General features: G+C 38.4%; 2 protein-coding genes across 10 annotated transcripts in view; one reads left to right on the forward strand and one right to left on the reverse strand.

The window, feature by feature from the left end:
* Positions 1 to 16,527: 16,527 nt before the first annotated feature.
* Positions 16,528 to 136,600, forward strand: ATXN10 (ataxin 10). 5 transcript variants are annotated; one of them, XM_084496913.1, is made up of 15 exons: positions 16,540 to 16,697; positions 20,565 to 20,756; positions 24,879 to 24,961; positions 47,047 to 47,143; positions 48,096 to 48,260; positions 58,217 to 58,297; positions 63,639 to 63,804; positions 68,957 to 69,065; positions 71,656 to 71,825; positions 104,444 to 104,507; positions 122,552 to 122,610; positions 124,689 to 124,897; positions 125,546 to 126,315; positions 127,375 to 127,472; positions 135,420 to 136,600. In XM_084496913.1, exons 1-13 carry the CDS (start codon positions 16,561 to 16,563, stop codon positions 125,610 to 125,612), a joined length of 1,599 nt encoding a protein of 532 aa, XP_084353039.1. In that variant the 5' UTR covers positions 16,540 to 16,560; the 3' UTR covers positions 125,613 to 126,315; positions 127,375 to 127,472; positions 135,420 to 136,600. The 5 variants fall into 5 exon arrangements, with proteins under 5 accessions (XP_084353041.1, XP_084353039.1, XP_084353040.1 ...); XM_084496914.1 differs by having other exon boundaries at positions 125,546 to 125,721; XM_084496916.1 differs by lacking the exons at positions 122,552 to 122,610; positions 124,689 to 124,897; positions 125,546 to 126,315; positions 127,375 to 127,472 and adding an exon at positions 134,582 to 134,693.
* A 74,390-nt stretch (positions 136,601 to 210,990) lies between these two features.
* Positions 210,991 to 288,358, reverse strand: part of WNT7B (Wnt family member 7B) — a 97,610-nt gene continuing 20,242 nt past the window's right edge. For all 5 annotated transcript variants that reach the window (XM_084496967.1, XM_084496966.1, XM_084496969.1 and 2 more), the window contains exons 2-4: positions 253,059 to 253,285; positions 226,122 to 226,393; positions 210,991 to 214,252 (exon numbers count right to left, since the gene is read on the reverse strand). In XM_084496967.1, coding sequence (XP_084353093.1) covers positions 213,773 to 214,252; positions 226,122 to 226,393; positions 253,059 to 253,285 — 979 coding nt within the window. In that variant the 3' untranslated portion in view covers positions 210,991 to 213,772. The remainder of the gene's footprint in view (positions 214,253 to 226,121; positions 226,394 to 253,058; positions 253,286 to 288,358) is intronic.

Here is a 288,358-nt window from a genome sequence, read left to right on the forward strand (position 1 = left end):
CATGTTCTGTAGTAAGGTAAATCTGAAATGGTGGGATATAGAGGCTTGTCACATGGAACAGCTAATGAATTGCAGAATCTTTGACTTTATGGAAATCAGTTCAAATATCTACCCCCCCTATCCCCTGGTAACAGCCAAACTCCCTGAGACAGAGATTCTCCTGTTCTTACGCATCTTTTACAGGCAGTTGTGGCTTTCTCACCACTTCTGCAACATCCAGTACAAATAACACCTCTTTGTAGGTAGTTTGCCTGAGATGGACTGGTCCTGCGCCAACAGCAGATAACTGATCAGATTTCAACGATTTCAACATGTACCATCTTCTGGTTCTGCCTTTGCTGAGTGTCACCAGTGGAAGTGCTTAAAACTGTGCTCCAGCTGAGACCCAAGCTATTTCTCACCGTATTGCCTCAGTATGGGAAAAGCTGTGATACTGCACTTAGAGTATTTGTGCTGTACTCGTTTGAGGGGCAAACCTGGATATTTATTTTTTTCCCAATAAATTCACAGACTGATATGGGGAAGAGATTAAATTTGTGTTAGTATTCATGAACTAAATATCATCAAAAGTGTAAAGGCTTTCCAAGGACCATGCAATACAGAGCAAACTAGCTAAGCTCCAGTGTCTGTGCATTACTAGGGATGTTCAGAGCTTCATGAAATGGTTAGATAGAAGGAAGGGAATAACACCCACACACACTAGTCACAATTTGCTCTTCCTTGTATGAGCTTTTAGATCCCTGAGAAACTTCCATTTCCAAAGCAATTTACTTTCCATTTGTGCTCAGCTGAAGGTTGTTCATCTTCTAAAGGTAATGCCTACAAAATATCTTCTTTTGTGGTGTGAACAGGAACAATATTCTTACTTGAAATCATTAAACAAATTATAATGAACAATTCAAAATTTTAAGAGGATAACATCATCCAAAATTTGGAAAGCTTTGATCAGCTCTAAGACAGACTTATAAATTTTCACAAAGTGGACAAAGTCTGATGTTTTTTTTTTTTTTTTTTTTTTTTTTTGTGTGTGTGTGTGATTGAAATAGAAAAACAAAGAAACAAACAAAAACAAAAACAAACAAACAAACAAAAAGAACGCTCATTATCTGTATACTTAATGTTAGTGAGAACTGAGACAGTCCTCCTAAGCATCTAATCTAAGTGAATTATTAAGAACTCAGGTAGACACAATGAGAAACTGTAGTTAATATGTTTCCCTGATACATTTCTCAGTCATTTATACATCTTCTTTCTGTTTAATCATTAAAACAATCAATCCTTTCTCCTTATATCTTATATCATTATGTAGTGATCTGAGATTGCTTTTCCCCTTGGAGAAATCCTGTGGTGATTAAGATGACATTTTTATATATTAAAGAAAGAAAGAAAAAAAAGTAAGAAAACAGTTTGTCTTTATACAAGCAGACTAGCTTCACTTCTTTTAGATTTTTTTCCCATTTATTCATGCTTAAAAAAACTATCTACCTAACTTACTGTCCTCTTAGCAAGACTCTTAAATGTAAAAAGCAAGTAGAATAGTATTTTGAAGAGATATTTTTGGACAGAGTGCCTGCAGAGGTTGAAATACAGCTTTAAAAAGAAGTCATTTTTGAGAATCTTGGCTTGAGAAAGGAAGTTGGAAGTTGCTGTCAGCTCAGCACTTTGTTTGCCAGAGGTCAATGAGTGATGAGAAGAGATTATGCAGCAAGTAAATAATATTGAGCTTTGAACCCCTTCTGAAGCTTCAAGTTTGCACTTATTTCTTTCTTTTCTTCTACATTGTTATGAATAAATCTGCTTAATTAAAAAAAATAATCAACATCTGGAACAAACTTTGATTTGTCATGTAAACCACAGTGCTAAACAAGTCTTCTTGCTGTTTCTGGCTTTAGCAGAGTGCTGTGGGTGAGTGTGCACCTGAGTTGTACCTGCTCAATGAATGCTGTAGGATTTGCCCATCCACCCCTTCTCAGGAACATTTTCCATGTTCAAGTTTTCATCTCCTTGCCCTGTGTGCAGCCCACGCTGTCCCAGGCTGGGGACAGGGGGACAAAAGGGAGGGATTTTTCCAGTTTGGGAGCTGCCTGTGGCTAGCTTAGGATCTAGGTTGGGCTAGGTCAGCTGTAAGTCAGCAGTATGTGTGACCATCTGCCCAGTATGAACTAAAAAGTTTACCTTCCTTTTCAGCTCTGCTCTGCCTCCCCCAGATCACATGCCCTGTCTCATCCTGTGGAAAGGTTGGTAGTGCAAGTTAGGCATGTTCTGCCCTCTCTGTCCCTCATTCCTGCACAACTCTGCCTCCTCCCTTGTGTTAGGGTGAGTGTTGAGCCACTGTGTAGTGGACCAACTTCAAGAACTTTTCTGTACAAAAATTATTTGGCAAAAATGGAAAAGCCAGACCAGGTCACCAATCAGATGGATGAGTAGCTACATAAACACTCGTACCAGCACAACATAGGGGATGCTGAGGTGTGGGACACAAGCAACTAAAAATGGGCTGGAGAAAGGAGGGCAGAGAGTCCTGGAGTCAGCTTCCAGTTTTCCTGCAGGATCAGCCCTTGAATTGGCTCCTTCTGCAGCTGGGTGACTGCTAGACCTGAAATAACAGAGTGAGGCTGGAAACTGGCACCTGGGGAAAGGCAGGACTCAGAGCTTCCTGAACTCTTCCCGGAGGTGTAAACTCCAACATCAGTCTGCAGCCATAGCTTTCGGCTGGCTCAACTCACTAAACTGGATCGTGGGCAAACACTACCTGCACAAGAGAGGCCAGACAGTTTCACAGCAGACAACTTGAGTCATCCCTGTCTTCTTATGGAGTCTGCTCTTTCCTATACCCTTGTTTTCCTGCCAGGAAATGCCATGGAGCAGAAATGGGGCTGCAAGGCTCATTGATAACCTCTTCTTGATGTTTACCTTTGCACCAAGGGCCAAAGGGCTGAAAAGGCCCCGGATGGCAAGAGAGGCTGAAACATGCCCTAGTTAATGATGTTCCTGTAACATCCCCGCAGAGCTACATCGCCCTTGTTGAAAGGAATTTATGAGAGGCCAGGCTGTTGAGACTCAAAGTATCCTCTAAAATAAGGAGAAGAATTATTAGAAAGACTCTTCATGGCATATCAGTAAAGCAGCACAACTCGTTTAAGACTGTGAACATTGTTAAACTGTGAGTTTGTGGTTGTGTTTAAATCTAAGATGTCATTAGTGGGATGGGAGAGGGGAGGAAGAAAAGACAGAAATGGCCTGTTCAGGATAAAGCAAGTCATTATTTCTTCCTTTGCAAACAATGGGGAAAAAAGGAAAAGTGCTCTCATGAGAACCTGTATGAATTTCCTTAAGAGGGTGTACTTTAGATGGAGAATAGGCTAGATTCTGTGAGATATTGGGGTTACTAAGACAACAATGAAGCTTTTTGAATACAAAAGCAAACAGATGTATAAGCCCAAAGTAAATCATTAATGTGCGTCAGTATTTTTGAGGTGGATTGAAGTTACTTATATATTGTAGTCCCACTTTATTTAATATTTCAAAAGTGTTCTTTGATTTAAAAGCAAACACTTAATGGGCCTCTTTTCAGACAATTATGTTCCTTTTCTATACAGCACTCTGAGACTGGTTATTGATGCCATCTAATAGAACAAACACACACATTTGATGGAGTCAAATTAAATAGAAGGGCCTTGATACATCAAGAAACTTAAACACAGGCATTATAGTGAGGCTGCAAATCATCCCAATTTTGGTGACCACTCAGTTTCTTGCAAACTTGCATTGGCTTCAGCACCCTGCCTAATTAAGGATTACTTGGTCAATCTGCACTATATTTTTAATTGCAGGAAATGTTTTTTGGTAACAGTGTATTTTAACTCAGCCTTTCTATAACAACAAAAGTAAACAAGGATAGTTTGGGGCTAGACATATCTTTTTTTTTTTTTTTTTTTTTTTTTTTTTTTTTTTTTTCCCCCAAGAAACTCTTATCTTCTTATTCATACATTATTTCCTTTTTAAATAAGATTAACTCAGTCCAGGAGACCTGTTTGTTCTACAATATGAATAACTCCTAAAGTTAAAAATTCAATTCAAGATCTTCCTTACAGATAGATCTTGGACTTGAGAGATCAGTACTGAACCTCTAGTTGATAATGGTTGCTAATACTTGTGAATGATCATTTTTTCCTCATTTTTTCCCCAGGTCCAACCATTGTTCCAGCAACTCTTTCCACTTCCATCACTATTCTAGTGATGTACTCAAAGTTTGGGCTACATTTTTAGTGGTGCTAAAACACAGTCATTTAAAAATTCTACCATAATGGAACAAATAGAGTTGGAGGTATTTGGCTTATCTAAGTTTAGGAACACGGACACAAGATTATTTCTCAGAAGGAAAAAACAAACAAACAAACAAAAAAAACAACAAACACTGTGTATAGCATTATGGAATGGAATTAAACTATGATGTGCAGCTAGAAAATCTTTGTAATTACTTTCATTAGTCCAGTAAAGAAGCAAAATTATTCTCTGATATATGAAGTGTTAAATCTGTAGTAATTTATTCAATGCTGGATTTTTTCCAGTTCATAATGTATGTGAATGATTACACAAATAAGTTCTTAAGAATTTAAGTAGTGCTTCTTCCCACGATTATTTTTGGAACTTCACATTCACTGTACTTTATTCATGTTCCTTCTCTCTTCAAACATAAGTGACACTGAGTTTTAAGCAATTTCTGTTGGATGTCTGTAGAAGGACTTGGGTACATAAGAACTCATCTCTTTTTTGGGGGACTTTTGTTTTGGAAAATCTTGCCTTTTTTAGGCCATGCCAACTACAGCAAACTTCCAGACACAGAGGACAGACAGCTACTCAGAGCAAGCAGTTTCTCTGCGAAACAAGGCACTGCACTGGGAGACTTCTCTCCTGGGACATCCTGCTGACCGTGCTGTGAAGTGACATGGCCAGATATGGGAGAGAGAAGGGAGAAGGGCCGCATGGCTAAGGCATGGCACAACAAGCAGGGGAAACTCCCCTGATCTCCCCTTGGAAGCTCTAGCCTGATGATTATGCCACACCACATCACTGCTGACAGTTCCTCGAACAGATTCCTTCCATGGGTAATTAGCCTTCACGAAGCATGAATGGACTAGTCTTCTATCAGGAGGCTGAATTTTAGCTGACAAATTAGACAGATTCCCTGAGGCCAGAGTTATGCAGCTTTACCAGTCTCACTAAAAATGTGATTTATAATAGATTCCTAGTTGCAGGCACTCCTTTCTTCAGGAATGAAGATACACACCATACTCAGAGTCTTTGCCTAACATGATGGTCTTACAAGCCTTTGTCCTCTGCTGAGAAAAGCTGATTCTGTTGCCTGCTTTTGGTTTATCAGTTGATTCCTCTTTTGCCCAATTGAGCATGACAGTACTGGGAAACTACATTCTGTATTCAGAAGTCACATGTGTGCAGATGTAAGCAACATTTTAGGAGGTAACTGTATGTTAGTTTAGTACGTTATACCAGACGTGGCTGGATGGAAATTCTTTCTAGCTGAAAAAAAAATCCCAGAAGATTTTGGGTAAGATACATCTCCAGCTTTTAATTATGTTGGCATAAAACAGAAGTGACAGAGCAGAGTGCAGCCTATAGAGCTTAGGCCTCTTACACTGCATTAATTACACAAGAAATACCTCATCCTGCTTTTGTTCCTGAAGATACCCTGTGTGTTCCCCTGCACTGGAGTGATGACCAATGTGAACATTCACCTTGGAGGCAAATATGGCCATGTCATCAGTGTGGGGCAAGCATGAGTGAAAGGAAAAAATTAAGTCTATCAGATTCAAATGCCATACTTTCTTTTGCTCCCCTTTCTTCCTGCCTTTAAACAGGGCCACACCAAAAGGGAGACAAACAAGATGTTTTCTCAAGACTAATGGGAATACCTGGAGTGTTGTGCAATTGCAGAGTCCCAGGTAACAAAAATGATGGGCAAGAAGAAAGGGGAGGCTTTAGATTAATATAATCCCAGATGTAGTTCTTGCCAATTGAGGCTCCACCTTCGACTCACTGTTTTTTCTTATTTACCCCTCCAGTGAAACCAGTATTTGTATAGAGTGAATATCAGCACTTGCTCAGATCAAAAAGCAGACTCGCCCATCCCTGACAGTGTCTTGAACATGTCTGTGTTTGCACAGTATTAATAATTAATATTCGCTTTAATTATTAATTTATATTACTTAGTAACTGCATGCAGTGTTATTGAGGTACCAGGCACATACGGAGGCTAGTAAACGATGTGGGAAGAGGCTAATAAAAAACATGTGTAAAAAACATCTGGATCTAGCAAGTACATAATGTATCTAAAAGATAGACACAGAGACAGGTGACTGGTTTTACTGGTATGAGTTTTGGGTTTTTGGAGGACTCTGCACAGGTTGACAGCTGGACAATCCTTTCTGTCACAATTTTCTTGTAGCTCCGTGTAGCTCCATAACATCATTATACCCAGGCATTAAGGAGCGGGACTTTTGTTTGTTTTGTTTGTTTTGTTTGTTTTGTTTGTTTTGTTTGTTTTGTTTGTTTTTTGTTTTAAATTTAGAAAATCAGTATTCTGTAATGTAAATAAAAATAATGACTTCTGCAGAGGCTGAATTTTATAATCAGCATATGCAGGAGGAAAGTATCTAATTTAATTTATATATGTGTCTGCTTAAGAAAGTTGAGATGGTGGTATTAAAATAATAATAATACATAGATCACTTAACTTTTGTCTACTGACATGATCCTGTGGGGAAAAAACAAAACAAACAAACAAACAAACAAAAACAAACATATAAAGCAGGAATGGATCAAAGCTCCCTTTCAGCCTTATAATTAGATGAACTTTGTGGATAGTCTTTGGATTTCAGTTCAAAAGAAACACAAAGTTCTTCGAGTTCACAGGGATGATGGCAAAGTTTCAGCAGATTTCTTCTGTGTCAAGCTTTTGAAATTAAAGGCATTAAAACATCCTCCAATCCACAGATCTTCTGAAAATGTTACTTCTATAGCAATATTTGTTCTCTTTTTTTAAAGTTTAGGTTGTATGCTTCTCTCAAAGGAGAAAATAAAAAACTGTCATATCACAATGTGAAGAAAATAATGAGAACTGAGATTTTAAACTATATCCTCACGTGCTTCAGATAATTATATAAAAAATAATATTCAGTAATTTGTACTAGTCTTCCACCCTTAGTCCCAAAGGAAAAGATTCTGGAGAACTGACATTTGAACTCTGTATTCCTCAGTTCTGCAACTGTCCATCATCCATCTTATAGCTCTCCTCAGATATAGTTTCTCTTTAGAGAGACGGAGGATGTGTGTGGCAACTTCTAAATTACCAATAGCATCTTCTAAAATATTATATCTTAGAGGTGATATAACACTGGCTTCCATAAATGCTTCAAAACCAAACTTTGCAGTGTTTTGTTTGTTTGTTTGTTTACTCCTAGGATATAAATCCCAGACCTGTTGCACTGTCTTATATGCTGGTACAGTCCTGTCAGTATGGAAAACATTCTAAACTCTTGCTCTAATGGGATTTACTTAGATCCTATCCTTCTGTCTATGTAGGCTAAATGAAATGCTGTGAATTTGTGAATTTAACCATTTCCTGTGATTTTAGTTCACAATAAAGATTTATGGATTCACTTATGAAATTATTTTTCACCAGTGAAATTAATAGGTTAGGTAAATTGAGCATCCACAGTGAATATTCAGTGTAGTCATTCAATTGGCAGGAGAGATGATTTTAAGTTCATTTTTGCAGCCCATATCTTACCTCCACTAGATGTCAGTCTGTGGATGGACCTTGAGAAGTTTGAGCTCTATTCAATAGTAAGAAGTGTGCTTAGAATCACAGCTACAACTCCTCACTTCCAGTCACTAGCAGTAGCCCCAAATAGGAGAAATATTCTGAATCACTGTGTTGTTTTTTCTTGTTCTTTGCTCTTTTAGTCCCTGACTTCTCCCTCCAGCAAATTTCTCAGCACTGATAACGTCCACCGATGCTGATAAATGGGAGCAGCGCTGTGTAATGCAGGATTCCCTGTGGGCATTTCCCCTCACTCATCCATTCGTAAAGGGCCAAACCTAGGGCCATCTATTCTTGAGGACTACCTCATTTGCAAGTTCCTCAAACATATTTAAGTACATGCATTTTTACTTGCTGACAGTGGCCAGGTGTTGAGGAGCTTTTTGTTTATTTCAGTTCCTTAGGAGGTATATTTGATATTGTTTTCTGTGAAGAAAATCAGTTTTCAGAAGCTATTCTGACCACTCCAATTCTGACCACTCCACTTCATCTGTCTTTACAGGACAGATGAAGGCAGCTGGCTGGACTGCAGGTTTAGCAGATGAATTCAATTCCTCAAGCAGCAAAACCAGAGTAATATTTCCAGGACCATTCAGAGGATTTTGGATGTGCACAGATGCTGACTGATGGCTTCTGCAGCCTGCAAGAGGTAAGTGTACCATGTGCCGCTCTGCAAACACAATGCAAGCCCAGCATGTCAGGTTTAATGTGCCTGCGAAGAGTGACAGCACACTGCCCGCACAGGCTGTGAATCTGGGTGAACTCTCTGCCCTGTGACACTCTGGGAATGCACAGAAGCCTGATGAGCTCAGGATTAGACATGAGAGCACAGGAATGATTTATGTGCATGTACTTAATAGCTACTTTTTGGATGCTTAGTTGTCCAGGCTGCTGAAGTCCAGAAAAACTGTTGCTGCTATCAAAACACATGAAAAGCTAAGATTTTCACATGAGAGATGAGATACGATTGCATTTATATGGGAAATCCATATTATATAGCACAAATTTCAAACTTAACATTGCTCTTGGGAACATTTTCACATGGGAGTCTGGGACTTAAAATAACACTGGATGATTGAAAAGGTCACAAGAAGAGAACAGTAACTGTATAGTCTCACCTGTGCAGTCCTCAAGAATCCTCCTTTCCCACAAAATCTTAAAAAAATAAAGTTTGCAACTACTTACTTCAGATATCATATCTTTGTGCAGCAGAATTGATTTCTGGGCATGGCCTTCTACAAACACACTGCTTACTGCCACCTTCCCCACATCCATATATTCCTCTTTATTCTCATGATCAGTGCCAATGACAACCTCCTCTGTGGAGGGAGACATCCTTCCATGCTTTGTGTATTGTGTGAAATTTCCTTGTCCTTTCCTGCAGTCATTAAACTGTAGTAACAGATTATATATATTTTTTTATTTTTTTCTTGAAGCCCTGTAGTAAGGAGATTCTCCATCCATGAGAATAAATTTCTAAACAGAAGGATGCACCACCCTGGCCATGGTTTTTGTTTTGCTTGTTCCTTGGCAGCATGGGAATCACTTCTTGCCACCACTAAATCAAAACACACTGGAGGGAAGAGGTCACGCAGCAGGCGAAGGAGCCAGGAGAAAGCAGAAAGAAAGGAAGCAAGAGGAACTCCTTAGGTCTCTGAGGGAAACCCAGCCAGCTAGCATTGAGGCTCAAACAGCCCAAGATATTTTCAGCTGATCATGGGAGAGGCCACAGCTGTGAAATGTGTATTATGTAACCCGTCAGGATGGGAAGCCATATGGGCAGAGCTGCGCAGGGTGGATCAGGGTGGGAAGGAGGGAAGAGGGAAAGGGGAAAGGGAGCAGGTGGCAGAGCAGCACTGGCTTTTCCTCTGTTCTTCCTGTTTGTCCTGCCAAGGGCAAAGCTAAAGACAACTGGAGAAAAAAAAATAAAATTATTTCCTGTGTGTTTCCTGATTTAACGTTTAACTATGCCTTACAGGTTCATGTTAGAGTGATGAAGAACTTCAGAGATGATGAGCCAGGGGTAGATGCAGCCCTTATACTCGCAGGGCTGATAATCACATGCTCTGTTGATCTGTAGGACAATCTCTGTGTCCTCTACACCCAGAAAATTGCAGGACTATATAAAATAGAGTACACTTAGCTTCCTTTCACTTAACACTAGCCTTCCTACAGTTTAGTTACATTTCTTGCCATATCAGACCATAAACTAAAGTTAAATTCTATGCAATATAAATCAACTGGTACCTGAATGAGGTGAAATTCCCCAGGTCATTATGGAACTGTATATTGGTTAACAGATACCCTAAGTAGCATCTCTCCATTCCAGTTGGATAGGGTAAGGATTTGTCCTTCCATATGCTTCTACAGGTGCATAACGATGATGATGATGATCCTGGTGAAAACACTCCATGCAGATATGGTGTAAAAACTTTGTGAAGGAAAGATAATAGCTGTGAAATTTCTCATTCACTCTGGAAGTTGGACTGCATCAAACAAATGAAGTGAGAGTATCTGCAGACTCTGAGGCTGACAACTATAACAACAGACAGAATTTCATCCCTATGTACTTCTTGGAAGACACCAGTGCTTTGAACATCTCCTCCAGGACCTTGCAGTCTTTCTTTCCAGACAGAGGGATTGTTTACACATGAAGAATTAAATTAATTTCTGCTATTACATAAAAAAGAGTGACACATACATGTACATCTCAACATCAAATGAAACTGCTCTTTTACAGCCTTTGTACATGTGTGCAAATCTCATCTGAAGCCAAATAACCTTTTGAGTTACTGGCTTGAGATTGCAATAGCTGTTTTGGGGATTAAGACAGTCTGCAGTATCTGCAGTAACCATTTCATATGCATTCTTCATAGCTTTTGAATACCCCCCAAAGAAACATAAAATCTGTGTTCCACCTCTGGTTGTTAAGAGGATGGTGCTATCTCCTATCAGGTGTGCTCCTAGTCATCTTATTGTTCAAAATTCCTAAGCCAATTACTGTAATTTGCCTCATTTAGTTAGGAAACTGACGTCCTGCATGGGGGTATGGGGTGCTTCATGGTACTGCATGGTGGATTCGCAGTGGAATTCACTGCTCAGCAACAAATGCTAATCAAAAGCATTTTCCCAAGTGCATCAATCAATTTCACTGGATCCTATTAAATACTAAACCAAAAATAAAAGCTTTGGTCTACAGCTTCAAAGCTCTGTGGCCCAAGTCATACTTAATCTAATACAGGCCTGAATAAGAGACAGAAAACTAATATTTACGCCGGAAATACAACATGCTGTGGGATTTGTTTCTTTAGTGTAAAGTAACTTTTTCCAGAGCTCACATTTTATTTTCTGATGGAAGTTACCTTCAATAAAAAAAAAAATAAATCCAGGGTAATGTACATCTTGTGATTAAAATAAACAACTATCTCTCAACATTTGAGGATTCAAAGTCTTCAATATGCTTTGTTATGATCCTCCCGCAGAGCTAGCATTTGCTGAACCAGAGGAACTGTCTACCTCCGGAGTCTCAGCTGTGACAGATCTTTCTTAGTGTCCAGCTTCAAACAGCAGCGTGCAAAATTTGGATCTACATCTTAATTTCATACAGAACTCTTAAAAGTAACACTTACATTGTTTTGTTTTCAGGTGGAATAGTCAGCTCTGGGTGGATTGTTTTCCTTCTGGTAGTTCTCTAAATCTGTGCTAAGACAAACTAATGTTATTTAGACTGTAAGCTCTTTTGGGGAAAAACTTGATTTTTAGGAGATCTGCCTGAGTCCACAGAATTGGGCACAGCACAGGCCTATTCTGTAAAATAGCTGCTACATTAAAAATAAAATAAAATAAAATAAAATAAAAAGATGTTAAATGATCACGTTGGACTCCTTTTGGAATAGTTCAGAACTAAACTGCAAAGACCTCTGATCAGTTTTTGACTTAGTTATTGAAAACAAATAACACTGTGTGACTTAGCTGCGGGGGAGGCTACAAATTTTTTAAAAAATTCAAGCGCAAAACACTGTCTGTAGTAAAGATGAGCTCAAGACATAACATCTGTGAGTAATCTGATAAAAATTACTAAATTATAAAATTGATATCCCTGAGAGTCTTCAAAACTCTTTTTTTTGGAGTCCTAGCTCAAAGTATTGCATTATTACAAAGATGGCTTAGGTAATGGTGTTGAAAATGACTGAAAGCATGACTAAAATGAGGAAAAACAAAACCACTGCAGCTATGTAAAGCACAAAAAAAAAAACTTCAAGAGAGATCATATACGTAGGCAAAACTATTTTCACATGGATCTGTGAGCAATAATCAATAATGCTGATTGTGAAAGTTTTGATGAAACAGGCAGAAAATCTAATCTCTCATTAGCGATGTTCCCTATTGTGATGCTTTGGACATCTGTGATCTAGTCTGTGTTCTCAGCTACTTGAACTGAAATATTTTGCAATATAACTCATCAGTTACTATAAACCTATATTCTTAATGGAGTAAAAGCTGGTTAACTGTCACCTTAAAACATCAGATGTCACAGAAAAAACAAAAACAAAAACAAAAAAACAACAAAACAAAACAAAACAAAAACAAAAACAAAAAACAAACAAACACCAAAAACGTGAAGGTTTATAAGGGGTAAACAAAATTTTGTTGCTTACTAGATCTGTGTTTTGTAAAAGACAGGCAAAATGGCAAGTAAAAGACAATGATGATGAATAAAACTGGAGTGCTGGCCAAATTGTGCCCCTCCCCTAGCAATGTAGGAATCAGATAAAAAATTATATATTTACAGGTCATTTTCAGAGTTCATATAGAACTATCTTGTTGGATTTTAGTGTACTTGACTGCTTGCTTCACAGAAGCTGTGTGGAACAATATTGTTACACAAATATATACTGATCTGTCCTTGTATGGTGCTTCCAACCTACCCTGGATGTGCTGGAACTGAAGCGTGGTAGGGGTGCATGCACAGCATGTTCAGTGCCAGGCTGGCTAGCCCTACTGCTTTTACGCTGATGATCACTGGCATGGTTGCAGTGACAGCGTGCAAGGAAGTGAAATGGATACTCCCCATGCAATGTTGTAGGTAAGAAAGACAGGATGCTTGAATGGGTAAAAATGAATAGTGAGAATATGGAGGAAGCAGTTTGGGAGAGGGTAGAAGTGTTTCGATTTCTGGGGTACATACTTTAGAAAGAATGTCTAGAACTTTGCAGGGATATGGAAAAGAGGTGGAAAAAATGATGTGCAGACTGCAGAAAATGCCCTCCAGTGAGAGTTGTTTTAAACTTAAGTTTAAACTTGCACTTAAGGTTTTACTTAAATTGTCTAATTATTAAAAAAAAAGTGGACTGAAAATGGATCTTCACAGAGGAAAATGCTGGTTATAAAAGGATACTTCAGTAACAGAACAGGATGGAATACCAAGAGCTGGAACCTGAAGCCAGAGAAATTAAATTAGAAGCATCACATTTGTATTTTTAACAGTGAAGATGATAAAACAAAGAAGAATTCCAGATAAACTGCTGGATTCACTGTCTCAGTGAATCTCCATGTCTCAACTTTTTGTAAAAGAAATTAATATTTTGCAGGAAGACATACTTCAAACAGATACAAGTTCCTTAGCTGTTTAGCTGGCTTAGCCTGTAATAACCAGGTGAGATGTAATCACCTTCAGGCTACTGCTGGTCTGTCTAGTTGACTTCATAGTTACATCAGGAATTAGACCTCATGAATGCAGAGAGGGAAGAAGAGTTTATATATGTAGCAATGTGAAAAAAGAAAAAAAAAAGAAAGAAAACAAAAAAAGAACTGTGAGAACTGTGTTGCAGAAAAGAAACAAACTTTTTAGCAACTTGAACATGGCTTTTACCAACCTCTTAAATTAATGATGATTAGGGGGAAAAAATGTGCATGTGCAAGTTACACAAAGACTGTGGGCTGTATCCAATCTTCCCCAGAGTTAGCACTTCCAGGCACCACATATTCAGATGTGTTCAGGATGATCCTGATGCTTCACTCAGGCTCAAGTTTCAGTTAAAACAAACAAACTTTTTCACTCATGAACAAACAAGTATTGAAGTCAATAGGAGCTGTTAAAAGAAAGAACTTGCATGATTGTCATTACTCTTGCCTGGCAACTTCCACGTACTTAAATTCTACTTGTTGGTTGAACCAACTTATTTCTACTATAGAGCTGTCAACTACTTTTTTGTGCATTAATAAGAAATACATAGTCATTATCAGGAGAAGGCCTGGCAAAGGCACCTACTAACATACAAACAAGTTTGACAGTGGCTATCATAAAAGGTAAGCCAAGAAATGCATGTTTATTTCTAAAAGCAGAACACTTTCTTTAAACATAAATTGTGCATTGACTAGGTTTGGTATGATAAGAGTAAAATCCCCACCGGGTCTGCTGCTGAGGTGCAAGGTATTGCTCACAAGGCCTCAAATAACTGTGCAGGACAGCAAGGCTTTGCAGAAACTTGAAGATGAGAACAGTTGGAAGTGAATAACAACTGTTTTTTGTTTGTTTGTTTGTTTGTTTGTTTGGTTTTGTTTTGCTTTGTTTTGTGTGTGTGTGTGTGTTGCACTTTCTTTTAGAGGTATTATTTTCAGATTCTTTCATCTACCTTTGGAAATTAAATTTGGTTCCAGTCTAGTGAGGCTTTCCATGGTATTTGGCTACAATTAGTCTTTTTATCCACTGGAAGGTTGAATTTTTATCCTGATGTAAATATGTTAACCTTTTGTATGTGTATTTAAAACATACTGAAGTATCTGCTTGGATCTTTTAGAGGCAAGCATCTCTCAAAGTGAATGGGACAACAGCAAGGAAAGGACTACAGAAGTTTTTATGGCGCACACCAAGCATTTCACCTGCAGGCTCTTGGTGGAGCTGGCCAAGCCGCTTTCCATCACTTATCAACAGTCCTGGCTATCAGGGGAAGTCCCAGTCAACGGGCGGCTAGCAAACATGGCGCCCATCTACAAGAAGGGCCGGAGGGTAAACCCGGGGAACTATAGGCCTGTCAGTTTGACCTCAGTGCCAGGGAAGCTCATAGAGCAGATTATCTTGAGTGTCATCACACGGCACTTGCAGGGCAAGCAGGTGATCAGGCCCAGTCAGCATGGGTTTATGAAAGGCAGGTCCTGCTTGACGAACCTGATCTCCTTCTATGACAAAGTGACACGCTTAGTGGATGAGGGAAAGGCTGCGGATGTGGTCTACTGTGACTTCAGTAAGGCTTTTGACACAGTTTCCCACAGCATTCTCCTCAAGAAACTGGCTGCTCATAGCTTGGACTGGTGCACGCTTCGTTGGGTTAAAAACTGGCTGGATAGCTGGGCCCAAAGAGTTGTGGTGAATGGAGTCAAATCCAGTTAGAGGCCAGTCACTAGTGGCATTCCCCAGGCCTCGGTACTGGGGCCAGTCCTCCTTAATATCTTTATCGATGATCTGAATGAGGGAATTGAGTGCACCCTCAGTAAGTTCACAGATGACACCAAGTTAGGTGCGTGTGTCGATCTGCTTGAGGGTAGGAAGGCTCTGCAGGAGGATCTGGATAGGCTGCACTGATGGGCTGAGGCCAAGGCCAAGTGCTGGGTACTGCACCTGTTGCGCAGAGCTACAGACTGGGAGATGAGTGGTTGGAAAGCTGCCTGGCAGAAGAGGACCTGGGAGTATTGGTTGGTAGTTGGCTGAATGTTCACTATAGTCAGGTGGCCAAGAAGGCCAACAGCATGCTGGCTTGCATAAGAAGCAGTGTGGCCAGCAGGTCTAGGGAAGTGATTGTCCCCCTGTACTCGGCTCTGGTGAGCCCGCACCTTGAGTAGTGTTGTTCTGGGCCCCTTGCTACAAGAAGGATATCAAGGTGCTTGAGCAAGTCCAGAGAAGGGCTACCAAGCTGGTGAGGGGCCTGGAGAACAAGTCTTATGAGGAGTGGCTGAGGGAGCTGGGCTTGTTCAGCCTGGAGAAGAGAAGGCTCAGGGGCGACCTTATCGCTCTCTAGAGGTACCTCAAAGGAGGCTGTAGCGAGGTGGGGGTTGGTCTGTTCTCCCATATGCCTGGTGACAGGACAAGGGAGAATAGGCTAAAGTTGCACCAGGGGAGGTTTAGGTTGGATATTAGGAAGAACTTCTTTACTGAGAGGATTGTTAGGCATTGGAACAGGCTGCCCAGGGAAGTGGTTGAGTCACCATCCCTGGAGGTCTTTAAAAGACGTTTAGATGGAGAGCTTAGTGATATGGTTTAGTAGGGGACTTGTTAGTGTTAGGTCAGAGGTTGGACTCGATGATCTTGAGGTCCCTTCCAACCCAGACAACTCCATGATTCTGTGATTCTGTGAGAATTGCAAGAAGGCCCCGACGGCCACAGCAGACCCTTGAAAAGAGGCTGACTTTTGAAAGACGGATACGCCCACAGTTAGCTCGTCAACCATGTTTCTGAGGTAGTGTTTTGTACGCCATGCGCTCGTAGAGAACGGCTCCGGGCGCACAGGCCAGACACCTCCAGCGGCGGGGCAGCTATTTTGTGGGGTGGACATCCCCCCCACATCCCCTCCGCAGCGCTCCCCGGCACCAAACACTCAGAAAAAGCAAATAGCGGGATAAAGCGCTGGCTCCCCGCTCGGCGAGGCCATACTCGGGTCGCCCCGCGGGGCCGGGCCACCGCCATTTCCGTGGGGCGGGGCTGAGCTGCGCCGGGGCTGGCGATGGCGGCGGCGGGCTCAGGGTCGCGATCGCTGCTCGCGGCGGCGGCGCGGCTGGGCCGATCCATGGCAGCTGCGCCCGCGGCCCGTCTGGAGAGCGTGCGGGCACTGACGGGTCTGCTGCGGGAGGCGCAGCACAGGTAGCGGGGAGGAGAGGCTGGCCGCCGCCACGTGGGCCGGGGGAGGGAGCTCCGGGGATCGGGGGGGAGGGGGGGTGGTCGCGGGACACACGATAGCAGTAGTCCTTCTAGGCCCCTGTGAGAGTGGCGGCTGCTAGGGGCAAGATGCAGCTGCTAGTGGCAAAATGCATCCTGGAGGGATGAGTAGGTGTGATTTGAGAGGGGTAAGGTGCTCCTGTAGCGGTTTCGTCCTGCTTGGCTGCAGCCCAAGCATGACCTGTGGGGTGAGGATGGTCTCTGTAGGCTCCTCACTGTGCAGCAGGGCAGGTTTGATTGGGAGGAAAGATGGATGTGCCTTGTAACTTCCAGTAGACAAAGTGAAAACATACTGTTACTGGAGAAAGCAAGAAGCTGATGTGGAGCATTGCTGTGCCTCTGAGGTCAGGGTTGGATGTTTGCAATGCCATGCCACACATGCTTTAGCAGAGTTCTTTGGAAGTGTAGGGGTTCAGGTGTGAGTGTGCTTCTAAATGTGGTTTCAGCTCTTTCTGGAAGGTAGGAGGCTGCACAGATTGGTGTGGAGCTCATGGTCAGTCTTTGTAACAGTAGTTGAAGGCTGTAACATGTAGAAGGTTTGACCTCTTCTTTCCTAACTTAGTACAAAATTGTATTGTTGTTAATTTCTGGTAAAATTTCTGTTGATTTAATAAATACACATGTAGAAGTTGTGTGTGTGTGTGTGCAGGGGTTATACTTAAAACCACTCTCTTGTGGTCTCTGTATATACAGGGGAAGTCCCTTTTGGTTTTCTTGTCTGTTTCCCTGGAGAGACAGAAGGACCGTGCAAATTTTTGGCTTGTGCACCAATGCTTTCTCTGCCTGTTTCTTGCCTTCTTCCTCAAAACTTCTGTAACCACCTTTGACAGAGGAGTAGATATTCCCCAAATAACTGAGTTCTTTGGGCCCAGGTGGTCAGGTTGAAGAGAGATGCTGTCATTGCTCTTCCAAGAGGCAATTGCATCCCACAGGATGTGACTGAATAGGTATGAGAACAACTTGGGAAATACAGTGGGAAATACTGTTGGTGCTATTGAACTAGAAGGAACAATCCAGTGGCTGCTTGGTACTTGGGATGTACAGTGGTAATTCTTTTGTTACTATGGAATTGATAAATCTTCAGCGCTTGTGGTAACAAGATAGTAATAATAATAAAAAGTGAATGCCAGGGGTTTGTAATTCAGAAGCAAATACAGGAAGGAAAATAATGTCCCAGCTACGAGACTGCTGTGTGGAATTCAGCTGAACTCAAGTCTTCTGTGTGCTTCACTAGGGACTTCAAGCACCTTTAAGCAGATGACTCGATTTCTTTGTTTCTATAGAATCATAAAATATCCAAGTTGGAAGGAACCCTCAAGGATCATCAAGACCAACTCTTGGGTCCCTAAAGGACCACCACAAAAAAACACCACTGTCTCTCCTTTCTGATATGTGATAATCCACATTTATGTTCACAGTGAGGACAGGTGCTTCCTTGTGTACATCTCATTTGTTCTGTTAAGACAGGCAAAAATTTCATCTTTGTGTTTAATTGGAACACCTAAACTCTTGCTCTGTATTAATTGAATGAAATTTTTCTGTTTCAGACTAATATTAAGAGCAAATTTGTCACAGCAGCTTGAAACCCTTGTGATCCAATATCTGATCTAAACTATCATTTTTCTAGGTAACTTTCTAACAAGAGTAGAAACTTTTCCAGAATGACTTTAGGTTGTGCTTTCAACAGAATAAAGTGTTGCTAGAACACGTACTAAAGTACTTGCATCTTTTTTTTCATGTTTTACCCTTTTGTTTGGTTGGTTTTGTTTCTGTTTTATCTATTTAAAATAATCTAATGTTGCATACTAGTATACGTCTTGCCATGGCTACTGATTTCTTTATTTTGAAGCTGTGTCAGGAAATGACCCTTTTCAAGGGATAATCCAACAGGTGGCACAGACAAATATAAAGGAAACTGCAATCAGACTAAGAATTGTTACAATATTACAATAATCTCAGTGTTGTATCTAAGTTCTGTATGACATCTTCACTCTATAGAGAAAACATGGCTTTTGAGCATTTGGGACAGGACCCAGCTGGTTCTCCTTTACCAAACTGTAGCTCTTCTAATGTAATGTGTAGAAGAAAGGCTCTGTGCATTTACCAGAAGTGTGGTACACCAGCCACTTAGTCTTCTTGTGGCTTGCGTATTTGTGATGAAGTGTCAGGAGCCATACCACTTTTTGCAAGTGGAAGGTTCGAGTCTTGTGATGTCTTAATATCTTAAAATCCAAACCAAATTCCAGACCTTCTTTCTGGTTATTCAAGTTCTGTTTACAACTGAGGGCCAGGTCTGCTTTTGGTCTTTCATGTGCCATTTTATTTCCCCTCAATATTACTCTTTTGAAAAATATAGCTTTTTTTTCCCCTATAGATAATTCCCACTGATACTGTGTTGTGGTTTTGTTGTGGTATTGTTGATTCTCTTTTTGTCCTTTTTAAGTAGCTGGAGATAGTGTAAGGGTTTCAGTCTTGATCCACTGTGAGGTGTTGGTGTAAAATAAGTATTTCTTGGAGATCATATGTTTTAGTAATTTAATATTTATGTGGTTTGGTTTATGAAAGTGTAATCACTTTTGATAAAGGATAGATAGACTTTCTAGTTGTGTGTATGTGAGGATATCTGGGGGAGAAGCAGAATGCAAGTAATACTGTGTCATCTTGTTTGATCAAGAAATTTTAAAGTTCTTTAGGAATAGTGTTGTGTTCTGTGTGAACATACTTTGTTTAATGTTACTTTCCTCTTTATCTTACTTTCTTCTGTCCTTAGCTTAGGAGTTATTTCTCAATCTTATGTCTTAGAACCTATCTTCCCTATTTGATCTTGAGCACTATGCAGGTCTGCTTAAGCTTCGAGGAAGCTGCAGCTGGATTTCCTTCCCCTCTCCCCAGTAAATTCATGGTATTGATACAGGTGTGGCTTCTTTTCACCAGCAGGCTATATCAAAAATGCCGTATCAATGGTTTTGATTGGTTGTCCTCATCTCCTTTATGAACATAAAATGAGGGGAAGAGTATGTGGATAGCTGCACTTGGGAAGTGTACAAACTAGGCCTATATGACAGACCTGCAGATGTGTGTGTTAGTCATGGGAATCTGGTAAACTGAACTGTTGGATTCTTCAGCATCTCTCTCATCCATTCACATTATTGTCTTTGTGCTTAAGGTTTTGTACTGTTTTCTTAAGTTTTGATATTTTAAGTAGTGGTGTAGTATTTGTTGTCTGCTGAAGTAGAGATTGGACTTTCCCTCTTGACTTTGATTTATACTCTTCAGAATGGTGGCTAGTGCAGACACCTGCTTTTGTCAAGACTTCTTGCTGTGGAGAAATTTGTGGCAGACTATTATAATGAAGCTTCTGGTACATTTTTTTCTTTTGAAACATCTAGTGCTAGTAGCTGCATTTGCTAGTTAAAACAATTCCTGATTCTTAGAACAATATGCAGTGTCATGTTATCATGCAAGCTGTATACAGAGACTTTTTGTTTGTTTCTAAGGTTCCAAAGTGGTGTTGGAAAGCTGTGAGAAATACTAAGGCAACAGCATTAATTCTAAGCCATAGTATTAATCATATTAGTAGTATTAATACGAAGTCTTTTCCTGAATGGCTAGTGGGATAATTGTGAACACATACTTTGTGCTTTCCACTTGAAGGATCTTGTTATGCTAAGGGTAGTTACATATTGTTGCAGAAATACCTTAGTGTTAAGAACAAGAAATATAACTGACATAATATTGTCCTTTTTGATAGCAGAGCAGTTCTTGTGCTTACTACAAATTTGTTCGTTTCAGAGAAATGGCACAAGAAAGTATATTTCAGGATCTCCTCAAAATCCTGACCAAAGCCTTGAATGAAATTGAACAGGCCTCCAAAGACTCCTGTGAACTGCTGGATTTAGACACCTGTCTGTTGCTTGTAGCAGAGTGCTTCAGATGTCTGAGGAATGCCTGTGTTGAGTGTGCCAAGAATCAAGACGTCATGAGGTATAGTTTTGATCCATTTTAACCTGTACAAAATTATAACCTTCTGATGTTTGTGTGGTTTTATATAGAGATTCATATTTTATTCTGCTGTGTTAGTTGATTTATTAACTGGTATTTCGTGTTTGATTCAATCACTTGAAATGAAGTATGCAAGTAACAAAAATAGCTGACCTATTTGTAGGTCAGAGTCAGGAGCACTGATGAATGATAGAAAGAAGCATTTTTGTTCTTAGTATGGGTTGATTATGCAAATGATATAAACCTTTTATAAGTTTCACTGTAGAACTATACTTTTTTCTCGTTCCTGTCATTATGTTTTGGGGGGTAATGTAATGAATAAGTAAGCAGTCTTAATTATCAGTTATATGATTTTTATTTTTTCTAAGTACATATAGATCTGTCTAGTACCTATGGCAAAGTACTGTATGTAGAACTCTACATTTCAGCCCTCACATGTGTACAGTTAATATCAATGCTAATAAGTCAGGCTGCTTAAATTATTCAGGCTTTTTTTTTTTTTTTTTTTTTTTTTTTTTTGCCTGGGCCTGCTATAACGTTGAAGGGATGCTTGGGATACAGCTAGCTGTCATAACTGAAAACCTGGTAGTCTACCAGCTATTCAAAAGAAACTCTAAAACCAACCAACCAATCAAAACCAAAACCCAAACCTGCTTCAAATTTGCTAGTTCATGAAGAACTGGAATACCGTCATAAAATGTAGTTTCTTGAGACTTCTCAAATTTTATTTAGCTTAATAAAATTTAACTGGGACATGGGACAAAGTTCCAGCTGCGGCAGAATCTTTGTTAATGCTGTAGAAGTTGCAGGGCTGTTTGTAGAAATCATTAGTTTTAGAATAAGTTAAATCTGAGTTCAGGCTCCTATGTGTTTGTTTCTGGCAGTCCTAGCACTTGTGATCATGTTGTGGATCAAGAAACTGATCTGACAGAAAATATATTTGTTATTTTTGGGTGGGTGGTTGTTCAGCCAGCCTGGATTCCGTATTTGTAATGTATTGTAGCTCCTTAATCACTCATCTTAACAAAAGAGAGAGAACTGAATTGCATGTCTGGGATGGTAGTAGAATTGTCCTTTTCAGTAGCATGACAAGTACATTAATGTATTTATTATTATTAGCGTACATTAATGGGTCTAATTTTAACTCTCTCATGGAATTCAGATATTAAACCTGCTTGCAAACAGAAATGTGCTCTGCACTGGTTCTACCCATGCTGCTTACTTACCCTCTCTAAGCAGTTAGCATAGCCTTGCACATTTAGGAAGCTGGATGCTAATAACAGCAGTTCCCTTTAATTGCAGGAGGAGGAAAGCCTGTGTGTATAGAAAGTTCTGATGGTGTTTGTAGCAGTGATTGGCTTTGTAGGTCGCTCTTTGGGTATTGTTTTGGCTTTGTAGCAAGGTAATGGTGTATGCACCACAGTGGCTGCTCTGAGCTAACAACATATTGGCCATATGTTTGTGCTGATTTTAAACAGTTGCAAATGCACAGCTTGTTTAAGGATTAAATATCTTTAATTATTAAAAGTTGTGAATAGAAGAAAAATTATGTGCCTTTGATTTTGAAGTGTGCAACATTCAGATATTCAAAAAAAGAAAAACTACAATTTTTTTTGACCAAAATCAAAACTGATTCTGTATTGGAAAGAATGTGATGATTGTAAACACATAGGTTGTTTAATAACTTTGAAACTACTGGGGAATATGAAGCTTTGTTCCTTCCAGTTTCTCTGTTTTGCATGTGTCCTGGTTTCAGTTAGGACAGAGTTAATTTTCTTCCTAGTAGCTGGTAGAATGCTATGTTTTGGCTTAGGATGGGAAGAGTGCTGATAACACCCCGATGTTTTAATTGTTGCAGAGCAGTGCTTACACCAAGCCAAGGACGTCTCAGCTTCTTGCTCTGTCCTGCCAACGGGCAGGCTGGGGGTGTAGCAAGAGCTGGGAGGGGACAGCTGACTCAAACTAGCCAAAGGGGTATTCCATACCATCTGACATCATGCTAAACAATATATAGGGGTGGCTAGCCGTGGGAGGGGGGCTGGACTGCTCGGGGTTAGGCTGGGCATCGGTCAGTGGGTGGTGAGCAATTGCATTGTGCATCGCTTGTTTGTACACATTATTAGTAGTAGTACTATTATCATCATTGTTGTTATTATTATTATTATTGTTGTTGTTATTATTTTCCTGTCTTAATAAACTGTCTTTATCTCAACTTGCGGGCTTCACTTTCCCGTTTCTCTCCCCCATCCCAGAGAGGGAGGGGGGAGGGTGAGCGAACGGCTGTGTGGTGTTTAGCTGCCGGCCGGGTTAAAGCACGACAGCATGCTATGAAGAAATTTGGGGTCTGAAGGAATGGGAAATGTTTTGATTTTAATGGATTGTATGTATACTGGTGTGCATGTATGCGTTTGATATCTATAAATCCATCCTTGGTTTCTTTTCTGTTGTAGAGAATAATGGGAAAGATAATTTGTTTGTCTAACACCTACAGAGGACAAATAGTTATTCTTCATTCATCTGTGATGATGTGATATTTTTGCAGTAAGTCATGCCTGGGTGTGGAGGTTTGGCAGATACGGTATTATGAAGTTTCAGTCACTCTGTCTTGACTGATCTCTTCTCAAACAACTTTACTACTAAAGTACACAAATGAGTTAAAAGCTGAAACTCCTTCCATTTATAATGTATTTTTTGATTTTTTTTTAAACCCCTGTTGCATGTACATTCTGACACACATTGTCTACCTCTAGGATTGCTGATTTTTGGCTGTGGAATTATTTTGTCATTATTGATTCCAAATGGCCACACTTCTGGCAGGCTGTAAATTAGTTTATATTTACTGACACCCTGTGTTTCTAATTATAGCAGGGATAAATGATTACTTCATCTTCTTTGCTTCTTGCCCAGGGTTTTGTATGTTTCCCTGTTATTTGACCATGTTGTTTGTTTGATAGTAGTCACCAGTCACTTCTTCAGGGTTTTTAAGTACTTGCAGTTTATTACTAAATAGCATATATCATGGCTTTCCTTGGATGCTAGAACTTCAAGCAAACAAAACTGTTCAAATTACAGGAATAACCTGCTAGTTTTTAATATTGGATTTAGAAGAATAGCAAAATCTGAAGGGAAGAGTACTTAAGTCTGAATCTGTTGTGTCCAAAATTGTTATTGTGCGGTCTGATGAAGTCAAAGATATATCAATAGCCTCAACTTTTCCCACTATTCAATAAAGAGTGTCTTCTGAAGGTTCAGTGGGGGAATATTGCATCATGCCATAAAAAAAAGCACGCCAGCGTGAGAGGGTAGGTGATAGGCTTTTTGTGTGGCTTTTCCTAAAATTTGCTCTTGCTTTTTGCTGCAACACTAAATGAACTCAGGTTTCCTTGATCAGTCCAGACATAACTGCTTCCTCATTGTTCATTGGCAGCTGTTGGTCTAGGAGCTGAATGTTGTAGTTATCTGTAAGGATATGTGAAAGCTCAAAATAAGTATATAAGCTTTTGATTGTGTTTGTTTCCTATTCTTTAAAAGTTATTAAAAATTCAATTATGGCATCTCTTCTTTAACTACTTGTATTGGGTATAGAACTGTAATCACATAATATAGTTGCTATGGATTTCAAAGCAATTCATATTTTGTGCCTTCCCTCCATTGGTTATCATTAGAATGTACCTTACTTAGAGATAATACATAAACTAAGGCAACCAGGAATAGTGTATTACATCTGAATTATTTTGAATGGTGATGTTGTGAAAATGTGAAAACTTACTCCTTTCTAGATGTTCTTTCTCTAATGTATTCTTAGAAAGGCATGGAGAAGCTTTACAAACAGAGAAAGGACACAAATCTTCTATCTTAAAGAAAACAGGATGTTTAACACCAAACTGTAGAAGTCTGAAACAAAATGTAAACCAGTTCCTTTCACTTCTGATGGCACTACTATGGCTACTGATACAGTCAGACCCAGTAGGAAAAACTCCTTAACATTTCAGAATTTCTGAAGATTAGTTGAAGACATGATACTAACTAAAGTGAAGAGGATTTTTGCTTTTTTGGGTTATATTTCATATGAAGTGTTCTTTATTTTTTCCAATTTTATAACAGGAACTTGGGTCTCATCACTACATCTGTCCATTTGATCAAACTGCTTGATGGAATAGAAATCAAAGGAGAACCATTACTGACTGGTAAGGCTGTAGATTTTGTTAAATACATCTGCGCTGTATTTTTATGTGGAAAGTCATGTGGTGGTATGATGTCACCTTACTTTTTTTTTTCATAAGCAAACTCAATTGTTTCTTGAACTGCAACATGCTAATTCTGTTTTTCCTTTTTTTTTTCTTCCTTAATTTGGGTGGTAGAATAGAAAGGCAAAGGTATGTGTGCATAGTTGGTGTTTCAAAATTGGGTAAAAAGTGGGCTTTTTGTTATGCTACCTGAAAAAAAAAATCTCAGCCCCAGATATTTTATTTCTTTTTATTCTTTTCTTTTTCTTCCCCAGACTAGTTCCATTGTATTTTCCCTCAACTATTCCCTGTAGATTTTTAAAGATTTGTGGAAACTTCATTACCCAGGATATCTGAACTAGGAAAAGGCCAAGTTCTTATAGAATCTCCATTCAAAATATATTCTGTTGTTTTGCTGTTTCTTTATTTGATCTGTGCACGTAATGAAATAAGGAAATGTTCCTTTTTTTATTTATTTTGATGGCACTTGAAATAGTTGATATGATTCCAGGAAACAAATCTTGGCTATGAGTCAAGTTTGTTTCCAGGAAACAAATCTTGGCTGTGAATTATTATTTTGTTTATTTTCATTTATGTACTGTTTGCTGGGTGGCCAGGGTAATAGCTGCCAAGAACCGATTTGAGTACTATTTACATGTCCTTAGTGGATGAGTTTTTTTTTTTTTTTTTTTAATTAATATAGTGAATAAAAAATGTCCTTCTTGTCTAATGCCAGTTATTACTAGTGATTTCTACAAAACTCATTTCACCAAAAATTAAGACATTTTTCAGTATTTCTTTTCATGTTCTGCGTTTCTCTGTGTGTGTATGTTGAGCTTGATATAGGGCATTGGATCACACTTCACTGTCTTGGATCCCCTTTGCCATCTGTGTTTGTAGAGAGTAGGAAACATTTGGTTTCTCTTGCTGCTTTTATTTCTTTTCACTGCTGTTACATGGAAGAGGTTTTTACTGGGTTCCTGTTGCTGCTTTTCTCTAATTTTGTGAAAGCAAAACTACAGAATGGAAATAGAGTAACCTGCTGTTCAACACCTTTATGAATCTGGGGAAGTTCAGGATATTGCTTTTCCTTTTGCTGCTATATTTGGCTCTAAATGAAGCCTTTCGGGCATGTAATGGCATTATGCTTAAGCCATGTTTACTTCTTTATCTGTTGGTGTAATCCTTCTTCCAGGGGCAGACTGGTAATGCAAGCACAGTCTTTCAGTGGAGGAGGACAAGGACTAAATCCTTTGGATGGCAGAAGGAGGGTTTGCTTGATTAATGTGAAGAGGAGGAGTGACTCTCAAGCTGTGTCACAGAGTCAGTCATGCCTTGGAAAAGGCATGAAGGCCAAGAGTGTCCTGACCAACAATTGTGAACCCCATTGTAGACCAGTAGGAGAAAAGGAAAAGTGATAGGAACTGGATAAGCTGGTATTGCCCTGCACAAAATTGTCTGTGGAAGGGTCATTGGCAGCAGTAAGGTTGAAAGGCTGTCCTGGGGAATTGGACTTCACACCTTCAGCTTATTCACAGCATCAGGAGTTGTAGTGTGGAATCAGTGGTTCCTCACAGCATCTGGAGGAGAGTGGGATGTACCTTTTGTTGGGTACTTACATGGCATGAGGTTTTCCCCTCAGTCTTGTGGCAGCTGATGCCTCCTTGATGAGCTATTGTAAGGACATGTGCTGTTCCTTTTCTGTTGGGATCTGAGCAAACTGCAGTGAATGCTGTTCAGCAGAAAAGAGGGGAAAGAGCACAGTAACTTGAGTAACTGCTTCAGACTCCTTTTCCTATCTAGAGGATATTTTGAAACATCTTTAACACCACTGAAAACAAGGGGGTGGGAAATTAACCAGAAGGTTGTTAACAATAATTCCATAAAAAAAGTGTTTTGTGGCTGTTACACTGCATAGCCATTCAACATAGGATTTAAACGACAAAATGAGTTTGAGTTATAATTAATTTTTTGATATATTGACCCAGAGTAGTTGGTTCACGTGATACTGTATGTAGCATTGATCTTGTTGGGAAATATCTGTAACTAGAAGGGTTTAGGTACTCCACTTATGTTAGTACAACAGCAACAAAAAAATGGAGACAAGTGAATGTTGCTAATTCCATGCTGAATGATCTGGTGAACTTTGTTCCAAGTGAAAATTGTGCTCTAGGCACTACCATAATCACCTTCCATAGGGTGTGCTTCAGAAGTTAACAGTTATATTCAACAGTGGATTATTAACTATACTTTGAAAAAGTTTGGTAAATTCTGAAATCGGACTTGGAAAACATTGTTGAAACAAAAGAAAACCATGAAATTAGTGTTACTGTATTTATTAACTATATTTCTGCTTCATTGTTCTTTTTATATTTCATGTGGGGAAATAAGGTCACAAGACAAAGAGTCACATGTGTATTTTGTTCTAGCAGATAATAAGGTGTTAAGTAGCGTATTTCAAATTGTTCATTTGGATATGTGTCCTGTTTCTTTGTTTAAATTGGTGCTTGAATCTGATGATCAATCTTCATGTCTGTTTATATCCTTAAGGTCTTTTAAAAACCTTCAAGTTGCTTCCATAGCAAAAGTCTACATAAAATAAAAGGATAAAGAAGTAATTCTGTGTTGTAGAGTGAACAACACTAAGTAAAGTTTCAGTTTGTTCTGTGTGAAAACTTCCCAAGCCATGTCATTGTAGGCTAAATACATTTGAACTTCCAATTGTATTGTATTTATGAGGAAGAGAGATTGAAAATTCTTGAGGCAGACTGAAAAAAATCTTTTAACCTGATCTGTGATTTATTTTCACTCTTTTATCCATTGGTAACCATTAAGTCTCTGAGTGGTGTAGTACTTTTTAAGGAAAAATCAATATATTTACAATTTATGATAGATTAAAAAAGAAATAAAGTATATATATGCCTTTGATAGTACTTTAACCAGTGTGTTTGTTCTCAGGGAGGGAAAGAAATGCCTGTTGGGATGATATATTAGTGATCAAAGCAGCAAAAAAAAAAAGGAGATGCACTACAATGAGCTGTGATTAAAAACTTTCTAAGATTTGTTCAATTAAATCTAGTCTTCAATGCACCTTCTCTGCTAGGAAAAAAAACACCTTATTTTTATAAAATAACTCATTTTTAATAGTTTATCTTAGGCCCACCTATGATATACATGGTTAATATGGTTAATATTCATTATCTTTACTGAGGCAACCCTGCTGCAAATTTTCAGCTGTATTTGGTTTATGTGACGATGGCTTGATGGCATGGGGGTGCAGGGGTGGCCTCTGTGAGCAGAGCCCAGCAGCTTCCCCATGTCAGATCAGAGCCAGTTGCACACAGCTCTGAAGGGACCTGCTGCTGGCCAGAGCCCAGCTAGTGAGCAATGTTAGTTGTGCATCTGTGGGAGCAGATTGAATAAAGGGAAAAAAACTGCTGGGCAACAGCAGCTGGGAGAGAAGAGTGAGAAGCAGCCCTGCAGCCCCCCAGGTCAGTGCAGCAGGAGAGCAGGAGGTGCTCCAGGCAGGCAGCAGCAGTTCCCCTGTGGCCTGTGGAGATGCCCCTGGTGGAGCAGGCTGTCCCCCTGCAGCCCATGGGTCCCACATGGAGCAGATCTCCATGCTGCAGCCTGTGTAGGAGCCCCCAGTGGAGCAGGTGGCTGTGGCCTGGAGGAGGCTGTGGCCCATGGAGAGCCCCCACAGGAGGAGGCCCCGGGCCAGAGCTGCAGCCCATGGAGAGGAGCCCACACAGGAGCAGGGGTCTGGGGGGAGCTGCCGCCTACCTGTGGGGGACCTGTGCTGGAGCAGTTTGCTCCTGATGGATGGACCCCATGGTATGGAGCCGTGTGGGAGCAGTTCTTGAAGAGCTGCTACCTGTGGGCAGTCCCCACAGGATCAGTTCAGGAAGGACGGCATCCCGTGAGAAGGACCCCACATGGAGCAGGGGCAGAGAGCCACTGTGAAGGAGTGGTGGATATGCAGTGTTAAGGACTGATCGCAGCCCCCATTCCCCTGTGCCACTCAGGGGATGGAGGTAGAAGAGGGTGGATGAGGAAGGAGAGGAGGAATTAGTTTGCTTTTATTTTCTCACTGCTCTAATCTGTTAGTGATAGGCAATAAATTCCATTAATCTCCTTATGTCGAGTCTGTTTTGCTTGTGACAGTAATTGTTGAGTGATCTCCCTGTCCTTTTCTCAACCCTTGAGCCCTTTTCTGTTGTATTGTCTCTCCATCTTCCTTTGAGGAGGTACAGTGAGAGAGCAGTTGTGGTGGAGTTCAGCTGCCTAGAAGGGTAAAACCACCACATCAGTGCATCACATTCTTTTTCTTCAATAAAAAGCTAGATAAATTCCTGTATGCTTGTAATGTACTTCTCCTGTCCAGATGTGGAAAAAGATGTACATGTTATGCCATTAAGGCAATGGGCCAGAAAAGCTGAAGGTAAATTAGCATATCTTACCTGGAGAAACTCCCTAAGGCTTCAGATAGTCTAAAAATAACTAGTTAATTCCTCAATATGACACACAAAGATAATCCAGTGCCACCTGTGAGCCAACCATCCCTGTAATAAATTTCTCTCTTTTTAATACATATACTAAAAGAGCATTTTTAGACCTTTCACTTACAGATAATTGTTGCTACTCTTCCGTTGTTCTTACTTCCTAATCTTTATTTTTAGTTGCACTCCATAGCCTAATTTGTCTTGAATTTCCTTAAATTACATAGTTGTAATTTGTGTTGATCCATTCATATTTTGTTGCAATCGGAGAAGGAAAACTTCTTTAAGTTGTTGGCTTTCACTGTGCTTGCTACAATTAGATGAGTGTAGGGAGTTGCTTAGTGTCCTTGCCCTGCAACTGTTTAGTGGTTTGTAGCCCTTCTATGCAGGGTCAAGACAGATTTGTGTCAAATAAGTCACACATACTTGTAACTGTGCTCTGTTTTCTTACTGCTCTGGCAGTCTTCCCTCCATCTCTCTTGGAGACAGAACTTCCTTGTCATGCAGAGAGAAATGGAAGTGATGTATTCCATTGTCAATATCTGAAAACTGGTCCTTGGTGTTCTTAAAACTATATGCAATGAGCTTAGGAAGTGGGAGATTGTGTAAGGTGGCACTTAACTTTTTCAATTGTAAAGGTTGGATGTTGCTGGTGGGAAAACTGATGAGATAACAAATATTGCCCTCCTGTTCCCAGTTGAGAAATAATTTGAATAGTGATTGAAAATACAGGAACAATATTTACTTGTGGAAATTCCGTATGCAAGAGGGCCATTTGTTTCCTGATTAACTGATCTGAGACGTGATCTTCCAGGAAATAGGTAACAAATTCTTCAAATTTTTACTAAATAGTCTTGTGAAAAAGAAATACCTCTACAGAGTATAGATTTAGTAGCATTTCCATAGTACCATCTCCACATCCCTTTTGTTTTATTTATTTATTTTTAAAAATAGCTTTATCATAACAAGCTTTTTTCTGCTGTGGGTACAAAGACCAAGAACATTAGCCAGAAGAGCAGGCTGATGAAGCTGCCAGATGAACTTTAACTGAACTTAAGCAGACCCAGATCTCTTAAGAGCTAAGAAATAGTTCAGTATGTTAGGGATTGCAGCAGACATAGGAAATATCCTTGTCAGAATCACAGAATTTTCTAGGTTGGAAGAGACCTCAAGATCATCGAGTCCAACCTCTGACCTAACGCTAGCAGTCCCCACTAAACCATATCCCTAAGCTCTACATCTAAACGTCTTTTAAAGACCTCCAGGGATGGTGACTCCACCACTTCCCTGGGCAGCCTGTTCCAGTGCCTCACAACCCTTTCAGTGAAGAAGTTCTTCCTAACATCTAACCTAAAACTCCCCTGGCTCAACTTAAGCCCATGCCCCCTCGTCCTGTCACCAGGCACGTGGGAGAACAGGCCAACCCCCACCTCACTACAGCCTCCCTTGAGGTACCCATAGAGAGCGATAAGGTCGCCCCTGAGCCTCCTTTTCTCCAGGCTGAACAAGCCCAGCTCCCTCAGCCACTCCTCGTAGGACTTATTCTCCAGGCCCCTCACCAGCTTCGTCGCCCTTCTCTGCACCCTCTCAAGCACCTCAATGTCCTTCTTGTAGCGAGGGGCCCAAAACTGGACACAGTACTCGAGGTGCGGCCTCACCAGAGCTGAGTACAGGGGGACAATCACCTCCCTAGCCCTGCTGGTCACACTGTTCCTGATACAAGCCAGGATGCCGTTGGCCTTCTTGGCCACCTGAGCACACTGCTGGCTCATATTCAGCCGACTATCCACCATCACTCCCAGGTCCTTCTCTGCCTGGCAGCTCTCCAACCATTCCTCTCCCAGTCTGTAGCTCTGCTTGGGGTTATTGCGCCCCAGGTGCAGGACCCGGCACTTGGCCTTGTTGAACTTCATGCAGTTGACCTCAGCCCATCGGTGCAGCCTATCCAGATCCTCCTGCAGAGCTTTCCTACCCTCAAGCAGATCGACACACGCACCTAACTTGGTGTCATCTGCAAACTTACTGAGAGTGCACTCGATGCCCTCGTCCAGATCATCGATGAAGATATTAAAGAGGACCGGCCCCAGCACCGAGCCCTGGGGGACGCCAGTAGTGACTGGCCTCCAACTGGACTTGGCTCCATTCACCGCGACTCTTTGGGCCCGGCTATCCAGCCAGTTTCTAACCCAACGAAGCGTGCGCCAGTCCAAGCCAAGAGCAGCCAGTTTCTTGAGGAGAATGCTGTGGGAGACGGTGTCAAAAGCCTTGCTGAAGTCAAGGTAGACCACATCCACAGCCTTTCCCTCGTCCACCCAGCGCATCACTTTGTCATAGAAGGAGATCAGGTTCGTCAGGCATGACCTGCCTTTCATAAAGCCATGCTGACTGGGCCTGATCGCCTGCTTCCCCTGCAAGTGCTACATGATGACTCTCAGGAGGATCTGCTCCATGAGCTTTCCTGGCACTGAGGTCAAACTGACAGGCCTGTAGTTTCCCGGGTCTGCCCTCCAGCCCTTCTTGTAGATGGGCGTCACGTTTGCTAGCCGCCAGTCGATTGGGACCTCCCCCGATAGCCAGGACTGCTGATAAATGATGGATAGTGGCTTGGCCAGCTCCTCTGCCAGTTAAGAAGCCCAAACAGAAAATCTCCTTCACTTCATAGCATGTGTCTTGGTTTGGTTTGGTTGGGGGATTTTTTTTCCTTTTTTCTATGGCAAATCTTAAAGCTTTCCAACAAAATCTAGTAGACCTGTGGGAAGGTACATTGAGGTTTGTCAGGATGATGTATCTTGAGATTCCAGAGTGAAATCTGGATGTAGTATTCATCTCTGAAATCTGGGGAAAACGGGGATTTTTTTTTTGTTTTGTTTCTCCTGGATAAATTGCAGTGAAGGCACGCCTGTTTTGAAGCAAACTTATGTTCAATAGGCTGATCCTTTCAATGACTTTTTTTTTTTTGACAGAAGGTGCTTTAATCTTATTGTTTGTAAATAGATCTCAAACCTTTCACCACTTCAAAATATTGCAGATGCTGAAGAATGTGCTTTGAATTCCAACCTAATTGCCTAAAAGTATTTAACTGCCAAAATACTTCCCTGTCCTCTTGGATGAAAAGGCACTGCCTGATTGCTGCCCTGTGAGGGACAATTTTGTTGTGTAAGTTCTCTGAATGAGCTGCTTGTACTTGGAGCAGAACTGAGTGTAACAGCACTGTGTCAGCCACTGAGCAATGCTGCACTGTTCGTGTGTGCCTGGGAGAGGTGCTCTGAGCCTTAGACCTGCATTCCTCATTTCCATGATGATGGTGATACTCAGGCTAGCTTTAAACCAAGTAGCATAGGTATTGTTATTGGTAGGCTGAGTTGATGCCATGCCTCAAAGTTTGTACAGGTCTTAACCAACCAGGGTTGTTTGCATAAACATACATTAATAGTATTAACAGCAGTTGTCATGGGTACACCTGGAGAGTTCTGTCAAAATCCGTGTTCAGATGTGTTAGCTGTGGTACGAAGATTTAGATCACTGGCTCATCTTAATATCACATCCAGAAATGCAGGGTAAATTAGAGTGGATGATGGGGTCGGATCCTTGTAGAGGAATTTGACTTCGCTTCCAAGTTTCTGAAAAGAACTCAGATGTAGCTAAGCTGCTATAGCTGCTCTATTCAGAAGAGCACTTAAAACATTCCTTTAAAAACAGTGATGAAATACGACTTTATGTAGACTTTTAATACTGCATTTACTATAGTAACTTGAGCATTTTCTGGTAGGATGTTTAGCAATATGACTATAAAATGTCTAACACCTGTTCACACCCTCTATTCTTGAGGGTAGGTGTGGGTAAAATACAGAATATCTTGTTTGAAATGGTTTTAAAGTACCCTCAAATGCCACGTACTTACAGGGGAACTATAAAGAAATGTTCCTTGCTTTGAGCAGAAGAGGAGAAGGCCTGTGGTGCTGTTCAGGTAAAGACCACCACAATGAATCTTGAAATCTTCTGTGTGTGAGTTCTTTTTAGTTTTGTTTGTTTGTTTGTTTTTTCCCCTATGCCTGCCACCAGCATTCATAATTGTTTGGGTTCAGCTTCAGTCCGTGTTCTTTCAGTGCTCAGAGTGATTTGGACCTGATCAGCCATCAGATGTATTTTCTTTCATTTAATGAAAAAAAAAAAAACAAAAAACTTGCTCTTGACCCATTGCTGCCTTTTAGGTTCGTCATAGTGTAGGAAGAAATTGCACTGGAAAGTACTTTGGTATGGTTTAATCTGTCAGTGCTGAAGAGAAGTACTATACAGAATAAATGGCAATAAGTAACCTTTGAGTTTGGAACACTGTAGAAATTAAAGCATCACTCTTTTGTAGATTAAAACAAACAAACAAAACAAATGCATAAGGTTGTGTGCTAGAAAAATAAGTGGTAATGTAACATAGGCTATATATAGCTTCCAGGTGCATTATTTCTTGCAACAGCCAAACGGGGTGGAAGGATTTCATCTTTAGTGAAATAACAAAACAAAATCCTTTTCCTGAGGTCTGCAGAAAGAACGTCACACTATTGAGCAAGAGAGAGAGTTGACTTCTTTGTAAGAAAAGAATTTCTGTGTAATTTCTTTATAAAGGTGAGGACATGTTGTGTTAAAACGCCACTTAATTATGAGCTGTACAGTCCAAGTAGGATGGAAAATCCTGTTGACATTTAGTTATGAGGGATCCATAGAAAGAAGTGGGGAAGAGGAAATCAAAAATTCCCATGAGCTGCACTGGATATCTTATCCTTTTTAAAAATGTTTTTAAATAGAAGTCATTTTCAAGGGCTTACAGAACAGATTGTTTAATCATTTTTATTTTTTTTCTTGAAGAGAGTTGAGAGTAAAACAAGAAACTTACAGTTGTTATCTTTGCAAAAGTATTCCTGAAAACAAAAATAAATTAGTATCAGTTACTGATTCAACTGATTTCTACTTCCACAAGAAAGTTGAGAAGAAATAAACCTTTTTGGTTCTGTCCTCTCTTAGAGTAAAATTAAACATGAGATATTTCTTTTTTCTGACCCCTTCCTAAATCTGCAGTCAGCCATTTGGAAGTTGGAATCGCACTGAAAAACAGAGACTGGTTAATTTCAAGGGTATAGAAAAGCAGAGGAAGGTGACATTCTCAAACCTGCCGAAGAACACTAAATTGGTTTTCCTTTTTACATTTTTAAATGGGCAGTTCTGTGTCCTTAATTGCTCTTGGAATTCTGTCAATTTTTATTAATTTATTTATTTATTTACTTATTTATTTTCTTCCCCTGCAAGCAAGTTTGCCTCAGCAGCAGTTTTTTTGGTCCCATTAAAAATATTATATCTTGGCAGTAGGAAAATGAGCTGGAAGTAAATACTCAGACTTCTTCAGAAACTATCCGACTAGTTCATATGCAGAAACAATTAGTTTGAAAATCAGGACATTTAGGGCTTACGTAACTGGCCTAAGAGTTTTAACAAACCATGGCTCATTTTTGATACCTTCTCTTTTTTTTTTCCCTATACCTCATAACTTGGAATTAGTGGTCATGCAACAAAGTACTTCAGTAGGAAAGAGAAACAGAACAGTCAAATAGAGAGCCTAAATATTTTTTACCGTATGCCAATATTGACCAAAGAAGCTTGTCTTTTATCTTTTGTGCTTCTGTTTTATTTCCTGTTCAGTATCTTTCATGTTCCTGTTTTAATCTTTTAAAAATTTGTGTTCTCCTTTCACTGCTTTTTGTAGTTCATTAATCACGTTGCACTGAACGGTTTAATTTCCAAATTACTGATTACATTTTATATTATATGAAAAATAAATATATATTTTTAAAATATGCTTGGCAAGCATAATGCAGCAGTAAAATTTTACTGGACAGACTTAATAGCAGAGCAAAGATTCAGTGTTCACCCAGTGCATTTGGGAAACCATTGTTAACTTTTATTGCCTATAAACTGAGACCTCATTTTTTTCCCCTCTTCTCACTGAACATCAACTGTCTCCACACAGACTTGCTTATATGGATTTGATTGTAATGTAACTACAGTTGGAGAAGATGAAACTTCTCAATTGTATCCTGGAGATTCTCAAACACAATAGCTACTAAATTTAAACCAACAAGCCTGTCCTTCTTAAAGCTCTCTTCCGCTCTTCCTATATCAATGCCCTCTATATTTATCTCTGGAGGAGTAGACAAACTATGTGTGTGTGTTGTTGGGTTTGTTTGGTTTGTTTGTTTTGTGTGTTGTTTTTTTTTTTTTTTTTTTTTTTTGTTTTGTGAGCATATCTCGGAAATGAGTATGCTGTAAATTTGTTGTGCAAGTCCAGATAGGTGCTGATTTACATGGAACAAAAGAGTAAATGCTTACAAAACTTGAACCATTTTACTTGTCATGCAGGGTCAAAAATACTGAATTGTTGATAGCTGACATTTATCAATTTAAGCATGTAGTCATATCAGCTTTCCTTTCAAGAGAGAGAAGTGGAAAAGAGAGGTTTCTGAATAGGTTCACAATCCATGGGGTTAATTTCCCAAAAGCACCATGAATGGAACAGGCCTTAGTTGCTCAGAGGAAAAGAGAATTTAAAAATCTTCACCTCCATTTATTTTTTTTTTTGTTTGGGGTTTCCTTTTGCTTACTATTAGCACAATTAAGCTACTTATGTTCTACAATCTAAATAAATCAGGCTCTAATTTAAACAGACTTTTTTTTTAGTCGTATAAATAAGAGGCAGCCCTGATCTTAAGAGTTGCCAGTTTCCATGTGTGATCTTTGCTTTGTCTGTCTAGGCTTTTTGTGTAGGGGAATCGTGCCAGTACTTTGCTGCCACTGTTAAAGTAAAAACTATAATTACATTGTCAAAATAATATTTATAGTATTTTCGGGGAATAATTGTGGGAGTGTGACGAATATATTATACTCATCAAACTTTTATGTAAACATAAGCATGAGTTTCTTATTTGAGTTATTGGTGTTGTTTTTGGCCTTTGTGTTTTTCCAATCTGTAAAAATAATATTGGGACATTCATGGTCTTTGTAGCATTTGCAGAGTGTATGCCCTTAAAATCAGTTGATACATTATCTGGTATACGTAAACTGCTATTTGCACTTGTATTGGGATTTTACTCTCATGTTTCCATAGCTTTAAAAAATCCTGCGTTTTTAGAGTTTTGCTATCCCCTAGTTATAGCTCAGAGCATTTTACTACTATACCAAAAAGGAAAGTTTTAAGCAATTGGTTTGTTCTGTTGGTATTATTTTTTGTTTGTTTGTTTCTTTGTGTTAAACTCACTAATTTTTAAATTTTTTCAAAATCAAATGTGAGCCTGGGTACTTTTGAAAGGTGACTGTGAGCATCTCCCAGAAACATCTATGCTATGAGAAAAGTATGAGGTTTTCTAATGACAGACAGTTGCCCATTTGCTAGTTAATGGTACAGGGAGGACTTAGGCATTTTTGCTGCTGGGTAATTTTAAGTTACCAGGTGGAGAAAAAAAACAAAACACAACACCTTCAGTCCTGTCTGTACGACGGTTTTAACTTTAGAACTACTCTCTGTGCTGTGTGTTTGGTGAATATTTTCACAGTTTTTTAATTAAATGTCTGTCTTCAGAACATCTATGGCAAAGATGACAGCCATGCAAGTTTCACCCTTCTTAGGTATGTCACCCTGATATCACCTTTGGTGGATGGGAAGGATCTCTATGTTCACAGTTTGATCCAAAATCCATTAAAGGCAGTGGAAGGAGACTGACTTGGGTGGCCTTTGGTTCAGGTCTTTGTTCCAGGTCTTTGTTCTTGGGCTTTTTTCCAGGAACTGCAAAATAGGAGCCAGTTTTTACACCTCTTTCAGCTGCCCACAGAAAGGAGAAAGCCAAACCTGGACTACAGCAGGTCAGAATTGTCATGAGAATTCAGCATTTGCTGAATTCTCTTCAACTCTTGTGTATGTAGTATTGCCTCTGCCTAGAGTTCCTCAGCTGCTGGTGCTGTGGGGTTAACTCTTGTTCTGCACAGTGGGACTTGCACGGTTTGAATCTTGTGCAGTGTGAGGCACAAACTCCCTGTGCAGGGCTGCTGTGCTCCTTGAGGGCCTGGATTTTTCATCACTGTGCCTGGCCTGGCTAGCACAGTAAACTGCATCTATGTAAGACAGCAATAACTGTCATTCTGAGTCGATGTCAGTGCTGCGTTGTTTTCAGCATGATACCTCTGGGTTCGTTCACGTGGCTTGGCTGTGATTTCTAGTATTAATATGGAAACTTTACATGCGCCTTAATTTCTTTCTCTTATTTTGTAACACCTGGAGCGGAATGAGGTTTGAGGAGAGGAAGTTTAAATGCATTGAGAAAAGGCAGGTTTAGGACAAGGGACACTATTTAAATACAACATTTTCTTATGCTAATGAGAAAAAAGGAGGGGTGGGGAGAGTGAGTGGAGCTTTTAACCTAAGAACAGAAGCCTGAGGAGGACTTGAATCATCGCTTCTAGACCCCTGACACCACTAGCAATTGTAGTTGTTTGATCTTGTGTCCAAACATAGGAAACTCCAATCTTGCTTTCTTATTAAAAAAAAAAAAAAAAAAAAAAAAAAAGGCACCCTTTTCCTAATTCTGATGTAAATTTCCTACTGAGTTTGAGTCCAGTGGCCCTTTATACCTACCCTTTCCCCCGCCCCCCCCATTTTTTTTTTTTCCCCTCCTACTTTGGGCTTGATTCTCCACATGATTCCTGTTGCTTCTGCAGTGATTGACTAGTTTAAACTGTTTTACCTTGAGAGATTCCGCTATCTGACATGCTTGAATTGGATGTAGTAGAAAACAGACTTTGTAACAGTGACAGAAAAAAGCTAGTGCTTTCCAACAGTGTGGTGTTGATTGCCCTGATGATCAAAACTGATGATTCCCTGATGTTCATGGAATTTCTTTTTAATTGTTGTACTGGTAGGCAGAGACAGTGACTTTTAGGGTTAATGCTGATCATTCAGCTCCTTCGAAGACAGAGACTAATCTGAGTTTATCTATCCTTAAATAGTATTCATCTATCCTTAAACGATAACAAGGAGATCAATGGGATACCTTGTAGGGTTCCTTTTTATAGTTGCTGATACTACTCTTGGGCATTGTGTATAGCTGGTTTTTTTTTGTTTGTTTGTTTGGTTTTTTTTGTTGTTGTTGTTTGTTTTGTTTTGTTTTGTGACTGTGTGTGTGTAGTTTTTTTTGGTGTTTTTCTTTTTTTTTTCTTGCTCCTGCAATTTGGAGGCTTTCTAGCATAGCCTGCCAAGATGTTGCTGATTTATGACACATGCATAGTGGTTTTAAAATGTGGATTGATATCCACTGGAAGCACAAAGGAAATGGAGTTTGCTGATGTCTTATTTAATTAGAATGGATTCTGGTTACTTTGGTTGAGGCTTAAAATGAACAGCAGTGTCTGTATTTCGGTGGACCTTTAAACAGTGTTCTGTAAGCACTTTTCTCCCTCCCTCCCTTCCTTCCTTCCTACTTTTCTCTTTGCTATACCCTACCCTACCAGCAAATATGTCTGAAAGATTCATAATGAGGCAGGGCATGAATACACGTGAATCAAAATTTACAGAAATATCTGTAGATTTAACATGGTGACCATTGGGTTACTGTAAAGGTGTGGAAAAAATAGTTTTTCTATTTATGAAGAAGGTACAAAATTTGTCCCTGTCTCTTTCTTTAGGTAGAAAGGCTGTGGTGTTTCTACTCTGCTCTGACATCCTATGCGGAATCAGCAGCTGCATGGGAAGCTCTACCATGAACAGGGCAATCATAATTCTGATGGTCTGACCTTGCAGCATCTGTTTGGTGCCTGTGTGGATATAGCTTCACTCCTATATCAAAGAGGAACCAGTCTTTATTTCATAATCTGCCGCTAGGCTTTGGACAGGATCCTGGAGTTATTTCCAGTGATCTGTATAGTGTGGGCCACATGCTTCTTTCTTGTCTTGTGGTTGTGATGAAGGAGAAGCAGGAGAAGAAATAAAATATACTTTACATTTAAGATTACATTATGGTATTACGGGATATGACCACAGAGAGATTTTATTGTTGTTGTTTGTTTCTTGTTTTTCCCCAACCAGGAGTTCAAGATCAAGATGGGAAGAACAGGGCAAATAAGTCTTTTAATGCAGACAGTTTCCCAAAGATAGAGTATCTTAAATTTCTTCTGTCTATGCTATATTTAGTTGTTTTCACTTTACTGAGGAAGTGCCCTTTCTAAAGAGCACTCTTGGACATCTGCAGAAGACTGTTGTTCTTTGTGCTGAGAAAGTGAAGATAGATGGGGGATGGAAGGGAACTGGAGGACGATCCAGGCAAAAAGAATGTCAGGCATCTGCATGTCTTTGGATAAACTGTTGCATGTTTGGATCAAAATCCAAGTAGTTAAAATTGTGTAAAAGTTCACCATGACATCCTCCAAACCTTATGATTATCACAGCTGTGTCACAAATTCCGTACTCTCCAGGTACGTGAACATGATTCTGATGGAAAGGGAGGGTGCTGTCTGTAACTGTGACCTTTGAGATACAAGCCATGAAACTCTTTCATTCTACAGCATCCTTTCCTGTAATGGTTTTGTGCTGGGAGAGAAATGCCTCGTGCCTCTCCATCTCTTAATGATAATTCTTTCTACTGCCAGCGTAGAAAGGAAAAAGTGTCAAGATTTGTGCCAGAGGACATCAGGTTCATTCCCCTTTTTCCATGCTCTGGGCATAGTTGATGTAGTGGGGTATGGAAGGGACCATAACAAGAAGATGAGAAGAAGCAAACAACCTTTAAATATGTATAAAAATGTAATGCCCAAAAACATGTACATGAAAACGGTTGTTGTGTATTAAAGTGGATATGGAAGTAACTACGCCAAATGTAAGTTTATTTGTTGATCTCTGCTATTACAAAAGGACCATGATCCATTATTACCCAAATATACAATATAAATGGTCCAAGGTAGAAAAAAGTCTGATATCCTTCCTATAGAAAAAGATCATTTAACTCTTCTAAAGAAAATGTAAGAACTTGAGTAGAAATTTTGGTTTAAACAAAATGATGTCTACAGTGTGCCATCAAAAATAACAATCATGGTAACAATAAATAATTTGAGAAGTTTGCTCATAATCTTGGTTAGTACTTTAGATTTTAATCATTTCCTTTTATTTCTTAGACCTGTGCAAGGTATCATGTAGTAGTGTGTCATATGGTTAGATGCCACGAATAACGCATAGTGGGTGGCCAGTCTTTTTTTGTTATTTTTCTTGTTTTCCTGGCATGGTTTAAGTCCATGTTGAGACTCCCCAGGACCTCAAATTTGCTGATTTTGCTGGAGCAGGCTCTTTTTAGATTTAGACTCGACTTTTAGGTTGAACCCCCCCCCCCCCCCCCAAAAAAAAAATTACATCCTGATGCATGTAGGAAGCTTATAAATACAGTTCTCACGTCTGCAAACACTTACATATGTTTTACTTTACATAGGAGAGTAATCTCAAGCATGTGTTTTTGCTATTTCTGGGGTTATAACAGTCTAAAGGCATAATAAATGCCTTTAGACTTCAATAGATATATTTTTTTAAATAAATTAATGTACTTTATTTTTTCTTTCTAAAAATAAAACAGTGCAATTAAAATAACAGAAGGTAAAGAGGACAGTCCAGTCACTGTATTTAATAAGCTTTTGCTAGTGCTGTATGAATCAGAATCAGTATGAAACTGATTTCATGGTAGACTGTCCAACTGACTTTTCCTGGTAAATGCACAAATACAATCTTTGGAATCTACCATTCTGAGATCTTGTTAGAACGTAGTTCATGTTAGAGACTAATTTAGCTGTCTAACAATTGCTTCCAGCTCCCTTCTAATTCACTTGTAACTTTTCATTTGCAAAGCATGTTGTTTTTTTTTTTTTCCTGTTTGTTTTGAGGCACATTCTCCTTTGTGGCAAAAAAGAAAAAAAAAAAAAAAAAGAAAAGAAGTTGATCGTTTGCCTAGACCCTTATCTTCCAAAACCGGAATGATTGTCCAGTTACTGAACAGAATGTTCTGTTAATATTAGAGTTGGCATTTCTGAAGGGAAAGAAAAAAATTGTCTTGTTTTCTTTTCAAGGTGGAGGAGATAGAGTGGGACCAGAAACTTTTTAAACACAAAAAAGTTTTTACCATCTGTGGTATTCCACAGATGGTAAAAATGGGTTACTAGGCTGCATTGCAGCAAGTGCAGTACAATCGAGGCAGAAATATAATCAGTAGCTAGATGTTCATTTTATTTGCAGAAGTAAAATACTAAGCACTATTTTAATAACTTTAAATGACAGAGCCCGCATATGTATTGTACGTTCATTTTGAGTAGTCTAGACAGACTGTTTTCCAAGGAAAATACTTTTTCATCACTATTTGTGGTATGATTCATGGTGGTGAAGAGGCAAATAACTCTTTTTATGACTGGAAGTTGCTTTAATTTGCAGCCACAAGGAAACAAAGCAATGACCGAATAATAGTGGTGGAAAGTAACGTTTTATAGTAATGGAGGTCTACACCTTATGTTGTGTTGAAGGTTTTATTTCTCCAGTGATAGTGACATCTCAAAACATATTGCAATTGTTTACAAACAATGGAAAGAGGTCTATATTATGTCTTGCAGCCAGATTTGCAAAGCTCACAGGCTTCTTAAAAGGCGTGCAGTCTGTCAGCAGATGGTGACTTTTAAATCTTTGTGCATGCAGCCAGGGTAGAGAGGGCACGCCAACTATCTCTTTTGTGCGCAGCTAATGGCTAGCAAAACATTAAGAGATTTGCAAGTTCACTAGCCTTATGTTTGCAGCCTGGCATTTGGTGTTGTATGTCTTCATACATGCTTGGATTGGATTTATTTTATATGCTCATGTAATGCCAGTTTACAGTTGGACAATTCATTACACAGATGGCTTTTTTGATGAGCAAGGAAAGCAAAAGGCTAAGTAATGTATTTATAGCTATCTGCTGTCTGCCCCAAATAAAAATAATAATTAAAAAAAAAATCTCAGGACTGTTACAAGTTTCTGTAGGTGAGGTCAGGGTTTTTTGAAGTGTTTGTTGTGCATGTTTACAGGTTTCCTGCTCCCGACTGGAAAACAGGTAGTAGGAATTCAAAACATTTCTAACTACTCACCAGGAAAAAACTTGCTTTCTGTAGGGAGGACCTAAAAAACATGTATGAATATAAACTTCTAAATAATATCCACTACAGCAAAATATGTTGCATAATAACTTAATGTTTGTGTGTAGTAGCCTAATCAGGAAGGCCATGGGGGGAAATTCCATTTAATCTTGTTAATAGAAGAGTTTATTGCTGCCAAGCATTTAACTTCAGTACTGGAACTTTGGTAACTTTTTTGGAAATATTATCACCTAATAATGTGGAGCAGAAGGAAACAGTGTATTACTTTTAAAACATGATACTTAAATGTCTGAATAACTTCAAGTATTTAAGGTTTCATCTGATTCTGCAAATGAAAATGACACTTTGAAATTACTTTTGAAGTGTAAGGAGCAATATGCAAGGTCAGGCCTGTGAAATCTTCACATCTATTTTTCAGACTGTCTGGGTAGTACTGCATTATAATCAAGTGAAAAATGTGTACTATAGTTTGATTCAATTTGTACATGATTGTAAGAGATTGAAAGGAAAAAGTGGAGCTATGCTCTTAAAGGCTGTGGTGCATTTAAGCTATCCTTGTGCAGAGCTGTGGTGCATTTAAGCTATCCTTGTGCAGAGCTGTATAACAATTGACTCACCTGTTGCATGGATGGTACTGAGTGATTCTAAAACATCAGTTTACATGTAGACAAACATACCAAAATACATTAGGAAAAATGTTTCCCATTGTACATGTTGCCCTGTTTTATAAAGATTTTTTTTGTAGAACCTAGAAAATCCTCCATAACCAATGCAGGCTGGTTGTGAAAGCAATGTGTAATCTGAGTATTTGCATTTGCTAAGTAACATCCTGCTTTTATAGGAACCATTGAAATCTCAATGGAGGAAAAACTTCTTCAGCTCTGGGGTTAATCTGTTTATCAGAAGTTAAATCTTAGTACATGTAATTTTGCAGTGGTTGACCGTCAGCTTAAAAATAGTTTTGTTGACCACACAGTATAACTTTTTTTTTTTTTTTTAATTAAAGTTTAGCTGTGCATGTAGATACAGAATCCATTGTTAAAGTCAGTGCTAATAGATACCAACGGCTAGGGGGATGGACTTAAGGTGTTAAAGAAATTGTTACTATGGAAAGGACACACTGTTGTATAATTCTTTTGAGTCGTATTTCCTAAATAATAGCTAATGCTGGAAAGAGTGTTTGGCAATCATATTTAGCTTCATTAAGATCTGTAAGCTTTCGGGAAAAAAGTGAAATAGTCTTTTTTTCCTCTTTTTCAGAAAATATTATTAAATGCATAGCAACATTGTTTCAACTGGTACACTGTGTAATAAACTCTGACCTAATTATCAACTTCTTGATTTTTCTTGTTTTTGTTGAAAGGACAACGACCTGTTGGAGAGGAGAAAAGCAGTATATCTATTCTAGAGGTTTCTAAGCACAGTTCGATGATGTGTTGCAGCAGTCAAGTCCACCAGATGCAAAACAAACTAGAGAAGCATGCAAGTTGAATGCTACAAAATGACTTCCATCATTAGGAATGCAATACTTCGCTTATATTGTAGTGTGTTTTTTTTTTGTTGTTGGGTTTTTTTTGTTTTGTTTGTTTGTTTGTTTGTTTGTTTTTAACTCATGCATAACTGTGGCTCATGCTATGAATTAACAATTAGTTGCTTTATTGTTTTTTGTGTCCCCTTCTCTCCCCTGCCCCCCCCCCTTTTTTTTTTAATGTAAATGCCGGTGTATAGATTTTCAGTGCTCAAACCAAAAGTAGTTAGCTGGTATTGGTACTAGGTTAGTACATTTTATGTGAAATCATCTTTGGATATAAATGTGACGTATCTGATATTTGTGTGTTCCACGATCACCAAGTGCACCTCTGAGGGGTGTGTGTGTGGTCATAGTGTGTTTTTTCACTTTTTCGCTTTTTCTCTTATACGTATCTATGCAAATACTAGTGCAGTGTGATTCAGAGAACTGTGGCGAGCTGCTCTGGTTGTGGTGCTATAATGACCTTGAATGCTCTTCACCCCCTGTTGATAGTTGGCTTTCCACCTGTGACTACTCGACATGGTACAGAAGAATTCACACTTAAGTACACTAACCATATGCCATTGAGCTGGCGTCACACTGAGCACTCCCAGAAGAATTAATTTTTATGTAAATATTTTTTGGGGGTGGGCAGGAAAAAGAAGTCTAGGCATTGTAGAAGCAGTACAGCAGTTGTGTTGTTGCTGTGATGGAGCATATGATTTGGTTGGACGGATTCTGAGCTAGGTATTGTTTTCTGTTCTCTTTACTCCTGGAATAGGTCAGTTACATTAGGTGTTTGTAGAATCACACATTTCTCTAAAATTGCTGAGATTCTTCACAGTTAGATTACTTTCATAAGGAAACATTGCAATATTGAGACATCGTTTTCTGCTTAATTGTGAATAGATACAATTGCTGTTGTCTCACAGATTATGCGCTTACTCGTATACTGATTTGTGTCCTCTAATTGAAGGAAAAATGTTAGCCACTATTGGTCAAAAACAGGCGCTTAAATATTAAACTCTTTCATTTTTCATGGTGCATTGGCAGAATCATCTTTACTGGATCCTTCTTACTTGTTCAGGAAATCAGGATCAAAGGAGGACTGTGCTGATCGCTTGCTTTCACAAATACTGACTTCAATGTGTGATTAATGGAGAATTTGTAGTTAATTTATTATGATATTGCAAATATTTTCTTATTACAGTTGTTACAGTAAGAATGGCAATATTTAAAGGATCTTTATTTTTTTCTCTAGTCTGAGGTATTTTTGACAGCTTAGTCTCTAATGAGAAGCATAATCGATATCTGGAAGAGGTCATGCAAATGTAAGGTAAAGATCAGAGTGTAACCAAGTAATGTCATTCCTATTTGAGAGGTCTTTCTCATAGTAGAATAGAGTTTACCAAGAGAAATATACCCTATTCCTAGGGTTTACTGCCTTGTTAGTTTTTTTTCTAGGAGAGAAATATTTCCATAAGATGTTTGCTAGAAGAGTAGCTTGCTGTCCTTCAGAAAAACGGAGTCAGCAGTCTCCCAGGTGCATGGGAGAAATGGAAGAACAATGATGGGCAGAGGGGAAAAAAGAACACACACAAAACTAACAAACAAACAAACAAACCTGAAGATGTGCAGGTAAAGAGAACAGAGATACTAAGAACCAAAAAGAAAAGGAGAAGATAATTCAAAATGCATTATGGAAATGACATACATATTTTGTGTGTAAATAAGGTACATGGGAGAATAAAATTTACTATTCTTTAAGCCCATGTGTCATCACTTTAGACTTGCTTTCTTTTTGTTCCCAGGAGGACATATGCCAGGACCTCTGTAGGAAATCTGTCTGCTAGCTGGCGCAGCACTTTTCAAAGATACCTTATTTTATGGTTTCAGAATGTGTTAATATTACTCACCTCCATCTGTAACAGGCTGCTGTTTATAATATCTGCTGAACTGCATCGCAGTATTTAATTTTAAGTTACTTTGACAAACTTAAAGAAGGATCAGGCTATTGAAAGTTGTCAGTAGTGCCAAAAATGTTTAGTTTTGTGGAGTCTGTGAGTTCATGCTTTTGTTTTACCTTAATTTATATCTTTTGACTTGGGAGGAGGGGGGCGTTCTTGGATGTGAACATGTATAATGAAGTATCTTGTTTCTGGATTTTAAGCCTGTATTTAGAGAAAGCTGAAATAAATTGCAATTTATTTTTGCAATTTGCAAAATGCATTTGCAATAATAGTGGAAATATGTTATATTAAGTAGTGTTAAAATGGAATACAAAGTTGTTTGGTGCACTGGCTTTAATTTCTTTGGGGTAGAAATCTGGAAGTGTTGAGTACATTGTCATATAAGGATTCGTATAGATACCTACAACTTAAAGTGGGCAGCAAGGGAATAGACTGGGTTCTCCTCTAGCTTTACCTACTGAAACAAAATTTTCAAGTAATCTCAGCTTGTGGAGAGTGTCTGGGGAGCTTTCTTAGTAGCAGGCAGAGCAGCATTTGCAGAGTTTGAGTGTTGACAAGCAGCCTATTTGTGTTAATTTAGTAGTAGGAAGAAAGCCACCTCAGATCTGGAAGAGGCAAAATGGCCACTACCATGTGGCAGCTACTGGTTCAGCATGGGTCTGCTTCAGTTTGCACTATTTGTAACTCTAAGCTTTCATTGATTTTGATCTGTCTTGAACATTTGCAGATTCAATTAGTTTTTGTAATCACTAGTGGCCAATCTTTGATATTAATGGAAGTTGAATTGGAAAAAAAAATGTTTTGTTCTAGTTACAATTTCAGAATACTAATATTTTTTTCTGTGTATGTGTGTTTTTTTGTTTGTTTGTTTGTTTTTTCCAGTTTTTCGTTGTAGCCTCCAGTTTCTTGGAAACATTGCAGCAGGAAATGGAGATTCCCAGAATAGCATTTGGAAGTGTGCTTTCCCAGATCTCTTCTTGTAAGCATGGATGTGTTTGTTTTTTTTTTGTTGTTTGTTTTTTTTTATACTGTAGTTTCTGTGTCTCTACTAGCACCATAAAGCTTTGAAAAATAACCTTAGGGAAAATGGGGTGGTTGAGACCATATCCTGTAGATGTTTTTTTTGTTAGTCAACCACAGGGGTCAGGTCCTTTAAAAACCTGCTTGTTCTGAACTGACAGTAAATTGATTTCATTTAACACAAACTGGAAGAAAATTATGTTTAAAATGATGAGCTTCAATCATAAACTTTATTTCATAGTCGTTTTCAATTAGTTATCAGCCGGTCACTTCCAAGAACAAAACTTTTTGTTTATTCTCATTGCTTCTTTGCAGACCTGTCAGTTATTTGTGGATGAAATGGAATTTATTAGAAGTGACTTAATCTTTGTGTCTTCTGATTCCTTTGCTGATACCCAACCTTATGAAAATATCTTTCCAGCGGCTGATGATGTATGTGTCATGAGATATTACATAAACCATTTTATACAGACACGTGACAATTATTATTAGTGTATCTGGCGAAATCTTTCATAATGGGCTAGTAGCAAAGGCATATTCATTGAATATGGTACTCATTCTGATTCTGTTTTTGGAGCCCACTTGTCAGCACTGGCTGTAGGAAGATCTTACGGTTATAGAAACAGATAATTACAATTTTTACAGTTTCACTCAGTTCTTAAAACTTTAGGTAGCTCAAATCTAGCACTAGTTTTGTAAATTGCCTATGAAGTTTGGCCTTCAGAATGGTATTATTTTTTGCAGCTGACTTCTTAAGTTGACTTCTTTATTCTTGACTTCTCTTAAGCAATGGCAAGCTCACGATTCACTAAAAGACATCAGAGAAGAACAACTCAACAAGCTGAATGTCCCTAGTGCATTTTTCTAGCATGAGTTTTAACCTACTGTCTTAACATCACTTTCTCTTGAAGGACCTGCCTAACTTACAGCGATGAGAAAATTGTTGCCTATTGTTGTATGGTCTTGTTTACCTGCCTTAATTCAGAGAAAGTGAGAGAACTACTGGATCCTGAGAACTTGACTGTGGCTCTTCATGTCCTGAAAGTCTACAAAGAGCAGTTGGAGTCTGAATGGTCGTATGTATCTTTAGACTTTTTTTTTCCTTCTTAAATAAGGGTTCTCCTAGCATCAGTCTCCATATTAAAATATCTACATTTGTGACTCTGTAAGTAGTAAATGAAGATCTATTTAGAAGCTATTAATTTGGCGATAACTTTCAGAATACTTTTACTGACTTTCTGTTAAAATAAGATTATGATTTGTTGACGATGTAGACAAATTCTAAAATCAGTGTTTTTGAATTGTCTTGTTAATGAAATAGTGTTCCAGAATGCAAGTTAGTTATACCTATATGATGATTTGTTGAGATTTTTGAAAGAAGGCTAAGTCAGAATATAGTCTTACAGACTCTGGCTATTCAAAAGACATGTATGACTAATGGTTTGTGAGTACTATGGAAAAGGTGTGTTTTTCTTTTTTTTTTTTTTTTTTTTTTTAACAAATCTGTTGTCTAGTGCAACATGTAATCATTTTGTTTGCAAAACAAAAGACATCTTGTTTGCAAATCTGTTACGCTTGATTTTTCTTAATTTAAGAGTATATAATCAGTGGTTTTATTCCAATGTTCTATTGAGCTTTTTATTTTTTTTTTTTCTAATGGTCACTTTTGTAATAATTATTGTCAGTTATGCATTTTAGAAATGCTCTGTTTGTCAGCAAGGATGCACATAATAACTCAGTTTAATTTTTATGGGACATTCCAAGTGAGGTGGGGAAAAGGATAGTGAAAACAAAACTGTATTTTTGTATCTTTCTTTTGAAGGTCATGTTTAAATTCAAAATTTAATTAGGAATAGTTGTTGAGGCTTTACTAGTTATTTGGAAAGCCTTCTAAACAGAGTTAAGATGATTGAATGAAAAGCAAATGTCATTTAATAGCTTGCTTTGGTATTGAAAAAATTACTTCAAAATTAGTTTGTGGCTGGGCTTTTTTTATAATCAGGTCAATTTGCTTATGACATAAATAGTTTTCATAAAGCAAACTTAAAGTTTCAGAGTCAGGTGACCAGACTTCTATTTCAAAAGTGACAAACCGAGTCTTTAATTTTGGCTTGTCAGTATAAACACATGTGAAATTGATTGCTTTTCATATAATTATCTGGATTATCCTTCATTTTCTTTATGTATTGAAGATATGGTAAAATGTATTTTGACTAAGATATGAAAGCCAGGGAGGGTTGGAAGAGGTCATGCTGTCAGATTTGTATTTTGAAGGCAATTGCAAAATAAATGCAGCATCAAAATAAATTGAGCTATCCATTTCTCTGATCTTTCTGGTCTGAAGTGCATTCTATTAACTTACGAAGTCAGTGTCTTAACTCTGCACTGCATGTTTGCTCTGGGTGGGAAATGGTCTTTCTTCAGAGAAAGTCTTTCTTCTTCAGTCTCGAGATTAAAAAGGGGCAAACTTTCATGCAAGACCATGATGAAGGGGAAGAGATAAGTAGGGTATTTCTGTCATAACGCAGTTATGAAATGTTTGCCTTTGAATTCCTTTCAGAGTATTGATTTTTCTCATAAAATAAATATACAGAAAAAAAGGAATATCTACCATGCATTAAGAAAATAATATGTTCATTTTTCTTTCACGGCACTTTAATGTTGGCTGGTATAGTTTCAAACCTAATTATCATTTTTTCCCATGTGAAAGAAAGTCATGACTTTGTAGTATATGTTTCTTAGCATTTTATTTCAGTAATGCAGGCACTTCTCAGAGTCAGCACAAGTAAAATGTAAACAAAACAAAGTATATTTCAACAGTGCAGTATCAAATATTTAATAGGTTGCTTTCTGATATGGAAAAGTATGTGTGAGATACAGTCAGGTAAAAATGCATAAAGAGATTTCTGTCCATTTTCTTATGAAGGTTAAGCTAAGGTCTCTGGCTGGACCATAGAAAAAATATTTTGTCAGCAATTCATTGAAAATTTTGGAGCTATACTTCAGTTCTCACTGCAGTACATACCACTAGGATTGCTTAAACGAATTTACATAGCTGCGGTATTTGCAACAAAGCCAGTCTTTTGTTGTAAAGGTTTGGGTCCCTTGTGCCATGGCTACCAGAGTGCACAGCAACCATTTTGAAGTGGCTATTTTGGCATTTTATGGCTGAGCTGAAATACAAACTGTTCTTCTTCCAGGAGGTTATTCTCACTGCCAGATTCATATATGACTATGTTTAGGATATTCTTACCTGTAAAGTTAAAAATATTACTTAATTCCTGTCTTCTTGTGTCTCAGTTTGAGCATCCGGATTCATATTACATTGCATAAAAAGTGTATGCGTGTTTATTCATCTTGGCTGTGCTTTCTTGCTGTCAAATGCTGCTTTTTAGTATTGATAATCTTTCTTTGAATACCGTGTGAGTTTTGGTTATAGGCAAACCTATTATTCATGATTTTCTTCTGTTTGTTTTATCATGTACTGAAACTTATGAATTAATTTTTCTCTAAAGTTAGTTTCCAATTAATTCCACAAATTCCATTAATTGAATTCCAAACTTGTGATGCTCACGTTATTTTTTGAGTTGCTGCTGTGAATCATTAAGACAAAGAGGGTGTCCAAGACAAACGCTTGTATTTACGACTATTGGCCTAAGTGTAGTTTCTCTCATGGTGTCCTTACTACTTCATTCCAGTAATAAGCGTTGGGTTTTCTACTCTTGATGTATAACAGGGGAAGCACATCTTTAAAATCTTTTTTTTTTTTTTTCAGTGAATTGGCAATTCCTTCTCTGTTTGTGATACCGCATTTATGTTTACAAGTCCAGTTTTCCATGTCCAAGCTGGAAAAGTTCTTAGGTGAGATTTCAGGAGGAACCTCTTTCAAAGTGTGATGCCTCTTTCAAAGTCTGATGCCTTTGACTTCTGTTAAGTAGTTCTCCCTCCAGTCTTGAAACAGTTCTGTAGGGAAAGGCTTTGTCAGAGAAAATCTGAGATTATTCTAAGCAGTTTTTTTGAGCTTCCTTTTCTAGAAGCAGCTGTTGGTAGCAGACCTTCTGTAATTCCTGTGCTGTCTGCAATAACACACTTTTCCAGTTAAAGAGCAAAGGAAGCAACTCTGAAGGCAGGACGTAGTTTTCTGTTTTCCCCTGTCACTTTTGTCTACTTCTTGAATCAAGAGCTATTCAGTAGAAAACAAGGAGTTCCTGTTGGTAAAGAAGAAACTTCTGGAGTGTTGCATCTTGGTGGCTGTACTTCCTTAAGGGGGTGCCTTATGAGAGAGAAGGCCTTAGATTGGCAATTTATGAATCTATTCAGTAGGGGGGAAGCAAGACACCCATTTTCTAAGCATTTCTTGAAACAAAAAAGATGTTTTATGATTGGCATATTGAGATTTTTGATGTGTTTTGAGAAGATGTTTGTAGGTTGACAGCATAACAAATTGCCTCAGAACTTAGATGCAGACTGTGATGCATACCTATGTTTGTCTTTGAGTGATACATACTTTTTATTGTTTTCTGTAGCATGCTTTGAGCTAAGAAACAGCTATATTTAAAACCTAAGTTGGTTCTATAAGGAATGCCCTGGTCAAATTTTGTATTCAGCCTTTGAGTGATCATACCTCTTTATCCATACTAGATGATCTGAAGGCCCATTTCATTAAGCTTGTGGTTACTTGTAAGCTTCAGAAATGCTTCTATCTCTGGAATCTGTGAAGTTGCAGAATGTAATTCCCACATTTCTTAAATATTTCTTGATTTAAGAACTGCTACCTCTTCCTCTTTCTCTTTTGGAAGCTTGATCCTCTGAACAGCTCCAAGTTTTTTTTTTTATCATTGCTGCCTTTGCCATTTTTAAAGTGCCACTCAGCATCTAATATTAAAATAGATTTAATTAACATATATTAGGCAATGTATTTTTAAACTGCTTCTAGTCAACACAGCTCCTTAACTTGTTTCAGGCTAGCAATCCTGTAATCTTGAATACCAGGCACTCTTCTGAGATTGCTCTTGGGAGTTAGACCAGCAGCAATGATCCGAGGAGGCAGATCATGTATTTTTAACTGAGGTTCTTCAAAACGTAATCTGACTGGATGTATACCACTTTGTTTTGTAGCCTTTGGCTAAAATATTAGAGCAAGAAGAAACTAGAAGTTTTCAGGACTGAAAGCTGTTTAAACTTATCTGTCTTGTCCTGAATGTTTGGATCTCTATTTGGGTTTGTAAAGAGTGCCCAAATGTTTCAAGGCAAATAATGTTAAAGAATATACTTCAAAGTATATGTCTTTGCAAAGACACTGGCTCTGCAGAAACAAGTTAGTAAGTATCCTTTCTTTGGTTTGATTTATGGCATACACTAATTAAATGATCCTGTCTGTTCAAGTGTTCTTTGCTGTGCAGTTGTTTTCTAGAAAATGTGTGGACCTTTTTAATGCTCATTTACTATTTAGGCTGTTAGCTTAGGAGCAAATAATTGCTGACTTTGGTGGGAAAACTTCCATGCTGCTGCAGCTTGGGTGTATGAGTGATTGTTCCTATCCTTAATCCTGAGACGTTGTCCTTTAATGCAGGCTCCTTGTTTGAGGGGTTGGTTATGTTCTTTGGCTTCCAGCTTGCTCTGCTCATAGTCACAGTTGTGGGATTCGCATTCCACCTTGCAAGTGGAGAGCTTTTAAACCTCTAAATTTCTTCTTTTCTTTTTTTTTTTTTTTTTTTTTTCCACCTTCTTGTGATTCTTTTTTCTTTCAGTGGTAGTTACCTTTTATCTGTTCAGTAACAACAGATCTGTCCATTAAACAACATCAGTCTTTCTGCATTATGCATCTTTTGGCTTTACTTTCTCCACCCTATATTCCAGTCAAATGAATGAGTGTGGTTTTCAAGCCCCTGTGAGACGATAATTTATTTTGTGTGTCTTTATCTTTCCAATATACCTGCATAATAGTATTTTCATGCATAGTATTCTTCTCTTAAAAGTGTTGACACATTAAGTTGAACGTATCTTGAACATGTAAGCAGCTATACTTACTCCATAAGCTAATACTCTTTTTGCAGTGCTGCTTTCTTTTAACAGCTGTTGCCTACCTGAGGATGTTGTCTGGGAATTGGACAGATCCTTCCCTTAGGAAACAAAGCTGGAACACAACTTAAGTAACTGAAATGTTTCCTACTCAATCTATTCCCTTGTGATTACTACCAAAGTCTGAAAAGCCCTCTATAACTCTCTCTGGTGCAGTTCCAAGGGAAGAAGAAAGCACAAGTGGTATCTGGTGTTATATATGCAGTGTGATGAAAGGCCTGCCAAGTGCTGCTATTTTTTCTGTAAAAAATTTTTTGTTTTAAAAGTGCAGAGAACTGTGCCTTAGACTCTGGAAAATTGTGCCATCTTTAAAAAGGCATTCCTCTGTGTTTCCCCAAACATCCACATCCACTCCCTTTTGGGTTGGTATTAATCAACTGCAGCAAAGTGTGTTGCACAGTTTAGAAGCTACTGTATTTAGAAGAGAAGCCAGCACAGAATGCCACATGAAATCTATTTTAGAATATTGAACATGCAAACATATGTGTTTTGTAAAATAATTAAGAAAAAAGTAGTACAAAATTACATTATAATTTATCCTAACCAAGACCAATGTGTATTCTAAAAGCTGTTTATTTTAGAAATAGTTCGGTGGCTCCATTAGAGATGAGTGTATGGCTTGTGTCATCAGTTTATCCAAGTGTGTGCACAGGGCAGTGTAGCTCCTATGAAAAGAAAAAACAGGTTGTATTTTTGATTTCTGAAGAGCAAGGAACAAAAATCCTTCATTTTATAAAGAAGCATAATATGCCTTTTGGCTTCCAGAAAAAATGATATTAAGAGTGTGGTCAGCTGTTTGGCATTGGAGGTAAGATTTTCTGAACATCTACTTTCTCTTTTTGAAACCACAGCTCGATGATGACTGTAAAGATTATGATGCGGGGCTCCCCCTACCCATTTTTTGCCTTTGGTTATTTTGTTCTGGCTTATGGAAAGCAGCGTGGACAGAAACTAGTGCTCCTGTGGCAAGGAGTCTTGCCCATGGGCATGTATTTAAAGGCAAAGATGGAACTCCTCAGTAGAGTGCTTGTTGCTTAATTGATATGCATGTGGTACAGAGACCAGAATATGTTACCTTTTTCATTTTGAGCTGGCAGCTCTGTCTCTTCTCTCTGACAGTCCAGGGTGTCCACTGCCCCCTTCTACTCTACAGAAAGTAGTTCTTATTTTTAATTCCAGGAAAGTTAGAGTGATGTTGCAGGTTCCAAGTTCAACTGTGGTTTTAAATAGTACCGACAATTGGAAAAGTTTCTTTAATTGTAGAGATCTGAGTAGCTTCTTTCTATTTGCAGTAGCAGGGTATTAGCACAGATTTCCCCAGTCCTTCAAAGCTCAGCCTCACATGTTTATTTGTCTTGTCACCTCTTTCTTCTTGTGTATTTTATGGAGACAGAGGAGTGGGAAGTAATTCTTTTGGTAACAATCTTCCATTTTCTTCTTGGTAACTCTTCAGAAAAAAGAATATTCCAACTTTGCACATAAGTAAAAATAAATCTCTTCAGTGCCTTTCAGATGTAACTATCAAGTTGAACAGGAGCGTATTCTGAATCAGAGAAAAAGTACAGGTCATCTGAACTCAGTTTTCTAGATGTGAGAGTTGACTTAGCGGACCTTTGTGGCCTACAAGGAGGATGTATTCATTATGGGTAATGACTTTTGAAGAAGGAAGAGAATTTCCTGTTGTGCTCTCTTCAACACAGGAGAAGAACATTGTGATTATACTTGGTGTTGAGCTCTAAATATGGAAACATTTTTTCTTACTCTTTTTTTTGAGCAAGAAGTGCTTTAATGCTGGTGTTTGAGTAGAGTGAATTATCTTGTTTCAAGAGATATTTAACAGTATGTGTACTCTATTTGTTATTAAATAGCTTTTTTAAAATGGTTTTGATAGAGTGCTTATGTTCTTGTGCAAGGCCAAAAAATAATTCTGCTTCACAAATGTGTTGTGGTTACAAACAGTTCTGTATGAGGCACATTGTTTTTTGTTGTAGTGTGGCATTTGTTTGTTTTTTAAAAATGTGAAAAGGCTTGTGATACAGCTTTGAAAGGCTGTCTGATTAAATTTTCTTCTTTTATTCTCTTTAAAATTTGGGTGATTTGTCATGCTTGTTTGTTCAAGTAAAAATGCTTTGTTGTTCTTAAGTATTTTGGATGGTGTGGCTTTATTGTGGGATGGTGAAATACACTTTTTTTTTTTTTTTTTAGAGATCAGAAGAGAAGTTTGCTGATCAAACAGAATCGCAATAACTTTCTTCTTTCTGCTAAAACATTTATACTTTTCCCCTCATTTTCTGAGACCAAGGACACTGTTCTCTAAACTTGCTAATGGGATCAAGCCAACTTAATATGGAGCATGACATTTTATGATAAAGCTGATTGCTTACACTCGCCTTTGGAGCAAGTTTAGTGGCTATTTGGAATATACTGAGTGCAAATGTAGGTTATACCATATCATTTTAGCTGCTGCTCAAGTTCCGTTTGGTACAATGCAGCCCTTGTACTATTGCTAAGTCTTTGAACTGAACATCTCTTCTATTTATCTACTATGTAAGCACTTGATTTTTTTAGGATTTTAGCCAAACAATTTTTAAAAAGTCAAGAAAATTGGCATATTTAACACTATTCATTTGTTACTGTGTTACACTTGCATAACAACTTTAATTTTCACCATTTCCTTCACTCAATTACAATGGTCCTCAGTTTATCCTGGTTATCCCAGCGGTCTGCTGTTGGCTCCCAAAGAGAATTTAAGTCTACTACCAAAGCCTTTTAAGTGCATCTGAAATGGCATATTCAGTCAGTGATCCAAAACCAAATACCTTTTTTATTTCAAACTTCTGCATGGTCTTACTTTCCCTCTTCTTCTCCTTTACCCCAAATGAAAAACAGGAGAGCTGAGGACTAAAGATACCAACTTTAATTTCTTGCATCCTTGCTTAACTACCACTAGCATTTCTGGACATGATAGCTAGAGTTAAGTGCTTTAGTCCACTACTAATTTTTCTGTTGATTTCTCTTGGTGATGATCCTGTAAAATTTGTTAGTGCTATATTCTTTATGATGTAGTAATGTAGGAAGTGGATAAGGTAAAAGAGAAAATCAAATACAGGAGGAGGAATTTTTGAGGTTTTACATATTTTCTTGAGATTAAAAGGATACGAAGCACACACGGAAGTATATACATCTTTATAAGCAGAAATTTGTTTCTGAAATACTGCAAGCTTCTCAGGCATTAAAGGTGTAGTCCATAGCATGCGAAAGATGCAGATGAATAAATGCAAGAGTCTAGACCAAATAATGACTAAAATACAGATCTATCACTTCACAGTAGTAATCATTAATGTGCACTTAGTAGCATTATAGATTTTTGTGATAATTATTGATTATTTTTAACTACAAAACAAGTAGTCAAGATTCCCCTTGTAATATCAAGGTAATATCAATCACAAAGTAATATCAAATTATCAAAGTAATTATCAAAGTAATATTAATCACAAAATAAGGTATAAACTTATATTTGCAACTATAAAATTGAAAAATCAGGGCTCATATTGTTCCTTAAATGCAATTTTACTATGCTTCATTGTCAGCTGATAGTTGTACATTATGAAGGTAAATACTACTGTGTAATGCACAGCTAAAGTTATTGTGTTTTTCTGTTTCCTTTTATGGCTCCAGATAGAAGCCTGTGCTTCCTTTCTAATCCTTAAGAAATGCCATCAGTTATCATCCTGAAGGTTTAACTGTAGATATATTTGTGCCGGTGACTGTGGGGAAGTCTACATGTATATGTTCAGATTTGTGATAGGAGACTCTTGGATCAATGCTATGCTGCTCAGAATGCCAATTTTAAGTTGATGATTCCCTATGACTGTATTATTTTTTCTTTAAACGTGTATACAAATATCAGTATACAACATAAAATATCCTCCAAAAAAAAAAAAAAAAAGTCTAGTTTACAATAACTGAACTAGATGCTAGCTAAGTTCACAGTTAGCATTAGAAATATTATAGCTATCTTTGGACTTCTTGTTCTCCTATTTGCCCAGTTATCATTGAATATTTGTCCTAAAAAATCTTCGTTAAAGCTATAAGGTTTCTATGTCATCTTCCTCTTAGCTATGTAGTATGTTACTTATACTCAATAGGCTATTTGCAAAGTGGAATGTTGGGAGCACATGGAGGGAGTATTGAAAATGCTTGGTTTTCATCATGCTTTGGCTATTCTTTAACAGTAGCTTCACGAGCTCAGAGGACGTTCTAAGATTTGTTCATTAATGATTTTGTATGTAATAGATATACACAGTGATTCGAAAATTCATAGTTGGGTATATGTGTGCTTTTGCAGTATACATTACACTCTCAGTACTGCTAGGAATATAATTTGAGGATTTTTTTTTTAATGGTGCATGGCTGAGTTTAAATTAAATGACTGTCATCTACTCTTGGCTGTTGTGAATGATACTTGGGAAAGTGATCCGTGTAAATACTGGCATTAACACAAGGGTAGACTATACCTCCTCCCCTTACAGAGCAAGGGGTTGGATTTGGATATTGGCTTATGTTCCTATTAAAAAAAGGGGCTATTTTTGGTAAGTTAAGAACAGTATTTTTCTGCCTTGTATCTGACAACGCGGTTTCTATTTGCTTTGATGCTTTGCTAGATTTATTTTTATTTTATTTTAAAAGAGAATTTATTTGGACACTTTTCATGCTTGGTGGACTTAAAACAGTGTTGTAACAGCTTAATAGTTGTAACAGTTTTCAAGCTTGAACTTTGGATTTTTGCTGAGGTATGTAAAAATTGGATTAGTGATTTATTATTGGAATTGTGGTGTTCCTTTTCTATAACTGGCAAAATAATTTAATTAGCTTTCCTTCAAGCATTTGAGTAAAAGTATGCTGAATTGTTTGGAAATGGCCTTTTTTTTTTTTTTTTTTTCCTCCTTAGATTCCTGATTGTTACAGACCGTTTGCTGAAATGTCCAGAGCTGGTAAAAGTCCTCTATGCCAAACTGAGCAATCAAGAAAGGTAACCCCAAAAACCAATGTGGCTTTTAGTATTTAGCATTCCATATAGAGTATCCTGTTCACATGACTGAAAAACTTTGTGGTTTCATAGTTGGCACAATATCTCTAAATACATGTTTCTATGTCAGTAATGGTTTTAAATTGGTTGGTTAACATTACAGCTTAGCCACAACTGGCAGTGATTTATGTAGGGTTGCAGAATCCAGGTCGGCGCCATTACTTGGTAAAGAAATACTTTAAAAAAAAAAAAAAAAAAAAAAAAAAAAAGACAAGATTTCATGCCTGTGCCTTGATTTCATAAGAGCACCACACCCTGCAGTGTTTTACAGCTGTATATGAAGTGTCCTCAGCTGTTCATGCCCTTGTTGCAATTACAAGAAATTGAAAGAAAGCTTTTACTAAACTTGGAATTATAACTAATACTGGTTAGCAGAACCTTTAAAAAAAGTACAGATGCCCATGATTACTCAATCTTTTAATATTTCCATTACTGAAAATATTATTAAAATATTATCACATCTTGTAATCATATGTTTATGTATTCAAAATGGCTACTTCATTCCTCATTAGCCCAGGGAAACTGCAAGTTTTTCCCATAGTTTTTGCAGATGAAACACAAAGCAGTAAACAAAACTGTCCCTATCTTGTTTATTTCTGTGGTTTTGGTGTGATTAAAGCCACAGTGTGATCACAAATAATGGTTCAGAAATCAAAAGAAAAAGTGTATGATTGAGACCTCTAGACAAAATATTATTAATGTATAGGTAAAGGATGGGAATGAAAAGGAGGGACATACTGTCTTTCTCCCTTTATTCAGGTTGGCCAAATGAGAACTAATATGAGGTGTGTGCTTACCATGCCTGGAGGTAGGGATTCCTTAACCAAATATTTAATGGAAAATTCTGTTTTAAGTGAATGAGCTAGATTTAATTCTTATGTGGGTGTTAAGAATGGTATTTTGTTTGGTTTTGTAATCCCATTGACGACAGCCAGGACTGGATTAGGTTGTTTATTTGCTTTTACAGCAGTAGACCTAAGTTCTAGAAAGGTCTCAGCTGGGTTCATTGCATGCACTGTGGTGCAGATGGTGATCAGCTACATTGACAGAAGGTATATTTGTGTAGACATATGTATGTTCACATGTGGGATGGCTTTTTGCAGCATTTTCACTGAATTTATTGCCAGTCCCAAGAGTTCTGCAAATCAAACAAACTCCATTACGTTTTTCAAAAAGAAAACTGCAGTTTCAAAAAGAACTCATTTACAAAAAGAACTGCAGTTCAGTTTGTTGTGAATTTGATGCTTCTTAATTTACAGTCAAATATATGGAAGTTTTACAGAAATAGTGCTTTAACATCTCAGCTAAAAGAAAAGCCTATAATGGTATCTTTCTATGTAACTTTGTAGCATATGTAAGAGTATGTAGCATGTTTAAGAATGTATTCTTTTGAGATATATGAGGAGACAAATCCAATTCAGATAAAAACATTCTGACTGTCATTAACTGAAGAAAAAAGTGACTGTATAAACTAAAGCATGGGGAATTCATTGTTTCAAAATGAGGCAAGGAGCCTTCACCGCAAGAGTGCCACGTTAGTGTCCAATAAGGCTGACTGAGACATTAAATGAAGAAAGGACAGATGCGGTATTGAGGTGTCTGGGAAAGGCAGCTTGAACTCATGAATAAGTGGTAATTCTCAGTTAGTGTTTTATATCATGCACATTAAATATGTTTAATTTAAATATGTGTACTGGAAAGAACTGCGCTGAGAGAGTTCGCTAATACATACGTTAGTAGTGACTCTTTAAGTTGGCAGTTGCCTTAGATAACCAAAATATAAGCAGTTGCATAACTGCAGTATTTGCACTATTCGCACTATTCAAAGAATTTCCTGTAATTGAAATCTAGTACACTTGTGATATTGTAGCCATGGTGTGTGCCATGAAGCAGCTCTTCATTTTGTAGAAGTGGATCTGGAATCTGAATTTCCAATTAAACAACAAATTCCTGACTTCTGGGCTATTCTGATTTATTTCCAAACAAATACAAGCAATTTGGTGTTGTATGTCTGAGTTTGCACATGTCCTAGAATAAATACTGTGAAAATGTGATTAGCTCTTTTAACAGTATTCTCACTCTGAAAAATGTATGATGATGTGACAGTGCCTGCTGTTTCTGCAAGTGATTATTGTGGAAACATGGCTATGGTATTAAACCAATAGATTGTAATGATACTTGAATTCTTTGCCAGATTTGAGATTCCCCTGCATGTGTGCAAGTATTTGGCATAAGTATTTAGAAAAAGCCTACACTACTTTAATCCAAGTTAGCCTTGAGTGTGTTCAACATAAGTTAATACCTTGATAGTCTGAATTACATAGGAAAATCTTCAAAATGCACAAGTCTGTGTAGAACCCTCTTAAGAAGGGTACTTGCTTTAATTAATAGCAAAAATACAGAACAAAATTTTCAGGTGTTTTTAGGATGCATGAGTATTGGCATCATTAGTTTTGATTTTGTGTTTTTTCCATGTGAAGTATCCTCAGTGGATGATGTAGCCACTGATCAAATTGCTAGCAATGAAATGGGTACTCAAGTAGTATAACTGGCACCACTTCTTGCTACAGGACTGCTTATGTCCATCTTAGGGTGTTTTTTTGATCTTGGTAACATTTACAAGTCCAAAATAGCTGAAGGTAAATTCTGGGTTTCAGCACATATAAACAGGCGTTCCCCCTCCTGTTTATATGCTCCCTTCAGGTACTGGAAGGTCACAATGAGGTTTCCCCGGAGCCTTCTCTTCTCCAAGATAAACAAGCCCAGTTTCCTCAACTGCATAGGAGAGGTCCTCCAGCTGTCTAATCATCTTATCATCCCATTCCAAGAGCTTCATATCCTTCTTGTGCTGGGGGCCCCAGGCTTGCATGCGGTATTCCAGGTGGGGTCTCACAAGAGCAGAGTAGAGGGGGATAATCCCCTCCCTCTCCCTGCTGGCCACCCCTTTTTTATGCAGCCCAGGACATAGCTGGCCTTCTGGGCTGCAGGTGCGCACTGCTGGGTTATGTCCAGCTTCTTGTCCATCAGGCCCCCCAAGTCCTTTTCTGCAGGGCTGCTCTCGAATTCTTCTTCTCTCAGTCTATATAAATACCTGGGATTGCCCCAGCCCAAGTGGAACACCTTGCACTTGGCCTTGTTGAAACTCATCAGGTTCTTATGGGCCTACTTCTCCAGGCTGTCCAGGTCTCTCTGGATGGCATCCCTTCCCTCTGTTGTATTGACTGCACTGCTCAGCTTGGTGTCATCTGCAAACTTGCTGAGGGTGCACTCGATTCTGTCATCTATGTCATTGTTAAAGATGTTGAAGAGCACTGGTCCCAAGACCGACCCCTAAGGGACACCACTTGTGACCGGCCTCCACCCAGACATAGAACCGTTGACCACAACCCTTTGGCTGCGACCAGCCAACCAATTCTTTATCCACCTAACAGTCCATCCTTCAAATCTATACCTTTCCAAATTAGACAGAAGAATGTGGTGAGGGACCATGTCAAAAGCTTTGTTCAACTCCAGGCAGATGATAAATCCATCGCCCTTCCTTTGTCCACTGATGCTGTCACTCCATTATAGAAGTGATTGGTTAGGCATCAGATTTGTTAGGCAAGATCTGCCTTTGGCAAAGCCGTGCTGGCTGTCTTGGATCAACTCTTTATCTCGTGCATGCCTTAACATGTCTTCCAGGAGGATCTGCTCCGTGATCGTCCCAGGCACAGAGGTGAGGCTCACCAGTCTGTAGGCCCATGGGTCTTCCTTTCTCCCTTTCTTAAAAATAGAAGTAATGTTTCCCTTTTTCCAGTCACCGGGGACTTTACCTGACAGACATGTTTTTTTCAAATATGATGGAGAGCAGCTTGGTTACTACATCATCCCAGGGTGCGGAGAGAGATGGCTGTATACCATCTGTCCCCATGGGGGTTGGACCTGACCTGATGATCTTTCAAGGTCCCTTCCAACGCCTTCAATTCTGTGATTCTGTGTGACTTCTACACATCCAATTTCCTTAGGTGGTCCTGGACTTGTTCCACTGTCACAGTGAGACAGAATCTGCTCCTCTCACCCTCTCCTTGAGGTTCAGGGTCCTGACAGACGTAGGAAACTTGATGACAGGTGAAGACTGAGGCAAAGCATGTACTGAGTACCTCAGCTTTTTCCATGTCTGAGGAAGCCAGTTCTCCCATCTTGTTTATCAGCAGGGGAACGCTCTCCTTGGCCTGCCTCTTCCTGCCTATGTATCCGTAGAACCCCTTCTTGTTATTCTTCACATCCCTTGCCAAGTTCAGCTCCATCTGTGCCTTGGCTTCCCTAATCCCCTCTCTACACAGTTGGAGTACATATTCAGAAAAGCTGGAGTATTTTGAGACAGGGCCTAACTTGTCTTACAGAACGATTGTTATTAGTGAAGTGCTTCAGCCTAGAGGAGTCCCAGTCTCAGAGAAGGAATGTCCAAAGTGTCTGGCATTTAAGACAGTATAAACTGTTTGCACTTGCTGCAAAAATTGTTCAGTGATAATAAAATTGATGGAATTTTACGATACTGTTTTTAGATGATATTAGCAGAGCTTCACTTTGATTTGTGATAATGGACTTCCACATTTAAGTTGTACATTAAGGCTGTGGTTTATTTGCAGACTTTGAGAGGCAGTGGTGTGTTTATTGATGGTTGCAAATATTTTATAATAATTGTTCTAAGTTTTTGCCAGTTTGGTCAGATTAAGGACAAAGTGGATTAAATTTGGATATGGGGGAAAAAAAAAAAAGGCAGGAGATTGATAAGGATCTTCCAAAGTGGTGCCTAAAGAAAAGGAAGATGATACTGGCATGATCATTTCCAAATAGAAATATAATAATCATATCATACAATTTTATTTTCAGATATTGAACTGTTACCAAAATTCATGGTGAGACATGCTATTACTGATAATAACAGTTGTCATATCTGTTGTGGCAGTTAGTTTGTTCGTGTTTGCGTTTAGTTATCACCTGAATGGCTGAACAGTTGTGAGATTGTATACAAGAAAAGATTGAATTGCATTAATAGGGATAACTAACTTGGAAAGAACCTAGTCTGGCTAGACTGTATTTATTAGATTATGATTTAAATTAATGGTATGTAGAAATACTCCTTTGAATAGGAAATGATTGTCAGTGTTCATTTATTTTTTAAAGCCAGCTGTGTGAGTAACATGCTGATTATTTAGATCATTTCAAAGAACTGTTTGCTTATTCCACTGATAATTCTATAAAGCTTAGTGAATTTGATTAACAAGTTGTCTTCTGATTCTAGAGTTACTTTGTTAGAGCTGATAATGTCAAAAGTGAGTGAGAAGAACTCAGTTACCAGTGAAGAAACGAATGTGTTCATGAGAATTGCTGACTTCCTTGCAAGCTGTTTCCGAGATAAATATGAAACTGTACTCAAGTTAACATCTGCAGCAGATGCAGAAGATGAGGTATGACTAATTAAAGCAAACAAACACAGAATTGGAATCTGAAGCGGGTGAATCTTCATTGCCAGTAGTACCTAAAATTACGGTTACTTCTTAACCACATTCACATTTTCTTTATATTAGAAAAGCAATGGTAGGGTTCACAAGAGAATATGTAAGACAGCAACCTAATTTTGCTTTTGAGGATGCTCAAGGATCTGATACTTTGAGATAGAGGCAAATCTACCACAATGTTAAAGGTCTCAAAATTTTACAAATGTTCCAGTTGTCACATGCTTGGATATTTTAGTATCATTATTTATTTACTAGGGATCACTTCTATAGTTCTAGTCTGTCAATTATATTTGTATTATATAAAATAATATATATATATAATATATATATATAAAAATATATACATATATTATATATTCATATATAAATATATGAATAAATATATCTGTGTATATATATAAATAATATGTATGTTTATGCATAAATATTCAATATATTTATATTATAAGTAATATAAATATGTTACATATTCTCATATATATATGTTTATTTACATATATATATATATGTAAATATATATGTAAATATGTATTATGTATTATATGTGAATAAGTATTTATATATTTTATATTATTTTTATATATAATACTCTATATAGTCTGTCATATTTTATTCAAAGATGTATCAGAACTTAAAACATTTATTTCATAGGTGGAAAGCAGCATCTTTTTTTTTTCTTCCTTAAAACTGGGGTAAAAATTAGGTAAATTCTGTTTAGCAGGTACTCAAATGAGTAAATAGTAGGGCTTTTTTGTTTGTTTTTGTTAAATAACTGGTGGTCATTTAATATTTAATTCATCAGTAATTTCCCAAATACTATTTTTGACAATGCATTTGGCTGCTTTTTCAGCAGGTGATTTCCAAGTCATTTCAGGACCCAGAACATCAAGAACATCAAGTTCTGATCATGGAAAGCTGTTTGTGTGATTGGCTCAATACAGGGAAGCTGTCTGAAATGTGTGGTGATCCTTCATGGAAGTGAGGGCTTTAGTTATGGACTCCTGTTTCCCAATGATCTGGAGCTCTTTGGTGGGCCTTGCATGCTTCTAATAAGGTGATGCTCCTGGGGCCAGCTTGGGTCCACAGCATCAAGTTGCAGAGCTTGCAGGGTGCTTAGTGGCAGACAGCTCCTGTCTTCTGAGCACGCAGACACTTGCCCCACCTCCAGTCCAGTTGGAAGAAATCTACTATTGCTTCAGACTTAAGGAACTGGTTAGGATATCTATATCTGCTGAGGATAGCCACAGTGAATTCCCTGTGTAAGCTAAATAAGAAGACTTTTATAGGTCACAAATGGCTTGTGGGCTGCATTTTGGGAGCGTCTGATGCAGAGCTGCATTCTGGATGGCCTTGTTTTATTTCTTTTTGAAGTATCCAAGAGTTGCTAGATACTTGCCACACCATATAGTACAGTAAGGAGGTTTAGGTTATCTAAGGATAGAAAAATCTTTTCAAATAATCTGGTGTCCTGTTATGCCCTGTACTTTCAACAAGCTGCTTGAAGACCTAGCAGTGTATTTGGGAGCACAGAAAACAACTGACATTGTAACTTGCAGTGACCTTATTTATGTTGTGCTAAGTCATTGTATTCTGAGCAGGCGGTGCCAGTAATATTGGTCTCAGTTCTTGATACCTTTCACACAGTTTTAAATCTTTTTAGCTCAACTGAGAACAAGTTGTTTTTTTTAAGACAACTAGCCAGAAAACTCAAAGCCTGAGAAACCAAATACATTTCAGTCAAGCATATGCTTAGTTAAACACCAATCCTTGCCAATTAATTATGCTTTGTTTCAGAAGTATAATTAATGTATTTTCTTAGTAATTCAAAAAATACATTTAAAAAAGAAGTTACAACTAGCTTTTGTCTTGACAGATGAACACTGGCATGCTGACATTGCTACCATGCATGCAGTTGGAAGCATTTTATCATTAAAGGAAGTTAATCTGGAATAGTTTAATTTGCAGAAACTCTTATCAACAGCTGTCATAACTGTAATTTATGATAAAAGTGAAACATATTTATCTTTCTACGCTTTTACATAATCATGTTAGTGCTGTGCTTCCTGATTTTTTCCTAGTTTAAGTAGGTGCAAGATTCTTACATGTATGTTGAGAAGTGTTATGAAGAGATACCAAAAAACACCTTAGGAGGAGATGATAGCTGGGTGTGAAAGAAAAAGAACACAGGAATCTTTCCTTATGTGTCTAAGGAGGACAACTTCCACTTGTCCCACTCTCCCTGAAACTTAACTGACTGCATAGTCTAAGTAAGAGGAAATATACTGAGACAATCTTTTTTTTAATTTTTTATTGTTTTTTTCCTTTTTAATCCTACGTGGTTGCTTTCCAAGAATTCTGTGGTTTCAGTTCTTGGAAAAAAACTTTTGTTTGTGGCTAGTAGAAGGAGGTCTCTGTCCAACTTGAAGGTGCTAGGACAGCAGTATCGACAATATTACTGTATAACTTTCCCTGCTTGACACTGACTTTTTATCCTTCTCTCATATAAACATGACATGTAAGTTGAGTACCACTATTTGGTGGGTAATGTGGGTCGTTTAATGACCACAAAGTAAGTCATAAAGAGTTGAATAAAGGGAGATAAATGTCAAGAATAACTTTTAAGAAGTGTGTGTTATTTGTATATCGTTTATATATATTTATTTATGACACATGCTTGCTGTGGGAAAAGAAAAAAACAAATTTATTAAAACTTTCATACTAAAAGTGATGAAAAATTGCACCGATTTCTCTTTGACTAGGTAAATATTGTAGATTTTGCCTAAGAGTTAACTTAAAAAGAAAAAAATTGTACATGTAGGGTTTGTCATTAAAAATGCTTTAGGCAACATCTGTGATGTTAAACTAAACTCTGCCTGGATTTCACTTTGTCCCTAAAGCCAAGTGCTTTAGTCAGGCAATGTCTGTACTAGTAAGCTGTCTTGTCCTCCAAAACTAGGAGAACACATTTGAAAACTGTCTTATGGGAGTAGCCCTTGACCTGGCCTGACTCCCCAGAAGTCATCTCGGTGTCCAGTCCAGTTTAATTTGTTATATGTAGACTCTGCTTTTTTTTTTCTCCCCTAAGGAGCCTCAGGTCTTGTAGCTTCCATCTTAAACCAATGAAAAGCTAATCATATGCTTCTGCAGTGCTTAAATCAATGTTTAAAATAGCTTTTCCATTATAAGCCTGACTTCAACATCAGTTTGGTTTCACTAACTTTAAACTATACTTGTAAAATAAAACCCTTCCCTTGATTTTGAGTTATTTCATCTCTTTTTAAGAAACCCTTTTCTGGGTCTCTCTCAAAATATGTTTATTTAAAAACTTGTCAATCGTTTCCTTACTCTTCAGATTATATCCAAATGAAGATGTCTGTCAGACTTCAAAATACTTTTTTTTTTCAATAGTATCTTGTTGCTAAGCTTGATAAGAAAGCATCCTACTTTGTTGACTTTCTTTTCTGCAGGAATAGAGGAAAAAGAAACCTGAGGGAAAAATAACCACAGAGATTTGTGGGGTGGGGAGAAAAGGAAAAGCCACACCTTAGTCATAATGTCAGCTGCTACAGAGCTTGTTTTATGTAAATGAGCAGTGGGGCACACATAGGCAGTAAGGGCTGTTGATTTATAGTTGCCTATTGATATTAGTTTGCATTATAGCTCTGAAGCGCAGCTCTGCCCAGAGGGATTGTGGAGTTTCCCTCTTTGGAGATGCTGAAAAGCCATCTGGACGTGGTCCTGGGCAACCTGTGTTAGGTGGCCTTGCTTGAGTTAGGGGGGGGTTGGACCAGATGACCTTTAGAGGTTCCTTCCAACCTAAACCAACTTGTGGTTCTGTGATAACTTTTTGTTGCTCAAAGGCAGGTATTAAGCATATGAGCTGAACGAGTTTTTTGGTTAAGCTGCTGTCTTGTTACAATGCAAAATGAGATGAAAAATGCAAATATCGGCTTACTTTCTCTGAAATACATTTGGGGTATTCAGTGTTTATGCTAGTACAGTGACCAATTTATTCAAAGACTGTTTTGCTGCTGTTAAAAGCAATTTATTGAATAACTTAGGGCAAGATGGATTGTACACGTGTGTGAGGAAGAAAGTAGAAATACGGTTTTAGCATCTGGACTATACAGCCATTTGCTGTCGTCCAAAGACTGTTGGAAGGGGCAAAGAATGAATACAATCTTCATCCTTAATCACTAAACAATGGTGCCAATTATATAAATTATACTATATTGTTTATTTGGATTCAAAGTATTATGCTACTGATATGTAAATGTATTTTTATCCTGGATATGAAGAAAAAAAGACACCCAGGAATAGTTAATGAGACCTATGCCTGAACCTTTTTAGGGCTACTTCTAGTTTACATACCATACTTTCCATAGAATTATCTTGCAGTCATGATGTGGTTTTTGAGTAATATGCGGTGTTCAAAATTTATGCTGTTCACTCCTAAGGTAGTTTCTGTAAGTGCTGGTTTGTCATTCTAAGCACGCATCAACTCAAGCTGTGAGAAAAAATAGTTTTCTGCTTGAATAAATAATACGCAAATAAAATTGTATCTCCTCATACCTAACCAAAATGCTGCATCTATGATCCCAGTCCTATTTACCCAAGAATAATGTAAATTCTCACAGCCAAAGTTCATTTGACCACAGAACTTCACAGAATTCCTGCGGATAACAAATTAGTGTCTTGCAGGCAGTGTTTGTGTCTTTAAAGTGGGATGGTCCTACTGAATAAACTTAAAGAAAACATTTATACAGAAATAATTTTCTCAGCTAGTAATTTTCTGCTTTTGGAAGATACTGTGTTTTTGTTTAAAAAATAAATAAGTAAAAAATCCCATATTGCTCCATTTTGTTTTCCCCGTGATTTTTCAGAGCCTGCTTAGCACTTAATAGAAAAAGGAATTACTGCAATGTAATACATTATTGTAGAAAGACACCCTTATTTTAGACAAATCTATTCTTGACAGTTGAGAAGACCTGCAAAGAAACTGAGGTGCTGAGAATTCCTGTCCTCTAGTAGACTGTCGTATTTTTATGTTCTTATGTGATCCCTCATAAAACATTTTCAGAAATGTAGTTTTCATCTATAGGAAGCCCTGGTTACAGTTCGACTGCTTGATGTTCTTTGTGAAATGACATCAAACAATGGCCAACTAGAGCATCTACAGGCTTTGCCTGGTTTACTTGAAACAGCAATAGGTAAGTGAAAGCTGCAGAGTTAATTAGCTGTTGCCTGGCTTCAAATCGTGTTGCTCAGTAAATGAAAACATGTTTTTCACAACTGGTGGTAATTATGAATCTGACCTTTTAATAAAATAAATAAATAGCAGATTGAATTAATCTACATTTTCAAATATTTGATTTGTTCTTGGAATTTTTTTGCTGCTCTACTTGCTCTGTTGACGGCTATTACCCAACAGAGCCTTTATTCAACTCTCAGCAATACACTATTTATACAGTAAGAGTTGTGCAAAAGGACAACTGCTTCTTATGTTCTTCCACTGACTGAATGCATGTGGAAGAAGTTTCTCAAGAAGAAGAAAAAGGACTTTTCAATGCCTGTTCCGTTCTGTTTCCCAAATTCCTGAAATTAACTACAGTTTGAAAGTTCTTAGCCAAATTTTGTGACTTTGAAAGTTTAGTTTAAAAAAAGCTTTCTTTTGCCAAGAAACAACAAACTTAAGGTTTGTACACAAATAAAAGGAAGCCAGGATGGTCCAGAAAGACCCTATATACTCACATTTTGTGAGGAAAGGGGATGTGCCTATGTATATGTCAGTACATTTATGTATACTGACTTGTGCCTTTCTAAATTGTAGCATTTTCTGAGGTTGATGTATGGTACCATTTTCTGAATAACTAGTAAAAATTTGATGGATATTAAAGAGAAATGCTAAATATTTTGCCTTAAAAATGGCTGAAACAGATATTAATTATGAATATTTTGGGATAGTCTGAGTGTCCTTACTGTATATAAAAAAAAAAAAAAAGGCCAGAAAAACAACAGCAACACATCTCTATTTGATGACAGGTGTATAGCTTTGTCACTTACATTAAGATGACTGAAGTAAGGTATATTTTATGTGTGTGTGTTTTGAGGAAATGCAATATTGTGTATTGTATCATCTGAATGCTTGTATGTGTCTTTCTATGCAAAATAATTTCAAGGAGTTGTGGATCAGTAAGTTTAGCAACCAGTTTAGGCCAGTCTAGCTGTTCTTCCACTTTTTCCTGCACTGTAGATGTGTTCCTCATTGCATTTTATCTGGACTATAATAAAACTTGATGAGTTTTTTTGGATTTGTTGTGTTCATTCTTAAATATTTTCTTCTGCTCCTCCCCCTTAAGGGAAGGTCAGAAGGTTTGGGAATACCACAGAATTCCTTCTTCGTGTGTGGGAAAATAGCAAGATCATAAGGAAAAAAAGCATGCAAAGTGAGCGTGATGAGAAGTATGCAGAATAATGCTGATTTTTCTAAATTTAAAAAAAGCAAGCAAATTTCCATGAAAGAAGATTGAGTTATCAGCTACTTTCCAATGACATTATTTAGGGGCTACTACTCTTTGATTGTTTCCTTCTTTCCAAGGGTCAGGAGATTTTGGTTTTCCTAGTTCAAAAATTAGAACAAATATAAGTGACAACTCTCATATGGGAGGCCACTAGGCCCTATTACAGCTTTATATTTAAAAATACCAAAGACTTAGTTAACTCCAGATCAGCACAGAGATTCATTCACAAATGGCTGACCTAGAAGAAAAAAAACAATCCTATGAGGACTTAGAAAGTTTCTTCTAATTTAAGTCCAGGAAATCTAGTGTACATTCTGCTATGGATGTTGTCACATTTGGAGAAGAAAGAACATAGGGTTTAATTACTAAATTGATCAGTGATATAACCTGTTTTTGCTACATTTTTATTGTTCCAATGAAGTTGCCTGAAGCATCAATTTGTCGTTCAGTTGCCTGAGGGACAGTGGCACATTGGGCCACCTGTCAGTATTGCAGGTTGCTTTAAAGGAAAAGTACTTCTTAATTTTTAAATATTGGTACACCCTTTAGTGAATTCACTTCTCAGATGTATGAATTCTCAGATGTTCATATGATTTCAGTTTTTCTTCATGGTCTGGTCTTTGTAGAATGTTATTTTCACAGATTATGAAATGTACTATATGAGTTTCCCTTCTTCCTGGTTTCTCCTCCGACTATCTCAGGAAAAAAAATAAAATCCTAGTTGCTCTACATACATATAAATCACTATTTCACAGTTGAAACAATTATGACGGTCAGTGTTTTATCATGATGCATCAAGATGCTAGATGCAAATCCTTTCTTATCCTACAGAACTGGAACAGGCTGGAGAAGAAAGAAAAACATAATTCTGTAATTTTTGTTGATGTGAGTGTGTTTGAACTAAAACAGCTTTTTCTAGAAAATGTCTTTTTGAAACTAAGAAGCAGATTGCATTTATGATGCCACAATTATCAACAGCCCACAAGTTGTGACTGTGCAAATAAAGATGGTTGACATAAAGATGTGTAACGTATGTAAGTGTGTGAAAAGGATTACAGAATACCTTCTGACCTTGGGGATGGCCTTGTATGGTATATACTGACAGAAATTAAGAAATAGAAATTAAGGAAACTTGTGAAGTCCTTTTGATATATTCCTAAATATATGAAATTATGTTGACTTCCTTGAAAGAAACAATTAAGAAATGGTAGTAAAGTTCTTTGCAAAGTAATACTAATTTTCATTTGGTAATGAAGTAAGATGTTCTTGTTTTCTGTAGATACCCTGAGATTAACTCATCTTGCTGGGAAACAGGCTGTAAATATTTTCACTGCTACGCATGCAATGACAGGGCAAGAAGAAATTTCACATCCAGCTGTGGGTTTTAAATCTCATCTCATTCGTTTGATTGGAAATTTGTGTTACAAAAGTAAGGAAAACCAAGACAAGGTAAGTTTATGCTTTTTTCTCACAAAACCCTCACATGTGAACAGATGCCTACATTAACCCATGACTTTAATTACTGATTAAAATATATTGTTGTTCTATGAATAGAGGTTAAAACTGGGTTTGTAAAAGAGGTGATTTTTTTGGAGTGTACTTGAAGTACTGTAATGGGTATGTTAACTTTTTAATAGCGGTATAATGTGTGCCTGTCTACACTTTGCATCAGTCCTGTAGACTGCAAGTCAGTGCCTGATTTCTTAATTGTTTTCATATTTGCATGTTGTTTAAAATGTCTGAGACTAAACTTCAGCATCACTTTGAAGGAAAATAGGTGGCAATTATTGCACAAACTTAATTTTAATCTTTAAATTAGTCCCTGTTGATTTTTTTATTTCCCTTTAATTTTTCATGCCCTTTAAAAAATGTAGGTCTGCTTCCTTCAAATCACTTTGATCCCTTTATCTTTGGAATTTCTTTATGGAAAATCAGTTTTGCTTTCCAGTGAGGAAAAAAAGGGGAACAGCAGAATGTTTTTAACTATGAAACTTTCCTCCAAGATTTGGTAGACTAACTTAAGTGCTCAGATGAACCATAAGACAACATTTTTAATTACTGCATTTCCTGCTGAAATTAATAAAATCAAACAGGTTGCAGTGTACAGGGAAATATGTAGACAGTTATTTTATTATTTTATTAATTTGAATCAAAATTTTCACCTGCTCTCAAAGAAGCAGTTTTTAGGTTAAAAAATGAAAAGCATACAAGAGTGTATCAAAGAATGAGTAGAGAAGATACTGGAGTACCTTTACTTCCCTCTTATGGTGCTTAAATGAGGCTTATGTCAGCAAGTACTAAAAATACAATAATTAATACTAGTTACTGTGCAGGAAATTGCATATGCTGAGATTCTGAGTCTAATTCTGTGTTACCAAGGAGTTATCAAGATAGTGAGTACTGAAAAATCAATCTGCTAGAAGCTTGTTTCATAAATATATTCTTTGTGATTTCTTCATTTTACAAAGATGATACTTTCTTTTGTACTGATGCGATCAAATCTGTTTTCAACTGCTGCAGTGTCTACCAAGGTAGATATTTATAATCAGCAATAGGGCATTTTCATAGTGTATGACAGACAGCTCCAGTTTAGTCTTTTTATTTTTTCCTAGAGGATGGAAAGATGGAAAATCTGATAAATGCTAGCCTGTTCCATGTTCCACATATGGTAATAATACAGGCATATGGATGAGAAATGTGGTAATGATGATCCCTTTTCCCATTCGTGTTTCCATATAGAATGAAGAATTTGAATACTTCTGAAAAATTATTAATCCTGTTATATGCTCTTCTTTAGCTCTCTCTCTGACCCCTTATGATGTAATAGGTATTTAAGTAAATTAAATGTGTTTTTGTGGAATACCTTATGATATTGGGGGTGGGAGGTGGAGCTTGGTTTCATTTTGAAAGTGTTGATTCTACTACTTATGTTCATTTTTGCTGGCATTTTCAAAGGCCCCTGGACCAATTAGGCATGCAGACAGTGATTTCAGTGGAAGCTGGATATTAACTTGCCTTAAACTGCTTGCAAATATTATTGCTTTATGCTGTCATGAAAATTACTTAGATTCTTCTGAGTGATATCATGGAATGCTATTTGAGTGCTGTTGAAACTTTAGAAATGCCAACAGTATGATAACACGTGTATACCTTCAGTATATCTCATGCATTTTAAATTTCTTGTAATAAATGCACTTGTAATTTTTAAGGCAGTGTCCATACATAAACACATGCTTGTGAAGATGAGGCAAATAGCCCCCATCTCATTGAAGAAATAAGAAAACTGCAGTTTTGAGACATGAATGAATTTTTCAAAGTGATGCATTTGTCATACCTAGAACTGAATGGAAATAAGTTGGTTACCAAGTTCCTAAGTCTCTCTTCAGACTACCTCTTCAGAATAGTATCTCACAGTGTAGGTCTTATTTTTATATACAGTACTGCAACTAGAGAGCAAAAATAAGATAAAGTGCAAGGTAGGTTGTGTTTTATATAACAAACCAAGTATCTTATCAATGTGGCTGAGACCTCGGGCTGTACCATTGGCTGTTGCTTTTGCGTGACTTACTGTGGCACAAGATGGGAAGTGACTTCCCCTTCAGTCAGTTTTGCTGTTTGCCTGGCATGAGACGATGACATGTGGCTTATGAAAACCTGTTAATATCCTAACTCTCTTTAATGAGCTGAGGCTTTCACGCTTGTTTTCTCTAATATTTCTCTGTAACTTTCAGTCCCCGTAGACCTCTTTTCCTAGTAACAATAATAAAGCATTAATACATGCAGTAATCACGCCTAATAATAAAAGCACTAATATAGTAGGAGCTATATGCATTTTAAACAGTGTAACCTTAGTGCATGACATTGGCCTGCCTGACTTGTTCTGAAAAAATAAGTAGCTCCCGATGACTCTGGGCTCAAGGTGGATTGGACTAAGCTGTCTGAGTGGACAGAGTTGCATTACTGTTTCTGGGGCATCTTTAAGAGCCAAGTGATAACCTGCATGTTGTCCGGGAAGTGGGTCTTGAGCCAGCCTACACCTCATGCAGTCTGTGTCCTGAAGCATGACAGTGAAGTCGTACTGCATGGAGAACTAGTTACAGTTCTGTTGCTTTATAACAGAGAGTGCCAGTAGTGGGAGGATAATTACTCTGCAAATGCTTCTTCTCTGTCTCCATCTGTTGTCTCCACCTGTTGTAAGAACAATAGTTGCAGGGTCTTAGTGTACTGTTCTGGCAGTGGTGAAAAGTCTTGTAATACTTTGGAACAGCAAAATACCTTACCAGTGCTTTATTACTTGTTCATTTTGTTTTAAAAAGTTCTTTGTTTTTATAATGCATTCTTTAGCTTCTACTCTGTTAGAATTAGGAATGCATTCTGTACAACTTTCTTCCTCATAGTTTTGCTTACGCTATTGTGACAAGTTCTGAAGATATAAGGGAGTGGACAGAAATTCAAGCTATAAACAGAGATGCAGTTATTAAAATTGGTCTTGCCAAGCTTACTGCCCACTTCCATGTTTTGTTAGGCTGGATGGATTGATATTTGTAATAAAAGTGTTTGATAACATGTTCAGTTTGGACGTATACAAGTTGGGTACATGCTGGCAGCAGTACATTCTGGCATCTCTAACGTACCTTACAGAAAAAAGGATTGTCATTGCATGGTTTTTACTGAGTGCTGTCATAATTAAGAATAAGCAACCAGTAATACTTGAGGTAACTCTTCATAAGGTAGGATTATTTCCTTTTTTTCTTTTACTGAACAGTCCTGAATTGCAGATGTATTTCCAGGAAGAGGAGAGAAGAACAAATAAAATGATTGTGTGCAAGATACCAATTGTTGAGCTAATTGGATGTTGAACTTGCAAAAATCCTCCACTGGGTGTGCAGTTCTGTGCTTTCTGTTCTTCGCTGTAGGAGGAAAAGCTGTCCAGTTATTGTCATACATGTGGGTGTGGTGGTTTTTACTTGGGTGGGCAGCCGAGCTCCACCACAACCGCTCTCTCACTCTCCCTCCTCAAAGAGGAACGGGGAGAAAATACGATGAAAATGGCTCAAGGGTTGAGATAAGGACAGGAAGATCATGCAGTAATTATTGTAACGGGCAAAACAGACTCAGCATAGGGAGACAGTAAGATTTATTGCCTATTGCTAACAAGCTAGAGAAGTGAAAAACAAAGGAAAGAAACTAAAAGCACCTTCCTCCCCATCCACCCTCTGGGGGTTATGGTCAGTCTATAGTGCTTCTTCTCTGCCGTTCCTTCTTGGTCTCTCTCATCCCCTGTGCTGTGAGGTCCCTCCCACAGGATGCAGTCCTTGCTGAACTGATCAGGTGCAGGCTGCCCACAGGCAGCAGCTCTTCAAGAAATGCTCCAGATATGTGTCCATACCATGGCGTCCATCCCTCAGGAGCAAACTGCTCCAACCTGGATCCCCCACAGGGAACAGCTCCTGCCAGGTCACCTGCTCCTGAGTTGTCTCCCCTCAGGCCTGGAATCTGCTCCTGCGGGGGCTCTCCATGGCTGCAGACTCCTCCAGGCCACATCCACCTGCTCCACTAGGGGCTCCTCCACAGGCTACAGCATGGAACCCTGCTCCACCGTGGTACTCCATGGGCCGCAGGGGGACAGCCTGCTCCACCATGGTCCTCACCACAGGCCACAAGGGACTTCTGCTCTGGCGCCTGGAGCACCTCTCCCACTTCTTATTCACTGACCTTGGTGCCTGCAAGGCTGTTCCTCACTCCTCTCACTCTCCCAGCTGCTGTGTAGAGCAGCGTTTTTTTCCTCTTTCTTAACTATGCTCTCACAGAGTCGCAAAACAACATCATTTATTGGCTCAGCTCTGGTCAGCAGGACTACTGGGGCAGTCCTGTAGCTTGTGATTTGTGCTTCTTTCACAAAGATGCATTTAATCAAATATACAGGAAGGAAGGAGGTGAACTCCCAGGCTGACCAAGGAGTGCGGTTTTGGCTGGTGGTTGATGAATGAAGTTGTCAAAAGGAAAAGTGAAAATTGCACCAAAATCATCTCACCTTGTTTGCTTTGCCTTCTGAACACCTCAGTGTTGCCATGTGGACATAATCTATGCTGTTTACTCGGGGGTATGTCTTAGGCATTGATTTTCAGATGACTAATTTTGTTCCCTATTGTGACACTGCTCTGAACAACCTTATTAACTTTCCCTAAAGTTTTGTTTATATTGTTAGATGTTTATGCAGTGTGACTTGTTTAAAATAACTGATTTCATTTAGTAGTAAGTGTCATCAGTACTTGAATAATCAACAGAATAATGTAGACATTACTCCGCCTTGTTTCCTTCCTTCTCCCTCTTCTCTCCTCCCTCCTTCCTCCTCCTTTTATAAAAAGAGAGGAATTGCCTAGACTTCAATCACATAACCTTGGAGTTAGTAAATAGGAAACTGAAAGAAAGTAGAAGGCTTAACAAAGTGTAATTGCCATCTTGATTCACTCTTCAACTCTAGTTCACTGTTACATCTGAGATCAATCAGGGGAATCTGAATCACTTGGGGTTTCTGTCCAGTGAAAACCATCACTGAGGGATGCAAAGTTGTCTGGAATAGACTAAATGTGAGACAGGCTGTGTTCATTGCAAAGGTAAAGCTGCCAGCTGGCAGAACAGCAGCATAATGAGACCATTCTGTACAGTTACCTTTTGAGAGAGATTGTGAAGGGAAAAATCCTGGTGTTTCTAAATGGAAGGTTAAGCCTAATTTAGTAAGAACAAAGCAGTTAGCTTGAGTTTGGAGCTGTAATCTGGTTGTGCTGGCTTTGATGTCTTTCACTGTTATTACTGATATGATAGCTTATTACTACTTGCTTACTTTGTCTAACAGTAAAGTTAATATCCTGGGCCAATTTGATACCCAATGAGAGATCTCTGTCCCCTGCAGACTGGTGAATCTGCATGGGTATATTTTTGAGATGTCTCTTCTTAATGTGACACAAACAAAACTGATCACTTTAAAAGGAAAGAAAGCAATCCATGTCCTAATGCCAAGAACATTTTGGTTAATTGGGATGCTGATGGACATGCTGATAGGATATTGATTTCAGAATGTGTTTTATTGGTAATGTTATTCTGTTGTTTCTGTAGGAAAAAATATGGAGTTGTCTTTGGTATCTCTGACCAGCACCTTCTTACCTAAATTGTATCATTCTAATGAGGTGAACAATTTATGAGGGAAATTTTTTTGACATGCCTGTTTATTATTTGAGGTGACTGCGATAGTTCTGTTAATATATTTTTTTCTTCTTTTTGTCAGTGCAACGGTGAGAAAGGAAGGTGCTGTGGTTGTTGGTTTTTTTTTTTTTTTTTGTGAGAAAACGAAAAAAAAAAAGCTTCTACAGTTTACATTAATCTTAACCAAAGTAACAAGTAAAAGATTTGGATGCTGTTTAACATAACTTGGCTTTTTTTAATATTCATTTAAGCCAAATTATTTTATATAAGGCTTGTCCCTTAATTTGAAGACTGTTCCGCCTGAAAATATGAACAAGATTTGTCTTGTTTGGAATTCAGTTTTCCTTTCTCTCCTTCACTGGGGCAGAGGGTGCAGTGAATCCAGTCAGAATGCTATTAGAAAAAGACGCCAGTATTCATAGATCAAATTGTCACCATTCAGGATCTTAACTTAGTCTTCTTGCTGTAGTCACTATAAAATAGAAGGTTTAAAACTGAAGACTAATAGCTTGCTTTATTTTTACAAATGGCTTTTTCTCACCTATGTTTGTCTTGAAGATTTTATGTGCTTATCTGTTACAGTTGTTCAGGTTTAACTTAACTGTTTTAAGTAATTCTATTCTTCCCGGCAGGGCATGGGAGTATTTAGAATTACTTACAATGAAGATCGTCCCACGTTTATCTACGTGCAATGTTGAGACAGAGAGAATAGAATTAAACTGTCAATACAAAATTTCTAAAGAAAGAAATCAATGTGTTTGTTTTTTTCTAATGTAAAACATTCCTAAAATTGAAACATTTCTTGGTTTAAAGTTGAGCAAAAACAGAGGAGTCTTTTGGGTTTGAACTCTGTAAAGTGGTGAATTTTTGCATGCTTAACTGTAAAAATACGCAGAGTTTAACTGACTGAGATGTTTGGATGGGACCATTCTGGTATTTTAGCTATCTGTATGTTTTGAGGCTTTACTAAAAGAACGTTCAGGGTGCTGCACGTTTAAGCCCTTTAAGTTTTGTCTAGCTATAGAAAAAAGTAAAAGTCATCATTAAAGCTTAAAATCGATTTTCTCACAAAAGTGCTTTAAAAGCCTAGGTTTTGCTATGGAAATGAGCTATGTGCCTACATGGTATTGAGATACCACCAGTAGAAAGTTTGAGGGTCTTTAAAGTATCTGTTGCAACATATAATGTAACTGTTTCTAGTCCTATTCCTATATGGATTTTATGTTAGTCTTCAGCTCATATCCCAGTCAGAAAGTCTTAGTGAAGTGCCAAATCCACTAAAGATTTTCATCCACGTGCTGGAGACTGTTTTTGTTTGTTTGTTTGTTTGTTTGTTTTTTAAATAATTAAAAAACAAATGAGATCTCTAAGTGGTGGAACAATATGAGTAATAAAGAGTTGGTGTTTATTCCCTGAGATCAGAGATGCATGCCTCATGCAGTATAGTTTATAAGGTGCTAATTCTATTTATGCAAATGTGATTCATTTGTTGTTAGAGACTAATACAATGCTATGTTCTGTTATGTTGCCCCTATGTAGGCAACAAGTTAATGTTCAATCATGAGCTGTCCCTACTCCCCACTCCCCTCCACCAATGTTTGGTGATTGATCCAGTTGACCCAGTTGCTCCTTGTGACTTTTTGACCCATTACACTTGAAGCCTTGATCATATAGGGCATTGAAACTTTCCTCTTGCAAATACCTTAGGTGCACTAGGTGCAGTCACATTTTCATATCAAAGATACCTGTAATAGCTCATAATCTATTTTTGTTGTTTTTTTGTTTTTTGTTTTTTTTTTTCTTAGTTTTTATTTGAAACACTTTCCAGTTAGTATATAAATTGTATACTATGTACACACATCTTCACATATTGATTGTCTGGATATCCTCAATGATGAGGTGAAGGTTGGCATATGCAGGGTACCATATTTCCTTTCTAGTACTGATTATCATTGGCCTGCGTCGTGTGGAGGATTACTCTAATTATCATCTAACAGGTAAAGGGGCATAAAGATCAATCCATATATGTTCTCAAGAATCATAGGCTGAGACTCTGACCAAACATCAAATATATACAAATGAAATATAGATTTTCTTCTGGCTATGTGAATGTGACTGTTGAATAATGGTTTTATGCAACATACATTTGCCAGAAGCAAGAACAGAACTGGGGTGCTATGGAGTAAAAGAAACATTGTGCAAGGAGGATCGTTCTTTTGATGTTCATAGTGTTTTAAATTAAGATGTTGGATTGTTCTAGAAGTATAAATCAAAGCAATTAATTTTAATGGATAGGAGTGCTAGAAAAGAGTAAAATGGCTAGATGTCTTCTGAGATTCAAAATTAAAACAAGATGACTGTGCATATATTTCTAAACAGTCAGTACCAACTTCTAGGCCTGTTGGCCTGTTCTTTTTTTGAACCCTATTTAGTGTTGAAGCTTATTACCATAGTGGTGCAGCACAGGACTCTTTAAAAAGCTCAGTGTGCCATAGTCAAACGCTTGTTTCCATACTTTTTTCAAGCAGTTATAATAAGCACTTATTCCAAGTGCTTGAAGTAACACTGATATTTAATGTGCCTCTTCAAAACAAGTAGCTTGTGGACTCATTTTAATGCAGACCAAAAACTAAAAAGATATTGATCTTTATAAGGAAGAATTCTCAGAAGTTCCTACAACTTATTTATCAGTCTAGTAGGCTGAATGATATTCATAAGGCACGTGGCAGACATGAATTAAATTCAGTGTTTGCTGGGGAACATTTCATTCTGTTACAGGCTTTTTAGACTTGGTTTATAGAACAGCCTGATGTAATACTTACCTGGAATGTGCACTGTGTGGCAGTCATTGTTGCCTGGAATTCTCTCTGTAAAACCAGAATAAATCAACATAGTTGTATAATGTGTGGGTTATAATAAGATGTCCTTGGTTTTTGCAGGCAGTTTGTACAGTGTATTACTATTACCCTCATTATGACACAAATGAGTGTTCTCTTGGGCTTTACAGCCACACTCTCTCTTCAAGAATACCATCAGCATCTTTTTAGCAAATGCCCTGATCTAAAGTTTACTAAAATCAGAAAATGTCTTTTACTTTTCTCAGATGTCTCAATCAACCTGGTCATTTCATTTTCCAGGTTTGTATTTTGCGACAATGAAAATAAGAGGTGATATGTCCTAATTTCTAGAGAATGAGTATGGAAGTCATGACAACTTGTTTTTTACTTCTCCAAGCTTGGATTCAGATGCTTTAATAAGACATCGTGGAATGTTAAAATTATAGTAGCTTGCAAAGTATTTGCAGTATTAAGAAAGAAGTTAGTTGTTTTCAATTTTTATTTTTTATTTTTGGTTCCATATGCCACTCAGAGCTAAGTGAAGAGCAATATATCAGCCAGCAATGTTTCTTCTTTCCTAGGTGAAGAATGGAATTTGGTTGGGGTGCTCAGTGTTGTGAAAACTGTTAATAAAATCACCACCTTCTAATGTGGCTAACATAATACAAAAAGTAGGTTCAAAAGACTTACAGTGCCCTGTATCGCAGGAAAGGGGTTACTGTGCGCTTCCTGCTTTTTGCACATATTATTAATTGCTGGGGGCAAGACCATCATCTGTGGAAGACTATTTACCTTTTCGAGTACTTCTTCTCTAGCTTAGATTTGAACTGTTAATCCAAATTCTTTCCAGTTTTATTGGTGTCAGATATGAGTGACATATATTTTCCATTACTATAACATCGAATTTCATTAGTTTTGTGTTGTTTTCCATTGTTCCAACCCCAGCATGAACTTTGTATTTCCCCTTGTCTTTTCGTGACTGCCATCACACATATAACTTTTTTTTTTTTTTTTTAAAGCTCACCAGACTTCACAATGGGATGATGATATAATGCTTTGAGTGTTGAATATGTTCCCTTTGGATAAATGCAACTTTCTCTTCCTTTGCATTTACAAGAGGATGTGTTTGCTGTTTTAATTATCTGTGAACCACATGAATCAGTCATCTGTTAATCTGTTTCCTAGATAGTTACTATAGTTTGGGGTATTGTTTGGAGATACTGAAGTTTCTCAGCTTCTATTTTTTATGACAATCCTAAAGTTTGCAAACATAGGTGCAAGCAAAAAAATGAGGTTTTTCTGTTTTCTTGGATGCTGAGATTTGATCAGCATGACTTGTAATCTGTTAATTCAGTTCATATTTTGGAAGCACCAATGAAATAGTTTCAGTAGGGAAATAATGGAGCATGACATATGTGATAGATCACATTTTGTGATGAATTTGCTGCAGTAACTATTGGTTTCAGTGGTTCTCTGTGCAACATTCAGTGTAAAGAGCACATGGAGACTTCTGTGCCTTTGTACATCTGTACCAAATGTGTACAAAAGGACTCCTGTGGTAGCCTTTCATCAGATTCTCTAGAGCTGTAATGTGTTGAAGACTTCAGTCTGGCTTTTTCCTTCTCAAAAAAGCAGCTGTGAGCCTTCAGCTCTCTTTGCCTGTTTGTCTTCAACCAATATACCTTCTCTTTCCAGCCCAGAAAATTGTTTGCTGAAACTTGAACACATGAGGCCAAATCAGAGCACCTAGTCTTTAGGAAGAAACCGAGCATTTATTTTTTTTCCCCTCTTTACCCTATTTTTCGGGGGAAGAGAAAGGAAAATGGAGTGTAACATGCAATTTTGAATTTCTGCCATTAGGTGATGCTGTTTGTACTGAATTGTAGTTCTACAGTGTTCTGCTCCTTGCTGTTCAGCATGGCAATCCTTGAATTCATTTTAGTGACGCTGGTGCTCGAAGAGAATGTTAAGCCTATTTTTTCAGCATGTCATGATCATGTTTCAGTGTAGAGGAAATGGGTCTGTTGGAATTGTGCAGCCTTTCGAACATAAACCATCCCAGATAGTTTCATTTTCACTTATTTGTTACCAGGCTTCTAATTATTTTCTCAAATATGGATACGTCACTTATTGAAGAGAGTGACATATCTGGATACTGAAGCTTGACTTTTCTTGTTATTTTGGAACAAAATTTTCTGTATAGTTCCTACATCATTCAGATTTGTAAAAGGAAAAATATTGGTATCAGACCTGGAAAACAGCTCACAAATTCGCCGTAAAAGACGTGGGTCCATTAAATGACTTAGTGACTTGACTTGCTACATTTATTGTGCTTTGCAGGTGGAAGCAATAAGATAAAATTAGAGGGTACAAGATAAAATAGTAGTAAAGGCTGCTTTTCCCTCCCACCAGATGAACAATTACACTAACAGCCTATGTGCTGTATGTGTTGTGTTCTGGTAAAATTGTATTTCTAATCTTTGGAATTCAAAAACAGTATAAAAATTCTTCATTCTAGGTACTTCTAGAGTTTATGCACTCCACATCCTTTTATACGTGTCTATTGCAGTATTTAAGATTTGAATCTGTTGATCATAGTTAACACTTGAGAAATATTAAAGAACAGAAAAGTGTTTTGTTTTTGCTATTTGTTGAAATGAGTCCATAGACTGGTGTGACATTGGTTTTGTGATATATTGTTCCTTTAGCACATGGGCAGCCAAAAACTTAATTCTGTTTTGTTTTTATCATTTCTGCAGCAGGAAGGGGAGACTGTGATTAACTCATAAGATCATACTTATATGAGAAAGAAAAGAAAAACAAACTCTGGTCAAAGTGTATTTCCTGACCCCTGTGGGGCTGGGGGCAGTGGGAATGGAAAGACAGAGCGACCCATGACTACTTGCAGGCAACAGACTTGCTGTTCCTCTCTTGCACCCCTCAACAGGTTAGCAGCACCGCAAATTCTCTGTGGCGATATAATTGATAGAAGCTGGGAGTGCAGAGAGCTGCCCCGGTGGTGCTGAGCTAGTGCTGCTCTGTTAAATATGTAGTTCTAGTATTTGAGATGCAGGTAACCTATGAAGGGTGTTCTTTCAAAGTTAAAAGAAGTGCATACTACAACTGTGAATAGATAGCAACTTGAGAAATGTTTGTCAAATCCGATAAATTAATAAAGAGATTTCTTAGGAAATCATAATAAATATGAATATATAATTTTGAGGAGACAGGGTTACAAGCGAACATTGTGAAAGCAAAAATCCTTCCTTGCCCATTGCTATAGATTAAGTAAAACATTGCTGCAACAAAGTGTTTTTAAGCATCATCCTAGTCAGCATTCAGTATTCTCTGTGTTCATGTTTTGCTTTTTTAAACTAGATATTTGAGAGAGATTTCCACAGTACAGTGTCACAGGTTGTGTTAAGTAGTATCTTCACTAGGTGAACATGTGCTGCTGTTCATTTGCATGCATGTAGGGAGGAGGGAGGGGGAGTGGAAAGGAAGATACACATGTCCATGTAGGCAAAGGTGCTATCTATTCTGGTCTTGTTTTCAGGATTCCATTCAGTTACCTTTCTGTTTGAAATGCAGGGCTATCTGAAGAGCCCTGATATTATTAAAGGGTTCTGATAACATTAAAATAACAGTGGTGATTACTCTGGCATCCTTTTATTAGCTATAGATCATCTAATATCCTTGCTATCAACAGCCAAGAACTGGAAGAAAGCTAGCTTTTCATGCCTTCTTTTTTCTGTGTGGTGGTAGAACTAGTGAGCAGAGGAAAACTTGTCATAGTCTTTAAGGAGATTTTGGTAAAGTATTTTAATTGTCACATTGCTCAATGACTTTATAAATAGCAAGAATCTTCTGTTTGAGTTTTGCAGAACAGCCTTAATACTCCCTTTACACAGTCTTTAGGTATTTTTATTTTGGCAATTTGCACTGACTGCGTGTTTTGAAAAAAAAAATCTTTAATCAAAAAGACCCTGAATGCTTTCGTAAAGAAGTGGCAAAGATAAATATATATATATATATACATACACACTCATTATTTAACATTTGCGTATTTAGAATTTCATGTCTCCAAGTTCACACATCATATGTGCAGTCAGTCAGACCTGTTCATATTGTTATGGCAGAAGTGGTTTACTGGAAGGATTTTGAAAAATCATTGAGGGATACTGACCAAAGATCTATTAGTTGCACTGGAAAACCTATTGATTTTTATTTAAGTTTCTTGAGTGGATCACTGTCTGTGTGTAGGTAGTACAGGAGTGGGAGCAATGCCAAAATACTTTGTCAAGTGATCTGCACTGACATTCAGAGCACCAAGGTATTGAATTAATCCGCTGCTATTTGTGAAATGCAGAATGACCTGAATTTGTAAAAAGCCAAGATAAGGGCTTGATTTAAGCTTCAGTTGATTAGAGAAAGGTTTCTGCAGTCATCTCTCCACATGTTCTCATTGGAAAATGCCACAGCACAGACTGCTTCCATCACACATCCCTTCTCTACTCCAAGAAAACAACCATGACTCGAATGGCATTTTCTTCTTGCAACTAAGTTTATTACTGAATAGGAAAAGGTTAAGTGTTTGTTGATAACGGACTGAATGAGATGAAGCAACCGAACAGACAACAGTATTGCACATCTGTTTACCCACCTCTAGCAGCAATGCATCTGCTTGGAAAAGAGAAGTTGTAATACAAACATGGAGTGCCAAGACTGTCCTTTTCCCCAAGACTGACTTGCTAAATTTCAAATGCATGTTCACAGTCTCAAATTCCGAAAAGCACATTTTTTTTGCCACCGATTGGGGATCGAGAGAAAACAAATGTGCATGTGCATGTTGGCAGTTTTGATACATGAGTAAGGGATGGGTTGAGCCAAAAATCTTTTTTTGCAAATCAAAGCAAGTTTAAAGTTCAATATAGTAACTATTACATAATCATTCTTGTGGGTTATCATAAATGCCTTGTTAGATGAAAAAAATTAGTAATCTGAAGAAGTACAGAAGAGAGCTCTACTTTTGTGTATAAGTTGACTACTCACTCACATGCTTGTAAGTTTGTTTCCAAAATTGCAGATACAGCCTATCAAAATGGTGTTCCCGTTTTACTGTGTATTGTTCCTATTGTTGAAACGAGGCATTTTCTATAATTTTAGGCAATAAGGAAATTGATAATCAATAGAAATTAGCCAATTTCTGATTATCTGTCTGTAATCTGTATAATCTATATGTGTATGTATATACAAGTGTGTGTGTGTATAATACATAAACACATGCATGAATTCTCTGCACCCCAGACTCATCAGTTGCTGCAGCAATCTATTACCATGTGTGTGCTTTGAAAAGTATGGAAGGTGATGCATATTATTTTTGTTTGAAACTAATTGTATTATTATATGTACTTCATTACTGATCTTCCTACAAGTGGCGTTTAGATTGTATTTCTCAGTACATACCGTGAAATAAATTTCTGAATATGAGACTAATTTCTTAAGTAAAAATCATAACTTTTGATCTGTATCTGGGAAAAAGATGCTTTACTAAGTTCAAAAGAAAATGCAGAGTAAGTTCTGTGTACCTTGTTAGTTCTTTTTCCACTGGTGGAAAAACACTGTTTTGGGTCATCTCTCAAAATGACCTACGGGGCAGTCTTAGTGATGTGAAAAGCAAAAACTAATAATCATTGAAAAAAATGTGAAAATAAGAAAAAAATATGTACATAAATTACATGAATTTACAGAGGCTGAAAAATCTTACTTTACAAATCATCTGTACTTTGTAAACTGCAAATGCCAAAAACTACGCAAGTTGCAAGCATTGTATGTATTTTACTGTGCAATTTAGATACAGTGCAAATCATGGAAATGATTGTCCTCTGAGGACAGTTTTCTGAGGAACAAAACAATCAATGCAGATGTTCTGTTTGGAATCTGAATGGATATAACCAATGTTGTTGCAGTATTTTGAGGTTGAAATTCATTCTGCTTGTGTAACTTAAGGAATATATTTTTTCTGCTTTTTAAATGCAACAAAAACTGCTAGATTGTTGACTATCTCTGAAGTAAAAATATCCAGTATTTTTCATTTCAGTCCAGTAATTATTTAGGTGGCATATTCAGACTATTTTACTATTTACTGTTTACGTTATTATAATCTGACTGATATTTCAAAATACTGAAATTGCAGTTAAGATGTGGATTAGGTTTTCTTTAGAAAATCAAAGGTTTTGTATTATTCACAAACTAAATATTTGAGTTGCTTACTTTTTTTTTCTGTGACAAAGTAAGAGATCAGATTTTGGTCTAGAAATTACTGTTCTAAAGCATAATTATGTAGATCATTGAATTCATATTGAAGTTGGTGACATTTCTGTTGAGTTATAGTAAGGGTACTGCAATGTTTACCTCCAATTTTTTTTATTTTTTTTATTTTTTTTTTAAGGACAATTTCTAGCTTTTCTAAAGTTCATTCACCCTTTAGGTCAAGGAAATTTGCATTTTGATTCAGGAATATTCCAAGATTTATTTCAGGCAATTGTTCTACACTGTAGTAACAAAAAATAATAAACAGAAATGTAGTGTTTTGCTTGCAACAAATATGGAAATAATTCAGTGAAAATTAGTAATAGAACTGATAAGTTCCCTTGAACTTAGGTCTAGCTTATGTTCCCTTGAACTTAAGAAGTTAATGTAATGGTATGTTTCCCATGAGGTCTAATTAGTGCCCTCAGTTATGCCAGCTCCCCACAGCTCCAGTCATGAGAAGCCGATGCAGTTTAAAAGGACATTCACTACTGCCAGTTCAACTGGAACTTGCAATGCAACTGGAGAATTTGGTGGCTGGGAGTCCCTTCTTTTATTTCCAGGTTTTGAGTCATAGTTTCATGTGAGCACCTCACTATTTCATGACTTTCTTTAAAGTGCTTTTAGAATTTGTAGCTGCTGAGAAAAGCTTAAAAAATGCTTTCTTCATTTATAAAGTAAATATGTAATTTTTAATGCCCCCATGACAGACCGGTCTGGTGGCAGCTGATTCAGTTCTTCTTCAGTGTTCTGATTCAGTACTTTTTCTGCTCTCACCTTCTGACCCACCATTACTGTCAAGCTACTCCTGCAGGCTTTTCTATAAAAGTATCGACTCGTCCCTTTCAAAATCAACTTCAAAGAAAAGTGTTTATTAATAAAATCCTGTAGATGCTTTCTTTGTTCTTAAAATGAAAATAAAAAACAAGCAACAGCCAAAAAAATAACCCCTTCCCCCCCCAAAAAAAAAAAAAAAAAAAAGAATAGTGATTTGTAGACCTTAAGAATAAAAAAAGAATCATTTCTTACCTGTATTTGCACTATTTTATTTTTTAAAACACATTTCAGCTATTGAAATGGACCCTCTCGCTCCATTCATGAGATTTTTTTTCTTTAATGGACTTCGTTATGAAGAGTTCCTGTGCATATGTATATTTCATTTCAAGAAGCTGTAATAGCTGTGTGTGTTTTATTTATATATACATTTAATGTAGAGTAATGAACCTTGAATAGGTCTTTATAGATTTCAGATAGAAGCTGCGGTCTTGATTTCATAGATACAAACCTGTAATGAAGTTCATGATTTGTTGGAAGAGGGGAAAGGAAATAAGAATATAAATAAAACTAAAGAAAATATTTAAAATCTTGTACACAATTTGCTTTCTGCCTGTGGATACATATACCTTGTTTTATGAAATATTTTTACTTACATTGACTGTTTTGAAGGTTGCATTTATTATAGACTTGCTAAAACAATTTGAACAACACCATTACAAATTCATTTGCAAAAAAATAGAATTCTGTTCATCACAGATGCATGAATTCAGCTAGAAGCTGGGAATTTTACTTTCATGGTACCTGCATTTGTTATTACCAGACTGCAAGAAATTTAGACACAAACACTTGAAAAAAACCTGATATTTGTAATTTAGAGGTAAATTAAGAAACTAGTATGTACTCTACTTATGTACAGCTTCATGTATCATCTTGTTGAAGAGCCTGAGGCATTAGCAAGCTTTCAACATGAAATCTAGTGCTAGAGCATGCATACCTGAGTTATTGTATTATCATACATACTAAATATATGGCTTTTTTAGGTGTATAAATCACAACATCAGGGTTCTTTACTAAATGTGAAGTTGATCTTAATTTCAAGAAGGTGGCTAAATTTATCTTAATAAGAGATTCTGATCCTGTACAAAGGTTATGCTTGCTGAATCATTAAAGGAAAATGCATATTCTCAGAATTTCAGGTAAATGTAGTGAATAATCATTTGACTTTCCATAAGTCAGGATTGTCAGCAAAGAAATACAGTCAATGTCATGTGAGGTCTGAGCTAGTCCCTTGCAGATACAGTAAATAAAATGTGTTAGGGACCATTTCTAACCTTCAGGGCAAGTTGCCAAATGCAGCATGGCTCACATCCATATGAAAGAATTCTGCTTTTAGGGCATGTCCACCTCAATCTTTCCCTATGAAAATCAAATCACAGAACTGCCGTTCCCATACTTCTCATTGGGAAGAGTCCAAGGCCTGTGCTGTATACCCAACCAGTCTTGAATGTTGTCTAGAGGAGTGCTAATTGTCATGAGTCAGCAGCCACTCGGGGACCACCGTAACAGTAGACAAACTGGGTAGGCACAAGCCAGTGCTGAAGCCCGGTACCCTGTATCTTCTTCTAATGCAATTAGAAACTCTGCTGAAATGAGCTGGAATAGGCCAAGTTTGTTGGAGCCTTCAGACTTCACTAGTATTTTGTTTACCTAACAATTGACGATTCTTTCTCTTCCTTCCACTTAATGTTCTACATCTTCTGTAATGATTCTTGTACTTGTTTTGATCATGGCAGGAGGAACTAGACCTCAGGTCTCATTGGCTTGAGCCATATAAAATCAGGACGCTCACTTGAAAAAGTTCTTTGCAGATAAACATTTGACAACTTATTAGTTCATTTCTAGGTCTCTTGAATTACAGAACATGGTTTTGAAGCTGCTATATCCTGCTCCTGTATTAACGACTGTGGCATTCTATAGTTTCTAATCTTTTCAGTAGCTTGTTTTTTGTTAAAATAGGTCTGAAAACACAGATAGCTCTCACCCTGCAGTTTGAGTGTTCCATTTATCTGTTTGTCAAAGGGTGCTTTGGGGAACAGCCATACAGAGTTTGTAGTATGCAGTTTAGATGGGTTATGAAGCAAGTGGAGCATGTCATTTGATAGCTGATTTCCTCAGCTGTCATGGGAGTGTACTGTAAGATGTAAGGATTTTATTCTGTTTTTATGTATTGTTTGTAGAAGTTTGTAAAATTGGTACAATTAACAGAACTGTTGGAAAGGTCCAAGAGCTAAATATTACGCAGAGTACAATTTAATTTACTTTCTGAATCCTTTTGTGGTTTGCCATTGACAATTTAGGACTTCCGAAAAGTATAATGGAAAAGTTATAAAAACTTTGTTATCAGAATTGCGCAGTGTAATGTTTGTCAATGGGAAAAGTTAGCAAAAGATGTTGCATTTATCAAAAATGGTGAACAGCAACTACAGGATCAACATTCAGATTCATTTCTCAGTTAAAAATGTAATACTGTTACTAGCAAAATGCTGGAGGATATGTTTGTATAAGAGCTACAAAGAACAGACTCCAAAGCAAAACCTTTTTATTCTAAAATGCGAGGAACTATTCTAAAATGCGAGTTCTTCTATCCACGAAGAACTGGTTGGTGACCTGCTACGGCACTTGGATGTGCACAAGGCGATGGGGCCGGATGGGATCCACCCAAGGGTACTAAGAGAACTGGCAGAGGAGCTGGCCAAGCCACTATCCATCATTTATCAGCAGTCCTGGCTATTGGGGGAGGTCCCAGTTGACTGGCGGCTAGTAAACGTGACGTCCATCTACAAGAAGGGCCAGAGGGCAGACCCGGGAAACTACAGGCCTGTCAGCTTGACCTCAGTACCAGGGAAGCTCATGGAGCAGATCCTCTTGAGAGTCATCACGCAGCACTTGCAGGGGAAGCAGGTGATCAGGCCCAGTCAGCATGGGTTTATGAAAGGCAGATCCTGCTTGACGAACCTGATCTCCTTCTATGACAAAGTGACGCGCTGGGTGGATGAGGGAAAGGCTGTGGATGTGGTCTACCTTGACTTCAGCAAGGCTTTTGACACCGTCTCCCACAGCATTCTCCTCAAGAAACTGGCTGCTCTTGACTTGGACTGGCGCACGCTTTGTTGGGTTAGAAACTGGCTGGATAGCTGGGTCCAAAGAGTTGTGGTAAATGGAGTCAAATCCAGTTGGAGGCCAGTCACTACTGGCGTTCCCCAGAGCTCGGTGCTGGGGCCGGTCCTCTTTAATATCTTCATCGATGATCTGGATGAGAGCATTGAGTGCACCCTCAGTAAGTTTGCAGATGACACCAAGTTAGGTGCGTGTGTCGATCTGCTGGAGGGTAGGAAGGCTCTGCAGGAGGATCTGGATAGGCTGGACCAATGGACTGAGGTCAACTGCATGAAGTTCAACAAGGCCAAGTGCCGGGTCCTGCACCTGGGGCGCAATAACCCCAAGCAGAGCTCCAGGCTGGGAGATGAGTGGTTGGAGAGCTGCCTGGCAGAGAAGGACCTGGGAGTGATGGTGGATAGTCGGCTGAATATGAGCCAGCAGTGTGCTCAGGTAGCCAAGAAGGCCAACAGCATCCTGGCTTGCATAAGAAACATTCTGGCCAGCAGGGCTAGGGAGGTGATCGTCCCCCTGTACTCAGCTCTGGTGAGGCCGCACCTCGAGTACTGTGTTCAGTTTTGGGCCCCTCGCTACAAGAAGGACATTGAGGTGCTTGAGTGGGTGCAGAGAAGGGTGACGAAGCTGGTGAGGGGCCTGGAGAACAAGTCCTACGAGGAGCGGCTGAGGGAGCTGGGCTTGTTCAGCCTGGAGAAAAGGAGGCTCAGGGGTGACCTTATTGCTCTTTACAGATACCTTAAAGGAGGCTGTAGCGAGGTGGGTGTTGTTCTGTTCTCCCACGTGCCTGGTGACAGGACGAGGGGGAATGGGCTTAAGTTGCACCAGGGGAGTTTTAGGTTGGATGTTAGGAAGAACTTCTTTACTGAAAGGATTGTTAGACATTGGAACAGGCTGCCCAGGGAAGTGGTGGAGTCACCATCCCTGGAGGTCTTTAAAAGACGTTTAGATGTAGAGCTTAGGGATATGGTTTAGTGGGGACTGCTAGCATTAGGTCAGAGGTTGGACTCGATGATCTTGAGGTCTCTTCCAACCTAGAAATTTTGTGATTATCTGTGATCTGTGAACATTAAATGCTTGAATAGTATGCTTATAGAGGGTTTTCCCCGCATATTTAGTTAAGCTGGTAAAGAATTACACTTTAACACAACTATTACTAGTTTAGAAACCTTTGTTAATATTTTTCCCTTAAATTACAAAAAAATCTGCTTTGTCATCTCATACATTGATATTTTCACTTTCTTATTTGCATATAGTACTGCTAGCCACACCGTAGTAGGTTAGCAGTACAAAACACCTTCATGTCCCTGCTTCTCATTAAGTGTCTAGTTTATATAAAACAACTGTCGAGAAATAAATGCTACAAATCAAATTTGCAAAATAATACTTGTTGAAAGTCATTTTTTTCACAGGGTGCCATGCCATGAGAAGAATATACACATCCTGTTACTTATCCTTAACTTGAATAAAGCCTCTCTTAATGTGTTTTAACACTTTTTCTGTTGAAAAGTGTTTTTTTCATGCCACACCTTTCCCTTGCATTAAAACCATGAAATCTTTTTAATACTTAAGTGAAAGTTTCGTTTTATTTTAATGTTCGGTTTCAATGTGTAAAAAATCATTTAGGCTGTCTCAAATACTCTGTTTTTAAGAGAGTATCTTCTTCAGGCAGTGTTCTTAAACACAAGCATTTTTTATTTGTAAATTGTATGACTAGTTTTCCCACCAAAAATGTTGCTGAAGTAGTTTGTGGCATTATTTCAGTCATGAAAGAATAAATTGTCTGCCTTGTAAACACTGCATCAAAGGTCACTGTTCATTTTATAGTCATTTATGTTAACACTTCTTATTTTTGACACTGCTTACAAGCAGTTCGTTTTACTTTGCAGTAGGTGCTTTCTACAAAAGCACAATTGCAGAAAGAGGCACAAAAAGTTAATATGTGACTCAGGCAGTCTGTTATTGCTATGTGTGAAACAAATGTGTTAGGTTTTAATTTCTGTTCTAGGTTGGGGGAAGAAACGTAGCAGAGTTTTCAGAGCTTGTGAAAGAGGATTGAAAAGAGCAGGATGTTGGATCATCCTTAAAAGATGACCTAGTCCTTATTATGACATTAAGCTGAACATTTCAACATTCTCTTACCTTTACTGAATGTTGCAATAAAAGTTGTTGGGGTTTGTGTACTATGCATTGAGTAAATAAATGAAAAAGTACTGAATTTGGATATAAAGTTTCTTGGAAGAATTGGAAGACCTTTAAGTGGAAGTACTAAGACCAGAACTGATACTTTGTATTGGCTTGTAAGATAAAGAAGAAGCCAATTTATTTTTTGAAAAATGAAAGAAAGCATTCTTGCTTTGCTTTGTTTGAAAAGTTGTGCCACCTGTTCTGTTTTGGATGAAGAACACACCATGATGTGAAGGTAACATATGGAAAAAAAATTAGTCATTGGGAAGAAGGTATAAAATAGTCTCAGCCAAATACTGTAGATCTGAAGCTTCCTTCCCCACAACTTCAGACTTAGGCGCCTGCATTGATTTCCTTTCAAGCTGTCCCCAGTGGGCTGTACTTACTGTCTTGCAGAAATTTGAGACCACAGCTTGTAGTCCTGAAACAAAGCAATTACTGTAATTGCAAGATCTGTTTTTTGTTTGTTTGTTTGTTTGTTTGTTTTTAAATTATAGGTAGGGTTGGCATTGTTCAGTTAGAAGTATTCTGTCCTGTAGTATTAAGAAATGAAGTTGTGTCACATTGTGAGTCTTCTGAAGGCTTCCTTGGCTGGTCTGATTTAAAACACAAACAGCAAACACCATTGAACTGTCTTCTGCCTTCAGTAATCAGTTGAGTCCTGCAATCTACCATTTACAGTCTCTGTAGAGTTACAGAAAGGTATTTTACAGTCCTTTCCTGAAACACTTGCTTTATTTTAATCTGCTTTTAACCTAGTGAAAATATAATTATCATCAAACATAGCTTTATACTCGCATGTAATAGAGTGCACGTCATTTACACACACAGTAGAAAATTGATGGTTTGTTCTTTGACTCATCACTAAAATATTGGAAGCCCTGCATGCAAGAGAATGTGGAAACAGAATAGCAAATATCGTTAATAATGTCTTTGTGCTGTTTTCAGTTTTCAAGCCTGCTAGCTTTCTCCTGTTTTCCTTTCTTTCCCCCACTTCTTGGCTGTGAAGTTTGGGATGACATAAATATACTGAACTTACTCTTTACAATTCCTTAAAATATTTTATTACTACTAAAGTCACTTCATAATTGCAGTAGGAAACTCTGGGATGTGTTGTTATGGGAAATGGCCACCACTTGGGTGGTAGAACTTTCCTTCTAGTCTTATGTCTGTCAGTGCGCTTTGCAATTCAGTATGACATGCTGTTGTATTTAGCTGCAGAAATTTGCCATGAAATGCAGCAATCACAAGCACAAATCATTATATGTTTTGAAATAATACTGGATCTATTTCCACGTGTTACTTTCATCATTTGATTATTGTGTTGCTATCTTTGCCACAGATTAGTTTATATGTGTGACACTGCTTTTTATTTATTTATTTATTTATTTATTAAAACCCTTGGTTCAATCTGAAATAAAAAGAGAATGTCAAGTAATCCTGGACACTACTAAAGTCATTGTTGGAGCATAGTGTATCTGGTATTTATTTTTGCTTGCTGAATTCAAACATTTCTGAGGAAGTGTTTTGATCCGTAATGTTGAGAGTTTCAGAATACTATGTTAATGTGAGAAAGTGATGACATGTGGCCTTAGTGAGGGTATGTATTAATCAAAAGAGAATACAGGTATGAATTTGAATTGCTTTGGCTTCTTTTCTATTTCTACTCAAAGTTGTAAGCAGCTGGCAGTTTTCAGGGTTATTTCAGCTGAATTGGGTTTCAAGGAGCAATTGAAATACTGAGAGAGGATAGCACCAAAGCAGGTATGCAGGCTGTCATGGGAGACGTGAAATACCAAAGTTGTCATGAGTAACAGAATGAAGAGGCTAATAGAGGTTCTCACAACTGTTTTGACAGTTTGTGGCTAGAAGAGTGTTATATGTAAAAGATAATGAGGAAATCAACAGAAACATTTGGTGGTAAGCTATTTTTCTTTAAATGATTTTCATAATTAGGATATTTTATTAAATGTCTGGAATTTTTAACCAGAAGAAAATTTATTCCAGCATGATATATATTTTACATATGAGCAAACTAAAATACACACACACACACGCAAAAACAAAACAAAACAAAAAAATAAAAATAAAAACAGAAGTCCCTCATTTTAATTGAGAGATGCCTAAAATGCTTTGCTAATCTTGATAAGGAAGGCAAAAATATCCTAGCCATAGAAACAGTGGCAGCTTGCCCAAATGGCTTGGAATTTCATATTGCAGTGATTGTTATAATGGCTGAAATGAATCATGCAATTTGCCCAACCTTTATCTCAGTATTTTTTCATAATTCTGGAATAGTTTGAAGTCTTTCATTTTCACTCTGATTTGGAACAAAATGCAATCTTGAAATTCCAATGATATTTTATAAGATGTGTCCTCAGCACAGTTCTAGTCACATTGCTGATTTTTACATTTAATTTCCTTTAACTTTCTTCTTTCTTTTGTTTGAGTGAAAGAAAAAAAATTAGGAGAACCTCTTTTATGACAGTGTTTTGAAAATCAACAAAGACAGTCTGATTACTGGCTTTAGTGGGCTGAGAATAAGATGGTGAGTGACTAGAAATATTCATATATATTCTGTCGTTGATCCAAATTTGTACAAATTCAAGTGATATAAATCACAGGCGTTTAATACTGGGTGATACTTGGCATCACTGTTTTTTCGTACTCCAGCTGCTAGGATAAGCAAAGACTGCACTAGAAAATATTTGGTATTTCAAGTGAAATCCAGCTGTGTTAGACCTTACTTTATCCATTTAAGTAGCAGATCTAACCCTTTAAAAAAAAAAAAAAAAAGACTGCTCCTTGTGGCAGTATCTATTTGTTCATGAAAAGCGGTTTTTGTTTCAGGAACTGTAAATAAGGGAATGATGAAAGCTGAATTGTTTAAATACAAATGAACCAACTGTGTTACTGTCTTTTGTGGGAACCTATTCTGAATTCTCAAGTGTTTATATTATCATCTCAATGGCTGGAAAATACTGTGTTTTTCCTTGGAAAGACTAATGGAAAAAATATTCAGCAACTGAGATGGCTTGTTACCCTTTTCTAGTAGCTGGACACTCCTTAGCGTCTGCTTTTTTTGGCTGAGCTGTGATTGACTGCTAGGTACCTTCTTTTTCCTTCCACCTCAGTAAGGCTAAAACCTTCATCTTCTAAACCAGTCCTCTTCAGAGAGTTTTAAGGTATCACAAAGAAATCCTACTTTTAGATTCAAAATTTTATTTTCTTCCCAGAAAGATAAAAGGGTCACCTTTCTTGGGAGAGCTGAAGTAAGCCTAATGTCTATCCAGGAAATAATGTTAGAAGAGAGAATATATGTATATCCAAAGTTAATGTAGCAGTAGCAATAAGCTTTGTTGCCATGACTTCTGAATTTCAGATATTAAAACAGTTGGCCAATTTTGTCATACAGGCTTAACAGAACAGTAAAGGAAAAAGTATTCTGGGGACACTGCCTTCACTTAAATGGACATAAAGACAGCACTCAGTGTCATTCACGGTAGTGCAAGTAGCTCTCAGACTAGTTAGGAAAGTCTGCTGGAGAAAGGAGCTCTGTCCGCAAGTATTTCAGTAGGTCTGGAGGATGTGGAGAAGTCCAATAATAGACTTGATTGCTGGAAGCCACAACTACCTCTGTTCTATGCCAAAGTGCCTGTAGTCTGGAGTAGGCCTAGGAATACACTAGCACTAAGGGACTGAAGTGTTCTTTTTTGCTTTGAAGTAAAATCTGTGTATCTCCTGTCACTTCTGCTGCTTGGATAAACAAAACAAACAAAAACCAAACTCACAAATGAACAAGATGAAATCTTTTTTTCAGCACCATCATAGGTGTGGAGGAACCTAATCAGTTGATTTATTGCTCCTCCTATTAAGCTGCTCTGTTACACAAAACTGAATGCTGTGTTCTGTTCAGATGTTCAACTACTCTTACTTGTCACCTATCTTGTTGAACAGGTGTTAGAGGAAAACTTACTCCTCTTGGTCAGCCTGTCTGGTGGCAGGGCCTCAAAGATGTATTTCTCATTGCATAGTCATTACATAGTTCTGATAAGGTACATTCAGAAGTCTTTAAACATATCTTTAACAGTGACCAAAGATTGTTAGAAAATCCCTAGCATGCATTTCATGGCGACAATTTTCTTTGGCATGACCTAGTCTAGGATGATTTTCTGTCTGGAAAAGTCCTGCAGACTTGCAGAAAGAAGGGATTTAATGGGTCATAACCATTCACCTGTCCAGAACAGGAGTGGTTAGAGTATTCATGGTTAAGATTTGGATATTCATCTGTGGAGATTTGCAATATTGAAGCCTACTCCAGGAGTCTTTAGGTCTCATGTTTCAGTGCATTGCAGTGTTTGACTAACCATTACTGTTAAACAAAAATATTTTCTGAACGTGTAATATGAATGTTCTCTCCTTTAGGCCCATTACTTCTTGTCCTGTAGACAGTATACATTTTTTTTCCTGCTATTTAAAGCTATTTAAAGGATTTTGTGTTCCCTATCAAACTTCTGCATTAGATTAACCATATTGCTTTTGCTCTCACTCTTTCTTGTTGTGTATCATGGTCTTAGACCTCACCTTTATTACTTTGTTTGTTTTCATTCCAGCCAGCTCAGTTATTTCTCAATACATTGGATTGTGCAAAACTCTTACCTTGTAGTCTAGAAAAGATGTGCTTGTTTTAGTTTGGATAGTTGAGAAATCCAGTTTATTCATTCACAGATAATTAATTCAAAGTTATATTAATATACATATATAATATATATAAGAATACATTTAAATGAACACTCTGACATCTTAAATATATATTGTTTTTAAGATTTCTCTATTGTGAGAGGTCAATGAATATGCAGGATTATTCCACTAATGGGCAAGAATCAAAATAAATTTTCTAGAACTATTTCTGGTTGTTAAATAAGCTGATAAATATTCTAGCTACTCTTTCCAGCCTTATAACAAAAAAAAAAAAAAAAAAAAAAGTTCATATTAGGGCTGAATGAACCTTGTCTTGAACAAATGGAAAGTAAATAATGGGCTTATGCTTCTTCTCACGGTCTTAGCCCTTTTATTTTTGCTGGGGTGAGGTGGAAGTCTCTTACAGTCATTCAGGCTGGAAGGGATTTCAGGAGATCTGTAGTTCATCCTCCTGTTCAAAACTGAATTCAGATCAGGTTGCTCAGATCTTTATTCAAACAAGTCCTGAAGACCCTGAGGAGAGAGAATCCACAGTGTCAGTGAGCAACCTGCTCCATATCCTCATAGTAAATTTTTTTTCTTTATATCCATAAACCACTGCAAACCTGAGTTAGGAGAGTGGCTCAGTCTTCTGCCTTGTAGGCATGGAAGGCTGCTATTTATCAGGTCCTCCTGATGTTTTTTCCTCTCCAACCTAAAAAAATAAAAATAACAGTTCCCTCAATTTCTTTTCACATTGCATAGCCTCAGCCCCTTGAGTTGATTGCAGCTTAATGAGCACTAAGGAGAATAATTGCTTCCTTTGATCTACTGGCTGTGTTCCTGTTGATGTAGCTTATGATGCTGTTAGGCTTCATCATTACCAGAGCATGCTGGCCTACTTTTAGTTTACTGTCCCCTGGTCCTTTTCAGCTGAGCTGCATGTACAGCCAGCCAGTCCCCAGCCTGCATCTTTGTCAGAAATTAGTCTATTCCAGGCACAGGTCTGTGCATTTGACATCACTGAATTTTGAGAGGTCTTAATAGTATCAGCAGTATGGAGTTGTTCCAAATTCTGTGAGGGTGCATTCTGTCTCTTCCTCCAGCTCTCTGATAAAGATTTTAAAACGGATAGGAACTCTCTCTGCCTGCATCAACCTTCATGTAAAGTACAAACTGGTAACAATAACCCTTCATCTGATGATTCAGCCTAGATCCCCTAATTCTCTTTGATTTTTTTAAAATTTCACAGAATTATCAATTTGGACAGAATCTATCTGAATAAATTATTTGCTATCTCAAATAACAAGGTTCATACATATCCCCTGAAAAGCTTATCAGGCATACATCGTGCTACGCAGTAGGGAAAAAATGTAGTTTCCTTAGAAGTTCAAAGATTAACTAAATCCATCTGTTGCTTCATGTAAGTTCAATGTTGGTATTTTGATGATTTAGCTCAAAACATATGTTGAAAAGAAGATAATTTTTATAATCTAGGGTACTAAGAGAAAAGGGAAAATACAGTCAATAGGTTTTTCAATGACCGTAATATATCCTTTAGGTTTTCTGTGGTTGTGCCATCCCAGAGGTGTTATTCTTTCCTTTCTCCCTTCCTTTTCCTCCTCCAGTTCTTATATCCATTAGCCAGTTTAAATCAAATTTAACGAAAAACGTATTTATATGGGTACCAGAGATGAGAATGAGTGAATAGGTAAATGAGAAAGCCAAAGCCAGTGGTCATGGGAGAGGAGGTTGAATAGTGGCAGCTCAGTCCCTGATTCACTGCAAACTAAGGCTGACGTTTGGCAGCTGATCAGCAAATTTATCTCTGAGTCATGTGTTCTTGGGTGTTTCTACACACTCAGCTGTGTGGCAGAACTAGGAGCATTGCAGAATGCAATGCCAAATCCATAAAAACATGAAGTTTGTTGGTTCAGAAGCTCATATAAACCTTTTTTCTTCCATAATGTTCCATAATGTGAATCAAGATCTGAAACTAAGCATTGTTGGACACAACTTGTTTCTTGCTGGAAACTGGTGATCTGTAAAGAATGTAGTATCTGGAGTTTCTTCATGTTAATAATTATTGCTTGTTTCTGTTTTTCAACTTGTTTCTAGAGAGGTGTGTTTTACTGCCATTACCCACATCCCCAACACTTTTTTTAAGCTACAACCTTGTCTTGCTATTTGTCAACGTGCTTGTCAGTAATACGGAAAAAGAAGAGTGGCAGTGTTAGCAGGGATTATTGAAACTATTAATAGTCCATTTCTATTTGTGAGAACACATTTCCTTTTGTTAATCTGTAGTTACAGCAAACAGAACTTCTAAGAAATAGAAGTATTTCTGTGATTGAAACAAGCATGTATTCTGATTCTGCCTTCTGCGTTGATTAGAGACAGACTCAATTGCATTCTGGCAGAACAATTTATGTTGAAACTGTTGTTATCTAAAGGCGTAAACGTTCTTACTGTGTGATACTACTATTTTAGTTGACTGGATAATATTTCTAATGCCAGAGGTGTTGGTGATTGTTTGAAGAGGGTATTTTTGATGGAGGTTTTGCTGTTGTCTGTATAGCTACTGGACCTGGAGATTCTGGTTGCATTTTGCTAGATGTATGCAGGTTTCTTGTTCTGCAACAAGCACTGTCGTGCTTAGAGAATTTGCATTCTTACCCCTGAGCTTGGCTCCACTGCAGTTAGAGGGAAAGATTCAAGAAACAATATATGATTAATCTATACATACTTTGGGCTCTGCTGTGAACTATCATGTTAATGATAATTACTTATGTGAACTTAATAAGAAAATACAGGAAGATTATCAGAGGTAGTCCTGCTCAGATGAATCTCCTGGAGTTACGATAGTGTCTTTATATATTAGCGACTGTAGTTACATATTGCAAATATGTAATATATGCAAATTTTGTGGAATAACATAAAAGCTTTAGTTTGGATCTCATTTTTTTGCATTGTTTTTCAAGAGAAAAAGTGTGTCTTTTCCCTCAGGACTTGCATATCCCAAATCATCCAAATAAAACACGATATATTATTCCTTGGCTTTGAGAGCAGTGGGCATATATATCATCTGTGACTTTCATAAGCTCTTGTTTAATATTTATGTAGTAGCTTTGTGTATGTGGGCTGAAATCATTCTGCTTAGTGTCTGTTTTAAGTAATTGAAATAGATTATTAAATTACAGGTAAAGAGAAATGATGTGAGGAAAAAACACAGCAATCACTCTGTCCCCAGGGAAAGCATTTTCTTTGAAGTGTCATACAGTGAATTTTCTCACTGACATGATATAGATCTTCATTGTGTTTCAAGGCAAGGACAGAAAACAAGTTAAAGGTAGTATAAAGCTATGTTATGAAAGATATCTTTCTTAACCGACAGAGAAAGACACCTGCTTTTGAATGCTGAATCTTCCATTTTTATGGTTTTTAGAAAACAACTTCAGAAACTGACACAAAAACACTAAGGCAAAATTTGCAGTATTGACTTGACTGAAGCACTAGAGATCGCTACCATAGAGCTATATGCTTTTAAGTTTAAGCTTGTTTTAAGTAACTTTTTAAATTTACATAAATAAAGATTTCAGCCTACAGATAGACTGCAGCTTCCTTTAATATTTAAATGCATTCAGAATAAACCATATGTATATATACATGTATATTTGTGTATGGTTTATAATCTCAGATATATGTATATGTGTATGTATGAGATTAAGATATATGTGCATCTCATATGTATATATATCATGTGTGTGTATATCTTGTATGTGTATGTAAAACCATAGTTCTACATAATGAAATAACCTATTGTTTTTAAGGTCTAGTGCAATTTCATGCTATTGGCCAGCTATGCTGTTGGTAGTGTAAATGGAGAATAGATTTAATGGTCTTTTGTAACACAAGCTAATGTGAACAATAAGACAGACACCAGAACTGTCCTATTCCTTAGTTTCTGCCTATATTTTCCTTGGAAATCTGGTTGGATTACAACCATTTTCACACTACCTGCTACATGTTTTCTTCTCAGGATATTTTTGCACTTTATCTTAAGTGAGATCAGAGGCTTGCACAATACTGACTCCTTTCCCAAGCACTGCAGAAGGTCTCTGGAAAAGGTACACAGCCTTGCTCCGTACTGCATTTGTCTTCAAGGGAAGAACTCTGAGGCCAATAATTACTTGGAAAAAATCACTAAAGTCTTCATATTGGGCAGTACAGTTTCAATAAATCTGTGTAAGAAGTTGAGGCTTAGGATGAGGTTTTTCTTGATATTTACAAAATCTGCCATTGTGAAAGGTTACAGTAACTGCCCTTTCTTCAGGCTGATGAGAATGAGAAGATTTGAGAGAGATTCAACATGCAAGTGGGTCAGCCTGGCTGGGGATAGTGATTCTTTCCTTTGATCTATGGCACTTTCGTTTGTGGCTCTACTATATGGAGAGCTGAACTGGCTTACATTGCAGCCCAGATTATTACAGTACACTGGCATGAATTTTAGCTTACCATAAAATGCAGTTTTGATGGATCAGCTGGTGGTTCATAAATAGCCAGTATGAACTGGAACTTCTCCAGCAGTGGTTGCTCAGGAATCAGAGCTTTTGGAGTTGACCTCACGAGTCTCTCTGAGAAGTATATAGATTTGTCTTGGGCACATGGCAAGGTTTCTTTTCCTTATTTCACTGTGTAATAAGTCACATAAGGATGACATACTAAAGCTGGGGTACTCGTAACAAAAGTTAGACTTAACTTGGTAAAACTGCATGCTATTCAAGAGACTCTCGGTGGGTGTGTAACACTGTGGTTGTGAGTCAGTTGTTTTTAAATCAAGGTATCGCTAAGGTTGTGGTCTGATGCTCCTGTTTTCACTTTGAGTCTCATTATAATCCCACTGTAACTTTTGAAGCATGTGTAGATTTTAATTAAAATTTTACTTTTTGCAGAATACTTACTTAGTTAATTGAATGTCTTGTTTGAATCACACTGAAACAGATTACATACTTTATTTTAGCTGACAGTGCTTAATCTAGATTAATTTGTACCATTCAACATTATACTGGTGAAAAATAAAAGGTAGCATTACAGGCATATCAGGGTCTTGCTACAGCATAAAAATCAAATAACTAATATTTTCCAAACATGCACAACCACTGTGTTATTAAAAGGTCACCGTTTGTTCACGCTTTGAAGTATGACATCATACATGATGCATGACCTTTGGAAAGCACACAAAAATGTTGTGGAAAGAATTAATATTTTAAAACTTGCTTTATTAACTGCATTTCATATAGGCATAGTTATACGTGTTAGCCCAGATCTACCAGTTAGGTCTTAAGACCAGGCAATGCTCATTGCTTCTTTTTTGAACTTAAACCTTCTCTGTCTCTGCTATTGTTACTTTCTGCGTTAGAATTTGAGATTATCTAAAGAAGAACTCGAGAGTATGTTTAAATTTCTCTCTGAATTTGTTTTTCTGATTGGTAATCTGTTTTGGATATCACATCATAATCTCCTCCTACCCAACTTCATTCTCTTACCATGTCAGAAAGCTGATCCATCCTGCAATATAAATTTTGATCCACTGTTGTATATGATACATAGAAATGCTTTTGACCTTGGGCAAAAAAAGATAAAAGAGAGAAATGCCAAATTTGAATGATACAACCTAAATTTATATTCTCCCTAAAATCCTTTATACAGCAGTTCTTGTTTTTAAATTAAATTGCAAGGAATTAAAAGAAAAAAAAAAAAGATTTGAACAAGTATAGTTTGGATATCACAGAATGGCTGAGATTGGAAGGGGCCTCTGGAGGAACCGCTTGTCCAAGTTCCCTGTTCAAAAGCAGGTTCATCTAGAATAGGTTGCCCACAACTATTGCCCACAGCTTAAAGAATATTAACAATATATGGATATAATTAATACTCATGTGATTAAGTTTTCTTAAAATGAATTATTGTGTCATTTAAAAATAAATGCTTATGTTTTAAGAAGATATTTCAAAGGTTGAAACTCCACAGAAAATTCAGAACAGGTTTTTGTTTAAATAGGTAACAATTCCTAAAGCTATAAATATGCATGACAATGTATGGTATTATATTGTATCTTAAAATAATAGGTAATTTTATTATGGAATGTATTTTTCCTAAAATATCTATGCTATGGATGTATTGTTAACACCAACTTTACCTGACTTCTTGGTAATGAGGTTAGGTATGCATGTATGAATCCATTAGAACGCTGTGTCATTGTCATCCACAAAACATGAATATATTGGTGTTCAAGAATTCACATTTGTGTATATATAAAATAAAAAAGACAGATGTCATCTTTACTTGTTTGCCATTACTGTAATGAAGACCTTATTAAAGGAAAAAACTCAGTGACTTTCATTTGATACAAAGAATTTGTGCTTAGGTATATACGGATAAAACATTGCTTTTGAGAGTTGTGTACGGAAGGTAAAGAGGACAAGCGGCTCTGCACTAGCTAGCAGTTGTGTGTGTATGTGTATATGTATTTTACAACTTTTTTCTTATGTCCTTATTCACTTTGTAGTTTTCCATGATTCTTCCTGAAAGCAGGCATTACTTTTCAAGTAAGTGTAGCTTTTCTGGCTCAACGTGAGGAGCATATGACACAGAACTTTAATGGAAAAATACCTCAATCAAACATGTGGTAGCTGAAGGAGGAATTAATTAATCAATGTCTGCTTCTAATACTATTTTGTGATAATTTCTGTTAATAATACTTAATTTACTCTGCAATTTATTTTTGCATTTAATATTTTCAATGAAACAGATGTCCCTTTTACATTTTTACATTATTTCTTTCACGAAGCGTCGTTAGTATTCCTGAGCAATTTGTTAAATTAATCTTTTGTCTTTATTTAGGTATATGAGTTAGATGGCATTCCCCTGATCCTGGACAACTGCAGCATTGATGACAACAATCCTTGTATCCTTTACGGAAGAATTCAAATCTATTGAATATGACACATTTTTGGAAACTAAGAGAAAAAAGATAGGGGAGCTTAATATACATTTGTTAGCATTGCTTTCAATTGGTACCTAAGTCTAACTGGCCTTAGGATTCTAGCTTGTTTTTAAATGCTTGGTTGAGAAGCAAGTGAATTTGTGAAAATGCATTCGTGAACTGGACACTGAGTTGAAATGTATTTTGTTTCCTAAAATAATTAAAATTACTGTTTTACAGTGTAAATTCACACAGCTAACTGTGATAGAAATCTGAATTAAGGCCGTTCTGTCATTGTGTCAGATCTGGAGTTTACATTTCAACTGAAGTCTGTTCAGTAGACTGTAATAAGCACCCCCATCAATTCTATGCACTTATTAAGTCTGTCTGTGGAGAACTTATTCTAAGCACAGAAACAAGGCTAGCAAGCTGCAGAATGAAAATGTGTATAATTGAGAGTGTCATCTGAGTTATCACTGTTGCATTGTGTGCACTGTTTTTACATTCATCAGTTTTCGTATAGAGGGAGACTTGATAGTGTTTTGATGGTGCACTGAGTAGTAGAGTAGTATTTCTATGGTCATGTTCTGGTACGAGGCACTGCAGGGATGCAGAGGGAAGGGCAGGAGAAGTTATGCTTTTCCAAGCAGAAGAGCAGCCTTGAGAAAACCTAGTCAGGAGTTTTGAACCTGAATGACTTTGCTGGAAAGCACAGCTCATGCAGCAATGTTCAGAATCTCTTTCTACAATTATTCCTTCATTTTAGCTGTTATTAAAATAGAATAAAATTTGAAGTCTTCAAATGATAGAGTTGTAATTTACAACCTTGAGTGAAATGAAAATTAAATACCAAGTTGGAGCCTTTACTGCATTTTGGGCGATGAGAAACTTCTAACCTTTTGATACAGGCTGTTAATTTATGGCTGAACTATAAACCTCTTACCAGAAGATAAAACTTAGTTTTAAAGATTTACTTATCATAGTGACACCTCTTATTATGAGCTTTCATCACTGATTCATAGCATGCAGTTTGCAGGTACATGGAAAAAGTACTAGCACTTGGGCAGAGCGGGGGCTAGCCTGTTGCAAGGTTTACTGTTGTCAGCTTTTGGTGAACAGTTTCTGGCTACTGTTTTATTGTTTTGGTGTAAAGTTATTATTCCAAGCGCTGTTGTGTTGTATGAAGTTAATGCTTTCCTGCTTCTCTTCTGCCTTTTTAACATTCCTTGTCTACTGTGTTCTCACCATGTCTTATGTGGGAAAGCGAAAGAGGAGTTTGACGTTTGTATCCATCTCTGCTTTTATCCACTTGGTAGCACATTCTGATACTACCAGACACCACAAACCAAGGCCTCAGTAGCATGTAGGTGTCCAGCTCCATTGCATAACGTTTCTCTGAAGAGATATGACTGATTCCCTTCTCCCTCTGTGCACCCCATTCTGCTTGGAACAAATCTGTTTTGTGATGTTTGTAGAACAGAGCAATACTGATTCGAAAGCCTACTTAGTTGAAATTGAAACATCTTAAAATTGCCCAAAATCTAATTCTGTGATCCAGAGTGAATATACTTTGTCTCTTTTCTCTTTTTAAGGAGGATTAATTAAAAGGAAACATTTAGGCAACTTGAGCTAAATGTTGAGAGAGTTGCTGAAATTTGTATACCATTACTCAATGATGCTGCAGTTTGCCAATGTAAGATTGTAGAATGTAGTGAGGGAAAGCCTGATGTAGCACTTTAGCACGGGTTTCTTTGGGAAGTCTTGTCCAGAAACTTCTCTTTACATTCTTGTTTCTAGTGCCCATTTTTGTGGTTTCAGGCTGTGTTGTCCACATCTCCTCGTGTAAAGCCAACTGGAAAAGTTTCAACCAGTTTCCTTTACTATGAGAACATCTTACATTTCCTCCTAGAGTCTTTGTAGATGCACATATTCATTTGAAATATGTCTGGTTTGGAGACATCCAAGCTCTACAGTTTAGATATTGTTATATTTTTCACTTAAAAATAGAGTTAATATACAGATTTTGTAGATTTTATCAACTGAGGTTTATCAACCTCTGAATCATACCTACAAAATCTTCTAAAGGAAGGTGTAATTGTGGTAAAAGTGACATGATCCTTTTCTGGGTGGGGAAAAAAATTCATAAAGTATGCAGTTCATGAGGAGAAGGTGGACTGCCATGTTAGATGTTAAAAGGTTTTTATTACCTTTGAGAGGAGAAATCCTTTAATAAATCTTTTTATTTATAGCATATGGAAGCATATTGAAAGAGTAAATAGGTCTGCTCTTATCTCAGAATAAATTCCTGTGTAAACCTGTCATTGCCTTAAAATCACATCCTTTGAGTTCTTGAACAACTTTGTTATATGCATACAAATATCAGGAGGTTCATTCCTTATAAGATTGTTAACTGAAGTTCAGCTGGCATGTTTGTATTACTTCAGCTTTCTGGGTTTGAATTCTTTTGGTGCATCAGTGTTACCTTGTCTAATTAGATTTCTAACAGCCTTGTATCTTCCAAATTTGTGCTAACAAGCAGTAGTTTTTCCTATAGGAATTGTTATGATATAACAGCAATAAAAGACTCTCAATAATAAATAATGGATGTGAAGATGATAATGAACCCCAAACAAACTTTCTCTACATCTTACAAAGATTTAAATTAGCATGTTAAATTTTCAACTACTGTAACTTTGCACAGTTCCAGATAAATTTACTGGAGTAATACTGAGAGATGCTAGTTTTTCAACTTTTACATATCAGGCTTTTAGTATAGGGGGAAAATGTAAATAATTAAAGATGTGGAAGATAAGGTTTGTTATAGACCTTGGGGTCAGAAGCATTAAACATCAAGAAGGCTGAATGCCACCTTAACTTTTTCTGTGCCCTTTAAATGTTCCATTTTGGATTTGTCATATCCTAATCATAGTTGTCCTTCTGTATTCAAAAGAAGAAAAAGGTGTTTCTGGACAAGTAAACTACTTGTTTACCTTTGGATTAAGGATAGGTTCTTTGAAAATTCAGTTCCTTGCTCTACATCTGCAAAGTTGGGAGCATTCTGGTTTTATTTATGTGCCTTGTGTTTGCAAATAAATAAATAAAGCCTGCTGCTAAAGAGCAAAGTGGATTTGAAATGCCTGTCTGGGTAATGTCAGTTAAAATTTATTCCAGATCCAGCTTTTCAGATTATATGGGCTGAAAAAGTGATCTAGAATAAAATGTCTTCTATTCTGTTTCCTGAGACACCATTTTCTTCATCTCTGATAGGCAGTAGTGTCAGACAAGAGCCCTTCTTTTGTCTTTGGCCTCTTCCTCATTTCTTACTGCTCCTTCTAGCTTCCTTTCTGACCTTTCACAGATACCACTTGCTTACCAAAAACAAAAGGAGGGAGGCCATCCCATTCAGATCAAAACGTTAAAGCTTTGTTGACTCTAATCATACAAAAAAAGGTGTTTATTAAAAACTGCAAATAAACTGTCCTGTTTATTATTGAAGAGTTTTCAGTTTATCATAAATACATAGGCACTCAAAGCGATACCTGTTAGTTAATGATAAAATTTGAAGATGAGAGGTGAAATGCAGCTTTGAAGGTGGAATATTCTTGATTTTTCAGGATGCTTACCAATCTTAAATATATGAGATTCTTATAGTGGGTTTCTCAATTTGATTTCTCAAATTGATTTTGTGACTGAATTGAATTGGAATAGACCTTATCTTTATGTAAGTGTCCATATTATGTTATCCCTAATCAGGCATGTTTTTCTGTTAGTCAAAAGTGAAGTCATACTTGAAGAAAAAAAATGGTGTAGTATATGTGCACATGCATTTTTACATGTATGAATACACCCAGCTGCTTATGTTTCAGCAATAAGAATTTTAGTACAAGGGAAAACTGTGGTTGCTGTGGATATCCACACAGAGTCCTTAGTCTGAATAATGGATGGAAGTGTAAGAAATATAAGTTAATTTTCAGATACTCCTTGCCTAAGCTTCAGTATGAAGTTTTTGTTCAGTCTGAAAGTCATCTAAGAGGTAGATTGAAAATACTTCTGACTTGATGGCAACAGCAAGTATAATTGTGGTTCATGAAACTTTTGGCTGAAGCTAGAAGAAATCAAGTTGCTATGGTCTACAACAATGGCAGTTTGTTTTTGTGAGATGCCAGCAAAGACTTTTGGGGGAACTGACAGACATTTTATTCCTAAGTTACAGAATACAACCTAAAATAGGCCACATACAGTGAAAAAGCCTCACAGATGAATAGAAGCCAGTAGAAAGCAAAAATATGAGTGTAAGTTGACTTTTTAGAATAAACTATGATATAGCTGAGCATTTTCATGTAGATGTGGCTATCCCTTGTATGTTGGCAAGAAAAAGCAGGATAATGTTCTGTCAGTACTGGTTGCCTTTCTTTGGAAAACTTGCTGTAGGCACTGTCAGTGCATTCACCAATTTGAGGTGAACTATTTGACTCTATTTTCATAAGCATACATAAAATAATGTTATTTAAATGGAGACAGTTAGTTCAGAGGAACTAGAGTACTGCTGAAAACAGTAATGATCACTCTCCATGCCCTGTCAAGTTCTGTCCACTTCGAAGAAACTGCCTATTTCCTCATCCCATTGACAGTTGCTTTGCTGCACAAATCTGAAGGCTACCTGGGAAATGGAAGTGTATTCTTTGGAAGAGGGATGCAGTTTTGCATTATCACAAGTTGCTGCTACCGTAGCCCTTATCCTTAGACACGGAGCACTGTTAGAATCTTATTTGCTGTAAACCAGTGCTGATTGTCGCTATGACACTAATAAAAAGGTATCAACTCAATTTCTAGTGACTCCTCAGAGGCTGAGGACCTACAGGTTGGCAATTTAAGAATGGGACTTGTCAGCACAGGTGAAGATCCAAAATTTGTTGACCTGGACTTAGAGGTTCATAGTGCAAAAGACAACATAAAATAGCAGCTGAGTAGCAGCCAATTACTATAGGTGGAACTAGAATGAAAGTTAAATTCAGTTGAACTCCTATGTGCTGCGAATTCTTTTTTAAAACCCTGAAAGTTATAGGGGATTTCTGATTGATGGCATATACACAAACTTTAGCTTTTTTGTATCTTACATTCTGATGAACTGATCAGGCTAGAGGCTGGAACAGGTACAAGTATGGTTATTCATTGAGTAAGAATGATCTCTGAGAGGGTCTTATTTGTTTCACCATATTTAACAGACCAAATCCTGCTCCTTCAAGTTACCATGAATTTCTTATAGCTGTTCTTTTTCAATTCTAATGGAGCCAATGGGGTATGTGTGCTTCACTAGGGAATCCCTTGGTGTTGTATGATAACAGATTCTTTAGCAGCAGTAGTGGGCCCATTTTGAAAATGGTTCCCAGGAGAATTCAGCCTTCTTGTTATTCTTTCATGGTGAAGAGGGAAGAAGACAGCTATTCCCAAATAAAGCTTCTGGTTTTAGTTTTGAAAGTCATCTTTCAACCAATACTGATTTCTGACACTTATGCATCAGGGTGTCTTTATACTCATTACAAGTAGCTGGTCTTATTCTTACAGGTGTTGGTAGACTAGAGAGGTTTGGATTCCATGCTAATTGGGATTTTTCTGTAGGATATTGGATGGAGTGTCCAAGGTGGGACTATTATAAGGAGGGAGGATCTGAGTCCGTGGTCCCTGCTGAGGAGGGTACAGGAGGTCTTTGTGTAATTTAATTCTACTTTGGATTACTCTTGACATTGACTTCACGTCTTACGAGTTTGGATAATGTAGCTTCTGTGTCCTAAGCTGCTGTTTATCTTTTCTGTATGTTGAAACCTCTTTGAACAGAACTCACCTAAAGGTGACAGAAGAACCAAGAAAAAAACTGCTTTATCAGTTTTAAGCATTATATTTGGTAGATATAAATTTGTGACGTGGACAGCACTTCTGAAATTGTTGTTTTGTTGCAAGAAGATACTTATCTACTTCAGAATAAGACAAAAAATGTAGGTTTTTCTTGTGAGATGTTTTACATCTCTCTCTCAGTAATTCACATTGTTGCCAAAGAATAAAATCTTTTTTTTTTTTTTTTTTGTCAAATGCAAAGTCCCCCTTAAATTAGACCACAGGAAGCATGCAGTGTACGTTGCAAGAAAAGATTGTCTGGGAAACAAAACTTCTGTCTCTCTTTTTTTGTCTCAAGTCCAGTTGGAGGCCAGTCACTACTGGCGTCCCCCAGGGCTCGGTGCTGGGGCCGGTCCTCTTTAATATCTTCATCGATGATCTGGACGAGGGCATCGAGTGCACCCTCAGTAAGTTTGCAGATGACACCAAGTTAGGTGCGTGTGTCGATCTGCTTGAGGGTAGGAAAGCTCTGCAGGAGGATCTGGATAGGCTGCACCGATGGGCTGAGGTCAACTGCATGAAGTTCAACAAGGCCAAGTACCGGGTCCTGCACCTGGGGCGCAATAACCCCAAGCAGAGCTCCAGGCTGGGAGAGGAATGGTTGGAGAGCTGCCAGGCAGAGAAGGACCTGGGAGTGATGGTTGATAGTTGGCTGAATATGAGCCAGCAGTGTGCTCAGGTGGCCAAGGCCAATGGCCTTCTTGTATCAGAAACAGTGTGACCAGCAGGGCTAGGGAGGTGATCGTCCCCCTGTACTCGGCTCTGGTGAGGCCGCACCTCGAGTACTGTGTTCAGTTTTGGGCCCCTCGCTACAAGAAGGACATCGAGGTGCTTGAGCGGGTGCAGAGAAGGGCGACGAAGCTGGTGAGGGGTCTGGAGAACAAGTCCTACGAGGAGTGGCTGAGGGAGCTGGGCTTGTTCAGCCTGGAGAAAAGGAGGCTCAGGGGTGACCTTATCGCTCTCTATAGGTACCTCAAGGGAGGCTGTAGCGAGGTGGGGGTTGGTCTGTTCTCCCACGTGCCTGGTGACAGGACGAGGGGGAATGGGCTTAAGTTGATCCAGGGGAGTTTTAGGTTAGATGTTAGGAAGAACTTCTTTACTGAGAGGGTTGTGAGGCATTGGAACAGGCTGCCCAGGGAAGTGGTGGAGTCACCATCCCTGGAAGTCTTCAAAAGACGTTTAGATGTAGAGCTTAGGGATATGGTTTAGTAGGGACTGCTAGCGTTAGGTCAGAGGTTGGACTCGATGATCTTGAGGTCTCTTCCAACCTAGAAATTCTGTGATTCTGTGATTCTGTGATTCTTTTTACAGCTTCTTGACTGGGAAAGAACATTGGGAGTTAAGCTTCTGGCATTAAATTTCTAGCTGCATTTCATGTATAGAATGATTTTATCAGGTTCTTTAGAGCACTGTGTACTTTCCTGGTAAATCAAAGTGATGCTGCATTGTAAAGTCTTAATTAGCTTGTAATTGCCAAGCACATTGGGGTTGTTGCCTAACACACACTCTGGTGAAAATATCTAAAATAATTATCAGAATTAATTTATAGATATTTTTCTTTCAAAACTGTTCATGGATTAATTTTGTTTGGACATTTAACAAAGTTTTAATACTTAATCACATATCTCAGGTTTCTGATTCCTCAAGTTGAGGCATGATTGGTAATAAAAATACTTAGATAGATCAAACAGTTTGATTGATTTTTCTGTAGACTTTTTGAAAAATTCCCCTCTGGGCTGTGACAGAACACTAGAAATTTGAGACCCAAAGTTTTTGTTTGTTTGTTTGTTTGTTTAATAAAGCTGGGAGTGGTTCAAAAATATTATTGAGAATGGAATGCCTTCTATGACCACTTTATCATATTTCAGTCTGTCGTCTTGACATTGTTTCTTGCACACCTCCAAAGAATATTCAGATGTAATACGGCCAAAGCTCTGCATAACATCTTTATTCTGGCGTTTTCCTGCTGTTCCATTTTCTGCCACTGTTATTAAACCAATCTGTAATTTCAGCTGGTGGGTGCATTGTCATATGTAGCTCCTTCCTAATCTTTAAATCTTTTTCCGTCTCTTTCCCAGATCTTTGCTTAGACTTTGTTCTTTCTGTTTCCAAAACATAGCCTTTCCTTTCTGTCTCACTGTCTCACTAAGGATATATTTGCAGTCCATACTACCGATCCTGTTTGTGTTCTGAGATTTCTTCAAGGAGATGCAAGCATTTCCTGAAACTGCAGCAGATACAATTGTGGCTAATGGCTATTTGCAAAACATGAGAGCAAAAACTTCGTTTTTTCTTGGTTATGATTTAGTTGCATCTTTCAAAACACCCATTTGTTTCACTGATGTTATTTTTAGATGCACACAATATCATCTATTGTTTATGAGACTGGAACTGGAGTTTCACTTACCTTCATTATTTTGATTATTTGTGATTTAATTATAAATGACATTTGAAATTACTGAAAGCATCAGGGGTGGGAATTATGCCACATACATTATTCAGAGACCTGGAGTCAATAAAATGCTTGAGTACAATGCTAGAGAGATGAGTAGGCATACAGATCCTTGCTGAGTCTATATATGTAGATGAATTTCTAGAGTTTATAAATAGAAAATAAAAATATATAAATAGAAAACAAATTCTGTCCAAATTGTGAGTCAGTTTATCTCATCATCTACCTTAACCTTCTGAATGATAAACTGGAATTAGCTTGATCACTTCTTAGGTATTAACTAAGTTGTGTTTTCCAGTCTAGTGCCAGATTTTTGAGAGTGCTGTTTGACTTCTATAATTTCCATTTTAAAAGGGTTTTAGAAAAGCTGTTTGTGTGTGTGTGTGTGTGCATATAAATACACATGAATATATTTGTGCAGGTGGAGCTTTTTTCTTAACATGTCCAAGGAAAGTTGAAATGACTATAGTCTGCCTGATATTTAGTCAGTTTGTGAACACAATTACCATCCCCCTGTGCTTCAGTGCTTTACATCTCAATGCCTGTGGTAGGTTTTAATAATTCGATATGTGAGTTTCAGCTTATTGGAATTTTATGTTTTTTTTTCTGTGCCTGGGAAAAGAAAGTAAGCTGAGGCAATTTTAGCAGTTAAGTAACAGCAAATTGAAGCTTTCTCTCTTTGGTGTAACAGTTTGCTAACTCTCTGTTATAGATAACTGGCACTTAGGTTTAGTTGTCGTGAATTCTTAAAATGGGATTAGTGTAATAAAAGGGTCTGTAAGAACAGAATATTGTAACTGTAGCACATCATCTTGAAATTGATCAAGAGTGTGATTCTTTGTTTTAAAACAGATGATTTATAGTTACTCATAAATTATGGGTTTCTATTAAACACGTAATTCATAATTTTTTTAAAATTTGGCAGCTTAAGCAGTAAAAATGAATATGTCAAATTCATGGTTTTAAGCTAGTATTATAAGTCTGAGTATAGGAAAAAGTAAAACAAACTAGAGGTTGTGGCTTTATTTTATTTTAAGTTTTGTAAGTTTTGGCATAAAACATTATTATAAAAAATAGCCTGACATAGCTAAACATGTACTATGGTTTTAGTAGCTCTATAGTACTTGACAGAAATTGTTTGATTTCATAGAATGCTAAGCTGTGTTGGTATTCTCTTTTTAAGTCCTGTAGAAAATGAAAGGAGGCACATAGGATATGGATCAAATATCTGGGTATATAAATGGTGTGTGACCTGTTAACCAAAAATTCTCCAGATATGAATGGCTTAGTAACCCAAATTAGTGCAGTAGTAAACAGCCGTTTGCTGGACATTGGGTACTATTTAGCTGAACATCACTGATGTGTGCTGTGTGTAGTTCCAACCTGACAAGCAAGACATGTGTCTGTCTGCCTCGTAATTGAACAGTGCTGAAAAAGTATTTCCAAATGAAGAGCTAGGACTCTTATTTGCTGGAACGTAGCTAGGAGTGAAAGGGTAGCTGGATGTTGTCTGGATTTGTTTTTCACTGTATTGGAATTACTAAGAGAAAAGCCAAAAGGAGTTGACAAGTCATGTTTTGTCTGCAATCAGCCAATTAGCAAATTTGAGTAAAATGTGCTTCAGAGGGAACACTGAAAAATACAAGTGTAAGGAAGAGGTGCAAGAATTTTGCAAAGCTTGGTGTATCTTCCTCAGTTTCTCAAAAGATCCTTACCAAGTGCTTTGATCAGGATCTGCGATTTTTTATTTTTTTTTATTTAGATCTAGAATAGAAATCAGTGTTTGGAAACAATTCTAAACAAATGTAAACTAGAAAAAAAAATCTCAGGCTATAATGAATGAAAATATTTACCCACTGGAATAATTTATTCAGGGACACAGTGAAACCTCCTGGTCAAGATTAGATATGTTTCAGAAAATGGCACAAAAATACATTGTACATAAAACAAAACTGACAGACTTGATTTCAATAGTGACTTATATTTCAGTGGTCTGTATTCAAAGCAGATGCATTGGATGCATAGTTATAATCGTCCATTTTGGTCTTAAAGTATATTTGTTGGCTGTAGATGTTTAGACAGATTAACTTTCAGTTAAAGTTATATATGAGATATAACGTGCCTTTCTGATGTCATACATAAATCTGTTGTCATACATCAATCCCATTTTAAAGGAACCTGTATACCATAAGGTAGGCTTTAGGAAACAGCTAATGGGTAGGACGTTTGGACAGTCATGTAAATAAAAGTAGCTAGGAGGGCTGGTTGCAGGTACCTTATTCGTGCATTTCCAGTGAAGCTTTGCTGCCACGTAGTGGTGGAGATTGAAGCTAGTTAGGAGATGGATGGTCCAACCCTCCTACTGATCTCTTAAAAGCAGGTAGGTGAGTGTTGCAATAGAAGTGAACCTCTGCTCTCAGTTCCCCGGTGCTACAAAACTTATCCTTAGAAAATGTGATAAGGAATAAATGTGTCTTCCAGCGTCTCTTCACCTTGGAGGCATCTATATAACATGAGCTGTACTGTGTTTTCTCTGCAAGAACCAGGTCCAGCAGGGCAGGGAAGGACATTTCTGGATGATAGCACACTGCCTGTTTCCCAGCTTTTAAATCCAGAATGTGGCAACTGCAATCATAGATGATGTTAACTGCTATGGAATGTGCTAAGTAAAATTACAAGAAACCAAAATATTTAAGGCCTTTTTATTGTAAATTCTAGGCAGAGAATTTCAAGTTTGCTAGGCTGAATTCCTGATTTTTTCTGTTGCTGTTAATGTAATGTCAGGAATAAATTCTAAAAATATGAAAGAGTTTCTTCAGAATAAGTAAATATATTGAGATGGCACCCTTAGATCTTTGTTTTCTGTAATTACTTTTTCTAATAATATCTTAAATAGAAGTAAAAGGTCTGTAAAAGTAAGTAAAGGAATAGTTTTAAGGAATTTCTGTCAACTTTTACAGCTTCTAGAACAGCGTAAAACTACTAAAACCACCAATAGAAATAAACTTGTAGCACTTTGTAAGCAATTTGGCTGCTAGTGAGGGACCAAAATCCTGACTGTTTACTATGTGTGGTCAACCATGGCACATTGATCTGAACTGTGATTAACAGTGCCAGTCACTGTCTATAGACTTCTTTTAATGGTGAGAAGAATTGTCTTCAAGTTGCTGTGATACAAAAGTACTTAAAAGGACTTGAAAGTCTTGAAGAGAAGATCATTTATTTCATTTCAGTGTAGTCCAGTCAGGCCTGTAAGTGGAAGTGATCCTTCTACTGTGATGCTTTAGTATTTCATTCTTGTCTGTAGAACATTCAGTGAGAATTAGATTGTGTGTTGAGGACAGGAAAGAAATATAGTTAGCAAGGACTGTATTTTCATTATCTCTGATTTCTAGTCCTATAGACCTGTTCCAGAAAAGCTCTTAGAGAAAGACAGCTCTAGCTGTTTCAGTTCCAAACTGCGTGGGTTGTCTGCCTTATTAAGGTTTTCTATCTCTTCCTATATTTGGTTTAAATGAAGTTAATGTTTAAAATAGTCCAAAATCTGATTTAAATGAGGTAATAGAAGCACACAAAAAATATCCTTTTTTTTTTTTTTTTTTTTTTTTAATGCAGAAAATTGACTTTTATGGAAGAGAGTTACAAAGTAATCATTTAGTTACAGAAAATCTAATGTAGTTCAGGAAACTGTCAAACTGAAACAAACAGACCAAATATATATGTGTGTGTGTGTGTGTGTATGAACTACGTAGTATATCAAACTCTACACCAAGGATATTGTTTAGAAATTCCTCAGAAATAATAAATATGGAGGGGACTTAAGAATAGCAACATATGTGTATCAATCTTCTTGCCACCACCCTTCAGTATCCTATATTAGTTAATGATAATCCTAAACTTGCTTGAAAACTGAACACTTGCCTTTTTCAAGCAATGTACTTTCAACATTACTTAGGCATTCTTGTATATTTACCTAGTCAGATTCAAGCTTCATTAATACGTATGTCCACTATTTTTCATCTGTAGAATCCAAATTTTTTTATAGAGTATTTCATAGAGGTGATAGCTGCAGTAGTCTTACCAATAACATTTTGTCCAAACTGGGGCACCTGATATGAGAATGAAGAGCTGGAATACTCTCCTTGGGAAATGTTTTATAAGTCCTCCTTTCTAGTAATTCATCTCAGTAGGGTATTCGTTAGTAACTTCTGACAGCAGGCAATTGTACTTTCATGTAGCATCAAACTCCTAATTTAGTAGCTATGCTATCGCTAGCATTGATTCTGACAACCTATTGGAGCAGAATCCATAAGAAAAGAAACAACAGAATTGTGAGAAGTTCTTTTTGCAGTCAATGGCAAAACTTCTACAGAATTCAAGGAGTTTAGTTTTTCATAGTTTGTCAGTTCCAAATAGCAACATTTTTCATCCTTTAGGACAGACACCACCTTTCCTTTCCCTCTATATGCCTCCTCCCTGCCAATTGAAGTTATGACCCAGAGCAGTTCAGGTGATTAACTTTAAATTGCTGTTTGAAAATTTCTTACACGAGTATGGAACACAGAGCAAGTTGGTTTGGTTTTATTATTGTTTGTATAAGTAAAAATAACTTAAGAATCCCATAGCATACAGTACAGAATGGTTTTGGAAAAGAGTTGCTATAAATGTAATATAAATGTAATATAGTTGCTATAAATACAAAAGAGTTGCTATAAATTTAAAAGAGTTGCTATAAATATAAAAGAGTTGCTAAAAACAAATGTTTACTTTCATTACCTAAACACAAGTAGTCCAGTAGTGAAGCTCCTATAAAATGAAATGAAAATTTTAACTTCTTCTGTATGCCCTCTCCACTGTGACAGAGTTGTAATTTTCACTTCCTTGTCTATAATATTAATTAGTTTGACATTGCGTTGTATACTGCTGGAAAAATCTGGACAACACTATCCAATGAGATCTGCTGTGCTTGCTGCAGTTCTTTTCCTTTATGCAGTTTCACAACAAACAGGCTCATGCTCTTATTTGTAGTAACTATGGAAACTTTAGAAGCTCTCTTTCTAAAGCTGAGCATACAATAAAGTGCTTAAAGTGTTGGTAGGATTAGAGACTCTAGAATATGTTTAATTTTCTTTCTGCCTCTCTATCTTTGGAGAGGAGCAAGAGGGTAATGTGAATATTAGCTGGCGACTAGCTTTAATCTCTGCTGACACTTAAGTCTGTCTAGGTCTGCACGCAGCCATCCAAAGGTCTTAGCCTCACACAGCATGCGAACAAGGGAAATCATGCATATTCATGACTTAATTTGCAATGGAAAACCTACATGCAGAAAAGAGTTTTTGAATGAGTGAAAACGTTATTGAAAACATTTCGCAGCTTCAGCTACAGTAGTCAATAATGATAAATGCCATAATGATGATAGAGTTCATAAGATAATGGGGATGTCTTAGATATTATGTAAGCATGAATGGATATGATAATAGGAAAACATCATTTGCTGTGGGTTTTAGCAGTGTTTTTGTGTTAAAGAACATTAGGATGATGGAAACAGGATTATTCCCAAGACCAATACAAAAAAAAAAAAAGTACTTTTTTTTTTTTTTTTCCTTTGTGACTCTGCATTATTGAAAACTGTAACTGTTTTAAAATTGCTTTTTAAATTATTATTAGTTATATTAAGGGAAGTGTTCTCTTATGCAAGTGGAGTTCAGTGTTGTGTTTTAGAAACATGGGAGAAATCTGCACCTCATCCCAGGAGCAGAGCTAAGGGGGGTGATAGCATGTTTCTCACAGCTCACTGGGAGACCTTCATGTTACTTTCTGGCACTTTCATCTGCATTCATCATCTGGTATACTTTAGCATTCTGAAATTCATTCTTACCTTTGGGGCTGTTGAATATGACTCTGCTTCTGGATAACTTTTTTTTTTTTTTTTTTGGTATTTTATTGTTGGTTTATATACTCAAATGTAATCTTTAGTAGAAACATTGAACTTATATAACATATATGTATTTTGGCACTTGTCTTTTCATCTAACCCATAGTAGTGATGCATGGACAGGAGACAATACCTTGATATTCTCTCTATCATGTTCATCTTTTTGGGCTTGATGTGATATATGATTTTTTTTTCCTAATTTCTCTACTCTGTCACTATCCCATCTGGATCCAGCTTATGCAATATTTTTTTTTTTCTTTTTTTAATGGTGGAGATGTGCAGCATGCTTCCTGACAGTCTGAAAAACTGTCAGTAAAAAGCCCCGCAGTTTTTACTCCCTTACCACTTTTGATTTCCAATTCTGAGCCCAGAATTGGCTCAGAATGTGAAATGCTGCTTGAATGTGAAAATAAATGTAAACTGTAAATGTAAAATGGCTTCTTGAATGTGAAAATAAATGTGAACTACTATTAAAGGATAATAGGCTCTTTCACTGATTCATGGCAATACAGGATTATTCCCTAGCATGTGTGTTTCCTGTGACATTTGGCCAAGCTACTCTTAATTTAAACCTTTCTCTCTCTGTTGAGGATTCCATATGTGCTTTTTATTTCTGCCCCTTCTCTATTTTCTTTTGGTATCTAAGTAGCACTGTAGTTAGCTTACGTCTCATATTTTTATTTTTATTTTTATTTTTATTTTTATTTTTATTTTTATTTTTATTTTTTTGTCTTCCTTATTCTCTTTGTGTCATTTCCTGCCTTAAAATTAAGGTTGTGAAGGCTGGATAAGGTCTCGTGTTAAGAAAGCTGCTCCTGTCAGATGCTGATGTTCATTCACATTGCTTGTTGCATCAAACAGCCTATCATGACAGACTGCCTTTGCTGAATGAGTGTAAACCTAAGGGGGCAGTTGGAGATGGGAGCAAGGTAGGTACAGCAGTCAGTGCAAGGTACACTTACAAAATTATAAGACTGCTACTTAAAGAATGTGTGCAGTGGCTGGTGCCGTGGTACTGGATTTTCCAAATGTTATGATAGATTGTGTAAGAATGTCCAATTCATGCATTTTATTCTTTCGTCTGAAGTTCCCATCTTCCCCTGTTGAGTTTTCCCCTCCAGTCACCCCCTGGCAAATGCCCATAAGAGCACTATCTCATCTCTGTGCTTAGACACTGTCCAACCCAAAAGACGTCAAGGAGATGAGTAAATTAAGCATATTCTTCTACTGGATGTGAAGCTACATGTAGTGAATAATTGGTGCCCTGCAGGCAAACCACTTTCGTGTGATTCAGAATGGCTTGCCTCCCATATGGGTAACTTGGAAAAGATTATATCATCACATAGCTTTTCAGCTGCAGAATTGGAGCTAACATCTCTGACACTTCATAAAATGAACACTGTAGTTCACTTGGAAGATGCCTGACTGATAATCCTGGGAATTTAAATCCTTTGTCTATGGCCCTGACATGTGCCTCAATCCTGGCCTCAAGGGACCACCTTAGAAGGTGAATAAGTTGTGAATAAGTTGCAGCTTGTGCCCATTTAAACGTGAGTAGGAGCTACCTGCTGGTGATCATAGTGTCTTTTTTGTTGGCGAGTTTGTAGAAGTACCCAGAAACAAAGAACTGAACATAGATAGTATTAGAGGTTAATATTTTTTTGTTAAAATTTATTTATCTTTTCCCACATTTCAACTTTTATGGTGAAAGTAGTCATCTTTCTTGTACCTGATTTACAGCTTATTTTGCTAGTTCTTGAATGTGCAGTGTAGAGTTGTTAGGACTGTAAGTACAATGATGTGGTTTCTTTGTTTGTTTGTTTATTTGTTCATAATTGTACTAGGAAGATCATTGGAACATTTCAATTAACTATAATTCTGTTTTTAGAAAATGTCCTTCCAATTCCTGCAGTTCATCTGTGTTTTTTTATTTATTTTTTAATTTAAGATAAAACCTAGTAAATTTGCCTGAAGTTAATGGATATACCTCATTTAAGCTTAAATTATCTCATATGCAAGTATTTGCAAGATCAGAGTCATAATCTATATGTGTCTTTTTCAAACACTAGATTTCTACTGTTTTTCTGTGTTTGATGGATTGGGAGGAAATGTTAAGAAATCATTGCTTCATCTTTACAAGAAAAGAAAGAAAAACAAACAAACACACACACACACAAAATGATCCTTAACTTTGTGCAACAGTTGTGAACCAGTGGGCAGTATACGCTATCCGAAATCTCACTGAACAAAATGAGAGAAACCAAGAGCTTATTGCATGGATGGAGGAGAAGGGACTGGCTGACAATTCAGTCCTTGAACGTATGGGTTTAGAGGTAGAGAAACAAGATGATAAGTTACTTCTGAGATCTGTCAGAAAAAAGCCTTCGTGAACAAAAAATTAAGAACAGTCAAATCATTAAAAGATTTCTCATTTGAAATATTTTCCCTGCTGAGACAATCAAGGCTTCTTCAATTTTATTTCCAGTCGGTTGGATTCATTCTGTTCACTCTCAGAGAAATCACCAAACAGTTATTCTTCTTCGGTGTTGTAAACAAAAGGACACTTATGCTTTTTCTAAATACATAGTGCATTTTTACAGTATAGTGATTTACAGTATACAGCATAGTAGTTTTTTTTTTCTAAATACATGTGTGCCATACCTTGTATTGGTAGTCAAGAAATGTAAATTAACTTACGGAAAAAATCTTTCTTTTCAGATGATTGAAATTTCATTACTTTCCCATTTCATAGAAAGATATCATGCATGCGGTATTAAGTTGTTACAATTCCTATTGCTGAACGTGAAGGTAACTATCATTAAAAACACAGCAAAAATATCTGCCTTGCAATTTGCCTTCTGTGTTTAAAAGATCTGTGCTGAATCAGGGCAAAACAATGAAAGTTGCTTGTCTTCTATCATGGTGTTTAAATAGCTATATTATATAAAGAACAATGGAACACTGGATGTACGTAAATATTTAGTGAATTAAACAACATGCCTTCAGCAATTTAAATTGTTAGTAAAATGTCGTTTTACCTTGATACCTTTCAGTCTTCATTACAAGTATATTAAAAACAAGGCTGTAGCTGTTGCGGCAACAGATGCTACATTCCTTTGCACTGGGGCATGTCTCTGTTTTGGAGACTTTGGTGTTTGTTTGAATTTTATTTGTTCCTTTGGATGGTAAGTCAGCCCACTTTCCTTTTATTTTGCACTTCTCATGGTTTTTCTGAACTCTGGCAGACTGCTGAAGAGGTAGTTTCTCACTGTGATTAATTCTAGCAGTTTCTTTTCACCCCTCTGCCTTTCCAAAACATTGACAAAACTCATTTCCAGTTAATTAATTCAAGAGAAGCAGAAGAATGGAAGGCCCTGCCTCTTCATTTTGGATACCCTCCTATATTGTTGTTGGACCCTGCCACTGTGGAATGTGGCATGAATGAGATGGATGGGAGAAGGGGGGCTGAGAAAGGGGAGGGGGTCTTGGGTGGGGTGTGGGGGGGTCAAGGTTAACTCTGTGTGTGCCATACCTTGTCCTGGTAGTCAAGAAATGTAATCCTCCGTGTATAAACCAAACAAGAATTGCAGATTAATGTTTCTAGATCTTTGCCATTGCTGTCATTTGGTTTTCTTCGATTCTGTCTAACAGAAAGGTCCCAGAAAAGTTAAATCGTTCACATTGTTGTCATTTAATCCCACTCTCTCACTGGAAAGACAAGTTAGTATCCTTAAACTTTATGTAACAGACACTGGGCCATGTGCATCAGCTCCTCAAATCCCATTTTTGACTTCAAAACTAGAAAAAGTATGTAGTACCTTGAACTATAAGAAATGTATGGTAATGAGTGTAGCCAGACTACTAAGATCATCTCAATTTAATCATAAGGCTTTAGTATATACCACGCTGACCAGATGGGAATGGAATTGATCTAGTGGGATTTTACCTTCTGGTTTTCAAGGCAATGATACAAAACTGCTAATTCTTTAGCCTTTTATTAAGTAAAGAATGTGTATAAAGGGATAATGGCAATAGGAATAAAGACTCTTAAGCTTTGTTTCTTTTAGTGACAACCTAATTAAAAAGAAATGGAGAAGAAAGAAAAGTGTTGTTTTAGAAAACACTTTTATTTTTTTTAATAATGATTTGACAGGAACGTTTCAGAGGATGTTTAAAATGGTTGGGTTTAAATGCCAACTTTATAAAGTCATTTCTTATACAGGTATTTTTTGCTACCTGAATGGAAAAGGATATGGTTTTGGTTCTTCCTGAGCATGTGCTCAATAACATTGTGGTTTCTGTATGATTTTCCTAAGCCTTAATTCTTATAGTTAAGCCAGAATTAATTTAACAGTTAAATTACTACGTTACATAATATTTACAGATGTTTTTTGTTTGTTCCTTTGTTTTTAATCTTCATCTTCACAGCACAATTGAAAATTCATAGTTCTAGCACCTAAATAAGCCCTCCAAAAACTTTACTATAAAAACACACTCTTTTTATTTGGAAGGCTACGTCTTTCAAGTCTAAAAGGAAAGAATGAAGCTTTTATTAAAAAAGGAGCATCAAATATAATAGTACCTAGAATAAAGTGAAGCAGTTTTCAATTGAGGAATTATAAAAGCTCATACACATTTATTTTAGCAATGCTAGTTAGGAAACTCGGATAATTTAACAAAGTGAGAAAAAGTAATTATCCTGAACAGAAAATGAACTTCATATGTGAAGGAAAAAAATGCAAAGAATTTCCTTTTACTTAGGGTAATAAAGAGTTAAAATCCTGTTCACAAAGCAAATCCAGAAAGAACATGGGTTGTGGAAAAAGCAGTGGGAGTCCCTTTTTCCTTTTAAGCAATAGGGAGCTTTTTTTTTTTTTTTTTTTTAACTTGACGGTTGTGCACCCACCAAAGGAATACACACAAACCCATAAATATAAACCAAATAATAACAAACACAGATAACTAAAAGGGTTTTGTGTGTTTCAGTGCATAATGCAGTAATAGTTGTGTTTTCTAAATGGGAAACGTAGGGCTTTCACAGTACAGAACATGCTGATTACTGTATTGTGAGAGGCTGGCTTTTGATTTTCCTAGATGGATTAATTCTCAGAACACAACAGCTTCCCTGTCCTCCCCCAGTGGAGTCCAAGTCTCCAATAGGCTTGTTTTATATGCTAGGGGATTAATACAGCACAGCAATCAGTCATAAAAAGCAAGCTTTATTGAGTTTGTAAAGGGGCAGAACAGTCAGATCAAGTCTTGTGACCATCTTATTGCTTTCGAGTGCTTCCAAACAACAATGATCAGATCTTTTTTTTTAAGGTCCATTTTTTTATTAAAAGCAAATAAGGAGTTAGTTTTTCATCATTAGCTTTTTAAAAAGCTTACTTATCAGTTGTGAGAAATAAGTTTAAATGTTTGCAGAGTTCTGAATTTTTACTCCTTCTAGTAAGTTGTGTTTGTTTTACCTAAAGTACTTGTAAAACTTTTGTAAATGCAATGAACAAAAAATAATCCCTGGCGCTTAGTGCCATTGTCACAATCTTTATTTAACAATTGATTTTATGTTTTGAAGTGGATACAAGTGTTTGGGTAGTAAGACTCCAAAAATTCTCCCCTTTATTTCCAAATAAAAGTAATCTAAATATGAGGCTGTACCTAAAACTACTTTAAACGTTTCTTTGTACCTAGCCTTATCTGCGTCACTGTTTTATGTTGACTTAGAATCTTAGAATTTGCTGTCTTCTTACAGTACAGTAAATAAACTTCTTCATAGTAAATGTTGTTAGCAGAGAGGGGTGAGAAATTGTGAAGTAATGCAAAAGCAGCCATTTTCCCTTCCCTTTTGGCTTCCTCCTTAAAATCACCATGGTTTACTTCTGCAGTGTGCACCATTTTGGTACTGGAGAGCTGCTGGGCCAGGCAAGGGGAGGCCCAGAAGTGCAGTGGTGGGCGAAGCCTCCAAGGCCTCCATGCCTCGCTCATGTGGAGGCCCGGCAGAGCTGTCCAAGGTGCTGGACCCTTGTGCCTTGCTGCTCGGGTGCGGAGACGGACAAGTCACTGGCATCATTAAAGAAAGAAGCAAGTTTCTTAGGTGGACTGCCTCCTTCTCCTGATTTCTTTCTGGGATGCTTTGCAGTATGTTGAAGTCACAGCTGGATAAAAGTGTATGTGCACTGTTCTTAGAGTATACCCCCCAAACAAGTGTTTCTTATTCTGTTACATGTGGAAGATATTTAGGTTGTGATTGCTGTTTATGGGCAGACCTGTAAGCAGTGTCCCTCTTTAGGGTTAAATAATGTTTTCCATGTTGAGATCCATTTCCAGTTGCTTGGCGAAATTGTAACTTTTCAAGTGGAAATCTTCCATGCCTCTTCAGGGTTAATTAGTTTCTTTACAGGAACTTTCTCTTATGGTGATTTCCGATAAGATGCAGTAATTTATGAAAATGAGAAGCTAATGCTTTATATATATATATATATATATATATATATGTATGTATGTATGTTAATAGTATCCTTAAAGTATAAAGGATAAATTTTTAAAATTTATCCTAAATTTTTAAAAGACTTAACTATTCTTCATATAAATGATGACTATGTATTTTCTTTCTGTCATAATCCAGTTCAAATTTGTCCACATTGTAAGCTTTGGAAAACCTTAATTCGTGCATTCCCAATGGAGACTTGGGAGAGCCAAGCCACTGTTTGCTGAATTTGTTTTTGCATTGTCTTTGTTCCAGTCATGGCCATTTTCAACAGCTATTGCTCCTGACTAGCGTGTTGCTGGCAAAAGAAATCAAAAACTGAGAGCTTCTCTGCACTTTTCTGTGGGCTGCCTGCTGATGTCCATCTAACGTGGAGTAAGAAACCACTCAAACTGGAGACTGCAGCAACAAATAAAAGTGGACCTTACAGGGTGAGAAAGGGAGTAGTTCTGGTAATTCAAAACCAAGAGAGGACTACTAGAGGACTGGGAATGCATTAGCATTCTATTCGTAAAAACAAACCAGAGAGTGTGGTTATTTAGCATCATTCTTTCCAGACTCTGACAGTTTCAGATTTTTGTAACTGTGGTGGTTTTACCGTGCTGGGCACCTAAACCCCACAACCGCTCTCTCACTCCCCCTCCTTTAGATGAGGAGGGGGAGAAGTAAAGCAAAGAACAACTCACGGGTTGAGATAAGGATAATTTAATTAAAGGGAAATTATTATAATAATTAAATAAAGACTACCATGAACTAAACAATTTAACTAAGGGGAAGTAAAAGGGAAAAGGGGAAAAAGGGAGGAAAACAAACAAACAAAATAAATGAAAGCTATATGGAAGTGCAGAGGAAAGAAATTACTCTCTACTTCCCACAAATGAGCGATGATTGACCACGTCCTTGAAGCAAGGCCTCAACGCACGCAGCCGGTGTTCGAGAGGAGGACCGACGTCTTCTCAACGAGAGCCCACCCCTCCCCTCTTCTTCCTGTTTCCACCTTTTATTGCTGAGTGTGACACCACATGGTATGGAATATCCCTTTGATTGGTTTAGGTCAGCTGCCCTAGTGATGTTTCTCTCCTCACTTTTTGCCCACCCCCTAGGAGGGTTAGAGAAAGGCCCAATGCTGTGCCACTGCTGCTCAGCAGTAGACACAACACTGGTGTGATAACACTGCTGTTCCAGCTACAAGTACAGAGTACGGCACTGAATGGGACTGAATGGGCTGCTGCCGGGAAAGTTAACATTCCAGCCAGACCCAGTACAGTAACCCAAAAGGCATCCTTTAGGAAGATCCTTCCCTCTCCAGTTTAAGATCAAAGCAATATCTACTTTCACACCAAGTTTATTTTGGACAGGATTAGCTACCTATGTCTTTCTATTGCTTTATTAGAATCAAAGATATTCTGCTGTCTGGCTCAGTGTTTTCTGCAGCCTTACAGTTTACTCTAATAGTCATATGTAATTCAGAAAATAATTACTTATTTTAAATATGTAAACAGAAAACAAAATATTTAAATCAGAATTCATATTTTTTTTCACATCTTTTGTAGGAAAGGTAAAAGAAGCTGAAGGCAAAGACATGGAAATCAAGGGCATTTAAAATTAATCCCACTTTCTTTTTGCTGAATATTTTATCACATCTGAGCTCACAAACACCAAAAACCGATACTGCTATGTATGTCTTAGAGACATCACTGAAGCTTCGTTAGTAAGAAACACTGCATTGAACTTGGTTTTGTTTAAATTTCAGGTGATTTTCATAACATATTTATGCTAAACCTGAAAGTTTCCTATCATTTTTGAGTGAAAACAAATATAAGTTCAGAGAAACAGTCATGTGAAAAGGATCTTCTGCACACCATAGACTGTCCCTATTTCTGATTAGAGGCAATGTTCAGAAGGCTTAGTTGTAAGAAAAAAGCAAAAGAAAAAATGTAATGTGTGCACACTCATAAAGGGGAAGAGAAAGGGGACAGCATCATTAGTGAAAAGAAACTGGGAGGCATACATAGAACTGTCTTTTATTACCCTATGTTCCCCATCAAAGACCTGCAGCAAACCTCATGTTCTGCTTTTTCTAGGCCTATCATGATGGGTTCTGCCAGAAGTGCTCATTTATGAACAAGACTAAGATCTCTGCATGAAAAGCCACCTTCCAGCCTTGCTCAGAATACCTGAGGTAAAGGCTTAGAGTAAGAATGATTGAAGCCCTGCTCAATGCAAGATATGTCTATTCACTCTGCCTGTGGTTTCCCTTAATTTACTCTGAGATTTGTTCTCAAGAAGTTTTGTTAACTCTTGGTAAAAGTGACAAAACCACTTCATAAAGGAATAATGGATGAAAATGCCTAGCTGCCTCTTGGAAACCAGCATACTTACTCACTAATACCTGTGAAGAATCTCATTCTTAATGTCAAGTCTTCTCACCTGGGCCAGCAGGCTTGTATACATCATTTTTATTGTTCACTGAGGACAGAGTGCATGCATAACGCTATTACAAATAACCAAGGGATTTCACTAACACTGTCATTAAAATTACAGCACATTCTTTGTCATTCTAAACATTTGCATATTGTGCAAATCTTTGCAGGGTGGCTGATGCTTCACTCTCTTCTACTTGCTTTGTAAAGTCTTTGTCACAGAAGTTACCACTGCATTTAGACAGACCTTGGAACTTATTCTGTATTGGCAACTGCTGTCTCAGCCAACACTAAATATTTAAAATTTTCTTTTTTTTTTTTTTTTAGCCACATACTCTATAAAGGGGTGCTTCTTCCAATCTGTGGCCTGAGCTCATGTCTATCTAATGATACCAAGATGTGTCTGAAGTGTATTTTGTATTGTCTGTGCTTTCTTCTAAATTGCAGCCATCCATTGTCAGCCTGCACTCCATGGGTTAAAGTGTATTTTGATATTAGAACAAGCTTTCATTATGTTTTCTCTCTTTCTTCCCTTCTCCCACCCCCCACAATTTGGAACTTTAAGCTTTCTAGTTAAACTATTATGGTGGCCATAAACAGGTGCGTGCTTTACAGCGGGTCTCATTCTGTGTTTTCCATTGTCATCCCTGGCCTTCTGAACTCCCCTTTGCTACCTTCTTCCCCCTCAATAATTTTTTATGAATGATAGCTTTTCAACACCCTGGGAACAGCTTGTTGGGAAAAACACTCATCATGGGGTGCAGTCAAATTCTACACATATCTTCAAGGGAGTTTTATGAAAGGAATGGTACTGTGCTGCAGGTATGACGTATGCTTGGATATCCCCCCCCTCCCCTCCCTCCCCATTTATTCACCCCTTCTCCCTGCCTCCGTGATTCACTGTGACAAATTTGCTTTTTAATAATGCCAGTGGGCTCTCTCACCACAGGTGTTTCTGAATTAAAATCCACTTTGTTTAAAAACTGGAGGCTCATTTAACTGAGCCCCTGGTGAGAGTTGTCAGATCCCAGGATAGGTGACAAAAATAGATTGCTGGAACTCTGGAGTTGCATTGAAAATACCATATCCTAGGGGTACCAGAGGGCACTGTCACTCTTAAAACAAGTCTGCAAGTTTGAGAACCTCTAGGCAGAATCCCTGGGAGATGTCATTTTTAGTGTTGGGCTTTTTTTAATCCCTTCCCACATGCCCCAACATCAAGTATATTTCCATTCTTTCTACTGCTGATTTGACTATTTAGAAAATAAGTAAAATAAATATATATTTTTCCCAAAACACTCTCTCTCTTCTTAGTATTGTAATAATATTTGCAAGAAATGAATTGGGGCAGCAAAGGAGGAGAAAAAAAGCCCTTTCATTGGGGGGGGGGGGGGGAAGGGGGGGAGGGTGGAGAGTGTTAGGATAATAGATAGGATATCCTAAATCATTAGGATAATTATTTATTCCTTTTTGACCAAAATAAAGGAAAACTTACTTTTGGGTGATCTGATCTTTTCCCTGCCTTCTTAGATGTGTATTTTTGGCATTTTGAACACATATAATGTCCTCAGATATTGCTTACCAAAGCACTCTGAAATAACTAAAGGGTGGATGGGATGACTCAGGGGACTGGTAATTGAATATGGAGCCTTTTCACATCGAAGTCACTAGTTTGAATCTAACCCAAGTTGCTAGCGACCTAGTGGTTACCCTCAGATGGCTGTTTAGTGGCCTGTCTGAAGAGAGTTGGTGGTCTCCATCCAGCTTTTCGCAAGCATCTGTCCACATCACAGAAACCACCATCACAGTTAGTACTAATAAGCAGCCTTGTTGGCAGTATCAGTAAGTGAGGCAAAGGACCAAATTAGCCATTGAACTGTCTTCAGCTGTTAGAGCTGGTCTCTCCTGAAGCAGAGCCAAGGCACCATGCTATTGGAGTCTCGTAGCAGAAGCTTGGTTTTGACATTGTCTGGGTTGCATGTGCATGTGTGTTTTGTCCCTCTGGGGAGACAAACTTTTCCTGCTCCCACAGTATTAGTCTGTCAGCCTTGTCAGTATTCTGCTTTTGGTTTGCTCTTCCTCTGCAGTTTATCAATTCCTGCGTTCATTAACGTCTCCATACCTGGTGGTTGGATCATTCACTGATGAGATCAGTCCCCTAACATCTGTGCGAAGTCTACCACAATTAGGATTCTTGGCATTTCAGTCTATTTTCTGTCAGCAGTCATACCAGTAGAAGCTGTCAGTTGCAAGTTTCCGTACTATCCCCATGATTTTGCAGTCATCTTTTTCTGAAGCATTTTTACATATTTTTTTTCTCTGCAAGTAGTTCAATTCTGTTCTGAAGCCAAAATAAAATTTAGCCATATTGAAGCTGTGAGGATAAAGTGGGTAATTCCAATGTTTTAAAATATGTACAGCCAAAAAATAATAATAAAAAATTTGCAGTGAATATACTGTCTTTAGGAAGTTTTAGAGTATTACCCTCATGTGTACTCTGATAGGTTCACAAGTGGATCCCAGGGCCCACAGAGGATACCCCTTCTGGTACTAAGTTGGTTGATGTGTATTATGCATCAGACATATTGATGCAGAAGTCTATCTGCAGAAAACCATTTGCAAGATCATGACAATCTCTATATGGAAATAGCTGAAATAAACATAGTTTACAACCTTTTAAGCTGTAAGTAAATGTGGAATTCAATATGCATACTTGTAATTCCATGTAAGGTATCAATAGTAACACAATTCTAACCAAAATACAATGTTTTTTCCCCTAAATAGTGAACTGAGCACTGTAGCAATGTGGTTGTGAATTTTCCCCCAAGTTTTAGTGTTAACAGTTATTTCTGCAAAAATAAACAATCTCTCGAAGTATTGGTAGCCCAAACACAAAAGCTGAAACTGAAGGTAACAGTAGTGACTGTACTAGTGTTTTTCTCTAACTTGAGTGAAATGACTGAAGTGAAGACTGCAAATAGAAACAAGAAATGGAGATTTTAAGCTTTTGATTCCTGGTATTTGTGAAAGAGTCATGAAGAATCTGTATAAGAAGAGATTTATATATGTCTTCAAAAGAGAAGGACAGGGTTCTTTTGGAGTCTGATTTAGGGTAGGGGTATCCTCACACTACACACTTCCAACTAACTAGTTAAGCCTAGTTTCTTTGTTTCTTTTCATGCACTGATGGATGACTGTGTCAGACATCACCGGCACTGAATGTGCCATGTCTTTCTGAAATATGGCTTTGTAGCCTGCATGGGGATGCAAGGAGGCAGGTGGGAGAGCAATGCATTAACTTGGGAGCAGCACAATTGGAGTTGAAGGGCAGCCTAGCTCAGGGCTTTCTCTTCTTGTTTTAATAAAGCCCAGGAAATTCACTCTTGAGCTGAATGGAAGAGGCTACTGGGAGAATCCTGCATTGGCTGGTATCTTGAGCAGTCAAGATAAAGCAAAAAAGGTTGCTGTTTGCAATTTGGAAAAAGTGAATTAAGCCAAGAAGATATTTGGAATGATTTTCCTGAGTTGTGAAATGGATGCATATCAGTAGCTGACAGAAGTAGAGCATTCCACCCTTAAAGCTTATGCAGGAAGGAGAGCTGTACACAGCACTGCACTGAAAATCTCTCTTAGACTAAGTGTTTATAGTGCTGGAGGCCTGAGGAGATGGAATCTTCTAAATAATGATGGAGGAAGTCACGTTGTCCTCTCATGAAGGAAGGAGATGGAGAGAAATGAAGTGGAAACAGTTGGCAAGGTCAATCTCTCATCGCAAGAGCGGCAGGAAGAAGGCCTTCAAACAAACCAAAGCCCTAGGAGTGAGGCAATCACTATTTCTTCCTGCTCACATCTAATTCTTGTTCAAGGCATTTCCAAATAAGGGTTAGGAACCAAGCATTGTGACCGCAAGATGACAGTACAATGCTAATAAAACCGAGATTCATTTTTCCTTCTGCTTAAAATAGTCTATGTCTGGCTATGAATCAAAGCTCTGCTGTAACCTGCCATACAATAAAATTGAACAACACCAACATATACAAACCCTCCTGAAAAAAAGTAAATGATGGAAAAAGCATTAGCTGGCAATTCCCGAGTAAGAGTGACTGTTCAGTTAATGTGATTTTAATCATGTGCTGCTTGTTAACCTCAAGGAAATTAAGGCCACTGTATGCCCGTTGTATGAGCATGTGGCATACACAAATCACATGGCAAAAGTAATTTATGCATAATTGTACCAGTAAAAGTGAAAAAGAGAAAAAGGAGTAACATTTCTTGGCTAAAGTGAGCTAGCCTAAGGTCAGTGGTGCTTTACTAATCTGTACCAGTAGCTAGCCTACCTTGTCACCCATACCCTTAAGGACCTCCTCTTTAGTTTGCCAACACTACAATGGCAAAAGATTGTGGAAGGTTTGTTTAGGTGTCTCACTAACATAAAAGAAAATGAGTGTGATACCTAGGAGAAGAAGACTAGAAGTGACATCTGGGATTAGGGCAGTGCTGTGAGAGTACAACTAGCTTTGAAATTACGGTATTCAACCCACTTTCACCTCATTTGTATGGAATTCCAAATACTTGGAAAACTTCTCAGTGATGTTCTGATTTCAAAAGCTATCCAGTAGCCTAAATGTCCATACCTAACAATTAAAACCATAACTTTGAAGGCTAGTCTTTAAAGTTCTGAGCTTCAAACACTGCCACTAGTGCATTATTCATAGATCTGTTTTTTCCCTTTGATATCTTTCTATGGTGTGATCTATATAGCAGAAAAGAACCCACATCTGTCTGTTTACAACACCATGGAAATTCCTGTGGGCAACCAAAAAAGCCAACCACAAATAACTGCTGGGCTACCAATAAACATGCTATCTGGAGTGCCTCTGCCCACCTGCCATTGGGCAGTTTTCTAAACCATGTTTGAAAATAGGAAAAATCAGATCAGGGGAAGAGGGGAAGGGATAGAGTGAGGGCTGTGAGGAAAAGACATACTGGAAAAAATAACCCAAAATTAGCTACAGTAGTACAGGATTTATTATTTATTATTTATTATTCAGTGGAGTAGGTTACATTTGGGCCCTTATCTGAGCATCACATCATATAACGTGATGTATCTCATTGGATCAGATCATTTGACTTAGAGTGGGGGCTGAGGTTTTAACTATTTTATGCTAAGAAGGGGTAGGTTCCTCTGAGCTATGTCTTGTGGAGACCAGTTTTGAAAATCCAGGAACACCCCAGACAGACACTGGGATAGGCTTTAAATTCCAAGTTAGTCCTAGACAATGAGGGCTCTCTGGGTCATTCTTTGTTATAACATCAGGGTTTCTCTACATTATTAGGGGTTTCATTACAGAAAACAGCTGCAATTTCCATTGGCTTAAAATGCTTCTCAACACATCCAAAGATTAATTAATCAAGAACTTAATGCATTAAAAAAAAAAAAAAAAAAAAAGTGGATGAATGTACTTGAACTTTAAGTGTTTGGAAAGCATTCTCAAAATCAATGGAAGGAGTTAAGTACTTTAAACTGAGCATCTATTAAGCTATATTCTCACCCTATGACTCTTTGTGTCCTTAATAAGTTGAAAATATTCCTATTTATCGGGTTGATCCTGTGTTATGCTACATGATTTGTAATGTTCAGTGAGATCTTAACTCTGCTTTGGCTGTTACTTTGTGTATTTTTTTTGTCTCACTCGTATTTTATCAGTCAGATGTTGTGCATTAACTTGATACATTTTAAAAAAAATATCACGTTGCAAATGGTACAAAGATTTTGTCACCCATAAACAGTTTTTCAGTCAGGTGCTTTTCTAAGGTTTTAGTTGGTAGTGCAACAATTTCTCCCTGATGCAGATCAACTTATGGTCTAGAGTACATTGCACTTGTGTTGACTTCTCCTCTTAAAAATTTGCTACACTTAGAGCTTTTATTTCCTGCATCCAGGTAACTGCTTTTTGTCTCTTTTACTTTGCATTCAATTTTCTAATAAATCTTTTCTTTTTTTTTTAATATTTTTTTTTCTTTAAGTAGCACATCATAGATGTCTCCTCATGGAAAATTACGATATTTTCCAAAAGCTTATGGCTACTTGGCAATACCCTCCACATCCTGGACCTCTATTAAAAGAAATAAATAAACTTTATTTTTAATCTAATGTGTTTTTTTTTGTTTGTTTGTTTGTTTTTTTCTTAGTCTTTTAAACCAGAAACTTGAGAACTTTATTTATTTTAAGTACTATACCTCCAAGTTACTTATGATGACTGAAAGTCTAACTGATTTCTGGATTTTTGGTGTCTTTTTGGCTCTTCCTGACCTCCTCCCTTCTTCTGTTTATCTTTGTTGTGGAAGATGGCTACAATTCCTCCATTTCATGCAAATTAAATTTACTGCTGGGGTCCCTGGCAAGTTACCAATACAGGTCTCAGATGACTTAAATCCTTCCCATGGGTACATCAACACATTATTGAGCAATTACATTCTCTTGTGGCAATCATCTGTGGAGTAAGTAAACTCCCTCTATTATCCACACAATGATATCATGCACCATAAATGCATGCTTGGCCTCCATTGTGTCAACAATCAGTTACATTCTCAAAGGAAGAAATGTGAATATAGTTCTGAAATGACACTGACTAATAACCAGGTCAGTTTTATTACCTGTTCCTACCTTGAGTGCCAACATTACATTTAATGTAAAAGACTAACATAAAAGGAGAAGGCATACAGGTAAGTATAAAGTTATTATTTATTCATTGTAAATATATTCTTCAATGGGAGATGGAAAGGGAGGCCAAGGGAGGGAGTGATTTACATTTAGATCTTTTTTTTTTCCTTTTTTTTTTAATAAATTTCCTTGACTAAATGAAAGCTGGTCATAAAGATAATTTTCTCATCAATAATTTTTGCAAGACTATGACTACATTAATAATCATTTGTGGATCTGCTTGCACAATCAGAATATTTACGTAACAGGATGTCAGGTAATGCTCTCATGGAATTTAGATCTCTGAATACATGGTTCAACATACAGTTAAATTTGTAATGAGTCTTTTCTCTATTTTTCTCTTTTAAAAACATGTACATAAATGTTTTGTAAAGTTTTGAAAATTTCCAGTCAGTGCTTATCTGAAAGGGTGACCTAACTTTCTGGGTACCCTTTAATAGTATACACTAGCTATCATTTATCAGATATCCTGTCCTTGGATGCTTCCTTCAGCCTTCATGCGTCTGTGTGTCATTTAGTGATGTAGTCGAGGCTTATCACTCTTGCTCATATGGTATTTTAGTTTGCTACCCTGTGGAACTACACCTAATGAGGCCTGCATAATGTGAAGACTGGCTTCCAATAAATATTAAACATGGGATGGGGCTACCAAAAATAGATGGAAAGTATTCTAACAAGGGAAAGAATTGGGAAAGTTTTTAAGTTTCATCCTGCCCTCATATAAATGTAATGACCACCAGGTGGGATGGGACATTTGAAAGGGAAAGGCCCAGCGCTTTTCACAGCCTGGATTATCCCAGCATTGGAGGTGGGTAGTACTGGGCGTCCCACAGGCTGTAATTGCCATGCAAAGCCAATCAGACGTTGCTTCCCATGGATCTTACGTTCTGCCTGATGACAGAGCACGGATCCCAGTGTGTTTTTCAAGGTTTTAAAGTATTATTCTGTCTGGATGAATGACTACCCTTTGCTTTCTCATCAGAGAATATTTATGACTGTCAAAGCGAGGCTGAGTTCCTGGAGACGGTATAACACGTGGCTTTATGCTGCCAGACAGAGAGTTCCTTCTGGTGGTCACACCAATGTTTTTTCATACTCCCACGGACACCACAACTTTTTTGGATAAGGAAGAAGATGATGGAACACAGATGAGGGAAAGAAATGGCCTCAGAGAACTTGGATACATGGGGGTATTTTTACCCTTTGGGTTTTTTCTTCCTGAATTTCAATGAGTGGCTTATTGGAAACTTCTTTGGGTTTGAAGTGTTTTGTTCTTTTTCCACAGACACAAAACTGCTTTGGGTTGTTTTGTTTGTCTTTGTTTATAATGCAGCTGAGATAGGGTGACTTGATATTTTTAAAATAAAAAACTGATGCCTTCTGAGGGAATGAGGTAGAACAGAAGAGAACTTCACTAGCTGAAAACATGGGTCATGCCAGGGACAATTTGTTGCTGTGAAGAATGTGTTAGAGATGGGAGGACAATTGTGTAGAAGCTGGTACAGAGGGAAGAATAATGCTTGAGTGCCTAATACACTGACTGTTCTCCAAATGCTGGACCCTAATTGCTCTTCAATGGCAGTCATGTATCTCCTTTCATTAATGATTTTTTTCCTCCTCTCTCTCTTTTAAGAGAAATCGTTGATTAAACTGCTCAAACCCTCAGCATTAGCAATTATCAGGTACTGAATGCCAAATAGATACCTCCTATTTCATACACTATTGTCACAGTATCTCCTATCACTCCCTAAAAATATAACCTGGTTTATTATTGAGATAACAATGTCAGTGGGATTACAAATCCAATTGTGTGAATTATTACATAGATGAACCCTCACAGAAAATACTCTACATTTTGTCCCTTCTCATTTCAATTATTATCAGAGCACGTAAGACTGTAAATTTAGGAGTGTGCTGTTTTGGAGCCTGTTGTTCACTGGAGTTCAATGTGCATGATCTACCAAGGATTAATAATAAATGTCAGAGAAATAAATTATCAATAAATTGTCAAATACAGTATGGAACAAGAGGATAATGTACCGATGACATGGTGTCTTCCAGGGATTTCTGATCAGATTAACAGCATGAGTCTCCGCAGTAGACCTGTTTGTTTCTGCTTTATGGTTGTTAAGATGAACACAAATAAATTCATGAGTAGCACAAGTAAGGTGTTCTGTTTTTCAGAGTGCTCACCCTTAGACTATCTCAATAGTTTGAAGTTAATGTTGTCTTGGCATTTCTATGTCTGTGATATAAATTATGTGATAAAGTCTATGTAATGATAATCCTCTTTCCTTATGTGTTATTATTGCTATTGCACAGCTTCCCCAATTTTCTCTGGTCAAACTGGACAAGGGAACCAGAAATTAGGAGTAGTATTGAAATAAACTCTTGTTCTGAATTACAGATTCCCATTGGTGCTGATGGAATTCAAATACAATGTCAGGTAGGCTTTGTGAGCTCCTGCTGATGGATTAAGATAAAGAAGGTGTCATTGTTTTTGTATTTCTTTTATTACCTACTTTTGATTTTATTGTTCAGAAATAATTAACATGGTGCGTATTTTGAGAAGTTTAGCAAAGGTGCCCTTTACACAGATTCACTTCAAACATCAGTATATACTGAGAGCTGGGAAATAACATTTGACAGAACAGCATTAAGAGAGATTCTTTCTACCACTTCCTTTCTGACTGATGTTAACAAATGCATGTTTTTATGTTGCTTCCCTTGGGAAAGGGAGAACACTGAACTCGGATAATCAATATGAGGTTTGTGCATGGTTACTTAGGAAAGTCCATTCCAAAAATCTGTTTTAATTGCAAGTTGCCTGGTGTCCATTGACAGGATCCAGCTTTTCATTTTTGATCCACCATAAGTTATGGAGTCTGGCTAATAGAAGCAAATCTGGATGAACTGGTTTATAGCACAATAACCACATGTATGTATGTTTGTGAAAATTAAAGAATTTTTAAAAGGGAAATAACTAGCATTTAAAGGACAATTTTGTAATTACCATGGTCTTCTGTATTAATTTATTTCTCTACAAAAAATATTTTTCAGATTTATTTTTTCCCCCAGCATTTCTAGCAGATTGATGGAAGCTGGATTTGTTGGCTTCTGAACCTCTGCAATCCCTTTTCACTTAGCAAGAACATGAGGCACTCTCTGTTTGAATCAAGATGCAGAGAGTTGTTTTGTGGTGATTGGTGGCAGGATAAGATGGTAGGGAATTCCTGAATTTTATTTCTGGTGTGTGCTTTGTAGTTCTAGACAAATCACATCGAGGAAGCTTTCAAAGACGCAAATGTCTGGTATTTATTTCCCATTGACAAGCAGTAGCATTAAGAGGTTAACAGCTGATTGTAATTTTTCTGAATCCTTCCCTTACAATCACTCTGTTTCCATATTTTCAGTTATCCCAAATAAAAGGTGAAAGCTTTGGGGTTTTCTCACCTGGAATTTAATTTCTGCAGAAACACATTTACAGTTTAAATTCTGAGATGAGATCTACTGCATGATTCCTCCAAGAGTGCTGGCAGTTCCTTCCTGCTGTGAAAGCTGGCTAGGTTAAGCTGCTGGGCACCAGGGTGAGTGTGGACCTCCCAGACCAGGTAGGAAACGGGCCTCCAACCACAAGTACCTTGCCCACACTAATGGGAAGAGATGCCTCACGTACCACACATAGATCAACAGCAATATGGCCAAATTTGCACATTTAGCAAATGGATTGCAAGGCAGGTTGTGTTCAAGAGGTAGGGAGGTGATGGGAGGTCTGTGGGGATGTGTTTATAGGACTGGCACGAGGTGGGCTGTCAGTGCTGCATGTCTTGGAGCAGTGGTGGAAAGGGCTCCTAGACATCCATCCAGATTTGGGAGGGGTAACAGTTTGTGAGGCCAAACATGGGGGTTGCAGGAGATAAGAACTGGTGTTTTCTAATGGTGTTGAGAGCTCTTTTAATAGAATATGTTGAAAACAGACAATATATACAGGTACAAAATAATAATATGAGTTGGAAGACATGATGGTCTTTTGGTTCAGACACAGGATAGGAATTAGGAGTTCGTGGATCAGTTTTTGACTTTGCCACAGGCTTCCTGTGTTACTTGCAGCCAGCCACTTAATCTCTGCATCCACCGTCTGTGAAACAGCTAGTCTTGGAACAGTTCATCTCTGAAAGCATGTATCTAATTTAGCTGATATTATAAAAGTTAAATATTAAGGAACTGTTACATTATCATGGGATAAAACTATGCCACATCTATTCTCACTGTGATCTTTGTTCTTTTTCTATTATATTGTGTTTTTTTTTCCTCAGAAATAATGTTTTCACTACATTCAAATAAGTATAACAGAAATTCATGACTTATGTTGTCAGAGCGACACTTACAAACCTTATGTCTGACACAAAAATAAGAGCACTGGAAAGACTTCAGAGATGATTGTTAAAATGAAGCACAGGTTACAATAAACAACAAACAAATAACAATAAAAATAAATAACACCAGTCTCTGTAATTACCAGTCTTCCAAAGCTGTTCTAAATGTTTAGTGAGTTATGTCTAAATGTAGACCCAGTGTCCTCCACCTTCAGACAGGCACACTGCTCTGAATTCTTCATTCAACTTTCCATTAATATTCTGTGGCAAAGAAGGGAAATATCTTAGGTAAGATCAATGTTGAAACATGTTCCTTCAGGAACTAAAATGTGATCATCAAAACTACCACCTGGAATGTAAAAATTGATCTTTGCTAAAAATAATGGAATGGAAGTCTAAGAAGGAAAAACATCACTATATTTAGAGGACAGATGAGTAACTAGCTCCTATCAGCCAAAGCAGACTTATTTGCAAAATTAGTCTCTCTTTTAATGTGCATAGTATGTTTGTGTCAAGGTGCTTCCAGAAGTATGAATAACTAATGAATGTCAGACCAATCCACGCTATTCACATAAAGAAATGGAAATGTCCTGTTTAGGTTGGCAGTGTGTCCGTGTTGGGAAGATGGTGATGGAGACTCTTGAAAAGGTCAGTATTTTATTAATTAAAACTTTAAGTATTCATTAATACTATGGGAAGTGATAATTACCTAATAAAAGACTGGACTAGTCTATCTACCCAGCAGAACTGAAGGGACATCTCTAACACAAACAGACGCCTGAACTGGCAGTGAAGCGGTCAGTGTTGCAGGTGGCATTCAAAATCAGCAGTCTGACCAACCTGGCTCTGTGTGTGTCCTAGTTCTAACTGATAGGAAATTTCCCAGCATAATGGCAAGTTCCAAGTGATGTAACCCTGAAAGGTATGTCTTGCCTCCACCTTCCAGCCATAAACAAGTGATGTGAGTTAGTAATAGTGACACATAGTGTTTTCTAGAATTTTAAAATATTCTAACTGCAAAGTGTCTATGTTGTCACATGCACCATTTTGTAATCCCTGAAGCATTAGTACTGTCAGATTAAGTAGCCTGTCTCAGCTATCTCAGCTTCCTCTCTAGAATTTTGGTGGGGTTAAATACTCTGGGAGAAGGCATCATCTTTTCTCCACCAAGTATTTAATATGGCCCACAGACTATTTCAGGCTGATTACAAAATTACTGTACAGCAATATTTTGGGGAACCTTTGCTTGGAGATCTATAATTTAAGTCTCTTTCTAAAAACTCTAGAAAGTAAGCCTAGAACCATCAAATCAGGAAGGTATTCAGCTGGAAAAATCACTCACCTTTACTGGAAACAAATCATACATATCCTTTGGATTGCCTTTTGTAATGCAGGGGCTGTTACAAACCTCAAAACCAGAGAGCTCCTTTGGCTTCTGAAACTACTGAAGCTTTGCACAGTTGTGTTTTCAGATGGTTTGGCACAGCTTTAGCACACAGTGAAGCTCTGAGGAGTCTTTTTATCCCTTCCTTGTCTGCTGGGACAGCTGTGTTCGGTGATGTCTTGAATCTACCATGAATTACCTGTGTGCCTTGCTGCGTTAGCATCTTCCACAATGTATGTTATGTTACTTTTGCTGAGAGAAGTTATATTTTACATCACTGGATTTAATTCATAGCAGTTCTGTCCAGTGCTTGGATCATTCTATATAAAGTTGAGTTCCCAGTATTAAACGTTTGGGATTTTTTTTTTATCTTTCTGTGAAAATGTTGGAAACCATACATTGTTAACAGGGAGGCCTAATTTGAAGCTATCTAAAATAGGAACCTTGGATGGAGCTCTGCTACACCTCAGGTCTCCACTTGGTGTTGCAGTCAGTCTTTTAGCCACACAGAGACTTGTAACTGTAGACAAGGGGCACAGAGGCCCCCCGTGGCAGGGATCTCATTGCCAGTAGCAGCTTGATTTGTGCAATAACCTTTCGAAGAAGTAGCAGAAGTCACTGCTTGGAAGGGCTGCCTACCTTTCATACAGAAGTAGTGTAATGTACTTCAGAGAAATCTTATAATGGACCACATATGATCTATCAGGTTCTTTCTACCTCTGTTTTTTCAGACATATGTGCTGAGCCTTGAATACTATATGATGTTAAATCCACACTGGTAAGACAAAAGGCTTCATTTTACATTACTCGTTCAAAGATCAAACAAATTCTGTGCCTGATAGTGTCTCTGACAGTGGAAGACAACAGAATATTTTAATTAAAAAGCTAAAGCAAAGCACTACTAACAAATGTTATCTCACCAAAACCACACTCTTCTCCCTTGCAGCTACAGGATTTGCCAACAAAAGAAAAAGCCATAGAATAATGGATTAAAGACGCTTTCCAGCCTGAAAGCTTTAAAAAATAACAAAATATGATTCTCAGTAGGAATTTTGTGAATTTTCATTTAGAAACAGCCAGCAGGCCTCTGTCTTTTTTTTTTTTTTTTTTTTTTTAAGCACTACAGGCTGGCAGTACTTCTCTCCAGATGTACCATTTGGCACATTAAGCAATTCTTTTCTTAGAAGGGGAACCTATGGTTTTGCCATGTAAAGCAAAACACCAGTGGAATCACTACATAAGCAAAATACCAGTAATGGTATAGTGGTCCAGCCACAAGCATTGGTATGTTAATTTTGTTTTATTTTTCCCAGTGTGTCATCTGTAGTACTGTATTTTGTATCGGGACTATGGCTGGGCTATTTAGTATCAGATTCTAAAGTGCATTTTCAAGGAGAGATTTAAGCTAGGAAACTAATGGTTTTGATGCTTTAGGGGAAGAAAAAAAAAAAAAAAAAAAAAAAAAAAAAAAAAAAAAGCTGTATTTAATATGTCTCTAACTATCATTTTAGCCTGATTTTAGGGACCAGGCCAAACTTTCCCCTCAATTATAGGTGTTCAACCTTTCGGCTGCATGCATGTACTTTTGATAATGGTATCCAAATACATTTGAAAGCCAATAGTTTCTTCTAAGGCTGTGACTTATACTTGCCATTACTTCCTACAAGTAACTGTGCCTTCAAATAAGTTTTTGACTAATTTGTAAATAAGAAGATGAAAATAATTATAGCATATTCAGTATGCATTTAAAAGTCAGTGATAGACCTCTCAGTCATCCGTGCTTAGTTCTCTAATGGCTCACCAAGTTGTTTAGTTCTTGCAAATGCAGAAGCAGTAGCTCTTACATTATATGTCTTGTATTTCAGTTTAGTTTCTGAATTTGGTCTCTGTTGTTGATGATGTATGGAAACAAACAAACAAATATTGTGGAAAAAAAAATGTTTTAGGATACTTTTTTTTTTTTCTGGTGGCAGAAAAAGTGGGGAGGGATTATATACTGAGGGTTTTTGTCATCCCTCTGTTTTTGCATGCTAGAAGCAGAATATGAGTTGTTCATTTTTGACTTTTCTAGATGGACATGGGATTTAACAGGCAATTTATTCTGTAGACCTTGTTGAGGGCTCTCCATCCAAGAGGAATGCTTGTAATACATGCTGTTCATGTGTGCTTCAGTCTAAAGGGCAGGAGAAAGGAGAGCATGCTAGGATAGGTACAGAAGGATAGCAATTTGCACTGGTTCTTTAAGCACATCAGCACAATACATATATATATATTTTTTTTTATTATTATTATTTTTTCTAAATCCCCCCATAATAGCCTTAATTGCTGGAAGCTGGCAAGGAATATTTCAGGGAAGATTGTTTTATTCTTGCCACAATTCTTATACACCTACTCTAAGGCTTCTGTCGATGCATACCATCAGAGACTGGATATTGGATCAGACAGTTTTTTGGTCTAACCTAGCATGCTCTTATATAGTAGTTTCCTAAACTGGATCTGTTTTTTCATCCTTATCTCAAGTAATCACAGAGCTTGTCATTTTCCCAGCACCTGTGCCCTGATGTAATACTTCTGATGATGTTAGTCCTGTTTCAGATTTATTTATTTTTTTAATAAGAGAACTGTGGCCATAGTCTCTCATCAGCAAGCCACAAAACACAGCAATAAGCTGAGGTCCAAGAACTGAGTGTATGCCCTGCGCTCCTGCAGCAATCCAGCTTCTCACTGCACTAGGCCAGTTCTGGATGCATGAGTTCTGATTTCCCCAAGTTCTTCTGATGAGGACCTTCATGTTGGTCATTGGGAAGCATTCTTTGAGTGGTTATTTATAGATTTGGGAAGGTAAGAAATGCTTTTTCACCTGTCACAAAATAGATAGCGTTACTATAATTCTGTTTTTGTAAGTGAAGGAGAACAGAGATGCAAGGACATTCCCCACTTCCCTCTGCCACTGTACACTGACTAGGTATCCAGCAGTGTTTCTCCCTATTGACAAACCTATCCTTTCCCTGTCTTTTTGAAGAATCTGCACTTCATACAGCACATTTTGTCTCAGGTTCCCTACACAAGAAGGAGGCAGCGTTTCACAGGTGACCATTGCCATGGATGATAGGACAACTACCTTCCTCCCAGCCTTGGGGCCAAGGAAGAAAAAAGAAGTTTGCTATGTGAATAGAAAATTCTTCCTTGTCTGGGTTTCCTTTTGCAGTGGGAGAAAGGTTGTCACCCTCAGGAGAGACAGCATACTCTCCAGCTTGACTCCTGACTTGGGTTCCCTAGTATTTTTCTGTTTGCTGTAACAAATATCCTGTAATTCAAGCTACTCGTAGGCGGGGTCAGACTGTGCTCAGCAGAGTTTCAGTAGATAGCAGGTTTCTTTCAATTTAATATGACAGGTGTTTAGTTTTTTACTGCCTCCTGCCATTCACCATAAATCTCACCTTTCTTTCTCCCAAGTTAAATATGTCAGTTCTGACTCTTGCCCATCCAACACATTCAGAAAATGACAGCTTATGATTGCCTACACATACAAAGCAATGGAAGATCAACAATAAAAAAAAAAAAAAAAAAAAGAAGTTATTTCTGTCCAAGTTTTTGCTTAAATTAGGAGGTTGTGTGGCCTTTCCAGTTTGATTAAACTATGTAATTAATAATGATCAGGTGTCAGGGTAAACACTTTATTCTACTTTATTATGGTCTTCTTCTATTTCTCTTTTGTTTGTTTGTTTTTGTTTCTTTGTTTGATTGTTTTTTTCCCTGTCCCATGAATGCTGGGAAAGAATGCAATGAAAGCACTTAGTTGTAAGAAATATTTCCTGCTTCTGTTAAATCTATTCCTAAAATCTGGTCATGTTTTAAACCCCCAGCAAGAGGAACAAGCAAAATTTCATTATTTCTCTTTGAGCCTGTAGAGGCTAGACGATTTTTGAAAGGAAGCTAATCCTAAATCCTGGTCAGCAGCAGGAGTGAAAAGGACAGTGCTAATGCTGTGCCCTGTTTTTCTTCATTTGAATTTTTCCTTTTCTCTTTGAAGCAAATGACCCGAGGGGGTAAAAAAAAAAAAAAAAAAAAAAAAAAAAAAAAAAGTTGTGAAGGTTTACAAATACCTCAAATACCTTTATATTTCAAGTGGAGAAAGTTACCTCAGTGTTGCTGTGAGCTCTGCCATGCTGATAGACCATGGTGGAAAAGACGATACAATATCAAAGGTTAACTACTTCTTAAAAAGTTGCTAGCTAAATGTTTCAAATTATTTTTAGGCTTTTCTCACACCCATTTATGTTGATAAAAATGATAATTTCTCATTTGTAGCATGCAAGATTTGTGGAGGGATTGAGGTAGACTGTGAAACTACTATGAGAATATTTCCTTTGATGCAGATATGTTCAATACGGCTAAACTTCCAATTGGCATTGGTAATATTCAGAGCACTGGCACTGCCTTACTCACCAGTAACATGTGAGTGTGAGTGCACCCATGAAAGAAATGTTGATTTAAGCAAGCAATTTCTGTAAGACTTTTCTCTGTGGCACACCATTTACTCCTCGCGTTTACTCTATCTTTGTAAGACTTGGGCAACTGAAGTAACATATTCTCCATTCCAAAGTCCATTCCATTTTTTAATATTTTTCAGTTAGAGGTGGGTTTTTGTGCCTGACAGTCATCCAGATTGCATGTTTGAAGGCATTTCTGAAGAAACTTGTACTTTTAAAGTGTTAATGAAATGTTGCCTGATAAAATAAAGCAAGAGTGAACCAACATTGATGTTAAAAAGTATAGAAATAGTGAAAGCTGAAATGTCAAAACAAACAAGGAGAATTTTTTAAAATCACTGTATGCTCAAGGTATGTTGATGATATTTTGAGTTATTTTCCCAAAGATTATTAAAAATGATGCATTGGCATACACTGAGTATGTCAAGCTTCCCTCCTACTGCTGCTATTCATAATTTAGAGGATTCTTATATAATCATACATAATCATGTACGATGTTATTTTGCTTCAAATTCTTTGATGAGCCTTTGTTCTACAAGAATGTGTATAAAGAAAGTTTTGCCTGTAGCTAGTTGCTACTACTTTCATAATGTGTTTTTTTTTTTTTCTCCTTTTTTTGTCCCTGTGCATCTTTTGTCCTTTATCTGTCTGCCTGGATCTACATCTTCTCTCTTGAAGTTTTTGTTTGGAAGTCCTTTGAAAAAAGAACCAAATTCATATTCTGTGTGCATACAGCACCTATATCTCTGTCCATAATTAATTCTCAGTATCCATACATCTAACATCATATTCCTTAGAAGAAGGAATCCTTTGCTGAAGAATGAAGTTTGGTTAGTCTTTTATAAGTTTAGTCTTTTGGTTTTTTATGTCATTGCAGCTTTGGCACAAAAGTAGTGGTGCTTTCACATGGTTTCACCTCGAAGAAGAGATGGTCAGCTCATTGAGACACTTTTCAGACTTTCCCTTTTAATTCTGCCCAACTCTCTTCCACTCTGCCCTTGTCCAAAATCATTGGAGCTGTAGGCATGATGTGCAAAATAGGGTAGTTGGTGTTTTGTCTGCCTGAGTTCTTTGGGATTAAGATGGGCTGTTTCAGAGACTAGCAGAGAGTTCAAGAGAAGAATGCTCTGGTGTTGATTCCTGACACACTGAAATCCAGTGGGTATGTTTTCATCTGGTTTACATGATTCACTGGCAAGTCTTATGCTAGCATGTTGCTGCTTCCCAGATGAATGTAACCTTTAAAAGCTTTTCATATATTAGCAAAGAAACTGGCTTCCAGTAACATCAAGACAACCTTTACCACTTTTTAAAGATGCCTTGAAGAGCATGTAAAATTGAATTTTACATCACTTTTAATATCCTCTCATACTACTAGGCTCCACTTTAATATCAAAAGTAACTATTGAGTGAGGTTAGATTTGATGTAAAGAATAGCATTATGTCATCAGAAAAGAACGTGCTGCTTAACCAGTAAAATCTTTAAAAAATATTTTTCCACATAGATTTGATACTAATTATACTATATAAATTTAAGAGTGGAAATTTTGTTTTCTCTGTCATTATAACTTGCATGTCTAATATTTTGCACTGCACTTTGGAGTGCAGCTGAAGTGAAACTCTCCCTGGAAATTTATTTTTAATATAATCCCATTTTCTAGTTAAACACTTCAGATGAAATATACTGAGCAAGCAAAAGAGAACTACTTTTTTTTGGAGTACTGTATAGCCAGAAGATTGCTTGAGGACTTCCTCACTGAATGTACCTTATCTTGCTCTGTATCCAGTAACAGATTGAGTTGGAGCATAAGGTACCTCAAGCTATGTTTGATTTTGATTTTTTTTTTTTTAATTTGTTTTGTGGTGGCTTTTTTTTTTCTTCCCTGTCCCCAACTACATGGATTAGAGCTATTAAGATGTTAGTCTAAGTCATGAGAGTTTTGGAGACCGGAAATACTTGATTTCAGTAGTTGAATTTAAACTTATCTGAAGGTAAACATCTCTTATCTAGATGGTGTGTAAATTGTGTATTCATCAGATTGCTGCTCCTTATTGGATATCAGTTTCCCTTGGCGAGTGGTTTGTAGGACTTCCTGAGCCTGAACTAGACAAACTCCTGAATCATTTCATGCTTTCAGTGAGCTGTGTGACCTTTCTCTTTTTCTTTCCTTTAATCATTCCTTTCCTGCTTCTGGAATGATTGAGCTGGGTAGCAGGATTGAAAAACTTTTACTGTCATCATCTGCATACCTGTCTCAAACTTCACAGCCTAAAATTAGCATGTTTGATGTTCAACTACCATCTCCCTCATAGTGCATGCCTTGGGATTGGTGAGCCTGGGGACCAAAACCTACTACTCTAAATTCTTATTCAAGTTTTCCAAAGATGATACTTCACCCAAATCCTTCATTAAATGGCTATGGCCTGTTGCTAAATAATAGGTGTAGAGTTCAGAGCTTAATAAACTCCAATGATCATCCCAATTTTCAAAACTGATATGTGTGATGGATGGTATACTTTTTGTATGGACATTTTTACAAGTAACCTGTATGTTTGTGCTAATAGCAAGTAATTATCAATAGCATTCTATTTAACCCAGTGCTTTCCAGATGATGTTTCTACCTTGAAAAGTCATTCTGCTTCATTATTGCTCTATAACATAAAATTATTAGCAAACACCTGATAACATATACCTATATGCTTATTGTAGTGGAAGAAAATAATAAGGACAATCTCCACTGCTGCATGGCCTTCCTGGATAGGAATACTGATACACTTCCAGTTAGGCAGAGACAATGATTCAGTTTTTGGTGGCATTTGCGCAGTTTCCCATGCCAAAGTTCTGCAGCTGCTTTGTATTTCATCTCCAGAGTAGCATTTCCTTGAAACGAGTTTTCAGGAATCCAGTGTGTAACTTGGAGGGGGCAGGGTATCCTCAATTTCATTAAAATCATATCCAAGACTTTTGTGGAGGAAAGGGCTTGGAGAAAGGAAAGAAACCAGCATGCTATTAATGAAAATATTAGATTCATTGCAGAATGACACATTTCTTGCAAGGAAAACACCAAAAACAGGAAGAAGTGATTCCTAGGTTTTTGATTTCTGTGGCCCCTTGAGCTTATTTGCAGCCGTGAGAAAGGTGCCAATATCTTTGTATTATTTGGTGGGTAAAAGATTACCTTGTAACTCATCTTGTCTGGCTATGGTCTGGCACTGGATCATGACCAGGTTGATGGCAGCCTGACAGTTTTAAAAGAATATGTTGGCATTTTATGAAAAGGGAAGTTATTGCGTTTGAAAGGAAGCAAAAACAAAAACAGAAAACCTACGCTTGTCAGTTTTATGGCAGAGGCAGTAAAAATTCTGGCACGTTACTTCAGCCAATTCCTGCAACAAATTAGTGAACTAAATTGATTGCAAAATAAAAGATGAATTTACATAAGCATTTGTGTTTTAGTTATCCTGCTCCTACAGTGTGTTTGACGCTCAAAGAAATCAACCCCATGCCCTTTACAATTAAAATTAGTTTACAGCCTAAATTTAGATGTGTGGCAGCAAGAAAGGAGCATGGAAAGAAAATAAGAGCATGGGAAGGAATGGGACCTCCTGGGTCACTGGCTCCAGTCGCTCCCAGTGTCAGGAAACCACATTGTGTTACCCTCTTTCAGACTGTGTAACAATCTTCTGACATACCATTAGATAATATAAAATATGATGTTTAAATTTAGAGATTTGTCCCAGGCTGGTGTAGTTTTCCTCTGTCTCCATTAGTTGTTGGATTGGACCCATGCTTATCACATGTTTCTGTGGGTGGCTTTGTTTTGAAACAAGATGTGCCAGGGATCTGGAGACTTGGAGGGCAGAGAGCAGAGCATGAAGGAATGGGAGGATTCAGAATAGCTCTTCCAGCAGCCAGGTGAAATAAGAGATCAGAAAATAAGGTTTGCAAATGTTATAAATGTTATTATTCTTTATGTTTCTAGCCTGTTGATAGAGGAGGGAAAGCAGATCATTTCCCCTTGGTATGTCTACCCTGTAGCACAGCCCAGGATGAGTGGAGGAGGTGTGGGAGCTGGAGACAGAGTGAACCAGTCCCTGAGTTGCTTTCCATTCCCAAGCCAGCTCAGGTGTCCCTGTGTTGTGTGCTATGCCATCCTTGAAACCTCTTTCTCATGCCAGCCTTGTAAACCCTTCAGTATCTTCACCTTTTGTGCTTGTTTGGGAGTTTGGTACGAATAAAACCTACAGAGAAGGGTTCCTTGGTGAGAGCCATGGCCTCAAAAGTAGTTGTGAATTATTTTGCTTTGTCAGTCAGAACTGTAAACTGTAACCTTATGGCTTTAACTTTGGAGAGGACTGAGTGGAGTTCCTAGCATTATAGTGTGTTTTTACTCAGGCAGTGTAGCCAAAGCAAACGATGAAACCAGGCTTCTTCTTGTGGTCAGAAAGAAACAAACAATTTGTTTTGATTGAAGGCTTAGTGCTGTGGAGAGGCCTGGAGTTATGAGCAGCTGCATAGGAAGCACGATGATATGTGCTGGTGGTTGCCAGTACAAGTTACATCCGTCGCAACTGAACCTACAGCGAGATGAATGGCTTGGGAGCAAGGCATGTAGCTAACAGAGAGATTTGTCATTTCTGGCAAGAGGAAGGACTTGAAAAAAGTGATCTGCTTTTCTTAAAGTGAATCATGATATTTGGCTATTGAATGTAATTGCCTGAGTAGGTGCACATAATCTGACTGGCAGTAATTTTCTACAGGAGTTATGTTTCCTGTTTTGGGAAGGATCAGCACAACAGCAAATACATTGGTTTAGTAATTTTTAATTACCTTTTAATAATTTTAATAATTACCTTTTTGGCTGGTAGATTTGTCTAAAAACAAACAAACTAACAAACAAATAAATACTACAAAATCCATTCCTCCCTTTGTGTTTCACTTTCAGTTGTTTTTACTCCCTTCTAATATGCTACAGAACCTATATCTATAGAAGTGAGAACATTTAACTCTGTGAACTCACTTTGCAAAATTTTGCATGACAATATAAGTGCAATGGGATGGGTGAACAGGGCTAAATATAATACTGCAGTAGTATCTCAGCCTCCAACATCAGGAATGCACATGCGCATGCACAGCATGTCTTTTAATGTAGTTCTCCTTTTATTTGCTCCTCGTTTTTGTCTTTGCACTATGAGCTTAAAATCAAAATGCTCTTGTAGTGAATTTCTGTTGCGCTTGACAAGAAGAATACAGATCATACAAGTTTCTTAATGGTGTAGGTGGAACCTGAATCATGTTGAGTGAATACTTTCAATTAATGGCGTGTGTGCAGAAGACAGAGCTGTGATTTTAAGACTATCTATTGCTAATTTCACTGGGAGTTTCCCACAGAACAAGATGTGAGCTTAGAGCTGGTGGATGTGTCCTTGTATATTGGCAGTGTTCTGTGGGAAGGTCACCACTGTTCCTCTCTGAGCACACTTTGAGATTGAATTTTGTTGTTTTTATGCAGTAATTTTCTCTAAATCATGTCACATTTAGAAACCATTTTTGTTGTTGTTCATTTTTGGGATGGATTTCATCTATAGCTTTCCACAAGTGATTTGAATTTGCTACTTTATCTGTGGTTTCATTTTGCATGGTTTACCAAATGTGAATATGTTTTCTATAGACACTAAAAACAAAGTCTGTTGTGTTTGGTATTGAACTCAATATAAGAAGTGTGCTTTGGGTATGCTCAGATGCCTCAAGGGATTTTAGGGCTAAAGACTCCTACTAGTTTGAAATTCCCAAACAGGCTGTTGCATGGAATGAAAATTAATATGCTCTTTTTTGCTGAAAAGATTGAAGTCCTGTGCAAGAATAATGGAAAAACTTCAGGTACTTAAACATTTTACTGGCAAATATTTTGCCTAGTCAGTGTGTTTGTAAAAGATGTGCTTGGATTTTGTGAGCTCTGACTTCACCTTGAGAACATTAGATACTTACATTAAGATTTTTCTGTTAAGTTAGCTGTTTGTCTGTCCCTGTAAGTCTGTGTGATGAAATATGACCGAGACCAGCAAGAGCAGTGTGTCAGGGTGGGAACTGCTTCGCAGTCCACCTTGCTGCTCCAGAATACCATCAAGCTGTTCAAATAAAGATGAGCTGGAACAATGTAACAGCTAGCTAAGATGAGCATGGGAAAGAAAAATATGGTGATGGGGGATGCAGAAGGGACTTGGGGTGTTGGCATTCCTTTCTTTTCAGTGCAAGGACATGTGAAAGGGCTTGTCACTGATAGAAAGACCCTCTCATGTTCTATTGTGGCAAAACCTTCAGGCTACGAATAATACCACAATTTGTGTGTTTCCAGATGTAAATGGCATATACATATTCTCACACTGTGGGAATTTGACTTGGTCTTCTCACCCAAGAGCACTGGTGACTCAGAGATCTGTTTTACTCAGGGAAAGGGTTGGGAATTTGATTATTTTGTATTTTCAAATGCATATTTATAGTAAGTTGCTTTTCATTTCAGAATTCAGTTATACACAGGCTGAAATCCTTTTCTGCATCACTAACTGAAATACATTGGTAAATCTGTAAAATGAGAAATTAGAAGGTTTACGATTTCCATAGATTGGCTGCACTATGGGATTAGGAGACTCACCTTGCACATTTAAATGTCTGAGGTCAAACTTTTAGCAAAGCTAATTCCAGGGAGAAAGTTGAACAGAGAAAGAAAATAATAGTATAATAGTATATCTAAGAAAAATATATAATATACTTTTTTTTTTTTAAATCCATCTGTGTTTAACATGAAAGCCTGTGTTGATTAGGGGCTTTGTGAAAAGTTGATTTTCCAGTTCAGCAAAACTTCTAGAAAAAATACGTGCTTCAGGTCAACTGCAGAAAGTTTCCCTCCCCATCACTCCCTCTCACTCAGTAAAATGAAAAGTAAGTGTTCCCACTTCATTCAGCCTTGAATGACCTACTTGATCTAATGCAGAGCTTCTCCCAGAGCTAGGTCCTGGTCACTGGGCTCTGGAGGATTCTTAATCTCTGTCATTGCAATAGCTCTTCAGGTCATACATAATTAGGCCCCAAAACAAGAAACACAATCCAGGGTCCCACCCCTAGATGGATGTCTAACCACTGGGATGTGAAGGCTGCAGGATAAGTGAGTTTTCATCAGCCCCTCCCGAGGAACAGCTTCACTTTATTATCAGGTATTTGTTGAGTCAGAATATGAGAAAGGATGTTGTTCTATAGGTAATCTAAAGGGAAGGTCAAGAAATAAAAAAATCCTCAATTATATAAAGTAGAACATCACTGAGTGATATTAAGATGCTGTCTTAGAGCATAAAGTGGCATTAGCACCTGGACAAGTAGGAAAGGTCACAAGATCAAATTCACTCCTTTTGGAATATTTTTTTTCCAGATGTCCGTAGGTTTACTGTTTAATTATAATGGTAAGGGGAGACACTTTTTCAGTAATAATTTACATTAATTTTACTACAATGTATATCACTGTTCAGTCTAGTCACACTTAATGCTCATAGAGAGGCTTCAAAAATAGAAAGGAAAAAGGGCAGTTTATCAAGGAGTGGGTCCAACCCTCAGCTTTAGAAAGTGTCAAATTCTCAGAGCTTACAAAGCAGGCAAGACAACATTTTTATGGTCTTGTTTGAAAAGCCTCTGCAAGGCTGCAAAGAGAGCTCTGCTCATCTTCCTGCTGAAGCAATGGTGCTGAGGTGGTTGTGTTGCGTTCAGATCCTTTGCTCTAGATGCTTCAGATGTAATCACATGGGCTTGATACTGTGCCTGAGAAGGTATGAGATCATACCCTGATCTCATACCATCTGTTTAACAGATGGATTTGTATGGTAGGGCTAACAGTTAAAAATCTGGCTCCACTTATATCAGTGGTATCAAGATTTTACCCATGATTGGAAGGGTAAAAAAAGAAAAAAGAAAAGAAAAGAAAAAAAAAAAGTCCAAAGATAGGTTTCCTAAATCACTGCTGAAAAAGCCTTGAAGCTTCAGAGCCTCTCTTCTGTCATTTGGCTCATAGTTATTTGTGCTTGGTCCTTGGGCAGAGTGTTTGATCTTTAGGTCTAACATACACGTTTGTTGGTACAGACTGTTAAAATACTGACATGCATATGACTGTTGAAAGATATGGAGGAAGTGCAGCTAATTTCTTATGAAAGTGTGTATGTTATTGACTTGCACGGTATTGATCACGGTGCTGTTTGTACATACCTGTTCTGTAATGAATCTAGCATAAATACCAATCACACTTATTGATAAGTTTAGATCTTCTGGTTTGCTGCCAGATGGTTAGGTTATTTTCTTGTCAGCAGAACTTCCCTGTTGCCTTTTCTCCTCTTTAAACTCCTGACAACATATAAATCATCCCTGGATTTCTTTAACCCACAGAATAGAATTGTTCTACCCTCACTGAAACGTTAAAAGTAGTTTGTGGGCTGGGACACAACTGGGTGGGGCACTATTTAGTTTCAAGCCTAAAATCCAGCAATGGCCTCTAAAATATAGTCCTCAATAGATTAAATCCAGTTGTTGCACAGGTGCACTGAGGGTATGCAATTTACCCACTTAAAAACTTCTGCCTATGTACGGCATTAAACCAAGATATTTTTGGTTTTGAAATATATACTTTTTTTTTTTTTTTTTTTTTTTTTTTGATTAGGCAAAGCAATTGGTCTTCATTAAAGCCACAGACAGCAGTACGGTTTCAACTAAATTCATCTTTGCAGAAAGACAAACCCAAGTATCTCAGTTCTCTGACTTCTCCCCAGCCTGCCCATTCAGTCATTCTTATCAATGGGATGGAAACTTGCAGAATATTTTTCATCTAATCTGACACTTTAACATCCAGTCTTCACTGAAAATGTTTATGTGGAGTTCCATTTTATGTATGTTTATGTAATTTTGCCAGTGACTGTGAAAGAGCCAAGATACCATGTTAGGAAATGACCTAGGGAATGCATATTTTTCTAAGTGATTTTATATGTAGATCTAGACTTCTTTTGTCTATAAAATATTCTGTTCAGTAAATAATACATACAAAAAAAAAAAAAAAAAGATTTGCACAATAGCCAGGTAGTGGACCTATTAAACTGATAAGGGCTGTGAAGATGATCAGAGGACTGGAGCATCTCTCCTATGAAGACAGGCTGAGAGAGTTGGAGTTGTTCAGCCTGGAGAAGAGAAGGCTCCAAGGAGACTTTGTAGCAGCCTTTCAGTACATAAAAGGGGCCTACAGGAAAGCTGGGGAAGGACTTTTTCTAAGGGAGTGTAGTGATAGGACAAGAGAGGACTGGCTTTAAACTAAAAAAGGGTAGATTCAAATTAGACATTAAGAAGTTCTTTACTATGAGGGTGGTGAAGCACTGGCACAGATTGCCCAGAGCAGCTGTGGATGCTTCATCCCTGGAGGTGTTCAAGGCCAGGTTGGTTGGGGCTTTGATCTAGTGGGCAGGGAGGTTGGAACTGGAGGATCTTTAAGATCCCCTCCAACCCAACCCACTCCATTATTCTATGATTCTAAGTAATGACTATAGTATATAACTCACCCATGCTTACAGTACTAGTGATTAGAGTGCTTTTGTTAACTATAATCTATGATGTGTGTGATTTTCCAACACTGCAAATGTGGTATGTCCTCCTCTACAATTGTTAAGAAATATGTAAGTTAATACACATTGCAATACAGTATTACCAAATTTATCCTTGAGCTGGGGACTGCTCAAGAAGTCCGGGTAGCTGCAGTCCAATTGCTTCTTACAGACGTTATCTGGAGGTGTGGCTGACAAGCAAGGGGAAGGAAAAGCCGATCAACTCCCATATCTTCTGTAAAATCTCTTCCAACATGTGGAGCAGCTATGGAGTGTGCAGCCAATAGTCGCAAGACTAACTGTAAGCTTTGCTGTAGCTTTTCTTGGCATGAAGACAAAGCTTGCTATGTGCTATGTCTGCTCCTCACATTGTAGCTGTGTTCTGGAGGCAGAAAGCTTAGCGCTTCCATAATGACAACAGATGGAGAACGGATGCAGTTTTACATGACTGTCTATTCTTGTAATGCTACTTGCTTCCTTTCTGATTATTGGCTCACCTCTGCAGGAGACAGGAGAAGAAAGCACATGCCTGTGAATAGGCATCCCCTCAAAATTGTATATTATTCATTAGATACTTCTCTTTCTGTATCTCTAAGGTTATTTAGGTTAACATCAGCAACTTGTATCAGTTGTCAGAGGTTGTTTCCTGTATAGTAAGGACTAGAGAATCCTTGTTTCAGTTCTCTTACTGGCCATAATGATTTCAGTTCCAGCTCTGTATTTTGGTCCTGTGTATTTTGTCTCCAGCATGGGCACTAATGGATGCCAATTAACAATATTTTCCCATAGTACCCTCGCAGGCTCTAGCTGTCAGAGGCATAGGTACTTTCTTAGCCACAAGTTCAGTCTGTTCTACTGTTTTTAATAGCTGCTGACAGGTGTATTGTCCATGGATTTATCTGAAGTCTTTTTTTTTTTTTTTTAACTCAACCCATAAACCTCCTGTATCAGTGAAATCTACAATTTATTTATGTGTTCTGTGAGAAATTATTTCCTCTGTTTTTAAAGCTACTATCTCATAATTGCATTGGATATGCATTTATAAGGTATTTGGAAGCAGGCTACAGCTTGTTGAAGATCCTGAATATGCTCAAGAACACTTTACCAATCATTGAAATGCATCTATAGTTAAGTTGAAAATTACAGCAAGGAAGCACATTGACAATACAAAGGTATATGGGTAAAGGGCACGTAGGTCTTCATCAAGCTGTCATTGTCTGAAATGCAATTCGGTGCAGAAATCCTATCTGGTAATTTATGCTCTTGAGAGAAGGAGAAAAAAAAAAAAAAAAAAAAAAAAAAAAAAAAAAAAGCACATTGAAAAGTTTAATGCTCCAAAAGAAGCAAATCAAAGCTTCTGATTAATTTTCATCCAAAAAGAAGCACTTTCAAGAGGGCTGTGAACTGAGAAGCAGGTGCTTGCTGGATGAGCCACTCCTGTCCTTGATTACAGCATGAGGCTTCCTAGATTGTCCTGATGAAAGTTAATGGGGTTGTGATCAGACATGTCAAATGCAGCAAGATAGTCCCTCATGTTTCTGAGATGGACATCAACAACCATGAAACTTAAACTAAGTAGAACATCAAAAATGCCATCATAAAAGAGAAAATAATTTTCTCTGCTTGTAGTGACAAAAGAACACTCAAAATTTTAACATAGGTTCTTTTATTTTATTCCACAAATTATCTCCTATTACAGCAAAGAAGCTTTTAAGAGCCTTTTTGTTTTAAGGGCATTTTAGTTGCCTACAGTCTGCTCTCCTGTATCCCCATTTAAAAATAGAATAATGTATTGTAACTTTAATAATATTTAAATTACATTAATTTTTATCACAGAATCACAGAATTGTCTAGGTTGGAAGAGACCTCAAGATCATCGAGTCCAACCTCTGACCTAACACTAACAAGTCCTCCACTAAATCATATTGCTAAGTTCAACATCTAAACATCTTTTAAAACCTCCAGGGATGGTGACTCCACCACTTCCCTGGGCAGCCCATTCCAATGCCTCACAACCCTCTCAGTAAAGAAGTTCTTCCTAACATCCAACCTAAAACACCCCTGGTGCAACTTTAGCCTATTCCCCCTCGTCCTGTCACCAGGCACATGGGAGAATAGACCAACCCCCCCCCTTGCTACAGCCTCCTTTATGGTACCTGTAGAGAGCGATAAGGTTGCCCCCAAGCCTTCTCTTCTCCAGGCTGAACGAGCCCAGCTCCCTCAGCCGCTCCTCGTAAGACTTGTTCTCCAGACCCCTCACCAGCTTTGTTGCCTTTCTCTGGACTCACTCAAGCACCTCCATGTCCTTCTTGTAGCGAGGGGCCCAAAACTGAACACAGTACTCGAGGTGCAGCCTCACCAGAGCTGAGTACAGGGGGACAATCACTTCCCTAGACCTGCTGACCACACTGCTTCTTACACAAGCCAGGATGCTGTTGGCCTTCTTGGCCACCTGAGCACACTGCTGGCTCATATTCAGCTGACTATCAACCAATACTCCCAGGTCCTCCTCTGCCAGGCAGCTTTCCAACCATTCCTCTCCCAGCCTGTAGCTCTGCTTGGGATTGTTGTGTCCCAGGTGCAGGACCCGGCACTTGGCCTTGTTGAACTTCATGCAGTTGGCCTCAGCCCATCAGTGCAGCCTATCCAGATCCTCCTGCAGAGCCTTCCTACCCTCAAGCAGATCGACCTCCCCTGATAGCCAGGACTGCTGATAAATGATGGTAAGTGGCTTGGCCAGCTCCTCTGCCAGTTGTCTCAGTATCCTCAGGTGGATCCCATCTGGCCCCATCGACTTGCCGTAGCAGGTCGCCAACCATTTCCTCCTAACTTGGTGTCATCTGCAAACTTACTGAGGGTGCACTCGATCCCCTCATCCAGATCATCGATAAAGGTATTAAAGAAGACTGGCCCCAGTACTGAGCGCTGGGGAATGCCACTAGTGACCAGCCTCCAACTGGACTTGACTCCATTCACCACGACTCTTTGGGCCCAGCTATCCAGCCAGTTTTTAACCCAATGAAGCGTACGCCAGTCCAAGCCATGAGCAGCCAGTTTCTTGAGGAGAATGCTGTGGGAGACGGTGTCAAAAGCCTTACTGAAGTCAAGGTAGACCACATCCACAGACTTTCCCTCATCCACCACTTTGTCATAGAAGGAGATCAGGTTCATCAAGCAGGACGTGCCTTTCATAAACCCATGCTGACTGGGCCTGATCACCTGGTTGCCCTGCAAGTGCCGTGTGATGACACTCAAGATAATCTGATCCATGAGTTTCCCTGGCACTGAGTTCAAACTAAAAGGCCTATAGTTCCCCAGGTCTGCCCTCCGGCCCTTCTTGTAGATGGGCGTAACGTTTGCTAGCTGCCAGTCAACTGGGACCTCCCCTGATAGCCAGGACTGCTGATAAATGATGGTAAGTGGCTTGGCCAGCTCCTCTGCCAGTTGTCTCAGTATCCTCAGGTGGATCCCATCTGGCCCCATCGACTTGCCGTAGCAGGTCGCCAACCATTTCCTCATGGATAGTGAGGGCCACATTCTGCTCCCCATTCCCTTCCACCAGTTCAGGGTACTGGGTATCCAGAGAGCAACTGGTTTTGCCGCTAAAGACTGAGACAAATTGCTGAGACTGTGAAGTCTTTTACCTGTCACCAGCTGATACATATTTGGAGATCAGTAAAATTCAGTGTTGTAAACCCTTACTGGTAAGTACATCTGTGGCTTAATCACAAATCATTCATACTCATCTGTTGTGTGCTCTAAACTGATCCAACCCTAAAATAAAAATAATTACCAGTAACCAATGCTGTTGCTCATTCACAAAATTAAACTAACTGATTCTGGAAAAAAAAATTGGCCAGTCACAAAAGCAGAAGTCTCTAGTCAAATCTGTGTAGGGCTTCCCTGCTCTGTTACTCTGGTTCTCCTTGGAAGGTACTAGGGCTTGAGATTTCTTTTGTGAATCAACACTTACAACTCTTGCCTAAATACATTTTCCAAGTATTGTTTTCTTCAGTCCCCATATATCTTTTTATTGTTTTCTCCTCTATGGCAATCAAGCCTATAATTTGTTAAGTCACTCTAAGAAAAATGTTAAATCTTAGTACCTGAGCCTCATGAGCAGTGGCAACATATAGTACTGAATGTGAGAGGTGGGACTCAACTCTGTTTGGTCCTGCTCTGTATCAAATTATTAAATTATAATAGCGTAAGCCACAAGGGCCTCTCACTTTAAATTGTACCATATTTTCCAGTTCATGAGATCTCCCTGTTCCTCTAGAGGTTCATAGTCTAGCTGTGCATCAGTGGTCCCTCTGACTGTCCTCTCACCTACAGAAGTCAGGTGTGCATTTGCTGTGTCGTTTTTCAGTGCAGCTACTTTGAGGGTATTTCTTTGTACCTGATTTCTTGATGGCCTTTTATTTACTAACTCTCTAGAAAAGTTGTTTTCCTGTTGTAACTTGTCCTTCCTGTTGTAGAAGCACTGGAGTGAAGATCCCATGGGGCATTTTTTCTGGTAATGCTCGTAACTTTTGAATGGTTTCCCTTTTCTGTCAGTTTTTGTTTGTTTGTTTGGTTTTGTTTGGTTTCTGTTGTAATACTTCTCTGTGATTTTACCTTTGAGTAAATCCTTTTAATTTTTTGCATCATCAAAACTATTGGCCCCTTTACAAGGGACTGAAGAACTGGATTTTGATCCAGCTTCACAAGTGACATTTTGTTATTAAAATTGTGAAATAAAATGAGTAGAAGAAAACTATTGTAGCAACATGTTTATGTTTTTTTGTTTTTCAGCTTATTGCATTATGCCATAGATTTGATTGTATGGGAAAGCTGTCATTAAGATATAAGGTACCTTGAACTAGAATTCTTCAGAAATATAACTATAGATAAAGCTATGGTAGCACCAGAGAAATAGATGTTTTAAAATTTACATTTGTAAATTAATGATAAAATCATTACTTCTCATGTGGTTTGTTTTTATCTTTTTATTACATTTTGTTTGAAAATTAGGGTGAGGGCCCACTTATAAAAGTGGTGTGGGTCACTCTGATGTCTTCCTTTTGGCTAAGGTTCTGCTGACAGGTATGTGACATTTCACACATGCCAGTCTTGATTAAGGCAGACCACAAAGTCAGGAAAATGGCTTTGTTCATATTTAGGTGGGCCACCAAAATACAAAACTACTACTGCAGCCATGGTAGAAAAAAATGAGAGCAGTTGTTCTTTTTTTATTTGATTTATTTACTTTATTTAATATAAGCTAAGATTTTTTGGAAAGCAACCTGTAGCCTGTGATGAAATGTGCCAGAAACTCCAGCACCACAAATCATAGAATTTGCAACGTTCTGCCTGTAGCTGAAAGGACATCGACTCTCACGGTGTAAAATTGTTCAGTTTTTCCTCAGACCCTTGCTTGGGGAAAAAATATTCTCATATCTACTCTAAAACCATATGTGAACTTTTTAGGAAAGCTGGTGGAAAATTCATTTAATTGATAAAGTTACAGGAAAGCTCTCTCTTTTGCTATTGTCATCTGCAGCTTTAGAACAGCTGAACGAAGGAACTCTTTCTTAGCACTAGTCTTTGTATGAGTGTGTCTCTATTTCATTTTCTGTCTATTTGTTACAGGGCAGCTGAGGATGAATTTTTATGTGGTTGGAGGAGAAAGGGTAGGGTAACAGGAGTGAAAGATGAGGAAGATAAAAGAAAGATTGATTTAGATAAAAATCTAAAAGTTTAACTTTTCTGAAACCATATTGGTGTAGAAATCAGCCTCCTAGTCTCGTGAGAGTAGTCTGCCTTGTCTGATTTATTGCATATCCAGATTGGGACTAGATTTTTGAGACACCATAAAGACAGCTTTTTTTTATTATTTTTTTTTTTTTAAGTAAAACCAGCAATGAAGGCATGTGTGAAAGCAAAAAAAAAAAAAAAAAAAAAAAAAAAAAAAAAAAAATTAGGACAAGAAGGACTGGGTTTGAATAAACTTAGAAAAGAAATTAGTAGTGAATCACTTGGATGGTTATGCCTGGGAAAATGGCACAGTTTTCATCACTGAAAATGAGAGAGGCTTGATAAAGGTTTTGAAGAACTAACAAATTTAGGGCTGGTTCTGTCCTAGGGTGGGAGTGTTCATTACATGATGTCATGTCTTCAGTTGTCTTTCAGGTTTATGGTTCTGTGATTATTTATCTCATGCAACAAAACTCTCGGGTTTATTAATGTTCAAGTAAGTGAAAATGCCTCTGTGAAAAATATACTTTTTTCTATTAAAGATCACTCATAACTTACTTTATTTGAAATAGTTTAGCAAAAATTTCTTCTCTGTTAAAGATACAGCAGCCCCTGCTTGCTGGGGCTTCTTTTTGTGCTCAGTAGCACCTTTGCACAAAGTGGCTGGGAAATGCTAATTGACTAGTATTCATAATGTTCTGCAACTACTTTTTATATTTTAACCCCAAAGTAGTGGTTTATGTTGCATACTGGAATGAATAGGGTGTTCCCACTTCCCTTATTCTTGGTTCTTGAAAGTTGAAATATATGTGGGAGACAGTTGCAGCAGAGGAATAACTGATGATGTGAGAAATAAAAGATATGAGTACTGGAAATGATGGCTCCAGTAGATGAGACCCACTCAGATAATAAAAATGAGTCAGCTCTCACTCATGTGCTAACATGGTAAAAGTCAAAGTTTCTCTGACCAACTGTTTTTAAATTTTCTACATAAACACCATGATGCATCAGAATATGTCTAAAAATAATTCTTTATAGTTTCAGTTCATTTCTAGGCAAAAATGACCTATCACAACGTAAATGATGTAATAGTAGGGACCAATTTGGAATTTTCAGAAGACTTCTCTGATGACCTAATTCTGCTACCAATTAAGCTACCAGTTGGATTGAACTGGGATAGTTTTAGACATGATTTTAAGTGCTTTCAGATATCCTATCTTCAGTCCAGAAGAAAAGTTAGGGATATCAATGTGGTACCCTGTTCAAAAGAAACTAAAAACAAACAAAAATGAAAACCAAGCAAGCACACAAACAAACAAAGCAGTTGAAGTATGACTTCAGCAAATCCTGTCATTTTATGCAAACAGGCATTTCACAGATATGTGCAGTTTCTGTGAAGATACCTTTAGTAGTAAAATTTGAATGATTAACAATCTTCTTTAACAATTTAAAATATTTTTTGCTGGCTGGGTTTTTCAAACCAGTTCATAAATTTAAATATAAAATAGTAAATGTTATATGGATTTTATTTTGCCTTAGTCCTTGAGTGCATAATTCAGAAATAAATTTTCAGCTAAATCTGCTGTGACCAGAAATATTCCTTTAAATTCCAAGCATTCATCCAGCTATAGCGATAATTTTGTGCTAATGAGACGGATGTATTAAAAAGCTCTATTATAAGTAAAATAAATTCAAAATTATTTATTATGAAGCTTTTTAGAAAAGCTAAAAGACAACAGATTTTATTCCCACGATTATCCAGAATAAATATGAACAACATATATGTCAGTTGGGATCAGAACTCTTGTTTATGCATTGTAGGATATTGTCTTAGCAAGGACCCGTACAGTTACCTGGACTCATGGAGACAGAGAATTGGTGGAAGCATTTTATGGTTGGTAGAAGTGTCTCCTGTCCTGTGTAACATATGGTCCTTCTTAAGTCAAGAGACTCATTTTTGCAATTTCTAGTATTTGATTAAGCTGCAAGAAGCTCTTGCCTGACTAAAAGTCTCTAAATAACAGAAAAGGAGCATGGGGCTTGACAGGATCTAATTCAGTGAAACTGATGAGAGAGTGTACACTGACCCAACTGGACGTGTAGGTGTGTGGATCTACATGCATGACCAGCTCCTAACAGTGATTTATAAATAGAAATTTAGAACTGTTGTGAAGTTGCATCTTCAAATGCATGGTGGATCCCTAGTTTTCTATCATTTCCCTTCCCACTCCTTTCCTTCCGTTTCCTTTTCTGTACTCCTCCATTTCTTCCTTGCCCTGCTTTTTTTTTTTTTTTTTTTTTTTTTTTTTTTTTTTCTGTTTGCTGCCATTTAGCATTATATCAGCAGAAAATCAATGCAGTAGCGGCTTCCATAAAGCAGCAAGTAGTTTTAAAATCAAGGAATAGCTTCGAAGATGGGCTTCTTGTGTTCATGAGAATATATCATAACTATAATGAGGGTTTGGAATACATCTACGCACACAATAGGGGTAACCTCATCGTTACCCACCCATGGTGACTCTGATCTTGAGTGATCTCATTCCATATCCTCCGCATAGTTCTGGCATGTTCCCTCTGCATGGAGGGGGAATAGAGAATGACCTTCCTTTGAAATCCTAGATGTATTTACACGACAGCATGCCAAATGCATTAACAAGTGGTGGAGTGAAACCCCGAGTGAGTAAACATGGTCAGCCTAAACACATGCAAATAAATCTAAAATTTCGGAGAATGTCATGCCTGCTTTGATTTACACCACAAAACATAGGAGAAAATGTTGGAGTAATGAGAATCTGCTTTATATATTTAATTACTATTTTATCATGGCATAGCCCATCAAGCTCTCAGGGAAGTCTTTTATCTCCGCCTTGCAAAGTAGACTTGGGTCAATTGACAACCCTGCTTCACTGCAACTAACATGACATTTTCTTGCACATAGTAACAGCTTGTGGCGGCAGAAATTTGGGATGTTGTGCTCCCTGTCTGAACTGCTGTACGCTTATCTCTCTCCTCATCTGCTGCACTCTCAGCCAGAGAAAAGAAGGCTGCTACTAAGCTGGAAGCAGATATTTGGCTGAAGTACTTCCCTGGTTTTGGATGGGTATTCCTACTTTTAGAAGCATGCCTAGACTTTGAGAGGTACCTTATGATGAGTGAACAGCTATATGAGGAACTTTCAAACTTTAAATTGAATCCAAGGAACCTCCGGTAATAAGGGCTTCAGCTTATACCCACAAGTGGTCCTGCGGGAAAACTGGTCATTGGCTTTTATTTCCTGAAAGGAAGGATTGTATGGCAGTGTTGGGGCTTCGGGGTCTGTATAATCAAGGCTCGGCATGATGAATTTGATGTACTGGCATCTGTTCTGTATGCTTTGTAAGACTTCCAATAAAATATGAATAAAAGAGAAATATGCTTCATATGTCTATATAGGACATATGGCAGTTAAAGCTTTAGATATGACATTTTTCAAGAGTTAAGAAGGATATGTTAGAACACACGTAAGTGGCACAGTTCTTTCAAAAATGAAAAGCTGGGAAAAGTCTAGGAAGGCAATAAAGGCGCTTTTTTTTTTTTTTCCCCCCCTGATTTTTTGGGGGCAATGGGTTGCTTCAAGCTTGAATGCACCTTTGAAAAATCTGAAGCTTCAGACAGCATCGTGTTACTGTATACAGTCCTTCAAAGAGGGCAAGGTGTGAAAACAAGCCAATAAATGTGTAAGGGGTGAAGGAAGATTTTTACAGATCAGAGTCAAAGTTGCCAGCTTTTCCCCACCATAAAACCCCAACATCCCTCTCCAGGAACTCAACCCAGAATATTAGTTTTGGATGATTGCCTCTGCAAATCAAGGCAGTGCAGATGACATCCCTCCCCCATGATCAACTCCCAGCCCCTTTATGAGTACAAAAAAGGCAAAAATAAAGGATGAGGCTGGAGTTTGGTGACTTTGGTTTGTAATGCTTTTTTCAGAGCTTTCAGTCTGTGCCTTGTCTTTTTCTGATGAAAATTAGATGCATGATTAGGAAAATCAGGTGGCTCTTATCTTGCTTGTGCTTTTGTTTAAAGGAAAAAAAAAAGTTTTTTTAAAAAAAAAGAACAGTAGCTTTTTCATCCTCTTGCTTACTTTATTAACTTTTTTAAAGAAAGAGAGAAATGTTACTGTTTAACAGCCAACCTTCAGGCATTTAGCTGGTTTCCTGAGAGCACCACCAGGCTCTGCAGCTGCTCCTTGTCAGGGCTGGTCACACGGCACACCAGGCCAGCTCTAAAGTGGGGAAGTTGATGGGCTAGGCACTGGGAAAGGAGCCATGGTAAGATGCCTTGCCAGGAGCCTCCCTGCTTTGCTCAGGGCTTGCTTCTAAGCTCACACCCTCACCTTTGATCTTTGCCTGTGCTGCGCTGCACGTTTGCCTATGCCTGGCCACATGCACATTGATCCTGATCTTGACCTGCTGGCTTTGTTGTGAACCAGCCTCCTTGCTGTGGGCACCCATGTGTAAGAAATCAATCAGGGAAGACGGGACCACATGATGAAACTGAACAGGTACAAGTCTATGGGGCCTGATGTCATACATCCCAGGGTCCTGAGGGAACTGGCTGATGGAGTTGCCAAGCCTCTCTTCACCATATTTGAAAAGTCATGCCAGTCAGGTGAAGTCCCTTCTGATTGTAAAAAGGGAAACATCACTCCCATTTCTAAAAATGGTAGAAAGGCAGACCCAGGGAACTAGAGACCAGTGAGCCTCACCTCTGTGCCTGGCAAGATCATGGAACAGATTCTCCTGGAGGCAATGTCAAGGCATATGCAGAACAAGAAGGTGATCCAAGACAGCCAGCACAGCTTCACCAAGAACAAATTGTGCCTGACTGATCCCGTGGACTTCTATGATGGAGTGACTGCATCAGATGACAAGTGAAGACTGACCCATGTCATCTACCTGGAATTCTCTAAAGCCTTTCACACAGTCCCACGTGACATCCTGATCTCCAAATAGAGATTTAGAAAGATGGACTTGAAGGGTAGACTATTCAGTGGACAAGGAATAAGCTGGATGGCTGCACCCAGAGAGTGGTGATCAATGACTCCATGTCCTTGTGGAGGCTAGTGACAAGTGGTGTCCCTCAGGGGTCTGACTTGGGACCGGTATGGTTGAATATCTGTATCAATGACACAGACAGTAGGACTGAGTCACCTCAGCAAGTTTGCAGGCGACACCAAGCTGAGTGGTGCAGTCAATACAAGAGAAGGAAGGGATGCCATCCAAAGGGACCTGAACAAGCTTGAGAAGTGGGCCTACATGAACCTAATGAGGTTCAGCAAGGCCAAGTGTAAGGTGCTGCACCTGGGTCAGGGCAATCCGAGACATGGGGACAGACTGGGAGAAGAACTCTTTGAGAGCAGCCCTGTGGAGAGGACTTGGGGGTTCTGGTGGACCAAAAGCTCATCATGAGCCAGCAGTGCGTGCTTGCAGCCCAGAAGGCCAACTGCATCTTGGGCTGCATCAACAGAGGCATGGCCAGCAGCAGGTCGAGGGAGGGGATTGTCCCCCTCTGCTCTGCCCTTGTGAGGCCCCACTTGGAATATTGTGTCCAGGTTTTGGGCACATAGCACCAGAAGGATGTAGACCTCTTAGAGCCGGTCCAGAGGAGAACCACAAAGATGCTCAGAGGGCTAGAGCCCCTCTCCTATGAAGAAAAACCTAGGGATATTCAGCCTGAAGAAGTAAAGGCTCCAGGAAGATCTCATTGCAGCCTTTCCATACTTAAAGGGGGCTTAAGAAAAAGATGGGGAACAACTTTTTACTCTGGCAGATAAGGATTGGACAAGGGGGAATGGTTTTAAACTGAAAGAAGGGAGAGTTAGATGTTAGAAGGGAATTCTCTCACTCAGAGAATGCTGAAGCACAGACAATGGGTTGCCCAGAGAAGCTGTGGATGCCCCTTCGCTGGAGGTGTTCAGGACCAGGTTGGATAAGGACCTGGGGAACCTGATATACTGGGTGGTATCCCTGCCCACAACAGGAGCATTGGGAACAGATGATCTTTAAGGTCCCTTCCAACCCAAAGCCATCCTACAATTCTATGACATGTTTGGGAATTGTAGGGCTCTTGGCTGGGCCTGGTTAACCCTGTGCCTGTGGGGACTCTGCCTCATGTTGCTTGCTGTTGCACTCAACTCCCCATTCACCTTGCCTTGCAGCACAGCACACTCTCACTGCTCCATGATACATTCTTGTCTATTGTCAGTCATGCTTGAAGGAAGCAACAAGGTCACACCTGTGTGCATTCAGGTGTGCATGCAGGCTTATGCACAACATATCCAATGTCCACCCATACTGTCAGTGCAGATCCACCCATAAGGCAGTTGAGGATGAAGCAACAATAGGCACATAATTCAGTAAGGCCCTTAAAAGAGGAATAGTTCACAATTATGTCATTGGCTTACGTGTGCCTCCTTGTGCCTTTAATTTCTTAAATATAACCAAAATAAAATTCAATAACACTGGTATGAATGTTGCTGCACTGTCCACAGAGTCCTGTCCGGGAGCAAAGGGAGTTTTGGTGACCCTGCAGAGGAGAAGGCTGTTTGAAATCTTGGGGTGTAAAGCAAAGGATGGTTCTAGGTTTCTATGTAAGAACTCTTCAAATGTCATTTGTAAGTTTCTGAGGGAGTTAAAAGACAGAATTGAAAAAGAGAGCACTCTTTCCCCTGTACGTGGTCCAAGGGAGTATTTGTGGAAGATACTTCACAAGCAATGGGTAGCTTATGAATCCCGTTTCAAATCTATGAAACATGAATTGGGCAGAAGATTAAATGCTTTGTAACATGATTTGGTTTCAGTCATTCAAGCTGATCATGAGCTACCCACTGTTCAGACTGGCTAATTGCAAGAACAAAATACCACTCTCAAAGAGAGTGCCCTAGCCTGACAGAAAACCACTTATAATCAACCTGTGTCTTCCTTTGGAGAGTTTCTTCTAGGCACAGCACAGACTCTTCCAAGTGGTGCATGTACTTCTGCTTTTGATAAATTCCCTGAGCCTGTGGAACATTGTAGTTCATTCCTCTGTTATTTTATCCCTGAAATGTCCTTTCCTGTACTGCAGCCATAACATAACGATCACCATTTCCAAGCAATTGGAAGAGAAGAAGGTTATGAGGAGTAGTCAGCATGGATTCACTAAGGGGAAGTCGTGCTCAATCAACCTTGTTGCCTTCTATGATGTCATCACCAGCTGGGTGGATGGGGAGAGAGCAGTGGATGTCATCTACCTTGACTTTAGCAAGACTTTTGATAATGTCTCCCATGACATCCTGATAGCAAAGCTGAGAAAGTGTGGGATAGAGGAGTGGACAGTAACGTGGGTTGAGAATTGGCTGACTAGCTGAGCTCAGAGGGTGGTGATCAGCAGTGCAGAGTCTGGCTGGAGTCCTAGCGGTATTCCCCAACGGTTGGTGCTGAGTCTGATCTTGTTCAACATCTTCATTGACAACCTCGATGAGGGAAGACTGTCCACCCTCAGCAAGAATGCTGATGACACAAAGCTGGGAGGAGTGGCTGACATGCCAGAAGTCTGTGCTGCCATTCAGCGAGACCTGGACAGGCTGGAGAGGTGGGCAGGAAGAAACTAAATGAGGTTTAACAAGAGCAAGTGTAGAGTCCTGCACCTGGGAAGGAACAACCAGACGTATCACTACAGGCTGGGGGACGACCTGCTGGAGAGGAGCTCTGAGGAGAAGGACCTGGGGGTCCTGGTGGACAACAGGTTGACCATGAGCCAGCAGTGAGCCCTAGTGACCAAGAGGGCCAATGGGATCCTGGCATTCATTAAAAGGAGCATGGCCAGCAGGTTGGGAGAGGTGATCCTCCCCCTCTATTCTGCCCTGGTCAGGCCTCACCTGGAGTACTGTGTCCAGTTCTGGTCTCCCCACGATAAAAAAGACAGAGATCTTCTGGAAAGAGTCCAGTGGAGGGCAACAAAAATGATACGGGGCCTGGAGCATCTTCCCTATGAGGAAAGGCTGAGAGACCTGGGTCTGTTCAGCCTTGAGAAGAAAAGACTGAGAGGGGCTCTTATCAATGTTTACAAATATCTTAAGTGCAGCAGACAGAGGGGTATGGCCAACCTCTTTTCAGTGGTTTGTGGGGATAGGACAAGGGGCAATGGCCACAAAATGGAGCACAGGAAGTTCTGCACCAACATGCGAAAGAACTTCTTCATGGTAAGGGTGACGGAGCACAGGAACAGGCTGTCCAGGGAGGCTGTGGAGTCTCCTTCTCTGGAGATATTCAAGGCCCTTCCGGACACATACCTGGGCAACCTGCTCTAGGGATCCTGCTTTGGCAGGATGGGTTGGACCCAATGATCTCTGGGGGTGCCTTCAAACCCCTACAATTCTGTGATTCTGTGATAACTGTCATTACTCACTTTAACAACACCAACCAATGTTCCACAATTAGAAGTAGTCTCCTGAGGACTAAGACCAATTGCTACTCCTGCTTCCCAAACCAGTATCTTGGTGGGCCAGAGCCAAATCTCTTTTAGGAAGAACAAAAACTTTATTCCTCTTAAAGAGTAGGCCAGGGAAGAAAGTGCAACTCATTTCTAAGAGTGCAGTACAGCCAGAGGAGTAAATTTTGTGCAATTTGGAGTCTGGCTGGAAAAGTTGGTGAATTTCTGGGAATCATCTCAGAGTATTCTTTCCTGGGAAACTCATCAGAGCCATCAGCCTGTTTGACTGGTGTAGTGAAAGGGGTAGCTGAGATGAATTATTTTCAAATAAGGGAAGGGCAGATATCAAGTGCTCTGCTGCTGTAGAGCAATACAGCTTTACTGAGCATGGTGCTGTCAATGTAATTTATGTTGTCTCTAAGACCTTTTTTCGCTGGAGGCAGAAACTTAATGAACAGACAGGTAAAAAGCTTTGTGAGATGAAGAAATTCTGCAAGAAGGAGAAGGGAAGTGACATAGAAAATGTTTCAGATTATTTTATATTAAGGCAGAAACAGTCTACTCATGGTATATGTTGGAGTAATGGATTCTTAACTCCTAGTCAGAGGCCTCTGGATGCTGCCACAGTGCAAACACATTCCTTATCCTTTCCTTGCACTGGGACAGCTTTACTCCCTGGAACATTCTTGCCAAAGGGTATGGTAGTGATGACTCTTGGCCTTACTGGTCACATCACATACATATGATCCCATGAAACCAAAACATACTCTCAAAGAACTCTTTTACTCCAGGGCTTCCACTTCAGGAAGGATATTAGATTTCAAAGCATATTTACATATTTACTATGACACTTCCAAGAGCAGCTTTTTTTGAAAGGTTATAGCAACATCAATTTGCCTTTGATGGGGAATATAAGCAAGAGATTTGTCCCCAGACTGTTGAACTCCTGAATCTTACAGAAATTATAAGCATTTTAAATTGTCTAAAGGGTTTATATGATTTGATATAAGAGATTAAAAAACAACTGTCTACAGAATATTCATAGATTAAACTAATGGAAGAGCCACGTACTCTATTAAGACCTGAAAGTTACACTTCTAAGTGTGTTACATTTGCTGAACTTATAGGGGACGCAAGTCTGACTATATCTGTGGTTCTTACTGCATTGTGTGTGGTACCAAGCAGCACAAAGGAAAGAGAGTTTTCTGGTTACTGCATAGCAATGAAGAGGCAGAAGGATCTGGAAAGCAATCCATAATCAAGTAGGTTTGAGAGTTCTATATTGGATCTTAAGTGGTCAGGAATCACGAATCTCAAAATAACAGGATTTGATTAAAAATTTGAATTGCAAAGTATGAAATAGGTAAGGTCAAACCTTGAAAACAAACACTGGTTATATTTTCTAGATTTTTTTTTTTCCGCTATCCAGTTCAGAAACACATTTTCCTTTAAAATTTAAAGTCCATGACCTTAATTGCTGTAAGTTTATCAACATCAAATACTGTGAGATATATCAAAACAATTCAATAGAAACAGATTAATGAAAAAAAAAAATTGTCTTACTGTCAGCTGTGTAGTCCATGTTCACCTGAATATAGAAAAAGCATTTTATAACAACATATTGGAGTATACTAATATAACAGACATTATTTTTATCTGAATTTAAGAGCTGTTGTAATGTTGCCCTCTCTCAAAACAAACAAACAAATGAACAAAAATCTATTTTAAAGTCTGCTAATGAGAAGTGAATGCATTAATCTAATCTTCACCTCGTCTGCTCTCTGGTAGCTCTGCTGAAAGCTTAGCATGAACATTTCTTTGGTGAAGCTAGTGTTAAAATGGCTTCCACACTTCTCAGTTTGTGTGTGCCTTTGAAACTCTGGCTTTCAGCTGGAAGTAAATATAATAGAAGACCAGTAGATTATTTGGGGAATTACAGAGGGACAGAAAAAATAAAGCTGGGCAAGTTGTATCCAGCAGTGAAAGGAAAAATGGCTTGTGGTAGCTTTTGTTTTTTTTTTTCCCATCTCCTTCCAGTATTCAGCTTCCTGAAATATCTAATTATCAACCAGCCTTCTTAATCCCATAGGCCTAGGTATGGCTTACCCCCCCAAAGCACATGGGAGATTTGTGATCCTCCAACATAAATTCTGTTTCACTGTCACAGAGGATGAATTGATGCTTAACTTACAGGAAAAGATGCTATCCAGACTCTTGACTTTTCTTGTGTCCCTTAAGAGTCCAGTGTTCTTAAATAAATGAAATGGAAAAATCTTGTTTTTTCTCTTACCCTGTCACCCCAGCCAGACAAACATGCTGCTCATCTGACAGACTCCCTGAGTATACCATATGGACTCTGTCCTTCCCAGTGAATTTGTGCTCTCTAGGCTCATATGAGGATTGTTTTGAGTATAGACAGCAAGAGAGATGTCAGTCCCCATACACTAGTGGAAGTGTGTATTAGATGGTGCTGTGTGCATTGCACAGTCTCAGAACTGTCATTCATCTTCTTCCTTGTTTTTTTCTCCAATACGTATACAGGAGAACTCAGTTGGTTCAGCTTGTTTGTCATATGTCAAGCTGCAGAAAAGACAAAAATCACATGAATTTTCCAAGTTGGGAAGACTTTGAAAGTTGATGGGTCCTTCAGGTAGGGAAAGGAGAGTTAGATAATACATGAGCTTTGAGAAAGTTTCTGATCTGTTAGCATATGCTGGACTGTAAAAAGGTCATGCCTTGATGCAGAGGAGCAGAAAGAGCAAGATCTGGAGAAATGTGAATCCTAGGCCCAGTTCTGATTCTAATTACAGGTGCTCAGAGGAAGGATTAAGTCTCTGTTTTTCACTTTGAACAAGAAAACCGCAGCATAAAAGTATAATTTAGATTCACGATTCCTAGATCTATTAAAAAACATGTGGCTTCCAGACCCCGTGATTTCTTCTAGTTTTTACTTCAGGGAAGTGGAAAACAAACAAACAAACAAACAAACAAACAAAAACTTGAAGGTTTTGTTTATTTGTTGGACAAATTTTTTCAGTGAACATGGAGAAGTTTGAACATTGCAGGGAGTTAAGCTAAATCCACCCATATATTAACTTTGAAATGAAACTTGAAAGCTGATCGTTTTATGTTGATATGTGTTGAAGACAAAGCAGAGACAGAACTGGGGAGAGCCACCATGATTCTTAGACTTTAGGTCTATTTCTAAAATAATTCGTTTTTCAAGTGGCAGTTGAGAGCAAACCTTTATTTTTAATAAAAGTTCTGTTACGTGTTGGTGGATCTTACCTACCACACATGCAGCAGCATCTTGATTCTAGTATCATAACTGAATAGTTGTGGAGTTAGAGAATTAGATATCAGCACAATACAAGCCTGTTCTCAAAATACATCTTGCAGAGGGCTATTAATACAGTTGTCTGGGGAGAAGGAGGATGTTCTCCTCTTATTTGTGCGAGGTATCTTTTTTTTATCCCTTCCTGTACCCTTGAGCAGAGTATAGGTGACCTTGTATTTTCCAAAGATTTGAAATAGTGAACAGCTGGGTTTTGCTGGATTTCTTATTCTTTGTAATCACCTTTCTGTTCAAAAGAGAATGAAGAGGAGAAGCAATTTTTGTAACATCTGAACAAAGATTGTTTGTTTGGTCTAGTTAAAGTACTTTATTCCACAGCTGCAATTATTTTAAATAAACAAAACCTTGTGTTTTGGTCCCATAGAAAGAATTTCTATTATTTTCTCTATTCTAAATCATCTCATTTGAATTATGTTAGGGATTAGCCTGGGAAATGTTACGAATATTACAGATTCATTTTTTTTATTATTATTTTTTATTTTAACAGATCAATATTTTCTCTATGCTAAATCATCTCATTTGAATTATGTTAGGGATTAGCCTGGGAAATATTACGCAAATGACTGTTTTTTTTTAATTATTTTTTAATTTTTATTTTTTATTTTTTATTTTAACTGATCAAAACCTCTAAGTTTCTGAAAGTCGTTTTCCCATAATTGATATTATTCCTTCTCTTTCTTTTAAGTCCTTAGAGGATTATGAATGTCAGTATTAGAATAAAAGGAAGATTGCTTTATATAATTTTATGTGCAGGGCACAGTTCCAAAGGAACCAAACTCAGATGGGGAGCTTTGAGAACACTGTTAAAGGGACATGATAAAAATAAGGTGGGGGTGAGGAAGACAGAAATGGGTGAGGGAAAGAAAGAAAAATCTACAAATAAAACGCAGCAGAGTTTTCCAACGTAGCTGGCATTATGCACTTCTGGTCATTACAATCCATCTGGAAAGCTTTGATGCTCTAGCATAACATTGTTTCAAGATTGTTTTCACATGATGCTGATGATTTTTCTCTTGACTTCTCTGAAGCCTTCTGGTAATTGGAGTAGCATTCTGTTATCCTAGATTAACACAGGACGTGGCTGTAGGGAACTGAAGGCATTGAGACTACGTCCTTAAGACTGCAATGTTGTCTTTTGCTAGTCTAATGCCACAGTTTTTTTCTGACTCAGGAGAAGAAGATGAAACTTTGAAGGACAATCCCTAGTTTATAAAGTCATTACTTTTTGTATCCCATATCACAGAGATGGCAAACCCTTCATCTACAGCTAAACCAAGAAAGAATAATGGCTCTTTCTTTCCTCTTTTCTATGATGCAAACATTTAATAATGGTTTTGAGATGAACTGCAATATGGTCTGAAGTCACAACTCCCACTAAAAAAGCCTGCAGTGAATAAACTTCTAGGATATCTTTTGTCATTAATTTGAACAGACATACAGGAAATGTCCTAAATTTGTACCAGCCAGCTTACATGTTTTTGTTGGCAGACTGATCAAAATGAAGTTTTCCTCCAACTTCTTAGGGCATTGGCTGTCACTACCTTGGAGTAACAAGGAAAGGTAGGGATATAAAAGAAATCTAATCAACATAATGCAGCTTCCTAACAAGTTATTTTCTGTGTCATAGACAATGAGAAGGGTAAACTAAAGCAAGAATTTTGGTGGGATGTTTACAGAGCTTCCCCTTCTCACAGGCTGTTATGACTAGCTCATCCAACCCAGTCCAAGTCTGAGTAACAATAGTAGCATTAAAAGAGCAAGATAAGAATCACTTGGCCTTATTTAGTCTTTGGCTGCTAGTGTGTCTTGCACACACACCAGTGTTAGGAAGCTGATGGAGAGGAGCCTGGTTTGTCTGGAGGGAATGCTGGTGTCTTGATCTCATCCACTGTCCGTAAGGCAACTACACATGCAGCTGTTGTTGGACCTGCAAAAAACACTGCTTCTTTTCCTGGTAGATATTATCCAGAAGGACTGTAGGGATGCCAAAGCTCTGTTTGGAGTCCAGCTAACAACTGAGAATCTTGAGAGTGAAGCTCTGTTAACCTCTCTTTAAAATTTCTGCCAGATAGCTAGTTGTCCTGAAGCTGCAACTTTTGATCATAGGAATTGACACTGTGTAGTTATTGTTTTGAGGAAAAACAGACTAGATATCAGAACACTGATTAAGAAGTGAAATAGCTGCATTCCACTCTCAACTTTGTTACAAATTTCTTCTGTAACCATGGAGGTCGTTATCAAGGTGTAGCCATCAATGAAGCAAAGTAGCCTAGGAAATTGGCCCTTACATTAAAGTAGCTCCAGCAGAAGCATTTCCACAGCAAAACTTTTGTCTCCATATGTTATTTCTACATTGGTGCATGAGTATTAGGACATATTTTATTGTCTCTTAGGCTTTTTCCTAAATAACCATAGAGCAAATTGTGGATAAATAACGACCCAAATGATTTAGCCACTTCTGGCGTTAGTCCCTCTAAATCTGGAGAGATTTATCATTGGTTTAGAAGCTGTGGAACTGTCAGCCTAAAAAAATAAAAAAGTTTCCTCTACATTGAGGATAATAATCCAGGCTAACTCTACAAGTTAATGTCTCATAGAGTTAAGTTTAAATATATGAAATATTTTTAAATAGATCATTATGATGGTGGAACATGCATAAGATAGATAAAAGTCTGGAATCCAGTTCTAAAATAATGTGCTACAGTCCAGAAATACTTAGAAAGTTGATGGAATTAAGTAACCATGATGTAAGCATATAGCACACACCCACTCCCAGTACCATTTAGAGGTCTTGTAAGTATTTCCATGAGACCTTGCTTTGCGTTGTGCAGGCATCTCTTAACATTTTGATTCTGCACCATCAAGGGCATTGGTTTTACCCAACTACTCGCTTCCCAATGAGCAAATTGTGTAACTGGTGGAGATTTAAACTGTTTATGACAACTTGGGCAATTGCTGCCAAATGATGTGGAACTGTAATTCATTGTATAGACATTCTTGTCAGGATCTTTAAGGCCACAAATGAAAACCTGTGATTCTAATTTCCCATTTTGGAATATGAAAATGAGATCTATGTTTTATATAAAGCTGGGCCTGTACCTGATGTCTCCTGTCAGGAGGCGCTTTGTCCTCAAAATCTTAGAAAGCCAAAGCCTATTACTGAAGTGCTCAAATAAGGGTTTAGAACTGAGAAGAAGGCACCACTCTGGGAAGATTCATCTCCGAAAAGAAGGAACTTGGCATAAAATACCCCTGACAATGAAACAGTAGAATCTTCCCAAAAAGAAGAGAAAGATGGCATGGAAGCTAGCCAACATGAGATCAAAGCAGTGTTAGCAAGGCTGGAGAGAAGTCAGCTGCAGATAAAAAACAGAGACAAAAAAGCTTTGCATATTTTTCTCTGAAGCCATCTGAGCTTCTGTACATGTGAGTAAATATCACAGAGCTGACTGTATAATAAGTCACTATATAATGGAGCCTTGAAGCAAATGATTAAATGAATAGTATCTGTGTGTTTCAACAAAATGTTAAAGGAAGCAGACTGTCCTCAGTCTCCTAGTATCTTCAAAAACTGGCACTGACCGACTCCTCTGCTGGGGGAGATGAGTGGTAGGGTAATGGCTTATGTTACAAGGGAAATTCTTCTGAACTGAGGACCCAGTGGGCTCTTCGGCAGAGAAGAGACTTGGATACACAATTAATGATTCAGTGTTAAACCACAAAATAGATGTTTTCCAAAGAAGTAATTGTATTGAAATTCTCCAGAAAACAACCAAGTTTTTGGATGCCCTCTAAGGCTCCCACCTTTACCCCTGAGTAATGATAACTCAGATGTGCTCTGCTGCATCAGAGGGTTGGTTGCATGATCACCTGCTTTGCTGGATCAAAGCACAGCTGGCTTCCTCTACAAATATATCAGAAGACAACACAAAAAATTCAGACTGTCTCACACTACGCCCTTCCAACATCCCACTAGCAAAACTGCTATTGAATCATTTTATTTCATTTACTTCAAAGTAGTTTTGCAGCACTAAGACTGGTCTGCACTTCAATGTGTGCCTTTCTTCAGTAAGAAGGAATGCAGCTTTAAGTAACTCAATCACAAAAACTGCAGTTCTATCCTTAATAATTTCCAGTTAATTGATGCACCACGACATGTGAGGAGGACTGGATAAGTCTACAGAGTTGTGGGTGGAACTTCTTATTTTACTTTATTTTTATTTTTTAAGTGCAGTTTTCAACAAATCAGAAATACAATTCACTTGGAGGATTTTTCTTCTCTTTTAATTATGAGATTCATTTCAGCAACTGGAAAAACTTTGATTCAATGCCACCATGTAGGTTTTCAGTTGGGCAAAATGATGCCATTGCCTTGTATATTATTATAAAAAGACCACATCAAAACACACAAGTGTCCTGTAATGTAATGATTACAGTGTAAGACTCATACCATTTGAAAAATACAAATAATTGAATATTAGAATATTCCTTCAATTATATGTTTGTAAGTCCACAGAGATAAAGGCAGTTTGTAAAAATACTATGTCAATTTGTACTATGTCAATCTTGGAAAAGTTCCTGAGGAGGAAAGAGGAGGCTGGAAGTACAGCCTTTGGCATTCATTGCGGTGTCACCTAATCCTGCCATCTCCTCAGAGCCTGCTCGTAGGGAAAGCATTGGGAAGGAGAACCACCAGGGAACACCCAGGAAGGTGCTCCTTCTCATCAGGACCAGGGCCGCTTTTCCAGCCTGAACCAGGACCTTGCTATGGTGTGAAGTGGCATTGTGTGGCAAGCAGAGGCCTGTTTTGGATGATGGGAGAAACCAAGGTGGTTGTTGCAGAATGGCTTCTGTGTCTGTTTGCAAGAGCTTGAAGTGCTTCCTGAAATAACTTGATCTCTATTGCCACATACGGCCTGTGTAATTATATTCCAGATGCATTAGGTATGTATCCATAGTTTCAGTCAAGCTCCCCTCCCCTCCCCTCCCTTTTGCCTTGATACTTTGCCTGAAATAGCCTCATATTTTCAGGTCAGTTCACAGCCAAGAAAATCACAAATCAAACCAAAGCCCACAGGAAACTGTAACAGTGAAAGAAGGGTATAGAAAAATCATTGTGAATTATATCATTGACCACTGGCAATGGGAAACTCTGTGGACTTGTATCGACTCATGAAGAGGGGTTGGTGAAATGAAACGTTAAAATATTATAGATTTTTATTTCTGTTTTCTAAGAATCATGGGAAAAACACCTTCATTATGATTGCCACACATTGCTCTCTGACTTTAAGGTCCCATGGATGCAATTTATGCCATTGCATTGCTATAGATACAGAGGATGGAATCTGTTCTTGGACTTGCTAAAGTGTCTGGAAGTTTTGCCCTTCAGTAGGGGACAGATTTCACAATAGATTTTAAGTGACACAATCCTAACTTCTCACATACAGAATAAGTCAAAATGCTGCCACTTGAGAGGACAGCCAACCCCATCTAACAGTGTGGTTTAGAATTGCTGTTCTTGCTTGATCCGTGTTGTGTGCGTTAGCACAGTCTGAATTAAGCACACAGGGTAAGCAGTTGCACGTTTAATTAGAAAAAGCTTTCTCTCAGTTGTTGAAGTGAAACTGACAGTAGTAAACAAAAGCAAGTAAGCATAAAATCAGAGTGTTTCAGGTGGGTATGGAGCTGGTCTTATTAGATCACAATCATCTTCTGATGCTACAAAACAGCTTTGTGCTCAAGGATTGTTTTTTTTACAACTGACCTTGATCTTTTGTTAATGCATCTGAATGCACTGGCTTTTGGACTGGGGTTGTATTGCTCTTTTCTGCTCTCTTCCTGAGATTTGGTTTAATTCTTATGGCAGACTACATTTTAACACAAAGCTTGTATCACAGATCACTTTTCCTGCTGTTTCTGAGCACATATTTTGCTTCTGTAGTATCTGTTGCAATGATTTTAATTGAAATGTGATACTGGAAAAGCAGGAAAGATATTGCGTATCATCAGTTCATGGTTTCCACTGCTCAGAAATGAAGGAGCAAATACCATGTGATGAGGCAATTCTCTAGGGAATGTGGAGCATAGCTGCACTACCCCAATGCATTTCTGGTGGGAGAGGGAGAGTGGCTGCCTTCAGATGTTTCCATGCTTTGCTGTATAGGCAACCTCTCATTTGTAGTTGACAACACAGTCTCCTTGGTGTTCTGCTGCTGCTACATGGGCTTGGTACTGCAGCACACAAGAAATCCCAGCTTCCTCACTGTTGCAGATACCTTTATGCAAGTTTGCCACAAGATTACAAAAGCTAAAATTGAAGCAGAAGCAAAGTGAACCAAGGTCACAAGTCAGCAGTAAATTAGAGACAAACCCAGACATCTGAGACCTAGCCCAATGCCCTGTCCCACTGACTCAGTAGATTGGCATACGTTGCTCCTTGCCCAGTTTCAGCATCTGACTGGCAGGGGAATGAGTTGGCAAAAGTGCAATGCAAACAAACCAAAGGTGAAGAAGATAGGTGTTGGTGTGGTTCATCTCATAGAGATGGTGAAGGAACTGTGTTAAATGCGTCCAATTTCTCACTATAATCATTTCCTAAAGAGTCACAAAATGCTTTACATCATTATCTGTATTAAAACAATCTCGCCAATGTAACGGGAGGACACCCAGAACTGATCCTGGATAGAGCAGCATCCTCTCCAAGGAGATAGGCTGAAATTATTTAGAGTTCACTGTACATTCTGCACTGGATGTATGCACACAGGCAGTCCTCAGGGGACTTCTCACAGAGTGCTCTGTTCCTAGTGTGCTTTGTTTGCATTTGTGTAATGGAGCCATTTAAAAAATAAATAACAGTTTAAAAATAAATCAATGATCTTCATATTTAATGTTTATCTAGGATAACTGGCATCCACATCCATGCTAAAAAGCCTTTGCTTGCTTTACAAATCTGTTTGTTCAAGTATCTGTATTTCAAAACAGGCTTCTAATATTTGCATGTTAAGTAGCACGCCATTTCTTTGGTCAAGAAAGTTTCTTGCATACATAATTTTATACTGGAAAGAGACTGTACTGCTTGATAGAAAAGCTCTCAACTAGATTTGTCAGAGTTACAGTAGAATGAGTGGCTTCACTGTAGTTTTGCTTTACCTTAGAATCTCTCATCACAGACTTCAGATTTTGTGTAACAGAGTAAATTAAGAACCTGGTCATGTGAAATTATTTATGATTTTGTTCAGCTGAACTTAAAAAAAAAAAAAAAAAAAGTGTTTACTGGATTCAACTGGATTCAGGAGATAACTTTAGAGAAAGCTTGTGTGTGATTTTTTCATGAAAGACAAATGATTTATCAAATGTCATTTCAGTATGTGCAGTCTTTATGTGTGGTAGGAAGCAATCTGAATTATTAAGGAGGGCTAATAGCAAATTGAGATCAGATAATCTAATATGCACACCTTTGTCACCTGCTCTTTTTGGATGTGTCTGTGTGAATCATCCTTTGAATTTATGTTAGGCTTTTGATAAATTGATGATATTGTTTCAAATGTTCACTTCCTTCATGCTGTGTGACTCCCTCCAAGTCTTATTTTGCACACTAGTGATATAATCTAATTACCTACAGCCATTTTGAAAAAGCTTGAATCTTTCTTAACCATTCCTAGTGTAAGTTACAATTGAGTTCACTTACTGTGGGGATTTGAAAGACAGTTGTGAGGATCAGACACTGAGAGTTCATACCCGTATGAAAGTAACAGAAGAATTACAATGCTCTGCGGAGCTTTGATTAACTGTCTCCAGAGTAAATACAACCCCTGGAAACAAATGCCTTCTCTCACACCAGGCCCCAGAATTGGCAGCTTTAGCACATTCTCTTTGTTCACCTCCAGGATGGCTGGCAGGTTCAGCCAAAGGAGAGAGACTGTAAATTACAACAAAAAGGGAATTAGAAGATGTTATTTCAATCAGACTACTGAATGACTTCATTGCCGAGCTAGTGCACGGTGTGCACAGTAATAAGACTTTTGTAGACCCAGTGCAGTAGCTTTCACTGTGGAGTTGTGCTGGAGTAGGCTCAGAAAGAAATCTTTCAGCACACTCTAACATTTGAACAATCAGCAAGGTCTGTATCACTTCCCTTGTACTTCCATTGTAGCTGTCTGACATCTCTCTTTGGGTAAGCAATCAATAAAGTTGAATTCTTTTAGCCAGTCCATCAGGCACCAGTTTTGCAAAACACGATCTGCTAATGAGGATGCAAGCACTCAGAGAGGGCCCAGCATCGTTCCAAGAGAGGGTCAGGGAAACCTTGCTAGGACGTGCCGTTGAATGATTAACTTTCACTGAAGTCCTTTGCATTATTTCAAAGTCTGCCCTTGTTCTTAGACAGAAATGCGAAATAATAGAAAGCGCCATGTGCTGTTCTGTGTTTTATGTCGTCAGAACTAAAATCTCTCTGTTAATTACTAGACCTAGTTTCCAACTCTGCCAAAACTCTACTGTGAAGACTAGCTGTATTTCCTTGCAGTATTTCAAGTGAGACATTTACTGCCAGTGTTGGCCAAAGAAAGGATTTTAAATTGCTCCTTCATTTTGAATTATCTTTCCTGTTGACTGTATACTTCTTCACACTCAATAAATGCACTTTCTCTAGGCTCTAAACATCTCTCAGAAAAAGCAACATGTCTTTCCCACAGCAAGGTTCAAGAGCTGTCCGTTAGAATCTGTTACTGAGACTTTGTATATGTGAAGCAAAACCAAATTGCAGGATTGGATTTTTCAAGGGAACTGTACCTGCCATTATTTAAAAGAAAAAAAAGTTTTCTCTTGGACTTTGCCATCACATAAATGTCTGAACAGGGGGCAACAAGACTAACAGACATTAGCACAGTTGGAACTTTAATAAATAAAATTACTAGCTTTGAATCAGTTTAAGAGGATAATTTACAGAATAACTTTAGTGTTCTGGGTGTATCTGCAGCTTACTGGGGTGGTTGCTGTGACTAGCTAAACCTTTCATATTGGGAAGGGAAAGTGATGGAAGTCAGGAAAATTCTTTGGTGCAAGGCCATGCATTTGTGGATAATGCACACAGTTCTGGTTTCCAGGTAAAGGTCCACATCACCATCAGCACAGGAGGTCCACATCTATCCTTTCTGCTTGCTTCACTACTCAAAGCTCTCCTGTCTGCTCAGGACAATCTCTGTGTTCACATCCTCTCTTATTCACTTGCTTTGGCTAATATCACTAACACATGTACATGCACACCAAGTTCACCATTCCTAGCAGTTCTTTATGTCACCAGGCAAGACAAGCTTTGCTCCACAAAATCCAGCTTGAGTCGAACTTGTCCTGCAACACACTGCTTTGCAAGGCATTATTTTTACTCATATTTACTCCATGAGGAAACTGGCTAAATTGTGCTTTTTATTTATTCTTCAAAGAGTGCTGATCAACCATTAATTTTTAATGAGGACTAAGACTATTCTGGACTGCTTTATCCAGCTGTTATGAGCCACCTTTTACAAGATAGCAGTTTTCCCCCACCATCCTGTGACTAGCAGTGTTCCCCAACGGTTGGTGCTGTGTCTGATCTTGTTCAACATCTTCACTGACAACCTCGATGAGGGAAGACTGTCCACCCTCAGCAAGAATGCTGATGACACAAAGCTGGGAGGAGTGGCTGACATGCCAGAAGTCTGTGCTGCCATTCAGCAAGACCTGGACAGGCTGGAGAGATGGGCAGGAAGAAACTAAATGAGGTTTAACAAGAGCAAGTGTAGAGTCCTGCACCTGGGAAGGAACAACCAGACGTATCACTACAGGCTGGGGGACGACCTGCTGGAGAGGAGCTCTGAGGAGAAGGACCTGGGGGTCCTGGTGGACAACAGGTTGACCATGAGCCAGCAGTGTGCCCTAGTGGCCAAGAGGGCCAATGGGATCCTGGCATTCATTAAAAGGAGCATGGCCAGCAGGTCGGGAGAGGTGATCCTCCCCCTCTATTCTGCCCTGGTCAGGCCTCACCTGGAGTACTGTGTCCAGTTCTGGTCTCCCCACGATAAAAAAGACAGAGATCTTCTGGAAAGAGTCCAGTGGAGGGCAACAAAAATGATACGGGGCCTGGAGCATCTTCCCTATGAGGAAAGGCTGAGAGACCTGGGTCTGTTCAGCCTTGAGAAGAAAAGACTGAGAGGGGCTCTTATCAATGTTTACAAATATCTTAAGTGCAGCAGACAGAGGGGTATGGCCAACCTCTTTTCAGTGGTTTGTGGGGATAGGACAAGGGGCAATGGCCACAAAATGGAGCACAGGAAGTTCTGCACCAACATGCGAAAGAACTTCTTCATGGTAAGGGTGACGGAGCACAGGAACAGGCTGTCCAGGGAGGCTGTGGAGTCTCCTTCTCTGGAGATATTCAAGGCCCTTCCGGACACATACCTGGGCAACCTGCTCTAGGGATCCTGCTTTGGCAGGATGGGTTGGACCCAATGATCTCTGGGGGTGCCTTCAAACCCCTACAATTCTGTGATTCTGCGATTTATTTTTTTTAATCCACCCCATGAAATACCAAGGACAGTAGCCTGTGTCCTGCTGCTCTGTTCATAATAATACTGTATGTCTGTCGTGGTTCCGCTCGAGTGGGCAGCCGAGCTCCACCACAGCTGCTCTCTCACTCACCCTCCTCAAAGAGGAACAGGGAGAAAGTATGTGAAAAGGGCTCAGGGGTTGAGATAAGGATGAGAAAATCACGCAATAATTATTGTAACGGGCAAAACAGACTCAGCATAAGGAGATAGTAAGATTTATTGCTCATTACTAACAAGCTAGAGAAGTGAGAAAACAAAGGAAAGAAACCAAAAGCACCTTCCCCCCCATCCACCCTCTTCCACTTCCTCCCCCTGAGCGGTGCAGGGGAACGGGGGAATGGGGGTTATGGTCAGTCTACAGCACTTCTCTGCCGCTCCTTCTCGGTCACTCTCATCCCCTGTGCTGTGGGGTCCCACCCACGGGATGCAGTCCTTGATGAACTGATCCGGTGTGGGCTTCCCACAGGCAGCAGCTCTTCCAGAACTGCTCCAGATATGGGTCCGTACCACGGGGTCCATCCCTCAGGAGAAAACTGCTCCAACCTGGCTCCCCCATGGGCAGCAGCTCCTGCCAGGTCACCTGCTCCTGCATGGGCTCCTCTCCACGGGCTACAGGTCTGGCCCAGAATCTGCTCCGGCAGGGGTCTTCCACAGGCGGCAACCTCCGTCGGTGCAGGGCCACCTGCTCCACCATGGTACTCCATGGGCTGCAGGGGGACATCCTGCTTCACCATGGTCCTCAACACAGGCCGCAGGGGACTTCTGCTCCGGCGCCTGGAGCGCCTCTCCCCCTCCTTCTACACTGACCTTGGCACCTGCAAGGCTGTTTCTCACTCCCAGCTGCTGTCTGGCGCAGCGTTTTTTTCCCTGTCTTAAATATGCTCTCACAGAGGCGCAAAACAACATCGCTTATTGGCTCAGATCTGGAAAACAATGGGGCCCTTCCCAAACATGGGGCAGCTTCTAGATCTTTCTCACAGAAACCACCCCTATGGCTCCCTGCTACCAAAACCTTGCCACGTAAACCCACTACAATGTCATGGAGGAAGGCCAGGCAGGTGGCTTCTGGTTTCAGGGTCTAGCAGAACCCAGTGGAAGGACTGAAGCGTGAAAACTGCCAAAGTCCCAAGTGCCACACAAAGGGCAAGGAGCTTATAAACCATCAGGGAGTGGTGACTTCTGAGAAGCAGCAGGATGATGGACTCAAAGGGACTTTGAGATGTGCTGAGACTGCTGCAGACCAGGTAGGTCCTACTTCCATGTAAGCAGAATTAGAGATGGTGAAAAGCAGCCAATCCCCCAGAGGATGCACCCTGCAAAAATGTAGGGATTGGGTGGGGAAATAATTACGTCTAATTCATTTATTCTCTTCTGTCTCATTTTAGAACAAGGTGGAAAGAGGTGGAGAGTGAAGGAAATGAATCCAGTGTTTGAGCTTAAAAGCCTTATAGGGAATTTCTGTGTAGTTATGGTACAGGCCTGGGCAGACACATCTCAGTGTTGTGCTTCAATATTTGTCATGCAATGTCATTCTTTGTTTAATGCCTCAGTATTTGACATCACTTTTGTAGTATCCTGCACCACTAGAGTTTTTAAATTTCTGGCATTGTATGTAGTGATGTTACCAAAGTCATGCTAGTGAAAAGCATAAAAACCAATACGAGCCTTAGTTTGCAGAGAGAAGTAATCTAGAGAGTGGATGTTAAAAATAGCTACATGTCTTTGCCAAGAAAATAAATGATAAGATAAAGCAAATTTCTGTGCAGGTTGTGTGGGGTCTTAGATGTCCTTTCCTCTTACGGCCCTGCCTTGTGGCCATGTCTTCATGAGCTTGGGGAGCATCCATGAGTGCATTACTCTCTCATGGTGTGCATCCCTGCAGAGCCTTCCCAGTCACACTGAGCACCCTATCAAGCCACTTATCAAGTATGGGAGGTCCCCTTTGTCATGGAGGGCACCACATGGGGCCGCACACTTGCCAGACATCCCTGGGCAGCAAATTGGATCTTGGCAGCAGCCCTAGCTTGCCTCTCCAAACACAGCATGAATGTCTCCCACACGTGGTCTTCTGGGGTGTCTAGAGAAAGTCTTCAAAATTCCTAATGGTTTTGCTTGATTGTGCTTAACCTGCTGACTGATGAAGGCTAGGATTGATCACATCATGTTGTCATTCAGCACCTTGGATCCAGGCCACCCCTTTGGCAGGACAGGGGTCTGTGTCATTAGGATTTTACTACTTCATTACTTACCTGAACAGCCATCTCTTGGAGCATATGGTTTGCTATTGTTGGCCTCATATTAGAATGAGAAAAAAAAAAAATTCCCACATGAAGAAAAAAAAAATCAAAAAAAAAAAAAAAAAGAATTCAAGGTTGCTCCTTAAATTTGTGAATTTCTGTTGCTTGCATGGGAGAAATGAGGGATTTGGGCTTGTTCCCACCCCCTCAGCCCTTCTACCATTTTCTAATTTCTTCTAGTTACATTCTCATTCTTTCCCAGTCGCAGTTCTCTCATCTTAAGTCTGCACTAAGACATGAGCACGTGCACGTGTTGTTCATCACACCATGAGCACCTCACTAGCTTTACATCTTCTTGATGCAGTTTTGTATGGATGATTGCAGAGTTTGCAGATCCTTTTTCCCTTCCCTCATAGCTGTTCATGAGGTTTTGAGTTCTTTTATTCAGCAAGCCTTGCTGACATGGCTTTCTTTTCCGTGGTTTGGATTCTGAGGCTAGCATTAGTGCCAGTGCCATACTACTTGTTTTCAGCAGCATTGCTGAACTATTTAACTTTTTTCTGACTTGGATCTAATCTCTCAGTTTGGTTATCTGTAGCATTTGAAGTCTGCCTCCAGCTGTCTTGGGGGAGTTGTGGGGTCCTGTGGGTACTGGACTGCTGCTCATGTATCAGCTTCACTTCTAACTTCTCCTGTGAACTTGGAGAAGACTTTTTGGATGCAGTTTTCAAAAGCCTTGCTGAAAGTAAGTGAGACTTCTGCTCATAAGCCACTTCAGCCTTTCACAGCATCATTTCATGTCTTTACTGTCTGACTGTCCTCCCACATCTCCTCTCATTGCTTGCTCAGGATTTTGTCAGCTCTTGGGGATCCCACTGCTTTCTGATGCTGTTTCTGTATATGTACCCTTGGCCTAACGTGATGAAATCCTGGTCCCAGTTAATAGCAGCAGTGTCTCAGAGCAGATAAACACAGGACAGGGATGGAGTTTATGACGGATGAATCTAAAATCTAGGCTGGACTGCTCTGACCAGTGGATGTTTGTAGTCACTGCTCTTCTCTGTTAATCACTTACTCACGGTAGACTGAATAAATAGGTGTGTGCAGGGCTAGGTACACACCCAGTTTAACAGTCAGTTTAACATCAAGGAGAAGGAGCTTGCATTTGCAGACTGGGTCACAGAAAATGAGAGGGGAAGTACAGGGGTCCTTGAGAGAGCCCACATGTGATGGATGTCTCCCATCCACCCATTAGCTGCCCTAAGGAAATCTGTACCCAGTGGTGATGAAAAGAAAGGTGCAGAATGTACAGGTGGGACTGTAGGCTACTGCAGATTTGTTTTCTCTCATTTTGGTTAATGAAATAGAAAAAACTGATGTATAAAACATGACAAAACAGTAATAAATAAATAAATATTGCCAGGGAGATTATTCCTCCAGCATTTCCAGGTATGTATTAAGATATTTGAATCAATGTTTTAAAAGTAGGATTTTAAAGCAGACTGCAATACATGGGGTGACCTAAATGAATGATAAGTACACATCAGTTCCATCAGAGTCTGATCTGAGGTGCACAAGAGATGCTACTGGGTACTGGGAATTCTTGCTGTTTGTGCTGTTTCTTTGCAAGCCGGAATTCAGTGTTTTAGCTTCACAGCTCTGCTTGTAACTCTGGTATAGCATTGCTCCCTGGGGTCTATGCAAGACTGTAAGTATACTGTATGACAAATTTTCAGCACTTGACTTATGTCTCGCTTGTGTAATTAGCTACTTAACATCAGAGGATATCTAGAAAGTTAAGTTAAAATGGGAAACCTAGTCAACCTGATTTTCTATTTTAAATTTTAACAGATAAGAATACACACCCCAAATACATACTGTTCCCTTCTGTGGACAGATTGTCTCAAATGTTTATTCAAGTCTTTATTTATTTTATTTTTAACCAAGGGCATAACTGGCTGTATGTATATCAAAAAATTGTTAGTCATGCTAATATTTTCAAATTAGAAGTGAAGATATTTGTGGTGTATTTTGCAGAAACTGTTTTAGTGCTAGCCAAAACTTTAAAGCTGCAGTTACTGAAGGTCTGGCAAGACAGAGATCTAATATTGCTTTAAAGGAGCAATGCACTGTGTTCTTGATTTACATTTAGGAGCACTTCTGACAGATGGAAGGTCTCAAACTTAATAATTTTACAAGTCAGGCACATAGTTCAGTGCCGGTGTTGTCTATGCTGAATGAGCGTCAGTCTGCTTTCCCAAAAAGGCTAGGCAGAACATTGTGTCAGAGCATGAAATAACTGGAACTTCACTGTATTGTGGCTCCTGGGTCCCGCATAGGTTTCCAGATGTGCTCATGGGAGCTCAACACCTGAATCCCATTGACTCGCCTGCTTAAATGGCAACCCAAATAAGTGAGTGCCAGTCCTAAAGACCTCAAGAACACCAATTTGATGATCCTCCCACCATGTCCTTTCCACAGGACTCTCTTCTCCTCTGCCAGATTGAACACAGCACAGCCCAACCACACGAAACCCATCTGGCTGACTGCAAGGTTTCTGATAACAGAGCCAGCTTCAGAGTCAACTTGGCCCCAACTGCAAAGTTAATTGGAAATATTTGTCCAGCAAACTCGCCTTGTGGATTTCATGCGCTGTTTGATTTCCTCATTCTTGGTGTTTAATTTTTCATATTAGAATGCATGGTTTAGCGCAGTTGCTTGGCACTGTCTGGTGGAGCAGGAAGGACAGCGTGTGAAGCCAAGAGATGGTATAGGTCCCAGTGGTTGAGCATGTGGCTAGAGAGCAAGTCCCTATGTGTGCCCTCACCTCCCCCCACCAACAGGAATGCCTAGTGGGGACAGGGGGCCTGCGGCAAAGTTTTCATACAGAGATGTTAGAGGAGGAGGGTTGATAGACAACTCCCTGCTGATAGCAGGCACTCCTTGGGTCATTGGCATTGAATACAATGCCCTCCTTTGGACAGAAGTGATAGAAGTAGCATATCTTTGTGCAGGATCATTGGCTGATTACCTCAGTATAATTGCCAAGTAATCCTAATTGCTTTTGTTCTTTAATCCAAAATGTTCTTAAAGACTCAAAATCAAGTCATCTATCCTCTTCAAAGTAGAAATATTTATTTCACTGCTGCTCTAAATATAAGTAAATCTCTTCTTCCTTGCTCTTTTTACATTAGTTGAGCAAAATCTTGACTTTGTTTTTAAGCCTTTTCACCTTTTTCTTTTTTGTCTTAAGCACTAGTGACAAGAATATGAAAGGAATTAGAAAATTATTATAGGATTAAGACAGACTCTTATTCATACACAAAATTTCTTGTCCTCCAAAGAGAGCAATATAGGTTCTGCAGTTAAATCTGGCATAGCCAAATATAAAGGGAGCTCATGTACAGTAATGTATGCAGTAGGTAATAATGTAATACATGGAACAAGCTTTGATTAAAAAGCATACCCCCCAAAAAAAAGTTGTCTCTAAAGGAACAGCTAAAACCTCTTTCAAGCTTTAGTGAATTTAAGAAAAAACAAACAAACAAAACACAACATTCTTCATTTACATTTGTGAAGAAACAGCTATTTCTGTCTATAGTAAATAGCAAAAGTGGGTACATTTCTGATTTGTTGGTCTTCTAATTCATTTTTGCTGTCTCTTTCTCCTCAGCAGGGAGATGCTTTGCTGCAAGGGTGGACATTTTTCTAATTCCATAGTTATTTCCCATATAGTGTAAAATTAGATTGGACACCAAAATAATTCTGTTTTTAATAATAATAATAATAATAATAATAATAATAATAATAAATACTTTTTAAAACAGTACTTTATATATGAGAAAGAAACATTTTTTGTGCGTGGAAAATGACATACAGCTCTCTGCATTCCTGTTTGTTACAAAATCTGACCAAAAAGAATAATTACTTTAAAAACCTACCGAGTGGACTTTCAGCTGTTTGAAGCTCCCAGCTAACAAAGGGTCAGTCTTAAACCATGAACTCTAAGTGCACTGCTTGCAAACCATGAATTTCATGTCAATGGGAATCTTGCATCAGTGAGGAGTTCAGGATGTGGCCATATGCAGTACTCTGTTGCTTATTCCAGTTCCTGTTTTCTTCTCCCTTTGAAAACCCTGTTTGAAGTTGCTTATTCATATCATAAGTTGTTGACTTGAAAGTGTCTATCAACCCTCTTAAGTATGAGTCATACCAGCCCTCAGTCATCAGTATTGTCCAGAAATGTAATGTTTTCCTTCTCATCTCTTCTCACCCCTTTAACCAAGGGCAGCAATTATTCATACTGTAAAAGAGCTTGATTTGCATTTGATATGAGTCGACTAATTCAAGATCAAGAAACAGCATCAAACAGGCCTTATAAAAAGAGAAGGAAGCCATCTTGTTTACTGTGACTGTGAGTGACAATTAGTGGCTGACTTAAAAGTAGAAGCATAGACATAATACTTGAAAAATCAAAAGGTAGATTATACTGTCTTGAAAAACCCTTCACGCAGACACTACAGATGTTAGAAGAAATTAATATATGTTGAAATATATTATGTTCCAAGTGAATCAAAATTATCTGTTTCTTTCTTAAACATACTTGCCAAGGAAATGCTTCTGCTTTTGTTTATTTACAGAAATATTTGTGAAAGACTTTTTACAGGTGAGCAAAATTACAAAATAAATAAATAAATAAATAAATAAATAAATAAATAAATAAATCTCAAATTACCAAAAAAAAAAAAAAAATCCTTTCAGGAATGCACTTAAAGTGTACAAATCTCATCTTTATTTTAGACATAAGTAATTATGTGCTTACCTGCTATTGATGTCTGCAGGCTTAAAACACCTCTTTAAAGTTGAGTGCATTCATAAATGATTTCTCTTCATTGATGTCTAAATGCATAAAATGGGGCAGAGATACAAGCAGGGGTCAAGACAGGCCAAATGGCCATAATGAAGACAGGCCAAATGGCTATAATAAATCAGTAGGTTCTTTGCTTGCAAATCTAGAAATTTACTTCAGGGCTCTTGAGCTACTACCATTGATCAATACTGGCTGAGTGATACAGATATGCAGTAGCAGGCCTTGTGGGAAGACTGCATCCTGTAGTCTTGTGGCAAATTAATATATGCACTACAAATCTTGTCTTTTAGCCTCTTTTTCAAAACTCACTTTGCACAGATGATGGCTTGTTTCTTTAAACTGTTTTAAAAGAAGAGTCTGAAAAGGATATAAAGGGAAATAAATTTGTAGTAACACAGTAAAGGAATTAGCTGCTTTTCCTTTGCTTGTCTCCTGATAGTCAGCTTCGGTTACTTCCCTTTTCCCATCATCATGGTTGTCTACCTGAACCATACACTATGTGAGGCCTGTCTTGTATCTTTAGGTGGTGGCCAATAATCAGTTGGAGTTCTCAATGTCAGGTAGTGACCGCTTACAGGAGAAAGGGAGATGAAGCCCTTGTCAAAATCAGGCTGCTTACATTAATAGTCGTAAACTAAATGGACAAAACACTTTGTCAGACCTCCCTGAGGACCCAGTGCCTTTTCTTTTCTCCATGAAGGAGGGGGAAAAATTGTGACAATGCAGCAGATTCTGCATAGCTTCCTGTCTGACTCTAATCTTGTGCTCATTTGCTTGTAGCTCTCCACAATATTTTGTTCAATCCTTTCCACTAAGTTGGTTGATCCTTGGTCTCTTTTCTAGTGTTCTCTGTTTTGGAGCTTCAAGCATCTTAATGTTTCTTTATTCCTCTTCCCTTTGTGCTAGTTTAAGATGGCCACTGTTTGTATGGCCTTTCTTAGTCATTATTCTCAGAGAAATGAACAAACTTGTTTACAGGAAACAAGTGATTTTTATAACTGCATTTGCTGTCAAATACCTTGTGTATGCTATTTTGTGACTACACAGACTTTAATTCATGTGATATATTATCACGGTATGTCTTTTGCTTCATTTTTTGAAAATAAAAATTTTCAAAAATGTTTCGTAGCATTATTGGTTCTCCTAGGCAGGTAATTTCTTGTATGCAAACACAGGTTAGATATGTGTGATCATATATTTTATGGTTATGTAATCTAATGGTGATATTTCTGGAAATTAAGAATAATAATTCCAAACCAAAGCAGGAATAGTTATTCATCTAAACACATCAATCTATCTAAAGTAAATGAGGACGATAGGTCTAACCTTGTTTAAATTACAATCACAGTTTCTTCCCCACCCCACCCCCAATAGTTTATGAATATTCCTATTTTTTACATTTGGTATCATGTTTTTGTTTGTTTGTTTTTCCCCTCCAATGTCTGCACTACTTTTGAGGCAAATACCACATGCCTCTAATCAGTCTTCTCCAATTCTGATATGCATATACCTTTCAGGTACTCTATTTTGTATTTCTTATTTTAAGTTTTCAGATACTACTGATCTAGAACTCTTAAGTACCATCTACAACATACATTTCTTCTCCAAAGCTGTTAAAAGGAGTAGTTTTATGTTCAGGAGGGCAGTCAGCCTTAATTGCTGGTATTACTTTTTGTAAAGTCTTATTATGGTCTCTTGCAGTGACAGACTGCATCCTGTATGGAACTGAGAATATTTTCATGAACATATTTACATGAACAACATCAAACTTGGTGTTTGTACTACCTCTGTTTTATTGAAGGCTCAGACAGAGTGTCTGCTGACATGAGTTTTTTTCCAGGTTTATGTTCTAGCTATAAATCATCCAACTGCAACTGAAAGAATAACCTCTTCAAACAAAGTTGTGTTTATGAAACCCTTTTCTCCACCACTGTCATAAATGGCTTGCTGTCTGCTTCTGTGAGTATTGTCATTTCATCCAGAAACCCTTTTTTCTTGCATACATAAGCATAGCAGACTTTTATTTTTTCTGTTCATATTCACTGGTATCCACCTAAAGCTAGATTTTCTGCAGCATTAATTACAGCCTCTGGTGATTCCCATTTCTGTAAAAAATGTTGCAAGGCCTTCATAATGGACTCACTGGGTAACTCAGTATAGCAATTACCATCAGAGAATCAAAGGAAGGGTGTCTTCTTTATAAACAGTTCTTAGGCTACCTGTCATGTTTAGCAACTTTCATACACTATCTTTTTTTTCCAGATTAATATTTTTGGATCAATAGTTATGGCAGATAGACTGGTTATATTTTATTTTTTTTAGCCAAATGTATCATTCCTTCTCTGTAAGTAGAGAAATATTGATAATTTTCTATGACCCTCCCCCCAACAGGGCCCCTCAATCACTCAATTTTTTTTCAGTGTGTAAGTGAAAAATTATTCACCCCTAAATTTACATTGCTGTCTGACAAGTTTCAGGATTAGATCACAAAATCAATGTCTGTGATCCCACTCTATCGTTTATACTCACAGCAAAATACCATCAGTAAACTCCATTGCCTTCAGTATCTTGCCATGCTGGGATATCATTTTGTGAAATGATATGGGTGCAGAGCAAAGCCTAAAAGTTACAGTGAAGCACTGTATTCAAATGAGAGAAGTTAAAATTTTATGGAAATTATTTTTTTTTTAAAAAACTTTCCACAGCCTACATAAAGTACTTAGGTGAGATGAGAAGGCAAGGGGTATTGGCAAAATAAATAAATAAATAAAGAGCAAAAAACTTTTGATAAGAAATGTCTTTCCTAGTAGATAGCTGGATTTCTTATCCCCTTAGGATGTAGGTGTAGGAAGAATTTCCACTTTCTCTTCAGGAGCTGGTAGAGAAAAAAAAAATACTTCTAAAGAAGCATGTGTTCTCTGCTAGATTGAGTAATAAGTTTAATTTCTTCCTTAAATTATGGTCTAAGTACACATCTAGGTATGTGTTGGCATGTATATAACAGGGAAATCGAGTTCTGTTAACTTTATTTTATATTCCATTGATAGCTTTTCTATGCTATTAAAAACATCTGAGGATATATTTTCTACCTTTTAGTGGCTTCTGTCCTCCTCCTGTGTTCACTTTCTTAACAACCTAATATCTGGCATCTTCACCCCTTGAGTAAGTACTCCCTTTCCTGAAAATGTTTTATAAGAAAACAATTATAAATGTTATTTCTTCAAGATTTTGTTATACTTTCACATGGAGTTCATGTCCACACATAATGGCTTGAGTTCACTCTAGTGGGATCAAAGAAAGCTTTTATCAACTTGTTTTCACCATATATAAGTTTTTTTCTTCAAAACCAGTTTTTGTAACTCCGGTTACCTAGTAGTCTTTATACACTCTGCATATAAGAATAACTCATGCACCTAAGTCTAACCTACAGAAACATTATATTTCAGTTACTGGTTGTAGCTTTCTTTTCAAAAAGCTTCCTACCCATTTTCCTCTCTTTTACTTCAGAGTATGGGAATACCCACTTTTTCTTTTTATCCTGGGCTTTGACCAAGTCAAAGGCTTTGCTAAAGCCAAGGTATACAACATGCATTGCTTTCCCCTTGCCTACAGGGCCCATCACATTGCCACAGAAAGCAACAGAGTTGGTGAGTATGTTTTGTCCTTGTTAAATCTATGCTGACTGCTCCCAGTCAGCTTCTTGTCCTCCTCATGCATGGAAATGACTTTCAGGAGAATTTGCTCTATAACCTTCCCAGGAACCAAGATGTGTGTGGCTGGTTGGCCTTGATCCTCCTTGCCACCTTCTTGCAGATGGGTGTGGAATTTTCCTCTCTCCAGCGATCAGGATTCTCCCCCAACTGCTATGACTTCTTGAAGGTGACAGAGCAACCTCACAATGACATTGGCCTGCTCCTTCAGCTCCCTTGGATACATCTTCTCCCCTCCATGGAGTCCTGTGCGTCCAGGTGTGTTAAGTGATCCCTAACCTAATTTTCCTTTGTTGTGGGTTCTGCTTCCTCCTCATGGACTCTGCTAGGCTCAGGGATCTGGGAGACCTGGGGGCAAACCCTACAAGTGAAAACTGAGAAAAAAAAAAAGCATTGTGTACCGTAGTCTTTTCTTAGTCATTTCCTCATCACTAAATCCCCATGAACAATGGATTCATGTGGCTCTTCACCTTCCTTTTGCTATTATATATATACAAACAAATAAACAAACAAACAAACAAATAATCCCACCTTCTTGCCATTCACATCCCCTACTAATTCCAGCCCTGGAGGATCAAGCAGTGTCTCTGTAGTCCTCCTGGGTAGTCTGTCTCCACTTTTGCCTTCTGTGGGCTTCCTTTTTGTAACAAAATCATATCAGTTTTCCCCTTGATTTATGGCTGTGATCCATATCAAATTATGATTATGTATTTAAGCAGTCAGAGTCAAACGTTTGTTATAAATGTCTCAAAAGTTTTTCCATCTTGTTACCTTTACTATGTGGATAGAAATTTCTATCTCCATAGTTTCATTTTTCCTAAAATCGTATCATTATGATTTCTGTAATTTATAATGAGAACTAGCTTTATTTTCTCTCTTAATAAACCTAATGATTCTGACCTAGTACAATTCAAAATAATCACAATTTTTGCCTTCCTGCCACTCACTGTCTTCATGAGGAGGTGAATACCCTTGAACCTCTTCTAGTTGTGTGCCACCTTTATTGGCTCTGTGACCAGCATTAGCTTTTCCAAACCCTGTACTTATTCTTTCATCCTTTCCTCAAGTTCTGGAGGTCACCTCCAAGTTTATGGCACCAGACAATGCTCATGAGTTGATATCATTCTAGTGACATTTAGCAAGTCTTTTATAAAATAAGCAAGCTCACAGCCTATGAAAAGAAGGTATTTATAAGATACAGAGGCAGAAGGGGCTCTTCATGAAGCCAGCTAATTCTAAAAACACAATGAAATCAAAAAGTTCCATGCCTTTTAGAGAGCTAGTTCTCTTGCAGAGTGTGTCTTCTTTTGCTCTAACCCACAAAAACTTTGCCATCGTTCTCTAAGGAAAAATAATATGGTCTTCTTTTTAATCATGTTCCAGTTCCTCTTGCACTTGATCTGGAAAGGTAAATACAGGAGGCTAATACTTGGCAAACTCTTTTTGTATAGCAGTTGAAAAAAAATAGAAGTACCACTGAGCCAATAATCTGAGAAAATTTATATGCAAAGCCAATTGTGAAAATATGTGTTTGATTTTTGAAAATATTTCCAGGCTTACTTTCCTTCCACAATATTTGAAAGAAACTAAGTTAATTCGTATTTCTATAGTTTTCTCTGTGAACTGTCTTTCTCTCTGTGTAGTCCATGCACATTTACTGAAGGTGCTGATACTTAAGATGATCTGCTCTTTGCCTGAGACTGCTGCCTGGCCAGGACTTATTTACATTGCATAGCATATATTCTGAAGGTTCCTTGGATCTTTGGGTGTACATTTTGAAAATTATTTTATTTCAGTGTTCAAGCTTTTGGGAATCCACCTTTTCCCAATAAGCTTTGAACTGCTCAAATTTGTTGAAGGATAAGAATGAATCACAAACAGAATTTGAGTAAAACTTTTCCATTTCTAATGATTTATTTACTGGTCATCTTACCCACTCTTGCAGTGCAAATGTGTGTGTGTGCGGGGGGAGGGGAGACACTTACAGATGATAACTGAACATCTGTAAATTCATCTTTTATTTGCATAAGACAATGCAACTGTCATTCTTACAGTTTGAGAGGAATGACACAGAATGCTTTTGGTATTTTTGTCTGTAATACATAGCACATAGCATCAGTCAGACCGATTTTAATTCAAATAAATACAAATGAGTTCAGTTTGAAGAAACAGATCAGCAAGACTTAAAAAAATTTCTACAATGGAGTACAATGGAGTATTCAAGTTTTACAATATATGGTTACAGAATCATGTCTATGAATTGCCCATGATCTTTTTGGGTCCCATATTTTCACTTTAAAGAATTTTACAGAGCAGTTTTGATTTATTAAAATATTAGTGAAGACTATTCCTACATATATACTATTCCTACGGAGAGTTTGAAGCATTCAGAAGTTAAATGGATAGCTTGAAGAATGCCAGTGAAATGGCATTTAGTGTTCACAGCTGATTTTCCTATGTATTGGAGCTATGTAACTTCAAGCAAGTGTGACATGGAGTTCCTATGAAAGGTGATTGGGATATATATCCCGTAGGATTCTTATGGAGCATGCAACCACGAAAATATGGATCAGAAACATAAAAATGGACCCAGAAATCTGCAACTAGTTAGAACTGTGCAAGATAGCCACAGTGAAAACAGAAACTGTGTGAAATTTGTTTAGTTTGAGGATTTGTTTAGAAATTCAGAATAAAAACTGCATTTGTCCTAAGGTCTGTTTGAATTCACTAGCTTGTCTACTGACACTAAATTCATTTTCAAATAAACCTGGGTTGATGTATAGAGCAGTATCAAAATCACACTAAACTTACGGTTTCATATGATTTAAACTAGCCACACTAAGAAACCAGGTGGTGCTCGATGGTTTTGTCTGACTTTTGAGGGGATGATTTGAGTTCATGAGAGCCCCCCTAACCCTCCCCCCCCTCCCCCCAATATGGAGTTCTGGAGGTGCCAGCCCAGGCCTGCTGCCTCCAGGAGCCTCAGACAAGGCCACAGGGGCCATGTAGAGGAGGCAGGACGGCTTCTGCAAAGAGTCTGTCTTTCTGACAGGAGTAGTCATGCTTCTGTTCTACACAGAAGAAAGCATGCGCGTGTTTCTATAAGAGAGAGATGAAAAGCTGATGCAGGGAATATAGATTCAGGCAGAGGAGTTTCTGCCGAAAGTTCAAGACCTACTTATCCAATTGTGAGTTGAGTGTTTCTACTTGGATTATTATGCCTATTAGTGTTAACCTCTTACTTGAGCACATGCCAGATTTTATCAGCAAACCATGTTATAAGAGAGGAATTTTTGGTATGGGGCTGATGTTTCTGATGTTTCTATTTTTGGAATGGGGCTGATGTTTCTGTGACCGCTTCTTCTACATCTGTCTGGTGATTCAGGAGAAAACTTACCCACTTGGAGTATAAGCATCCATGCTTCTCATATGATATGCATAATTTCAGATATTAAATTTACTTCTCGTGCTATATTTAGTTTAAAACTTTATTCATTCACATGTGTCTGTGTGCATTTAAAAGGAGCCTCAAATATTTATGAGACAATTTTAACACTTACCAATTACTTTTGTGGAGCTTGATATGAAAGTAGGTACTTAAAAAGCTGTGGTTGTACCATATTGATATTTCCTAATTACTCATACCTAGAAGTGTTATCAGCCATCACAGAGTGTTACCACCATCATTTTAAGCTCACTTCACCTTCTCCAGTCTAGATTTAATTGTAGATTTTATGCAGACGTGCAGTCCCCAGTGAGAATTAAAGTAGAAGCATTGGCTTGCAAAATATATGCCAATGACCTAATGATTCTGACATTTCCACAATACAAGCTTTACAAGAAGGCATGCAGACAGCAAAGTCTGTTTTTCTATCTCATATTTTTTTAATGGCTAAATGTTTGTAGGAAACAAAATGGATTTATTCTGCTCAATCCAGGGTATAATATCAGGACTTATCCGGTTCCGGGCCCCAGGGCTTCAGACAACTAACAAAACACATCTTACTTCTGCTCTGCTAGCTCTCTGTTATGCTTTTCACACGCAGGAAGAAAGAGTAAAAGCATAACCCAGATGAATAAAGCAGCATGGCCTGCTATTCTTTGCTTATGAAGCATCACATGATGAACACCAATTTAAGAAGAACCCCCCACCTGTGGTTGGGTATGTATGCAACTGTCAAGCCATTTTATATAACATAGAGGGAACTTTACCATCCCCAGCACTGTCAGAATGCAAGAATATGTTAAAAATGTTAATGTCTTACAAAACCATGCTTCATTATTTTTGAATAATCCAGTGGTTTTATGCCATTTAAATAAAATCAAAGATGCTGTTCTCCCATCAATTTTGAAATGCTCTGGCCTTGGAAAGAAAACTAATCTGAGCTTCTCCCTGTAGAATTTGAGTTGCAATTTGTTTTTTTGGCTATTCAATCACTGTTTATGTAAGGATGTATTGGGATAGGGCTGTCTGCCATGATACGGTAATATATATATATTATTTTTATTAGAAAACATAAATACATATATGTGTGTGTGTGTGTTTCCTAATAAAAATAAGGTGCTATTTTAACAAGAGGTTAAAGGAAATCCATCCTCTCCTTTGACTTTTCAGACTGTGGTAAGCACAGACTGTGTAGTGCCAACTTTATGACACAGTAAAGTCAAATAGATTGTATGTGATTTATTTTAGTTGCAATTTCAAAAAAGGTTTTGATCGTGAAAGTCAGAAGGAAAGATTCATCCAAATATATTCTTGTTACCTTTTGTACAGTGCCTTTACGAACAACCATGTAAAGCTTAAGACATGACACGTTCAAGAGCAGTCCCTTAACCACAGAGTTTTGTTTGTTTGTTTGTTTGTTTTTCCAAATTTTTCCTGTCATTGCTCTGAGATGCTACAAGCAAAGCTGATGGCAATGTCAAAGACTTAAAGGTGTTTGTCATTTGTTCAAATCTCAGGTTGGCAATTTTATTCTTTTGGTATTCCTTCCTTTCCCTTTTTTGTATGCTTTATGTTCTTAGGTGATGGGCTAGCTGTGGTGGTATCTCCTACCTACATATATTAAGGTTCTTGCAGCAAAAGGACTTAAAGTTCAGAGGTGGCCTGTGTACATTTAAATCTCATACATTTGGATCATTTTCTTGTGATAAAGTGTTCAGCAAGTAAGCAGTAAAAGAAGCACTAGGAATTCATTAGAAGAAGCTATAATAGAGTTGCCATTGCTAACTTCTGTGACAGAAATATTTCAAATACCTGGCTATAGACCAAGGAAATGCAAGATACAGAAGTGGCTGGTCACTGTACATGAAAACCAAATCCTTGTAAAGTGAAAGAAACATAAGTTGTTTGGAAGATTTAGTCTGGATTTAATGTGAATATTTTTAAGGTTGATTCTTTTTGTGCTATTTGTTCCCCTGCAGTTACCATTTTTGTCTACACACACAGAGAAAAAGCACGAGTATGATCATTACCGTACAGCATCTTGCTTTTATTTTTAACATGAGCTTCTATTTGCTGCAGAGGTGAAACCTGCGGAAGCCTTCTGCCTTTGAAGAACTACTTAAGATGAAATGGCTCTGAAGTGCATTTCAGGGCGTTTACTTTAGGCACGTTATTTTTTCTTTATTTTTATTCCTATTGGAATTGGCTAATGTTATTCATTAAACTAACAATTTCTCCCCTGCCTGTTCTTAAGTGTGACTTGTGACCTTGCAATCTGTGTATTTTGTCATCACAATGTGTTACCATGGAACTGATTTTGATGTCATGAATGAGGGCATTGTGAGTTTCCACGTTCCCAAGCATATTTGAGACACAGGTTTGGAAACAAAAATGACTTCAGCGGTTAAATATTATTAGATCCTATGGTATATCAAAGGTAAGAACACTTCTGCCCTATATTCCTTTGCATAGAAGAATCTAGGGTTAGGAATTTCAAAGCAGGTATATACAAGAATGACACTACAAATAACATTTCACAAGATTAAATATTTTGTGAGAGCATTGAACTCTAACCCCTTTATGTTACTGTGACAAAAATCTTTCATATTGTTCATGGAGACTTCTCAGACTGTCTAATATGGAGCATATAGAAAGAAGAAGTGTGCTGTGCACAACAGCACTTGGATGCTTCTAGAAGTTAACTCCTTCAAGACAGTAGCGGCAGACTGTGAGGCAGGGAATTTTGTTCCTGAGATTGCTAACAGGCAGGCAGAGGGCAATGTTACATTTCTCATTTTGAAGCTGGGAGCAATATTTGGGCATTTTTCAAAACAGAGCCTTACACAATGCACAAAGGAAAAATATACTTTGGTTGTGCAGCACAGCGCGTGTATTGCATGCCTTAAATTAAGAAGAAAGCAAGTTCCCTTGGTGATCTACCTACCAACATGAGGTTAAAAGAGTTCAATTGAATCTCTTGTCAGGCTGTTCCCCAGGGTGTTTTATTCATCCCAGTTAAAAGGTTGATAAGATTCTGTAATAATGAAAAAGTTTGAAAAGCCTCAAGTGAGGGTAAAATCTCAGGTTGCAAAGAAAGTGCTAGTATAACTGTGACCTCAGATACAATTCTGTGTATTTGCTCTGATAGGGTATTTTTTGATTTTGTTTTGTTTTTCTTTGGAGACTTAAGACATCCTTTGCAGTTTACACTTTAGCTCAGTACCATTTTGCCTCTGGCACCAGCCAAATATGTCCTCATTAAGTAAAATTTATGCTAATACCATTCTGATTAGCCAGCAGTCATTGATATTCATTCTCATTAGCTAAATTGGTTCGCTGGAAGACATCCCACTGAGGATTTTTTTTCTGTTTTAAGTGGAATATAAAATGTATGGATTCGCAGAGATGACAGATGATGATAATTATACCCTGTGTTTACTCGAGCAGTTTTTTATCCTAAAGGCTCCCAAAGTATTTTGCAGCATTTACATCTGTGAGGAGAGAGAGGACTCCTTTTCCTCTTTCTGAAAAAGAGCCTCTGTCAGAGATAGAGAAGCCGTTCTGTTTTCAGTGTTATTAGGACAGATTGCACAAAGGAATCTTCCATTCTTAGTTGAGGAGCACTTTTTAATGAAGCAGAATGCAGGTCAATTCATATCAAATCTAACTGGGGAATAAAATGAATTCATGCAGTAATGGGACTTTCTATGAGCAATCTTTTTGGAGTGACTTTGCAGCTCTGACTCAGGCAGAACATCTCTGGGATTGTTGTCTGCAGTAATATTGCAAGATGAGCCTCATTGTGAGTTTTTTGTTAAAATTGCAAGAATTCTGTAAGCCCACTCTTACAGAACTTGGTTGAGAAGACTGATTATTTCAGTTGTGTGAGAATTTTAGTGTGTTTTCTTGTGTTAAAAATATATTATTAATTCAAGCCATGGTTTAGTACAGTCTGGTATGCTGCTGTGATGAATTATTGTGCATTTTCTGTTTAACCCCCTTGAAGGGCTCCTGTTATTCAGGAATGACCAAATAGACAGCTGTTATTGCCAAGGTGTGATGATCTTGTCATTTACACTATTAGGACTAAGAATATGTTTCTTTGTATCATAGTCTCCATTTCAAGTGCAAGGTGGAAGACAGCGATCTCAATTCCTTACATTCTTTGTTATCAAAAAATAAAAAATAAAAATCCATTAAAAGTCTATCTGTATAAACTGTGCCCTATATTCTTTTGGTAGATCTCTGTTTAGACTTAAAAACTGGTATTGCAAAAACTCTGTCTTCTTTAAGGAGGGAAAATATTTCTCTGTCTATTCAATCCTTGACCTTACCAGAGAGATTATAAGCAAGGATGCCTCTTCATGCTAATTTTTTAGATTCGCACTCTATAATCAATACAACTTCGTTTAGGCTGCCAACCAACAAGCAGATGGCAACAACCATTGACCATTAGCAATGGCAAGATGGGAAATGCCCGTAGTGACCTTCACTGGCTTCGAAATTCCTCGGTTTGCCTTTGAATCACTGTCCTTGAATAGTTCACATCACTCCTGTGCAATAAATGCAGTTTTCACATGTGTTCTGCTGTTTCAAATTGTCTGTCTTATATTGATCTAATCTTTTCTTCAGTAATCAAAACTAATTTCACATCCAAGAGATGATTTGGAGGGGAGATCTGTGACCACAAACAGTAATGTGAAACCACCCAGATGCAGATAAATTGCCATTCTGCCTCACTGTGCAGAGAAATTGCATCCTAAAAGTACAACAATTGCTTTGTTTCCATGGTGATGTGTGTGTGTGTGAGCTACAAATAATGTTTGATGTTTATAAACAATTTAGTCTAACTATTTGTATGCTAATGTCTGAGATGCATTTCCAGTTATTTCGCAGCAATGGAAAAGCAAATACAAAGCTGAACATTCTGGGAGTGCCTGGCTCTCTCCCCCAACACACACACAAATTTACATCCTAATGCATTAAATAACTAAACAAAAATCTTGAAAGAAAAACTCACAGAATAAATAGATTTTCTTTGTACTACACTGGAGTTTGGTCTCAGAAGGTGCAAAACATTTTGGTTACAATTTGGCAAACTGATTCTGCTCATTTTTAACATACTCATTTTAACATGCTCATTTTTAAGCCTATTATCTTATAAAACATCTCAGTTCAATGATTTAAAATTACATTTTCCTGTTATTGTGTCACAGTAAAATATCTTCTCTGCTTTCTTTTGGCACCGACATTTCACAAACACTGCAAAAAGCAACACAAAGCTGTCAGCATTTGCACAAATAAGGTAATAGATTCACTTCAATTGAAGCTTGTTTGCTCACAAATAATTGTCGGGGGAAAAAAGGATCTATTACTTCTATTTAATATGGTTCCAGGAGTAGTTGCAGTGGACGTAAATTCTAAGAGTATTCATGTGAAGATCCACTGGCAGGTAGAAATGCGTGGACAAGGAGGTAGCCCTAAAAACTAAGGAGCAACAGCAACACATCTCTCTGCTTGAGGCTTGGAGGAAATTCCTCCTTCTTCCTCCTTGACTGGGGAAGCACAGTTCACTTCTACAACTCCTTGGCCAAGGGCCAGTGTGATTAAAACTCTGCACCCTACCTCAGAGTGCTTTAATTGTTGCATACACACTTTGCAAGAAGTGTTTGTACTTGTTTAGTTTTGTCAGTTTGATCGGCTTAGCAGCCGTGCTAGAAGAGGGAAGCAAACACAAATGAACAAATTTATGTTAACAAATGTAAGTGTTCATACTGCATAACACCTGTGGGCAGACACGTAGACAGCAGTGGGCATGCCATTTAAACAGAAAGAGTGCCATTTACCCATTGTTAGGAGTAAATGAAATACATTGCATTAAATTTGTTCCTTGGCAGTCATCCCAGTCAAACTGCCATGCTGGTTAGCTGTGGACGCCCCTGTATTTACATTAAAATAGTTTGGAAAATTTTGCCTTTATTCATGCCCTGAGTATGCAAACACGATCTCTTCAGCATGAGCTGCAAGCGAGGCAGCGAGGTGTGCCATGCATTGGGTTGACGCCTGCCCAGCCCCGTGGTCCCAGCCGTGACTGTGCTGGCAGCAAGGCAGCTTTCCAAGGGCAGAAACCCCATTCAGCTCCAGTGAGTGGATGGGTTCCCCTGGTGCCTTTCAGCCAGAAAGACACAAACAACTGATTTGCTTTATCAGCTGGGGGGTGTTTGTTTGTTTACTTTGCCCAGCTTGGTGTGACTCTGCAGTCTGTGCTGAAGACATCTAACAGCACCCTCCCCTTGCAACCTGTTAATGTGGCATTGATTTGTCACTTCTCTCAAAAAGAGAGACACTTTCTGCTTTCTTTTGGTTAAGCACCAAGAAAACAGGAATGACCCAGTGCTGTCTGATTATGAGAGGCTCAATATTGGGGGATTCAGGAAGGAGCTGTTAGCATTACAGGACTGCAGTGGTGCTTGAGAAGAGCTTTGTACTAGGGCACTGACTGCATCTTATTCTTATCTCTCTCATATAATTTCTTTGATACTGTTACGCTGCTTTTTCAGCAGTTCACCTTCAGTTCCCCAAATGAAGCCTTGGAGACTTGCATTCTGTCCTCTTCTCCCACTGGGGATGCAGATGTAGACAACATCCAATGGTAAGGAGAAGTCAAGCACTATTAGTCAGACCCAAGACATGTCTGAAAAACTTTCTAGCCATAAATTGGCTATGGTATGGCTATTGGCACAGCAATTTTTGTCTCTCACAGACAGCTATGGTGATGTGAAAAAAGCCATGACAGCAAGTGGACTGCTATAACGCATGTGTGCCCTGGTTTGATTTAGTCTCTCTGAAGTGTCATCTGCTGTTCCTGACCTTGGCATCAAGCTTTAACAGGGTTTTCTGAAGGCAGGAAAAGGGGAACATACCTAACCAATAGACCATACTTCAAAAGTGAGAATTCATGTATTGTTCAATCAGTTCATATTTGACCACTTGTGCTTATGTTAAAACACTGAGAGAATATGGCAGCCCAGATTTGCTTAAATATTAGGCTTCTGTTATTTAAATGGTACTGTCTGAGTTTTCTTGTTTTGCTTTAAAAAAAAAAAAAAACCTACCTTTAAAAAAATGGTCTTAATTGATTTTAGCTTTAATATTTATCCAAGATAAAGAAGACTATATGTTCCAGTTTTGTTTGTTTTGGATGTCTGAACTCAGAAGAAAGATATCTTGTAATATATATGTATAAATCTGAGAAAGGCTAGAGGGAAGAAAAAGAAGGATTTGTCATCTTTCAGAACTGGAATCTGAAACTACACCACTATCACCTGATCAGATTTTTACCTAAGTAGGAGAGGAAGGAAGATTATGGAATCTATTTGAACAAAACATTCAAAAAGATAACATTCTCTTTAAACTGGGGGTGAGATAATTTTCCCATCATGCACATACACACAGAATTCTGGAAAGTATTTACTTTCCAAGTAAGCACAAAAATGTATAGTTCTGGGATTTCTTGGATATAAGATAGGGTCTGGTTTGAACCAGTCAGCTTATTTCATTTAAATAATTGTGAAATCCTTTTTGTATCTATTTTCTTTCCCTTTTTTGAGGTTTTAGCTTAAATATATTAAAATGAAATAAAACCAAAGAAACAGGAAGCACCATCTAAAAAGTTTTCTCACCTGCTAATCTCCTGTTTTTATGAACAGTTTGAGAGATTCATCCCAGCTGCACCTTGTTTTGGTCTTGATTAATCTGTCTTTTCACCAAATAATATTTTTGCTAAGCTCTGTTACAGGGTGTGTTTTTTTGTTGTTGTTGTTGTTGTTTGTTTGTTTGTTTTTATTTTTGTTTTTTTCCAGCTCAGGTAAGTTTGTTCAGCCCTTCTGGCCTCAGAACTGCTGCAATTACATCCTGAGTATAATCTATGCCAACATTATTTTTCTGCACAGACTCCACCTTTTCAGTAGTTTCAATTTTTTAAGTTTTGTGTGACAGCTTTATTGACTTTTGTATTACTGTTATTATTTCTGGTGCTTCTGTTGGGTGTGTGGTTTGCAGTATTATTGTGAGACCAATCTTTAAAATCCCACATTTAGAGGTCTTTCTTTGATAGGTGAATTACGGAATGGAAGTATGATATGGGAATTACAATGAACACAAAGCTTTTAAGCAAAACTTGATTCAAAATGTTCAAAATTGAAAAAGGATATTTAGGGTGAGGTGTTCAGAAAGGCTCAGAAAACCCTCTCATTCAGGGTCCTGGCATTCCTTAGTCTTGCTCTGCTGGCGACTGAACAGGAGCTGAATTTGGTGATAACTGTCACCTTTGTCAAGTTTCAGGTCAAGGAACTGAGCGGGGCATGATTTGATTTATTGCCCCTTTAAGTTCTGTGGCTTACCTTGCAGTTGTCTGTGGCTGAAGGATAAACTCAGTTCCCTCATTCAGTTGGAGATGATGGGAGCAGGCAAACACTTCACTGCTCTGAAGTGCCAGCAGAAAGGCTTTCAGGACTGTGGCCAACACCCTTTACAAGTACTTTTTGGATTTGTCTCAGCTTGAGTAGAGACATTTGAACAGGCATCAGATTGTGAGGGAGTGTAACTAACTAAAAAGCTGAAGTGGAGAAAGAAGCTCAAGTGAACCCATCTAGGGAGAAGAGGCATCTCTTGAATGCAAAAAGTTTTAAACAGAAGACAGATGGTACTGTTTTTAAAGGAAAACAAACAGAGGTTCTTGGAAAAGTATCCATTTGGCTGATTTGTTAAAAAAAATAAATAAATAAATCTGTTTGTTCTCTTTGCTGGTCAGTAATTAGGGGTGGGGATTAAAAGAGAAGATGAATACCTGAAGACAAAAATTGCCAGTTGGTACTTCACTAAGAGCATTTTACATGTGTGTTTTAAGTTCCTCATACAGAGTCAAAGATTATAAAAAGGGTTCAGACACTAGTAAGGGCACCTGGGATTAAATCTTAATTTACACTTCAGGAAACCATCACCAAAGTGGAATATGACCTCCTATTATCTGCTTGTAAAAATGCATTGAATGAAGATGAGTACTGCCCCTCATTTTAAAAAGTGATATATCCTGAAAAATGTGTATTAACTAAAAATTAACATTTTCCACACCTTATTATTTTAATATTGTTTGCAAATACAGTCACATCATACAGCAGCACTACCAAGGAGTGTTTATAGCTCATTACTTCCTCTTTCAGGTCTTTGTGACTGATACCTCTAAAATGGTGATATGTCTAGTGAGGCTACCGGGGGCGTTCAATGCACTCAGGAATTGCCATTTTATGAACCTGAAGAAAGAGAAGCTGACTACGAGTAAAGGAGCAGGGAAATTTGGTGTTCTAACATTGTGCCTTCTGGTATTGCTTTTTCCTTTCGTAAAATGAATTTGATAATTTTATTGTACAGCACAGAATGTGTTTCATGGAAACTTTTCAGCACAGAATGTATGGTCTGTTGCAAAGGGTTTGGAGATGAAGAGTACTAGGGGTATAATTAGTCTAAATTAGCGTGGGTGGAGAAAGTCCAGGGTACTCAACTTCTGTAAAGAGACCTTCAACCAGAATAAAAGAATCTTGTTCAAAGGCTTATAGTAAGAATAAGAAGTATTATTAATGCTTAGGAGTGGTTCTGTTTGACTAAGAAAATGCCATTGGAACCAAGTATTTATGACTAAACACACTTGAATAGAAAACATGCGGAGAAAACTCTTGGTAGTTCATTTGTCAAAAGCTGGCTGAACTGTAGCCCTGCAGTAATTATGTACTGGATATCACGGGCAGAGAAGCTGCTGACCACAAGCTGACTTCCTCATTCTTTCTCCTTCCTTCAGGAGTGGTTTTCATTAGGTAGTCAGCTGAACCTTCCAAAGCACATATTTTCTTACCATGTTGATGTGAGCCAACTCCAGGTATTTCTCATTTAGGTTCCTACTAATTCCCACCCACCCACCCCCTGCCCCATTATTTTCCTGTTTATGAAATGAAAAATGTATTATGGCATTGATTTAAATGCTTCTTAAGTCCTCATGCATGCACATACGCACCAACACAGAGAGGAAAGCAACCTATGCAGTGAAATTAAGACAACTGAACATAATCCAACAACGCTCCAGTTCCTTGTCCTGAACAACAGATCACCTAATATTAACAAACAAGAGACTTTTTCCCACACCATTATATATTTACTTTAGCCTACTGTTCAAGCTTTGCACATTGGCTTCCTAAGACTATTTGATCCCAGATGCAGCTCTGTGCCAGAGTTGCTGGAACAAAATGTGGTGGGTGGACAAACCTGTCCTGCTGCATTGCTTCCAACCTTTTAAAAAGAGAAAGCATTTATCTGACTCATTACTGTAAATATACTAAAAGAGCGTACTGGTGATGATTTTATGACTGAAAGTGCCTGCATCTGCTCAAAAGGTTAACATGGGTGCAAAGTGAGTGCAGATCATGACACATTTGCTGATAGCAGCCAGGGGCAAATACTAAGTAGCTTATCTTTTAAAGAGAGAGATAAGGAAGAAGAGTTGTGATGTACTTGCCAATAAATAGGTACATATATGTACATCACAGCTTATGATACATTACAGTAACCATGGCAAGTATGGCTGGCAGTTAGAGCTCCAGTCCAAAAACCAGGACATCTGAGTAGTAGTCCTAACTATAGATTTTTGCTGGAGCCTTTGGCAAATAGTTTAGAGCTAAATTATGTTGCATCCTCTTCCCGAATAGATGAAGGAGGGAGAGATTACACACATCTGCACTTTCTCCAGCTGCAAAATGTTGGGTTTCTTTTTTGTTGTTTTTCTTTAAAAATAGAAATAAATAAAAAGACCTACAAATAAAAGAAGCATTATCAGGTGCTGATGATATAGCATATCTGCAAGGAAATGTGCGAAATTTGTAGCTCTGTAGTTCAGTGTGAGGGCACAGAATCTACTCCCCTTAGAAAGGGACAAAATTAGCAATGATCTTACATAAATTGCGCTGAATATCTGCTGTGTGTATTTTTCAAGCACACGCTCATATATTTATGTATTTTTATGTATTTACGTATGTTTGTATGTGTGTGTACAGAAATACATGCATGATGTGTGTGCATATTAGACTTTATATTTGGTGTACACACTGCATTTTGAGAAGTGCCTTTTTTACTCTCTCTGGGCAGGAAAACCCTTTTTAAGTACTGCTATGTATATTTTTCTTTGTCTTAAAAATGTATAATACCTCAGAAAGGTGTTGAGATGAGAATGCCATGCGATGGCTAGCATTATTGAAAATACTTGACTATTAAATTTCACTGCCTTTCTAACAAACCAAAATGTAGGCTGAACTCAGCTTTAATGGCAAGGTGCAACTCATGCAAGTAATCAGGATGCAGCTGCTGTGAGAGCCTTTTGGCATAGCCTGATGAGCCCAGAAATAGAAGTGTAGATGTGATCTCATGGAATAACTAGGGGAGCATTGCAGTGCACACTTCTTGGGATCCTTCACAAGTATCAAAATGTTATTAAATGTTCAACCCTTGGATTAATTTCTCCACACAGCACAAATTTTAAGAGGAAGTCAAAACAATAAATAAAATATATTGCAAAGAATTGTCTCACCAAATCATTAGTTAATAGTCCAGCTTTTACAATTTTGTTTGAGACCATTTCTGTAAGGGCATAGCTCATGGGATTTCATTCCCACAGCAAAATGTTTGGTGCTTTATTTGATTGGGTAAATCCCCCTGACACATCTCCTTGATTTTTTTCCAGCTGAGGAGGAGGAGACGGTCAGAGACCACGACTGAACCAAAACATCCCCTGACCATCCTGGAAGGAGCCCTGAAGGGCAGTGAGCCCTCTTGGCCAGCCTTTTAAGTTGAGTGGTGTGAGTAGTCCTCAAAATGCTTTTAGTTTTCTCTTTGCTCAGTGAAGTAGGGAATGTTCACTTTCATCCTCAGTTAAAGGAATTAAACAATAAGATCAAAATATTGTAATCTCCTTGGGAATTCCTTTTAGCTGCATGGATCTAAAATGCTGTTTTTCCCTAAATTGTGGGGCAAATAAAGATAGAGGCTAATCATACAGCTGGCTTTCAATACAAATATTTCCAGTGGCTAGTTCAGCGACATTTATTTGGAATCATCTACGAAACAAATATCTTAATACTTTTTAATACCTAGGCACATATTTAAAAATCATAAATCTGGTTTCTTATTGATCTTGTCTGCTGTGAGGACCTGAAAGGAGGACTCAAAACCGAAGTAAACTTTATTATTCTCATTTTCTTGGCCTTCCATAGTACCAAATTATGAGAAGAACCATACTATAAAATAGAATTGCACTTGGGTCTCCAAACAGTTCATATTTAGTGTACTGTTATCCATAAAAACAATACAAATAAATGTTTGAAATTTAAAGCAGTGTTATACCCTCTACCTTAGTGCTCTGTGGAACACATTACAACCAACAAGCATATATTATGTAAAAACTGCCATCTTTATTCTCCACCAGGCAAATCTTTTGGCATACATATATCTGTACCAGAGGAATTGGTGGGGAAAGAAAAACAGATCTTAATTTAAAAAAAAATAAATACAAATTTTAAATTTACAATTGTATGTTTTTGTCAGGTAATGATCCCCTACAATTTCCTGATAACAGCTAAAACATGAAAGGGAAATAATTGGCAATCTCTGCACATGGTTTTTCTCCAACAAAATTTTCTGAATTTGCAGAGATGCAGACAGGGACTTTGGGTTTGAGGGGAAAAGTATTGCATGTGAACATTGCATGTTCAGCCTACAATGCAGTTTGTTTTCCATGCAAGAGGTTTCTCACAGTCTCAGTATCACAAACTGAAATTACTTGCAACCTTTTCTGCCTTTCCACTTCAACGTTTTCCCTTGGATGTAGAATTGTTTGTGTATATTTGTGTCTCACTGTGGCTGTCACTCTGGGAGAATAACACTTTACTGTACTATTTATTATACTGCCCTTTCTGTGGGAACTGTCACTGCAACAAAAGGTCCCAGCAATTGGAAAGGAAATGTGCAGTCGTTTCATCTAGTTATGACAATTTCTATGAATGCAAATTATCTCCAGCTTTATAGAAAGTATTTTCTGTTGAACGTTGAGAGTGACTTCAGTAGTGAAAGGCATAATTACATATCAAGTTATTCACATGGGAAGGTTGGTAAAAGGGAAGGTCTCAATTTGTTATGTTTAATATCACTTTTGATTTTAAGTCTTAATCAAATAAATCCTTGGAAATAATTGCTGGAAACTTTAAGTGACCTTTTCACACCATGCTTTAGATTTGTTAAAATATTTACAAACCTTTTGGTTAGCTTCTTCTACTTTTCAGATGTCATTGTTGAAATGAATGCAATATTACCATTTGCTATAAAAACTCCCTGCAGCTCTATTAACAAGTTTCTCATGATGTAATTAGAAAGAACGTGTAGTGTTTTCTTTGGCATCTGTGTGTAAATGCTGTGCATACTTATACTCCTGTCATTTAATGAAGTTACTTTCAACTTAGTTCATGTGGAATTTGGCTATACCCTTATCTATAGCTGGATATCTATCCTACGGGACAAATATAACAAATGTTGTGCATTTTCTTTAGATTTCTTATAGGAATACACTATTTCTGTTAGCAAGGAGGTTGCTGCTATTCTGAGCAAAGTAAACGCTGTAAAATCTTTTAGGTCCTGATTTAGCTAGGTTTTCAGATGTGTCCATAACCTGCTTAAAGAAGCTGGAGTGCATGCAAGTGCTGGCCTTCAGACCTCTCCTATATGCCTGTGTTTCCTTCTGTTCACTAATCAATAACATGAGGTTTGTGGAAGGGCAGCATTTTGGAGTCTGAAGACACATTTCTATCAGAAAACATTTATCTCTGTCTCATTTGAGCCAATGGACATCTCTGGTAATATCAAGGCTGGTGCTACTACAAAGTTCACTTTACCACTAAAGTAGATAGATGACTCTGGACTTCAATATCAAACACAGGACTGCTCATTACCATTTCTTACAAACATAAAACCTGCTTAGAACTTGGAATCTGCATGCCATTTCTCATCCAGAGGAGCCTTTGTCTTTTTTCTTTTTCCTAAATAAATAATGAACAAAAAAAAAAAAGTGGGCTAGAAGGGAAAAAAAATAAGTTTTAATGGAAACACTTCTCATCTTTTCTGCTTGCCATAAAACATTCACATAGTAAACAAATTGATCTTTGTTCTTATATTTTTTAATAACATACAGTATTTTGAATTTTGTCATGGCTAATGTACGCTTAAACCATGTTGTGATGCTTTTTGTGTTCAAACACCTATTGTCACAGTTCTTTAACATCAAACTACATTTTTTAAAAGAAAAGTTGTGTGTAACCTACTTCTGTTCATAAACACCTTTGTGAAAAGTTTTTTTTTTCTTTTTTCTTTTCTTTTTTTTTTTTTTTTTTTTTTTTCTGACATTTCAGTGTATTAGTGGTAATGGTGTTTTCTGACCAAAACCACTTTTTCTTGGTACATAGTTCAAAGTCCATGGACTTCTGTGGTCAGCCCCTGTTTTGTGCCATACACTACTTTTCTGAATGCTGCACCCCCACATGAGCAAGGCTTTATAGGATGTTCTGAAACATTATATTCTAGACAGCTAATCCAATCGTAGGACTGTTACAATTCTGAATAGCTGACAGAGCTGTGAAACAGGGGTGTGTAAAAAAAAGAAAGTGTCATTTTGGTCCACTTTTCAGGGTGGATGGTGTTATAATATATAACCTTTTTTCATTTCTTAACGCAGTGTAGTTCACAATAATTTAAAATACTCTATAGACATTTAAACGATATACAATAATATAACTTAATTGGATTCCTCAATTGTACTTAACAAATACTATCCTAATATATTTACAGTATCTAGTACCATAAGACTGTGCATTACTGTGCTTGGGAGCTTTATTTGCTTCCTGTCAAGAATGTAGTGAAAGTACAGTATACCACTATGGTTCAACAACAATACCCATAAATCTAGGGAACTTTAAATTATATCAATTGACTCTAGCATTTTGGGGACCCCTGCTTACTTCTGTGGGGTTGCACTCATTTATGCCAAGGCTGAGTTTGAACCTCTAGTTGTCACTTAGAAACCAGTAGCAACAACAAAAAAGCATGAGTGATTTGAGTTTGGGTTGATCCTTGGAACACCCATCAAAAGGGTATGATTTTCAGAGTGTAAGAAAGGCTTGTGGTCAGAAAGGCAGGTCCTCATGAGCATTCAAACCAAGGTGCCCAAGTGGCTGGTTACCTTAGATAACACAGGCCCACAAATTTGGGAAGTAATCCTGGATCATCCACATACTCAGCATGGGAGCTGGTGGCATGGCAGCTCCACTGGCCCCTTGCCCCAAGAGCACAATGTGGTGTAGCATGTGCTCCCGTGTTGGATGAGGAGGCCTCATGGCTGTGCAGCCCCTCACAAAAGGTAACAGGATGAAACAAAAGCTAGAAATGCAGATACACAGACATTAGGAAATTTTAAATCCAACTTTTCTGAAATTCAGCTAAGGATCCCTGATGCAAGCAAATTAATGTGATTAAATATGCTGTACCTGGGAGTATCTGGCACTTGGAGTTTAAACCACTAGGTTCTACAGTAGTAAAATGTCTGAGGGTTTTTTAAAAAATCTCTCATAGGGAAAAGGTGTGTAAAATAGAATTGAATGGTGGAGTAAAAAGTCCACTTCTTTCTTAACATTCATGCATTTACTGGGCTTATGTTATTGCCAACCTTAGAATAATGATGACACAGACTAACCCAAATTTTGGCTTTCTTATGGTCATGAAGCCACGGCAGCTCACAGGTTGCAGCAACCTAATGTTCAGCTACCATATTTTTATTAACTTCTCAGCTCATGCTGAGGATATTTTTTTCAAAAACTATTGATAATATTATGTTTTAACCATTAAAAGCAGTGTCATGCTTGGAAGATCTTGCCAGTGCATTTGACTGCAAAGCAAATCTTTAATGTTTGTCAGAGCATGACTTTGTATCCTGAATCTCCCTACAAGGAGCTGAGGGTAGGTGATCCACACCTGAAGCCTGAATCTAGAAGAGTCATTCAGGAGGCAAGTGGGGAAAGTCTTCATCAAGCATTTGTAACCACAGCTTCACATGATCTTTTTGTTCAGTTCTGGTCATTGCTTAAGGCCTACAGTAATCGAACTCTCAACTAGTGGAGTGACAACAGATCAGTAGCATTGAAGAACTTAGGGAGAACCAAATACAAAAATCATAAAGTTAGAGTTCCAATCAGTTTACATTTAGTACAGAATTAAGACATAGCTACCCGTTAGTGCTTATAAATTTTGATACTATTAAAAACATAAATAATTATTTTAATGCTCATTCAAAGAGTTCCAGTGTCACTGGCAGCTGATGTAATTTTGTGAACTTTATTTTTTCAAGCTGATAGTGGAGTACTTCCACCACAGATTTTGTCTCCCTACCAGCTGTAGTTTTCTCTCTACCTGCTTTCTTAGCAATTTATTTTTTTGTGGCAAGACTGCTTTGTTCTAGTCAATGAAGATTTCATTTCCTAAAAAATGTCTTTATTTGCACAGGGCTTTGTGCTTTTGTTGTCGTAAAATATGAGAATGTGTCTTTTTCTTTAAAATTTCATGGGAGCTGTAATGCAATCAGCTTCTCTGATATGTATAACTTAAAACACTTACTAGGAGAACTCTACAACACCCAGATTGTAGGTTGTTTGTTTTTTGTTTTTTGTTTTTTTAAAAGAGAGAGAGAAAAGGTTGTCATGTAGTTGTCAACATCACCTTAATCCTGTTGCCCTTGTTTCCAAAGCAGTCACAACAGCCTGCCAGCCAAAATGCACCATCTGTGAGGTGTAAGTAGTGGGGAGAGATTGGTCGTTGTGTTGGTTTATTTTTTTCCCAAAGAATATTAGATGTGCAAAATGATGCTGTCATCATTCGTTGTACTCCACTATCTTCACTTGTGGTGATTTGCTCTGTTCATTTGCGCATTATGCCATTATTTGCAGGTGAACACCTCTGTCCGCTCGCTACATGTGTTGCACTTCACAAAGCAGCACCAGTGGAATTTGCAATTACACTGCCACACCTTGGTGTACTGGTGTGTGTTGTAACCTCTTCCACAGCACATCATGTCACACCCATCTGCATTGGGAGAGGTTCGGTTACAGAGTCGTCCCTGGGTACCAACGCTCCCCGTGGAAGCATCTTCCTCACAGTAGTTGGGTGACTTTTCGATATACACTAAATCTGTTTCCATTGGTTTCTGGTAACTCTTGATCTGCTTAATCTTCAGGAAAGTTGGCTGTCTTAGTCTACTGGCTCGTACCACCTCCACTTGCACTGCAGCATTGTATTTCTCTTTCAAAATATATCCTATCTCTCTGAATTTAGGAAGTGTGGTCCAGCAGGTCTTGGTTGTGCAGGAACCTGAAACTCCATGACACTTGCACTCCAATTTCATTCTCTCTTCAAGCACCTATGTGTATAGACATTTACATATTGTTACTGAGGAAAATGACATTGCAAGCTTACCTAAAACTGTCTGTCTAGTTTATATTAATATTCATTAATGCTGGCTGAAAGTTTTTTAGATGCATGCCTATGAATCTTCTTGCCTCCCAGCAGAATGCTTGTAACACACTTTGTTTTACATGATGAGAAACACAGTGGTTTGTCATTTCATTACAAAATATTTTCATTCTATTTCCAAATATTGGAAAATATTTAATGAAATTTCAGAAGATGTCTTTAGAGACAAAACAAGACTACAATGACTTAAAAAAAATAAAATCATATCATCTTCATTTTGAAAGCAGAAGAAAATAGAAAAGTTTTCAAACAGTGTTTTAAGATTCAGAGTATTTAATCTTAATTGCTTTAAGTAATATTTAAAAAATATTTTAAAATTTTGAACAGCTTTAAAATTCACAGAACTATACTTTTTGGGTGCATGTTCACTGCATAATCAAAATTTTGCCTACACTGGCAGTGGTAATAGCAGCATTCCTATTAACTATTTAACCCACAGAGCACATCATCACCCTTAAAAGCAGCACTTCTTGCACCTAGCCCCATATCATGCAAATGTTCATACATAAGTATATTTTTCACCCTGGGGCAATCGTTGTGCAATATTAGAGAAAATAAAAACCAACAAAGGGCTCCGCTGAGCTGTGAGCTAAAGAGAAATGGGTTTATTTATTATTGCTATGGCTGTGTAATACCTAAGTATGCCTCCCTCCCATCATGGATGTGCATTCAGGGATCAGTGATGGTCTTGCCACCAGCCTCTGGAAGAGGCTAACCCAGAATCAGGTGGACCCTAAGACGAATTCCAACGCTAGAGGACATTCATGCTCATGCTCCACTCCTCATCTTTAGCCTCATCTGTGGTTCAGCCGCACCACAGCTGGCTCATCCCTCTTTCCCTGGGCACTGACACAGCCCTGGGCAAGGCAGGGAGATGCCCTCCTGCCTCTTGTATATGTGGGGAGGGGAGACTGGCCTCAGGGAAGTGCCTCTCTGTTTTTCTGCCCTTGGGCTGCCACTTAAGCCTGGCCACAACTGCACCCACAGTCATCATTAGCTTATGAAAATCAAGGCCTAAGAACAAAGCAAACTGATCTTTCTCTTTCACGATGGGATGCTAACAAAGAAATATGAGCTACCAGGCTTGTCTTGAAGCATTACTGATGCTGCGGACCATCTCCAATAGTGGTTTCATTGCATATCCCAGAACATGACTGAAGTGGGCAAAGGATAAAAGGGACGAAATCTGAGTACAATGGCATAATGAAGCAGAAGGGAAGTAAAAAATGCTTACTGCTTAAGAAACTGGCCTTAAAATAAAAGCTGTACAGATCTGGTTGTCCCTGCAAATAGAGGGCACGCTCCTGAGTTGTTCAAGTTTCAGTTAAATTGTACGTTTTTTTTTTGTTTGTTTGTTTGTTTGTTTGTTTGTTTTTTCCCAAATTTCTGGGGTTTCAGTATTAAAGAGAATATTTGGTTTTTATTCGGACTTGCCAACATACAGTAGCAAGTACAAGACAGCTGAGCATCCAAGTCAAAAATACCTTAGACTTTCTGGAACCACAGGCTTTTCCCATGTCAGTGTCCAGTTTGCCTTTCAGTGCTCAGAGGAAGAAAAGGTGGCTTGCAGCAAGGGTTACTGGGTTAAGGAAGAAGCTCCTGCAGTTGCAATACTCTAAAAGTAAAACCAGCAAGGCTAGGATGAGCTGCTTTCTATGGACACTGGAACAGCCACTTCTATAATGAACTGTATCACCCACCTGTCTTCTCCATAGTAAAAAAAAAAAAAAAAAAAAAAGAGTGCCACCTTCTGCAATGGCAGCAACGTTACAGTAGCTCAGTAGCTGCAAGTAGAGGCATGCCTTATGAAATACTCTAGAGTCTGTCAGGATTCCTCTGACTCTACTTTGTGAGTAGAGTACTCTTCTACTCATCTGTAGAAGAATGTGATTTTTTTTTCAAAGACCTTCCTTCCTCACCCCCCTAAAAAAAAATAAAAGAAACAATCCTGTTCCACAAATTTCTGTTGAAATAATCTATTGGTATTTAGATGTGCATTATGTATATATATACTTCTTTTTTCTTTAATTGCTTGTTTCACTGACATTGCTGAAATACATTATTTTAAACCAAGCTGTTTCTACAGCTCTCTCTTTTGACTGGTGGTCACCATACAGTTGCAGACACAAGCAATGCAGCAAAATTCATAACAGAAGCTGAATGGAGGTACCCTTCTATACAGCAACTTCACCAAGCACTACAGGATGTAAGGACTTCAAGATGTAAGGAAAGCATTAGCAATGGGACTGATCCACCATGCCTGATTTGTGTTCCTCTTCTCCCTAAGTAACAGTTCTTGGTGAAGGGCAGAGGTTTGTGGTTTAGCATACGTTTTACCAGGTTCTGTGAGCATGTGATGTCTGATTTTTAGTTTGGAAAGGCCAAATCAGTAACTGGCCCAGAGAGTGGGAGGAGGTGAAGCTTGTGAGGCTCCTGGTTATCTGTGGACTTAACACTTGGGACACTGCTTTGAGGAGCCTTGCTCTCTCTTGTTGACATGCTTACCTCCTACAACAGAGAGTGTTGTTGTTCTTGCAAAACAAGATATTACCCACTCAGGTATCATTGGTGATATCTTCGTATATGTATATTTATATTTATATGTGCATGTGTATATATCTTTATCTGTGTGTATTTGGTTGAGACACTGTTTTTTATATACAGCACTGCCCGACGCACTTTGTAGTACCATCTGCAGCAACTTTATCCTAAGTTTTGCTTTGTTTTTTTCTTTTTTGTCTTTCTGAAGGTGCAGTTCCATGAGTCATTTTGGTGTACAGGAATCAGATTCCATCATTGTATTTTTTCAGATATTCCTGACATCTACAATTGTGAAAGAACTTGAATATGCAAGCCACAAGAAGAAAAAAAAAAAAGTTTCAAAATGTATTAATTCATGATCCTGAAGCCAATCTTGCATTTTTGTTTTGTTTTGTTTTGTTTTGTTTTTTTTTGAGACTTCTCTCATGAATGTGGAATGCTTGGGGTTACAACACTGAGCACAGGCCCAATCATCAGGTAGTTAAATTCCTGAATGCTATAATTTGTGTGCCCACAGTCAGCTGTGGGTATAAAATTGTGCCCAAAAACTTGGAGGTCAGGGAATACAAGGCCCAAACTAAGCAGATTCAAAGTAAGATTTTTTTATATTTTTTCCCTTTTCTACACAGATGCTGCTGAGCATTCCTCTTTGTTAGCAATCCAGCACAGTCAGGCTTTTCCAGAGGTGTGGTTGTGAAGCCCCACAAGGCGCAGTGTGGAGATCCCGGAGCAGGCCCTGCTGCTTTGCAGCTTGCCATTTACATGGACAGCTGCACCTTTTCACTTGGTATCTCAAGGAGCTTCCCACTTGCAAGGTGCTACTGGGCCTGGCAAAAGTGGTAGTATTTGGCCCTCTCCATGCAGTACTGTGAACAAAGAATGACTAGCATTTTCTTCCCAAATGTCCCTCCAACTTATTTTTCCTCAGCAAAATTCCCATCAGAGCTTCGACCCTGAGCCTTAAAGGTACTTATTTACTCAAATCTGATACATTATGCCAAGGTAGGTGCCTGATTAAAGACTGAAAATCATTAGCTTGTATGACCCAGTCATTCAGCAGTTTCATTTGTCATATGTCAGCACCTCATATCTAATCTCAAATAGTTTACAGCAAGATCTACTTCCCAAAGCAAATTCCCATCGCTGGACCGTGCTGCCTCAGACTAATAGTAGGAACATTCTTTAGGTCCATTTTCCACATACAGGCCCACTCCCACCCCAGTAGGATCTTGCCAAGTAAAATTTTTTAACTGCTGCTACTTTGTTAAATGAATTGTGAAATATAACATTAGAGCTTTCTTATTCCACATATTTTTATACCTATATAAATCATATACTGAAAATACAATTTGAGGGTTTTGTGCTGCCAGTAAAGTAGAAAAACCTAGCAAAGACTGAAACAAAACAAAATGATATGCATGAAAAGAAACTCATTTTTTCAAGTTCCATATCTAGACCCAACTGCATAATATCAGATACAGTTTCTGTACATATTAAAAATCCTATCTGGATAAAATATGTAAAAACAATAGTAACATTTTGTGTGTGTTTGTTTTGGCTTGCCTTTTCTGGTTTGTGTTTTCCTTAGTGGAAATGCACATTTTTGGACCAGATGTTGAATGGAACAAAATCCATATTAGTTTTTGACTGCAGTATCAAAAAGAAATTGAAGACTTTAAAAGTTTTCCCCCATCAAATATGCAAGTGATCAGCTTTTGCCTTGGGTAATACCAGTACCCAAAGAGACATACTGTGGTCATGAGATGTCACCATCCCCTTGTATACTTGAGCGGCTGCAGCCATGAGAAGTTATGTCTGGGTACCAGCAAATCTTAGTCCCAGTGCAGTCTGGTGTCCAGCACTGATGGCAAAATGCGACCTCATAGACCCATCTGGGAAACAAAGTTGGGTTTGGGGTTGTTTCCTTTCCCTTTCCCTTTCCCTTTCCCTTTCCCTTTCCCTTTCCCTTTCCCTTTCCCTTTCCCTTTCCCTTTCCCTTTCCCTTTCCCTTTCCCTTTCCCTTTCCCTTTCCCTTTCCCTTTCCCTTTCCCTTTCCCTTTCCCTTTCCCTTTCCCTTCCCCCCCCCTTTTTTTTTAAAAAAAAAAAAAAGAAAAAAAAACTCTGACAGACAGGGGCTCTAATATTACTAGAATGTAATACTACTCCTCTAATAAAAATATCCTCAAAATATTCTTCATTAACAGCAATTCAGAGAGCTAAAAATAGAGCAGTTTATGTCATATTTCATCAGATTGTGTCCAGCTCTGTGAAGAGAAGGTGTACTGGAGCCAGCAAGAGAGCAATACTGGTGATTCAGTTGCGTATTTTACTTTGTGCTCCTGCTTAAGGTTACTCTATCAAGCATCAAACCAGTATTTCTACTCTAGGAGGGAAGGTGAGGAATTGACTTAACTGTGTTTACTCCCTCTTTTATTGCATCCCTTTTTTTTTTTATTGTTTAGTTTGATGGGAGTAGGGACCCTCTGTTTGGCAGTGGATCAGTGTCCAGCTGCAACACAAGATGGCTTTTCCCTGGCACTGGCCACAGCTCAGCAGGACCTCCGTCTGTCCTTCACCTGTCTCCAATCCCACTGAATGAATTAAAGAATGGAAGAAGGTTGTTGCTTTCTTTACCCATGTTCTCCTCCTGGCTAGCAGGAATACAAGCCTGGGAATTTGAGACCTCCTGCCCATCAGATGAAAGTCCCTACTGTTATAAGGATGGGCTATAGAGACTTCTATAGAGACTATTATGAGGATGTGTTATAGACACATCTGGGCCTCTTCCTGCCCTTCTAGAAGAATAGAAAATAGCTTCTAAGTCTGGGCAGCAAACTGCTGCAACCAGTTAAAATTTCTGAAATGTATTATCACAGTGAAATGTTGAAAAAAGCAAAAATCTCCAGATGCACGCCTTAAAACATCCCCAAAACAAGTGCAAATATGTTATTTCACTATTTTTTTCTAATTGATGTGAAGCTTGCAGATAATTTTTTAAATATCATCGTAAATAGATGAAAATGCTTCATTGTCATTTTTACCATGTCAGACAATAGAGATGTCAGGTTTAGGGGGTGTGAAGTAATATTTTACTAGATGAATGATATGTACATCTTGTATACACACAGGTTGCATTGGCAAGTCCATTTCTAAAATAAATGTCCATTTCTAAAATAAAACTGTTTAACAAGTTCTAAAATATTTGGCTATTTCCCCCCTCTAATTTTAAAGCAAAATGTTCAAAATATAGGATAGTACCAGATGTAGCTTCTGGCAGTCAATGTTAAGGGTGTGTTTCTGGAAGAAAAAAATAGGCTAGTAAATCCAGCCCAACTGGAAGCGGGAGAACTATCCTCATGAGATTTTGAGCCAAAGCTTGCATACTCAGGACATATGGATAAGCATTAGTTATCCATATAATCCACCCAAGCTGTAACACCAAACTTTTTGAAGTTGGATTTATAACTGTCTGCAAATCAATTTAAGTGGGAAAGTGGAAAGTATGCCATCAAGCACAAATATCAAAAGCTTTTATTTCATGAATATTCTTACAATGGAATTGCAGTGAAATAGTGTGTCTCTTTTAGAGAAAAAAAATATTCAGCAAATAATGGGCTCAGGGCTGTAAAACCTGGAAAGTCACGTTCTTTAAATCACTGAAATGACTTAGGAAACAGAGTCACATTTTGAAGAGTATTTTAGGCTTATAGAAGAAGAAAATTCATTGGCTTTCAAATTTGAAACTGGGATTCAGGCTCCGTTGCAACTTCAGAGCATGTCATCCAGAGTTTGAGGATTATTTCTAAACTTTATGTCCTGCTAGGTAACTGTGAAGGCAGTTTGCAATATATTAAGGCATATGGAGCATCTTGCAAAAATGAGCTTATTAATTTAAATATTTCAGGTGGGGTGAACTGAGCTAACACTTTCTTACATATTTTATGCACAAACAGCACATATAGATTTAAATATAAATATATACAATGATGTGCCCACACACACTCTCTACATATTTATATATGTATATATATATATATGTATATACATAATGGTGACCAACAAATCACCTCATTTGCTGTTCTACTGCCAAAGCATGTCAGCAGAAAATCTGTCCCAGTACCACAGTTCTGTGGCACCAGGAACTGTGAGAACTAGTCATGGCTTAGATGGAAATATTGTCGCATGTAAATGAATAATCTCTTTTAAAGAGGGTCTGATTATTATTTTTTTTTGTCCCCACTCTCTTCTTGTTTCAAATGTAAAATAAGACATCATCTTCCAGGCATTCCAGAAAAACAACAGGCAAAACCCATTGACATTGCAAAGGAATACATATTGGGATGGTACCAGGCTGAGTTTCTGGCAGTCAGTATTATGGGTGTGTCCATGGAAGGGAAAGAAATAGGCCAGATTTTTCTCCATGTAACCACAGACATTGTCTGTTATAAGAGCTTAATTGATTCATAAACTGTTAGAAATATTTCTTGTCTTCTATTTGGTAAAAACTGTGATCTGCTACCAATTTGTCAGCTTGTTCTTTTAGCTCTCTCCTCCCCCACCCCTCCCTTAAAAACAAACAAATAAACACATTTTTATCATTGATATTCACCATGAGTGCTAGTCATTGTTTTGAACCTTTCAACAAAAAGTTAAGATTAATGGCATGCGTTCCCAGATGTTACTCTTTCTAAGTTCATTTATCTCAGAGTAAAGACACTTGTTTCTAAAAATACATGGTAGAAAGCTGTCTAATAAAACAGCATCAAAGCTTACTTGGTTTGTTGCTATTTAATTTTTCATTACTCTATCAAAGTTTTGCCCACAGATCTCTCTGTAATCATTCAGATTTACAACAAACCATTCTTTTCCCTTTTCACAGTAATGTTTGCATTAGGCTTATGCTAGGCTTCCTTTGGGGGGTTGTTTTCATTTACCACACTTGTACTTTCCATTCTGAATCACAGCAGACCTTTAAATTATGATGGTGAAGTTAGCTGCTTTGTTCTTTTACACTGTGTGGCACTATTTTTCTGCAAAGCAAAAATCTTCCATCAGTAGCATCTCATGTCATCAGGAATCTCTAAGCATTTATTTCTTCCAAATGATGCCAATGGCAAGTTTATGATTTTGTCACTGGTGCTATTTATTGCAAACGTATTAGAAACTTCACAAGCTTGCCATTAGATGAAACAATTTTCAGAAATGCAATGCAGAGAAATCAGGAGATGCAATTAGTGGAGCAATTAGGAGATTCATTCTTTCCACAGTTATCAAAAATTCCCTGAAAAGCCTAAATATCTGCATTTTCAAGGCAGTACTGTTTCTGAGTGTTGTGCTGAGCATCTCAGCTGCAAAGTCACATTAACGAGTCCCCCAGAACTATTTTCCCCCCTCATCTTCTTGCAAAGTTCATGCAGTTATTTATGCAGCATGCTATCTTTTCCTCAAAGAAAAATTCCTTGGTACTCTATTTTTAACAAAAGCAAAATGCCAGCAGGCCAGCTTTAGCGAACATCCCTATGAGAGCAAAACATTACTGTCACTGCTATAGCTACAAATGTCTCTGACCACCAGGCATGTCTGAGGGAAGATATGACAACTCTGGGACAAGTGCTGGGAAAGACTGGAAATAGGCAAAAATCCTGCCTCAGTGCATGAAAAATCCCATGCAGGCATATAAGGGGCATTCAAATAATTGCTCTGTGGGCAAAACTGCTGATTAGCCTCATGAATAATGCTTCTAGAAATGATTTTCTGGGCACTTAGTAGAGGTCTACTGAGGTCAAGGGCCTTCCACTGATTTTTGAACAACCTGGGAATAACTGTATGTGAGGTTGGGATCTCTGCAACATTTTTTTGCTGACTTTTCTGTACTGGGAGGCTCTGGAATTTAAAAACAATACTAAAATGAAGATAGCAAATTTATTGCCTAAATATTGTTAGTCTTATGCAACTCAAAAAGCCAATACAATATGAACTGACTAAGAACTGTGAGACTTAAGAGCCTTAATGTTAAAGATGTAAACATGTTTTTTAAAATAATGAAAGTTCCACGAAATATAAAACTTTGGCAAATGGACTGATGTTCATATAAACAATATGTTGTTTGTTTGTTTGTTTTTTCTTCTACCAGTTTTGATAAGATTGAATTGTAACTAAGAAATATTTCCATGGCTGATGGAATCTCTGTAGGAAAATACAAAAGCATACATTTCCTCTACTTTCTCAGCATTCCCACCCTGAACTTGAAAAGATTATTTGACAATGTCTGAAGCAACAAAGGAGTAACAAAATCTGAGTTTACTTTGGTCTCCTTCTTACCTTTTATTCGTATTCAGAACAAAGGAAAATATCCTTACTTTGATCCTTTAGTAATCTTGGACAGGAATACAAAGCTTGATTCCAGAATGTTTACAAATTTTAAGACAAGCTGCATTCAGATCAGCAGAATGGTACTGACAGAACAAGCAAAGAGGTATGAACTTTTCCCAGTCTTTGGAGGAGATTTTGGAAGGGGAAAGAAGAAAGATGGAGATCCAGTATGGTACTTCAGCAAGTGTCCAGCCATAAATGCAATATTTCTGACTTGACTTTGAATAAGGAACACATGGAGCATGTCAGAATAACATCCACATGTAAACAAAATTTCCTGTTTTGGGATTTTGTTTCTGGCTCACAATCCAATCTAAGGTTACCCAGAATATCCAAAACTGCCACATTGCTAGGAAATGTAGCAACAATTTCAAGCTTGTCTGGATTCTCAGAAGGGACTTCTGATTTCAGGCTGAAATTGCACAAAACTCTGTGGCTGCTTTCTTAAAGGTCCAGCTCAGAAAACAAAGAAAACCTATCCTGGTTTCCAGAGTTTTGTTCTAGCCCTGAATTTCAGTCAGTCCTCAAGTTCAGAATGTCTAATTTGTACAAATAGCAGATGATCTCAGATGAACCAAAATCACTAAGTATTATATACTGTAAAACTTTGCATATTCATTTCATGGGAATGTATGTCATAACACCAACATTATTTCTAAGCATGGACCCCAAACCATCTTTTATATGAGCACATTCCTCAGGATTTTATAGATTGTACTTTAAAACAAAAGCAAAAAGCTGCATCAAATTCTTTCAGGCAGCCTTAGCTGTTCAAAACTATATGATGCATTAAAGATTACAATGAAAATATATAGCTATAAATGACTACTGAAAAATATCACCAACAACAAAATGGGTTAATTCCAAAACACCATTTACGAAGAAAGTGTATTTTGGGGGGGGGGGGGGGGGGAGAGGGAAGGGAAGAATGTGGTCATTATTTGCAAGCCTTTTTATTCCTATCTCAAAAAACACAAAAAGTGAGCCTTATCATTTGTTTTTGCAAGAACATTTGCAGAAGACAAAGTTTTTAGAGAAGCTGAAAGAAATGCAATTGCATGAATGCTGCTACCAGTAATATTTGTAAAAGCACACACTTCTTTGATTTGCTAATGTCCTCCTGCTTATGAAATTCTGATGAACAGTAAAAATGCAATTTGCTTAATAAGAATCAGCAATGTGGTCTAGAGGTTACTGGACTATATTTAGAACTGGGGGACCTGGAATCAGTGCCTAGCTCAGATGCTGAGCTGCCTTCTGCGCCTGTGCAAGGGACATCACTGTTCTCAATCTATGCATCCTCTTTTGCTCTTTTGTCACATTTTCACATGTAGGCTGTAACATGTCCAAAACAGGACATACATCTGCATCTTTTTTGGGGTGGCACAGTGCCCACCACGGAGGGTTGACAGTTTAAGCAGGGACCATAGTGCAGATAATAGTAACAAATGCTCTGTTACATGTTTAACGTGTGGCTTTCAGCTTCTTTTGCATCTAAATGCAATGCATGACACCAAAGTGAAACACCTTGGCTAAGAGAAACAGTCAAGCCTGGAGCCAGTCCTCCATGACACTGTATAGCAGTATGGGGTGCTCCTACCCACCTTGGCAGAACAAGTTTTTGGGAAAAGATAGTGCTACTGTTAAGGATGCTTTCTGTCAGACTCTGGAGACCTCTGCATCAAGCATCAATGGAGTATCAACTCTGTCTCTACACTTACAATTATGCCCCAAGACTCATCTCTGTCATCACTTGGAATTTATGCAACACTTTCATCTCAGTGAACAATTGCCTACATGACACCTTCCATTTCAGTGAACAACTGACTGCTCTTCCCTGGAGATTTTGTTGCATGCTCTGAGCATTAAGAAGAATTCTCCAGAATACAGGCAGAAAGAAAAGTGCATTGCTTCTGCCACCACCAATCCAGACAGATGGATTGCTAGTACTTGGTGTAGAATAACAGCTTATGTTGGTTTGGAGAAGAAAATTTGAGTCCAGCTTTGGGGGCTAGGTGGGAGGAGCAGAATATTGGTGTCACCTGCAATGAAATATATTCACACTGGAGGGTAAAAACAGCATTTTTTAACCTGGATGAAAACACTTTGAAAGATACAGTAAAATCTCTCTTGAGGTTGGTATGTGTTATGTACAAAAATTTATTTAACTTTTTGCAGGGCAATCTTTGAGATCTGTGAGGATTCTTATTCAACAGACATAAATCAGTGTAACTCCATGATGTTTATTGTTTTGATTGCAAGCAACTCAATCGTGGTTGTAGACAAGAAGCTGTTTCTTCTTCCAAAGTGGCACTTATCATGCAGCTGCCTGTAGCCTGCTAGTGAGGAACAGACAATTGTGCATTTGCTATGAAGTATGTATTTCATTAGAACTGCGGTCTAAGAAGTGTTTTGGTTTTGGATGGAATAAATAGCTGCAAGTGCTGTGGGAGTTCAGAAATGCAGAAACTCAGTCCTGTGCCATCGCAAGCCCTGTCATCTCTTGCTAGACTTTTGCAAAGGAGATGAAAGGCAAAGATTTAGCTTTATTCCAAACAGCTCTAGCAAAGTCCTCTCTGTTACTGGGGGAATTCAAAAGGTGGCTTAGGGAGCAGAAACATTGTGAAGAACAGCAATGGGGGCTGTAATAAACAGTCAACTATGAATAAAAAGAAACAGCAACAAACCATAAATATTAAACGCCATCAGGTAATGGTGTAGGTGCGAGATAACAGTACAGAGAGAGGTACTTTCTTGGGGAATGCCTCCTGTGACCAAGCCAGCCTCCCCCCTTCCTCCAGCGCATACACTTCCCCATCCATCCCTCTTGCTTGCTCAAATACCTTTCTTCCAGCCTCATTGTTGTGCAAGTTCATCAGCCTCCGTGCATTCTTTTTGATTTCTCGGGCATCAACAAACCTCCGGGAGAACTCAATGCCGTATCTGATATCCGCAGAGCAGCCTCCCCACTTCCAGCCCTCCTCCTGGTTGTAGTAGCCCTGTTTCTCTCGGTCACAGCCACAATTGCTGAGGTTGCCCTGGCTGCAGGCAGCTGTGACAGCGTGTGCAACCCCGGCAGCAGTAATGGCATAGGTGAACGCAGCTTCCCTGCTTCCTGTGGAGAGAAGCCAAAAGCTGATGGGTTTGCAGAAAGGTAGCGCTTGCTAAAGTACACACATTATGTACAGCAATGGTGTGAGGTAGGAATGTGAGGCAGGCATTACTTCTAGCATGTGCTTTGCATTCTGGCAGAATTACACATGTATTTTAAATGTTTGGTTCGTCTGGGTCTCATTGCCCCAGGGTCTCATAGCACCAGCTACATGACAGTCCTGTCTAACTCTCTTAACCAGAAGGGAATTCACCAATGAGTCTGGGCAGTGGTGAGGTGAGGCAATATGATTTGTTTTTATATTGCCTCGTCAGGTTTCCAAGCTGAACAGTATGTATTTCGGATGAATAATAGGTGAGTCACCAATGGCAATGCTCACTGGAAAACAGTTGTTTGCTCTAACAGTTGGAACTGCCTGGAAAAAGTGTACAGACAGCTTAAGAAATACCAGATCCTTTTGGGTTCACAAGAGGGTTGGGCACAAATGGGGGAGGTTATTATTGCACCTTTATGGACCAGTAGGGCCTATTAGTGATGCTGATGGTCAGCTATGGCAAGAGTTGCCCACAGGGACAAGAACTAGGTAGTTTTTTTTTCTTTCAAGGTGAAGTAGAGATGACCTCTTTCGCTGACTTTTCTCATGTGTGTGTTTTGCTGTGAACTTTTCCACTCCCACACTGACTCTGATTTCTGCTGTATCTTGTCTAGTGGGTCTACAGAGTGATGGAAGTCCTAGGGAAGCATTGTTTCCTCTCTGGAACAAATGAGATGCTGCTGTGAAGGCAAAGCCTTGTTGGTTTTATTATTATTATTATTATTATTATTACTGTTATTACTGTTATTGTTATTGTTATTTATGCCACTACTCATTCCCCACTCCTTGTTATAGGTATTGATATTGAGTATGTAAGGGACAAATAAATGCCGTTTCTTCACTAGACATTGATAGGATGGGTTGCTTTTGGGATGCACATAAGCAAGGAGATACAGAGGCTGAGCAATTTAAAAGGATGTTACAACCTCTGCCTGCTCTCATGTGAGTCTACACTCTGTTACTGACTTAATGTAGGGGTAGAGTATGGCCCTTTTCATTTTGCTGTTCTTATTTACAACATTTCCTTACAAATTCCCCTCTCAGTGCTATCATTATTTTCCTCTGTGTGCTTATTTGGTGATAAACAGACAATCTTGTAATACTACTGCCAAAGAACAATTGCAAAGAATTTTGCTGAAAGTTTTGCAAAAAGTTGCTGAAATGCTTTAATGACCACACACAAAGCTTTAACTTGGTTAATGGATTTAGGAAGAAAAAAAAAATAAAAAGAACAGATCTTCCAGAGGAGAAAAACAAACAAACAAACAAAAAACCTTAGAATCTATTTTTAAATCTTTATTTTAGTATTCACAGATATCATAACTATTCTGGAATGACCTGTGTACAGTGTGGGTTTTTTTATATTTTATGTGTCTTATTTGCATATATAGCTTCCTGAAAAGTTACACCTCTGCAGGATACAAGAGAGATCCTACAAGAAGCAATCATAAACTCTTTTTTGGCACCATTTCATTTTTCTCCAAAGCAATAAAAAAAGTAACTTCAGGTAAGAGAAAAATAAAAGGGTCTGTTTTTATTCAGGTACCAGGAAGGTTAAACTGACTTCTAGAGTATTTGAGTATATCACCCACCAGAAGGCTCGACTCTGCTTTCAGACACACAAGTGTTTTGCTGAGGTGTACGATGTGTGTAGTCTGGTTCAGTGTTTCCCAAACCATGGTCCACAGAACATTGGTGGTCCATGAGGCCACAGTAAAGGGTTTGCAGCTAATCTGCAGAGCCATATTAAACACTGTTTTTAATAGTGTTTTCAATTAAAAGTTTGATGATAATGATGCCTGGTGGTCCACAAGAAATTCTGAGGGTTTATAACAATCCAAAAAAAGTTTTGGAACTTCTATTCCTAGTATGTTCTCTAAAATGCATATCAATATTCACTCCTCTCTCTTTCAGTCCCCAACTGAAGTCAAAACTGAGACGTCCTTTAAAACATAACCTGTTGACTTGCAGGATTTCCTTCTTCATCTCCTTTCAAAAAAAAAAAATAAATCTATTCTTAATTTGGATTCTTTATTCTTAAATTGAAAGACTAGAAATATGAGATACAACAGAAATGACATATAGAGATAAGTTTTGCTTCCTCTCCAGGATGACAGGAAGTAGAGTAAACACATGTAGAAAAACTTGTAACCAAGCAGAAAGATATTCCTGTCAGGGAATACCACAGCTGTGAGCTACAGTTCAGTAGATTTATCAGGAGATTAGCTAGAGAGAGGTTGCTGATGTTTTATTTTTTCAATTCAATGTATTCCACATGTATCCAGAGTAGAAAGTGACACTTTGTAATGGCACTGTCTATGTCTTGCTCATGAGTTTTCACACATCACTTCCCTTAATCAGTTTTGTAAAACCAAAGAATATTCTGGCTTTGTATTCCTTTTTCTCCTCTTTGTTCCCATTATACCCCTGGTTACATTTGGGAATAGAGGAAAATATCATTCTCTCACCCACTTGACAGTTATACCAGTAAAGGAATTATCTCAAGTCATGGAGTAATTCTTAATGGAAATCACATTGACTCTCTGAAGATATTATTCTTCTGTTTCAATGCAACTCTAAAATAAGAAAGGATCAAAAATAATAAATGGCTTGAAAATCAAATTGCTTTTGCAAGTTAAGATGTCCTGCCAATAATTTTTTTTTTCTTTTAATTTTATTTATTTAGTTAGTTAGTTTAGTTTTGTTTTTATCTAAAGAATGTTCTGAAGCTTTCTTTGACCTTCAGGGCAAGCATTACCTCAACAGTTCTCTAAAGTCCTAGGATAAAGAGAGTCTATCAAAAAATGCTGATGGAGGAGGGATAGGACCCTCTGTGCTTGAATAATAAGTCTGCTGTACACAAAGCTTTCCGTTAGCATGTCATCGTTTGGAGTCAGTCCTAAGCAAGTCCTTGTCAGGCAGCTAAAACAATTTAAGCAATGACTGCTGTGATAACCGCATGAAGAACAATAATCTCATTTTATGCATTTTTTTTGAGATTTCAAAAGTATTCTTATTCTTCAATGAAAGAAAGAGACAGATCTTTCCAAAAATTGTCATTAAAAGGAAAAACAAATATCAGAACATTTGGGATATGACTCAACCTGGAAGCTAGAATTTTTTGTTTGTTTTGTTTTGTTTTTCTGTGAATATCTTGGTCACCTAGTTATTTGGCAGTATAAGTGCACACTACCCGTGTCTCAGAACAAAAATTTTTTGTTTGACTTTTCAAAGTTTTCTTTTATGTAGACAAGAATAATTCTGTCAAGATTTGAATTTAGTGGAAAAGACACTATTTTAGCTTTTATTGCAGACCTTGGATCCCTACATTTCCTACATTAGAAATGCCTACTTTCATGTCAAAGAAGACAGTTCTGATTTAATTCCCCAAACATAGAATGGTACACAGAAATTGTCTGATCTAGTAACTCAATAGAAGATGGCAGTCAGTACTGACTGAAATGTAGCCTTTTTTTTTTTTTTTTTTTTGGTAAAGGTGCTGAGAGTCACTTCTTGCAATCTGCTAGGCCATGCGAGAAGTCTTGCCTGTGGTCTGCCAGTCTGAGTTGCTGCCATTTGCTTGAGTTCACTTGTGTTCTCACGGTGGGTTGTATTTTAAAAGTGGCCTACTACCCAGTAATGTAGATATTTTCTGCTCAGACAGTCAGATATTGGATCATTGCAATGAACAATTTCTGGCAGAAAGGGTGAGAGGAGTCTATCTGTTGTTGGAATATTGGAACAGCCTATACTTTAGCCCTAATTTAGATGTCATCTCTGACTAACTTTTAGACTGCTAACTGCACTAAACTTAGCATGCTGATGTGGAAATTATTACAAGTTCCAGAATTGCTGTAGTTTACTGCATTCTAATATGCATATATTCAGCGGCATATTTTCAGCATGTAACCACAATCAGCTGAGAATCATGCATGCTAAATATATATTTTGATCATTTTTCTGTGAGTGCAGGGCTACAGATTTAACTTTTTCATAGTTATTAGTAAGGCATCTATTTTTCAGAGTAACTAGATGAGAATATTACTATTCCGCACGTCATTCAGAAATGTATTTTCTCAGCAGTTAAATGAATAAGAGCATCATCAAATGTCAGCTAGTAGAACTCTAATTTAACTTGAAAGAGTAGACTATGGAATATACACTGTTTAGCCAGTATTTTGCTAAATCTTGGATTAACAATGATAGAAAAAATGTACACACTGCTATTAAACAAAACAAATTCCTTATATGCTTACAATCTGTAGACAGTGGATCTTGAATTATATGACACAATTCAATAAAGGTTGGTGGTAAGAAAAATGAACTATAGCAGAAGTTAGATTATTTTTGCCAAACTTGTTATTTTTGACAAGTCTTTTGCAAATGAAAGCTGAGGACACATTAAGTCATTTTTTATGGACAAAAGAGATACATCTAGATGAGTAAACTGAAACTCAGACAATAGCCCCCCAAGTAGGGCTGGCTGAAGTCTTTTGCAGAAAAGTTTAGTTCCTTTGTAATTTTGTATTTTATTCAACACACTCATTAGCAGTTCTCAAAGAAAACAGTACAGGCTCTTCTCCTTGGGTTCAATCCAAGGGTAATACAAGTCAGTGAGAGTTTTCTCACTGTCTGGAGCAGATCCTTTCTCTATTTGCATTTTCAGTTAACTAATTTTGTACTTCTTGGTTTATAATCTAAAAGCAGGGGTTGGAATAATTTCTCTAGCCTTCTAATTTACTATAATTTACTACCAATTTACAGTGAGGCATGTGAGAGAACACTGAAATCAGATTGTACAAGTAGAAGAAAAGCTATAAGAAAGTAGGGCTGGCAGGATCCTCAGGGGGGATTCTAGTCCGTCTCTTGACCTTAATCTGGCCAATAATGCAGGTGTCCTGCAAAATAGTTTTTTATATATCTTTTCTTAAAGTTCTTCATGGTGGAGATCCCACAGTCTATTCCATTGCTTCAGGATCCATGTTGTTATATATGTTTTACTAGTATTAACCTGAAACTGCCTTTTTGAATATAAGCCTACTAATTCTTACTATACAGATATTAAGAACCTGATTGGTCCCTTCTTGTAGCAGTAGCCTTTAAACATTTAAAGGCTTCCACCCCCTTTCTAGATGTGGTCTGTCAGTCCTTCTAGAGCAGTTTCATTGGCTCTGACCATTCCTGTTCTCCCTGGGCTCTCTCAGCTAGCTGTCCTGTGCCTTGCAGATCCATGCCAGAGATGGAACAGGCTGCTCCAGCTAAGGCCTTGCTCATTTGGGGTTAGAGCAGAGGTAGCACTTCACACATCTTGCTTGCTACACTCCTGTTTACTCATGCCAGTATGGTGTTTTAGCAAGACATTTTTGACTCTTAATCAGTTTGTGGTCTTCTATTTTGCTGCTATCACAACAGATGTTTCCCATCTTGCATTTGTGAGGCTGATTATTACCACATACAGATCTTTGTCTTTCTGATTTACCTCCTTTTTCTTTCTCTTTTTTTTTTTGTTCCTTTTTCTTCCTTTTCAGTCAGTTTTTCCATGATCATTTTCAATTTTGACTGAAACTTCCTCCAATTTCATTGCAGTCCTCCCCAGCCTGACTTCATTTGTAAATTCAATGAGCTCAGTTTATGCCTTCAGTCAAATCAAGACTGTAAGATTAACCAGTACCAGAACCAGCACAGATCACAAAGTCAAGTTAGTTATTACCTCCCTCCATTTTGATAACTATCCTCCAAATAAATTTATTGAAAGTATATACCCATTTGGTTAGAGTTTCCTTAGTTTTCTCGTGAAAAAAACTATACAAGAATGTCATATAAAGCAATGCCAAAAGGTTAATTTAAATCCTAAATATATGGTATGAAATCGTTCTTCCCTGCCTCTGAGGCCTTTGGTGGCAAAATAAGGAAATCAGATTGATTTAACATGATTTGTTCTTGACGGACCTTTGTTGACTGTTACTGTTACTCATCTCCTTGTTTTCAGTTATGAGCTCAAATGGGTGTTTGTTCCCATTATTATTTTAATTTACTGAATTTAGGATGATTGGTCCTATAATTCTGCTGTTTCATTTAGACAAAGGCAATACATGTACATTTGTCTTTTCAATTTTTCTTAATGAGAGTTCTCCACAAGTTTTCAGCTCTAATGGCTGCCAGGACTAATGGCTCTAAAGCAGCTTCATTAAATGTTCTGATATGAGGGACAGCTAATTAGAATGCACACAACCTGGAGAGATACTTCCCCCAAGCTAACACTGAGATGATGTTCCTCTGTAGATTATGTGAGTTCTATAACCATCTGCTCACCACTCACTCTCTTAGTGAAGGCTGATGCAGTAAGTTCTTGACCTTCTTGACATTATCCTTGGTTTACACTCGCTATGGTAGTAGTGGACCAACTTTTTTATACATCTTCCACTCACTGACAAAGTACTGACTGAATCATTACTGTGTAGTGTATTGTCAAAACAAACAAACAAAACCACCACCACCAACAACAACAAAAAAGAGTCACCCATGTTCATGAGGTTCATCTTGCAACACCTGCACTCAGAAGTCCTCCTGAAAGAGGAACCTGTTGCAGACTGAATATCTGCTACTCTGGCAGGGCTTTCTGATCAAATCTGATGGAGTCTTTTGATGGTCATATTGGATAATGTTCTCTTTGTCCTGCCTAAAATCTTTATTTTCTACTACAATCTAATTAAAATTGTCTTTTTTTTTTTTTCTTTTTAATAATATTTCATCCATATAGGCCTGTTTAGCTAAACTAGAAGTAAAGCAGGAGTTGCAAATTATTTCAGCAGCTTCTTTGTAGACTGCTCATAATGTCTATTTTCAATTACACTTGGATGGGATAGAGAATGAATGATGCATATTCAAAGCTGAGATTGTGCAGTGCTGTGACATAATGTTTTGTTTACAGATTCTTCTGTTATTCAGTAATTTTCATCTCTAGAATCCCACTAAGTTTTTATGGGTGGAAGTGCCAGAATTTTGGCCATCAGTCTAAAATCACTCTGTTAACTGGATTGTTTTCTGTTGCTCATGTGGGTTTGTCAGATTTTCTTTTAGAATGGGCTGCACACGAGCCAGATTTATTTCACCCTTGCTTTTTGTAACTCCTTGCTCTCACTATTTATATAGTTTTGGAAGCATGTCTATTAAAATAGATATATATATATATTTAACACGCCTCCGCTTTTCATATTTTTTCAAACATGTCTCCAGTTTCAGTTATTTTCTAAAGGCTTGGTGGTATTTTCCACAGTGGTCTCTCTAATGAGGCTTCCAACATTTTACAAGATTTTTTTCTTAATTTGCCCCCTAAACATATTCAATTAGCTCCTGGCAACTATAAACAATAGTCAGTATTTCCGTTCTAAGTTGAGCGTTTTGTTTTGTATTCTGTTTTGTATTTGACTGTCTTTTGGTGGCATATCATTTGGAGTTTTCTGGGACAGCTGTGAATTCAGTAAGTTTGCTCTGATGTTCATGTTGGTGATGTTTAAAAGTACCTAGGGTAACAGGATTTTTTTTAAGCTCTCCCTTGTAAAGCTATACTTGTTGCAGCAAGTATTTCTTACTAACTCAGCTCTAAGAAGAAATCTGTATCTCGTTCTTAGAGAAAATGGGGAAATCAAGTTTGGATCCAAAAGCACTACTGCTTGTTTTTGTCAAGTTTTAATAAAAACATGGTGTTAAGCTCTCCTTTAAAGAATGTACAAGACCATTGCTTGAAAAATACATAGTGTACAAAGCATGAGGGGGTAGTTCCCACATACACTGTACCATTGAGAAAAGCCTGTGCAGTGTCACAGCCGTGTGTGTTTTCACAATACTACTGCTAATACTGTCAAAGTAGTATGTGGGAAGCAATAGCTGGAGCGGAGGGATTGTCTCCTGCCTGTGTTCTGTTCTGGACCTACTGAAGTTTCATTTTGGGACTTAATGATTCCCTGCTGAATGTTTGGTGTTTTTGCTTTTCAGTGATGACTAGTGGTTTAACATATTATAATATGTAAAAGCTCAGCTGGAAGCATCTTGAAGCATACTGTTTTTTGGTTTTAAGTTGTTTGCACCCACTGTCATAAAGCATGGACTCCTGAAGACTGCTCATAGAAACTGGGTCCTAAACTGTGCTAATGTCCTTGAAGGAGATGGGACTGTGAGAAACCAGGCGTTGCTATAAAAATTTAATCATGTCAGTCTATTCATGATAACAGTTCTTATGCATAGGGTTTGCCTATCCATTATGCTCCCTTTTTTTGAAGAACATTTCCCAGGGAGAAATAAAAATGGTAATTAAGAAAAAGGGAAGGGACACTGTAGCTATATGTGGACATATGTGTTGTGTTGGGTTTTTTTTGTTTGCTTTTGATCATGCTCTTGCACCACAATATGGCCTGTTAAAGGTTTCCGAGAGAAACCTTTGCTATGTTGCCTGCTTCAGTTTAAGAAATAGAAAACATGCTTTCAATAGTCATAAAAATGATCATTAATTTAATTTAATTACATTAAAAACAAAACAAAACATACAAAAAAAAAAAAAAAAAAAAAAAAAACCAGGAAAAAAATCCACTCTGAACCAGTCAGAGAAGTGGAGGACAGTACTACCACATTTTTAAAGGAGATTTATTTTGAAGTTAACTATGCTCCAATTTAGTAGTATACAACAGCTGAGTATGTTGCTACCACTCAGATTTTCATGTGTTTGGATTTAATAAACTTGAGCTCATAGTGAATGAAACAGTTTAGAAGGGATGTTCTACATGGCTGCCAATATAGGATCCTTATAACTTAAATTATTCTGTGGTTGTATTTGACTTTGCTATGGACCCAATTTCACAAATACTCTGTGATCCCCATTGCCATGCCTATAAATATTAAGAAATTATCACTTTGCAGAATCAGACCTTCTCAGTGGACTCTGTACTGGGTTAGTATTTGAATTAACTTGTTTGAATTGCTTCAGTGGCCTGACTTATAAATGTTGAAGAACATTTCTTCAAAAATAAGTCTGCACTATCTTTTGCATGAGGTCATCTCTTTCTGTATTATATTCTGTCACTTCAAACATAGATAACAAATCCCTGAGGGCAGTGGTCATGTCTGTATCGTCTTGTAAATCACTGTGCACACCTGTGCTTTGCTGTAGAAACATGTTAAATAATAATACCTCTTAAAGGGTTCGCTAAAGTATAAGTAGAAGTCAACACTAAGCTCCTATACCTGGGAATGCCAGAGTGTCTGTGGGTGTGTATCTGTGGGTGTGAGTATCTGTGTACATTACAGATGAAATTTTATCTCTCACTTCAGAATTTCTTGAGATGTTTTACTTAAATCATGGATGTTACCTCAATATATTGTGCAGAGTCTATTAGTGGGCAAGTACCACTTTGCCATAATTATTGAATTACAGATATACCATATGATGCCCAGCTGAAATTCATGTTAGATAAAATCTGTTTATGTGAGAGGTAGATTGTGACTTAAAATGGAATGTGACTTTCAACTGGAGAGGACAACAGATACTATATACCTCTGTTTCACAGGGACATGAGGATGTTCAGGCATTTATCCACATGGCAGAAGGACTTGCAAGAAAATGAGCTGTCCTCCTGTTGAGTTCTCTTTGTGGGGAGTCTATGGAGGAAGGCAGCTGTGGACTTCTCATCCAACACAAATTCAACCATTTGCAGGGAGGATGTCCATGCAAATGCATAGTGTGGCAGGAGACAACATGATTGCAGAAGTGTTCCCTTGGACTGAGGCTTCTCTGCTCTGCACCTCTACATATTGTTCCAGCATAGTATTGAACCAGTCCATCTCCTGCCAGAACCCTAAGGGGATTTGGACACAGCAATGCTTAGCATCACCATGCCTACCTGTGATGTAGAAGAAGTACACAGCAAAGCCTGCTCCTAACACCCTGTACTCACACCTCCTCACGTCATACCTGCAGAGAGTTAGACACATACCTTTCCTTTAATTTTCACTTGGAAAACAAACAAACAAACCAACAAACAAACAAAAACCACCATGAATTTCAGAGATCCTAAATGTTTTTATGTTCCATTTGGAGTTGATGATATTTCTTCACTACCAGTAAGAAGTGAGATACCTGCAACTTTAAGCTGGTGTTTTATAGGTGTCAAAATAGACCTTTATTTTTGCAGAGATGAGATACTGTTTTCAGATTAGATGACAGTGTTTACAAAATTAATGTCAGTGTATACAAAATTAATCGCATCTACAGGACAAAAGCTAGACACCTAAAGATAAATCTCTCACAGGATGTTGGCTCTAAAGCCTGTCTCTTAGATGTTCTGCCTCCTAGTATTTTCCATGTGTTAAGGATAGGAATTGAGCCTTATCAAGTATTGAGAGAGTTAGATGCCACGAAGCCAGACTTCCAGAAGTGATCAAGCTGGGTGGGGAACCCCCAAAACAGTGTGTAGAAAATTCAAAGAGTCTAAACTCATCCTGTCAGAGGTCTAAACTCATCCTGTCAGAGGTAAGCCACATTTCCCTGGACAGAAAGTTTTTCAATCTATGCTGGCAGTGGGCATCTAAGTGTAATTTCTGAGGGTATATGGTGATTTTGGTAAAGGGGATCCCATACTTATAATATCCTACTTTCAGCCCATTATCTTGTTTTGTATTCTATCTGGGGAAAGAAAGATTTAATTAGATTAAAAGCTAGAAGATTACTTTACTAGTATCACTGATTAGGATACACAATATAAATTAAGCAATAAAACCACATATATAGTGTATATATATACTATTCTATATATAAACTAATATATAAATAACAATAAAACTGAACACAATATAAATTCTTCTAATGTATTTTTCTAGTTTTTGGAGTATCATTAAAATTCATTATATCAAGTATGGAATTAGAATGTTCTTATACGAAATAAAGTATTCATTCTACCTAGACGTGACATTTATAAAGTAAGGTTTACAAAGAGTGTCAGTATCCTTTATTAAACTGAAGAGCATAGACAGGGAATATACTTTGTCTTGCCAGGATCTAATAAGTAAGTATTTATATAAAGTATTTCTCAGATTTCCAGTATAAATTACAGATATATCATAAAATGGCATAGCCACCTGTAATGCTGTAGCTTTCAGTGCACTAGCAATGTAGGAGTACTGTCATATACCTCATAGGTATATGACATCTGCACACTTTTTGTGGTAATAGCAATGAAGGTGGAGTAAGTACTGCCCATCCTCAAAAAAGGTGATAGCCCCTCCTGGGGCTCCAAGAAGCATTTTAGACTGCTGGTCATGGATAAACTCTTCCTATATGCCTGGGATAGATAAATTGTTATGCTGTCATCTTGTCCAAACATCATAGACTCTGGTCTTCTAGATATTCTTCAAATAATGGTATTTTCAAGATACTCCTCAAAGAACTGGGTAGACATAGACAAAAGACCATTTCTTATGCTTGATAAAGAAAGAAAAATAATTCATATCAAATAATGTACTGGAATGTTGCTTTTTTTATATAAATGCACCCGCAGAAACATAACAGAGAGGCTCTTGTGTTTGCAGGGAAGTTCTGCCAGTTTTCTGGAAGGTAATTCTGCATGTTGATTGTTCTGTTGTTTACTTAAATTCCTGGCACAGTTTCTGATGCCTGACAGGACAACCTAGAGGACCAACTCAATATCTAAATTTCACAAGCAAAGCTCTACCATGAGCTCTATCACTGATGACTCAACAATCTTAGTCTTGCAGTCTTTATAGTGTTTCTCTGGTACATTCTTGGCAAGGCAAGGTTTCACAAGTGAGATGCAGTGAGTACTACTGCTTAGGATATTACCACTGTGCTGATATCACCCACGGTAGCAGAAGAACCATGCCTCATTGGATTTAGCTTACAGTCCATCCCAAACTAGCCCTTCCTGGGAGGCAGCAGAGGAGAGTCTGGGTTTGCAGATCATCAGAATAAGCCTGCCTTCTGCTCTGCTAATTCTGCTGTAGAGATCACATCTTCCAGGTGTAGGGCAGCAACCCCAGAAATTACTGCTGCTCCCTGCCAGAGCTCAGATTTTGTGGAAAGCAAATGAGAAAATTCTGATGAAAAGGGATGAACTGAGAGTTGCTTTCAAATTTACTTAAAGATCTTCCAAATGCTTTTATAATGCTTGTATGGCTGAATTCACATTTCTAGTTGATTTGGCTTGCCTGACAATCTTTCTGATGGGAGAGCTAAGATTCAAGCGATGATGTCTGCCTTCCTTCCTAGAGTTTTTGCCTGCTACTCGTTTGTAACATCAGTGAATGAGACGCAGCACTAATCACACATATGAAAGAGATTTAAAAGACTAAAGAGCTCAGAGGGTTTTGGATAAATACACAGAGTTCAGATGCTTGTCCAAACCTCTCTGGTTTGCAAAATGAGTCTGGAAACATCACAAGAGCAAAGTCTTTTTTTCAGTTCTGGAGTTTCTGGTCCTGACAGGAGTTAGGAAGTGACAAGATTCACAAAAATAAGGAGCAATTACTCTAATCTTCTTAGACCTCATGAAAGATACTGAATTACTGTTTAATCTGAACCTGTCTGGCTACCAGTCAGTCTATCTTATCTATGAGATTAGTAACTTATTTATTATTTGTGTTGTGCTAAAATCAGGGAGATAAGTCAGCATTTTGCCAAATACTGCACAAGTTCACTTTAAGACACTGGTCCATACCTGCAAGAATTTGCACAGAAGGATTTGGCAAATGGGTAGATGCCTGCCTTGTGAGTCAACTGCCCTTTTAGCTGAAAATTTGAAATGCTATGAGGATAAAAAGATCAAATTTCTTACCCACAAGGAACTTTGATTGTTTTTAGATGTGATATCCCAGAACTGAAGGATGAGTTTAAACAGAGATCAGAAGCAAAATCTGTAGGTTTTTAAAGTACTCCAGCTTCAGTACAGGATCTAGGCTTTGTGACCTAGAAAGGAGACATGACTCCCTTCCAGGAGTATGAATACAAGAGTATTTAAATAGATTGGTATTAATATCAGTCTTCCAGACACTATAAAAATATTATTAAAAAAAAAAAAAAAAAAAAAAAAAACACTAGCAAGTGTCTCTACTGCAAATATACCATTAAAACAAGATACTGGTCACATTAAATAATCTTCACAGCCCCATGCTTTGTAGAAACTTCTTTGAAGATCTGAACTTTGAAGCTGACCCCTATCTCTGTGATGGGCCAAACCAAAAGCCAGATCTAAACACCACTGAATTCTGGGAAAGTTCAAATCCATGTTTTTTGTGGTTCAGGTTGAGCTGTAATTAAAACAGACCAGTTTGAAAGGCAAATATCTGAAAACCAAAACAAAACAAATGTTTCACGTGAAAAGTCTTGGATTAGTCTGTATTGTACCAGGTCGTGCTTTTGCCTGTCACATGATGTAATGTTCCCCTGGCTAACACAGAATGACAGCACACACATGCTGCTATATGAGATATTCAGAGCAGACACTTAATTTAACTTTGATTAGGACACAGTATTCGTGGAAATAATTTGTGCTGTGTAAAAACCCATCATCACTCTTACTATCACTCACATTGGAGGGTAGACTGCTGCCTTTCAAGCTTTCCATGGTCATCCCTAGTTGCACTGTAGTCTAGGGTCCTTTAAAATACAATGTTTTGCCTTCTTTGAACAAACTTGTGCCTCATTTTGACAGTAGTATGTGGAATATTGCCACTAATCCCTGAAAACAAACAAGAGAGCAGTGCTGCAGAAACTTTAGTTGTGTAAGAGGGCAGGGAAATCCCAGTTAACCCTCCTGCTAAGAACTTCTGTTTATATTGTACTTAAAACTACAGTGTCTGAAATAAAGCAACATGGTTGATCAATGGGCAAACAAAAGAAGGGAACTCAGTTTCAGCATTGCCGAACTGCTGAAGTAAAAGAAAAAGGGGGACAACAAGAAGAAAAAGGGGAACAACGAGAAGAAAAAGAAAGGGAGGGAGGGGAAAATGTGTTCAAGCCCATTGCTGGTGTCAGGATGTCACTGTGCACCAATAGCTATAAAAAGAAGCTCTTGGACAGGAAGATTTACTCAAAGAATCACAACACACATACAGTGAGCATACAGTAAGTAACTAGCAGTTCACATGGGCTTTATTTTCTTTCTCTATAATATTACATATAAGTACTGGACAATATTTTATCTTTGAGAAATTGGAATTTAGACTGTTTGTGGACAACTAACCAAAGCTTCCATACTTCCTTCTTATGCATACTAAATAATCTTACCAGGCCTGTCAAGATTTTTCAACATGGCCTTTGTTTCAGGCCTGGACCCATGTTCTGTAAGAACAAATCCCTTCATGACACATCTGTGCTTTGCTTCCTGTTTGGATAAGAAGTCTTTAAGAGTGACCATTTCTGGTTGAGGATCGCAGGGTACTTCACAAAGGTTTAAGTCCCAGTGAGGTTAGTCCACATTAATTAAGCCTTTCAATTCCCCACTGAAATTAGTCATCTTTAGTCTTCAGAGAGAGAGGTATGAAGTGACTTGCCCTAGGTCACAAGAAAAGTATATGGCACAGCTGGGAACTGTCCAAGTCCATTACCTCCTGGTCCATGCTCTAACCATATAATGATAATTCTCACGTTAGACTAGGAGCCACAGGATATGTGAAAAATGATAGAAAGGAAATTTTATTGAGCTTCTTTAGAAGATGCCTTCCACTCAGCTTGGACAAAGAGAGTGAAGAAATATTTTATCTGTTCAGAATGAGTTCTGCTCAGGTAGAAGAATACTCAAATGTTTTCATACTTTGCTCAGAGGAAATTTTCAGGTCAGACATTTCTGTACTGGTCAAATTGTAATCAAAAAAAAAAAAACAACTTTTCTAATTAGTCATTCTCTAGCAATATAGTAAATTCTATTTATAGCATCTTTTAAAGCACACCAAAACAAGACTCACAATGTTTTCTTCTAGATTAATTTTCTAATGTTCTTGAAAGAGGATTGCCAGTAACCTACATACTACTTCATGCAAGAAGGAAAGCAAGAAGGAAAAGTATGAGGAGAAAAAAGACCTACTTATGTCCTACACATTTATAGTGTATTGATTTAGAGCAAATCAAGTTGAAGGCTTGCATGGCCTTGTGTTGTCAAAATTATGGCAGAAAATATATGTATATTAACTGGTGCTAATATTTGAGTATGGAGTACCACAAATGCTTAAGAACGAGCAGTAGTCAAAGAACACTTTACTGTCTAGGAAAGTTCACCACCTTTGCTATGCAGTTAATAAACTATCCCACATGTTTTCACCTGGGATTGGATTCACCAATTTTTCCTGTTCCCAGCCCATCTCTTTTTCTTTTCTCCTCCCTTTACACACACTCATAGATCTGCTACACACTTTCTCCCTTCCTCATTCCCCTATCCAGGCAGTTGAAAGGCTTTCACTGCAGAGATTGAAAACATACTCCATATTAAATGTAACAGAATAGTATGACCAGCAGGTCCATGTTTCAAACACATTCAGTTCATATCACAGCTGAGAATAAACAGCAGGGGAAGCAACTTGATGGGTTGCTGGAGGCTGTGGCTACCCTTTCTTGTGGAACATGTCTCTGTCACTTGCTAAATAGGTGCACCATCTGGTGGTAATTTTGGACTCCCACTTGTTCTTAAATTTCCAAATAGCAGTGGTGGAGTGTATGCCTGTGGTTACAGCTTTTTTTTTTTTTTTCTTTGCCAGTATCTGACTGAAAGCCATCAGCTAAGATGACTTTTGCAGGTACTAATGGTGAATGAGTAAATGAGTACCAAGAATAGCCAAGAGTTTAAAGGAAGGTCATGTTTTCATTTCTGCTATGTCAGGCAAGCAGGTATGACTTTATAGACCACATTTTCTCCTGAGAAACATATGTAGAGAGGAGGAAAAATTTCACAGACAGACCAAAATGGGACATTAAGGGGCTTGATACCTAATTAAGGAGTCTAAACTCCCAGGATAGTCAAGAGACCTCCACACAGTCATGCAATCAAATTAAGATCCAAATCACCCTCTGAAAGTGCTTCTCTCTGTATTCCTTTCCATACAAGGAATAGAGGCTGGCTAGGTTCGTATCTTAGACATCTCAACCAAATGCCTGGAGCTATGTGGTATGAAACTGGGCCAAAAGAAAGAAGTGAGGAAGGGACTCCCAATTTTTCTGCCTCTGTTGTGTGAAGCCCTTAAGTTCAGCAACAGAGACAGAAACCACCACTACTTCTCATGTTTTTTCCCTCAGAAACTGCAAGGTTGAATTAACCCTGTCAATGGGACACTGTGTGGACATCTTTTCTGAACAGGATGGGTGGATGCTGAGTCAGACAGAAAACCAGGTTCCATGTTGTCACGAAGAAATCAGTAAACAAGTAAAAGTAAATAATGATCCATGAGTAAGCTTCATTCTTTTTAGCAACTTGAACAGAGCTTTCTGGTCTACAGCAATTTGTCTTTAACTATTTTCTTCAAAGCCAATCCACATCTGTTGAGCTTACATCTAGAGATACAGGTGTCTTCTCCCAGCACACAATTTGGCTTTCTGGGGTTAGAGCAGTTTTCTTAAATATGCCTTGGCTATCCAAGCCCACTTACACCAACATTGGTTAAGTCTTATGAATCATCTTTCTTTATCAGTCCCAGAAATCTGAGGTTGAGCCTCTGTAGTGGACAGAGTAACAAATTAAAATTGTGACTGCAAGTTTTCACCTAGGATTACCTAAATTCTAAAACCAAATTAGATCAAAATTGAAAAATTGCTACACTTTTAACTATCTGAAAGACCCATCCCCAGCTTGATTTGCATGCTGGCTTTCACTATGACTTTTGTACTCTGCATACCATTTGGGCATGCATTTAAAGTGAAGCACTTTCAAACCCTTTTTTGCTTTAATAGGACTTAAAACATAGTGCTTAAAGTTAAGCACATATTGGGTAAACAGTGCAAAACTAAAGTTCTTGGCCAATTTGAAGACTGAGAGAAGAGCTACCTTAGTACTACTGTGTTAGATTCATTTTTAAAAACCTTTAAACAATAGATAATACTTTCATTTTAATTCAACTCATACCATTAACAGTAATATTGCACTCCACAGTCGGTAAGAAAAAAACTACAGTCATTGGTATTTTAATCCAATGCTAAAATGTCATGCATAATACTAAGGAAGGAAGTTTTGTCAATTAGAAAATAAGATATTTGTCAGTCATAATATTTTGGACTATGCCAGCCACTTCATTAGAAAAAGAAATTGCTCATGACTAGAGGCAGGATAGCAAACTGCATGGATCAGCGATCTGAGCATGAATGCAGTAACATTCACTTGCAAACCAAAATGCACAGATCAACAAATGCTGTGTTTTTTGTAATGTTTGTACATGCCTCTCTGTGCATTTCAAGCTCTTCAATTTAGAAACAGATGGTTTACCAAACAGAATGCATCCCAAGGAACAGGGCAGAAAAGGGAGGGATGCTGCTACACATGCAACTCCAAAGTCTAATGTTATGTTTAGTCTGTCCTGCCTGATGTAGAGGTTGAGCTCGATGACCAAACCTATCATCTGTAATTCTTGGGAAGAGATTTTGACAACATAGTTAACCACACTAGTAAAGCTCAGGGAATCTTCAAAGTCACTAGAAGCCTAAGTTATTACAGGATCAGATACCAGCAGGTTCAGGTTAGCTGCTGTCCTGCACTGCCTTTTGTTTTACATAAAGAACTTTTCTTTCAGTGGGAAGATTTAGCAGCACCTGTCAGTTTCCAAAGTCATTCTGTACCTTAAAAATCAAATGTTGCACAGTTATCTCCATTTACATATTTAGGCATTAGCAGAGTACCTGCTATGAAAGTCAGCTCCCATTTGAACTTCTGTTCATACCCAAAAGGCAAGTACCTTTTTAGTGGCTGTAAAATCCTGGCTTCGGCAAAAGCAAAAGCTAAAATTTTACTGACTGTAAAAGGACTAGAATTTGGCATCTGTGATTTTGGGCTAGGTCCAGAACCAGACTTCATTTAATTTTAAATATTAGTTGCCTTCCTTTTTGAGTGTGCATAATGTTGAAAGTCACTAGCCAATAGGACTGGGAGGCTAGAACTAATTTAGTCAACATACTAAGGATCATTTGTAGCCAGCAATTTTATTACAAAATGACATTAATAAAATGACAATAAAGGAACGTTAATGTTTCAAGCGAGGCACTTAGATGTAAAGAAATGCCATACTTAATGTTGCTGTGCAAATTTAGCCCTGTTGTGTCCAAATTGTTGTACTACATTTAATTAAATAATAGACTAGAATTTGCATACTATCTTTTCCATAGGACCTCTGACTCACTCATCCCAAGGCAGACCAGTAACACAGAAAATTTTATCCTGAGCAGCTAAAATCAAAGTTAAAAGCAACACAAAATGAGGATTTTGTTCTGGTCAGTGCTGAGCATGATATGGGTTGTTACAGACTCTGCCTATAAGGTCACATTGCACATAACAGCATCCTTTGCCACTACAGCTATAGATTTATTAGGACAATCACAGAATACCAAAAACCATGAGTACCTATCCACCAAAAAAAAAAAAAAAAAAATTATTTTCCATATCAACACTTAAAAGGAGCTATTCCATTTAAGAAAAAAGTGGTCCATTTAGTTTTGGACCATTAAAACAAAGTATTAAACTGCTTCCCCACATCAACCTGTTGTTTTCTGAGAACACAATGGCCCTTTTGTAACCTGAGGGTTAATGTCACAGGAAGGCAGTGTGTATTGCTCTGCGATTTCTCTTACCAAGCTGCAAGATGTGTCACAGAGACATATAACTTTAGATGCATATGGAAGCAGGTGAGAACAAAGCTCATGAGATGCAGAGACTTGAGCCTCCCCAGTTACAGATCCCTGCATCGATTTACATCAATGCGCATTAATCCTTAATTAGTTTGAAAGGCAGTAAACCAAAATGAAGTTGTTCAGAGTCAGGTATTTTAGTTTGAAGATGTCTGAAGAAAAAAATGTATTCCAAGGAAAACTTAATCTTTATATGACAAATGAAATAAAAGTTTAAGGAGTTAGCACTCCTCTCAGAATGGGAATTCCAGATTTCATTCAGTTCAGCATCTACCATTCAGCATCCAGCTGCAAGCCACACAGAGTTCATGAAGTAATTGTATTAACATATTAGTGCTGCGTTTAGAATGAGGATGTCTGCCTTTTAAAAGCAACCGTTCTGCCAAAGAGGTAAATATTTAAATGGCAGTGATAATATTTTAATCTAAGAGAACTTGTACTTTTCTTCAAGCATATGATCCTTGAGAAAAAAAGAAACAAACAAACAAAAAAAAAAACATAATCGAGCTACACTGCACTAGACAGTCATACTTTACAAAAAGGTGATTATCTATATCACAAATTACATATGCTAGACAAGTTTCTTTTATAGGGAGACAAATTATTGTCCACATATTTTTGAGTAGATTCACTAAGATTGGAATCCTCCACCCTCTCAAAATAGGATGTTTATTTAATACAAAAGTAATTCCTTAGAACAGAAATACATTTTTATTTTTCTAAAATCCTCCAGATGACAGAATCCTACTAAAATTAGGAAAAATCTCAACCTATCACTCTCACAAAAGGTCTCCTAAGCTAGAATAATATCAATTCTTAGCACGGAAGTTATTTCATAAGTTTTTTACTAACCCTTCCCAACATCAGCTGCTGCCAGCTGGGAGGTTTATTTTCTTATTCTGGTTTGGGTTACTGTCTTGCTTTGTTTCTTGTGATAGCAAAAGCTTATCCACCCTTCTACAGTCACAAAGTATGAACTGTTCAAATCTTTTCTTCAATTTCCTTCAAAGTCAGTGATGCAAACTAAAATAGCCCTCTCACTTTGCCTTGTAGCCACTAGGTTTTCACAGCTTTTTTTCTACTCTTTAGGTCACCATCAAAATGAATTGCCTTGTAAAAACTGTCCTCATAAGGCAGCTTGCATGCCTTTTTTTTAGTTACCTTATTGCCTACAGGATAACTAATATAGGTATGAGGGACATTAGGTAGATTCACCCAAATTTGTTCTAACATGGACTTTCTATCTTTGTTCTATCTCTGGTATAACTGAAATCTTTCCGCAATATATATCTAATAAGATAGTACAAATATACTGGATATTCTTCAAGTTAAGAATATTTTTATTTCTCCTTCCAACAACAACTTGTCAGTTGTGAAAGGAAATACACAGTTTGTTTGAGCTATTTAATATAAGGCTTTCAATGGGTATTTGCACTAAGATAAATCTTTCCAGCAAAATGAACATTCTGAGGAGGTCCTCAGAGCTTGTATTTTCTTCTCTTTACTGCTGCCTCTGCCTGTCTCCCAGACAGTTACTCAAACAGTACGGGTGGCAGTTCACTGTGCATTGTTTTATTTTTTATTTTTATTTTTTAATTCAGACTAATAATTGGAAATCTCTTTCTTTAAATAACTAAGGATTGCGCATCTTGTAATACACGCCGTGTTTCTATTAAAAACTATTCTTGCATAAACCATGGTTCATTAAATTTGCCATGGCATTTATAGCATATACTCATTTAACTAAATCACACAAGCAAATGCAATGCCTCCACATGACATTTTGTGAAATGGACATCAGCAGTCAATCCAAGTTAGCCATGTGAGTAGCAAGGACCCAATTTGTATTGGTATTAGGCAGGCTTCTTTAAGTTTCACACACAGTCTTGGCTGATTGAACATATTGTGTGTACCTATGTCCTGAAACCCCAGATAACCTGCTGCACTATGAGTTGGAAGCTGCTGCCATCCCCCAAGATGCCACTTCTACATTGGAATGTCTTTTGCCATATCCTAGCACCAATGCAGACATCCAGCTCAAATTACAAACAAGTTCCTTTCTGATCAGTTGCTTGAATGCTAAAAAGACTTTGTTATCTGGAACCATGCTATATGACAACAACAGAAAAAAAAATCCAAATTATATCCAAAGGCCACTGTGCAATTGTGGTTGACAGTAACTGGCAAATGCCTAAACCAATCATAGCACCTACTGCTATGACAAAGATAATTACTGCCTTTCCGTTGGTGAAGTGTATACTGTTCTCTGTATCACATTTAAAATAATCTAATTCCAACTCATTTTCCCCCTCTAAATTGTTTCCAGCTGCACGATTCCTTTCTTTTCCCCATATTGTTTTTATTGGATATAACACAATTCCATAAATATAGATTTTCCCATAATAAATACACAGATATTTGAATAATAAACATACAGTCAACCTGATACATGAATATTAGTAAGCATTAACTAACAACATATATTGATTAAAAATTGGAAAATGAGAACATAAAGAAACTGAAAGAAAAAAAATGACAAGAGGAAAGAAAGGGAAATAGAGATAAAAGTGTACTTACTTTAGGCAAACTATCTGGATTCATTTATGGTTCCCTTTATTGATTTGCTGATAGCATTAAAACACATGTATGGTTGTAAAGCATGCCTAAGAATGCTGCCTGTCTTCATGTATTGGAAATTTTCTGCTCATACTGCAAGTCAAGCTTTCCAAGTTGGCCAACTCATACCATACTAGACACTACTGTACTAGATTAATATATCACCCTGGATGTGATTTTCCATTTTTGGAGAATAATGAACCTCTCTACTCCTCCCATTTTTGGTAGGAAGTTTTTATGAACATTTGGCATCTCAGTCAATCCACCATTGTAGCCCAGAATAAAAATGACTGGATTCATATGTGAATCCAAATTTAATTAAGCCTATATATGGCCTGAACCAAGAATAATTTACTGACATACTTAATTATGCATGATAAAATGCCAACCATTTCTCCACAATGCCATCACTTACAAATCTTTCATGCCCGATTCCCATGTTCTTTTAGGCCTGCAGCTAAAATAGCGGGATTCAACATGGATTTAGTTACCTATTTCCAGTGCAAATATATAAAGAATCACATTTTTATGAGTGTCTTTCTTCTGGAAGGTATTTCCCTTCATTTCTTCACTTTCTGTTTGAAATTATGCTGTCTTCCTAGCATTTTATGTGTGCATATATACAAGTGAAAGCTTGTATATAACCTTGACAATCAACTTTATTTTCTGACTGTTTCTCAAAATAACCTGTAAGGTCTTCTTCACCTGTGAGTTAATAAAATCCATGCACATATTTCAGTAGTCTTTAAAAATGCAGTTTTCTCTTCCATCCCTCTCCCTTTCAGCCTGGAGAGTGGAATAAAATTTGGGTAAATGCATGGTGACTGGAAACTTCTTAAGATATTGGTCTTTTCCTAAATCTCTCACAGCAATCAAAGCTTAACCTCACTTCAGAAGCATCTTTTCAACATACCAGAAATCTACAAATCTGAAAAAAAGGTCAGAAATTTAAAAAAAAAAAAAAAAGTAATAAAAAAAAATCTTCAGAACTCCCTTGTTTTTTGCCAATTTGTTGCTTCTTCCCTGTAAAGTGTTCAGTTCAATTAAGTTTTTCCATATAACCCATATCTAAAGTTATCTTTGAGACATTCTGATGAGTAGAGAGACAGCCAGATGAATACTACTAATTCACAACACTTTTCTATATAATGAGTCTGACAAAGGAATCTTCTACAGATTATTTTGATATCTTTATATATTTACAGCTCTACATTTCTAAGACTTTTGTCTGCTGTACCTCATTTTTGCCCTGGATTTAACACTATAAGAGCAGTCTGTTTATAAGCACTTCAGTTGGGAGAATTTCAGTGGAAATGGTTAACGCTCAAATAATTAGCCAGAACAATCTACTTTCAAAGAACCATGGTAGGTTTCAATTCTGATATTGATTCTAACTCCCTACTTTAGAGGCTGCACTGGCTACTTATTTGCTTAGAGTTATTTGCTTCCAATTGCTATTAATAATCTATAACTTTTAGAGGTACCTTCATGACAGATTGTTTAAACCATCATTTGGGGCAATTAACACCAATCCACTCTTTTGCATCAGTAGCTTGGTAGGACCAGAGGCTATACATTTCCAAATCAGGGCCCTTGCCTTCAAAAAGTTAGAAGGACAATGGATTTTCAACAATGATTATCGGATGTATAATACCAATTTATCTATCATTAACCAATTAATTTGTGAATCCATTTGTTAAAGAGGTAAACTTATGGCTTCTAACAAGAGGAATGAGTAGAGTGCAAAAGATGACATTATGTGAGAAGCTGGTGTGAAAACTAAGGATGAGTGCAGGAAGGTGACAATTATGAGTATGTGCAGGGACAGGATGAGTAAAGTAAGTGTAGTAGTGATATTTTTCTATGGGGTTAGCATGACTGGAAAAGTTCTCAGCTATAAATATATATATATAAAGACAATTAAAAAAAAAAAAAAAAAAAGGAGCTATACACAAGGCTTGCCTAATTCTTTCCATGCCACATCCTTTGTTCATGCTACTAATTTGGATCTCCTTATCACTTTTTATCAATGGTTGCTATAAATCTTTCACACAAATATGAATGCCCTACATATAACAAGGTTGCTACAGTTGTTATTCTGACCTCTGAACAAATTATTTGCATTGTTTTTAATACACAGGTGACCCCTGTGTATTACATAGGTGGTGATAGAGGACCAATTCACTGAAGTAAGTCTTTGAAAAGATAGCTCAGCATCAGTCCAACATAGCTTATTGAGGATGAAATGAATAACATCTGTCTTTTTTTGTCTTAATTCTTCCTTCAGTCTGTTTAAGACGGAACCAAATGTCTGCTTTAGTGTTTCTGTGTGTGTCAGATACAGATGTTTTGTTACACATGTGAATATTTATGTTCACAAGTCTTTTGTACCTTTTAAGTATTTTATTTTATTTTATTTTTTTAACTTTGTCCTTTTTTTTCACTTGTTTTTCCCTCACTAGGGTAATAACACCAGTTCCTAAACCTTGTCCTTTCCCTAGATACTGATCACATCATCTCTGGGTGCTACTCCACTAATAAAACAAATAAAGATGTGGATTATGGGATTCTTTATAGACCTGCACGGAACTCATCTGGCTCAGCTGGCAGAGGTCGTGTAAACCTTCTCCATCCGTTACAGTTTGTGTGGTTTCACACCCAACAAATGTCAAAGCAGAACTCAGCTGCAACTGCCAAGTTTTGTCTGTGTTTGGGTTAAGCCATAAAAGAACCCACCGAATTCCACATCAGTCATTTCAGAGCTGAAAGAAACCACCCAGGTTTGGTGAAGAGGTCAAGAATTTGGTGAACATTTTGGCAAATATGACCTGAACAGTGGCTCAAGAAAACCTTGTTTTTTCAGAACTTGTATAGTCTGACCATCCTGATAGCTGGTCCATCCTGATGCCAAACAATTTCTGTTCCCTATACCTCTTATTTCAGAAAGAAAGCACAACCATGACTTGTTATTCTCTTTAAGTGTTTTCACTGTGCTCACTTGCACAATTTCTGTCAGTGGTATAGATTGTTAGGTATTAATACAATCCTACCTAAGCTGATGAGGTGTCACAAGATTCTGAGCTTGAAGAGGAAAGCAGAGGTCATGAAAACATTTTCAACTGAAAGTTTAGCAGTGACACTGACTTGGGTACAATACTACCAAGTGTCTCTTTCCAAGGATATAGATGATCTCACAGATGTTAAGAGGACTTACTTGTCTAAGGTTCAGAGCATGCCTGCAGGCTTTACAAGGTCAAGACAAGGAGCATAAAGAAGTACAACAGTAGTATGCTTAGCATCTATATATTTTCTAGTAGCAACATCATTTTGGATATCATCTTATGACAAACAAGTTTAAGACCAACCAAGGAAGACTAGACCTGTGCTTCTAATAGTCAATACAGGTGACTAGATGGTTTTCTGATTCATTTTAAGATGAAGGCAAATGTCAAGTGTTAGTTTATTTCCTGTGTATGGTGTCTCGAGGATGTTTAATGCCTTCCACTTCCTTTTAATAAACAAAGGTTAGGTGTGATGTATTTTCTAAGAGGAATTAGAAATTTCCTCAGTCAAATGTGGGAAGAGACACTGAAAATCAAATTTCTCACTAACATCTTTTCAGCATCAATTCTACCAAAAATTTTTCTAAAGTTCAAAAAATTCAGACTTTTCTTTAGCCATTACTTTGGCTTTCTAGGTCTTTTCACTTCTGTGATTTTGTGTGGAGTAATGCCAGAGTATGATGAATTCTCTGCTAGTATAAGTCAGTTCTCCTGACATCAATGTACTTACTCAGTTACAAGGCGTTATAACTAGTCCACTGTGCTCTTAAAAAGCCCAGACCTCAATCAGACTCTAAGTCTTGCATGTGCTTTGAAAAAAGTATTCAGTTTTGTCATTGACTTAAGTGCACCTCAGCTTTTGGCATTTATTGCACAAGTATGTTGGGGAAAAAAAAAAAAAAAAAAAGAAAAAAAGGGGGGGCTTGATCTCTATTAACAACCAAAGCACCATGTAAGTTTCCTCTTCTTTGCACAGATGGCAATAATTGTTACGCTATTTTTTCACACAGTTTTAAAGATATCTTGTGTCTGGCTACATTCAATTGTGTTACAAAACTCACTTGAACTACTGAATTCAAGAAAGAGGTGTCACCTAGAGAAGAATGTGACACAACAAGAATGTGCTACAACCACACAGAGAAGCTGGATGATTTCATTCTGAGCACTCTTGTGAGAGCCACACACCACAAAATGTTATCCCAACACTGAGCACTGTAAGTGTGAGATATGGTAAGTGGACAGCCCCTGGGGGAGAGAGGAAAGGACAAGAAAAGGATTAGGATACTGAGCTAGTTGATAAGGAAAATAATGATCTCAGTGCTGGAAAATAAATTTGCATAATCCTCCCTATGAAATAATAGCATACATACAGTAAATGGAAAGTGATCACTTAACTTCTGCCAGCTAATGCTTTGTCTGGCCAAGATCCAGTATTATTTTCTTCAAATAGGTTTCCTGCCTCAAATCAGTTGCAGTATTTTCTTAAAAATATGATAGCAACATTAAAATGGATATGTATTGCTATTTTTTATTGGAAGGCCAGTGTCATATGTGCTACACTTCCATCAGTTAGTAGGGAGTCTCCTTTTACTTAAGCTCTTGGGAAATCTGCGGAGGTGTTCTTTGGATTTCGTTGTAGTTCCCTTTTGATTGGCCTTAACAGGCACCACAGTTATCATGGCAGCCTCTAACAGGATAACAATTGGAAATAGTTTTTCACGGGCTGTGATGACTGTGCCCTGGGATGCCTGTGCAGGGATCTGGGTCATTGCTAGGTATGAAGTTGCACAGATATGAGTGACTTCGTCTAGAGTTCATTAGAGATTTCTTGTCTCTTGCCAATTACTATTTGATGATTGAAAAATACAGACCACAGTTGCTCTGGGAGCATCACTGTTCAACTGCAGGAAGCAAATACCTTAGAGGGAGCTAAAACATTGCAGAACCATAGTGAGAAAGCTAAAAGACATATAGCCCCAACATACCACTTTAGCACTGTATTAGAGACTCCCTTACCTACTCGAAGCTCTTGTCCAAAGACTGTTTTCTCTCCCAGCGCAGAGCAGTTCCACCTCCCATACCGAAACTGATACTGGCACTCATTGATTCCCATTTGTGCCCCTTCTCCGATCACAATGATGGCATCAGGGCGGCTCTGACAGATCGCTCGCTGCCGAGGGGCCAAGCCTGGGATTTTGTTGCAGATGATATTAGCTCCTAAAGCCACCACAGATGACAAAGCTCTGAAGAAAAGCAGAAAGACACATTAGAACCAGGATGAGGCTATTAATTGCTTTTGCTGTATGTTGCCATGTGGCAGGCAAGGCGCTAAGTAAATGAGGAAGGATTGGAAGTTTAGTTCTTATAATTCTGCAGATTTATCCCAACTTTTCTGATCTGGTACGTGGATTTGGAAATTTTGCAGTAATTCTTGGTCTGATTTGTGCCAGAAACACCACGAAAGTGGAATTTTGTGACTTCTGCTTCCAGTCCTACACACTGCCATCAGATGTTTAGATGTGGAAAGTAAGTCATATTAAAAAAAAAAAAAAAAAGGAAATAGTGATAAATGATTGTATGTGAATCTCTGAAGTTAATGTCTGCTTTGAATGGCATACACAGATTCAGGCTCAGTGTTTTAATTACTGCAGCCCATCCATCCATTACTCATTTGAAACCATTGAACACAATTTAGAGGATGACTTGACAGTACCAACTTTCTTGCCCGTTATTACACTCTTGTACTGAGTGATTAATGAAAGTTCACCAGCATAACTGCACTTCGAGACCTGGCAAATATCATGGAGCACATATGAGTGATCCTTCATATGGGATATCCAGACCAGAAACATTTGTATTTCTCATTCTTCAAGTATATTTTCAGCATTATTTATAAAGCTTACATATAACTTGCACCTGCCATGTGTTTTCACTTTAGTGCATTTATTTTTTATTTTTCAGCATCATTACAGGCTCATTTTTCAACATCAGTACAAGCTACATTTTAAGCAGTCATATTTTGAAAAAATAAGACAACGTGGGTACACATTCAGGTATGCCTCAGGTCACATCTATCAAGTACCAGCAGGGACACTTCAACTGACTCTGGGTAAGCCAGAAAGAGCAAGGAAATCAGTATAGTTTTGTTAGCAAAACAGTCCTTTCTCATCCCAATGTGTTGGACCCTGAGACAGCTACACAACTTAGGAGCCTTCAGTCCATTTTCAGAAAACACTCTTCAGCACCCAAGTCAATGAAACACTTTGGAAAATGTCTTCAAAAAAAACATACACCACCAAAAGGGAAGAGCTTGAGGCATACTACCCCATAACGATGTATGTGGTCATTATTTCTGATCCACATCCCTGACTAGTTATATAGACCTTCTGAAGCCTGCAAAAGCCCCTGCTGCATGGACTAGCTGGCTTTTGTGCTCGGCAGACAGCATCCTGCTTCTTGGCAGCTCCAAGGAAGTACCTCTGCAAACTTTTTCCCCTCTTTAGCTTTTCCCAGCCCAGTATTGGATCATACAGATAGTTTTGTTTTCCCATCCTGTTAGTTACAGGATACAGAATAAGTTCCCCGTTCCTTTTCTCTCCATCTTGAACACTCACTTATGCCTCTCTTCTTAGTGTTAAAAAATTCCCATTGGAAGTGCTCTTTTTGGAAAATGCTGACTAAACAAAATTGAAGCATTTTGTAGGAACTTATCAACTTCACCTCAAAGGTAACCAAAAAATTACATAAATGTTGCATTTAAACAAAATCAGAGTGTTTCATTTTGCCATTTCAATAAACTACAGTAAAAGCCAGAGCAAAAAGGGTGAAATGCAGAACTCTTCGCTGGTCAAAATAAAATACAAGTTTTACTGTGGGATGGAAATTCCATGATGATTCACTCTGCCTTTAATAGGTAATTGTGCATCTTTTCCAAAGTTAACAATCCCTGAGAAATTTCTCCATTGTATTTTTATTTATGGCTTGGGGCTTTATAGATATGGAAAAAAGGTATTGCAAACACAGAACATGCATGCCATGTGGTACTACCTACTAAATGAAAATAAGAAGAAAATGTAGTTGCAGCTCTGACCACTCACAGCGTTTGGGGCATGAGTGCTCAGACCTGTTGCTTTCATTCTTGTTTCTCTGAGTACTAAGCAACAAATCTGGAGCATCTGGAATCCACAACTCCCCAAGATTCAGGCAGGTTTTGAGCTAAGATTTTGTTTCTGCCCTCTCTACTTAAAAAAAAAATCAATAAAATATTTAAATGACCATGCCTTAAAACCAAAACTTTCTAAGAGATACAATAATGTTTTAAAAAAAAAAATAAGAATGTCGTGTAGAGATAATACGATTCTCTGACTTCCGCGATGGTTTTAGACAGTAACTAACATAGTACTTAGATAGTAACATGTGAAGGAGTCATTTAAAATTTTAAGGAAAAGTATCACTTTCATCACTTAAAAATACCAGAATCTTTTCCCAAACCATCTTAGTATCTAGTCTATTTTCAAAGTTACAGGAAGAGAACTGTATCTTGTTCAGAGTATGTATATATCCAGCCACACTATATATCATATAGCATTACACTGTTTATATTGTATAAAGGATAGTAGTTGGGTGCCTCTCCAAGCGACAAAGAAAACATTGTAGTTCCAATTCTAAGCAAACTAAATTGATAAGTGATGGATGACAGGCAAACTGCAGAAGAGCTTGCAGAGAAGCTTCACTGTACACTGAGGCAGAGGAGAGAGCAAATTGCAAAGACAGGTGCACGGAGTTTACAAAAATTAGTAGGTTTTTGAACATTTGCTCTGCAATTTCATTGTTGGGCTCTGATGTCAAGCTGTGTTCTCTGGGCTTGCATACCACCAACACCAGAAATAACTGGTACTGTCCCCTTCATCCCAAGGATGGTTTCACCCCTGGAGCTACATGGGTCTCAAATGATTCAGGAGCAGTCTCACCATGTTTACTTGACAGTGTTCTTATAAATCTAGGCGTAACATGAATATGCCCAACAGGGGACCTGAAATTGCAGCTTGGTCAATGGTTCTTCTGCGTAAGGGAGGCTGAAAGGCACACAGGTCAGCCATGCTGTCAGGAAGCACAGGTAACGGGCCAGCTGAGGAAAATTCCTAATCCTGAAGGAATGCGGGGTTGAGTCATAGATGTGGACACACACAAGACTTCAAAATTTAAGATGATGTTCAACATATGTACACAAGACACACTGTTCTGGTCCACTGGGTACCCAGTGGTCATTGACTATCTGAGGCTACATGACCAGTTAACTGGTAAATAACATATATATATATATAACGTATAATATAAATATATTTTTACATTAAAATACTGATAAAAGTTATGAGATAACTTTCTGGCATCTTTTTTGGAAAAGAAAGTTTCCCCCACAGCTTCCACTAACAATTATCTCAACTTGAGCAGCAAAAACTTATGACTTTCAAAACAAAGAAATGTAAGAAAGGTTTGGCTACAGTATCTACCCCATGTATAATTTACAGTTTAGTTGCTTCCTTCATACACATTGCTACTGTCTCATAATTAGGTTTAAGAGAGTATTCTATGGTGTCCCATTGTTTTTGGAGCAGTCCTTGGTCAAAGTGGGACAGCTTATTCATCCAGAAAATAAGTACCATCGTATCTTCCTCAGGAAGTATTGTGAGGATATTGATAATTACTGTGTGCTTGAAGAGAGATTTAAGACCTTCCTTATTAAAAGGATCAAACTTCAGTTACTGTGGAAGGAGGAAGAGGGGGAGGAGACCCTTCGTTTTTTAATTACTACTTCCAGGGACTTCCCCCTCTTTGGCCTGAATTTACCAGCATATTCCCTCAGACTTGTTTAGCCTACTTTAAATTGTTACTACAATTTTAGTGCCAAAAGAAATGCTGAATCATGAATCTGAGGTTTTGGAAAACTTTATTTATAATAAAGAAATGCATCCAGCAGCATTTCAAGCTTCCTCTCCACTATTTCTTGTGGTGTCCCTCAGTTTGTGCGTCTGTCACACATTGAGGAGGACTGTGCTTTACTCCTGTCCTTTGGCAGGTTGAAGACTACACTTTTTTTACTTGATGGAGAATGTTTTGCTTTATAACTGTCAAAAGACAGATTCACACACCACATTTTGGCATCTTTTCCCATCTAATCTTTCTCTGTGGTGCAAACTCTCATGATTCTTATCACAAGGAAATCCTGAATAAAGTGTTTTGATAAGATTTTTGGTGCAGTTTGCTATAATTGTAACCATACCACAGTGCAATAGCCTATGCACAATTCAAAGTGTGATGTTGGGCCATCCACATGGGTTATCCAATTGAACCGTATTAGTGGGAAAACATTGCACATCAAAGCAATTAATGGTAGTGGCTGGCATATGAATAGTCATCACTGTTCTCCATCACTAGTCATTAATGCAAGGGAAACACCAGAACTGAAATTGAGCTCTAAACAGAGTAATTTTCAAATAAATTAAAAAATATATATATTAAAAAAAAAAAAAAAAAAAAAAAAAAAAAAAAAAAAATCTGGGCTTGGATAGGACCTTACAGTTCAAAGTTAACAAGCTAAACCTGAGGAGTGGTGTCTCAGAACCTTCCTTTTCACAGCATTATAGGGAAAAATGTAAGGATCAGAACCATGAAAATTATTGTATATTGCAAGCAATTCAGCAGTTCATTAAAATGATAGGTCTTTGAAAATACTTCAGAAATTAAATATTAATCCCTAAAATCATGTGAGCAATTAACAAGCACATATTGAATGCCATATTGCTTGTCAGAATAAAAATGCACTTTTCATTAAAAATTTTTCTAGAGTCTCTATTTTATATTTGCAAATGCAGGCATTTGCTTAACTTTAGCACATTAGTCATTTCATTGATATCAAATGTCATTATGTTCTTGCAACTTGATGAATGTCCTGCATAAGAACGTCATCACCTGAGTTCTATTTTATAGAGGGGCTTTTTTTATTTGCACAAGTGGCAAATACACAAATATAAAATAAATCCTTATAATGGGCAGTTGTACAACCACATGAGAAAAAAAAAAAATCTAGTTTTTACTGTTGTTAGAAGAATCTGCTTTTTAGCAAAGTGATAAATAGAGCTAGCTGTTTATAGATAAATAGGAGTCAGTAACCAGAGTTCTCACCAAGTTCCAGTACAGGCACAAACATGCACTGAGATTTCTCCAAAGAGCTTAGAATTTTGTTCCAACAAATGAAAGGCAAAATAGAAAAAGAAATATAAAACTACCAACACATTTCATACAAACAAAGCACTTAACCAAGCTGATTTTAACCTTTTGGTTTGAAATTTGAGTCTGCACTCAAAACTCTCTTCCATCAGTCCTTGCTCCCTGTGCAAATAACACTTTATTATAGGCCAGGAGTGGCTTCAGAAGCTGTACCATCTCCTCTAACACCCTTGCTCATTTGTATTCCTGGCTGCACAGTGGTGCAGTACACATTTCCCCACAAGCCACCAAGACAGCCTTGCTGCAAGTCCTTTGAACAGGCGTGCTTAAGGTTACCCTGATGTCAGCCCTGACTGCGCTACTCGATATTCACCTTTGCTTGCTGTCGGAGATCCCTTTCAGCAAGGAATGAAGGGATTTAGCCACACGAATCCCATTAACAGAAGAGGAGCTGCACAGCTTAAATCTGGGTGCACTGTACTGAAAACCTACCCCACTGTGCCTGATAAAAAGCTCCATAATGGGATCTTTGTTGGAAGGAGGCACTGGCATATTTTGCGGTGACACTGTAACATATCTGAAATAGTACACCACTACTGAATAGTTTACTTAATTAGGAATTCCTACGTAAATATTTTGAGCATGCATAAGTTGCACGAATTGGCGGAAGCATCATGGGCTCTGAATTCCATCTGCATATGTTTATGCTTTCAATTTTGTTTTCCACAGCAGGCCTTAAGAAATCATTGCTCAGTGTATCTGTTATTGAAATGGAAATCAAACAGGACTGTTTGATACTGTCCCATGGTGCGTTCATCTCCACTGGAGCTCCAAGCCAAGTTTTTGGACTTGTGGGCCATTGGTGGCAAGATGGTCATTCATGTTAAATGAAAGGCAGTGACTTCTCTGAGATCACCCAAAAAAGAGCCTTCTGGATCATACAGTGTGATTGGTGGCATGGTCCAGAATGAATGTGGTAAGATAGATAAACCTGAGGGCACAGCTCTCACAAGGGCAGGGTGTGCCTTAGACAAAATGCTTGCTTTAGAGAGGAGTGGAAATGAGGATCCACATTAGATCCTTGTACACAAGAGTGATGGGGGAAAGCTTACGCAAAGCTTTGGGTTCATGGTGTCCCCAGCTTGCTGTACAGAATCATACAAATACGAGTGGTCCTGAGCCTAAATGGAGGATAGCTGGGTCGTGGTGCTCACTTTGCTTTCTAATGCAATATAGCTGAAGCTCAATTTGAAGGCCCAGGAGCTACCCCTCATCTAAATAGTGTTATGTCAGGGTAGGAGGGTTGGGAGTGATTAAAGAAAAAAAAAATGACTCACCCACTACTCACTTGCTTTCACAGATTCCACTAGTGCTTGGTACAAGCCATTTATTAGTTATTTCTGGTCACTCAAGAGCAAGAGAAAGCATAAGCAACTATGACCGACAAGTATTTCTGGTCTGATATCTCTTGAGATTTATACCCACAATGACATTCCAATCTGATTGGTGCATGTATGGTCCACTGTAATCATCACTTACTCATCAGTTAGTGAGGCAACTCTTGATATGTAACAGGATATCCTGAAGACATGTTACACCTCTAGTTTACTTGTATTCAATTTATTCAAGACTATTACTCCACTATATATGAGGCTACTTTATGGTGTTTTTTTTTTTTTTTTTTTTCTGAAATCTGTGCATTACCCACAGATTTCATTTTCAAGAGCCAGGAGGCCTTATCTAAGAGCAAATATCTTTTCCAAAAGAACTTAGAATTCTAAAAAAGTAATGAGTTTATTTCCCATTATGTTATGTTTAAAACAGAACAACATAAATATTTGATCACAATCAGGCCTTTCTGATATGAAGTCCTGATGATGTCTAGGATGTGACAATCTTTAGTGACCATGTACTAATCTAGGAGCCATTTCTCCACATTGATCTTTGTGGGAAAATGTTCACACCAAGAGAAGGCTCATGAAAAACAGAAATGCCTCACATGTAGAGCTTAGGGGTATGGTTTAGTGGGGACTGTTAGAGTTAGGTCAGAGGTTGGACTCGATGATCTTGAGGTCTCTTCCAACCTAGAAATTCTGTGATTCTGTGATTCTGTAAATATAGCTCCTATCAGATAAATCACACTGCCAAACTGGACATTTGCTTAATCTCTTAAAGTAGGCATACCGTATTTGAAAGGTAAACGACTGTGCAACAAGCATTTTCATTTTTGGTCTACACTAGTTTTTTTTTCTAGAGGCATCTTGTCAGATGGAGAAAAACATTTTTGCATACCTATAAACAATGAAATTAAAATAGGATGTCAAAATACCTAAAGTGTGGGAAACATTGATTCCAAAACAATTTGGGTTTCAAAAAGCATTTTATTTGCTAAAACAGAGTAAGCTGATAGGCCTGAGCAAGTTGCAGGCAGGCCATGGTTCTCCTGGCATGTGAGGGGTCATTTGTGAGAGACTACAATATGCCTGCTTTGGTCTTCCCAGTGATGATGGTGGTGGTACACAAGATGTAACTATCTGAGTAAGTTTAATAAAAAATAGTGTTGATATAAAGTGATTTGATTTCATGCCAGATGTAGAAATCACACTGAAATACTTATTTTTTTTTGTCTTATGGCTATATAAGCACATTGTTAACAGAACCTACCATTTCAGTCCTGCAAGCATCCACACACCTGTATTATGCCCAGCAAAGAACCAGGCAACATCTGCTATCAATAACAAAATGTCCAGTCCTGAATGCCTACTGAGCATTTCCAGTTAGTATGGATGTCAAATGCTATTATTTGCCTTCCACCCTATTTCTGTTTTCCTTTAGCACAAGAAAGAATCATGCTGATACCTAACAAAGTTACAGTTTTTTGCTGAATAGTGATTCACTACAGAGGAAAAAAATTACCTTGCACCATAACTGTGATGGGATATTGCAGTTTCTCTGTGGGGGAATAGAACTCTGAAATACCAAAATGGCTGGAAGAGATAAGCCACACAATTTATGTGTCTACACTAAAATGTTTCAGTGTTATAGACAAATAAAAATGTCACACTTCAAGATGCAAAATCCCAAGTTTTCATTATATGATTTTTGTTCATATAGCAAATAAGAATGAATAAATTGTCTCCATCACAGATGACACATAGCTATTGAAATTTTCCAAACTTTATCAACTCTGAGCCTTAAATAAGTCTAACTGAAGTGTATGTTTTGGTTTTGTCCAAAGTTCAGCAGACTGCTCTCCCCTGTGAAAAAGTTATAAGAGTAGGAGAAAAATGAAGTCATTCAGGTAAAGTCCAAAATTTGGCAAGACCATATCCTGTTTAATTTGTGAAATCTGATGATGTGTGTCAGATATGGTGTGGCTCTGAAATCCTGGTAGAATGGCTCTGATGCATACAAACATATATTCCACTTTGCTAGCTCACTCTAAATTGTCATTTAGTTAATAGCAGATATGCGGTTGTGTTTTTTAAATGTTGAAGATGGACTGTTGGTGAAATCTATTTTAAAATATAGGCTCTCTCATATTTACATTTAGCATTTAAGTATATGATATATCATCTTTTTTTTTTATTATTTTTTTTGGCTTCTCATGCACAGGACTTCCATGAACATGATACACAAATTGAAAGAGGAAATTGAAAGATGAAAGCATGTAATAATGGATCTACAAGAAAGGAAAATATCTGCTTCCCAGAAAGAAATAAGCTTTAGTGCAGGTAGTTGTAGTGGGTTTACATGGCAAGGTTTTGGTAGCAGGGAGCCATAGGGGTGGTTTCTGTGAGAAAGATCTAGAAGCTGCCCCATGTTTGGGAAGGGCCCCATTGTTTTCCAGATCTGAGCCAATAAGCGATGTTGTTTTGCGCCTCTGTGAGAGCATATTTAAGACAGGGAAAAAACGCTGCGCCAGACAGCAGCCGGGAGTGAGAGAACAGCCTTGCAGGTGCCAAGGTCAGTGTAGAGGGAGGGGGAGAGGCGCTCCAGGCGCCGGAGCAGAAGTCCCCTGCGGCCTGTGTTGAGGACCATGGTGAAGCAGGATGTCCCCCTGCAGCCCATGGAGTACCACGGTGGAGCAGGGTTCCATGCTGCAGCCCGTGGAGGAGACCACGGTGGAGCAGGTGGCCCTGCACCGACGGAGGCTGCCGCCTGTGGAAGACCCCTGCCGGAGCAGATTCCAGGCCGGACCTGTAGCCCGTGGAGAGGAGCCCATGCAGGAGCAGGTGACCTGGCAGGAGCTGCTGCCCATAGGGGAGCCAGGTTGGAGCAGTTTTCTCCTGAGGGATGGACCCCGTGGTACGGACCCATATCTGGAGCAGCTCTGGAAGAGCTGCTGCCTGTGGGAAGCCCACGCCGGATCAGTTCATCAACGACTGCATCCCGTGGGTGGGACCCCACAGCACAGGGGATGAGAGTGACCGAGAAGGAGCGGCAGAGAAGAAGTGCTGTAGACTGACCATAACCCCCATTCCCCTGTTCCCCTGTGCCGCTTGGGGGGAGGAGGTGGAAGAGGGTGGATGGGGGGGAAGGTGCTTTTGGTTTGCTTTTTCCTTTGTTTTCCCACTTCTCTCGCTTGTTAGTAACAGGCAATAAATCTTACTATCTCCTTATGCCGAGTCTGTTTTGCCCGTTACAATAATTATTGCGTGATTTTCTCATCCTTATCTCAACCTTTGAGCCCCTTTTCACATATTTTCTCCCCATTCCTCTTTGAGGAGGGGGAGTGAGAGAGCGGCTGTGGTGGAGCTCGGCTGCCCACTCGAGCGGAACCACGACAGTAGTGCAGGTAGGAACTCATTTCTGCTAGCCAATGAGAATAAACTCTGAGAATTTACTAATACATCATTCTATCAGAATATTTAGTCTTTTATGTTAATTTTAAAACTGGTTGTTAAGCATGAAAGTGAAAGCATGTATGTGGCTTTTAGCTATAACCGAAAAGCCATACAACGTAGTCTTGGAGGTCTTTTCAAGTAATGAAAGTAAAGAGGCCATACTGACCCCATGCAAAATGTGTAACTTGGACTAAATGACCACTGGAGGTTGCTATTTCTGCACTGATATATGACCACAAATCTAGCTGTCTAACTGGTCTTGAATTAACAGCAGAACAGAAAAAATTAAATTCACTTTGTCATTGACATTAAATTTTTATACACTGAATACACCAACATAATTTGATTCAAGATTTCTCTTGTTTCCTTTCCTCATCACTGAAGTGCTGGTAAATCATGGTGGTAAATCTTTGCTACAGCCATGAGATATCAGAATATCAAATTGAAAAACATCTACATACAAAATTAAAACCAAAATCTCATATGCTTGCTGCATCTTACTTAAAGCAAGACAGTTGTCTGCCAATGGAGGGGTTGAAGATCATAAGGTCTCTCAGTTTTTCTGTTCAACTGATTAACCTCTGAGATGATAGCATGGTCAGTGGAGCACAGCCTCTCCTGCATAGGTATGCAGCATGTAGAAAGCAATTGTGAGGACTGGGTCTCTTAACAAGAGCCCAAATATACCAAGCAGATCATTGACTTTTTGACATATTCCCAATCTGCTCACAAAGCCTTCATCCCTAGACCCACTTTCAACAGTTCTCTTTCCCTCAGATTACTTTAGTTGGTGTACGCTCTCTTACTGTGAATGCACTTATGTTGTTTCCAGGATGTAGAAAAAAATAGGAAAGAAACATGACATCCCAGAAACAGAAATCATTGATCTCACCAGGTCTGGCATGAAGGCATGCTTTGCCCTTTTTCAGAGCAACAAATTACATCACAGCTCCTACTTGGAAGTCTCCTTTTAGAATCAAGATATTTTGCCCCCTTTGGGTATTTTTCTATTGATTAAGAGCCCCAACGTATATTCTGTGGTTGGTACTGTCATGTTGCTACCAGTAACCAAAATACCAAGGTATTTTAATGGCAGGTCAGCACAACCAGAAAAGAGAACACAGAAAATTACAGAGGCACAAACTAATGGAAACAGCAGAGTGACATCTGTTCATTTATGGATGAGAATTTAGATACAGCCTGCCTCCTGTTCCTGCTGCTGGAGATGCAGGGTTACACAGCTAACCCTCCTCCCAGACCAGGCTAGCCCTGCACCATCACCTGGCTGTGAGCTCAGCCCCATGCAGACATATCCAGACTGGCTTTAGATGACCTGGCAGAAGTTGCAGCATACAAAGAGACACAGAGGCCAGCATGAGTTGATTGCCCGGGTACTTGTCTTGCTCCCTGGACAGGTTTGGCAACCAGGAGATTTTGCTGTGGCCAGACAGGTAGCTTTAAATGACTTCACTTGGCTGGCTGCAACGTAAGCATGCTTCCAAAACAGAAGTGCCATAGAAGTCCCTTTTAGCCTGCACAGCTCAGATAAGATCTTGCAGAGCTTTGAGTTAAAGAAGGAGAGTGCTGTTAGGACCAGCCCTTTAAATGCAAGACATCTACCACTGATTTCAATATTTGCCACACTTCATGCTTGTCATTTTGTTGCATTTATTGCACTGGGAAATTTGCTATTAAACTGCAAGTCAGCTGAAGTACCAGAATATATCCCTGCATGTAGACTTCAGAGGAAACACCAAATCACAAAATGAATCTAAGAAGTAGAAGTTTTGCATTAAGGCAGATGCCTAAGTAAAATGGTACGGAAACACTGCATTAGGTAGGTTTTGTAAGTTTCTAATAAATACCTGTCTAAAAAGAAAGAAACAAACAAACAAAAAAGGATTATAACATATTTTTGAGGAAATATCAAACTGAATTGCTCTTCTAAAAAAATAGCCTATGAATGCATTAATTAATCTTGCTTTTTCTCTTCAAAGTCTGTTTGTTGACCTTTATTTTCCAGTGACAAAATTATTTGCAGCCTTCTGCATTATCATAACTAACTGCATGCAAAACCACTTTTACGGAGCAGGCCTGTGCCTTCTACATTGAGCTCTCACTGATAATCACATAAAAAGAAATTCTGATCCACCGGATCGTTTATCCTTAAAGTACTGGCATGAGGTTGTGAGGCAGTTTGTGTACAACAGGGTTAAGCAGGGCCCTTGTAAGCCTTTGTAAGCAGGGCTTAGTTGCTAGCACACTGTGAGACTCATCGAACGTTTAGATCTATTCCCAGAAGTTAGCCATTACTATAAAATGGCTGCAGCCTGAGAAAGTGAGGGTAAAAATGTGGATAACCCCTTAAAAACTGTAGAATATAAAATATAGAGAGAGATCCTATACATATTTTGTAGCATTCAAAATATTATATTCAGGACTTTCTGTGACCAGAAATACAGTACTTTACATGTATAATCCAAACTATCAACACTGCACAGAACAATGTTAACACCCAACAGGCTGCCCATGAATTTCTAAGATTCCTTTCAGCTGCTTATTTCAAAGTTTTAAGTTTGACTGATGTAAGAGCATTAGGAAAGCACATGGTATCTTTTCTAGGTCCCTGGCTTGTTGCACTTATTCCAGGTGTTCAGAAGGATTAGTAAAAGACATTTTGAGATGTTTTTCCAGGGTTAGCTTCTAAATTTGGTATACAGCTGTAAACATTGTGCATCTGTGTTATTATCCCAGTGGCCTGTGTTGGGTGTGTCCCTAGGGACTGGCTTTGTGCAAATCACTATAAGCTTGTGAAAGCAACCAGATGAAATACTTCTCCTTCTAAGATCTCTCAAAAAATCATACATATTCCAGCACTCACACCTGGAATATGTGTGATTTTTTTTATTTATTTATTTTTGCTGTGTTTATTGACTCCATTTCAGCTCTTTCCTGCCTTCAAAATGCAGATGCTCTTTGGGTCTGCCTTTTTCCACTGTATTTTGCATGCTACTTTTCCTCCAGTTTTCTTTCTAAATCTAATTATTTGAGTCCTTTTATTACCATGCATTCCCAAGTGAACCTATTTAAGGAGGTGAGTGAAAATAATAATTTGGGATTCACAGCTGAGCCAGCAGAGGCTGTACTACAACAGCTACATAAAAATGCAGCGTATGCAGTCTGCAGAGTGTACAGGCAGACAGCACAGCACATGCAGCATTGGTCAGCAAGAGCCTAGGGCAGGCTCAGCAAAGCTGAAAATTCCCTGGGAGGACTGGGCGTGGTGTAACAGCTACCTGCACGCTGCACTCCAGTCTTTGTCTTCAGCCAACCTTGTGTTCTTGGAAGAGTCTTCTCTGCTAACAAATATTTACTCTGCTTTTTTTTTTTTTTTTTTTTTTTTTTTTCCCAGTGCTGGCATTCTTTTGCTACTGATTTTCAAAAAAACATTTTACCCTTAAGTGCAATGGAAATTGATAGAGTAATATAACCTTTCTTTCTACATTACATTTAACCATTCTAGAACAGAAATACTTCAACTAGCAATAATACCATAGGCTATATTAAAGTTTGTGAAACATTTTTCTAAAATCTCACAAGTTAAATATCATTAAGCCCTATGAAACTTACCCACTAGTCAAAGGGGAGGTCAGTTTAACAGTGTTGTGATTACAGCCAGGAGAAGTCAGGATGTGCTCTAAGATGTGAAATCTGCAACCTACATTCATAGTTTCTTACAGTAGGCATTAAGTTGATGTGACATGCCTTGCCAAAAAAAAAGGGTATGCTTGTCTTTAGGCATATCAGAAGAACCCATGCATCAAAGCATCTGTAAGTGCCAGAGCATTCTGTTGGACTGAGATATTTATGCACAGCAGTGTGCAGAGCTGGCCACTGTATGTGCACATTAAAAGGCTCCCATTAGGATACTACAGGACCACAGATGCTGGAGACTAAAGGAGCTGCATTCCCTATAGAAAGTTTTTTAAGAAAGCGATGTGGTAATCACTTCTGTCTGAATGGTGGTAGGGCAGCACAGTATTAAGAATGGAAACAAGTAAACAGGACAGAAAGTGACCATAAGGAGGCAGTAGTCCATCCACCTACCCTGAGTCAAGATCAGCTACATCTTTTTCATTCCTAATGCACTTAGTTCTTTATGTATAAGAAGCACCAGTAATGGGGATGCTAAATGTCCCAAAACAATCTGTTCCAGGACTTTATTGTCCGTTAAAAAACCTATTTTCCCTTATGCTCTAACCTAATTTATATAACTAAAGCTCAGCACTTCTTCTCTGATGCATGGAAACAGAATATTTTGTCCCCGGGAGTATTGCACCATCTTTTACGTTGTTGATAAGTTTTCTCTAGAGCAAACCAGCCCTCCAAACCAACTTTTCCTCCTAGGCGTATTTCCTAGACCTATTTTAGACCTCCCCACATTGGTCAATGTTTTTTTTGCACAAAAAGTTAAACTGAGTATCATGACGGGCACTGAAGGAAATAAACTCTCCCCTCTCCTCCTCTCAAGGATGAAAGAATAAGGCTTTACATAAAGCATACATGTAGTGCCATTCTGGATGCATCCTGCTCCCAGTGATCCTGGGCTGCCCTCAGCTTTGATTTGGGCAGTGACTTTATACCCTATACCCCAATACAGTTGCAATCAGTGGGTTTCTTACAGATAGCACTCTTAACTTCCTCTGTTTGCCTATGTTTTCCCCCAAGCCAAATGCCAAGGTGTTCCTCCTTTCTTCATATCACAGCCTGAAAAAAAAGAAACACTGCTCTTTTCAGGTTTTATCCAGTGTAGTGCTGCCCTGTAGGAGGCAAACAACCAACTCAACTGACTTTAAGGACCAGAGACCTCAAGCCATTTGCCATACTGAGCAACCCTGCCTGCCCATGTTAGATTAACTGTCAGTTTCTGAGAAAGCTGTAGGTGACAGGGAATAAGCTCATCTGAGGAATCATTGGTACTGGTATATTGAGAGTGAAAATTTATATATGAAGCGTATCAAAACCAACATCGACTCAGCACTGAGGTCTTCACTTATATCCTTCATAGCCATGTAAAAACAAAACACCGCCAAATCTGAAAATAGGTACACAGGCAAGGCAGAGAGAGTGGAGATCTGAAGTAAAGTGACTATTTACACTTATATACACATCTTAAAATGATCGTTCTTTTCTTCTGACTTCTTCAGTTCTTGCATGGACCCACTGTTAAAGCTATCTTGCACTGTGTAAAATCAGCCCTGCAAAAATATTTTGAGTCTTTGAACTTGAGTCTCAGCCCCCACCAATGGAACAGTAGCATTGTACAATATTGTCAGTATCAGCACCTCTTTCATTTGTGTCTAAAAGGAGTTGCAGCCTCTGACTGAAAATTTGGGGCAGATGGAGAAGAATTGTAGTAAAAGGTGCAGAAACAATTTTAATAGATTAGTCTTGAAATTTGCAATAAAACTTCTAGTGTTCGAGACAGAAAAAAACTCTGACATTTAAAAATATCCTTACTAAATACTTAATATACAAAAAAGTCATGCTTTAAAACACCAATTTTAAGAGTCTTAGAAATAGTGCATATACTGGCTTCCAGATAAATCTAAAGAATGTTTTGGTGCATAAATTACAGCAGACAAAAAGAGCTCACAGTAAGTCATAGCTGAAGTAGACTTGACTTGTTTTGGTTTCATTGCACTTTAGAGATTTAGAACAACTGTGCACGTGAATTGCTGTAATCAGAGATTTGTGAACTGGTTAAGGTAAAAGAGGTAGCATCACTTCCAGCCTTACTGGGTTATTCTCTTCTATCTCAAAACAGAGTGAAAGAAAAGTCTGTTTTTGTTTCAGTTTGTTTTGTTTTGTTTTAGTAAGGAAGGACACATGCTGGTGAAAAAGTGTCTTTCAATTCCGGACAGAAAAGCAGTCTCTCTCTGTTTAATTTCTAGGTCAGTCTGTATGCTCAAGGGGGCCTAGGAGTTAAGAGTCCAAATCATTAGATGCTTCTGAATTTGCTATAATTCATGGATTTTTATAGAATGTGGTACAAAACTTTCTATCCAATACCACTTAAAATAAACAACTCTAGGTTTAAACCAGTGTTTACATTTCTTAATTGAACTTCTGAGCATTTCATCCCGAGTAAAATTCAAACTGCCTGATTTTATTGGATTACCATCACGTTATTCCATCAAAGTGAATCCTTAAACTCTAGTTTCTCTGGCTCACACACAAAGGACTCGTTCCATATGCTTGATCTTTCCAAGCTTAGCCTATAGGATCCAGCATGAAAGTTTACTGTCATGGCAAAACAAACACATAGCACAGGCAAGACATCAATGAAATACATAATTATGTGGAAACTGAAAGCCAAAACTTTAAGAGCTGGTTTTGGTTTCTGTGGCTCCTTAATCCCAGAATGGCTCAATTTTTGTCCAAATAGTTCACCCAGGTCTAATGACCGTTGAACAGTCTAGCAGGCACTATACATAAGATAGGATTAGGAGGTCATGGGTTCAGTCCATAAGTAGGACCACTCACCCCTGTCACAAATCTACTCAGTTGACAGACAATTCTTTCTGATGAGTTGGCCACCCATTTGGAGGGTCAACAGAAATCTTACTTATTTTGAAAATTTGACCATGAGACACAAACTGCCCTTCTGTGTGGGGAAGCCCACCCCACAGGTGCCCAGAAAAAAATCACAGTTCATGCTATTCAAAATCCATCCTCCCAAGGCTCTTCCTAGAGTGGCTAGTGTTTTCCAAGCTGGTTGCTTTTGTTCTGACTTCTCGTGTGCTCTAAAAAAGTACTTACAGAATGATGTTTTAGTCTTAATTTTAAAGGAAAAAACAGTTGCAACAGGTGAACGTCATATGTTTGTTCAGCAAGTTAACTTCAACAAACCAAAGGGAATGTTGTGAATATTTTCACAACAACAAAAGATATTGTAAAATAATACCTTAATGCCATGTCTTAAAGTATACTTTAGACCTCTCTTGCTTGTTATGCTTGAAAACTTCCTGTCACCCAAGGGGAAAAAAAAAAAAAAAAAAAAAAAACAAGAAGAAAAAAAAAAAAAAGAAAGATCAACAACATTCTTTCCGCCTTACATAAGCACAAGAATAAGAAAATCACCACCCTCACCCCATTTTTTCTGTTTTGTTTTGTTTTGTGTAGGGAAAACTATAACTTCATGACGGATTTGATAACTAGCACATACAGCGCAGTATCTGATAATACAATCCAAGCATCACAAACCAACTCCCAAATGCTAACAAGAATCAGCATCTTTGCTGTAGAACAAAACAATGTAATCTCATACTAACCCAAAAGACAGTTCCTCTGGAGATACTAAATGTCTAATTCACAGTGAAAATAGATGGTAATAGATGATGATGCATGTACTACATTTTGATGTTGCCTCCCAGAGATAAAACAGAGGGCCTGATCTCTTGTTGTGTTAAAAATTCTCTGGTGTTTTTTGGAATCAGAGAACTGATGAAAAATAAGTTAATTATAATTGTCTGGGTAAAATTCTTGCAAGCATTAACATATATTGCATTCTGGTTTTGCCTTAACACTTTCTGCATTTGACTTGAATAATGAAAAACATAGGTTTGTTTGTTTGTTTGTTTGTTTCTGGCAAAACTGGGGCAAGAAACCAGATGATTACTTGAGTAAATTGAATAGAGCTTGCTGATAAATGGCCATTTTCTAGTTCAGAATTGAATGATTCTACTTAGAGATTTAGACATAATTTGGCATTTAAATCCATGGCCCAGTGGGACAGCCCTGTGAAGGTGAAATTGAGTACGCATGTCAGAGGCCTGCAACTGTTTTGGGACTCCTTCAGGATGGAACAAAATATTGTTCATTCATTACTTCCTTATATACAGGCACATATACAAGGTATATGGATGCATCTCTTACTCAGAATTAAAGGGTGTATGATTTTGTGCATTTTTTAGGATGCCCTCTGACTGGAGAAGTGAAGTCATGCCAGGATGGATTTTGGACATAACCTACCACAGAGGAATTGTGGACAGCAAAACAGCTGGCTTACAGTAAGTATGGCCAGATTTGTGAAATAGGCTTACTGCTTTTGCACTTACATTGTGTACTCTAAAGATCTCAGGGCTTTCTAGAAAAGGACATGAAGAAATCCACACTGCATAGAAGAGGATTATGACCCTTCTTGTGTTGCTAATAGAGGGGAAAAAAAATGTGATTAACAGACTTGGAGACCTCAAGCAGAAAGCTTGACATTATAATCATTTGTATACCATAGATCTGCTCTGCACCATAAATGTCATGATGAGTTCTCTAGCCAGTTTGGTTATGTAGCTCAAAAACACACCTGCATTATTTCAGTGGAAGACATAAACATAGACAGTAAGTTTCTTGGTGAAGGCGTTATTCTCAGTTCTGCCCTATGTTCAGCAGTGTATCCTCTATCTCCACAAAATGTCACTACATAAAATGAAAACAAAGAAAAATCCATCAAGAATATGTTTCCTGTGACACGGAAAATCAGTCATTCAGAACAGAAAAGAGAAATAAGATAGTCTGTAATGTAAGATCGTAAAATATTGCAGCCCACTAACGTCCACAACTTCTTTCATGATTGACATGGGCTGTCAGTATGATCTAGCAGTGAGACACTGTACAAGCAAACCAAATAATTTCCAAACATCTCTTATGTGAAGCAGAGAAAAGCCTAAGGTCTTAAAAATCAGGGATTGGAAATTCCTAGCAATAACAAGAAATGAGAAGTGGTACTGTTAGAAATGTGAATACTGAGGCACAGAATTATGCAAAAATAATAATATATATATACATATATATGTTTTGAATTTGAATGTGACAATTAATCCAAAACATCTTTTACTTCACAAAGCTTGTAATGAACCTTAGTGGAAAAGCTTTTCTTCTGTCACTGGAGAAGAATATTTTACACGGCTCCCTACCATCTTAGCACAGTGAAATTTTTCACATGTGGCATCTTTGCCAAGCAAACTCTTATACAGCTTCTCAGTGCTTATTGAGATTTACAGAAATACTCTTTCCCTTTTTGGAGTGATTGAGTCCAACTATTATAGTACAAGGTAAAAGAAGGGATCAAAACTCCACACATGAGTTTGAAGAAAACTGTGAGATAAATTTTTGAACAGAAGTACTCCTTTATATAAGACCAAAACCAAGCAGCTGCTGGATACTCATTTAAGTTTTGCGGGTTTTGGTTGTCTGGCTGTATTTCAGACGCTAAATGGCAAGGAAATCCTCCCTGGTGTATACTTAATGCACTGTTTTACCACATTTACCTTCCTATTGTCTTTCTGAATGAGAGACCTTACCATTATAAAGTCAAATCAGGAAGAGGATAGGCCAAGTATCCCATTTGAAATGCAAATCTGGGAGATTCTCCTCTGGAGTCATAGATTCATAAAATATTTGGCTATTTGCCCTACTATGAAATGCACTTTAAACAGGATGGGTCGTAACAGGAGACTTCCTTAAAGCAAGTGAACATGGGAAATGAACTGATACCTAGGTGTGAACAGAGCAGCCTGAGCTCTGAGTCCAACTATGTGAGGGCGGCATCAGAGAGAGGCAGGATATTGCAAGTCTCCTGGTCCTGAAGAGCATCCTGGGCATGCTTTCCTTGCTAACCTACCCTCCCAGAAAGCCTACAGGCAAGACTGGAGAGTCACTTCTCTAGTGGCTTGGATACCAGTTCAAAATAACAAGATCTGGTCCTATTCTGGTCCCTGTGTATTTTTGGACAAGCCACTTCATTGTCTTGTGCTTCCTTCCTGCTTCCTTGCATTCGTTTTACCTTCACAGAGGGTATGTGGGTCAGGACAGTAACTTGCCCATTACTGTGATCTCTCTCATGATAAGGACTCAGTGCTAGGTGTTAATTTACGTGAAAAATTAATTAGAAGGCACATACCAATGACTACATATGTACCACCAGTAATGAACAAGCTGACAGCAAAGAAGAGAGGCACTAAAAAATTTGACAATAGCATCATGCTTAGTGCTTTCCTCTGCCATCCAGATGATCCTTTTCACACTTCATAATAATCCTGATCTTTGTCTTTGTAGTTGCTGTTATTCACTTGTTCAAGAGAAAGATGTTGCATTGGGGGTTTGTTTTGTCTTTCTAGCTGTCCATAGCTTTTTCCTAGATTAGTTGAAGTTTTTATTGAAGTTGTATTGCAGAATTATAGAATTGCAGAATATCCTGAGGTGGAAGGGACCCACAAGGATCATTGCGTCCAACCCCTCATTCCGTACATGACAACCAAAAAATCAGACTGTGTGTCTGAGAGCATTGTTCAAATGCTTCTTAAACTCTGGCAGCTTGGTGACATGACCACTTCCTTGGGGAGCCTGTTCCAGTGCCCAAACACCCCTCAGTGAAGAGCCTTTCCCTAACCCCCAGCCTGACCCTCCCCTGTCCCAGCTCCATGCCATTCCCTCAGGTCCTGTCGCTGTCCCCAGAGAACAGAGCTCAGTGCCTGCCCTTCTGCTCCCCTCCTGAGGGAGCTGCAGGCCACCATGAAGCCTCCCCTCAGTCTCTGGGCTGAACAAACAAAGTGCTTTCAGCCACTCCCCATACATCTTTCCCTCTAGACCCTTCACAATCTTTGTATGCCTCCTTTGGACACTGTCTAAGAGTTTTATGTCCTCCTTATACTTTGGCGCCCAAAACTGCACACAGTACTTGCAGTGAGGCTGTACCAGAGCAGAGCAGGACAATCACTTCCCTTGACCTTGGCTACCAATATCATGCTTGATGCACCCCAGGGTATAGTTGGCCTGTTTGGCATCCAGAATACACTGCTGGCTCATGTTCAATTTGACGTCAACCAAAATCCCCAGATCCCTTTCTGCAGGGCAGCCATCCAGCCTCTTGTCCCTCAGTCTGTACATATACAGCCAGGGATGCCCCATCCCAGGTGCTGAATCCAGCACTTAGTAATTACAAAACAAACCATCCTCTTCACTTTTTCCAAAGATATGTCAATGTTTCCCAGTCCCAAAGAAGGCATATGACTGTAGGTATAGCAAATCTTAAATGTGTCATTTCATGTTGCTCAGCAGTACCATCTTAAGGACCATTTTTAAATTCAACTATCTTAAACAGACTAACATTAACATTAAAATAAGTATTATCACATTCATTGATTATCTCCTTCTAAAGACAAGGAGGGCATACTAGATAAATTATATCTCAAATTCTTATCATAGATGCAGCCTGTGTATAACTACAACACAAATTTTGTGGATTTGTTAATGTCAACTATGTTGATTCCTCACCTGGCAGTAACATACCTCTTCTCTGCTCCACCATCTTTACTCTCATAGCTGGCTGCAAGACACCTCAGTTCATAGGAGTCAATCTCCTGTCAGCAAATTGAAGCTGCTGCACAGTGCTTTGGCTGGTGCAACCACAGTCAGTCAGTAACCACAGCTGCCCCTCACTCCTCCACCTTGGAGGAATCAAGTGGCTGCATGCTGCTACCTAAAACTTTGTAATAGCATCTGAACCCTTACCGGACCTCTAAAGAGGCCATGAACTACTAATTTGAGAGACCGAAGACTATACATGCCAGAAAGGATCCAGACTTTCTATGAGCACTTTCAAAGGTGAATGGTCCATTCCTCCCCTTAGTGGTTTGCTCTTATGACTCCTGCTATAACGTTTGCTGTTATAAATATCTGAATGATTCTGTTTTCAGCTTCCCATCACTGATTCAGGCAATTATGTATGCCACTGACAGTCAAAGAGAAAACTGAAACTTCTGCAGTATGAAATTTAATTCTGCTCTATGACACTGACAGTAGCAACTGAAGATTGAGTTGATTTCTCTTTCTTCACAAGCCAATCTCTCTAATTTTTTCTCTGGGTAGCTGAATGGTGAGATAGTAAATTTAACCCATTGCTTCCCATGGCTTAGGCTCTTCCCAGCTGTCCGTTGTCTTTGGGTTTTGAAAGGCTGGAGGGTACTGCCATACTCACTGCAAGTTTATCCATAACCTTGGGGACTCTCAGAGGAAAAAGTCACATTCTCAGACCTACCTCTTGGACTTGGAGCCAACACTGGCAACAGGGACAGTAAATCTTCCTGTTACAGAAGGGGCTTGGTGAGGCCCCTGGGGAGCCTACAACATCCATCTTATCCTTAGCCACCAAACAGCCATGGCATGATGATGTCTTCCAACTAATGATGCTTATGTCCAGATGTATTCCATGATACCTTTCTTCTGCTGTCGGCCTTCTTCATGCTCTCTAGCCTAATGTAGCCAAGTTGTTTTGCAGGCTTCACCTTTCACACATTTTTTCTTCAAAAGAAATGAAGCAAAACCAGAAATTGCCAGGGTTGATTTTTTTTTTCAAAGAGTAGTTAACTCCTCCTTTGTTACAGGCACCTGCACACCCATGCACATGTGCACATGCACCTATGTGCTAACACAGACAGCCAAGCACTTTGCTTTCCTTCTCCTGCAAAGGGCAGGGTTTGGATTATACTTTCTCAGCAGTGTAATCAGCTGTAGAAAATACAGCGTGTTCTAACACCTTTATCTATAAATGCACCTTCTTTTAATAGGAGCTAGAGTTCAAGAATTAGAATGTATTTAACAAAGAGCTTATAAGCAAACTGAGATCTTCAGCAAACTGCTGCAAGAAATCATCACTTAGCAGTTTCCTATCAACTATGTGGCAAAGTTGTAATTTGCCCTGTGAATGCTTCTGTTTCTTCTGCAAAACACAAAGTAGTCCTTTTTTGCCCTGCAAAGGTATCCAAATATGTCTTTTCGTTTACTGAGTTGTTGATACACAGAAGTCCAGTGTAATAGGCCAAGTCTATGCATCTCTTCATTGTGAGTAAGGCTAGCAGGATTAATCTTCCAAAAGAAAATGGGTGCAATAAGCCAAATACCAAAGTCATTAAAGTAGTATGAGGGATGAATTTGGTAAATGCCTCTAGAATTCCAAACTGTTAAATTCTAGGATTTAACAGGTTTCAAGTAACTTGTTAATTTAAAAGTGAGTGAGCCAATATATTAAGTCATAGAAGAAGCCTCAGAAAATCAAGTATGGAAAGTGCTCTTGCCGTAAAATGGAGGGGCTAAAAATCTACATCAGGCTTTCATGTCAAGGGTCATTCCATCAATCTTTCCATATTAACCACTGTAAGCATGCATAACATTAATGGAGAGAAAGCATTTCTAAACTAACATTTCAAGGTCATAAGTTCAAGTACTTAAAATTTAGGAAGTGACAGAATGAGGACTGACAGTGAAACTTTAATTCAGCTATCTTCCATGCTTATGGTAACATAACCTTTTATTCCACAGGACCCTCTCCTCCACTTAGTGTGCAGGATGGATGCACTCTCTTGATGAACAATTGCTCTGTTTTGCTTTCTTCTTGCTCAATGCGCATCCCAGACTTTATTCTTTATTTATTTTATTTATTTATTTATTTTATTTCATTTTATAGGTTAACTCTGAGCTTCACCTTAGCTTTTGTATAGTACCAACCAATGTGAAGCGTGAGAGAATCACGGAAAAAAATAATTTAACAATTTATCCACTTGAGGTAAAGAGATATGATTCCTCCCACATTAATATTTTAGTAAGATGTAACTATGAAGTATTTGCTGGTATGAGCAATTCAGTTTGATGGGTCTTAAGACATCAGCCTTCAGAGTACTTTTTGGTTTTAAACACTGATCCCTCTGACTTCTGGTGCTTTTCTGCAACTGTGGTTGTTCACCACTTCAGAAAACCATATGCTGGGAACCCAAAGTAAGCAATCAAACATGGGGAACAAATACTACTAAATTAAAAAGAAAAAAAAAAAAAAAAAAAAAGAAGTTTGAATGACTTTGCTAGCAATATACAGGTAAATGGTATAGAATCATAAAATGGTTCAGGTTGGAAGGGACATTAAATATCATCTAGTTCCGATTCCTTTACCAGGGGAGAGCACAAATGCAGTCCCCCACTACCACAAATTATACATTCAAGTTTCCCACATTTGGGGAAATCGCAGGGATCAGCATACCCGGAGTGTAAGGGAAAACCACCTACCTGATCATGGTGCCTCCCCTGCCAGGATAGGACAGGAAAGAGAATGTAGCTCCTGATAGCAACACGCAAACATCTGATCCACAGGACCTTCCTTCTCTTGTCCAGACAGCCTGTGTTCATTCACAGCCACAAGTAGCAAGCCTGCAGACCCTCAGTCAATTTCAGCAAATATACTAGGGTATGCACTCCTGATGTGGGCATCCCATAGGAAAATGTGACCATGAAGTTAAAGACACCATGCACACTTAGGCACATAAGCCACACACGTGACTCATTGGCAGTTCTCCAGAATAAATAAATAAATAGATAGATAGATAGATAGATAGATAGATATCTAAACTGAAATTTCAACACAAACCTGGAGATTTTAAATGCCAACTTTGAGCAGCAACTCTGATGTCAATTGCAAATTCCTGCTCAAGAGCACTCTAGAGATTATGAGAAAAACAGTCACGAAGGTCAGGGCAGTATCCTTTCTGTAGCCTCTTCCTGAGAGCCTTTAGAACTGCCTCATCTGAAATTACTGCGGCAGTAACAGAACAGGAAAAGTTTCAACACCAAACTAAATGCACAGCAATCATTCCTATAATTTCAAGAAAAAACCTCCCTCTCTGTTTTGGCTTGTATGTATAATGCTAACTTATAACAGCTGTGGCCCAGAGTCTCACCATTATATCCATTCTGAATACTGTTCTACTTAACATGTGGATGGAGTTACCTGGGAAGGTTTGGAGACCAACAGACCAACATTGGCAATTATATTTGAAACTCACTGCATTCTGTCCTCCTGGAAATTTTTATATATATATATCTATATCACTTCCGCATGTTGGCAAAGCCTAAAGTTTAGGGTTTATTTTATAACATTCTCATGAAAGGGTCAAAGAAATCTCTTTGTACTCTCCTCTGCATTGCATTTCTTCCTTACTTTCTAAGATGCATTTTGCACCCTGTGGGGCAGGCCCTTGTTGAAGATAATGTTGTAGAGTATAAAGTAATAAATGGTGATGTCCACATTGACATAGCTCCCAAAAAGCAACGTTGATAGTTAAAAATAAGACTTGCTTTCATTGCTGTCTGAAAACCAAAGCAAGCAAGCAACATAATACTAAAATTAAGTATCTCAAAAAAAAAAAAAAAAAAAAAAAAGTATCCTGCAATGCTTTATGTGCAAAATGTACAGAGTTATGAGAAGAAAAGCCACTAGAATAAGAAGAGTTTTTCTTGTATTGTTCATGCATTCTAGCAGCCTTTTAAGAAGAGATTACTGGGAGAAAAAACAAAACAAACAAACAAACAAAAAACCAGCATCTTTCTGGAAAAGCTAATCATCTGATCTTGTTATCCATGCCACATAATCACTGCTAATCCATGTTCCATTATGTCATATTCCGCAGTACTCTTTCCCTTGTGTTCACAGTCCTGCTATCTCTTTTTGCTCCACTCACATCTTCCTCTCTGGTACTTCTGGTCACAGGAAACAGTTTTCATTTACTGTTTTCTGAAAGCTTGCGGTTGCTAAAATCTCTTTGGTATTTATGATAAGTATTAGTATCTATAGGATTCAATTAACTCACACAGCAGCCCTCTGCTCTTCTATGGTATTTGCCTTCCACCCACACTTCCTACCTTCCCAGATTTGAGCTTGCTTTTCTTTCTCTCTCTCTCTGTCCCTCCCTGTGACTCATTCACACTGCTTGGAAGTCCCAAACACGTTTCAGCAGCAATAGGGATTGTGTTACCTCTGCTTGTACTGCTGCTGAACTCATTACCTGAATTAGAAAGAGGTTTGTTCTCCTTCCTCCTCAGCTGTATATTGAGCATGGTGCCAATAACTTATACAAAACGCTGTAGAATTGTTTTGTTTCAGTGGGTAAGTGGACCCCTGTAAGTGAGTCCTCACTATCCCACCTCCATAGAGATGCTGTCATGTAACAGTGCTGTCATTCAGTCCACCAGCATAAAGAAGGATGCTGCTGCTGCAATGTAGCAAGACTATTTTAATTTATGTGGGACTATTACAGCTCCCATTCAAAAATCTGAAAATTCATGCAGCAGAAAGACTGCCAGGACTGCATTTTCCCTATGTTACTTGGGATCCAAGGTGTGATATAGGCACAGAGTTTTTGGTCCCCTGCCTATTTAGAATAACATTTGCTCCCTTCAAACTCTCCTGAATCTCAGCATTCTTACTCAAAGTTAGGTCTGATTCATTTTAATAGGAATTCAATGGTGATATTTGGTAGTGTTCTTCATTGGGCCCATTTTCTATACCATTCATAATGTTGCCAAAGGTGCCTGAGTTAGGCAACAGGGCACCCTAAATTCCTTCTACCATCAAGGAAAGAGCTAGCTGAGTCCCAGGATGATTCACAATGGAGGTGGATTGAACAACGCCATGGACCTGCCTGTTTCTCCAATAACTATACAAAGCATGCAGGGAGACTAGATGCCTAACTTGACTCTCTTAGTTGCCTAAATTTGGTCGTGTGAATACACCTCTATGTGTTGCTACAGATAAACATCCAAATGGATTGCAACACGATAGTTCCTTTTGTTCTTCTTTGTTTACCTCTTATCATGGAGCAATTGTGGTTTCCATATATTGAAATTTTCAAAGGAAAGATCCTATGCACAAATATGTAATCCAGTTCACTTTGAAAACAATTCTAGATATTAACACCGAGGCCAGTTTTCTGCCACTCCACAGCAAGCCATCGCAGGGAGCCATTCTGGTATGCCCTGGCTTTAACAGGAGCTGCCAAATACAAGCAGAAGCTGTGATGTCTGCCATCCTTCAGGGCCACATGTTAATGCTCTGTGTGCATTATCGGTCACTCCTGAGCTTGATCCAAAGCCTATTGAAATCCATAAGAGTCTATTACTAGATTAATGTGACAGGGAAGTCAATTCTCCTATCAAAAAGAGTATTTTGCATGTTCATCTGCAGGTGTCAGACAGGTGAGTTTCAGACCTTTCATGAGAAAGGGGTATGAGTGAAGGCTGAACTGAGGTGTCAGTTCTTCAAATATTGGGGGCCATTTGGGTCCACTGTTAGCATTCTCAGCATCTGTACTTTTTAATGCTGCTGGTGGATGCTCTAAGCTTCATTTGTTAGGCTGGGGATGACTTGTCATAACACACGAGTGGTTTAAGAAGTGAAGATAAGAGCCTTTTCTAACACTAAGCTCTTCTGTATCTGCCTCATACAGCATTCTGCATTTGAATAACAGGGCTGTCGAGTAATCTCAGACTTGCACTACCAGTTATGGCTTAGCTTTTGACTTTTATGCAATTAGCAGAAATGGTAGCATTTATTCACTTTCAAAGGAGACTATTCCCTCTTTCTCCCTCCTGCTGCAACCTCCACACCCTCCCCTTCAATCAACCATGTCTCAAACTGGAAGGGAACTGGAGCTGTTTGACTCACCCTGTTAAAGCAAATGATTGGAGCAAACAAATGTGACCTGTGCTAAAGACTGCTTAAGTCCACAGGAGTCTCTGAGGACTCCAGAGAAATGACTGTCCTCACTGTAGAAGTTGCCTGGCAATACGTACATAGGAAGGCAGGAGCAGTATCAGTTCTCATTATTGCTATCTTAGTATTTCCATTCTGCTCAGGACCTTGCCTGTGTCCATATTTTTCCCTCTCCTTCCCTTCTAGATCAGCAGATGGGGTGGTGATGCAGCCAGGGATGCAGCTCTGTGAGAAGAAAGGCAGCACTATACAGGTCGCTGGGCAAGGCACACATCTTCAGCTGGATGCATGGTCAGTGGCACACGTGTGTGAGTCAGTACATACCATATTCTCCAGGCTTTCAGTACAGATTGTAACAGTGCTGGGAAGCCGGATTATTGAAAGGACATTTGTCCATCACTTGGATTTCCAAGGAGTTGAAAGACGGATTTCCAGCACAGAAGCAGCCCAATTTCCTCAAGATCTCGTATCTCCTTTAGGCAACTGAGTGACAATGTATATTCAGAATGTTACATATATAGATTTGTCCCATTCAATTTTGATGATTGCAGGCAGATTTCCCAAAGAGATCTGAACTTGTGTTTTAAATGCAGCTCTTAAAAAGTGACCCAGACTGTCCAAGCAAAGGTCTGAGAGCAAAGGGGCAAACTAAACAACCCTGGTCAGAAAAAAATGTAACTGTAAACAGCCTGGTGAAGCAATCACCCACCCTAGGGAGTATGCTGTGACCGAAGCACACTCGTCACCAGTGGCTGCAGAAGACACTCAACCTTCCGGTGTTTGCTCCATGGAGTACACCAGGCGTGGGCTTTAGGCATGTTCCTAAGAGCGTGTGGAAAATTCTAAGCCTGTATATGTTCCCACTGAGTTCAAATCAGAGCCAATGGGATACTCCCAGGATTACGCACTTTAGTGAAATTAGGCCACAAAACATCAACCTCTCGCTGAACTGAGGTAGGTGGGAACCTGATACAACAGATTGCTTTGTTCAGCACGTACATTGATATCTATTACATTGTGGTGATATCAGCTGGTAAGCTGCAGAAATGCCTAATAATTTATCCAGCACCTTAACCTGGGCATGCCAGAGCCACTTCTGAAGCTCCAAACCTAAGGAGCACTTATAGAAACAGTAGCACATAAATAAACATATTTCCCCCACAAACAGTATTTCTCATATCAGAGATGCAACAGTTAGTCTCGGTAGATTGACAGGCTTAATGTGAAATATCTTATAAGTCATTGCCACCGGCAATGAGTGTGCTGTACAACAGAGAAGCTAGGACTTTCTGACCATTTGTAGACTTTATACAACCATACTCATTGACCCTGAGGCAATCTGCATTTTTATAAGGATAGCAGCCTCAGGTTGCTTCAAAAGTACTCCTGTTCTGATATGTTGTCATTTTCCCTCTGGCCTGTGAAGTAGAAGTCTTTTTACCTTTACAATACAATTGTATTTTATCATGGTAGCAAACAACCACACCAAGTAACAAAATATCCCATCCAGCATTGCATGGCTGGGGCCCAAGTGAGATGACATGATGCTGAAATTCACTTTCCAGATCGACACCAATTGCCACATCATTAGGGAAGTGACATTTGAAGGGATTTTTCCACAGTGGGATGATTTCACAACTGGACATTGTGACAACTCCACCATGTCAGTGCTGTATTACAGACAAGTCATCCAATTCTCAGTGATAAAACAAATGGCTTTAGAGAGAGACAGACATGGCATGTAGCAAAAATGATATGTTTTATACCTCTCTGAACTGTTTATATCCTCTCCTGTACAGGACATCACACAGGAGCACAGAAAATACGCACTACTGAACACCACCATGGCAGTGCTCACACCCCAGCATAGAGGAGCACACAGGATGTGCTCATGTGTGTGGAGCTCCAGAAGAGCCATTGCTGGAATACATGATGACAGAGGCAACAAGGCTTGGCTGGCACAGGTTTGCACATGCTCAGCTACACTTCGCACATATATTGGCAGGCTTTCACACAGATACTAGTTGGGGCCAACTGCATTGACATGTCCTTGTTTATGATTTGGAAACTACAGCAACATCTTGATCACAGAATCACAGAATTACAGAACTGTAGAGGTTGGAAGTGACCTTGAAAGATCATCGGATCCAACCCCCCGCCAAAGCAGGTTCCCAGAGCAGGCTGCCCAGGTAGGCGTCCAGACAGGCCTTGAATATCTCCAGAGGAGACTCCACAACCTCCCAGGACAGCCTGTTCCAGTGCTCCTTCACCCTCATTGTGAAGAAGTTCTTTTGCATGTTGGTGCAGAACTTCCTGTGCTCCATCTTGTGGCCATTGCCCCTTGTCCTATCCCCACAAACCACTGAAAAGAGGTTGACCAAATCCCTCAGTCTCCCACACCTTGGGTATTTATACACATTGATGAGATCCCCTCTCAGTCCTCTTTTCTCCAGGCTGAACAGACCCAGGTCTCTCAGCCTTTCCTCATAGGGAAGATGCTCCAGGCCCCGTATCATCTTTGTGGCCCTCCGCTGGACTCTTTCCAGAAGATCCCTGTCTTTTTTATCGTGGGGAGACCAGAACTGGACACAGTACTCCAGGTGAGACCTGACCAGGGCAGAGTAGAGGGGGAGGATCACCTCCCTCGACCTGCTGGCCACGCTCCTTTTAATGCATGCCAGGATCCCATTGGCCCTCTTGGCCACCAGGGCACACTGCTGGCTCATGGTCAACCTGTTGTCCACCAGGACCCCCAGGTCCTTCTCCTCAGAGCTCCTCTTCAGCAGGTCATCCCCCAGCCAGTAGTGATACGTCTGGTTGTTCCTTCCTAGGTGCAGGACTCTACTCTTGCTCTTACTAAACCTCATTTGGTTTCTTCCTGCCCATCTCTCCAGCCTGTCCAGGTCTTGCTGAATGGCAGCACAGCCTTCTGGCATGTCAGCCACTCCTCCCAGCTTTGTGTCATCGGCGTACTTGCTGAGGGCAGACACTATTCCCTCATCAAGGTCGGCGATGAAGATGTTGAACAAGACTGGACCCAGCACAGACCCCTGGGGAACACCGCTAGTCACAGGTCTCCAGCCAGACTCTGTGCCGCCCATCACCACCCTCTGAGCTCAGCCAGTCAGCCAGTTCTCAACCCACCTGACTGTCTACTCCTCTATCCCACACTTTCTCAGCTTTGCTAGTAGGATGTCATGGGAGACAGTATCAAAAGCCTTGCTAAAGTCAAGGTAGGTGACATCCACTGCTCTCTCCCCTAGTCTACCCAGCTGGTGATGACATCATAGAAGGTAACAAGGTTGGTTGAGCACGACTTCCCCTTGGTGAATCCATGCTGACTACTCCTCATAACATTGTTCTCTTCCAGTTGCTTGGAGATGGCATCCAGAACAAACTGTTCCAACACCTTTCCAGGGACAGAGGTGAGACTGACTGGCCTGTAGTTTCCCGGATCCTCCTTCTTGCCCTTCTTGAAGACCAGAGTGACATTGGCTCCAGTCTTGAGGCACCTCTCCTGTTCTCCAGGACCTTTCAAAGATGGTAGAGAGCAGTTCAGCAATCAACTCTGCCAACTCCCTTAGCACACGTGGATGCATCCCATAGGGACCCATGGATTTGTGTGCGTTGAGCCTACTCAGACGCTCCCGAACCACTCTCTTGTCAACCAGGGGGGAGATCTCCACTTCCCAGACTCTTTCTCCTCCCTCCAGGGTCAAGGAGTCCTGGGGGGGAGTCCTTGAAGCAAAGAAAGCATTCAGTATCTCTACCTTCTCGGTGCCTCCCATTACCAGGACACTGAATATATTAAAAAATGAATATATTAAAAATTCCCTTAGCCCTTCAACATACAAACTACTGTAACTCTGCCATTCCCTTCAGTCTGCAAGGAGTCTGAAACTATAGCTCTGGGAGAAATTCAAGCTGCATGGTTTATGTTACAAATCTGCTTTTACTGAAATCTGGTGAAAATGGCAATCAGTGTGCTTAACCATTTCACTTCTAATAATTTAACTGAAGCCTTTAGGAAATGCACTGGTGGGTCACTTCTGGTTGAAGGAGCAGCTGAAAAGGACACAGAGTGGAGAGGGTTCTTTAGAGCCATTGTCAGTCATGGGACTGAAAGCAGGAATTCAAGTTCTCCACTTCTTCAACAGCAGCCCTGCTCCACCTCCTATCAAGATACTCTAAAAGCTCCAACCCTCCAAAATTCCCCCCTGTGGAAGCTTCCCAAGTTCCAGAAGCTCCAGCTCCCAGATCCTTGTGTTCGAATCTCTACTTCTCCTCTGACAATCAATAATGTATAATGAAGTTCTTGAGCAACACACAATATCAGGTATTTTATATCAGAATATATAAATGCACAAAATAAGTCTTTTAACAACAAGAGAGACCATGCCCAACTGGGTGCTTTATGTGACATCAAAGGTATGATTTAACTAGTGTGCCACTAATACTGTGACACATTCTCCTGCTACAGGTATAGAACAGATGAGCAGAATTCCATTTTACTTTATCTCTCATAAAATTCAAACCCATTTCCAAATTGACAACTATGGTGAGGTCAGAGGTTTTGATGAAGAACTGCCTTCCAGTTGGTCATGGAGCTAGTGCAGCTCCAGTGGTGTTGCAGTTCAGGAGAGAGAGAACACGCATAAAGATGCTCACGAGAATGCATGGAGGATTGTAAAGGAAGAGGTGTAGATGATAATGTAATATCATTCTGATATTATTTTCCTCCCTGTTCTCTGCAGGATGCTTAGCAGCAAAGCCCAGCATTTTTCTCTCTGGTCCAAACTGTGCCAGCATACTGCCAGAGAATTTTTGAGAATTCTCTGCTCCTCAGTAGCTAAATTTTGTCCTTTGCAATTTTCAGATTTCTGACAGAACTGCTGGTGACAGTTGTAATAATATTCTGTAAAATGTTGTGGTGGTGATTCTTTGAATGCCTTTGTGGTTTGCTGTCCAGAGTTATAATAACCTATGTTTGCCCAGATATGTGTTCTCAGCTTAGAAGCACTGTAGCTAGCATTTACTGTTCTGCCTGGGTTACGTGTGTGAGCATGTGTCTCTAAGCCTGTGAGTGAACCTTCCTCCAGGTATTTACACTGTGCTTCCTACTCCCTGGGTAGCATCTCTCTACCTTCACATCTCATGGAAAGCAGGTGATGCCAGGTTTGTTCCAAGGAGCAGAATGCACCAAGAGGACCATCAATGGCTTCAGAGCCTTGTTTCAGTGCTGTGTTTCTCTATCAGTTATCTCCTTCCTTAATCCTAAAATAAAATATTTTAGGAAAAACAATAATGAAGGGAATAGAAGAGAGTCAGAAAAAGAAAAATGCAGGTCTGTGACTGTGAGACTAGAGACAAGATTCAAACCAGCATAGCTGCACTGAGATTAAGGTTTGATAAAATAGTTTACTTCAGATGACAATCTCACTCTGTTCCTCTCCATGAGTTTAAATTCCTTAGAAGGATGAGATAAAATAGCCAGTGCACATTAACATTTGCCTTGTCTTAGATCTACTTATACATGAGTTCAGTAAGAACTGTTGAGTGAAACTTTAGGGACCACTTTGTGTGACTTACACTGAAATCATGTATGTGTGTATGAGGCAATAATTTCAATTAAAATTGGGGGAAACTTTAGAAAGAGAACTCTAAACAGGGCTAAAAGTAAGATCCAAAAATCACTTGAAGTCTTCGAGTCTCTCTATAGTTTCTCAACCCTTTATATATCTGTGTTCATGAAGAAGACAACAGAAGAGATGTGAATTATGTCTGGTAGCTTTATATATAAATATATATATATAAAGAAATATTCCAAAATACAGTGTAATACACTGGACCCTGGTAGTGTATGGAAGCCACAATCTCTATTCTGTGCCAAGCAATAGCTCCTATATATATTCAAAAACAACATTCTAGTCTGCTGAAAGATTGAAGAGAGTTAGTTATTGAGATGGGAAGAAAGAAGCTGAATATATTTTGAGAAGAAAATCCTTCATGGTTTGGCTACATACAATGTTACACTCTCTGAAAGCCTGTTTTTTGAAATGAACTCATGCTCTATAGGAAGGAAAAGCTGAGCGTCCCCTCCAAGTGACTGTCCCAATTCACTCCTGCATGCTGGTATTACACAGCATTTGCTATCATTGAAGAAATATGATATTATGTTACTAATATATATATTATACACTACAGTTATGGAATCACAGGCCAGACAGGCCTTTTCTCCCTAGTACCCCAATACTCACAAATGAAATCCCATAAAGACAACCTTTAATCTATGTGCTTATTAACCATTATTATTAGAATATCACCAAATTTCTAAACTTAAAAGTGCACCCTCACAAGGCTTTAGGTTCAGTGGATGACAGCATATTTGGATACTAAATGGTAAAATTGTCCTTAGGAGTTTACACTCAAGAGCCTTGTCAGAAATCCCAAAATCTGTAGAGCTAAACACAATTTATGTGGAGCAGCCATGCAGAAAATTTTCTTCCAAAGCCAAATTCTCTTATTGATGTAAACTCTGCTTTGTTTCTTACTCCTTTTACATGCCCTCTCCTGCATCTCTCCCCCTGCCCTCTCCTCAAAAGGGGGATCATCCTTTGCCTGCTGAAATTAGCCATCAACATCTCCTGCTCTATTCTTTGTTGTCTCTTCCTGACCAGTGATGTTGAGTCACATCCTGTATGGGGGAAAACTAAGCCTCAGAGGCACAGTAGAGTGTCACTTGCCTGAGAGTGGTTTCCTGTGCTGCTTTGCTCCTGCTTTCTGATCACCTCTCCTAACTCCACACTTACCTCCCGGTTCCAGACTATGCTCCTCTCCCAGCTCTGGTCCTCATGTTGAGTTGCAAAAAATGTGCTCTCAGGTGGTTACATTTATTATCAGCTGATGGAGATTTGATCAACAAGAAAGGTTAAACCATGATTCAGCTAAGCGCTGAACCTCCCAACAACTCTTCCTCTGGCAATGATCCTAAAGTCTGCTTCACCCTCCAGCTCCATCTCTTCTGTTTTTCATGCTTTCTTGACCTCTGATTTTCTTCCTTTCTGCTGCTTCCTTCCCCTTTTCTCTTCCCAGTTCACTCATTCTCCCTCCTGTTGGGTTTTCCACCCCCTACATCTCTCCGTTCTCTCTTCCATGGGGTATATGCAGCCCCTGTCCTTGCTGTCCCTCCCTTGCTACCCCTCACTCTCCCCCACCTTATGCCCTGAAGCTCCTGAGGCAGCAAGTCTAGCCCTTGTACACAGCCATCAGGCTGAAAGGAAAAACCTGAGTCATGCTCCAAGCTGAGATTTCACGGGCACTTTATGTTTTCAGCTCACTTTTTGTGTGTTAGATACTAATAAGAAAGTAAAATTGAGAGCTATCCCCCAACTTAATAACCTGATTTAGGAAAGAGTTAATTGTGTTGAAATCCCTTTGTATTCTGGGAACATAGGAGGGTGGTAGGCCCTGTGCATGTCCCATGTTTTCTAGGTTTAGGCCATGGTCTACTTAAACATATGCATGTAACTACAAGTTCTCTTAAGCCAGTATACTTACATTTTTCCATGTTTTCTTGATTTAAGCCTCAGCTGCTATTAAAAGGGAAACTTCTACTCTGGAAATAGAAACTCAAGATAAAAGGACTTCAA

This window comes from Aythya ferina (assembly GCF_964211825.1).
Source record: "Aythya ferina genome assembly, chromosome: 1".
Classification (NCBI taxonomy): domain Eukaryota; kingdom Metazoa; phylum Chordata; class Aves; order Anseriformes; family Anatidae; genus Aythya; species Aythya ferina.

Coding starts and splice junctions, on each gene's coding strand:
- ATXN10 (XM_084496913.1), top strand. CDS start 16,561: ATGGCGGCGGCGGGCTCAGGGTCGCGATCGCTGCTCGCGGCGGCGGCG. Junction 47,144..48,095: donor GCTTTCCCAGATCTCTTCTT/GTAAGCATGGAT, acceptor TTTCTCTTGAAG/GACCTGCCTAACTTACAGCG. Junction 58,298..63,638: donor AAACTGAGCAATCAAGAAAG/GTAACCCCAAAA, acceptor TTCTGATTCTAG/AGTTACTTTGTTAGAGCTGA.